Raw genomic sequence first — 227,125 nt, 5'->3', positions numbered from 1 at the left:
CCCGTGCAGAGAAGAGAGGGCACTAAATGAAATGCCTGTGGAGGACAGCAATGAATTAGGTCATCTGTTAAATTTTTGATCTCTTGAGTCTGCTCAAGCCCAGAAGCATCCAAAGCAGTATAAATCTGAGAATTCATGGTCTTAAAATGAGAAAACAATGGGTGAAGAGGCCATTATGAGATAGATGTACAAGGAGCTGTACTATTTTCCCCCCCCTTTTTTTTTCTTTTTAAATGCAGCAGAAGGACTTTTACTGGCAAAGCTGATAGAGAATCCACCTCAGGTTTATCAACCTCCTTTCATATCAAGCTGAACATGAATCATTTGCCGAAAGGGAACTATTTCATAGCAGCGTGGATAATACGACATGGATGAAGGGTATTTGACAAAGTCTGGCGCAACTCAGAGGAGCAAAATTATTTTATTTAATAAAGGATAAATCTGTACAAATCGGATCAGAAGAAAAGTCTTACTCTCCTTCTCTCCCCTCCCACCACTGAGGTGGTACAATCAAAATTTAAACTACAGCACAAGAGCTCAGCTCCCTTGCTAGCGCTGGAGGTATGTTGATTCATACCAGCAGAAAATACAAACCTTGTGCTTTGTAGTAGGTTTGCTAGTTTTTGGTGATTTCCCCTTCTTTTCAGTTGTTCAAGTTTGTTTTTTCAGGATGCTATTGCACTATTTGATAGACTAATATATATGAATGAGAGGGTGATAATATTCTACTACCTGCCTTCTCTTCCCTGACTTTTCATCCTGTTGTTCCCTTGTTGAAACTTTTTATCAGCATTTGAACAGGGAAGAGAAGAAATTATTTTTCACACACTAAGCCTGTTAGCATCATGATGCAGAACAGGGAAAAAAAGGTTTTGCTTCTGCTTTGTGATGAAAGATAAGTGAGATGTGCGGTGATTTCCGTTACCTTTGTTTAACGGAGTGAAGTCCCTCTATTTCTAACTATCTGGCGCTGGGATGCTTGGTGCAGTTTGGGTTGATGCAGACTAGGTGGAGTAAAACTGAGCCTGAAGGGTGAACAGCAAGGCTGAGGAAACGTGCATGAAAACAGACTGCAGATGGGCGAGATAAACAGGATCCCCGGGCTGTGACTGAGTAGGCAGGCCTCTTTAATGGCTCTTAGCAACGCCCCTGCTTTGACCCTCCTCATATGTGAGGAAAATCAAATCAATACACTGTTCTTCAAACCACGATGCTGCAGCAGCAGCAGGGCATTGTGGCAGCCTCCGTCTCTTAAATTCATCAACGCTTTTCAGTTTGCTGATCTCTGGATATCCATCCCGGCATCTCTACTGAGGAAGACCCTGACTGCATCCTTTATCGGATTGCTTGAGCTCCCATGTACAACCTTCTTCTTATTAGCAAGTATTAGGTAGGCAATTTTAAAGTGCTTTTGAATTTGCAGGCAGCTCTAACGTTGATCTGAGAACTGTATTGTATTCTCTGTAAACCTGTTCTCTCTTTAAAACCTACTCTGTTTCAAGTCTTGCTTTTCTTCTTTTGTTTTTTTTGTGGTCGGGCAGGGGGGACTGGTGTTTTTTTCTTGGTTTTTAAGAAACAAATTTATCTGATTTGTGCTTTTGGAAAAGGATATTCCCTCGTTGATCCCTCCCCTGTTCTGCAGAACAGCTATAACCGGTGCCGAGCAGTTACTTTCAGTGTTGATGAACATCTGTTCGACTGTCTAACGTATAGGGCAGGCTGTTCACTCTTTTCTTTAATTTTCCGGTGCATACGTCAAAGCTGCAGATCAGGACCCTACCCACTAAGCAAGTTCTGCTTTGGTTCCAGAGATGGCTAACAGAGGACCAAGCTATGGCTTAAGCCGAGAAGTTCAGGAAAAGATTGAACAGAAATATGACCCGGAATTAGAGTCTAGGCTGGTGAACTGGATTATTGTACAGTGTGGAGAACAGATAGAGCACCCTCCTCCTGGAAGGCAGCATTTTCAGACCTGGCTGATGGATGGAACAGTAAGTGTTTTGTCCAGTTATATACTTGCATGTGTTTATAAGCACAGTGTCGTTATTTCCTGTTGTCTGCTACCTAAATTGGTCAGAGCTCATGGCCAGTGCAGAAATATGTATCTTAGTATCTGATTTATTTCCTTTTGACCAGGAGTCTTAATCTCAGAAGATAATTATTCTACTAGTGCACTAGGATTAGCACAGTACTTGTGATTCTTATGAGTCATGCATGTTATATATTAGTATGACTCACTCCTCCAGCACCTTTTCTCATACAGTTGAATTAGATCTGTGTTAAAATTATATGTATACTTCTCTCTTTAAGAAATATTCAGTGTTGGTAGGGAAAGATGGACAGATACAGAAAATCTGAAAGATTGGATTATGCCATAACTGTTTTCTTCTTGGGAATACTTCTGTAGTTAAAACGTTGTATTCCATTGGTTTATGGAACAACAGGCAGATGCTGCTGCTTGCAGTGGGCTGCAAGAATACGCTAATCATTGAACCCCTGCCAAAGTGACTTCAACAATATTTCAATTGACATTGCTTATTTTTTTGGCTCGGGCATGTGGTTTCTTCTCTGTCAGTTGTTATGTAACCTTTAGCAGTGATTGCTTTGTTGTTTCTAGCAGATTATGATTTATACGGTCAGGCTATTGCCATCAGTTAATGAAAGCTTTAATGCATTTCTAATATACTTTGATTATGTTCAATTCCCTTCTTTGTTTTTAATTGAAGAAATTATGTCCCTGACAGAAACTGGCCAGGTCAAAAGCATTTTGCAGCATCATTTCATGTGCAGAAATTGCCTTCTGGTTTGGTGACTGCTTTCTAATTTTGTTTCTGTATTTATCTCTCAGCTGTTATGCAAGTTAATAAACAGTTTACATCCAAAGGGAAATGAGCCTATTGCAAAGATCTCTGAATCAAAAATGGCTTTCAAGCAGATGGAACAAATTTCTCAGTTCTTAAAAGCTGCCGAAATCTACGGAGTAAGAACAACAGATATTTTCCAGACAGTGGATTTATGGGAAGGTAAAAATAATAAACTGGAAATCAGCTTGCAGTCTTCATTTTACTTTGCTTTGGTGTGTTGTAATGGTGCATTTTGTCTAAGCTATATTCTCTAATGTAATTATCTTTTGTTTCTGTTTGCCTTACCTTATTACCGTGTTCTTCCGGTGGTGCATTATCTACTCTGAGGGATTTATATTACCCTGAGGGCATAATGGAGCATTTCCAAGCTCATGTGTTATCCAAAAGCCCATCATTCTGATAGAAATCCGCAGACCTAATAAAACAAATGTTCTTTATGCTAATTATTTCCGAGTAAATAGCTTCTAATAGCAAATACGGAAAACCCTTATTTTCTGATGACAAGATTTTATTGCAGTTTTCAAATTATAAGCAAAGCTTAAATTAGAGCTATAAAATGCATTCCCAGGAGCATATATGCCTCTGTGGAGCTTATGAGGGCTCATTTATGACTAGCGAGAAGGAAAACTCACTGCCAACACCGTGTTAGCTGAGCATCTCTCTCTAAGGATACAGTTTTTTAAGAGAGGTCACTATGGCAACAGCAAGAAAAATTCAGAGTGCCCCTGTGGTGTTGCAGTAACCCAGGTGGAGGCTATCTCCATCCCATGCTTGAAACTCGGAAACTGTGTGTTCTAGTTCCTGAAGAGCTGAGTCATTTGCGCGGTCGTATGGCTGGTTTTGCCCACTTCTGTGGTGGGGCAATCCCTGCCTGGTGCTCTAACCAAATCCCCTGTGTATCCTGCAGCCCTCTGGACAAGGTGATGCAGGGTGCATCGTGTGGGGGCTCAGGAAGGACAGCTGCAGGGTAGTGAAAGGCAGGTGTGAAAGGGTCAAAAATCTGCTGTAAGAATGAAGGAGTGGAAAGAGGGATACAATCCACTGAGAAAGCTGGTCAGGATAGTTTGTGTGGGAATGCACATGGAGCAAAAACAGTGGGGTTTATTTTTACAGGCTGTTGCGATACATAGAAGAGATCACCCCTTTGAAGGGCAGCTCGAGGAATGAAAGGCGAGGGAGCTCTGACGGCTGGAGTTACTGGGGTCTGTAGTGTTATTAGCGTGCCAGATTTACTTGACAAATCCTACCTTTGGGCACAAGGGCAGGATTGTTTCTTCCAGTTCAGTCTTCAGTTTTTCGTCCAATCTACCTTTAAACGTCTTAAATGCAGGGATTTTCACCTTCCTGGAGTAACGCCCTCCCCCCGCCTCAGCCTCGCAGGCTGCTGAAAGAGAAGGTCCATCTATCTTGTAGGGGATGATAATAGCTCATTTCAGATGCTGTTCTTTGCGGTCTTTTGCATCTCATAAAGGCTTCACACCATGCAAATGAAAGTGTGGTACGTTGATCCTTATGAAGAAAAGGACTGGCTTTGAAGAGAAAAAGCTCCTAATGATAGTGGATCTCTCCTCATTTCTCTTCCTTTTCAGTCATCGCCTTTTCTCAACAGTAAGGAAAAAAGCGGGTAACTTCCAGAGGACGGGAAGTCAAAGCACAACTCGCAACCTAGCAGGGAGACATACAGGACTTTTCTCCACTGCTATTTTAGGACTTCCCAAAACTAATCTGTGTCTCCTCACTTTCCCACTCCCTTTTCATCTCTCCTGCTGCTCATTTCAGTGCCGAGATGAAACAGTATGTCTCTCCAGCAGTGAGTCACTGCAAGCTTTTTGTGTCTAACTGTGATTCTGACCTCTAGCATCTGTGCTGCTTCAGGGCTGTATCATCTGAACCTGGATGCATTAGCTGGAGAGAAAGGACAGGCTCTTTTTCACTGTTTCATAATTACAGTGCTTCTATACTTCAGGCCATAACCTCTTTAGAAAGAGAGGAGATGTCAATGTATTTTTATAGGGAAAGAAAAGTATGTGACTGAAAAACAGCTTTTCTCAGCCACTATTTTCTTTGCAAGAGCTTTTGCTTTGAATTTCTTAGTAATGATTAATGGAAATGTTTTAGGACGCAATCTGCTGTTGGTTGTTTCAAACTCATTCAGTCCATCTGGAGCATTTTTCTTCATCTCTGTGACTTTGTGGTCCAGGAGAAGTATCACCTCTCTTTCAATCCTTTCTTACTTAAATGTACTGTGCTGAGCATCTTCCAATAATCCATGCCCAAGATACTATGTTTACTGTTTTTTACAGATTCCTCCCTGCTATATTTCCAGGCAGGCAGGAGGCAGCTGTACCTCGGAGTACTTTTTCAGCCTTTACAAAAAAGCATTTCAGGAATACTATGCAGAGCAATTCCCTGTCTTTGGGTTTGAACCTTCCCCTTTCTGGACCTGGAGAAGGCGGCCTTCCAGACAGGTTTCCCCCAAAGAGAAAGGCTTAGCACAGAGAGGTAGTGGAGGCCCCATATCTGGAAACGTTCAAGGTCAGGCTGGACGGGGCTCTGAGCAACCTGGTCTAGTTGAAGATGTCCCTGCTCACTGCAGAGGTGTTGGGCTAGATGACCTTTAAAAGTCCCTTCCAGCCCAAAGCATTCCATGATTCTAAGAAGTGAGCAGAGGCCCCTTCCTCCTTGTACAGGCAGTGCCAAGGTCCTCTACGGGGCTGTGCTATTCCCAGCACGCTTTGGACGACGCTGAAGATGCAGAAGTGCCGTCGGCATGGGTCCCCGCAGCATGATTCAGGGAGGCTGGGGCCAGGCAGGCAGCCCACGTGGCTGTCAGAGAGCGGGTACCAGAGCTGAGGGAAGGCACTGACCGCAGTTCTCTGCAATGCCAGATACAAGCCGGGCTGCAGAGAATACATATGATCTCTCAGGTGGCTGCAGCGTTAGGTGACTTTCTCAGTGGAAATTTAAAATTTTTCACAGCCTTTTTCATGCTGACCATCGAGCCGCTTGTGTCCTTTGCTGGAGAGGGTACGTGTCGCAAGGGCGCGTAGATTTGGGCTCTTCCCTCACCCGGAGCACCCCCCGTGAGCAGCAAGAAGGCTCTGCCAAGCAGGGCTGTGGCCGTGGCTTTGCTTTGTCACGTGGCACTCGGCTCCCACTCGCCCCGTTTCTTCCCCTGCAGCGTCTCCCACTCCCCACGGACAAATAAAGCAACGCCGAGTGCAGCGTGGGGGTGGGCTGCCAGATGGCTCCGCGACGCTGACCATCATATTTTGCTACCCGTCTTTTGTTTCTTTTTCTTTTTTTTCTGTGCTTGCCGTCATTATTCAGCTCATTCACTTTTAAACCCTTCTTCGCGTCCCTCTTCATCCCAGCCAGTCACCGCACGCCCTGTTTTACCAGAGGCCTCCCAAGGACGTTGCGTGTGGCATCTGTTACAGCATATGGTGCATCTGCTGCTCCAGGGAGCTCGGAGGGCTTCTGCCTCGCGCTCTTCCCTGTGTGTGCGTGGGATGTCGGCTCTTCAGCTGCCCTCTGGAGCAAGGACTCCGTCTGATGCACTTTGCATTTAAAAATACAGTAAAACAAGGGTTCTGGATGGCTCACAATTTATTTTCTGAGCAAACGGTCCCCTGCAGATAGGATTGCTATAAACATTAATAGGCTGTATGACAGCCACAGTTGGAAGCTGCTAGAGGTTTTCAGCTTTAGGGTGTCTTGCTCACCAGCGTGTTACACATTTAGCTTTGTATCAGCCAAAGCCCTGAACTGCATCTGCCTGTGATGAGGGTGATGCACAGCATAAACACAGAATGTGCAACGCTCGCTTCCCTCTACACTCCAGCTGGTCTGCAGTAATTTTCACTAATATTGGTCCACTAGAGGTATTTCTGAAATCGGTTATCATATCATATGTCTAGTATCTCATGTTTTTATGAATTACTTATTTTCCCATGTGAAGAGCTCACAGTCTAAGTCAGATCTTTTCACTAAATAGATTATTTTAGGGAAGAAGTAGAACTGGAACAGAAAGAAAGGGAACATAGAAACACTTATGGAAGGATTTCAGGCAGAGAGGCAGATTTTCAACAACTTATCACTTCACACAACTGGAAGTATATGCTGCAACCCATTTTTGCTAGACAGTTTTCCGAAAGTTAGCATATCTGGATTGGGTAATGAGTTAAAGTCTGTCTGACTCTGATAGCTTTATGTTCCCTGCCCTTTTTACACCAAGTGACAAAGTGAAGAGGAAGAACTAAGAAAAAATAATTATTCTTTAAATTTCTGTCTTTTTTTTTTAATTCACTGGAGGAATTGACAAAAGATGTTGGCCAAAAAGGAAAATTTATTTATTTATTCGAATTTTGGAAGGAGAGACAGGAGGGGGGGGAATACCATTTTTGAAATGCAAACCTTTATTGAAAATGTGCCTTATATTTCAAAGGTATAAGGTACCCTCTTGGAAATCTGGTGATTTTTCAGCTAGGTGGAAGGTGTGCCTCTAAGCAAGTCATATGCAAGTTCACTCCTCTCAGTACAGGTGGGATAAATTATCCCTTGATAAGCTTTTGTCTCTCTGTTGTTTATGGAGGGAACCTAAAGGACTCATGATGACCAGATATGTAACTTTTACTTGGCTAAAGATGATACGAGCTCTGACTTTTTGAAATGAGGAATAAACTGAGATAACATAGGGAGGAAGAAAGTGAAAGAATAGTGGACTGGGTGGCAGGAGCTGAAAGTATGAAACTGCAGAGTGTGAATTTTTGGCAGCCTGAGAAAGGACTGTAGGAAGGATCTGGGAGGTGATCTGATGGGTGAATTAGGAAGGACTGATGCAAGTTGTCCACACAGAACCTCTCCAGGACTGCCATGAGCTCTGTTAGTACAGGGACTGCCTGGAAATACCAGGGGTTAAATGGTGGGATCAGTCCTACCAGTTTACAGGTGAAGAAGCTGAGACACAGCACAGTTATTTACCACATTGTTCTCCTTCAGCCATGTTTTATTGAGTGTATTATTGTTCTTTGTACACCAAAGTGATCTCTTCTTAGGAGAAAATTTTGGCAAAAGGATTATCTAGAAGGACTTAAAATAGCATGGGGGAAGGCATTAAAAGAGCCAGAGGCCTGGAAATCTGGAAATGTCTGAATTATTAAGTTTTGCTTTAACACTGTCCCTTTGACTTTGAATAAGATCTTGCATGTCAGTACCACCATTTCAGCAACTGTAAAATAGTATTTATAATCCTATTAATGTACTTTTTCAAGGGAGCTGAGGGAATTAGTTAATACATTGGATAAAAGTGTCTATCAGTGTGCCAAGCTCTTTGTTCTGCAAGGATTTTTTTTTTTTATATTAATTTCCCTGTCTGGCTTTCTAGGGAAGGACATGGCAGCAGTGCAGAGAACCTTAATGGCTCTGGGCAGTTTGGCAGTCACCAAGGATGACGGCTGCTACAAAGGCGATCCATCCTGGTTTCACAGGTAAAGTCGGAAGCACAGCTGCTCAGAGCTGTTGTCCCCGGGAAGCTGGTAATATTGTCTGCCTTTAGGCTTTAGGGAAATTTACTGGGAAAGGAAGGGAAGAATCTTTCCAAAGTTTCCTTTTAATGGAGAGATTTTCTCTCCGGAGTCTAGAGGAGGGAAGCAAATACCCAACGAGGCAGCGACATTTTCTACCCTTCACTGGTTCCCAGCTTCAGCAGCATCACGTCTTACCGTATCTTGTCAGCCTACAGTTACACAAGGGCTGCTGGGGAGGAGCCCTGTGTGAGCTGTGTAGCACGGCCATGCTGCTGCCTTTTCTTACGTAGCCCCCCTCACCCCACCTTACACGTGCCTCCTGCTCCGGAGCTGGGAGAGCGCTACTGGTACCGCGCCTGAGGAGCGCGTGGCCCGTGGCTCCAGCTCTGGCTTCCTCCTGGAGGCACCCCTTTGGAACAAGGCTGCCGCAGGCTGCGTCGGGGTGGAGGTATGCGTGCTTGCGTGGGGACCCTCGTGGCTGGCTGGCTGTGGGCAGCGCGCACAGGGAGGAGCGCGGCATCCCGCTCCAGGCCCCTTCACAGCATTCCCGTCTTGCTGCATGAGGGGCCCACAGCGATCTCAGAAGAGACGTAATGTTCTTGTCCATTGACATTACCCCTCACTCTTATTCCCTAGAAGGAGAGCAACAATACTTAGGAAATTCAGCCACCAGTTTTCATGACATTCATCTGTTTAGCAGCTTCAGCTAATCCTCTATATCCACTTATGAAGAAAAGGGAACAAAATAGCAGCAGCCATGCAGACACTAAGACTTCTAAGAGTAGCTGGCAGGAAAAGCGTGCCTTTGCCTCACATCAGATAACAGACCGAACGACCAGTGAAGACAAGGCTGTCATGGATGTCTGCAAACCCCCACTTAGTGATCCCTTTAACGAGCAAAGAGAAGGCATGAAGTCTCTTTCCATTTTTCATCAGACCAAAAGAGATTCCATTTCCTAGTCATCTTTTTTCTTGGGGAGTAGCATTTATCTGTGAAGAATCTTCTGTCTCGGCAAAGCTGTTTATTTGCTCTAAAACTCCATTTGTTTTGGCTAAGGAGCCTGAGATGCGGGCACAGGAAGAAAAGGAAATCCTCCCACCGTTAGCCCTCCTGCCCCACAGGCATGTTATTGAAATGAGAGTCCGCCATCCAAGAGTATTTCTTGTGCTGATGTGTCTGAGGAGTGTTACCAAAAAGAGTGCTGGCTGCTTGTCTTTGGTTTCCTGGAATTTTCTGATGCCTAGGTGAGGGTCAGCAAAAGCAAAGCAAACTTCGCTTGGTTTGTCTCAAACCTTGGGCTGGTTTGACTGAGGCTAAGGGAGACCTTAATTTTAGGTGAGTAAGTGCAACCCCCTATGCATTCTTTATGTGATATTAGTTAAAATTAACTTAATACAGTCCACAAAGAGATTTGTATTTATTGAATATAATTGGGTTTAAAATTCAAATCCAGTTACATGCTTTAATATAAACCAGACATGAAATCACTATGACCCAGACGGGCTTATTTGTTTTATGTAACTAAAACAAAGTCCTACGTGGAAAAATTAATTTTCATCTGGACTCTTAATTGTGGGTGGGAGCAGTTTTCATTGGCATAAATGAAGATGTGATCAGCTGCCTTCTCCCCTAGCTGTCTGTCCTGCTCGCACTGCTTGGCTAGCCTATCTGTATCTGTGTCAGCCCCTGAAATACCATTTTGTAGCCGCTGCCTTAAGGAAAATTGATGTTATTTCTATAAGGAAACAACGTATGGCAGATCAGGAGCTGTTTTCTGCGTAGCTTACCCATCCAGTCAGGCAGATCAAGCCCCCTCACTGCCACCCCATGTTAGTCATGAGTCAGGGCTTTCAGGCTGATTCTTAATCACCTTAAGTTAAATTGAAAGAAGTCAAGATTAAATGGAAGAAGAGTATCCGTGCAGGGATCTACAGCGATTAAGATACCCCTCGCACCTGAGCTGAGCCGTGTAACTTTCCATTGCTTGTGTCTCGCATACCCCGTCCCACTGGGCCTGACTGCCCCTGCCTTGCATGCCCTTAGCAAGGTTCGTGGACCCGTGGCTGGCTGCTGTCCTGAGGTTTGGCAGCCACGAGCACCGGTGCAAAGTTGGCACAAGAAGTTAACAGATCTGCGCGGTGGGCTCGGTTTGCAGTAAGGGCGATACCGGGTGATGGCAGGCAGGCCAAACAGAACTTGAATGAGAGCGAGACACTGAGGGGAAGAGGCTCGCCCTCACCTACTGCTCTGCAGCCTCAGTTAAGGCTATTTCCACCAACCTAAAAGCAAACCACAAATACACGTTGTTATCCACAAGACTAAATGCGCATACTAAATGCGTTGCTGATGATGGCAAAAATAACACTATGTGATCCAAACTGTGTATGTAATCAACTTCCATTAACATACCCAGACTCCCCTGTGGTCTCTCTATTTCTCCTTTGCAGTTCTCATTTTTTTTCATGTTCATAGTTATATTTCATCTTTCTGCCGAATTACTTCACAACACAGCTGAAAATTCAAGGAGGAAAAAGAAAAAAAAATAGAATGTGTTGCTGGGATTTTAATTAAAATGAAGGCAGATACAGTGAACCTGAGATTCAATTAGGTAATAGGAGTAGTTCTAAAAACATCCTCTGGTGGAGATCCTGGCAGTAGTTCAGTGCCCGTGTAAGGATTTTGAAAAAGAAATTAAGCAGCAGTTCTGGGTGCCTCTTTCCACAACAGCATGCTTTCCGGCGAGAGCTGTGGCATCGGAGAGCCTGCCATGGGCCTCTGCAAGCCCCCTGAACAGTCTCTGCAGCAGCACTGGAGACCCGTTCAGAAAAGTGGCGGGTCAGTACTGGTTTCCTGTGGATCTTTCTCACCTTTCTGCTGGGATGGCTTTTCATGTAGACATGGATTCTTCTCCTGCAATGTCCTGAATGCCCTGAGCCTTGCGAAGAGTTGAAGTGCTGCTTTGGACTCGAGCCAGGGTGCTCAGCATGGTGCAGGATCAGACCCTCACAGAGAAGATCGCGTTGATGGCTTTCAATCACAGCAGGCACCTAACCACACGTTCTCATCTGGCAGTGATGAGAGAAAAGGGAGTTGTAACGCGATGCCGTATTGCGGGGTAGCCTGATCCCGGGACAGACAGACAGACAGACACAGCAGAGGGAAAGGTTGTACGTGGGTGGGAGTCGAGTCTGGAGAGACTGCCTCCCGCAGTCTGGGGCTCTGCTGGTTCATACGGTTTGTTTGGCAGCAGCAGCAGGATGCTTCTCCCAGGTAAAGGGCTTGTTTTCCCCACCTTGTATAAATGAAAGATGAATCCGAGATGAACAGTTTCTCACAAGGCAGCAGAGCAGAAATTCTTGTGCCGCTTCTTAGCAGCCACGTCTGCCCTCAGCGCTGTTTTCAGGGAGAAAAGGCTTCTTTCAAACACCAACAAAGGTTCATTGATCGAAAGGGCTTTTGAGACCAGGGACACCAAACAAAAGTGGTCAGTATGTTTTGACAGAAGATAAAGGACTGCCATACAGTTAAGACACAGGTGCAAAGGGCAAAGTCTATTGCTTAGAGGAGAGAGATCTGGAAATGGCAACAGGGCAATTGTTCTGTCCTGTGGGCAAGCCTCATCCGCTCTGCGAAAATGAGCAAGTCACTTCTCTGTCCCATTGTTTCTCTGGGTACGTTCAGCTCTTATTTACTCCACTGAGTTAAATTACACCAATTTGTACTGTTGCTCTAGATGGGTATCAACTTGTATTCCAGCACAGGTGAATGTGTCATTGATCAGATCCCATGGACTAGAGCTTTTAAGGGCTATAGGGCTTAACACGAATTAATCCCATCATGAGTGTTACATACAGCACTACATAAATATTTTACCTGTCAGAGCTGCTGGGGAAGTGCCCTGGGGTTCTTGGATAAGTGCCGCGGTGAAAGTCTGAAGTGTTGTAGGTTTGACTAGAGCATTGCTTCTAACTGCAGGAAAGCAATTAGCCCAGCCAGCATTGTCCAGCCCAGGGGATGGTGCAAATGAAATATTGCATTACAGGGGGAACGTCTCTTCACGTGAGCCAATTTCAGATTTCTTTTCACGATCCTCCTGCTGGGCACATGTAGAATGACGGTATGTCTGGATATTGCTTTTTTTGTGTGTATCTGGACAGGAAAGCACAGCAGAATCGACGAGGATTTTCAGAAGAGCAGCTTCGCCAGGGACAGAACGTAATAGGCCTTCAGATGGGCAGCAACAAAGGAGCATCACAGTCGGGTATGACAGGCTATGGGATGCCAAGGCAGATTATCTAACAGCAGCTCTGTCTGTAGAGAAAGCACTCCTTCTGCAGCATGGTCTGTTAAAAAAGAAAAAAAGAAAAAGAAAAAAGAAGCTCATTAGTTCCCTTTCTGCCTGGTTTTTAATAGTTAGCGCTTTCTGAGGTTTGGGGTATTTTTTGTTTGGTTTGTTATATTTGCAGCTGCAAGAGTTCATCTAGGCACTTGGGTTTTTGTGCTGGTGTGTGTCAGTTCACAGCACGTGCGCGCTGCTGCCTCCTGTTTTTCACTTCTGAACTATGCAAAGACAATTATAATTCTGTATTAATTTATTTGCAAAGTGTTATCTTCCTAATTGTCTCACACCGCACTTGTATTTCAACCAGTAACCTCGTTCTACAATTCAGTGATGATATTGTTTGACCTAAGAATAAAAACAAATGAAAGACACCTCTCAGACTCGTTATTTAAAGGAGGTGAAAGCAATTAAAACCAACAAATATTCGGTACAGCGCTGGGGAGTTAAATGTTTTAAATGGTTGATCTGTCTTGTCTGAAACCCAGAGCCCTCTCTGAGTGGCTCCTTGCTGTAGTATTTATAGTCTGTGTTATATGTTCAGTTTAGTGTTTGTCTAAAGGCACGCCCAATGTGTTTTACTACAAAGAAGAAAGGGTGCATTATCTATCCGCTGACTCCGATTCCTGTAGTCCCACCCAATTTAGCGCAGATTTCCCTTGACCAAGTAGGCTGGGCTGACTCCAGCTGGCTGCTGGGCACCCAAGCAGCTGCCTGCTCACTCCCCAGTTGGGAAGACTTATGGGCAGAGATAATATCAGTTTAACAAGGAAATCAAATCTGTGTGTGAAAGCAAAGCAAAAGAAGGAATTTATTCACTGCTGCCCGCTGGCAGGCAAACATTCAGCCACATCCTGGAAAGCAGGGCCTCAGCGGGCGTGGTGGTTGCTCAGGAAGATAAAACGCTGTAACCACCGGCATCCCTCTTCCCCCTCCTTTTCCCCGAGCTTCTGCTGGCGATCAGGGCACCGTATGTACGGGATATCCCTCTGGTCAGCTGTCCCGGCCATGTCCTCTCCCAGCTTCTTCCCCATCCCTGGCCCTGGGGGCAGAATGAGAAAGGCAGAAGACCTCGACACTGCGCAGGCACCGTTTAGCAATGGCCTCCAAACTGGGGTGTTACCAACCGCTTTGGTCACAGATCCCCAGCACAGCAACCAGCAGCAGGTGGATCTCCAGACTTGGGGGATTCTTCACCACGAAAGGATGATCTGTCAGTCGGAGGTGAGTTGATACTATATAAAACTATATAGTATCATATAGTTTTATGATATATCAAACTATGATAGTTGACACTATATAAAGAAAAAAGGCAAGGCAAGGTGTGTTTTGAATGCAAATAGGAAACAGAAGAACTACCAGAATGCTTCTGACCTGAAAAACACCACCAGTTCAAATTCAATAACCTGTTACGCTCACTGTGTCGGGCTGTAAATGCGGCTGGTGGTTCGTTTTGGGGCGGTTTACTGGAGAGTCCGTAGAAACGTTGCTGACGTAGTCCTCGAGCCACAGCAGCTCACCAGAGCAGGCTGACCTGCTAGCCAGCGCAGGTCCCCTCTTGGCTGTGTGGCACGTATGCCCGGCGGGTGCACACCGTTTTCTCCTCAGGGTTGTCATGCTGTTGTGAACTGTCTCTGCCAGGTTTACTCACAAAATCTGTTTACTTCCCAACAGGAAAGTAGGGAGGGAAATGTGATAACTGAGCTCTGTGGGCTTTTTTATTTTAAATTCATGGCAGACTTCCTAAAAGGCCTGAAAACGTAGTATCTGGGCAGGTAGCACATGCAGGGTAAGCTATTCTGACTGCTGTCTGAGTGCCTGCAGACACAGGCAGGGGTGATTCCTGTCTGGGTTTGGACATGGAGCCAGCGACACATGAATGATGTGGCTTCAAAAGTTTCTACTGTTGAGTAAACTGAAGGGACGGTTCCCCCAGCTCGGATGAATCTCTGTCCTCCTTGTCATCAAGAGGATGGGAGTGACACCTCCCCACCTCAGCCAAGCTTTGCTGAAGCTCTGCAGAGCACAGAAGCGAGAAGTGATGTAAAGGTCACATTACGTGGTTGGGGCTGAGGGCATCTATAGCAGCTGCCACTGAAAAGGTCCTGCCCCCACTTTTACCTCCTCTTATACCTGCCAGGGCATCTTGGTTCCTCCACTGTGCTCTTGTCAAGCACTATTTTGTGTTTACTACCAGTTTAGGGCTATTTTTCTGTTAGTTGGGTGAATTAGCTCAGCAGAGGAACAGATGACCACCCTAGATGGAACATCTGGGGTAGGAGCTCACCTTTCAGCTGTGGCGGGTCCTTAGCTCAGTGCAAAGTATAAAACACGTAACTTCTCCCTGGATATTACCTTAGGTGTAACATGAAGAGAACAGCAGTTTTTCTTACTAAAAGTAAATAAGCTGATTAAGAGAATGTGGGCTGATGGTAACACAAGTGACTTTCACCAGAAATTTCACCTTTGTGAAAGGGAACAGCAGCCATCTTCCCCTAATAGAGACTGGACAGTCACAGCCACAGGAGACAAAATGACTGGACGAGGGGAGCTGGAAGAACAGCCTTGCAGTAGGAGGTCTGAGAGGTCATAGCCTGGCCCTTCTGCCCCACACCACCCACTCAGGGGGGACAGCCTGCAGGAGCCAGACCTTAGCTTGGTGACCTCAGTCTGCCCACTCCATTTGGCTGCGGAACTGCCATTCTGTGTGTCCTTCTCTCTGGAAACACCACTTTTCAGTGCTACCTGCCAACTGCATTCCCAGGCTATGTTACTGACTTTCTGTATCTCTGATGCCACGCTGTGGCATCACCTGCCCCCCTTCTCTGTCATATCTTCTCACTGAACCTGCAGCCAGCAGAGGGGACCTGGGCAATTTCAGGTCCTAGCCCTTAGCACGGCTGACTCAGAAGAGCCAGCAGACCTACTGGTCACAGCAGCGGTCCATCTAGCCCAGCACTCTACCTCTTGCAGCTGCAAAAGAAGAGGCTACTGAAGAGAAAGCACTTGACCCTGGCCACATTCTGCTGCGCGTGCCCTTCCTTCTCCATCAGCATCAGCGACTGTTGCAACAGGGTACGTCGCAGCAGAAAAAAACTCGTGCCTCAACTAAATGTTCTTTCGTCAAAGCTACCTTCCCTCAATAAATGTGCTTTCACTAGGGCTGGCATTCTAACAGCCTCACTGAAGTTACAGAAAACAATTTGTACTTGCACAGCAAAAACGTCGTAATTTTAACAAGCCATATTAGCACATATTAGCAACAACAGCTAAAAGTGCTCCAGGAAAGAAAATCTGTATCTTGTGGCTGTGGACACAGGACCTGGTTAGTGTGGGAACAACAACAGAAAAGACGGATTTCCCAGGACCTGGTCTTTGGTAACCCCTCTCCAACTTCACAACACATTCTTTCATTACCTTAAAGCATCAGTCTAGCTGTTAATATCTGTCAGAACATAGTGTAAAGTATACTTTATTCTGTGGGTTAACCTTATCCTTCCATATTCTCATATGATGGATATAGAAATATTAATGTTATTATAAATTAAATATTTACACACTCTGGCCTACTAATGTCTTCCTATTAAAATATTATTACTACCAAGATTACAAACATCTTAAGCTAGGAAGTAAATTAATATAGTACCAGGCTAGTTTAGTAATCAAGTTAGCAGGAAATCTTATCACTTTTCTCATATTAACAATAAACCATTGTAAGTTTGCTTCTACTGCATCAAAAACACTTACACAGGCCTCCCAGAAGCCTGATTAATTTCTATAATGACCTTCTGCATTGCTGCTAGTAAAAGCCTTAATACACATTAGAATAGAGATGTACAGGAGCTTTGAACATGTACCAAAGTGTATGGTGTAAATGTGTGCTTGGGAAGGCGTCTGTGTGTGTTTCCTCACTTAGCTATTGGGCTCTCTAACACTTAGGGGAGGGTTCCCTCCGCAGATGATGAACAACATCTCACTTAAGGCTGTGGCCTCGGTTTGACAGCAAGTACAAGCTAAAGTAAGACCCACTCACATGCTGCCTGTAACCCTGCTTGAAGCCTGGCTGCAACTTGCTCAGCTATCCTACCTGAAATCCAAAATAAAATATTTTTGGGAGAAAGTGCTTCAAATATCCTCTCCCCCAAAAGCTGTACCAAAGTCTCGTCATAACAGGCTGGACCAGAATCACCTTAAACATAGCAGCCCTTGTGCTTCAGTTTTCCTTATTCATAGAATTGTAAATGACATTTATCTGCCTTCATGAAGGTTTTGAGAGCATGACCTCATTATGGACAATTGCTTAGTAATTTCTTTTTAACAGTAAGGTGTCATCTAATAGCCTTCTGAAAGGATGCTCAATAGGTGTGTGAGTGAGGAAGAATCACATACATGAGCATGGGATCCAAATTTATCTCCATTTGCAAGAAGAGCAGGAAGAAAACTCAACGAACAGAAAGTCAATATTAAGTTCAGCCAGTGCACTTAAGCTGGAGCTTGAAGACTATTAGGCTAACATAACATGACGTGTTTTAAATAAAAACTAATGAGGGTGAATGGCATGAAGAGGCTTCGCTCTGCAGTAAATCTGCCCTCACTATCACTCTGCAACTTGCCTCTGCGGAGCAGCGTTCCCCGCACTGAGCTGGGGTGCGAGGGGAGGTGCCGCTGGCAGCCGACCCTTCCCTTCCACCTGCGAGCTGCCTGCCCGGGCTCGTCATGCTCCGGCCACAGCGCATGCTGAACAAGCTGACTTGGTTTTCTAACTGCTTAGGCCAAAACAGAGCCACCAGGGAGGAAGGGTGAGGTCTTGGGACGTGAGAGGTTCATTTCTATGTCCGTAATTGATTGCATTTGGCTCTGGCTGCATTGTTTGGCTTCGCTCCCTCTGCTCCTCTTTCATGAAAGCAGGGCTATTACTCTCTGAATAGTGATGGTTTGAACGGCTCAGGCATTAATGGGATGAGTGATATGATAAGGTCTCCTAACTAGAAATAAGATTTTAAAATGTTGAGAATGGGAGTGAGCACCTTCAAAGGAAAGAAACTCAGCCATTTACTCTAAGCCCATTCTGTGACTGCCGTAGTAGTTCCTGAGCTGGGTAGGGACAGGCCACCAAAGCTGCAGGTGAGCATGTGTACAGAGACCACCCTTCAGATATTTTGTCTTGTATAAACTTAAAAAGAAATGTAAAAGATGATTTTGTAATGCACACATACGCTACTCAGGCAAACAATCTGCAACGCCCTAAATTTAAGGCAATCCCCAAACAGACAGGGAGCGGAACAGACATTTTTGTTGGCACGTGTTTCACACACAGTACACTCTTGACTGGAAACACGTGTTTTCCCTCTCTGTGGGGCTTGCTGTCCTGTGGAAAAGGCCAGTGACATGGGCAGGAAGCCAGCAGAAGCGACTGCTAGGAAAACACGCACAGGCTGCCGCCTCTCCCCCCTCTAACAAACAGATTTACCTGCTTACACTTCACTAAGGTTGCTCTTCCCACCTGAATCTCCAAAATAAAAACACCACGGTTCTCTGACTAAGCTCAAGCAATAGAAAACCATGAGGTAAAATGGGAGGGGAGGATGAAAAAAAAGATATTAACTATTACTATAAGAGGAAAATCACAGCTTTGGATGGGAGGCAATTTTTCTGCTCTCGTCTTGCAGTGTTCATGTGACAGCACAGTGCGCAATTCTGTGACATTCAAGTAAAGTTATAACACCATTTCTCAGACGCAGAAATGCATTTGTCTTTAGTCCTGTTGGATTTATAAAGCAAATTAGAGAGGTGACCTTTCTCCCTAATGAAATTGCTGTTAAACGGCTCACTTTGGTAGAAATGTTGCTCCGTTACTGGGCAGCAGCAAATCCTGCACTCTCGCGAGTCAGTGCTCCGCAGACCACGTGGCTGGGCTGATGCTTACGCCTAGGTGCAGAAGCAGAGATGTCCAGAAACGCAGGAGCGGGCTCTGCTCGCTCCGGTCCAGGGGTCTGCAGGACCGGGCTGGCCTGGGCGGGGAGAGGCAGCTCCGGAGGGAAGGAACAGGCACCCCGAGGCGCGTGGCTCGCTGGGGCCCGGAGCAGCACTCGTCTGAGCAGGCCGGTCACTGCCGCGTATTTCCAAACGGGAGCTGAAGAAAGGATGTGCATCGTCATCGTGTCAGTAAAGACGCGAGGTGGATGAAAGCTTTTGCGTTTGCACAAAAATCAGCTCATTGCTCTGCTTCCCTCATTTCTTGTTAAGGCACGGGAAGAAAAAGGACAAAGATGAGCAGGGATTGTTTTTAGGAGCAGGTTTTACATTAGTGCCATTACGAGTCAACACTTCATGCTAAGTTTCTTTGTATTAGCTCCCACACACAGTGTAGGTAGGAGGGCAGCGCTGCTGCTTCCAGCTCCTTCCAACACACAGCCCAAGAGGTGTTGTTTTGAGCAGGTTCTTAAGGATGCTGGGGTGCCTCCCCCCATGGATGCGCCTCCACACTGAGGAGCCGCTGAGAACCAGACCAGGTCTTTGTGGGTTTGGCCCTTGGAAAGGGGGACAAAAACATGTCCCCATCTCACGGGAAAACAGTCACATAAAAGCAGGTCTGGCTTTAAAGTGCATGGATACCATGGCAACATTGGTTTTCCAAGTGAATAGAAAAGCTTCTGTCGCAAGGAGGGAAAATCTATATTTCAAGTAGCAATTTGGAAGGTGCAGGGTGGATATCAAGGGAATCTGTGCATGTGCCTGGAGTGATCATCATCTCCCGGCCTCCTCTGGAGAGACTGTTTTCCCCGATCTGTTTGGATGAATCAGACATTGTGCCAGAGTTCTGGTGGTGGTGTTAAATCAAAGCAGCATTTCTTGGATTCTCCCTTGGATCCTCCCTACCTCAGAAGCGTATTTGGGAAGATGGGCTGCATCTGGGTCCCCATGCAACAAGCAGCTGGAGAAGGTTTTGCTACTGACAAGCAAGAGTTTGAGCTGCAGCCAGGTGGATTTGGTTGCAGGTGGCACGCAGAAACTGCAGTGAAAGGTTCACGCTTTGCCTGAGGAAGGATAAGATGGAGTAAATAAAATTCAGGCTCATGTGCATAAGCTGAAGTGTCCTTTGCTTTTCTGTTGCGGGAGCTTTCCCTCCGAGGCAGTGTCCCTAAAGTGGCTCGGTACTGGCAGGAGCCATTGGGAATGTAGCAAAGCAGCCATGATTCCTTCTTGGCATGGCTGGGCTTTGGTGGAGCCGTTATCAACGGGGGCAGCGCGGCCACAGCTGGAGGGGAGCAGAGTGGGAGCGCGGCTGTGCGAAGGAATTCATCCCCTGTGCGGGGCAACTGGCCCCATGGGGAGGGGCTCGCAGCTGGGGCGGGCTGGCTGCCCGCCTGAAGGTCAGCGTGGGGAGTTTTAAGGAACTGAGCTGCAGTCCCTAAGTCCTGGGAATTATTTTTCAGACTCCCTTGCATTCAGATTCCTTCTCTACCGTTTGTATCGGAGGTCTACTCTTTAGGATTTCTCAGTGTAATTAAAGAGCATTTCGGCCTGGGTCTCAAAAAAAGACCCACTGAAATCATAATGTGTGTTTTGTAAGAGACTTACTTAGCCCTGGAGGTCTTGCTTAAACACAAAAACTTTTTTTTTCCCTGCTGTGAAATGTTTAATTATGTAATTCCTTCCCCCAGAAGCATTATCATCATATGAGCAGTTTTATGAGGAGCCAAATAGAGCGGCTGATACAGAGATATTTTTTTTGTTTTGGGATGTGTGTGTTAAGAAGTCAAGCTATTGCCATAACCTTTCAAGACAGAATACAAAGAGAAGTATTATGTGAAGGTGATTGTTTTGGTAGGTTTCTACGTTTTCTGGATGTGAAACACTTGTAACCAGTTGAGTCAAAGTAAGTAGAAAAAAAGAGAGTAGTGCATTTGTAGTAATTGGATATTTTTCTTTTTTTCCTGTTACTGCTCTGTCTTTTTCTATTTCTTTTTATATACTTGGTGTAGGATGAGGATCAAAAGCCAAATCATTGTTTACAGCCAGATTCAGCAGGCTCTGTATTCTGTAAAATGAATCCATGAATGATTAAACAGTTTTTGTGCTGTTTGCTTTTCAAGTGGGAGTCATGAAATAAAAGCAAGCTGTAGTGCTGCCATGTCACTGAAGCAGGCTGCACGAGTGAACCTCGCTTTGGCAGAGTATATTCTGTATTTAAAACGTCTGTCTCTGGGTAACGTGATGAGTCCCTTAAGAACTACCTTCTGCAGTTGCTCTGTGAATTGCACTCCCACTGGAGTCAAATACATCCAGGCAAATTGGATTATTAGCCGGAGATAAATGGGCCCAGGGAGCACTTAACTGAAGGAGCAATGATGCTCATGCCCTTCAACTAAGTATAAACGCTGTCTCTCTTTACCAAAGCCGGAGGTGTGGAGGAAGGAGGTTTCAGTTCTGAACATTGTCTGCTTTCTTTAAGAGGCTGTGTGCTAGCTATAATGGGATGAATCATAAACCTTAGGATGCATCTAGAATTAATCTTCAGTTTTGAAGACAATGAGTTTCAGAAAATGTTGCCTTCTTCATAATAATTTTGAAATAAAAGGAGCGATTTAGCTTTGTGTTTAGGATGATCTCCTTAAAATCGTATTGTTAGATTAGTCTGTACTGTAGGTATAACAAGCGTGATTAAGGCCAGCTGAGAACAGTCAGCATGCTTTAAACTTCAAAGCCTTTCCTTGCAGTGATATTTTTAGAGTCTCAGAATCAGAAAATGGAGGATGGAAACTGCTGGATTTCTGTGTTTGCTTGCAATGTCATGGCGGTGAGCCGTAAGCCCCCAGAAGAGCGCTGGGTGGTCAGCAAAGTCCTCAAGGAACTGAACTGCAGTGGTTGTGACTGGCGTAAGTGGGGGATGATACATGCAACACCCGGTAACGGGCAGAGGAAACAAAGGTGTCTTTTTGATGCCTGGACTCCTTGTTTCAATCTGAAAAGAGGGAGGGGGGGGAAAAAAAATCTGATAGAAAAGAAGAACTAAACCCAAACATTTCCTACCTGCTACTGACTTGCTTGTTTTATACATGTGATGGGTCTTTAGGAAAAAAGTGCAAGTCAGAAAGTAAATGAATTAGAAGAATAGATAGATTTAAAGTTATCTTTCCAATGAGCAGGCTTGAAATAACCAATGAAATATGGGGAAAGATGGACAGAATAAAAGATGTTCTGAGGAAAAAAAAGACTACAGTGGAGGGTATGCCTAGAAGAGGAATCAGCTGCTCTGTTAGAAAATGGAGGATTTCCCTCATTTGGGAGGAGGAGATGAATGACCTCTACAAATGGAAACTCCAAACAGTCAGAATGAAAGTCATTAACACCACTCCTTCTGTCATCACAGGTCACCAAGGGTCTCAAATTTTAGTTGTCCCTTTAGTCAACATTTGTATCTTCTCAGTTAATATTACTGTTTTATACCTATATATAGCAAGTGAAGGTGAAAGTCCTGTTGTCTTAGCTGGGAATGAGGGAAGGCGGATCTTTATTCGCATTAGTGGGAAGTTGTTCATAGTGGAGACCGGTAATGTACATTGCTTAAAGACAACAGGCATTTGCTTGTTTACTTGGCTGTCTAAAAATACGACTGAATGCACAGCAAAATGCACATGCTCTCTGCAGAACCCCACCTCTGCGCAGGCAAAGCTGCTGCACTGGGATAAGCTGTTCCTGTCTCCGTCAGGAGCCGCTGAAAGAACAAAGAAGCAAAGGACAGTGTTCCTCCTGAAGTGGTTTTGTTCTGAGATGGAGGAGTGTCTGTTCATCGAAAGGAAAACAGGACCTCCAAAAGAAATGTTGTTTTGTTTTTTTTAAACGGTTTTGCTCCTTGGAGTGAGGAAAATTAACTCCCAAAATAGCTCTTTATGGAACATTACTTACGAGCTGGGCAGTTGTAACTACACTTTGTCCTTTGAGATAAAGGCTGTGGCTATTGCAGTTTGCTTGGTGTTTTACAGAATGAATCATGTTTCCTCCCTTGGGATTTGTTACAAATGCAAAGCACTTCTGAGACTTACCGTGGTGTCTGGAGTCCTTTGAAAACCTCAGGAGGAGGGCTGCACTGAAAATACCACGTATTATGAAGACTTGTTGAAAAATACAATTTCTATGGCCAATTTAAATCACAGGAATCGCTTTGTACATGCAGGCTCCTCCTTCCCCCCTCCCGAGCAACACAGGGAAATTGGAGTCTAAATCTATTCATATTCTTAAAATTGTTACTAGAGAAAAGTTTGAGAAATTATCGGGCCGAGGCAAGCTCAGAAATTTGGTGTCTTGCGCAGGATCCCAGCAATGTGAAGGGTTTGGCATAGGTGTGTAAGGGTAGCAGGGCCCTGACGGCTGCCTCCTGGCAACGGTTCTGGAGGAGAAACATTGACAGCCCTGCATGTCACTTGCAAGACTGAGAGCCAAGACACCATGAGGCTGCTGCACAAGATCCTAAGCTATGTGAGGAGGGGTCCAGGCTGTCCACCTAAAAGTGTAGGAGTTTTTTGTCTTGTTTGTAGTGTTATGTGGCCAAGGCAGTAAAAGCCCTTAGGAGGGTGGCTCTGCCAGCATCTCAGATGATCCTAAATTAGCTCTCCCCTCCTTCTGACTTAGCGAAACACCAAGAGGAATCCACCTTGCATGTTAAAATAAATCCGCTACAAATTTGGACAGGCAGAAGGTAGGAAGATGACCAGCCAAGGTGGAAGTGGATACAGGGAGATCCCTATGTCTGAAGGTCGAGCCACACAGACGTTCAGCTCTGCTGTGTTACACAGAGCAAGTGCAGAATCTTGGCAGGTTCTGATATTACTGTACACAAAAGATACAGTGCGGGGATCGCAGCCTATGCTTTCCAGACAACAAAGGATGCTGAAATTTCACTGCAGTAGGCAAGTGCAGCTTATGTGACCAGCTATCTTTTCTAGGCACTGTACTCATACGTGTGTGATCAGCTTCTGTTTCCCATGATAACCTCCTGATCATCAAGTACTGATCCTTAAACAAATCTCAGGTGGCCTCCCCAGTTTGGCAAATCAGTGATCAGGCTGATTTTGCTAATAAGCTTGATCAGCTTCATTTTTTCTTTAGTGAGATGATTGGCTCTAATATTGAGAGGGTTGAACCTGCTGACATAGGATTGTTTATTTGAAAGAATATGGAATACAGCCTGCTTGTAGAAAACCACAGTATTTAAATCCTGGATAAAGCTTTTTGTCCACAGAGCTAGCTCAAGTGTTGTTGCTGTGAGATGTTGAGTGGTGGATGTGGATAATGCAAGAGTGCTGGAGGTAGGCTCACAAGCTCTTTGAGTTCAGTCTGTAGGGAGACCCAAGGGCTGGAAGGGGTGCTGCTCTCTGCTGAAATTCCACAGCGTACACAAAAGGTAACAAAACAAAAGCCCCTCAGCTGTAGTTCAAGCTGTGTGGATCACAGTAACAAGTTTTGTATTTAGACTTTCATTTTTGTTTCCATCAGTCAAGATCCTCTTAGCTTCTGTCTGTTATTTCACCGCACTCAGCCCACGGACATGAGGAGATATTCAAGCTGGTGATCAACCACTAATGAAGATTAGTGTCCCTGCAGCTGAGAGAGCAGTTTCCTGCAAGTGCTCATAGTTGTCAAGGTCAGAGCAGGCTGTGATGACCTAGCTAGAACATCAGGAGCATCTCTAAAAAAGAGTTTGAACAGGGGACTGTGCAACTTGATGAACAGGAGTCAGTGCAGTTCTTGGTCAGTTCTATTCATGGTTAACAGACCTCATTAGTGATCCATCTTAACTGGTTTGCCTGTGCTTGTGCGTGGTTTGTATTCTGAACACCAGATTTGCTTTGCAAGTTATCCAGTTGCACTGCCATGCCTCTGCTGGCACTTACAATTTTCTTGGTTTTGGTAAGGAGCCTGCCAATGACAAAGCTATGTAATTCAAGCACTAAAAATACTGTTATTTAAACTTTTCCTTGCTGAATTAACTGGACTAACTTTCTCATGTCCCTCCCTGTCAAGTATGTTTTTTCAGTCCTTGAATTAAGCTCTTTTGGGTACTCTACTTATCAAAACTTTTGCCGGATGAGGGATGGCAACAGCAGTGTCCATCACTTCTAGGGGGTGGAATGTCGAGCTGCCCGATAAGCCCTGAACAAAGAAACTGAAACACCAAATTCACCAGACTGAGTGAAACAGCTTGTTTAACACTTGAAAGTTCAAATAATGTAATTGATTAATAGTAGGTGAATTCAAATTACTACTTTAAAAAAAAAAATTTAAAAAGTCTGTTCTGCTCCTCAACAGTTTAAAGTTGTACGTGCTTGCTGTAGTCTGTCGCTGGCTGGATGGTAACATTACAGGACTCTGAGACCTGGCAGAGTAGGGATAAAAATGACACAGATGGCCTGAATGCCCTGCTGAAGTCTTTTAGGTGGAAATGATGAAGCCAGAAAAGGTTTTTTTTTCAAGCTGTTTTGTTCTGTCCTCCTACTTAGAAGATGAGCAGAGAAATAGAAATAAGATGAAAGATCAAGACGGGCTGGGTAGATGAGGGAAGAGCAGTGGATGTTGTGTACCTTGATTTCAGCAAGGCTTTCGACATGGTCTCCCATAACATCCTCCTAGGGAAGCTCAGAAAGTGTGGGCTGGATGAGTGGTCAGTGAGGTGGATTGAGAACTGGTTGAATGGCAGAACTCGGAGAGTTGTCATCAGCGGTGCTGAGTCTAGTTGGAGGCTGGTAACTAGTGGTGTCCCCCAGGGGTCGGTACTCAGCCCAGTCTTGTTTAACTTCTTCATCAACGACCTGGATGAAGAGTTAGAATGTACCCTCCGCAAGTTTCCTGGTGACACCAGACTGGGAGGAATGGTGGATACACCAGAAGCCTGTGCTGCCATTCAGCGAGACCTGGATAGGCTGGAGAGTTGGGCAGAGAGGAACCTGATGAAGTTCAACAAGGGCAAGTGCAGGGTCCTGCACCTGAGGAGGAACAACCCCATAGACCAGCACAGGCTTGGGGCGGACCTGCTGGAGAGCAGCTCTGCGGAGAGGGACCTGGGTGTCCTGGTGGATGACAGTTTAACCATGAGCCAGCAGTGTGCCCTGGCTGCCAAGAAGGCCAATGGGGTCCTGGGATGCACTAAGAGGAGTGTGGCCAGCAGGCCGAGGGAGGTTCTCCTTCCCCTCTGCACTGCCCTAGTGAGGCCCCATCTGGAGTACTGTGTCCAGTTCTGGGCTCCCCACTTCAAAAAAGATGAAGAACTACTGGAGAGAGTCCAGCGGAGGGCTACAAGGATGATGAGGGGACTGGAGCATCTGTGCGATGAGGAAAGGCTGAGGGAGCTGGGCTTGTTTAGCCTGAAGAAGAGAAGGCTGCGAGGGGACCTTATAAATGCTTATAAATATCTGAATGGTGGGTGTCAGGAGGATAGGGCCAAGCTCTTTTCAGTGGTGCCCAGCGACAGGACAAGGGGCAGCAGGCACAAACTGAAGCATAGGAAGTTCCGTCTGAAGATAAGGAAGAACTTCTTCCCTCTGAGGGTGACGGAGCACTGGAACAGGCTGCCCAGGGAGGTTGTGGAGTCTCCTTCTCTGGAGATATTAAAGACCTGCCTGGACAAGGTCCTGTGCAGCCTGCTGTAGGTGACCCTGCTTCGGCAGGAGGGTTGGACTAGATAACCCACAGAGGTCCCTTCCAACCCCTAACATTCTGTGATTCTGTGAAGGGGCATGGGTAGGGTTTTGAAAGGCAGAGGAGGGAAGACAAGTAGTTAAACTTCCAGAGCTGGTTTTCTTCCAGGGTGTCAAAGTTATTCTGTTTGATTGCAAGGAAAACAAAACTGTGGAAAGGCACGACAAGTAGATTACACTGGCATTTTATAGGGAGATTTATTTGTGGCAAAACTGGGGCTAGGCTGGCATGAGGCTTGTGGAGGCCTTGGGCATGTTGTTTCCTGGGGGGAGAGGTTTCAGTCCTGCATACATGAGTGAGATATTTTTGGCTCCCTTGTGCTGAACAGTAACCCCCAATTCAGCTGGGCATCGCTTATGGCAACTGACTGCTGTGCAAGTGTGAGAAGAGAGGCATTTTCCTGTTTGCCTTCCAGGTGCCACATAAGGTTTGATGATAGAGCAAGGGGTATCCATTAATCATAACAGCTTCTGGGGCACTTAGCCTCACAGACGAATGTTTTTGGAGAGCACTGCTTATAAGCTAAAGCCCTGAACTTAAAAATTCCATTTTTGGTCACTTTTGACAGGGCACTGACTAAGGGCCAGGTCACCAGATGAAGTGTGGTTTGCATGGAGGAGCACAGACACATTCACTGTTACCAGAAAGCAGCAAAATAGGTCCCTCTCTAAAACTTAAGTTTGGCATTTTAAAAAGCGAGCATTCTTTCTTGCAGTGCTGGACGCACAGGGGATAGCCCTGCCCAAATGTGCGTGCCCAAAAGACACAATTACTAGGTATTTATGCTATGTTAACATACATATTCCTTATGTTTCCCAGAAATGTTTATCATATTAATGTTTTTTTCTAAGAACTCATTAGCATATGTTAATGTCCTTCACGCATGTCTGTTGGCTCCTCTGGGTGGTCATTGGGGGTCTTCAGATGAGGGCTCATACTCTTCATCATGGTGTCCGCTGGTAGACCTTTGCTTCTGTGCAAACTCAGTTCAAAGGTCACATATACCATGTCCTTCAAGGTCGCTTTGTTCAGGTGTTATGGTCATCTTGCAACCTCCTTATCTCCATGGTTCCGCGCATCTGCTCTCCCAAGCCTGAGCTATCTAAGTGGGATTATTCAGGAGCCTCGTCTCTTACAATCTTCCCAATTATTAACAAAGGACTAAGACTTGCTTTGGTTTTAATTAATCTGTAGTGCAGTGATTCTGATGACTTAAAGTGATAACTTTTATCTATATCTGCTATATCTACTACATTTGCTACATTCACAGGTATCATCACCAGTAAAAGCACTTTGACTTGGCTTGTCAAACTCTGCTGAGGCCTGATCTATCAGAGCACACCTGACTGAGCACTCTGATAGATGGGAGTTTGCACATCAGCACATCTCATCACCTGAAAAGCTACAAACATTGCCTTTGCTTGGCTGAAGTGCTGCCATGACTTGACTTCTGCGGAGGGTGTTGTCACAGGCTTCAGCGCTAGCTCACTTGGGTCAACCTCACTATTGTAGAATACAATATCATTTTTTGTATATTATTCATTTTATTTTGAAATGCAGCGGGTTTGCTGGCACTGTGATTCTCCTAACAAGACATATTTAATCTAGTAGCATGATTCATGTAAGCTGTGTCAGTATTACTCGTCTTCCTCATTGCCACACATAGCTGTCCAGTTTCATATAAGCAGGAGAGAAATTGAGAGTAAAATTAGCTATTGGCCCCAGTAAGAGACGAGTGGTGCAAGACCATTAACTGATGGAATAGCAGGACTTGTCTGTCCTTAAAATGCCACAGCCTGATAAATGGATGCTGTGTCCAAAAGATGTGCTCACTTAGCCTTTTTATTTTAATTTAGATTGATGGCAATACAAATAACTAAGCTGTTCGCAGTCCTCATAGGCACGGCAAAATGGGAGTATTAGTGCCCAGGGAAGCTGCTGTGCAAGGCGGTCAGCTGCTTCATTGCAGATGATAAGCTCTGTCAATGGCGGTTACGTGTCCTGTCTGGATCTTTCAAGACAGCTCAATTGCCTGTCATTTCCAAGATGAAAAAGAGCTTGAAAGCAAACAGCATAGTATTCATTTCATGGAGGAGGAGAAAGAGGTTCAAAGTTGATACTGAAACATATGTTAGTAGAAAATTATTAATAATTTAGTGTTTAGTAATCAGTTACCACCCACTTCCATACTTTGGTAAAAGCCTCATTTCAACTTGCTCACCATTTCATCTTCCAGAAAGCTAAATGAACAGCTGTTGTGTACTGGTTCTATCTCCTGTGATGGAAGAGATGTACCCAAAATGTTAATGACTTTCCTGCGTGTATGCAGATCTTTGCAGACTGTTAATATCATGCCAATTATTATTAGTACATTCTTGTTGAAGGTATAGATATATGACCTTCTCTGGGTTCAAAATGAAGCTGAATTACAAATTCAGCTGGGTTATTGGGAAGGACAGCCAAAACCTTTTCTTCCTCTGTTGGCAGTAAGCTTGGCTGTAATTTGAAGAAATTATTGAAGGGACAAAATATGCAATCACACAGTGTTAGTCTGTGTCAGCTCTGATGAAAACTGATTGACTTAAGAAGCCTTATGAATGCTTTCTCAAATGTTATCATAAATCATCACTTAATCACTTGTTTCGTTTTCACAGACATGTTAAGAACTGTGCTTTACCTGAGTTTTGGTGAAAGAAAAACAGATACTATGCAAGAGAATTCTTACAAGGTACTAAAGCCAGGTTTCAGTTGAATTAACTTTGCATTGTGTATGGACTCTTTTTCCTCCTGTGCTTTTGTGCAGCTTGTTAGATGTTGCTGCTTAGCAAAGGGAAAGCCTGAAATACAAAAAATCGGTCACTTTTGATGTTCAATTTGGAAAAAATATTGTGCAGAGGCTAGTAGATCTCTAGAGTACCCTTAAGTGTCAGTGGGCTGATGCCGGCAAGCTGGTTCTAGGCTCCTGTCAGTTAAAGGAGCAAGAAAGTCTGCCTCTGAACTGATCACGAAGCCAGGCTTGGTCAGAAGGGAAAGATTTCTATTACACAGAGAGGATTTTGTAGACCATAGGTTTGACAAGATAATTGCCTCTTTTCTACCTGTACTCAGAGGTGAAAGTGTGGTTCATCTTCTCTGTTTCGAACACTTCTCTGACATCATTGTGAATAGACTGAGTCTAGAAAACAAACTTTGATTTGTATGCCTAACTTCTAGACGTCTGAGACAGGTGAGATGAACCTTGCATCTCTCCTAGTGTAGCACAAGGTTTGTGCAGCACAGGACAGGCTTTTTCTCCCAGAGAGCTGAATCGCTGTTATCCCGGCTTCCTCCATGAGATCTACATAATATAGGCTGATATCTCGGCTGTGGCTTGAGGCTGTCATGTAGATCTGGTGCAGTGTTTCCCTTAATCTGGGACTCAGTGGGCTGGGAGTGGTCACAGATTAGATTGACAAACTGTCTGCGGTTGCATGTGGGTCTCAGAGATGGGAAGCAGAAAGTCAGGCTGACAAACAGAAGTGTATGAGGCAACTACAGACCTAAGAGAGAATGATGAGAGTAAAATCAAGCATCACTGTCATTGTGTGAATAAACTGACAAAACAGTGCGTTTAGTAGCCTTAGCAAAGCATGAAGAAGTGGAACTGGTCTGGAAGCCATGACAAGGGCAAGAAAATAGGATGCTTCTGAAACTAATCAGTATAGATGTTATGTTGATTTGGGTCAGAAAGAGAGAAGAGTCAGCTTTTGATATGTATTACTTGCAGGAGGTGAAATCAAGATGCTTAATACCAGTTCATGCGTACTAAGTAATGGCTTAAAGCAAACAGCCCTTTCTGGTGGACCTATGTGAAATCACGTTTCTCCACAGAGCTCAGAAATGGAATAGTTGGCTCATGTCAGCTTTTCAAGCTGACCTGGAATCACTGGTATCTATCGGGGAACAAGAGAGAGTAAGCCTATGGTTTGTGTTCGCTTCAAATTTTTTTAATCTTCAAGTATTTTTTATACAGGGAACATGCAGCTACTGAAACAGAAGGAAACAGCAGCACTCACTTTCATAAGATGATTTTATTTCTATTGTGTTTCACGTTTTATTTCAGTTTGCCAGCCTCTTTATTCTTAGCATTACTTGGAAATAGAGTCCACTTATCTCAGAAAAAAACCTCAAACGTTAATTTTGCTTTTTGAAAGGAGGAGAGGGAGAAGTAAGTAGCAGGTACTGCAACATTGTTGTGGTTTAGCTGTCGCTATCAGCCAAACTCACACCCAGCTGCTCAGTCCCTACCTCTCCTCCTCAGCAGGATCGAGGGAGAAAATGGGAAGAATAGGAGGGAGAGAAAAATAATGGTTTGAGATGAAGACAGGGAGATTATTTGCCAATTACTGTCGCAGGCAAAGCAAATTCAACTTGGGGAAAATTGACTTAATTTATTTCCAATTAAAATAAAAATGTAACCACTAATTTGGGTAGTGGGAAACAAAAAGGCAAACATTGAAACAACACTGTTCTTCCCCCCTTTCCCAGGCTCAACTTCATTTCTTCACTCATGACTCCTCTACTCCTTGCACCCATTAAACCCCGAGTAGCACAGTGGAGATGTGGGATTATAGACAGTATACGATGGTTTATCTCTGCTACTCCTTCCTTCTCACTCTTTTCCTCCACTCCAGCATGGGACGCAGTTCTTCAGGAATATCCATTTGCTCCAATGTGTTCTCCTCCCCAGGCTGCAGCATGAGTCTCTGCTCCGGCACCTGGAGGACCTCCTCCTCCTTCTCCATCATTTTATTTTTTGCTTCATTTATGTCATGCAAGTGGCCCATATACACCTTAGGTATGTGAAAGGTGCATGATAATGTTATTTACCTTGCTGAAGGAATGGAAATAACATCCACCTCAGCCCTTCTGTGCAATCTAGAGAAAATGGCATATAATTTTCTTACCAGGTTTAAAGCACACAACTAATACTATGTCTTTTGATTGACTCTGGTTGCTACTTCAATAACAAACACCAGGGTTATTTTTATCTTCCTAGGAGAAAACATGTGAAGTTAAACTGAAGAAAAGTGAAATCTGAAGATAACTGTGCTTCTTCAGAGCATAAGGCACTTACTGAATAAACATGCAAAAGACTTTGACACTGACAAAGGGAAAGTATTTTTAGGTGCAATGCTCTTAATCTATGGACCAGCTTCTGAAATACCATTTGTATCAGAGTAACTCCCTGTGCACTAGATAGTGGAAGGCTTTCGGGAATTACGTGAACACTTTAGGAGACCACAGTAGTCCCCAAAAAATTAAGTGTACTTAAAAAAAAAAAAAAGTGGGAGCTGGAAGCAATTCTAAATAGTAATATAGAATAAATTAGTAGGTTTTCCTATGCTACTAAAGCATTAATAAGGTCCAGAGCTTAAAGTATCACTTCAGATGCTTAAAATACTTTGCAGTATTCGAACAAATAACAAACAACGGCTGAGAACACAAATATTCTATTTCAGGGTATAAGCCAAAGACTAACACACAGACAAGAAATATTTTAGTTTATAAGTACTTCAACTACAAGACAAAGAATCCTACAATTAGATAAAGCAATCTATTGCTGGTTACACAGACGGAGTGAGATTGCTCCTGGAACTCGCCTGTTATGAGATCTGACTACATCTTTTCTAGTCTATACTTCTACACTACTGTGTTGCGAAAGTTTTTATGATTGTTAATCTAGGTTTTATATCTTCAAAGACAAATTAATAGAAGGTGTGTTGGGTTTTTTTTTTATAAAAAGTTGGCATTTCTCCAGTGCCATTTCTGATGTTGACCCAATGAAGACATTGAGATTGTTAATCACTTAAAAGTAAAGACAGCTCTATAGTTAGCAACCGTTGAGGAAAGTACTGGTTTACATCCTCTATAAATATTTAATTACCAAAGAAAATAGGATGGATCTGTTATGCTACAAGTGACTTCCTGCATCTGATTACAAAAAGGATTCTCAGTTTGAAGCCTGATCTGTTTTACCTGGAGCAGTTTATTTCTTGGTTACACTAAAATAACCACATTTGAGTCTTGAAAAAGTACTTTACAAAATTCTAGAAAACAGTAAAAAATGCTTTTCTTGGTTTGCAGTTGTTATCTGCTATTTGCAGCGCTCTTACTCAAGGTGCTTAAATTTATTTTCCTTCTTTTAGTTGCATGATTTTTTTCTCATATTTATGTCTTACTTCCTACTTTTCTTGTTTCTGACACCCAATTTTGTGAAATTTTAGTGATATATAGATTTTAGAACTGTGATTTTGTTTTAACAAGTTGGAGTCTATTGCAGCTTGAAAAAACTATGAAAAGTCTGTTTATTCAGTCCAACTTTGATGTCTAAAGTTACTTGATAGCATCCTTCTAACAGGGCAGATGAGATTACAATTGGAAACTCATCAAAGGAATTTGATACCTCTCTTGGTCCTGGACATTACTGTTAGCTGTCCTCAGCTTCTGAAGTAGAATTGGTGCCTGAGTAAAGGTGCAAGCTCTTTTTCAGCTGGGAAAAGCAATAAAATTAATTCTGCTGGAATGGATGAAAAAACCGATCACCCAGCAGCTAAACCTGAAGAAGAAATAAGTGTAAGTAGGTGACTTCAGCGTTCTTGATTTCATACTCTTCTTGACACTACTAGATCTCTTCTGATCCAATTCTCAAGTATTAAACTTTACACCTCAGTTTGATTCGTTATAACTTTCTGTTTTATCACTCAGTCTGAAAATGCCATCATATGTTTGTATACATTCAGATTGCTAGCAACATCTATTTTCAGCCAACGGAAATAACAGCAATGTCAGTGTGATAATAGGAAAAGCTTGTATCTGTGTCATGGAAGCACGTTTTTCCAACAAGAAATCAATTTCTAGGCAAGAAAGGCAACATTGAAGTAGGTAAAGTGTTTTGCTTTGCCCTGGGAAGGTACAGAAGGGAATTATTGCATAAGCATTAACTCATGACAAAGAAGCAATTAAATAATTCAGCGTATGGTGATAGTCAAATTGCAGTTTTAGCTGGAAACCAATTCTAGAGTACAAGCACTAAGCTGCAGTAGAGAGGAAAGCTGAATTAGGAATTACAATCCTTATTGAAGGAAGGGAAGAGCTTAACTTTGCCTTTGTTTTTCTTACAATAACGCGTTTGTGGTAAGCTAATATGACCTAGGGAAGTAAATAAAATGTAGAGCATAGCATTCAATGTTCCTGTGAATCCCATGTAATAGAGAACTTTGCCATGCAAGTCTTGATACAGGAAGTGCATTTTTTAAAATAAGATTAGCATTGCGGTAGATGTAATGCAGGCACTAGTTGTTTCAGGTGTATACTTGTAGTCCAGTGATGTCAATCTTGAGCAGTCTTTAATGATCCTTGATAGGAACTTTGTATTTATTTTTTGAGAATAAATCTGTCTGGTTAGGTCTGCAGTTACAAAGATGAATGACATGGGAAAACATAAATATAAAATACTCTTTGGGGAACCTTGACGAAAGTGGCTCAAATTTCAGATGTCAGAACTGAGCATTCATTCAGCTGTCTCAAGCTGTCCTATTGAACACCTGAGCGTATAAGGGAACTTTACATGACAGGGTGGAGCTTTAAACAAACACATAGGCAATTTTGTTTTCATCCCTATACAGATTTATACCAAATAAGATTTTTTAAATTACAGAAGACAGGCAAATTGAATCCTTTTTGATACCATGCAAAACAAGTGCAGCTAATTACCTGGACAGAAGATATGAGTCTAAAATCTTCCAGTTCAGTGTTTTCACATTTTGTTTGATGAAGTTGTGAAGTGTACTACCAGATCTTATTACTCTACTTGTTATTACTTTGTACTCATTTTTCTTCTCAGCTTTGAATATTCTCCACTCTGAGGTCAAAGATTGCTAGCCATTGCATTTGACTACGGGACTGGCAGAATATTTGTGGTGATGTTGATTGCGCTCTCCGTGAGGATACACAAACACCTCTTATTGAAAGCATTACTAGGGTATCATAAAAAAAATTACTTTGGTGGAGACTTCTGAAGGTTTTTAAGTTTTTAAAAAGCTGGCCAACATCAGAATCAGAACAGATTTCCTGGGGCATTGTCCTGCTGACTTTTGAATATCTCCGGGGATGGAGGTTCCCTGACCTCTCAGGGCATGGCTCAGGTGCATGGCTGCCATGGTGAAATACGTCCTGCTCCCGCCAAGTCTAACTGGAATTTCCGCTGGTGCCCTGTGTGACTGTTGTGGCCGTCTCTTCACTGGGCATCAGTGAGAAAAGGGTGGCTCTGTTTTCTCCATAACCCACTTCAGGGAGGAAAATCTGTAATTAGATTTACTCATGCTGACTTTGCCTTCTTGTCTCCAGCTAAACAATCCCAGGGCTCTCAGCTTTTTGCTGTACATCACATCCTCCAGCCCCTCGCCTCTTGATGGCCATCCCCTGGAACCACTCCAGTTTATTGACATCTCTGTTATACTGATGGGCCCCAAACTGGGCACAGTACTTCAAATGTAGCTCTGCTAGTGTTGGGCAGAAGCAAACAATCACTTATTGTAGATTATTTCACAGTATTGCTTTTGCAAATGTCGTAGTTATGCTTGGCATTTCCTGGGTGTCAAGCTCCATCAGCATATGGTTTTTGTAGGTACTGAATTAAACTTAGCATCCCACATTGATAACTTGGAATGCAGTTCTTAGCTGGTACTCCCTGACTTTCACAGTCTTCTCTCTCCTCAAGTGAAATATAGTTAGTACGGATGAAAAATTAATCTTGTGCTGACGCCTTTTTGTCTACAACAGGCCACACTCTTGCAGTGTACCTTCTGAGAGGCTTCAAAGCATGAAATAATGGCAAATAGCCTGGCAGCTTGTTGCACCCCTTCTCCTCTCTGCCTACCGCTTGTAGGTGTATGGAGGCTAAGAAAGGTCTGTTGAGCATAGGGAACAGCCAGATCTGCCCAAGTCAGGGTCTGTGCTGTTGTATGTGCCTCTGTTCTAGCATGGTTGTGAATTCCTCAGTGTATTTTTGTGGGCATAGAAGCGGATAGGTGATGGGACAAGGGTTTGTCCCTCAGCAGAGTGAGGCTGTCTGCACCTTGAGCAAATCATAGACCAGTTATCATTGGTCTTTGTAAGGGATTCTTGATTTGCATTGCTGAGAGATGATGTAACTCTGAGTAGGTCCTAGCCCACAAGTAGCATAACATCAGCTGTGAGATGGGGAGACCCACTTTGAAGATGTGCTTAAAATGAATCAAACTATTCAAAAGACAAGGAAAAAGATGCCTTTTTGTTTTGGTCTTCATCTATAAAATGGTGAAGTTCAGTTTCATCTTTGTATATGTGAGCACCTAAGCCAGCTCTTGTCTCAAAGGCTGTTTTGTGCTTCAGAGAAGACTTCCCACTAAAAGCCTTGCTGCCGATTGCTAACAGGTGTTTTGTCAACACCTGCAGTCACGGAGAGCCCACAACTTCCTAAGGCAGCTGCTTGAGAGCTGCCCTCTCACTAGCATCAACATGTTTTTGGAATATTTTTCCTGAGTGTTCCTTACTGATGTGACAATACTGTGTAACTTATGTGATAGTTGTGCCATAAGGAGGAAATTAAAAATTTTTTATAGTAATACCCAGTGTGCTTGGTCATTAATGTCCTAAGTGGTCCAGGAGCTTGCCAGCTAACCTCAGCATAGATGAGACAACGAATTGACTTGAGAAAAGGTGATGGAACCTCTCGCTGACCTCACAACAAAGTGTTGGACTGTCACAAGTGCTCTCCAAGGAGGAATTTTATGAAGTCCCAGAGCTTTCCCCAGCCAGCTCTTACTATGCCTGCAGCAACTGACAGACATTATTTGTATGCTTAAAAGTGCTGATTATCTCCTGCAGAGGAAAATGCCTGGGGTAGTGTCTGGTACAAACAGATTTTCCACAGCACAGCAAACTGTAGATAGATAAGAGACTTACAGGAAGCAGAAGCTGCAAATGCAGAAATGGTCACATAGTAATCTTTTGCACCTAGATATGATGGTCAGGTGATATTTTGAACCTAGCTTTAGAAATTTTGGGACCGCAAGTCAAAATAAATTGTCAAAGGGCTGGATATCCAGGCGATGACCTTGTCCAGGTCACATCCCACCAAGACTTGTGCTGTATTTGCCTGTTCACTGGAGGGGACTTCTCAGAGGGAGCTGGATGTGCAGGAGGGGGATGTCTGTACCCGCTACTCCTCATTCTGGAAGGAAGCGGAGACTATTTTCTGAGGAATGAATGGGTTGAGCCTGCTTGTATTGGTATAGTTCTGGTCTGATAAGAAAGTGGCTTTTTTCTTTGAACAGCAGTGACAGTTTGACCATGGGCAGGGAGGAAACATGTGGAAGATAGTGTGCATATGCCTTTCTCTTGGTTCTTTAGCAGGGAAATGACAAGCCGCAATATAGGAAAAAGAATCAACTGAATATCATGCTAACCTCTCCCGCCCACTTCACACAAAGGGAACGAATGGCTGAATGTGTGTCTGCTTCTGCACCAAGCTTGCATAAACGTAGCAACAGTTTGGGTCATGAGACACCTTGCTAGCTGATAATTCGGGTTGTGCAAGGTAATTGAGCATTGTCTACCCTTTGGACAAAAGAGGGCTAATTTACAGTAACGAGGGATGCACAAGGATGTCGTATGGTGACATATTATCCTAGGGTACACTGTGTTTTTATGTCCTTATGCGATAGGGACTGAATGTTATATCAGCAAGTGTCTGGAAGAAAAAGGTCTTCCTTTCTGAGTGGAGTTTTAAACTGCTATTAGGTTAATCATAGTTGTGTATATGCAGTAACAGACAAATATGTGTGGGAATCTGTTCTAGTCTTTGGTCAGTCAATTAGATAAGTTCCACATTTTTTGTTGTCTTTCACCTTATTTTAGGTAGCCAACATCTCAGTCCAAATGGTAGCTGCAGAAGATAAGTTGGCAAAGAGGATTCTGGCGAGGAAAAAACATGGCAAATTGAAATTGAAGAAAAAAGATAAGTTGCTGTTGAATTTTCAAAACAAAATAATTCTCTTTACCCTCATTCTGTTCATTTTAGGAGTTGTAACCTGGACATTACTGTGGCTCTTCATTGGTGAGTTGCTGAAAGCTCATGCCAGTTTCATACCTCACTGTCCCCAATAGTACTTTCAGTTGGGTTTAAGATCTCACTCGTCCTGAAGGCTGTTTTTAAAATAAACATGAAACTTACTTAAATGGGATCTGAAAGGCTTTTGGGTGTCTTTTGTTAAGACTTCAAATGGTTGAATTAACAAGTCATTATAAGAGCAGGCATAGCTGCTGGCTTTAGGAAGTGCGACCTTTTATTTTAAGTGTTATGCAAAACATTTTTTCACATGTGCTAGCTAATTGCACAGAACCGACAGTTCCTATGAACTTGATTCCTCAAAATTTGACTTCCACTGTGTTTCTTGGCCTGTTGAAGGCCAGGCAAGTCCTTTGTCTCTCATGCAGAATAGATTTAAAGAATTAAATTGGAGTAAAACATAGAAGGCAAATATTTATTTTAAGACTTATAAAAACATTGGACAAGACAAGAAATTATCACTTCTGTGGAGTGTTTCCTTCTCGCTTTATGTCTAAGCGGGCAGTAAAAGCTATGTTCTCCTCTTGAAACCTCCAGTGCAAATATTGCCTAAGATTCCTTAGGGATGCTCCAGAAGTTAGATGTTGCTATTGCCTTTGTTATGCTGGTTCATTTGTAAGGTGGTATCTTATCTTGCATTCAGGGAACAGGTGCTCATGTAATCTTGCTATTGTGGTACTCATCTAGAACAGTTCGGCTGTGAAAGCATAGTGTTCTTTCGGTAGTCCTCTCCACTGTAAGTCTGAATAATTTGGTTTAGAGTTTAATCGGGGAAAAAAACTCTTTTCTTTTCTTTAAAAAAAATGTAAAAAATGGAGGCTAACTGTCGTCTTCGTTTCTTGCAGTTCAGGCAGAAAACAAAGATGCATTGTATTTTGTTGGACTGTTTCGTGTTGCCAACATAGAGTTTCTCCCGGAATATAGGCAGAAGGAGTCAAAAGAATTCCTCTCTGTGGCACAGAATGTGCAGCATGTGGTAAGATGAGTGGGCTGCTTGGCTAGCAATAAGATCAGAGCTGTGAACGAGAGGTGCAACTTTCAGGTGCCATAGAGTCTGCTGTGGTGTTCTGCCTTTTATTCTTTCCTTTTTTTTTTTTTTCCCCCTCTTCCCACCCTCTTCCCACTTCTATTGGAAGGCTGTGTACAAAGGGTGGCTATCTGGAGGCAGGAAAGAACTGAGTGCTTTCAGCTTGTTAATCACAAACTGAGTTTTGAAAAGGTCCGTTTGACTTTTACATTTACTAAAAAAGTTACGTATTTCCCCCCACAAATTGGAGTCTACGAGTAGAACTCTACACAAACTTAATTGCCACTTTTGAGACATGAAACTGATGAAGTCTTTTGCATTTAAATTGGTATCTGCTGCCAGTCTTCTGCCTTAGAGCATCTATAATTACCCTAGAGCTCTCAACCATATTTACATTTCCGTTTCCTCTGATGCCAGGTATTCTAAAGACCATTATTCTTCCCAAACACCTTGTATCAGTCATAACAGAAATTACAGAGTGTTGCAGGCAGTTAAGGCTGCTCTAGAGTGGGAAGAAAGGCATGGGAATCTTGTTTAAGAGCAAATTTGACTTTAAAGACATTTGGTGTGTGGAGGAAAAAGACATTAATGCCAGGAAATACAGCACTGTCCACATAAGGTTTCAAGCAATAGTAAGAAAGCTGATAAGCAAACAAGAAAATAATAATAGCGTCAGGTGGAACCAAGAGATTTTTCAATAATTGCTAAGTCTTAGTCGTCCTATAATTTGAACTCCTGTTCCTGTTTTCCAAGTCTATCTCCGCCACCCCCACCCCCCAAAAAAAAAGCTGGATCACAGAAGACTTGAAAGCAGATAGTGTAGTTTCCCTAGTCTTGCACCTCAACTTATAAAGTGCGTTCAGGCAGGGGTGACAGACAACAAGCACAAGTGTCCTTTCCTCATTCTTCATGGAGCAACTCTAACCTGCTGTGAGCCTCGTGTCTTGCTGCTTTCCTAGAGTACCCTGCTGTTGTTGCACATAGTGGAAAGAGGTGACAGCAGGTGTGAACTGCCAGCATCACCACCTCCTACTTGAACATAACTTGGAAAATATTTTTTGTCTATAAACTTTGCCTGAACTCACCAATGAATTTCACATTGCAGAAACTGCAATTCTTGGTGATACGACTCTTGACTAAAATTGCTGGCAGGGATGTGGGGAATTTGAGGTTTTGTCTATTGTTCTCCTTGAAACCATTTTGTTCACGGTTCCTGGCCCAGAGACCCCCAGATGGGTAGTGGAAGAACCTCTCAAGATAGGCTTCCTTGCCCTTCAAAAGTAACAGTAATACATAAAATCCCTTACAGCCTTTGCTTCAAAATAATCTATGTTACAGTCGCTTGGGGATTTATTTTAACCACTAAGCAGCACGATGAGGCCTGAACAGCTTGAGGTACATGCCACCTTGTGGCTTTAGAAGTGTGCCTCTTTGAACAAGAGGAATGAAGGTTAGCGTCACACAGGTATCGTCACACAAATACAAAGAACTGGTGGAACTGAAAGCTTGCTTTCCCCAAAGGCAGTCCTACAGCATGATATAAACAGAGTTGTTCCTTCTCCACATTCATTATACTGTGTATTGGAGAAAAATATGTTAATACTGAGCTGTTAGTGAAGAAAATAGATAAATATAACACATTAGAAACATAAACATAAGAAAAAATTGTTTAACTGTGAAGGTGGTCAAACACTGGAGGAGGTAGTCCAGAGAGGCTGTGGAGTCTCCATTCTTGGAGATGTTCAACTGGATGTGGCCCTGAGCAGCCGGGTGTAGTTGATCCTGTTTTGATTAGAGGGGTTCAACCTGATGCTCTCCAGAGGCCCCTTCCCATCTCAGTCATTCTGTGAAAAAAGCTCTGATATGTACAGTTAACTGCATCTTAGTAACAACACAGAAAATGTTATGAGTATGTGCTTATTTCCTGAAGATTGGCCCCAAGTTTCAGCATCAGGATAGGGAAGCCCTCCATGTTTGAGAATTGGTGGGCAAAGAATGCGCACTTTTTTCGAAACTCATTTGTTTGGAAAGAGCATTGCTGTACATGTTAGCTGGCCATGGGCAGAAGATTTGATGTTTCCTGTGGGAATACTGGACTTGTTATGGGGCCATTGCGGAACTGGTCTGTTCATATCTGCTGCTCTGCCTAGCTTGGCTGCTCTGTGACTGGAAATGTGGACAAATTGCATATTCTAGTGGAAAACAGGATGTTTCTAGGAAAGCCTAAGCATATAACATCTTTAGGTGTGGCTGCTTTTCAGAAACGCTAACATTGGCTTAACACTTTCTCTTTCAGATGAACTTGGTCTACACAACCTCCTCTTTCTCCAAATTTTACAAGCAGTCCACAGTTTCAGAAGTCAGGTAAAACTGTGGTTAATGCAGTTGTATTTCTGCTGGATAGTAAATATTATAATGACACCATGAGAGAAACCTACTTTTGAAGGTTATGATTTAGTCTTTTTCCTATGCACTTCTACTGATAACAAAATACATTTATAACCTGTATCAATTCATTTCACAAAAGTAAGGACAAACTGAAGTCATATAAGCAGTTCCTTGTCTGCCGGGTGTACAATCTGAGGTAAACAGAAATGATGTTCCTAAAGAAGTTTGGTGATGCTTTGACTAATAGGTCACACAGATGTTTAACCACTTAAACATGCTATTGGAGTGCAACTCTATGTTATTGACAGAGTTGCACGTACTTTATAAGTAATGTTATTGGTATAAAACTGTTTTCTGCTGACAGAACAAGGGGAAAATCCCTATACTGCAATAAAGTACATTTACTCTAATATTATGTATGCAGTTAATGCTAGAGGAATAGTTATTCCAATCCAATGATTTTAGGAGATAATCCAGCTCTAATTCAAGTAGCTATGATGATATCCATAGATCTCAAAAGTCAGGAGCCCTCAGGAAGTCAGCCTGGTGAAGATCCCCAACTGGGTGTGAGGAGTGTTTTTTGGTATTGGGAGCTTTTCTAAAAATTATTTATGTTTTAGGAAAGAAAATATATTCGGTGTGTCAAAGAAACAAGGCAAGATGGAAATAATCCATACTTTTATGAATTGGTACTTCAGAAGCTTGTGTTGAGAGTCTAGCCTTCAGAAAACTTTCAACATGATGGTAATCTGTAGGACCTTTTTATTTCAGTAACAACAACAATGGAGGCCTCCTTATTCATTTCTGGATCGTATTTGTGGTACCACAGGCGAAAGGCCAAGTGCTGTGTGAAGATTGTGTGGCTGCTGTCTTAAAGGATTCCATTCATACAAGTATCATTAACCGGACCTCGGTAGGAAGTCTTCAGGGCCTTGCAGTCGACATGGACTCCATTGTACTGAGTGGTTAGTATCAAGCACATACCCATACCCTTGAGGAAAGCCTTCATTAAGCAAACATTTTTATCTTCGAGTAGCAAGTTTTATGAATAAACCAAAATCTTTCTCCAGCATCTTTAGCTTCTAATGCTAAAGTTCTTATTTTTATTTTTAGAGAAAGGAAAAACAAAAAGAGATTTGAGGTCAAATCAAGGTATAAACTATCCTTGTGAACACTGATGGCAAAACTTTCCTTACTTGGAATGCTGATGTTCAATTTCAGGAGCTAAGCCTGACCCTTTGTAGACAGCTCAGATCTGGTTTATTCTGTGACTTTAAAAGTATAAGAAGACAACGGATTCAGGTTTTCACATAGATAAAACTTTAGCCCCTCCACTAGAAATGAGATTCTTGTCACTCTTTTATTAAAGATTCAGAAATGGATTATAAATCTGCCCATTTGTTATACTCCTGTGCCATTCCTGCCTGGGGAAAAAATTAGCAATGTAGGATTCAAGTATCTCTTTAATGTAATTGGCTACAAAATGTTGTATGATTTGCAGCTCTATGTAAAAAGTACAGAACAAGCTTAATTTAAACAACTCTGTTAACTGAAAGCTGAAAAAGACTGTAGCCAAGAGTGAGAGAATGACCTCTTGGGTGCCTCTGTCTCAGTCCTTCAATTAAATTTGACTGCTTAATTGACATGCAGTCTCTTCTTGCTTCAGGCGCTAAGATGTCTGGGGACATGATACCTCCAAAGCTGCTTGCAGAGTTTGCAGAAATGAAGGGGATTTTGGGAAGCCTCCCTTCCTGAGAGAACTGTTTTGCCCTGTGTGTTTAGTGTTATGATTAAAGAAGTGCAATTGAATTAAACCCTGAATTCTGGATTTTGGGCAAATGAGGAGACTCACACAACTCTTTTTTCTGTGCAGCAGGTCTTCGGTCAGATTACTGGTCAACAACAGGCACAGGTAATTCACCATTTTGGCATCTTCCTGGCAGAAGAGAGGTGGAGAACAAAGCATTTAGTTCAAGTCTTAAAGACACTGTTCAGTGTTAATTTAAAAGGATTAAATTCAGCCTTGGCATTTATGCCCTAAGCTGCTGTAAGAGTGACCCAAAGTCTTGCAGGTTACAAACACAGAAACTGCCTGCCTTTAGTCTGACTGGTAAATTTTTCAGCTGTACCTGGAGGCATGGTAGGAAATAATCTCTGTCAGTTAGTTGTTTGCTATTCACTCTGTGTTGAAGAGAAGATTAAGCTTTTCTACACTGGACAGTACTGAATTTAAATCTATTTATTGGCTTTGGAGATAAACAATAGCAATGATTTCATCCATCTTTTATCCTCCTTTACTCCCTTTTCTTCAAGGTTAATGATGAGTTTTTCTTTCGAATGAATTCGCTAACAGAAATTAGCTTAAGCACTTCACTTTTGCCAGGGTTATGGGAGACACTACTTATATACCTGATTGGTTTCGTGTTATAAACCTCCCAGTAGGGTTCTTCAGCAGTGTGCAGTGACTTTACAAGCAGTTTAAAAGTACAGTGCATCTATGTTCCCTAATATGTGGAGTAGGTACCTAGAAAAAATGCACGACTAGGCTAAGCAATAGTATGCTAATCACCTTTGATGCAGACACCTGATCATCACAGACCCACAGAATGGTAGGGGTTGGAAGGGACCTCTGTGGATTGTCTAGTCCAACCCTTCTGCCGAAGCAGCGTCACCTACAGCAGGTTGCACAGGACCTTGTCCAGGCAGGTCTTTAATATCTCCAGAGAAGGAGACTCCACAACCTCCCTGGGCAGCCTGTTCCAGTGCTCCGTCACCCTCAGAGGGAAGAAGTTCTTCCTCATGTTCAGATAGAACTTCCTGTGCTCCAGTTTGTGCCTGCTGCCCCTTGTCCCGTTGCTGGGCACCACTGAAAAGAGTCTGGCCCCATCCTCTTGACACCCACCCTTAAGATATTTGTAGGCATTTATAAGGTCCCCTCTCAGCCTTCTCTTCAGGCTAAACAAACTGAGTTCCCTCAGTCGTTCCTCGTAGGAGACATGTTCCAGTCCCCTCATTATCTTTGTAGCCCTCCGCTGGACTCTCTCCAGTAGCTCCTAATCTTTCTTGAACTGAGGAGCCCAGAACTGGACACAGTACTCTAGGCGGGGCCTCACTAGGGCTGAGTAGAGGGGGAGGAAAACCTCCCTTGGCCTGCTGGCCACACTCAGTGCACCCTAGGATACCATTGGCCTTCTTGGCAACAAGGGCACACTGCTGGCTCATGGTCAACCTGTCATCCACCAGGACACCCAGGTCTTTTTCGCAGAGCTGCTCTCCAGCAGGTCTGCCCCAAGCCTGTACTGATGCATGGGGTTGTTCCTCCCCTGGTGCAGGACCCTGCACTTGCCCTTGTTGAACTTCATCAAGTTCCTCTCTGCCCAACTCTCCAGCCTATCCAGGTCTTGCTGAATGGCAGCACAGCCTGCTAGTGTTATCCACCACTCCTCCCAGTTTTTTGTCATCAGCAAACTTGCTGAGGGTGCACTCTAACTCTTCATCCAGGTCATTGATGAAGAAGTTAAACAAGACTGGGCCCAATACTGACCCCTGGGGAACACCACTAGTTACCAGCCTCCAACTAGACTCAGTGCTGCTGATGTCAGCACTCTGAACTCTGCCATTCAGCCAGTTCTCAATCCACTTCACCGACCACTCATCCAGGCCACACTTCCTGAGCTTCCCTAGGAGGGTGTTATGGGAGACCGTGTCGAAAGCCTTGCTGAAGTCTAGGTAGACAACATCCACGGCTCTTTCCTCATCTATCCATCTGGTTATACCATTGTAGGAAGCTGTCAGATTGGTCAAGCATAATTTCCCCTTAGTGAATCCATGCTGACTACTCCTGATAACCTTCTTTTCTTCCACTTGCTTGATGATGGCCTCTAGAATGAGTTGCTCCATCATCTTTCCCGGCATGGAGGTGAGGCTGACTGGCCTGTAGTTTCCTGGATCCTCCTTCTTGCCCTTTTTGAAGATTGGAGTGACATTGGCCTTTCTCCAATCCTGGGCCACCTCTCCTGTCCTCCAGGACCTCTCAAAGATGATGGAGAGTGGCTCAGCAATGACATCCGCCAGCTCCCTCAGCACTCGTGGGTGCATTCCATCGGGGCCCATGGATTTGTGGGTGTCCAGATTACTTAAGTGATCTGTCACACAGTCCTCCTCGACCAAGGGAAAGTCATCCTCTCTGTAGGCTTCCTCTCTTGCCTCCAGGGTCTGGGATTCCTGAGGGCCAGTCTGAGCAGGGAAAACTGAAGCAAAGAAGGCATTCAGTAACTCTGCCTTCTCTACATCCTCCATCACCAGGGCACTCACCTCATTCAGCAGTGGCCCCACATTATCCCTAGTCTTCTGTTTGCTGCTGATGTACTTGAAGAAGCTTTTCTTGTTGTCCTTGACATCCCTTGCCAGATTCAATTCCAGATGGACCTTGAAGTCCACCTGGAAAAACTCTCTTGGGCCAGCAGTTGTCAATCAAGTAGGGATGTGTTGGTCTCCCTTGATCCGTAACACAGGCTTACTTTTCATCTTGTGAAGTTGCACTATTTTGGTTTTTTAAGGGCTTTGGTTTTTTCCAGGTCTGTATTTGTCTTTTCTGAGATGTGAACTTGTACTACTGCAACGATTACTTTTCTATCCGTGATTTCAGCTTCTGTTATCTTGCAAGGTTTAGTCTTGCATACTTTCTCAGAATTCAACAATTACTTTAGTCAGTGCAGCCAAGTCAAGGTCTCCTAGTACTGCTGTCCACAGGTGGACTTTGCATCACATACCCTGGGCCATGGTTTGCAATGCTTGGATTGGCATCAGCCCATAATTTCTCAAAATTCAAGTCAAGTTGCTACAGCATTCATTTGCTCAAAACCTTTCCTGACTTAAACTGCAAAACATAGCAATAATGGCCTTTGTCACATCTCATTAAATGTATTTTAATAATATAAAAGAATTTTGTGTATTAGTGCTTACTTGTGTAGCAATTTCATCTCCCAGTTCAATGTTCCAGAATTATTATAGTCAGATCTTGTGCTTCGATTTATTCCAGAGTGTAGTCCCTAAAAGAGAAGAAGATAGAGAAGAGTGCAGCAAAGAGAAGAAGATAGAGTGCAGCAACGATACTGATGCTAAGGCATTTTTAGGACTTACATGGTATCTTTCACACAAAGGGAGAAGGATGGCCTGCCATATTCTAGACATCTTTCAGAGATTTACAGTGCAGTCAGCCACAGGTGGCAGCTGGTATCTATGAGAAGCACAGTGCTGGTATGCAATGAAGTTGCAGAGGAATAACAACATGGATTGCCACAGGAGTTGAGACAGTCTCACACTGGTACAATTTCATTTGTTGTGGTACCTTGAGTGTGTCTGCTTAGGATGACAGAAGATGGTGCACAGCTGAAAGTGTGAATGCAGCAGCATACAAGGAAACTGCATCGCCTGGTTGTATTTTGAGAGTGATGGAGTTACTTTGGCATGAAGACGGACCCAATTATTAGTTCAGGCACAGCCCTGGAGTGCAGATTTCTTGAAGCATGTGTTGGAGAAGAGACTTGTAGAGATTCAGCTGACGCGAGTGACTTGCATTGCCCTGGCTATGCAGGGTCTGTTTGGATAAAGACTGTAACCAGCTTTGGTTTCAAGCTGGTATGTTAGCATTACTTCTAGTTCCAGAGAGAGCTTTGAATTCTCTGCACTGCGCTCCACACCAGCAGTGAGCTGGTCGTATTATTAACTACATAGTAGAAATAGTGGTAGTCACATAATTCTAAAGATTGTGATCAAAGTTGGCTTTGTTAAGCGTAAGTAAATAAACACAAATAACTGTTAGAAGAATTTTATTGGGAAGACATAAGAACAAGAAGGAAGAAGGAAGAACAATGCTTCAACCAAAGCTTTAAATAGTTATAACTGTAATTCAGTTGAACAGTGTGTGACCCTTACAGATCATTCAAGAACATTCAGAGCATTAGTTTCAAGACTGTAAATTAGAAGTGGAAGTCAGACAAAGCCTGCCACTTCCTGTCTAGATTAATTGCTGGTTAAAAGGCCGGCATTTAATTTGAGTCAACACTTCATAGTCACCTTTCACAGTGCTCCAATTGGTGTTCCACGATAGTAACTATTTCCGAGATTTGTCTTTTAATAGGTAGAAATTGATGCAAATATTTACTTTGGAACTTATTCTCCTTAATTTGCATTTTCCTCTTTGTCACCTTTCAAAGAGCTATGTTAAGAGTTTTAGATATGACCAAACAAAAAAAATCCCTAAGCTTTTTGCTGAATGGGAGCTGCAGTATTTAATTGAAATAAAGACCTCAATATGTTTGACTTGAAAGCAACAATTGTTTCAGCTTAACTGGAAAATTAGATGAAAGTGGAATAATTTTCTGGTGATTCTTATCTAAACTATGACACAGTCTTTTTTTGGCTTTTTTTTTTTTAATAAAAGTGTTTTGTAGACTAGGCTGTATCATTTACATTTCACGGTACTTCCATTTCTAACAGTGACTTCTAATGCTGCAAAAGTTTTTAAGTCTTGACAGGACAAACTGGTCTGAATTAATTTTGACCCTGCTTTCAGTACAGGGCATTGAACAAGAAAAGTCCTAGCATCCCTTCCAGCCTGAATGAACTGGTGAATCTGAATTTAGCGGTAGCACTTACAGCTCATTTCACAATAAAACATTGAGAAGCCTGATGTTGAAACAATAATATAAAAAAAATGGAGTAATAAAAAAACCTAACTTGATTTTTGCTGTGTTTTTATTTATTATAAATATCCTAATATCCATAGGGGCAAGCAGTTGATTTCTGCCTTGATAAACATTTGCCAGCCAACAAACTGTAAAAAACTGTTGTAAAAAATGGCGGTGCTTTTGCGCAAATACCCTGCAAGGACTTATTTACGGCACTGTTTGCAATGTTCTGTAGTTTTATGAGTAGACTTCTCCTTGACCATAGACTTGAAGACGCAAACATAGAGTGGCATAGACTACCTTGTTTTCACATTTAGCTATGCTTTCAAAATGCATAATGTTGCTTTAGTTTAAAATTATTTTTAGGATTGATTTTTTTTTCGTACTCCATGAGGATTCAACAGTTTTGTAGTGAGTGTCCAGTGTTGAAAATGTAATGTTTCCACAGGAACAAACTGTATGTACGATCTGTATGCTGATCGCCTACGTGAGCACATTCCTTTGGATATCCATGCTACCTCAGGGGGAACGATCTGCTATTTTAAACTGGTTGCATCCGTGGGCCATCTTATTCGTCTGTCAATAGCATCCCTTCAGATTGAAGCAGATAACTGCATCACTGACTCACTAACTGTTTATGACTCTCTGATGCCAATCAAACATAAGATACTGTACCGGTGAGTATGAATTTTCATTGAGAATTCATTGACAATCATTTGGGGCTTTTTTCTGTAGATTTGTTGACTGCATTTTTGGTGGATTTCGGTTTGTTTTGTTAAAAATACTCTGATCTTCATGCGTTATGCACACAGCACCTGGCAAAATACTTTCTTTTTTTTAGAAAAGTGGAAATGTTGATCTTACTAATAAAATAAATGATTAAATATTCTTTAAATTCTTCTTTATTCTTCAGCTAGAGTGCATCTTCACCTACCTGCAAAACTATGAGAAGTTCACACATTAGTGTGTGGATTTTTCTGTCTCTTACCGGAACGCAGATGCTGACTAAAAGAAAAAGTCAAAATTTCCTCCTCTAAGCAAAATTTTCTTCTATTTGAAGATTAGTTCTCTTCATATGAAGACTGAAGTTCTAAAACTAAGTCTCATGATTCTTTGGATACTTACTGCCACTCACCAGTTCAACGCTTTTTTTAGCTGCTCTGAGTAGTACAGAGGGTTACTAAAATCTGGAGTTGAAGATCTGAAGGGTTGAGTGTTGTGGACTAGGTCTTTTTATTATTATTATTTTGTATTATTTTTCTCTCTTTAATGACCCAGTAGGCTTTTTTGGGTATTTTTTTGTTTGAAATTCCTGGTAACTTGTTCCATATGGCTCTGTCATACTGAAACGTGAAGACAGCACCTCCATCAGGCAGATGAAGAGCTCAGTGGTTTGACCCCTGAAATCCTTATTTCTGGCTTGTCAGTGTGTGTATAAGCCTCAAAAAAGAGCACTGGCTTTTCAGTCCTCTTCAAGAGCTGTCCTCTAGTCAATCTGAATCACTCACTGACTTGTCTACAAAACAGCAGATGGTGTTCACTTACTTGTTAGTATCTGTAGAAGACTGAGGATATCTGCTAGGTAATGCACATGGAAAATAAAACTTTTTCTATGAGACTAGTTGATTGGCTCAGATTCTTCATTTCTGATTGGAAGAATAACTTGCTTCTTTCCCACTCTCCAACCCCAAGCTAAAACTGTTGGTCTAATAAAATAATTTTTCTCTTTCTACAAGCCTTTCTTTACTATTGACTTCATTTGTTTTTGTTTGGAGTGAAGGCTGAAAGTCAGTATTATCTCCTAGAGCTACATGTTCCATCTTCCTTTTCATATTTGTAGTTTTTTTCTTTTTTCCCTGAGTTTCTAACCGGCCTTGTAACAGGTACTTTTATGTTAAAGACCATGGAGTTTTTACTGGGCATTGAAGCTCGGCACCAGTGGGAAAGTTATGCACTGAATGAGAGCGTTGTGTTGGGTGTTTTGGTTTTTGTTTGTTTGTTTTTTACGATTGCTTATATATGTACTCTCCTTTCTTCCACCTCAGAGCTTGTGAAGCAGGCGATTCATTGATGTCACTCGTGTCCACAAATAATCTCATGCTGGTAATGTTTAAGGCAGCACAAATAAAGGAACAGAAGGAATTCCATGGCTATTTTGAGGTCATTACACAAGAAAGTAGGTTTGGACTGTGTTTGTAAATGTGTTTATTGTATTGTTGCTGCCTGAGATCCCAAAGTGGCTATCATATTCCTGACTATGGACGAGTGACTCCTCTATCTCAGTTTCTTTTTTTACACATGCCTGTGTCTCTCCTTCATCTCCCCTGCATTACTGGGCATCTGCCTTCCTCTTGTGTGATTTGATCTGTGCAGATTAGTTGTTCTTAAGCGACATAGGAAGGTAGATGGCTGAAACCAGCACTGACTGAATTCAGTTGGTCAGGACTGCAATGTGCCAGTAGATGGAGTTGTTATTCCAGGCGTAGCACTGCTCTGGACTCTTGGTTTGGGACTCAGGGGCGAAGTTAAAGGCGCAAGGAGTTCAGCACTGAGAAGTAGATTCAGAAAGTAAAACTTTGGTAGCTTTGTCTGCATTTTCCATCGGTCCCTGCCTCCTCCTTAACACAAAGCTGTCTGAGGAGCCGGCGGGTCCACCGGCTGGAGCCCTGGGTGCGCGGGGAGTGAGGGCTGCCGCAGAAACTCTCTGCCAGAGGGCGGAGAGGCCTGAAATAGGTGCTGGCTGCTAAAAACGTGCATCTTGTGGCCTTAGGTGGAGAAAGTAATAGCGTTCATTTGGGGGGGGGGGAGGTTGCCTTTTTTACCTTCACTTGCTATGGGACAGCAAGTGCTGTCTCTGCCCTAGTGAGGCCCCATCTGAGGAGCTACTGGAGAGAGTCCAGCGGATGGCTACGAGGATGATGAGGGGGCTGGAGCATCTCTCCTACGAGGAGAGGCTGAGGGAGCTGGGCTTGTTCGGCCTGAAGAAGAGAAGGCTGCGAGGGGACCTTATAAAAGCTTACAAATATCTTAAGGGTGGGTGTCAGGAGGACAGGGCCAGACTCTTCTCAGTGGTGCCCAGCAATGGGACAAGGGGCAGCAGGCACAAACTGGAGCATAGGAATTTCCAGCTGAACATGAGGAAGAACTTCTTCCCTCTGAGGGTGACGGAGCACTGGAACAGGCTGCCCAGGGAGGTTGTGGAGTCTCCTTCTCCGGAGATATTCAAGACCCCCCTGGACAAGGTCCTGTGCAGCTTGCTGTAGGTGACCCTGCTTCGGCAGGGGGGCTGGACTAGATGACCCACAGAGGTCCCTTCCAACCCCTACCATTCTGTGATTCTGTGATTCTGTGATTCTGTTTGTTTGTGCATCAAGTCCATCATCTGCTTTTTGTTCCTTTAAGCTTTAAGTAGTTGTTAGATCATAATCACAAATAGTAGAAGGAACCTCATGCTAACAGCACAAGGAGAAAAATCTAACACAATCAAATGCAAGGAAATTCAAGCTGCTCAGAAAGATGCTGCATACTTTCCACGTTGAGAATATTTAAGCACTAAAATGCCATCATAAATGCATGTGACGAATTCTCCATCATAAATAACTTTTAATTCAGGGCAGCTATTTTTGTTTGTTTGGTTGGTTTAAATTCAGGGCTGGGTTTTCTGTGTTGGCTTTTGCGTGTGTGTGTTTTGTTTTTAATGAATTCTCTAAATCCATTGAGTAGTCATAAATGGAAGTTTTAGCTTCCCAAAGGCTAATTAGATTAGCACATTTCTCTTCTCACTGGCCGCATTTTATGATTAGAGATCCACATCTGCCACTGCAGAGTGGATGTATTGATGTGCAACACAGTTCACTAAGACTCATTTGCAGAACTGCCTTTGGTGACATAACCGATATAAAATCTCACAATGTTTTTTCTTCTGGTCCCACAGAGCCCAGCAAACATTCCTAGACTTTTACATCCCTTGACTGTCTGCCTCATTGGGAAGGGTATCTTTTTACTACTTGAACCCAGACAAATGTAATTCCTGAGCTGCCCTGTTTTGCAGTGGAAGAGTGGAAGACTTCTGATAAATTTGGATACTTAGTCCACGGAATAGCTTTGCTGGGCTTTACCAACTTTTGCTGCTTTTTTTTTTTTTCCCTCTCCCCCCTCCCCCCCTGCCAGGGTGTGGAAAAGCAATAGTGACAAAAGAGAAAACTGGCTATGAAGGGAGAATAACAAGTCCCTACTACCCAAGCTATTATCCTCCAAAATGTCTTTGTGCATGGAACTTCCAGGTAACATGAATCTCTTTCTCTCTTAGGCACTGTTGTGTATTTTGGGCACACAGAACCTGTAAGTATAGCAGAAACAACTGTGTAGGGAGTAACCTGCATCCTTACAGATGGGGCACTTTATAGAAATGACACAGTGGAATAGCTGGCTGTGCTCTGTTTTTTTGCACTAGGTTTTTTGTTTTTTTTCTGTGCACATATCCTTAATGAAGAGAACATCATCCATGGTATTATAAAGGTGAAGAGCTGAGATGAGTTGAAGTTTAGCCTGCAGATTTACTTCATGGCAGATAACGTACAACTTCACTGGCTTTAATTCCTTTCTTCCCACCCCTAAAAATATGGGGAAAAAAGTATGTACAAAAGACTCCTCTAACCTGCATATTATTGTCGCTTCTCTGATATCTCTTTTCACTCTATTTGTTATAGTTAATAAATTGCATTTTTATATTCTAAGGTGATCTGTCCTATCACCACAATCACACAGACTGGTTTTTTTTTATATATTTTTTCTTCATCTTTTCAGGTATTTTTCTGGAGGCAAAAGACCAAAAGCTTACATCAGTTTAAATAGTTTTGTCGTGCCTTGTCTGACGACATTAGTGTTTCTCTGTTGATACTGCTAACGTATGATCTTTGATTTACAGTTTGCCCTTCAGTGTTTTCCCCTCTAAAGAATATGGCAGTGGATATGATGCAGTCCACTGTTTACCCGTCTTTCTGCTTATGCTACTCGTATCTGGTTAAGCTACTGGCTGCCCATGTTGCATCACACCAATCTGAATGGATTCCAGCTAGCTATGACCTACAGCCTCTTCCTCTTCTAGAAAGCTAAGGCAAATACTTTTTTGCTAAACTTCACATCTGCAATTCACCCTGAACTTCTGATGAAAAAGTTTCTGGCACTTAGCATGGGCAACCCCCAAGACTTGTTTCTCAAAAGAGTTTAATTTCCCAGTAGTAGTTCAGTGCTGAATCTTTCCTCATTTTCCAAATCATGTTTTCTGTAAAAGAGAAGGAAAATATCTACATTTCTGGATTCTTTTCCTGAATGAGCCCTTGTTTCTAAATGAGCGTTACCTTGTACTGCAAAAAGGTTCTGTTCCTTTTCATAAAGGAAATTGTAATCAATTATGAAACTTAGTGATACTGCCAGGCTTAAAAGTCTTTTGTAAAATGCTAAAGAATGCTTGGCGGAGCAGGTGCTAGCAGAAGACTACAATATTGTGGTAGAAATAACTCCTAGCATTACAAGGGTGACACAGATATTCAGTGTAGTATCTTAGCTAACAATCCTCTGGGGCTGTGTGTCCCTACACAAGTAAATTTGGATGTGTTTGAGTGCTTTGATCTTGATACAAAAGCTGCTTTCTATGGCTTTTTGAAGATGAAAGGACTGTTGGCTAGAGGGGGGAAAAGCCTGCAGCTGTGGTGGGGCTTTGCCAACCTTTGCTTTAACTCAAGACCAAATAGCTGGCAGGTGTCTCGAGTGCTGGCTGTTGAGCTGGTGAAGCCAGCATAGCTCCCAGAGCGCGGCATTGCCAAGCGCTGTAATCACTGAGATAAGTTGAAAGACTCTCATGGGCTATGCCCACAAAAGGAAAATGAACACTACTAGTACTGCCTTTCTCGTTCCCAACAGACTCCACAGAAGAGCCTTGGTATAGCTCTGAAGTTTCATAACTATACCATCAGTGAGAAGAATATTAAAGGCTGTGAGAGAGGATGGTGGAAAATTAATGAACACATGTAAGTACTTCTGCATGGGTTATTAAATTAACATTACCAAAAAAAACCTTCCCTGCAGCTCACTTGGAGAGTTTCCACAGAGACAGAGATAATTCACTGGTGTCTCTTACCATTTTTTTTGTTTGTTTTGGTTGATGATGTAATTGAATCTTTGTAAAATATATACACATATAAATAAATTTTTTTATTGAAAAGCACTGGAAAAGTGAAACCAAGAGCCTTTGGTATTTCTGGAGAGAAGGAAATGGAAAGAGTTGGGTGAAGGTGGATGTCCTGTGAACCCTAAAATAATTCTGGGTTTTCTGGGATCATTGAACAAGGCCTGTTAGAACCCTTTTAAGTGTAACTTGATTCTGTGATTGCTCATGAGGACACTGAACCCAATTAACTTCTCAGTGAAAGCTATTACAATGAGATTATTGGGAATAGGAGAGTAAATCCTTCCACATTCCAGTCACTGGCTCTTGAAAGAGAAACCGCACGGTTTGACTGCCAAGGTACTACTGTATTTCTTAAGTGTTTTTTATTAAAATACTACTGCTTTCCTATGCACGTTGTCCACCCATTTTTTCTTTGATTTTTGTTTAAGTCATCTTTCAATCATTGAATGATGAAGCAAGGCCAGATTTAGGACATTGGAAATTTTTTTTTTAAGCTTTGTTCAGATGGAAACCTCAGTAACACCAGACTTGAAACTGAATTTCTGAACTCACTACTGAAACTAAGCGAAGTCAGTCAGGCCTTTAAGAATGTAACTGAAAGAATAACAGAGAGGAGAAAAAACTTTCTCTATTCTTTCATACTATCTTGTACTTACACAGAGAAAATTCAGTTTGTCCAAGACTCCTGAAATTGTGCCTTGATGGGATTTGGTTGCTGGAGTAGATGGGCACATAAAAACACCAGTCAAAACAAACAACTTTGGGTGTGTTTGTGGGGTTTTTGGTGTTCTTCTTATGATGCAGTTGGAAAGATTTGAGATATTAGGGATGGCTGAGATATAAAACAAATAAAGACAAAATCTGGAGAAAAAGCTGAGGGTGGGTTCATATTGTAAGGGTTCTTTATATGAGAGAGCAACTTTTAAATAAGCCTACCAATTATACATTCAACAGAATAAAATGTCAGAGCATGACCACTAGAAGTGCACTCGGGGTTACTTTTGAAGTACTACACAAGAACCCGTCCTTCTGATTTCTGTTGCAAGTTGCTCATTATATAAGTAGACCAAGACAAGTTTCCCTCTGAAAGTGTCTTTTTCACTGAAGATAAGGCTTTTGAGCCTCTGTGATTTTCTGTTCTTTGTCTACTTTCCATGGCAAAAAAATATGATTTAAAGCATGAAACATTTTGATATTTGATTCCCCCCCCCCCTCCAAATTTTAATGGTTAATGAAACTGGGGAGAGGGAACTCCACCTTTTCAACTTCCTGCAATTGTGGCTTATAGCATGCATATTCTGCTATCTTTGCTAAAAAGGGTTAAGAAGCTGCAGGAGACTGATTTTGGTAAATAAAGACTGCTACCATGAAGATGGTACAGCTAAGGTTCTTTCAAACCTCTAGGGACAACTTTAACAAGAGGCACTGAATGCAACCATGAAGTTCTTCCTGTCTTTCTTCCAGTGGACAGGCAAATGTTCCTCTGTCTAGTCAGAGGGGTTACAGCTGATGAACTGCTTTTGCTGAAGTTCTCATGGGCAGAAATATCAGCGAGTCTCTATGAGCAAATCGTTAGAGGTTTATGTAATGTGAACAAAGAGGTTATCAGTGTTGGTGCAACATCCCGTTGTCTCTGCTACAGGATTTATGTACCTACTCATCCCTTGAAAAGGTATCCCACTCCCTGCTTCAACATATGGCACAGGATCCCCTTAATTAGTTTCTCTCTAGCAATGGCACAGAGTTACAGATGGTGCCTTGCAGGCTCCATTTGCCCTGGACCTGGAGAAATGGCTAGTAAAACACCAGTAGAAGGCTCTCAACGATCTGTAGCTCTGTCTTACCAATCCCTCAAGCATGTGACTTTTCTCACTGCATAGAAGAGATAGCTTCCTTGATATTGCTGTCTTAGCTCTTCTACAGATGGGCAGGAACTTTCTCTACTTCTGGTGAGATGAGGTTGATTTATGTGGCTGCGAAGCAGTCAATGCAGCCTGCAATTGTTTTTAATGGTGCCAAGGTTTGTTGGAGGGAAGTTGTCTAAGTGTTTGACAGAAGGAGAAATGTAGAAAACGTCTGTGGGCTAATGGAGGGGAATCAGATGGTTAGGTGTCCTTTTGCTATGCACTGTGGCAGGCAGTTTTAGGTTCGGAACATTGATGACAGAGACACTAATGTGAATGAGATTAAGATTTCTTGTAGCAAGAAGTCTTCACTCTTAGCTCTGATAGACTTTTTTTTTCCTGACAGTTAACTTTACTATACCAGAAAGCTGTTAAATTAACTCTCTACTTTGCATCTGTTTCCAGGATGTGTAAGAGGAGTCTATTTTTTGAACTGTTTTGTTCATGTATTTTTTGCATTGCTGGAACAGAACCTCCTAGATCTATTAAAAGGATGTTTCATATTCGTAGGGTGGAACAAAGTACACATGGAAACATATGAATGAACGTGGCCATTCCCTGTGGCATTCTTCAGTGTGGTGCACAGGACACCAGGCAACATCTATCCACATGGAAATCACTGACCAATTTCCCTGCATTCATTGACATGCAGAGTAGTCCTGGTCCAACACCCGGAGCTGCCAAAATAAAGAAGGGGAATATTTACCTCTGGATAATAGTCCATTTAACAATACAATTATCCATTTTCATGTTCTTTGAGTTCATACTAACAGCATTATGTGACCTTGCACTGCTGTCAAGCAAGCGTGCACGCCAAGTGTGCTAAGAACCAATACAGCTCCTTCTGCTCTTAGATCTATTTAGTCTGATAAGTACTTTTCTTGACAGGTGTCTTAAAGCCAGATGTTTTTCTTATAAGTGCTGCATTTTCAGGGTGTTTTAGTGGAACAGAGGAGAGGGTCCTTATTTCTACTTCCAGAACAACCTGTATGGTTGGTGTTCACTGGTTTACTACATTTAAAACTGTCTCCAATTTTTAAAGCATGATACAGCAACCTTTTCCTGTTAAAGAGTCTTTTTGGTTCTGATTTCAGCTAGAGTAGCGTCTGAACACCAGTTGCAGCATCCTTGGCATCTTTGATGAAAGAGGCGGTAGAAATGCATTGGCAATGGTCGGATTAAATGCTTACTAGCATCAGGGAGCATTTAGGTTTCTCTGAGTTAAGTGGCACCTAGGCAGAAGTCCATGGAAGCTCTCTGCCAAAATGGCAGCTTAAAGTAGATGCGCACCTAAAGGATTTTTTTCATCTAGATTAGTTACTTGAAGATATGATTTTCAAAGGTAAACTTCCAGAATGTTAATGATGGATGAAGGCTGGGTGACTACTTAGAAATATTTTCAGTTTCCCTGAATATACTTCTCTCTGCCTCCAAAGTAGTTGGACCAATTTTATCCCAATGCCTTTGTGCACTCTTCTTCAGGTGCAATCTTCTTTAGGTGCTTTGCACTGTGCTGACGTTTCTCCTCCCACCCAATTTACTTAAGTCTTCACAAAAATCTGAATCTTTTGAAAACAGGTATCAGGAGTGCTGACAAAAGTATCCATGTTTGTCGTGACAAATTTCTTTGTTACATCTCTGTTGCTCTAGACTTTTTGGCAAGACATTCTGCATGCATGTGTGTGGACGTGAAAGTTTATGACTAGCATTTTGGGGAATAAGGGTACTGTTTCAGATTTTTGTTCTTAATTAAAGTACAGCAGCTGACTGTAGTGCTGAATTTCAGTGAAGTTGACATTTAAAATGCATGTAACGCAATTTTGATGTGAAGGCTGCTCTAGAACTACATTGAACACTTTTAGGTACTGCGGTTACTATGTTGATCACCAAACAGTCTTCCACATTGCAAGTTCTGCTGTCAACATTGAGCTTCAGTGCAGTTCGGAGGTCTCAGAGAAGCCACTTCTGGTGGAGTATGGCAGCTATAACATCAGCCAGCGTAAGATGGATTTTATCTTTTTCACCCCATCTTTGCAGTTCAGACCTGTGAAGCAGCACTGTACAGGTCCAGTAGGATATAATTAAGTTTGTGCAGGAAATTCTCTGTTGGCTTTTTGTTTATTTTCATTTCTAATCTTACTGAGTCAGGTAACTATCAAACAAACAGCCTTTTCCAACTCAGCGAGGCTGTGCAGCTAAGGTTGGTGGGCCTGTGCAGCATGCTTTGATTTCCCGTACGCACACAGTCTGTTCTTCTGCACAGGCCTTAAAGCTTCCTGCATGGCTATGATCACAGTGCAGTCAGCTGAAGTCTGCTATTCGTGATGGTTTTCACCCCCAAGGTTTTGTTTGCAATGTCTCTATTACTGCAAAGACTTCCAGGCAATGAACAGAGAGTACCAAATAACCAAGTGCCTATTCCAGTGTTTCCATCAATTAAAATACTTTGTGTGCAAGTAGAAATCTGAGCTGAAAAACATCTCAGAAAGTTGAAAAAACAGTCCAGGACTGTGAGCTTGTTCAAGTTCTGAGGCAGACAACTGTTTATTGGTACTTTTTCCCCTGTGTTAACCTTATGTATTCATGTTGTTAAAGGAGGAGAAAAGCAATGGTTTCTACACATATTTACTAGTCACATTGGAGAAATTTTATGCATTGCATATATTTGGAGTATTTAAAAAGATGGCAACTTCATGATTCTGTTTCAAAAGGCATACATTTGTGTAATTCATAAGTCACCTCAATACAGGTAACTGACCAAAGTTGCAAAGTACTTCAAATTTTGGTTACTGGAAGTGAGACTCTCCTTTAGAAGATGATGACATTCTAAGATGTCTTGTGTTGCTCCATAAAGCACATTTGGTCCAGTCCTAGTGCAGAGCCTGCAGTATATATTGCAGTAACAGCTGGATTGGAACTTTAATGGTGCTTTTTCTTCTTTTTTTATATCCCAGTTTTCAACATCTGAACTCAATTTGAGTGCTGGCAATGCACACAGACTATGAAGTTTAGATCAACTTTATCATTCTTTAGAACAGCTTAGTGACTGTGAATTGAAATGAGCAGGCAAAATTTGGGAAGAAGAAACTTTGAAGTTGTTGGTCTTTTTTTGAATTTTTTTTCCTCCAGCTTGTCCACCTGGACATTTCAAGTGTTCTACTGGCTTGTGCATCCAGCAGATGCAGCGCTGTGATGGGATTAACAATTGCTTTGATGAAAGTGATGAACTCTTTTGTGGTTTGTATTCACTTACTAAAGACCTTAAAACCCAATGAATGTATTCTCTGGTCTTAGAAGGCAGCTGAAACAAAGTGAATTTTGGGGGGGGGGGAGGGGAGGGAGAAGATGTTTCCAACTTCCTTTGTATGTCCAGGTACAGACTATCAGTCAGTCTCATGAGTGCTTAATTCCTAGTTAATTAGCAAGAGACAAAACTAAGAATGAAGAAAGCATGGCACTGGAAAGCACAAGGAATAAAGTTAGATGTGTAAAAATAGCTGTAATAGGTTATATTCTGGTTTTAACTCATGTGAGAAATGCTGGTAATGATAAAGTTCTGGTCTGTTTTGAGATGAGTTGTTTTTGTGGGAGAATGACAAATTAGGCTGCATAGAGTAGGTGAGGGGGCTAATAATTGTCCATGGTGAAAGAGGGTTAGAACTTGGGCCACTCCACCTGGGGCAATGTGTGAGCTGGGATATGTCACCGAACTCCTTTGTGCTTTATTTTCTCCCTTCATAATGCGGCACTCATGCTCATCCTTGTGTACTGTGTGGTGAAAGTATGAAAGTGGTACCCAGGTGTAGTCAGAAGGGTAGTGTAAGTGTTACAAGCATGTTTCTGTAGTTGATTTGGCCTCTGTTTTTAAAGTTGTCCCTGAGTGGAACTGTAACTCCAGCTTCGCAATGCAGGATAATCTGCTTGCCTGCAATGGAGTAAGCGATTGTGAGAATGGAAAAGATGAGCAGAACTGCACCCACAGTAAGCATACTCTCTTGATTATTTTTTTCCTCTCTTCTATCATCTATACAATCCTGACTTGAATACTTGATGCAGTATTCAAAGAGTTAAGAGGCACTATCAAATCTAACTCAGGCTATATAATCCTGTTCTGTTTTCTGATATGCTTATAAATAAGCTGTTCTTAATTTTAAACTGTTTCTTTTCAGTCAGCTCATGAACATCTGTTTCAGCAAAACACTGGTGGAAGAATTAAGTACTCTGGGCGCAGGATGGGGATCTAGGGATTTAAACCTTGAATCCCAGATTTTATCTCTTTAAACCATAATTTGTGCAAATTATTTCCTGGATCTGTTATACCATCTGTGAAATAACTATAAAAATTATAGTTTCTCTGGAGCAATTTTCAGGGTTACAAGGTTAATGTGTTCAAAATGCTATGGAAGCTATAAATTTAGCATTGGACACAGGAAATTTTTGAGTCAGCCATTTCTTCAACTTCTTAGAATAAATGGACACCATGACATATGAAAGGGAGCACAACTGGAAAGTGCTGCAAGTAACATTTTAAAAGAAAAGTAATGATTTTTCACCTGTTTGACTAGATGTGTAAAAGGATTCAGGATACTTCTGTATGTCGAGAAGAAAAATAGTTTGGGTTTGAGCGGTCTCATTGATTGCAAGCCACAGGGAAACAGGAAAATGCCAAGGCTGGGGTTGCAGTTTAACTGAATGCAATTAATAGGACTGATTTCACTGCTATGTTTCATTTTATATTTAATACTGAAATATAAAGGAAGGCTTCTTTCCGGACTGCTGGATTTTTTTTCTTTCTAGCTTAATACTTGCTCAACAGTTAAATTTTTTCTACTGTATCTGTGTTCATTAGTGCTATGGGAAAGGACAGGAGGAAGTCCTTATTCAAAGATTTAGCCAGCTTGGTGCAATCCTTAATACAGATGCAGTTCTACTTGAATAGTTTATGCTACTCGTAGATTGCTTTAAGCCACCCCAGCCAAAACAATCTTTTGCTATGTTCCTTCCTATCTATTGATGTATGGATGAATCTTTTATCTGTGCAGACATGTCTTCAAGTGTTAAGATGATCCAACAGTGTTTCTTTTTTTTCTTTTTCCCCACAACGATTTCAGGTATTCCTTGCACCAACCACACGTTTAAGTGCAGAAATAACATTTGCATTAGGAAACAAAATGCAAAGTGTGATGGGACTGTGGACTGTATTGATGGAAGTGACGAAAGCAGCTGCAGTAAGTCCCTCTCAGATGTTCATCTTTTTGAACTTTGAACTTTTTACACAATAAAGCCCTTTATTTCTTCCTGTTTTGGAGAGGGTACAACTCGTGCAGTGGATATTGAGATTTTATTGCATACTCTCAGTGATAAAGGGGTAATGATCAGCTATCAGTTTACTTCAGGTCTGGTTGCAGAACTTCCTAAGTTCTTGTGGGAGAGCAGCTTACTGTTATGGGGAGTCTTAGCTGTAATGCTTATTGTAGCTATGTTAAGGAGTGGGGAAGCAGGATTAATTGCAGAGTGAACTTGGCTAGCTGGTAAGGCAGCATTTTTGTTGCCTGCAGCTGTGTCAGGTAGTTCTGTTGGAGTCAGACTGTATTCGGACTTCAGAAGTGACACAGCTGCAATGAGATAAAAAACCCACAAACTTTCCTTTTATCTGTCTCTTCCGGATGGTGATGACTCCAATATTTCATAGTGTCAAGTTAGGTTCTAGTGTCAAGTCTTCTTAAAGTAACCTCTATACAAGCTTTTCAGTTCGTTTTGCTGTAAAGTGAACAGGTGATTTAACAATAAAAGTGGGGTTAGGATTAGTTGCTTAAACTGAATATTCTCAGGTATTTTCTCTGGCCCCCAGCTGCTTCTAGCATGCTACCTGTATGTCAAATCTGCCAGCACCTGCCTTGGATCCAACAGGACACATTAAAAGACTAGCTATACACCTACTGGTGTTTGGAAACACTAAGGCTGCTTTTGGCTCTTTGGCTGAGTGCTGCAAAGTGTTGACACCTGTGTGTGGGCATGTGGGACTAAAACTCCTGAGCAGAGGCTTTATGTGCATGCACTAGGGATGGACACGAGGCCCTACAGAGAGGTCTTTCTCCCTTGCTCTTCAAATTACAGTGTGCAGCTTTTCGTGCTGAATAATGACTTCTTCATCTGTGAGTTAGTAATATACATTTTCAGACTTTTAGTTATTTCTGTGCAAATTAATGATTCAACCACCTAATTTCTAAAATAATAAATGATCAAACTCCACGTATGTGGCTGCCACTGAGAACATTTTTCTTGTGTTATTCCCAATGTTTTGGCAAGAAATAAGTTTCCTGATAATGCTGAACTTCCTTCCTTCCCGACAGACCCCTTTCAGTTCAGGGTTGACAGTATTAAAAAGAGAGGAGGGATTGTCTATTTTTATATGTTCATTTTGATGCTTAATAAATCAATGGATCCTTTGGCAGTTCTGACACAACAAATATTTAAAGGCCAATTTCTGCAGCAGAGCTAGAAAAGAAACTTACTAAATTTCCCAGGACAGTGTTTTTTTTTTTTTTTTTATGGAGTCACCTCTTATTTCAGGAATAGAGTAGCCAAATAGACAAGTTTTCCAATTAGAGCAGGACAAGGAAATAGATTTCAAAATGTTTCAAAGTGCAGGATTCTTTCATGCTCTATGTGGGAAGTACTTGTCTTAAAGAAAGCACTGGGGATGGAGATTTTGACCTGAAATGTCCCTTGCAGGTTGTGGCAGCAGCAAGAGCAGCAGTCTTATCTCTCGGATTGTAGGTGGTACGAACACTGAGGAAGGTGAATGGCCCTGGCAGGTCAGCCTCCATTTTGTGGGAGCTGCTTACTGCGGGGCATCGGTGATATCGAAAGAGTGGCTTGTGTCTGCAGCTCACTGCTTTCAAGGCAGCAAGTAAGTGATCTTCCCTCTAACCCTGTCCCAAACATCGCCAGCGTCCCCAAACACCTTTAGCTTCCAGAGTTTGAACCACAGTGGGGCAGGAAGTGCCCATGTCTTTTGCCCCCCTGGCTGTCGGGGGCTCTTTTGGGATACTTTTTGCAGAGATGGCTTGCTTGTTTGCTCCTGACCAGGCTGGCTGACCCCAGAGCGTGGCGTGCTCACCTGGGGATGCGAACACAAGGCCATGCGAAGTTTGTGTCTGCAGTGAGGCGGATCATCACCCACGAATACTACAACAGCAGGAACTACGACTACGACATCGCGCTGCTGCAGCTGAGCAAGCCGTGGCCGGACACAATGAGCCATGCCATCCAGCCCATCTGCGTGCCCCCCTTTTCCCACAAAGTCCGCAGTGGTGACAGGTGCTGGGTAACAGGTTGGGGCCAAAAGCAGGAGGCAGGTGAGTTTCAGAGCTTCAACCGAGCTAATTTTGTGCTCCGGTGAACAGAAGCCATCATAGCTGTGGATGTGCTCTGCAGGACACCCGCTTTTGCTACGCGGCTGAGTTGTGCAGAAAATCATGATGTTTTGAATTTACTGTCCTGTGGAAGTAGTTTCCTGCATACGCGTACTTTCACTTGGTCAGGAGAATTGGCTGCTGGTCCTGCGAGTCTGGAAGTCCTGCAAGCTCGTGTTATTGGCTAAGACTCACAGGGAGTTATGCCTGCTCCAAAAGAACATGGTATTTTTTTTCCCCTTTGTTACTCTTGGAGGCGTGTTAGCGTGTCTAAATGGATCTTTGCTGCTTGTTGTGGGAGGAGGGATCTTCTAAGTCTTGCTCCTCCAGCCTCTGTAGGCTGAACAGCCCCATGGTGCCAACCCCAGCTGCGAGGTGCCAGCTCTGTCCTCGGAGTGCGGCTTGACAGAACGGTCATCCCCCTGACATAGTAGCCGCCCGTGTAACGGCGGGCTGCCCCACGGCAGGGGTAAGCCTGGCACTCCTGCCGCCTTGACCTGAGCTGCCTTTTCCCTGGTGCAAATGGTGATACCTTCTGCCCTTCTTCTGGCCAATTCCTAAAGCCTTCCAGTGTACTTGTAGGTGTGATGGCTTCCCTCAGTGTAAATCATGTAACGGCCACCACGCCAAGCCTTGGGTCTGCCAGCACCGGCGGGGCTGACCTGCCGCGGCCTTGCCAGCCCTCTCGGGGCTGCCGGCACCATGCTGGCCCCACTGCCCCGCCGCTCTTGGCAGAAAGTGGGAGAGGCAAATGCACGGTGTGAGGCAGCAGCAGGTAGTCAGGCTCCAGCATTTTGGATTGATGTTTGCAGCCAGAATTACCACCTGCCAACTTACATTTAGCATCTCTACAACTAGCTATAGTGAAAGAATATATGGTAGCGAACCAAGTGCCAGTCCCCTTACCAGGAAAGGACGGCGATACGGATGTGTGCTGTGGTGCAGTGTCTCTCTCTGGCCTACTGGTTAGACACCCGTGTGATTTAAAAGCTGTTTATTTGAAAGATAAATGTCATGCCTCAAAAAGAAGAGAGGGATTTCTTTTCCCTGTTCTCCTCTTTTCCCTTCATTGGTTTATACAACTTGATTGCCAAATCAGTCTTTTAAGTATACTTTATTACATACCAGCTTTATCCAACTCTGAAACAAAGTTTTGTGATGTAAACCAGCATTTACATATTTGAATATGTTGGTGAAGTTTCTTTGGCTATATCCAGATTTTGAGAGGATTACCTGGTGATCTTATTAGATCAGTTGTACTGAAAGGAGGGGACGATTCAGTTTACTTCTGTTTTTCCAGAAGTGTATATTTTACAGAAAAGATGTTTTTCAGCAAAGTTTTCAGATGGAAAGGGCCAAATTTGAGATATGTTCAAGCTCTTTATGCTGCCAAAAGAGCAACTTGCATTCCATAACTCTGTCTCATGCTTCTGATTTTGGATCCAGCCCCTTCAGATTCACTACTCTAATTGCAAAACTGTCTTGTGATGAACCAAATTCTTTTGAGAAATCCTGTTTCGTTTTAAAAATAAAAAGAGAACAAATGAAGAAATCCTGAGACATTTTGCAAAAGGCTTTAGAAAAACCGTTTTTTGGCCAACACAAGTGATTATGCCATTGTATCTGTTGTGGCCAAAGGACCAAGATCATAGTACATAAATGCCTGACACTTAAGAGATATTCTGTGCTATTGCAGTTCATTGTTTGGAATCTGGAATAACGTGGAGGTCAAAAGTACCTGTGGATATTTTCTGAAGACTTCTTATTTTGCCTTTCAATAGATGAATAAAATGCTAACCTCTGCTGATTCATCCTTCTTTTGATTTATTTTCCAGATGATGAAGGTTCAGCAATTCTTCAGAAAGCAGAGGTAGAAATTATTGACCAAACGTTATGTCATTCCACATATGGGATTATCACAGCTAGAATGTTTTGTGCTGGACTAATGTCCGGGAAAAGAGATGGGTGCAAAGTATGTATCTTAGCACACCTTGCATAGAGTTTATCTTGTCTTTCATTTGTTACGTGATGAGGTGTAAGAACTGACTGGCACACCTCTTTGTGGTCCATACACTTCAGTTCTGAAAACCAGCAATGTAAGGATTTTGTCAGCAAATCCGTCATCTGGGTGTTTTCAGCATTTTGCTGCTTTATGCATATAAATGGCATCACAAAGTTTCAGTTGCAGGCCAAGGGCCAGTCAGTTTGTAAGTCCTGATAACAAGTTGAAGTCAGGCAAATATTGGTACAAGCTGAAGGAAAAACTGACAAACTTGAAACTTGTCTCTTTTCAGGATTCCACCCTCCCAACTTGGAACTACAGGGCTAATGATGAGATGCAGACAACTAGCCATAAATTTTCCAATGTATAATGAATCTGATCAGGAAATGCTGAAAGATAATAAATGCAAAATTCTGAATAATTCTAGAGAATAGTAATAAAACTATATACAAACACAAGATATATATATTTATATATCTTATTTTATATTATGTAAGTTGTAGAATATATAATATTATAATATAATGAACTTATATAAGCCATATATACTTCTTACTAAAGTAGTAGTAAACTTATTGCTAAAATAGTAGCAAGACTGCTGTTTATTTCTTATGATGGAGATCTGGAGTCTTAAGGGTGTCCCAGCTTTCACTGATCTACATAAAAGTGAGAGAGACCACAATGACTCTCAGAGCAAGCAATGTCTGAGGGCTTTCTGAGGGAGTAAAATGCACCGGTTGGTTTTTAGAGATTAGTGAGACCATTGACGTTAAGTCTCATTTTCACTAACTGGAGAATTTCTTTCTCCAGTTATCTGTCTGGCCACTCAAGATATAGACAAGGAAAGGCACAGCTTACAGGTCTTTTGGATGCATTTCTGTAAGGGTAAATGATGTGTGACACAGACTGGCGGTTATTAAAGCTGATCAAAATGTGGGATTTCTGTTTTGTGAAAAATGCTGATGTTCCACTTTTCTTTTGTCCCAGCAATTAAAAAAAAAAAAAAAGTTGAAAATTTGACTCTCTAAATGCAAAATCTTAATTGCCAAGGATGGAAAACGTTATCTTCTAAGTTAAATCTTTACCAATTTTGTGAGGCAATTTAAAATAATCCGGCTTTGAACAGCAGGTGGCTTTGCTTAGATAAAGTTAAAGCAAATATTTTGCTAGCTCTAACAAAATATATGCCAAGAAGGAAGACACTTCTCTTGCAAAACATTTAAATTTAATCAACTCACCTTTGGCTTTTGGAAACCCTTTATTGCATCCAGTGCTTTGGTGAAGTTTAATTTGCTACTGGCTGTCTGTTTCAGAGAGGTTGTGTCTACAGCAAAGTCTTACAAGAAAGTATAAGCTTGGTCCAAGAGATTGTCCCAATAAGGTGGCGCTTTTTTTTTTCCTGAATGTCTGCTATTATATTTCTACAAGAATACCATATAAAGGAAGACTACTATTTGCGTTGTCCTGTAGTATGGAATTATACCACGCTGTATAAAACTTTGAAGTCTATAACAGAGTTCATTTATAGCTACCCTAATTAAAAAGACATTGAGTGCCCCTAAACGTTACCTGCTGACTTGTGCCTTCTAGAGGACAACAATTAGGATTTTTCCTTCTTCATATAAAAAAAAAACAACCAAATCAATTGAGGGAACCAATCTGTTTCCATTTACTTTTAATTCAAAAGAAGTTATCATTATTAAATACTATAACTGTATTTTAACTTATAAGTTTTTGAAAAAGCTTACTATTTTTTGCAGTCCTCTAGGTGTGTAACCTAAAATGGACATGCATATTAAGTAGCAGATTTTGGAGTTAGCTGTGAGTTGGAGGCTAGGAAGTTAATAGTGAATTTTAAACCTAGTCCATGAAATTTAATGTCATTATTATCATCATCTTTAAAGAGCGAGAGCTAGCCCTATCTCTTGTGAAAGAGCAAATTTTGGTACAGCTGTGCAATCCCAGCTGCTTCAAGAAAAAAACCCTGTTGACTATCTGATGGTTTGAACTGTGTGAATGGGAAAATCTAATCACTCTTGGAATTACTCTGGCAAAATATCTTCTGTGGAATTTTGTCCCAGTTTTAGTAATCTGCATTGTAAACACATACAACTCAATATATTCTTTTTAGGGTGATTCCGGTGGACCATTGTCTTGTCAAAGCAACGGAGATGGGAAGTGGTTTCTGACTGGCATTGTTAGCTGGGGTTATGGATGTGGAAGACCAAATTTCCCTGGTGTCTACACAAAAGTGGCAAATTTTGCACCATGGATTCACAAATATGTGCCTTCAGTCTTGTAACTTGAGAACTGTTTTGCTGGAAAAAAACCTGTCCTGGATATCTTCATTAAAAATCGTATTTGGTAAAACAGTTCAGTGGTGGAATTTCTTTGCTTGTCTCACTGCTGATTCAGTATTTGATTCTGGTGTACACCTATGGAAGCGAAGAATGTCCTTTTGTCAAACCTTGGTGAAAGAGGAAGAGACTGATCTTGTGGTGGTTGTTCTATCCAGAGGTCTGGAGGCACAGAAGGAGGTGCAGTAATAAAATTCTGGCACTTTGCGTTCATTTTCCAGGCACCAGCTATGTGCGTGGTGCAATCATCTAATGGGAAGCTGAAGAAACAATTGACCAGCTCCAGACGCAGCTTTAGTCTTACTCAGTCGTTTCCTTTGAGATGTGTATGGCCAGACACAGTAGCGACTGTGAAGTCGCAATGAACTGTTTCTACCCTTGCAAATACTGCTTTCCCTACCTCCTCCAGCAAGAACAGCTGAGAGAGAGGAAGAGGAGGGACTGCAGAAAGTGAGCTCAATCTCTCAAATCCATAGAGCCCTCAGCTCTGGAGATCAGAAGTTGTATGATTAAGCGTGGAAGAAAGCATTAGTCTTATTCCTTCTCCAACTTCCTTTTAATTAACTGCATGGCTTGGAGCTACTAACTCTTTTAATTCCTGCCTTAATTTCCTCATATTCAAGATTATTCCCAGTTCATCCACTTCAGCATTTGATTTCTTCATCTGCAGAAAACCTTAATAAGTAGAGCAAATATGGTGATGTGTTTTATTGCAAAGATCTTGTCCTTCCCAAATAAAACCAATGCTTCTACCACCTGAGAGGTATTTTAAACTGCTGTGGAATTAGGTTCTCTGACCGTATAGATTTTTTTAAAAAATCCTGTTATTATTTTTAGAGATTGTGTAAAAGAGGTTTTATCTCCTCTAGGCTTTTTCTGTGTGTTTCTTTTCCATGAAGGAGGGGGGCGAGGTATCCGTCAATCAGCAGGTTGTGTGTGTAGCAGAGATAGGCTGTTGAAAAAAAGAGGACTTGAACAAAGCAGTCGGTCTACACTTGTAGTTTTCGTTCCTGAGCTGTGAGGAATGCCTTCCAATTAATCCCTTTTGTAGTCTCCGTGTGATTGTGATCGGTGTTGGGGTTTGTTTGTTCCCTTTTTGTTTTCTGGAGCTGAGGTTTCTTGGGTCTGTTTTGTTTTTCTAGGTTTAGCTCTTTATGCATGTTACGCTCTGTTTCTACCTCTCCCTCCCTATGTATGAAATGTTATTTCCCCACACGTATCCTTGATTTTCTTATTTTACACACAGCATACCCTGAGCTTGTTGGCTTGTTGACTTAAAACTGTTTTTAATTCTAAATGGGAAACCTGAACATGAATTACTTTACAATTAGATTTATTCTGTGGTATCGGCTTGAGGGTGGAAAATTCGGGTGGTCTGTGGAATTGCGCATTTCTTCTCTCTCATAAATATTTGTGTGGATTCTAGCAGGTCTTCATTAGAAGTTGCCTCAGTCACCCTGCTCTGGGACGTTTTAACCTGTAAATTGCTTGCATGTACTTTTCTTTGTGTCATAAATTATTTCCTTTTCTTGTATTCCTGAAAGAAGTGGGGAGCTGATCTGTTTTCGAATGAAGGGATCCATATCCTACTTAGCCAGCTAGGGAAACAAAGAGTTACAGTGATGTTAAATTTTCCTCCCCACCTTTGATTGCAGATCAGCTGGCTCCAGCTTCAGGCAGTATGGCAAAGGTGAAATGAGAGAAGCCTGGAGTGCGTGGCAGGGAGAGCAGTACGCTATCCTGGGTTATGTTTAAGAAGTGAGGTTCATTTAGGACTTCTAGTCATTAGGTTTGTCAGAAGGCATTTGTCAAGGCGTCATGATACGGGCTTTCCCCTCCAGCCGGGTTTCTGTGTACACCATACCAGCTCCACACGGCTCTGAGCAGACTGCGGGGCAGGTAAGAGACACCAGCCAAGCTTTACAGCATGAACACAGTAAATGATCTCTCTGTCCACTCTGGTGCATATAGATCTCTGCTCTTTGTATGCTAATAGCGCCTAACCAAAGTGATAGCAATTTTTCCCCATACTTAGATAGCTTGAAATGCATGCCGCAAACAAGCAGCCGACAAATATGTGGGTTTTCATATGTGTGATATAGCTGACAACATGAAAGATATTATCTCTATTTAAATCTCTTTTAAAATGAAAAGGGACAAATATACTAGAATATGGTACAATAGCTCTTCTTTTTTTGTCTTGCTAATTGATGCCTTTCAACGACGTCTTTCTGTAGGAAAGTCCGCATATTCCCTACTGCCCGTGCTACCGAGAAGGCTTGTGTCAGAAGTACTGTTGCTTCAAAGGGGTGAGGTCGCGTTTCTGGAGAAGACAGCTTCTAGGAATACTACCTATAGTTTCTTTAACAGTTACCGGAATTGTGCTACTCCTGCACTATACGTTCTGTAAGTGTTACTCCCCAGCATGGTCTGGATGGAATTGGTATTTTGCGCTTTGTGAATGATTGGTACAAAAAGGTCTGCACTAAGCAGCTAAGTGCGTAACCCTTGTGTGAAGGAGACTTTCCCTTCTCCTTAATGTCTTTGCTAAGGCAACAAAATGCAGAATAATTGGTGGCTGATAGTTGCACAAGAATAATAAAAGTGTGTACTTCACTTCTGATTTTGATGTCTCTGCTTGTGGATACCGTCATTATTATAACTGTCCTCTTTCCCAAGAACTTATAGGAATTAACTCTCTATCTCCTATTAGCTTTTTCAAAATGGAACAGACATCTAACACTCCTTCCTAGATCACAACTTAACAGCCATTAAAGTCATACCTCTCTAGGAGGATAGTGCTGCAAAAAATGGAATTTTAACAAGTAAATCTTGCTAGCACAAATGCCTGTCTGAACCTGTACTTCATCCCCCTCCTTCCCTTCCAGGCACTATTCTATCAGTGGGACAGACTCAGCGCTCTGGATTTTATTGTGTGTTTCTCTTAACAACTAACGCCTACCGATGCCAAGGACAAATAAATGCTTCCGCAAGCCTCTTGTTCCAGAAGCTTTTCCATCATGTTGTTAAATGTCTTAATTTTTTAATCCTTTATCTTCTCAGCTCCAGCTTTCTCCTTTATTTATATTGGTGGAAGTGTAGAAATTCCTAATTTGACTTATACAAATGACCTCAACGATCCAAAGTCACAGAAATTCCTCCTGCAAGCAGAAGCAATCCAAAATTATGTAAGTTCCCACAGAAGTACAGCAATAATATAAAAATACTTATTACAGAATCAGGTTGGGAATGAGGAGAATACTCCAGTTAGTCACAATATCTTCTTTTCTTCAAAATAGCAAGTTTAAAGCTAGCAAGTGCCATGGTGGTGTACAGCTTTAGGAAAGTAATAGGCAGCTGGGGCTGTGTGTCTCATGGTAAGGCCAACATTTCCTAGGTAATAAAACCTGGGAATTTCAAGGTTATGAACAAATTATTCTTCCTAAAGAAATTAGGAGTGTGGTTTTTTGTTTTGTGTTACTTTACTCAAACACTCTTCCTTCCTGCATTTTTCTCTTAGATCTTTTTTTTTTTTTAAATTATAGCTCAAATTCAATGCTTAACTTTTTGTTTTGTTTTGTTTTCCCTTATCCCCCACAACAATGCTTGCTTTCTTGCACTTCTTATGTGGGTTCCTATTTGTGAGATCAATACTTTTTCCTGGGTACATGTGAACAGCAGTCTTAAACACAAAGCAGTTCTCTGTTAGACTGTATTTCCCAAAAGAGCTATCTAGTGTCTGAAAGCTCCTTTGTGCACAGCCAATACAAGTTGCCTATGTCCAGAATATATGCCGGAAATTTAAAGTCTGAAACAAAAATATAAATGTATTCATAAAGGTTTTTTTTTCATTGCTAATTATGAAGAGTTATGTCGGTGGTCTTGAAAAGGGATGTGACTTCAAAGTAATCTTTTTTAGTGGAAATGAATGCACATTTATGATCCTTATCTGATCTATTTTGTGATGGGTATTGCTTGTAATATGGGAAGGGGGAAGGAAGTAATAAGACAAATACTTTATAGCATAACAGATTATAGTTACACTAACATGTAACTGTTTTTATGTTTTCTTTTGCCATTACTTAACTATCAGTTTGCAGAATCATATGAGTCTTGCTCCTTGGGAAAGTACTACTTGAAGTCTGTAGTGGCTGCTTTCAGGTAAGTTCTGTTCCAGCACGTGGTATGAATTTGAGATATTCAGTTGTGTTTGTCTTATTTTTTTCATGCATTTTAAATTAGTTAGCTGGAAGAACATGCAGATATCTATAACACGGAATCAAAAATGCAGAAATGCACTTAAGTATGTGAGCTAAGAGCTAAGCTCATGGTGTGATTTCTGTCTTGCCCCATAGAAACGGTGAGAGAAATGAAGTCTAATTAATCATGCCTTGGTTTATGGATTGCTTTGTAGTCTGTTCATCTACTTTTGATTTTTTAAATCACAGTTCAGCAGGGTTTTTTCTCTGCCACTCTCAGAATCTTATTTTGGTTGTGTCTATTTAAATGAAGTTCCTTTCTAACTTCTCAAAATAAATCTTATAGGTATAATTTTAGGTAGGGCACTCTACTTGAGCCCCTAGTGAGAAACATAAATAAATTGAGCAGATGGCTACTGCTATCCTGACAGACTTTGAAAACTTCTGAATGGTCAGTTCACAGGATATGTTGAAAGGAAGAGTGTGATGGACTGCATCTCTGAATCACTTAAGTAATACTTTTATATAGGCATGTATATAGGTTATTTATTTTAATAAGAATTGTGTGAAATATATCAACATATGGCCATAAAATTATATTGTCATATGGTGTGAGACTCAATTAAAAATGTTAAGGAAAATGTGTCTAGAACTGTAATATGGTCTTAGAAGTGTATAATTATGCAGCAGGGATGGAAACATCCAATTCCAGAAAAATATTGCAAGGATTTTGTATAAGGTGTAGTTTTCAGCTTCAGTGTGTTACTGTTTAAGCAGCATATTTTTGAGGTGTTTCTACTGTACAGAAAAAGCAATTGTTCATCAAGAGAGTTTTTACCTCTGTGTTCAGCTGCAACATTTTGCACAGCAGTTCAGCTGGCTATGAAACTGTGAGAACCAAAAATACAGACCAGTGGAAAGCATGTCCAAATTACTAATTAGAGTGTATTTATGATGGTTTTTGTCCCTCTACAGTGAAGGAGAGTCTGGACTTCGAGCTTACTACTGGAATACATTCTGGGCACCACAAGATATGGTTGCTTCTCTTAAAAAACTAACCCCAGTGGAACAAAAGGAAATCAGTAGTAAACAAGCAGCTCACATGTTCAGTTCTTCTGGGGAGGAAGATTTTGATCTCGTTACAATGGAGCTTTTTGGTAACAATGTACCTGTCATTTAATACCTATTCTGTCTATTTTCCTTTCTCTAGTTTGTGTCTTTGGCTTTTGTAGCTGATAGTTGTCAAATTTCAGTTTCAGATTCCACAGAATATGATGTGATGCTAAAATCAGGTAATAATTGTTCAATCCCAACTGATATCACTTCGGGGAAAAAAAACTCTGTACATAAAAATGTCAGTTTCCCAGTTATTCTTGTACCTGTAGGGCCTGCTAACTAAATCAGACCAGGGATCTCCCTGGCCTGCGCTTCCAATAAAGGGTGATATGAAAATGCCTTGCAGCTTTTATTCTGATGTTCTGACTAGAATGGTTGAAATTTAATAGTTCCCACTGAATTGCAATGAGCTGTGTCTGCTTTTCTTGGCATCTTTTAAAAAGCTACCATATAAAATTTTGCATAATTTATTAGCCTTGTGACTAGATAATTTTGGTTATTCATAGTCAGTGATCAGTTAAATACTGTAGAGCTTTAATTCCCTTTGCCTGATTTCTCCATATTAAGTGCACCTCAAGATTTGCTTCATGTTTTTACTGTTCTTATTGCACGGACAGGTGAAGATAAAATGGCAAAAGGAAAAGCAGTAGGTCAAGCAGAGATGGTGGCAGTTGCAGCGAAGTCCCCTGCTGTTTGCTGAGTGTATGATGAGCCAGTGGTGGCGAGGTGTTGTGGTTCCTTGGCCAGAGTAGGGGGAGAAGGTGAAGCAGCCTGATAGGGAAAAGGGAATAGACTTGTAAAAGTAAGGCAAGAGGAGATTAGAGTAGCCAAGAAGTGTGGGTAGGTGATTGTTGCTGCCTCTTCTGAAATTTTGTCCGATAACTTAATTTATCTTTCAACATAACAGTTTTTCAGCCACTGATCTAGCTTCTTTTGTATAGCAGTATCCTTTGACCTGTATGCCAAGCCAGGTAACAACAGGACTCTAACTCTGATGAATCCCAAAAAGTCTTTTTATCAATGGAGACTGCGAGTTCCTTCTAACTATGTGGTGAGACTGGTAGTTATCACTTTGCATGGTGTTACTCCAGAGAGCTGTGCATCACACCACTTATCAGCATATGATTTCCTTCTTCCTCTGCAGAACAAGATCATTACAAGGTATGATAGTACAGAACAAAGATGTTTTACTGAGCTGTACAGAAACTCTCTGAAACAGTTGCGATATCAAAATTACATCTAACAGGCTTTCAAAATGTAAGACTCTAATAGAACTTAATTAAAAATCTTGCATGAGGCTGTAATAAAATGGTCTTCCATATTATTTCCCCTCCCCCCAATGAATTATAATTTCCTGTGGGTTTTATTCTACATTATGACTAATTTTTACTGGTTTCAATTGCATGCAGTTACTGTCACAACTCAGAAAGACACAGACTTTATCTTTTTTAGACTATTGTATTCCATTACTTTTAGAAAACATATGTCCAGTTACAGGCAAATCCTTGTTCATAACAAGGGTGTTGTCTAGGAAAGGCTGCATCCCCCGAGTCACTGTGTAGTCCATTTACATAAGTGAGATCAGATCTTGTAACCTTCAGTGGCCACACTGCTCCCACTTTCCAGAGTCAGATTTCATGTGTGGACACGTTATCCACCATGAACTTGTCTTCATTAACAAAATAAATAAATAAGTTTTTAGACTCTAAGGATGGATGGTTTCAAGAGGGGAATTTTTTTTTTAAGAGCTTATAGGAAAAGATTAGATGAGCATGCAGATTCAGTTAGAAGTGTCTGAAATGCACTTATTTAGTAGTGCTTTACCTTGTTTCAAATGAGTAGGTAGTCCTCTTCAGCTCTATTAACAGACTTTTGTCTTTTTCCTTATGCAGCAAGGTACAAGAGCTTGCCATTGTTGGTAGACTATGAGAAAGCCAGGCACAGAATGAGCACAGGGTGTTAGTAAGGAGTTAGTCTCAGATGGCAGCGTAGCATGGAGAATGCCGTTCCTGATGCTGGGCTGCATCTGCTCTGCTGCTAAGTATGGGTTATTGATGGGACTGTTACTCTGTTGTGTGTTGTTAGCAATGGTTCAGCTTTTTAGGAACCAGAAGTGCAGCTGCTCACATGCAAGGAAGCACCTGGAAGCTGGCAAAACCAACAGAGGTGTACGATGTAACATTCAGAGAACATTACTGCAGTAAACTGTAAGACCGAAAGTTCAAGAAAGTGCATTGATGTCTGTCTGTCAAAGAACTGGAACAGAATTTGGTGACTAAAACGATGTTAAAAGCTCTATGGTACCTCCAACAAGTCAACTTTTTAGGTTACTTTTATTGCCAGCCTAGCAAAGATGTGTTTTTGCGTATGCGTATTAGTTTTCTACCTAAGCTAAAAGCAGCTAGTAACATACTTGAGACAGATGCAGTAAAACTAAGAATAATATCTCCAATGTCCATAAAGGCCAGGAATTATTGTATTATAGGCATCATTCCTTGACATCCAGTTCTAGAAGCACCCACTGTGACTAAAAAGATTCTCATCAGTTTCTGTAAACTGCAGTAATACAGCTCTTCAGTGACAAGTACTAAAGAGTGAGCGAGCAGAGATTGTGAGAGGTGCTGTGAAAGTAGGTGTCTCACGTGGACAACTCTTCTCATATGTTCTTGCCTTACTTTTCTGATGCTACTGTGACAAAATGTACAGCTAGAAGACAAGCCAGGCTGTCAACTCGGTAGAAGAAGAAGTGCTAAAAAATTTCCATGTGGCAGTGGGGAGGGAACTCAAATTGTTCATTTTGTAAAGGAATTGACAGGTATTATGATAAAAAGGATTTAATAAGGTCTGCAAAAGAGAAGCAAATCAAAGATCCATTGTCTAGTGTCTCACATGAAATGGGAGCAGGGAATAGACTGCTACAAGCAGAAGAGGGCTACTTTCATTTTAAGGTTCAAAAATTTGTTTTAATACTGCCACCCTCGATCTCAGTGACATGTTAAAGAACTTGATGCAGGGGTGTGATGGAAATACGTTCTTACTGAGAGGTCTGATCTTAATTGTTTTAATTTGCTGTGCATGGAAAAATAGAAAGCTGTTAGAAAATTTTCACATGCGGATTTGTAAATTAATGAAAAGAAATCCAAAATATCATGTGGATTTCAATATGGAAGAAATATAAAAGCAAAAATGTAAGAACTAAATGTAAAAAGATGCAAGAAACAGCATCTCAAATTACAAGTGATGGTATTTAAGCTTCAGGATATACATTAACTCCTCATTACTTAAACAAAATGAGAAAAATAAGAAGAAATAGTTGCCCTGCATGGGGCTCCACGTCTTTTGTGACAGCTCTTGTGACATGAAACCAAGCTGAATGTTAATAGATTGGAAATGCTTTGGGTTTGTGATCTGTGCATAGGTGCTGCACTGGCACTTGCTGTCTTTTCAGTGCTACCCACTACTACCCAGTACGACTGTCACTACTGTAGTAGCATAAACTGGCACTGCCTTTTTGATACTTCTACAGGTCTGAAAACTCCAGGGCACCTATTAGGCAAGAATGTCTGTGACGTTGACCCTGAATGACTCAGCCTCGATGCTGGGAAACTCTAGCATCCCATGTAGTATCAAATGAGTGGAGACTAAAAGGGAAGTGGCAGCCAAGGGAATACCTCTGAAACACTGATGACCGGATCAGTGTTACTTCTGTCCAGTTTCTCAGCAAAGATTACTGGAGTGTGGGAATTTTTATTTAATGCAGTTTTTGTAATGTTTCAGATGGTGTGGACCTGGGGCCTGGACTACTCCTGTTGTACGTTTAACTTCATCAAGTAATGTAATGCTGCTTACCTTCTCACTGGACCGAAGAGAAGAAAGCCACGTATTAAAAGCTCACTTTCAAGCCATTCCTAAACTCAGTAAGTAACTAATAAAAACAAGCATCTGATGTAAGCACACTTATTCCTGTTGTTGCCTCTAAAAAAGCTGATATTGCCAGAGTGCACCGGGGGGAGGGGTGGGGGTCGAACATTGGCATGTAAGTCAGAGAATTGTCATTTTGATCCACTTCACAGAATCACAGAATCACAGAATAGTAGGGGTTGGAAGGGACCGCTGTGGGTCATCTAGTCCAACCCTCAACGTCTCAAAGTCTGAGAACCGAACACAGAATAGAGACTGTCCTTTGATCTGGGAGATTTTTTTGTCTTCCTGATTACTGCCCAAGCCATACTTCCCAGACATTAGTCTTACTACATGAGTAGCAGTGGTAGCAGCGCAGCCAGCCAGATAGCACTACGGGCACTAGATATCTAGGCAAAGCTAGACAGCCCCAGCCCCCAAACAGCACTTGTATTAGTTTTGTGATTCTATTCCCAGCTTGGGGAATGTGTGTCTAATGAAAATGGAAAACAAGGGCAAACACTTCTAATATGTCTTTGACATTTTTCTGAAAGCGTTGTACAGTGTAGTCAACTGTATGAGAAAAGTGTATTCAAGACCCGAGAAGTATATTCCAAACCTATGGACTATGATGAATTTTGCCAGGAGTTCTCTGTAATTAGTGAAAGATTTTGAATAATGATAAACTGTAGTATTTTACAGGAGATACAGGGGCTTCACAAGTGAAAGTTTAGCCACAGTTGTTTGGTAAGGTCTAAGTGAAAGAATTTTGACAATTAACTGAGTGACAATTTTTTCACTTGTGGAACAAATCATAAGGGATAAACTTCTCCAAAAATTACACATTTCGGCTTATGTCTCTGTGGATGCTGCTTAGGCAAATACTCATCCCACACACATTAAAAATTAGAATTGCTTCATTGTTCTGCAGACGGACACTCCAAGTGACGTATAGCCAAGGTATTGCCATAAAATTTTGCTGTTTTCAAAAGTGTCTTAATTTCTGTTATAGTCATATTTGCATTTGCTATGTTACCTAAAGGGAACAGAAAGCACTAAGGACTGGATGTCTAGGAGAGTTCTTGGTGGAAAATAACACCTCAAAAATATTGTTCAAATGTGGCATGAATTTTTAGACTGAGAACTGACACACAAACTTCCTGGTTTACGTGAAATTCATCAGAGGTTTCACTTCACTGGGCTGGTTACTTTCTAATTTTTGAAAATGTGTGCAGAAAGGTCAGAAGTAAATTAGAAGGGGGAGGTCTGTTGTGTCCACATGTAATTGCTTCTTCCACTTACTATGAAAGAATGTTTTTTTTAAAAAAACTTCAGTCAGAAGTGTTTAGTACTTATCCTTAAATGTAATTTGATTCAAAAATAAGAGAAATTCAGCATGATGGGGAAGTGGAAGTTACTCGATTTTTCTGTTAATGCAGGCTAAACCTGAGTTTAATGCTGTCACAACCCATTCTTCTAACTCTGTATACAGAGAAGGGTCCTAGCAAGTGAAGCAGGCTTTGCACTAAAGCCCCGTGAGATAATTGTGTTCCTTGCTGACTTCTTTCTCTCCCAGTGTGTGGTGGTCATTATATTTCCTGGAACGGGACACTGAGTTCCCCTTATTACCCAAGTTACTACCCACCAAACATTGACTGCAGCTGGATCATCAGAGTAAGTACTGGGAACTCATCTGAGTAGTGATGACTTTGCTTTATGTGACATAGACATAAAATTGGGAGAAATGTTTTTCGATGTGGGTGAAATGGCAGGAAAACATACTAAGACCACTGCACCTGAATTCTTCTCAGGCACTCATTTCTTTCCTGTCCTGTGTACAAGTACCAGCTATGGGAGGGAAACATTGCCAGCTTCTGAAAGTTTGAGTATTATTCAAGACAGAAAAAATGTAATGGGTAAGATGACAAGTCCTAGAAGCTAGAGAAAATTTTTAGTAGTCAGGTCTTTGCTGCTATGCCAGAAAGAAAAAATGGTCACGTAAATCACGCCTTGTATGATGGATACCATACTGTATTTCCCTGAACTCTGCAGAAATAGGACCTTATCTGCCTCAGAAATTCAGCTCCAGATTTCCAGCAAGCCCTTTGGCAAGACTTAAAGTCTCCTCATGATTTCCACCAGCTTCCTGATGTGTTTATCTGTTGCTCCATTAAGCATTTAACTACTGTTTTGGCTTTCCTTGGATGATGATTCTCTTCATGTCTATGAGTTGGTAGCAATCTCTACCTTTTATCTGTTCAGTGGAAATTATTAGCAGATTGTAGCACAAAACTCTCATCTATATGCAGGAAAGGGAAGAAAAATGCTTTTTAAAACAGAGAGGTCATAACTAATGGAGTTGAGTGACCAGCTGCCATAGACATCTTAAATCTCTTATTTGACCTACTGGAACACTTGGCAGTGCACCCACAGCATGAACCTGAGATATAGTGCTTTGTGCTGGCTGCAGGAAGGCTTACATTCCTTTATCTGGCACAGTCTGGCCAAAGTCAGGTCTAAAATTATTTCTATATGTGTTTAAAATAGCAGCTTTTTTTGTTCTTCAAAGGTGCTGATCTACATAATTAAAAATACAGTATTTTCAATCTGATAACAAAGGTTTACCATCTTAGAAGCACAGGCTTTTCATTATGTGGATGTGTGTGTCAGGATATTTATCCTTTGATTTTTAGGCACCTTTACCTGGCTACAAGCTCTCATTAAAAATCCTCGTGATACAAATTCAAGAGAAGTCTCCAGGGTCCAGTAAATGTGATAAAGATTGGTTAGAAATTGATGGAGTTAGGTGAGTGAATACACTATTTTCTGACATGTAAATCTGCACTTTGATGCTCTGCGCAACATACTGTACTTCAGAGAAAATGTCTCACTGCTTCCATTACGGAAAGATACATTTCAACAAAAATTGGCATGCTTCCATTGAATTTCAGCAGAATAATGTTCTTAATCCTGACCTAGTACTGAACATTTGTCATTATGTTAATTTAAGCGTCCTGCTTTTTCCATGGTGTTAGGCAGTTACTTACTTTGTTGTTCCCCTTACGAGCAATGGCATAGACAACTACAGCATTTTATTCAGCTGCAGTTGGATGGTAAATTCCTGGCAATAGTCTTGACATGGGTACAGAGCTTGCAACATCTGAAGTTTCATTTTCTATACCACTTACTCTTCAGTGATTGTAATTGTTTTCTGTAAGACAAATTGCAATGTCTGTGCTTAAAGCAGACAAACATCACCACCACCACCCACGTCCCCCCTTCCCACCCCCCAGAAAAACCCCCAACCAAACCCAAAAATACAATGTGTCTCGAGAGTGTATTGAAACTCAGAACAACTGTTGGGTTTGGCCGTATGATTCCATTACTGGGTTTGTAGCCTTTGGGTTTGCAAACCTAAAGGGAAATCTAAAATCAAGCATGCCTAGAAGACATTTGTATTTGTAAGGTAGATTCTGACATTGTTCATGTTGCTGTAGTTTTTTTTTTCAAAGTCTGCTACTGCCAGAGAAGTTGTGGAGTGGAAGGCATTTGTAAATCGGCTTGCTATTACTTCTGTTGGCTTCTTTTAACACTGAAGAATAGCTGATCTTTATTATATTGTTTTAAAGCTTTTTGGCATTGGTACCCTTCAGTGAAGGGAAAGGTAGCTGGATGGTAGTGGTCAGTTTGGTCAGAAATTAATTCTTCTTACTTTTGCCTGGCTAGATACTGTAAAGCTCTTTCAGAAAGCAACAGAAACAGAGAATATGGTTATTCTGTCGCAATCAACTTTCATTCTGATGAACTGGTCACCCACAGAGGGTTTTACATGGAATACAAAGCCTTCAGTCACACGGACCGTAAGTGAATAAGCACATACTTTAATTCCTAAAGAGAAACCTTTGAGAAACCGTGCTTGACAAACAAACCACACACAAATCAACCTGCCTTTTTTCCTTAACCTAATTGCGAGACAAATATTTAAAATGTTATTATGTATTTACTTGAACAAATAGATGTACAAAATTAGATAAAAGATGCATTTAGAAGCTAGTACTTGTTTTCTAACTCTTAAAAACACTTCTGTAAAGTGGGAAGTAAAAGTAAAATTTCCCAGTTTCTGTAGATCTAATTATTTGGCATTTTGCTAACATCTTAAAATAGCAACATGATAACAGTATGGCAGAAAGCCTCCAGGCATGACTCTTCTGCCACAGGAGGTAACCATGAATAGTTAGTCTTCTCTAAAACCACAACCCAACACGCTCTGGATCAGGTTCCAGGTTTAGACAAACTATTTAAGTTTTCACTGGGAGTCAGTGAGGACCCCTTGCTAGCAGGTGTTGCAGATACAAGACTGGCTTTCTTCTAGACCTTTCCTGACTCCCCAGCCGATGCAGTTCTGGACCAGTGTTAGATTTTGGTGGGGCTTCCAAGGGGTGGCACAGGGCTTTTCAAGAGATAGATACACATATTTACTTTTGACAGTTCTTAGAAAAAATAAATCTGCAAGTTATTTATTGTAAATGCATTCTTTCCTTTACCTGATTAATGTCTAGGTAGCTAAAGTTCCCTGTGATTCTGAGAGCTCAGTTCAGTTTGTGAAACCTCTTCAGATCCTCAGCTTGCTCAAATGAGTGCAGTTCTGTTTGTTGCTCACTTAGAAGTATCTGTGTGTTAAGGTCTCTGATATGGATACTTTCATTAGAAAGAAGTGGCAGATTTTGTAGTCAGTCATTCTATAGGCTCATCTTCAGGGATTTATTTTTCCACCAATATGTGTCTCCTACTGGAAAGAATTACAAACTATATCATGTCCTGTGGTTACCCTGGTTACTGCCTCAAAAACAGTTCAAAGTCTAAGAATACCTTTTTCCGCAGAGAAAATCCCCAGCCCTTATTGTGTGTACAAGCCTTTACTTTCTGTGCTCTGCTCTGTTTCTAGCACTGAGCCAACAAGCAGATGGCTCAAAGTCATGTAATCAATCCTTAGTCACAATCTTAATCTTGAAACTCACCAGGAGGGGTAGATTAGCTGTGATGTATCAGTATCAATTTGATGCAGTAAAGGCATTTGTGGAGGGCTATCTGAGAGAGCAGAATGTATTGAGACCACTGGTCTTCCACAACAGCCTGGCCTACAGCAATAGTAAGAGGGAGGGGGGATAAATATATTCATTTTCTCCCACATCTTTAGTAGCTGCAGTCACCCAACTCAGATTAGCTGCTTCTCACTGCTGGGAGCCACCAAAGCAATGTTATTAAAAATCAGAGGTGCTGCTCTGAATTGACCTGGGAAGCAAATGCCAACCATCAGCTGAATAACTTCAGGCAAAGGTGAGGAGAACATAGAGAGACTCCTGCTTGGAGCTAGTGCTGGCTGGGTCGTGTGTGTTTTCCTTCCTGGCGTCACAGGCAAGGCAGTGAAGAGGACTAAATGGCTCCAGATTGGAACTGATTAAATTGATGTGGGACAAATGTGTTTGGTCCTTCAATCTAATTTAGCTGTTAATTTGCTGTGGTGCTAGAGGGGGAAAAAGTTTAAGCTGACTTGATTTGGACAGGAAGAGGAGATCTTTTGACTACTTGTTCTTAAACAGATTATGTTGGGCTTTTCTTGTTTTATTTTATTTTTGGTGGCACATCTGAAAAAGTGGAAAAGAACAAACATTTTTTATATATTGCAAAGAAACACCTTGACATTGATACCAGTTGTCAGTTTAAGTGAAAGTGAAAGAAATTGTTGGTGAAAGGTTGTTTCATAATGAAATTGCTAGATTTGATAAGTATTTGATAAAGTACTTCATGTCAAACATGAAGTTGGAGTACAGTAGCACAGAGATGAATTTCTACAACATTTTAATGTCAGCAAATTTGTATTTCTAATATTAAGGAGAATGCCTAGTTTTGACTACTTTTTATTTCTTCTCCTCTCCTTAGATGTTCCTGTGTAAAATACATTACCTTAACAAATTGATGAGGTGTTCAGTCATTGGTAGCACTTATCTATCTGTGCTGAATCCCTTTGAACCCTTAGAGTGAGACAGTGAGTGTGAATTTAATTTTCTAAGTCCATTTAGGTGAATATTGACTTGTTTAATTCAGACTGCTTGATAAAAATCTTTGGCAGATAATGCCAAGTAAGATAGCATTTCCTTTTTAAACATTCAATTTAGTTTATAAATTACACTAGCTTTGGTGTTCAATAGCCATTTTAATATTTCTTCATGGTACAGTCCTGCGTTAATGCATCTAGACTGCAACAGCATTTCTAGTGCCAATAACTTCCTATTTTTCTGGCTTGTCCTTAGATGTGCAGGTAGAACATGTGTTATTCACGCAATCAGTCTGAAGGCTGGAAAGGCTGCTTAGATGGTAATGATGAATTAGATTTCGGTAGGGCAATAATCTCTTGTGTTCTCCTGTAAACAGTTTTTTCTAGGAAGTTTAGATACTGGCTGAAATTATCTCTTAAATACTAGTGACTCTCTTAAAGGTCATAATGAAGAATGTAGGTGAAGATCTAAAAGTCTATAGAAGAGGTTCTGTAATGCAGCTCTATAAAGTGGGATAATGGAAAAATACAGAAGGGAATTTTACAACAATCTACAAGTAAAACTTAGCCCCCCCCCCAAATTAAATAAGTAGTCAAAGTAAACTACTTGTAAACAGTGAAAAAGGTATTAAAAGCCAGCATGGAGTTTTTTATTTTGTTTTAGTTCTCTGCTATGAAAGGTTAAATAGAGAAGTTGTGCTTTGACATTGGCTTATGTGGCAAACTTCTCAGTAAGTAAAGGAAACACGGTGAGAAAAAATACAGAAAAATGTTTCCAGAGAATGACTGCCAATGACTCACTATCAAACGGAAGTATATTTTTGTTGTCCTTCTGCCAGTATCTGTCTCATAATTTTTGTTAATGATCCAAGTGGTGGATTAGAGAAAATGCTTATGAAATAGCAAATGAGTCACACGATAGAAAGAGGGACTTATTTATAAATGAGCCTGACAAGCTGGAGAATATATATGGAGAAAATGATATTCTATTCGATAAAGAAAAGACCTGAACTTAGGTAATCAAATAAATGTATGGATTGCCTAAGTTGCTTTTCTGATGAAAAATGGCTGGGGGATTATAGTGGCTCAAAAGCTGACTTGAGAGTCACAAAGTCAAACAATTTTCTCTGTGTGTTTTGTGTTTTTTTGGTGTTTTGTTATTTTATTTTTTTTTAAAGTGTCGTTCTAGGTTGTAAGACAGGAGTTTGAAAAGATCTTCCCAGTCACCAGTGGGAAGGCTGCAGCTAGAATACTGTATCCAGTTGGGCACTGCAGATCGAAGTAGATAGGGAACAATGAAGAGATACCAGAAAGAGGTCAGGGAGCACAGCACAAGTTAGATAATGCAACAAGTCTCTCTGTCACTGGAGGCTATCAAAAAGAAGGTAGACTGATGTCTGGCAGAGATGACGCAGGAACATCAAGATGACCTCTGGCAGAGAATGTAGCACATACCTGCTAGCCATCTATTTGGATTATAAAGCATTCACAGACCTTTCTTCTTCAGGTTGTAATCCAGAACAGTTGAAATGTGGTGATGGGAAGTGTAAGCATCAGTATAATACTTGCAAAGATGATGACAGCTGTGCGGAGGATAGTGATGAAAACATCTGCTGTAAGTATGTATCTTCAGCTATTTTCCAAAAGAGGGTGGAAGGCAGAAGCAGGAATATTCTTATTTAAATGGATAAATGTAGTGTTTCTATGTATTTTTTCATAGCACAAAGTACGAGTTCTGGAAGAGTGAAAACAAAACATGCAGAGTATAACTAGTTATTGGTAGCCTTAGGGCAAGAAATTAATGAAGCAAAATTCAAGATAACAGTAATTTTACTTAGATGACCTAACCACAACTTGCTGGTGATCCTGTTAGAAAAGCACTTTTTCCCCAGTTGCTGTCAGATCAGTACCAAATAATGTAAGGGACAGAGACATCGTAATAGCTTTGGGACTTTTGCCCTTTACCACATGCACGATCACTTTCTGTAGATCCACCATGGTTACGAGTATTACTGGTAGCAGTAATGTCTCCCTAGTGACTTGCTGCATTTTGCCTTTAGATTTTTTGCCTTGATTTGAATTTTTGGTCCTTGAGGTAGCCAGGAACATATTCTTATTTGTTTAAAAAAAAATACCGTCCACTGCTTACATGTCACTGTAAACAACTGATGATAAGAATGATAGTAATGGAAGTCTATTGGTGAGATCTGTCAGAATTCCCACGTAGTAAACTGTGATAGTCCTTAGCTAAAAATTGATTGATGGGAGGTGTCAAGCTCTTCCACAGTTTTCTCAGCTTTCACTTAAAAACAAAAAGTGGACTTCCAGATGGTATCTGCTGTCAAGATTTAGAATTTGTGATGCGAGTAGCGCTGGTGAAGGTAAAACAACAAATCTGACAAACCTAACTTGCTCAGTTTAGAGTTAAGTAAAATGGGAGTGAGGATAATTGGAGTCTTTTCTGTCTTTTCATGGACAGTGGAGACTGAAATTAGTGTGATCATTAATCAGAGTGGAACACTCCCCCCTTCCATCTCCACAGAAGGACCAGTTTACACCAGTACAGATAATGACTCCAACCAGACTGGAACTTGTAGCTTTGAACAATTTTCATAACTGAGTAGGTTGAGTGTGCAAGTTTTTTTTAAAACTTTGAAACCAGGGCTCCAAACATGTGACACTATCTTGTCTTTCTTATTTCAGCCTACAAAAGTTGCTCCCCTTATGCATACAAATGCCTCAATGGAAAATGTTTGCTGAAATCAAATCCTGAGTGTGATGGGAAAAGAGACTGTGCAGATGGATCTGATGAAATGAACTGTGGTGTGGTAACATTTATTTAAAAATTAGATAATGACTTGGGAAGCTGAGTCAGGAATTTATGCTGTGGTCAAGTACTATTGGATTAAGAATTGATTGAAACAGATGTGATTTAAAAAAAAATGAATCTGCTGGAAACATCTGTATGAAAATGTCTACCTTGAATTTTGCACCGTTGCATTTTAAATCCACTGATCCGTTCTGTCTATGATGACTTATTTTGGGCAATGCACACTTCTAGGATAAGCTGGTAGGTGTTAGTGCTTGTTTGAGCTGAATGAAACACAGTCAAGGAGCGGAGTATATAAGGAGGGAAAAGATATGAGATTTTATTCAAGCGAACTTTTGGAAACAACCCAACCTAGTATTGTGCTTAAAAGTCTTTTTAAGTTACTGACCTCTTTACAAAGCTGTAAGCGAGAATGGGAAATGACTGGTTTATTCCTGACCTGCCAGTTGAGTGAAAATGAACAAGTACCCTTATCTTTTTACCAATTGCACAGTAAGAAAATACTTTTTTTTCCAATAGCTTTGAGGCGTATGGCTAAAAATTTCTATTTTAAGCACAGAAAAGTGAAATGACTTTGTGGTTTTTGTTACTATTTTATTCAATTATTTCTATTAGCTTGTGGAAGACACCTGCTTAAGAAAAACAGAATTGTTGGAGGTGAAGATGCACGATCTGGAAAGTGGCCTTGGCAAGCGAGTTTACAGATGGGATCACGTGGCCATGTATGTGGGGCATCTGTTATTTCTAATAGGTGGCTCTTATCTGCTGCCCATTGCTTCCTGGATTCTGATTCTGTAAGGTATGAAGAAGTTATACTGTCATAGAGTATTTGAAGTTTCACAACCTAACAGTGTTGTTTTCAAAAGTCTGCAGGAGCTATTCCTTGTCTAGATAAGTTGATTCAGGATATAACTCTGTGACATGGTATCACTGCATGAACGCTCAATATTGTATTCTGCTGGCTTCAAAAGTTGTAAGTATCTGAAGCAATTATTTTGCCTCCATAGCCAGTGAATTCTGCATGATAAACCACACTATTTTGTTAGATTTAGGGTAAACATATTTTTTTCTAGAAGGCAGGGATTTTCTGAGTGGAAGCTACGGCCTTTTCTCACAAGAAAAGGAGTATTTATTGATAAGTGGAGTGTAAGACTCACCAATGTTCAGTTTAGGTAGTGTAAATTGAAAAGACAGACATACCTCCTACGTGTGGCAAGGAAGAAATAGAGTTTATTAATACAATTTTCTGACTTCAAAAGCATGGTACGTTGCAAGGAACTAGTCTTATAGCTCCAGGAAGTTAGAGTTTTCAAAATGGTATGTAAAACCTTTACTTAATGTTTTAGTAGACAGAGACTATAGTCCATCTATCTTCCTAGGTGGTATTCTACTCCATTCACATTGGTTTTGATGAATCTCTTCAAATGCTGAAAAGCAGATAAAATGGAGTGAACTGACACTGCATGACTTTCCAGTGGGACATTCTGAAAACATTCTCTTTACAGATACTCCGTTCCTTCAGGATGGAGAGCGTATATGGGCTTACATACTATTAAGGAGAAGAGCAATCGTGTAGCTATGAGGTCGATCAAAAGGATTATTGTCCACCCACAGTATGACCAATCTATCTCAGACTATGACATTGCCCTGTTGGAAATGGAGACACCTGTATTCTTCAGTGAGCTGGTACAGCCCATTTGTTTACCCAGCACCTCTAGAGTATTTGTTTATGGAACTGTCTGCTATGTAACTGGCTGGGGAGCCATAAAAGAAAAGAGTATGTTCATTTCCTGCATACACTTCTTGCAAGTTTAGCTTCATTTTAAACTCTAACAATAAAATATTTGTAATCATAAGAGAAAATACACGTGGTTTACTTAGTAGGCCTAGAAAAAGCTAGAAAACATCCCCTTAGGTACAGTCTGTGAATTCTGAATGTTTGTTTGAATGGCAGGTGATGATTACCAATACGCATACTTAGGTGTCACAGACCACTGAAAAGCAAATGATCATAGATTTAGAAAAATGTGCCTTTTTCATGCTCATGGCTCCTTTTATCTGGCAAATAGGTCATAAACAATCTCACAGGTAAAGAAAACAGCAATTTGCAACTCTTGCAGAGAAAGAATGTGTCTTGACAATATGGGTCCACGAACAGCAATAATTGCAAAAATATTGTGGAGGTTCTTTTATTTTGTCTGTCTTAACCAAAGACAATCTAATGTATGCCCGATGAAGAGCTCTGCCTGTGCGGCTTGGAGTAGTGTGCTGAAGTGGGGAGGCAGGAAAACAGCAAACAAAGTGGAAAGGGGCGGTGGGGAAGCCCACGAGATCTTGGCCCTGTCTCTGCTTTAGACAGGAGCCAGCTTTTAAACTCAAGCTTAGCTCCTCAGCGTTGCAGTGGTCCCCACAATTGCACTGAAACCTAGTTCCTCATGTTTTACCAGAAGTCATATGCTATAGTAATTCTGGCTTTCTTCATATGCCTTTTTAACAAAATAGCTAAATTTAGATAATAACATAATATGAAGTACATAAATGAAGTGCAAATGGCTTTACAATCTACGCCTTCTTACAATGTCTTGCTTTTTAACAAAACGATGTAGGTGGTATTTAAAAGCCAATATAATAGCATGCAAAAATCCTATTTTTTTCTACCTTACCTGTTTCATTCCCAACCCACCCTCAGAGCCGAATGAGCAAACAAACCAAAACCCAGTACCATTTCTGATCATCCAGGTATTGAAATGGTTGTCTTCACTGTTGGGCCAAATCACGACTAAGGATGTTTCATTCACAATGACACCTTATGCCAATACAATTGGAAAGGTGGTGCATAGGGACCTCTGTGTCTAGAGGGTGGTATAGAAAACAGCTTTCAAAAGCTGAGGGCAGGCAGAAACTGAAGGGAAGGGAATTACTCTAGTACCATCAGCTGAGTAGATTTTGAGTTTGGAGCAATTCTCTTTTGCTTTGACAAGCGGTATCTCTGTTAGAAATATGTATGACCAAAACCTTTGCAATACTATTTGTATTTTTTCTAGGTCATCTTGCTGAAACACTGAAGGAAGCTCGAGTAAGAATAATTAACCAAAGTGTTTGCAACAAGCTCTATGATGATCTTATCACATCACGTATGCTGTGTGCTGGGAATCTTAATGGTGGTGTTGATGCATGCCAGGTAATCTGGAACTTGTAGAGAAACTACAAATGAGTATTTATTTTCATTGGAAAGCTGTTCAGAGTTGTGGGTTTGTGTTTTGCTTTTTTTCCTTAGTAATAAAGTGATATGTCTTGAGCGTATGGTTAATTTAATACAGCAGTTAAGGCTCTCCATAAGGAAGGAAATTTGGCACAGATAACCTCTGAGTCTCTTAGAAATGTTGCTTTGTAAAGATAAGGGGTAAAATGTGTTGAAAAGGATTCTTTTTCCTCTTTAACAGTAGAGATTCCTATGAACGAACAGAGATGTAAGGGTAAACGGAGTAAAGTTCAAGCCATGTGTAATTTTTGCTGTTCATACTGATTTTTTTCATTTTTTGATGTCTGGGTGTGGGATTAATAGAATACTGTAACAATATGGTGAGTAATGTGTTGTCACTGTTACGAAGAAATGCAAAAGGCAAAGATAAGCTGGATTTGGTAAATGCAGATGCAGTACTGCCTTTTAGTTTCATATATTCATTCCTGTATAATTATAAATTTCGATTACATCATGGTATTACAAGTTCTATGACCTAGTTTATTTGTACATACAATCAGCAACTGCTCTTTGGAAGTGCTTTAACTGTCTTGACTTTGCCTTCTTTTTCCTTCTCAGTCGTCAGACTAGTTGTTTACTTTATCAGTACTTAAACTTATTATAATGAATATCGACTTTCCAAATTATAAACAAGGTCATTATACTAGTTACATTGTAAAAGGAGAGAAATATGTTACTGATTTTAGAGCAGAATGTAATGTATAGATTTTACTATTTTAATATAATATGATCTTGCAAAAATTATCTTATCTCTTAATGGGTCAAACTCCTTTATACACAATAGACTATTTGCAAGATCTTCCTGCAGTCTCTAACTTTCAATTCAAAGAATTATTGTTAACTTTATGTGCAGTTTGTGTATAACCTTAGACCTTGGAATTGTTTTGCAAAACATGTTGTTTTAGAGGCGTCATGTTCCTCCAAGAAATGTGTTGCTTAAGAAATGCCCTTCAATTTTTAGATGGAGATTTAAAACAATTTGGCTATATACCTTATCCAGTTTCTAATATAATATGCTATGTTGGAGTCCTATTATGCTGGCCCTCTGGGCCGTGAAGTTCTTAGTCTGAGTAGCATCTTTGCTACTGCTTTCTTTTCAGTCACTAGTAAATTTCCTCTGCAGTGCTAGAGAGGAACGATGTTGGCAGTTCAGGAAATCCCCACAGCACCTTGAAACCCTTTTAGTACAGTTCCAGACTTGTGGGCATCCTGATTTATGCCATTTCTTCATGGGCACGTAGGCTGTGCATGTACTGCACAGGTTATGTGGAGCTTCCAAACGCTTTTCATCTTTAGAGTAAGTGATACTTGCAGTGAGAAATATAACAGTTATTCTTTCAGGTTCTGTTTTCTTATCGCTCTAGGATGTCCTTTGATCTTGGCTCCTCTTTTTAGGATCCTTCCTGCCCAGCAGCACACTGCCCCTTCGGTCTTTCAGAACAGGCTGTACCATTGGCCAGAGTATATAGTCTGCTTTCTCAAGTCATTTTGAGATCTTGGATTATCAAAATTGCCAATGTGACAGCAGCCTGAAAGAGAGGAAGAACTGTTCTGGCTTCTTTCCTTATCTCTAGATAATTTTGTTGTTTGGGTGATGAAGACTTTATATGGTTACACTCTTCTCAATATGTGGCTTTCTTCTGACCTGTTCAATGTTTTAGCTTCAACGGGGGGCAGCAAACAAACCTCAGGGTCGACTTGGAGGCTGCCAACTGCCTTGAATGCATGAGGAACAGCTCATGAGATGAGTTGCATTCATAACTGATTGGAATTCTGTGAACAGACCAGTTCACAGAAAGCATACAAGGTTAAAACAATGAAAGGCACAAAGCATTTGTGAGCCCAAATGCATTTTGATCCTGTGAACTGAACTAAATGGGAATTTTTACTTTTCTACATTGCTGTACAGAGCTACATGTTCCCTTTGAGAAGCCAGTTCTTATCTGTACGTTCCTTAGTCTTCGTTCTTCCTCTCCTCTTATGAATGTAAACACAGTCTTGATTATGAAACTGCTGATAATACTCCATTGTGCCTGGCTTGTTTGTTCATTGGTTTTGGTGGGTTTTTTGTTTGGTTGATAGATTTTTTTGTTGTTGTTGGGCATGTGTGCTACTTTTCTCTTCCTATTTAATACAGATTATAAAAGTTCTGCCTCAATCTGTGAACAATTTACGGTCAAATGGTTGCAGAATTCCCACTTCCCATCCCTGTCTTCTTCTCTCCCCACTCAGCCTGTGACCAGTTGCTTTATGAATCCTGTAATGGATCATTATCAACGAGTAATTTTTTAAGCAACTTCTTGCCATTGCTTTATATTGATTAGTATGTTACTTCCATAAGTTAAAATAAATTGAATAAATGTGACATCTAGCTGGTTAAATTCTATCCAGAAATAAGATTCTAACAGTAAATTGTAATTTGAAAGAGAGACGGGCAGGTATTTACTGTCTTTAAATAACCTAACGCTTGTTACAGTGCTCTGTGTGTGTAATCTTGCGCGCACTAATGGCCAAACTCCCTTCATTTTAGGGAGATTCTGGAGGTCCCTTGGCCTGCACAGGAAAAGGAAATAGATGGTACCTTGCTGGCATTGTGAGCTGGGGTGAAGGATGTGCTCGGCGCAATCGTCCTGGTGTATACACTAAGGTGACAGCACTCTATGACTGGATTCGTCAGAATATAAATTGATGTGCCAAGGACAAAATGCAGATCATCTCCCTTATGAAAGCTGCTTCCTACAGTAGTCTATCATGTCTGTCTCTGATGTTATAAAGTGAAAATGCTGTGGACTTTTTCTTTGTGAAGTAGTGCACTTTCTTAATGAAGAAACTATCATTTCTTGTTCACCTAGCAGTAACAGTTCAGATTCAGAGCAACTTCAGATTCCTTATCCCCAGCAGCACAAATGGCACTGCCTTAAAAACAGCATAAAATGGATTAGAACCTGTAACAAAAATCCAGCCAAAACTTTCTTCTGCAAATCTACTCCCCTCCTTCCATCTCTCTTGCTATGTATATTTCTATATATGTTTCCACATACACATATCTGGATATTTATGGCCACACCCCGCATATACTCAGCTCATATATATAACCTTAGTGATGTTACAGGATTCTACACATGAATAATTATTTCATGTTTCTCAAAAATGCAAGAACTACGATCAGTATAGTGTACAAAGCTGAGATTAATTCACCAGTTCTCTACTTATGCTGCCATTGCACAACTGTTCCTTTCTGGGCTGTAACTTTTGGGCTGTCTCCTGTGTTTCCCCAAAAACATCAGATATAAAACTCACAAATATCAGGATGCAAGACATTTTCATTAAAGGACTGGAAGAACAGCACTGAGGTTCTTTGGGGTGATGTTTCAATAAGAGGAAAGAAATACTCAGTTTTAATTATTCAGACAAAAGGAAACTTTGGTGCTTTCTTATATTCTTTTTATAAATTGAACGTAGTTGTAAGGTCTGATGTTTGCCACATGTTACAAGTATATTTCCTCAGCTTTGGCTCTGGCATGCTTTGTGAAATTTAGCATGCATCTGATTGGTTTGTACTGCTTTTCCTGATGTCCTTGGTCTGCAGCAAGCAGAGTTTCAGGGTCAGGATTTTTGATTTGTACCTCTTCCAGGGCTGTGCCCATGGGACATTGAAAGGGATAAAATGAAAATGGATTTATGTAGCTGGATACATCCTTGCAGTCAAAGAAATTAGAAGAGGAAATGACAGCTGCATTACTTTAACCTTTGCAGTAAATCTAGCTTTGATATTTATAATCGCCTGATGAGCTGATCAGCCCAAATGTAGCTGATTTAAGGTTTCCAAAGATGTTATGGGCCTTAAGAATGCTGGTATTCAGTTTAATAAAACATCTATCTAGACAGTCTTCAGACGATCTAGATGGTCTTTCTAGAGGCTCTTAAAATTGTGCTCACTATTTGAAAGTGTTTAGCTTTCCCCTTTAATGTATAAGAAAAAAAAAGTGAAGCTAGCAATTTGAATGCCAGTCATTGTGATTCACACAGCATGCTTTTATTCTGCAGTACATAAATACATGATCCTTGTTTAGCTTTAGACCCACCTTGGCAGCCTGTGAGTAAAACAGGAATGAGCTAGCACTGTAACCCGCATGCAGTGAGATTCCTGCATCTAACATTGATACGGCTTTCCTTCCCTTTCTCACGTCAGTGTTGGGCATTTCCAGCCCCCCATGATGCTTGTGTCAAACTTATCACATAAGCCTGTATTCAAAGCCTATATTTTAGGGGGTTTAGTATCTTTAAAGTCTAGTCAGTTATTCACGCCCTCCTTTTTAATAAACTCATGCTAAAAATGCTGTTGACTATGTTATATTCATTTGATTGTGCCTCTGAAACTCTAATCCCCAGGTGGAAGCAGAACTACATTTGTACCTCGGAGTTTCCTCTTTGTAAAGCTGAGCCTAACTTGCCCATTTTACTAAAGCATGTATTTGAGGGCACAAGTTTCTTTTCCTTATACTGAAACCAGAGATGTCTTCACTACAGAAGAAAACAGTTTTCCTGCTGTTCTGTATTAAATAAAAGCCTAGGCCAATAAATTAAAATCAGTTCTTAACTTCCCATTTTCTTTAAGAGTTTCTCAGTTCCATATGTCAGAAGGGTCAGTTAGTTCACATGCAAGAAAGGAACCAAGTGTGGAGGTTGGATTACTCAGATGAAAGAAATGCAAGACTTTGTAAGAAACTCCTTCCCAGATGTAAATAAAAGGACTTTGGCTTTTGCACGGTGAGATGCATAATGATTAACTTGTTTGACTTAGAAAAACTGTTTTGCTTTCAGGCAATGCAGTAGGAAGGTAAGGTCTTTTACTGTGAGTGGAAACGAAATAAACGAAGGTCATCTCCAGCAGGAGTACTGAGAACCAGCAGGTAGAGGCCTTTTCTGGTGAAAATGTCCCAGGTACAATCTTGTGGAACAAGACACATGTTTTGATCTTGATGACTGCTCAATTTCATCCTCCGTCCTCTGGAGTTTTGACTCTCCAGAACAAAAAGGTGGGCTATGCCATTTGTACTTTTTTCTTACTTGCTGAAAGAAACCAAGCCGTGTGCTCAGCTTGATGAAGTGCCTTTGCCTGGATGGCTGTGACATGACGTCAGGAATCTGAGCCCCTGGGAATGCTCCAGGCATCAGTAGCCAGATGAGTTGCACAATGAGAAAATCTGCGGAGAGGAAAAGCATGCTCAGCATTTGGCAGGAAAAAGAAGGAGCAGCACTGTGAGTGGATGCTCAGCCAGTGAGCAAGGGAGTTGGAGAAAGAGGCTTTGTTTTCCTGTTAACCCACTGTCCTCTCTCTGCTGGGACAAAAGATTGAGCAAGAGTGCAGTTGCCGGCTGTCTGCCCCCAACCCTTTTTGATCCAGAAGGGAGACACATGCTCTGTGGGGAAGAAGCAGAAACATGAGGATGGAGTCAGAACAGAAGTGAGAGGAGGTAGGATGAAGGATACTGGAGGGGTGTGGGTAGGAATCAGCCCCTGGCTGCAATAAGTTTTTACGAGTGACTCTAAGTAGCATGGGAGAGTTCATGTGGGAAGCTGGTATCAACCAGATCTCAACTCACATCGGGAGTTGCTTCATAAAAGCATGCTCTGTAGAGCACGGGTTGAAGTTGAAGGCGATCTTCCTCTTCAGATTTGTCCTTTTGTTTTTTACATGGAAGTGGGTTCTCAAGTTTAGGTTGGATAGTATGTGAATAGACATAAATGGTTCTTTAACACCAGACATGATTTTAGGCTGCATAACAACTAGAGAGCGGACAATTCATGGCACAAAAGTTAGTAGTGTTCTTTATAGGTTATACAGGAGACTGAAGTTAGAAGAGTTGATGGACATTACCAGTTCCCTTCACAGCCTAACCACACCACAAGCTATGCGATCCCTCACTCCATTTGAGCTGTTCAGAACCACATCTGTTTGCTTAGCTGCGCAGCGCGGTTACTGCAATGGTATTTTACTGTTTCGGCTGACAGCAGCAGGGACTGCAGCTCGGTTCCTTTCAAAATTGCCTCAGCAAATGACAACGTTGCTGAAGGTTTAGTCACCTGCTTGTCAAGGGCAGGTACAGGAAGGTAGACAAACTGGAAAGCCTGGTATTGCATAGCTGAGAGTGGCAATTCTGACGACAAGGCAAATCGACACTTCCTCCGCCTCCCGTTTCCCTGTAGCTAGTGCAGACGAGAGGTTATTTGTTCTCCCATGGAATTCCCCTTATTTATCAGCGTTTTGAGATCACTCCTGTGAAAACTGTCCCAACTCTGCATGTTACCATCTCCAGCCTCATACCAGGACTGCTACTGACCATAACCACAGCTGAAACCAGCAGGAAATGAGTTGCCTCCACGCTTGCTTCAGAGACAGAGATCCTCGTGCAGAGACAGAAGCTATGAAAAGGCAAAGCTCTGGTCAGGAGCATGAGATTATTGAATTACAAGAAGACAATGTGGAGGAAACTGAAGCTGATCATGCCAAGCCTCTAAATGCTCAGACAAGAAAGGTAGGAATTTCACTTGCTCATTTGATGCTTGGTGTTGGGTATAATACCACACAGCAAGAGAAATGACACTTGGCAGGAACATCTTGGGGGGGGGGGGTTAATTTGTTGTTTGAGGGAGAAGGAGAGGTCATTCACTTGAAAGTAAAGGCTGAAAATCTATTAAACATGTTTCTTTTCTTCTCCTCAATTAAGTATTCTAGTATTGGAGTGGGATTTTAAGTTTTTTTATTTTTTGTGTTTGGCTGTTTGTGAACTTCAACTTAGGAAACAAAGTTGTAATTGGTACTCTGAGTTTTGCTTTCCCTTTTCATGTGCTCTCAGTGACATTGGGTTCAAAATCAGAAAGGAGAGATGTTGAAACCCAGATTAAAAACAGGCTTTGTTTCAGAATAAATTAATCAGAAAACAGTGCTGCCAAAACAAGAATAGGACGTCCTGCAACAGACTGTGCTATAGTCTCTTTCTTTTTGTCTTTGAGTAATTTGTGGTTGCTAACAACTACGAATTTGTATGAACAGAGTGCCCCAAAGCTTCAGTTAAGACCAGCGTGTGAGTCCCGAGGGAGGCAGATCCCAGCATTTAGCTTAAAGCTATGGAACAGTCTAACGCTGGCAGAGGAGTAGTATGTGCTCACAGGTGACTGTTGTACAATGATTTTCATTACTTACTCAGGAGCAGAGGGAGTACCTGTGGCAAAGCTAAGAAGTTTCCCACCTTTCCATAGCAACGGCCAAGCCCTTTCGAGAGCTCAGCTGTTAGTCGCCCCACTCCTCCCTTCCCCCTCCTGGCTGAGCGCCAGTGACTGACTGCTTCCCTGCATAAGCCCCACTAATCATCATTCCACCAGCAGATTCATTCCACCAAATGGGCAAAAAACCCATTTACTCTGCTGTGTCGGGGGTCAGTTACTTCTCCTCTGGTCTGGTAAGCTGGAACAGCTTGCTGCAGAGTCAGACAAATTCTAGGGAGGTGCAAAGAGGAACAGGGGAGGGTGGAGTAGAGGCGGGGGTGAGCTAGACCCGCTCGGCTATCTGGAGAAACTTTACCCTTAAGTTTCTGTTTAGCTTTCCGCTTCCCAGAGCTGAGTTTTGATCTGGGCTCTGTTTCTGCTGGTTTTGGCAGTTGGTTTCCTATCTTATAGGGACTGCTGGAAAAATATCATGCTCTTCTTCCTGCTTGTGTGGCAGGTTAATCAGAAAACTGCCCTGCCCACTGGGGAGAGATTGTGTCCACTGCTGCGCTCTCCCAGCAGTCTCGTGATGTATATGGGCAATGCCCAGAGGGCGTTGGTCCAGCTGGCGGGGGGTAGTCGGGGAGCTGAATGTTTGCTTGAGGTCAAGCCAGTTCACTATCCATGATGAAGAATTACACTTTTGTGATGGTCTGAGTATGTGGCTCAATCGAAACTTGGGTTTGGAAATGTCTGCCTCAACTGATAGAGAATCATAGAATAGTTTGGGTTGGAAGGGACCTTTGAAGATTATTTCGTCCAGCCCCCCCCCCCTCCAGTGAACAGGGACATCTTTGACTAGATCAGGTTGTTCAGAGCCCCGCCCAACCTGACCTCAAAGATTTCCAGAGATGGGGCATCTACCACCTCTCCAGGCAACCCATTCCAGTGTTTCACCACCCTCATTGGAAAAAATGTCTTCCTTATATCTAGTCTACCCTCTTTTAGTTTAAAATCATTACCCCTTGTCCTATTTCAACAGGCCTTGCTAAAAAGTCTGTCCCTATCTTTCCTATACATCCCCTTTAAGTTCCCAAAGGCCACAAAAAGGTCTCCCTAGAGCCTTCTCTTCTCCAGGCTGAACAACCCCAACTCTCAGCCTTTCCTCAGAGGAGAGGTGTTTCAGCCCTCAGGTCATTTTTGTAGCCTTCCTCTGGACCTGCTCCAACAGCTCCATGTCTTTCTTGTGCTGGGGGCTCCAGAGCTGGATGCGGGACTCCAGGTGGGGTCTCACCAGAGCAGAGCAGAGGGGCAGAATCACTTCCCTCGACCTGCTGGCCACGTTTCTTCTGATGCAGCCCAGGATGTGGTTAGCGTTCCGAGATGTGAGTGCACGTTGGTGGCTCATGTCCAGCTTCTTGTCCACCGGTACCCCCAAGTCCTTCTCGGCAGGGCTGCTCTCAATCCATTCATCCCCCAGCCTGTATTGATAGTGGGGGTTGTCCCCACCCATGTGTAGGACCTTGCACTTGGCCGTGTTGAACCTCATGAGGTTCACAAGGGCCCACTTCTCCAGCTTTTCTAGGTCGCTCTGGATGCCATCCTGTCCCTCAGGTGTGTTGACTGCACCACTCAGCTTGGTGTCATTTGCAATCTTAATGAGGGTGCACTTGATGTCACTGTCGGTGTCATTGATGAAAATATTAAACAGCACTGGTCCCAATACAGACCCCCTGAGGGACACCACTTGTCACTGATCTCCATCTGGACATCGAGCCGTTGACCACTACCCTTTGGCTGCAACCTTCCAACCAATTCCTCATCCACCAAACAGTCCACCTATCAGATCCATATCTCCCCAGTTTAAAGAGAAGGACTATGTATGGGACCGTGTCAAATGCCTAATTATTACATAGATAGGTATTACTAAGTCTGATATGTCTAAATATATATTGCTATGTCTGATTTCATAGTTGTAGTCTAGGAAGCAGTTACTGGCCTTTTTTTTCTCAGATACAAAACAATATGATAGTGTCAAGTATTAAACTGAAGCTTCGTTCTTCTAATAAGTTTTAAAAAGAAAACAAAAAATACATATGTAAACATGATTGCACCGGAAAGCGTGCTGCAGGCAAAACCATATTCAGCCTTTGCCCTTCGCTCTCCACCAAAGCAAAGTTCTGCATGCAGGGTTGTCTGCAGAGAGCTCTTTTGTTTTCTCTGCTGCACTCCTGGAGAAATGACTCTTGTAAGATCTTTCTGTAGGTATCTGTTTTCTCTCCCTGTTCATCTGCCACTCCCAGAGAAGCTTTAAGCCAGCTGGTGAATGTCAGTCAAATGCAGTGAAAGGCTTTCTATTACGCTGCACTGTTAGAAAGTTCAAAATGTAAAGGAAGGTAACCCTGGTTAATGCCTCCAGCCACCAGGTAGCTCGTGCCAACCTGCATGTGTGTAGCCCAGACAACCTGCAGCATGTGCTTTTTCTCACCTGGTACTGATGTCAAAAAGGACATGGAGGGTACAGCTGGGCTTGTGGTGGATGGGGAGAAGAAGGAGGAGGAATTAAAAAGACAGCATGGTCTATTTTCTTGTGAATTCATACCCTTCCTTCAGTCTTCTGGCTGTGGAACAAAATATTTTTTATTTGTTTTACTAGATCAGCTACGCTTTATTTTTGTTTTAATATTAGTACTGCTGGGGTAACTAATAAAGCACTAACTTCTGCCATAGTCTTAAATCTTGCTAAAAATTAAATGAAAGGCATGTACTGTCCTTTCTCTCCTATATAAACATGTACATATTCACAATTTCTTTGAAGAGTTTTCTTGTGATCTCATAGGTGAGATTTGTAAAAAAGTTTCTGTTAAATATACTCAATAACTTGAAGTTTCCAATCTTCTGAAGAAAAAGGGAATCAGCTGTAAAAGTCTTAATTATTTTACAGTGTTCTTTAATGCACTAGTACCTAATGAATAGCAGTCTAATTATTTGGGTGCTGGCACCCAGGAGCTATGCAGACTGATACCATCAACATCTCACAGGTGAATAATTTTGGAAACTGCTCCACAGATACCTTTTTTGTTGGAAGAGATGGCAAACATTAAAAGGACAGCTTGTAGAATACGTGAATCAAATCTATGCAGTTTAAAAAAAAATTTGGAAGCCATGAAAGCACCTTTGTAGCACCTTAGCTTTATGGACATTTCAGGAAGCGTTGGAAATTCTGCACAAATGGGGAATGATATGTCTCTTTCAAGTGATAGACTGCGTGTGAAGCTGGTGTAGGTGTGTTGCTTACCAGTGAGACTCTCCCATCTATGTGGGGTTTTCTGCTTCTGAATGTTACAGTAGAGACATGCTTAAATATTTTTTCCCACCTCATTTCATTGATCAATGTGCCCCTTCCTTTTGTAACTAGGAGACTGATCATTGGAAATCATGCAGGAATACAGTTTGCTGGAAGTGTAAACTATGGATGGTTATAACTACAATTTTTCTAGTATTCTTCCTGGTCATTCTCATCAGCCTAGTTCTTTATTCTAGTAAGTATCTCATTCTCGGTTCATCCTCTAATAAAAATGTACAACATGTACAATCTAATATAACACTAATTGAAAAGTAGCATCCTTTAAACTCCTTCTGCAAACTGGTGGAGGAACTGGGATGCTGACTGCAGAGGGTGGTGTGGTGAGTAGTCGACGTGCATGCTTTTATTTTAGCAGGCAGCAAGTGACTCGTATCCTGATCAGATGGCAATTCCCGTTTGTAGCTGAGTGAGAAAATGTTATGAGCACCGCGTTGGGAATGAGGATGGAAATGATGCTTGTAACATTGCAACAAGTGCAATGGGTCATTTACATCCCCTTGTGTGGTGTCAGTGCCTGTCTGGCTCCCAAAGCTGCTGACCTTTGCTAATGAGGGTGGGTGATTGACTTCCATGTGCTGTCACTTTTCCGCAGATGACTTGCACGTTCTTTCTGTCACTCCCTGTCATTACCTGGGAAATTTTTGAGAAAGCCACACTGAAGAAAGCCAAGAGGGTTCTTTTCAATACTTCTCCTAACTGAAACTTTTTCCTTCCTTTTCTGTCTCCTTTTCACTAATAGATGTTTACACAGATGAGGATGACTATTGGGATCCTGATGCACTACTAAACAGTGGAAAATATCGCAATTTTTCAGGAACGTTGGAGTTAATGTGTGGTCTCCCACACCTTTTCTCTGAAGACATCACTAAGAGGGTATATGTTGATGTGGTTCTTGGCAAAGCTGATTATGCTTGTAACACAGATTCAGTGTTTTCCTATTTTAAGAAACTTCTGTTTCTCTGTGTAACAACTCAGTCATCTGTAAGTCCACAAAAAATTTCTAGTTGTACTTTTTCTAGTACAATTTTAAGTCCTGATCTGGAAAAAAGTATTGTCTGCTGCTAAGCACACAAGGAGTTTGCATTGACATATTAAAAAAAAAAAAAAAAAGTCAGAATCTTTTCCCAAATTTGAGTAATGGTTGGGACAGAATCTTCACCTTTTTCGTAGAATCATTGAATAAATTAAGTTATGAGGGGCCTGTGAAGATCATCTGAACCCATTACTGGCAAAAAATCCTCTGTTGTGGTTTCTTGTAAGCACACAATGACAGCCTGGGTTTATAGCTGCCATTTCCATTGAGCCATCACAGCTCTAACTTACAGCTGAAATAAGGTCAGCAAGCGTGGCGGTGAGGACTTAGACTTGCTGTGGAAAGAGGCTTTCAGTTGAGAGACCCTTCTGTCTACGAAGATAGTAGAAAAGCTTTTTGGTACTAATAAAAAACCAAGCCAAACAGCATAAATTGCACATGGCAACAAAAGCACGTGCTTTTAGTTCACCCTGAATGCTTCTATTGTGTTAAGGTAATATAGTAATCACTCAAACACACAGATTAACTTGTCTGTCAAGCTTAAAGGGATTGTGTACCTTTTCCAGGGCAGACATTTGCTGATATTTGGCCTTCGGCCTCTCTGTTTATCGCTGTTAAACCACCTTGTAAGAATGGTTCGCTGTACTTGCTTTTATGGGGAAAAGAGAGAATGAATGGAAGAAATACATTTTTTTTTCTTTTTCTTTTCTTTTTCTTCTCCAAGTTAACAGATGTCTACAGTTCATCTCCAGCTCTAGGACGCTATTTTAGGTCGGCTCAGGTGGTTTATTTCAGGTAAGCTATTTCTGTCACCGAAACTATCTGAAAATTCCAGGCTTTTGATGAAACATGCATGTGCCTACACTTATGCACAACACTTAAATCTGAAAAATAGGTTGTCTGAAGAAAGTTACATATATAGGTAGTGAAAACTGGTCGAAACATCCTCTGAAGTTAATGGCAAGTGCTGCTAATACTATATAATAACAGTAACACTTTGCTGCTGTTAAGCATCCTCTCTATTGTCTTTGGTTCCAAGTGCAGCCCTTAATAAGCATATTCCAGGATATTTATTAGGAGGCAAATTGGCTGCTGGGATGACTTCAGACTGACATGGCTTCAGTAGCCTTAAATACATGAAATGGCTTTCATGGGGAGAGGAGAACTGTTTTATTCCCAAAAGAGCTAAAGACAACAGGGACACATAAATTGTGAGATCCAAACCAGTAATATTGCATTGCTCATTTGTTTAGACCACTTTTCCCTCTCACTTTATTTTGGACAACAGGAGCAAATCTCAAAGCAACAGCATGTTGGGGAGACTGATGGAACAGGAGTTCCATCGTGCTCCCTTGGGCATGCTGGCTCTGTTCAATGAGTAAGCCATAGCTCCTTAGCCTTTCTGGTAACAATTATGTTTTAGACCATCAAGTACAAAACTATAGCCCTGCATGCATATTGACTAGTTGATGTTTCACTCTCTCTCTGCCTCTTTGTGTGTGTGTGTGTGTCTCTCTCTGCCTTTTTGTCTCTCTCTCTGTGTCTCCTTTTCTCCCATCCACCTATTATTCTGATGTTTTAAATTCTATGAGTACAAAAATGTAACTGTTGAATTGTAGTCAGTGGGTTGGATAGACAACAAGCAACGAAATCTCAAGAGATGGACTTCTATTCTGTGATGTGCATAATCCACTCCAGAGATGAGTTAGGAGCACAGCTGGGTGGCCCCAGGTACTGTTAGCAGGAGAGCAAATCTTTCTGCAGGTTCTTAGCTAACCTGTGCATGAGATGTCACAGCACCTCTTATCGTTAAGCACCTGTAAAGCATGAGTGCTGAAAACCTCACCCCATTAGGACACATGTCCAATTGCCCTTTGTGCATTTGAAAACATATTTCAGGTTGGCGTCAGATATGTGCCCAGTCTCTCTCAATGTCAAGAGCTGCTCTGAGAAGTAGAGCTTGTTTAAATAGTAAACTCATTCAAAATAAATTTAAGAAAAATCCACACCAACATTGATATGTAAAGTCAGTCATCTTAAAAAATAAAAGATCCAGGGGGTATTTGAAGGTATTCATATTTGACTTTGTTTTTCAGTAATGAAAACTCCACTGTATTTTATCAGCTAGAATTTTCTGTACCTCCATCAACAGAAGGGTTTATGGAAAATACAATGAACCCAGATTTTATAAGGAATGTTCTACGTCAAAATATTTATGATGAAGATGATACTTCTGATCCTGGGACATCTGAATGCAACAGGTTAAAGCTTGACCCGACTTCTCTCACATTAACATGTAAGTGCTGTACATTAGAGACACAGTTTCTTTACAAAGAGCAGAAGTATTTACTTGAGAGGAGGGAAATCTTTCTGGAAAGAGATTGAGATTTGTTGGTAAATATATTTTGCACAACAGTATTAAGAAAATTGTAAAATATTCAATTTTCAAGAAAAACTTGCTATGCTAAGCTTATAACCTAGGACTCACTGTTTGGTCCTCTGATAAGAAAGGGAGCAGTGATGAGACAGGTTGGCTACAGACTCCAACAAATCTTTTCAGATCTCTTCTTGTATTTTATGTGTACAAAGAAAATCTCCTCATAATTGGGAGCCAAATAACTACAAAGTGTTTCTCCTTATTGTATACTCATATTTGCTTACAAAATAAATTTTAAATCAAGTAAAACAGGAGAAGTAATTTGGGAGGTAACTTCGGATTTTTTCACAGTCAAAGATAAACAAGCATCCACATTTTTGTCTTTTCAGAGTGTTTTTTGAAAATTTATTATGCACAGAGACACCTTTTAAAAGAGCCAAATGTTCATTCTCCCAGGTTTTCTGGGTAGTGGTTCCAATGATTACCAATGACTAGACAGCGATTCCAATGCATTTAGATATGCCTTGACTGAAATGTCAGTATAAAAATCCTATGAGCTTTACAATTTTACTGCAAACAATGCATAGAGCTGCTTCCCCCCAACTCTCAAATTACTGAACGACACCTACATGCTTTCAGAATAATTCTAGGCTAACACATTACCATACATTGTATATAAGTAAGATTTGCGGTTAACTCGTATTGATTTTCCTTGGTACTCTTATCAAGGGACAAGAAAGCAAGAAGTCACGAGTTCCAATTCTCAGTATCATTTTGTTCCTTATGTACTGACAGGATTCATAGAAAATGCAGTGTAAAAGGAACAGGAAAGAATATGCAGGAATATCTAACAAAAGTTTCACTTTAATGTTAATAATGTACTGTTTTAACTTTCAGAGAAAAGATGGAAAGAATCCTCGTCTTCCACACCTCCTAGAAGAGAAGGGCTTCTCCTGTCTATTAGCAACCCCAGGGCAGGGAGCAATTCACTAGGTAGAAACACTTCTAAAGGTGTTGTCAGGTATATACTGTCTGTGATGCAATATTGAAAATGGAAAATACGGTATATTTATAACAGTGTTGTACTCCTATAACACCACTACCTCCTTCTTTATTGTTGTCCTGATATCTCAATAATCCATTTCACTCTTGTGAAAGGCATGTATCTTGTCTGATGCGTGCTTTGTTGACTTTGAAACCTCCACTTTGTCTTGCCGTACAATTAAATCTGGATTCCTTGCATGAGCTTTAAAAGATGTCTTGCACATGGCTCCTTTCTTCTTCTCTTGGCTTATCCAAATTTATCTGTACAGCTTCATCCTTAATGCTCACTTCCACCCATGCTCAATTCTGTTACTCTTTTCCCTGCTAACTCCATATGTCATGTTTCTCTGCTGTTCTTTCTCTGTAAAACAATCTGAGAACCTAAATATCCTCTCTATTTTCTTTACATGCAAGACCTTTGCACTAGCTTCTTAAGTGAGCTTCAACTCTCGTCATTCCCTTGTTCATTCTACCGTCTTCCTGCATAAGGTGGTACCTGCTCTATTTTTCTCTTCTGCAAAGTGAAATAGAAATGAAGGAAGAAACATGTCTTGTTCACTAATGCATCTGAATGCCACAGGAATCTTTCAAGGGTGAAATTAGCTGTGTGCTTTAATAGTTCGTTACTGGCACCAGTGAATGGACAGCTATTTGACCTGCGTTTGTGATGAAGAGATCAGATGAGGTGGACCAGTGCCAAGAGGAAGGTGCTGAAGCAGACCCTGTAGGCCAGTGTGGCATGACAGTTATAGCCAGTAACTGGTTATAACACAAAAATTAAAAATTAAGCATTAACTTTACGTGGAATGGAATGGATGTACTACCACGTTAGTGAAGTATAGCTTCTTGTCACTTGTTTATAGCCAGTACAAATGTTACTACTTTTGGATAGACAAATTTATTTTAAGAAACCTTTTGTATTGTGAGAAATATCTTATAGGACATTGTGTTTCCATTTTTTATTTAAAGAATAATCTGACAATTTGATTGTGCATTAAATTATTTATTTTTCTCTTAAAATGGTTGTTTTCATTCTTTAGCAGCTCCAGTCTTCCAGCTGTTTGAGCTGGAAAATAACAATCTGAATTCTAAATGCCTAGAGCTGTATGAAATATCTGTCTGACAGAGCCATGCACTTAAACCCACACTTGTTATTGCTTGGGTTTTAACTGAGCTTTGGAAACCGCCTGGACCAAATCAGTAGTTCATGTGGTTCTCACATTTGTGGCTAATTCTGACCCCATCTTGATTTGTAAGATGTAACGTTGGCTATAAGAACAATAATTTCTCTTGATGCAATATTCTCTGCAGCGTACAACTAGAAGAGATACTCCCGATTCTTACAGCAGGGAAGAGTAAAATTCATGGTTTGTATGGTTTGTTCCAAAAGCAGCAGGCTATGAAAATGCCAGCAGCAAAGAAATTATTTGCCTTTGAGATGCTGCTTAATCTTACCACTCTGAAACAACTGAACCTGCCCTTGAACACGTCTTTATCTTGATTCTGTTTCTAAAGACTGAAAAATTATATAATGATTATGATTCTTTATGGAGATACCATTACATGCATTAAGAGTGGACAGAAAAAAGGAGCAGCCAAGCTTTCATTTTTTTTCCAGCCATCCTCCTCTACATCAGTACCTTTACCCCAACAATTCACAGGAAAGAAGGAGATGTAGTAAGATGTTGTGATATTGAACAGAACTTTACAGTTTACCTCGAGTCAAGCTCTGAACTTGAAGGAAATGTCAAAAAATGACAAAATGTAGTTTCTGGTTTTATATCTTTGAGGCAAATTGATCATGTAAAAGGAAATAACCAAGTGTATAAATTATGACCTCATCCTTTAGGGACAGAGCAGTGTGAAAACACATGATTTCATCAAATTAGATATTCTGTGTGAATGCTTAGTGTTATTTTTTTTATAGAAGGAGTGTGAGTAATACTTTAATGACCGAGGCAACTGAATCACTCTTAAAATGGAAGAGGTAAGATAGTTCTGCTAATCCAGCTTGTGGAGTGTGCAACCAGCCCTTTAACATCCCATGGCAGGCAGTTGTCTGTGTAGCCACAGGAGCCAGTACAAACTTTGGGCAGATTCAGGTGCGTGTGCAGCGGTACCGGCAGGGCGCTGCCTCCTGCACTGTGCTAGCAGCATGTCCGTCCACTGCTGCGTGCGACTGTTCACCCGTGGGACTGCCGCCGGCACCGAAAATGCAGGTGGGAATCATAAAGGAGCTACACCATAAAGCCAGGGCTGCAGCCAGCAATCACATACGAAGGAACTTTTAAAATCAGCTAAACCATTAAATGTTTTCTTCCAAAATGTTTTATTACAAAAATGGAGGGAGCAAAAAACCATGCTTAAGCAAGAACACAGGCACATAATCACTTTATGAGGTCTGGTGAACAGCTGAATAACTGGTTTCAGTCCTAGGTGCGTGTCCAGAAACGCTGCTGGCAGAGGGGCGATGGGCTGTGCGGTGGTTACGTTCCGGTGTTGCAGAGACCCAGACCTGAGGCTCCAGCTGGAGCGAGCTGGAAGTGTTGTGTCATGGGGGCAACACCCGGGAATCTTCTACTGAGAGGTGCGCTGCCTGCACAGCACCAGGTTTCATAGTCTTCTAAGTGGCTAGATTGTTTGTTTTGCTTGCAGTTTGTTGCTTTTTTATTTAATTCCAACTTCACTGAAACTTCACGCTAAGAAAAGTGATATTACATTAAAAGGGAGGAGCAATTTAAGTTCTTTATCAAAATTGTACATTGTAGAACGGTATATATCAAGCAGGCCAGAGAAACTTATGAAAAGAGCACGTGCACCTAATACAGGGTCTATACCTTCATTTAAAAATCAAAACACACACCCCCCCCAACCAAACAAAATCCCAACAGCAAGGGGTGTTACTATAGCATTTTTGAGATTTCTATCGATAGTTCTGTAAGAGCCCTTTTTAAAAAAATTGTACTGTGAAAGTCCAGCAAATATGCAGCCTTAGTTGCTTCTAGTAATGAAGCACCTAATTATCTGTAGAGAAACATTATCTTAGAATGGCTGTTGCTGCTGATTCCTCTGGGACTAATTGTCAAGCCCTGTACCCTGTCCATGTCTCTTTCTGTAATCACCTTTTCATGGACAGGTTTGTCTCATGGGAAATGACTGGCAGATGTGTCCTAATGAGTAAGCTCGGTAACACGAGAGACACGTTTCTTTGATGACCTGACAGCAGAGGTAGGCTGGTTAGCAAGGCTGCATACTGCGGGCTTAAACATTCAAATAAAAGAGTACCTTGGGAGCAGAAAGTGTCCCTTTCTAAGCTATCAGGACGTAATCATATTCACTGTGCTCTTCAGTGCTGGCAATATTTTTCTCGCTCTTGGGCATGTTGACAAGTGCGTATTCTGTCTGATTATTGGTGTTCATCACAGAGGCTTCATGTTTTACATCGTGGCTGACAGTAGAGTACCACAGTTCGCTGGAATTCATAGAATCTTTTTTGTCAAAGTGTTCCTGGGAGGGGGGAGAGAAAGAGAGAGAGAAGCTTCAGCATGGTGATTATACCCTGACGAAGTCTGCAACGTGAACAGATCTGGTATAGCCTGCGTGCTTATGCAGTGGTGTTGACCAATGTACGTAGCACTGGAAATGGTTTGTAAATCCAGAGTCATTTCCCTATTGTGCCAGCTGTGGCTGGGCACCAGGAGCACCCAACACCACGTGCGTGCCTGGTGGGATGGAGGGTGAAGGCCTGACTCTTGTTCTGAGGTCGATAACACTTAGGGGTACGCTACGTAACGAAAAGCTCATCACCACACACATGAGGGAGCACGGCGGCAAAATGGCAATTGGGGAAATCCGGATAACCCCCTGCCCCACACCCCCCCAGGGCTGTCCCAGGAGACCCATCATCCTGCTGGTACCAGGGTGACTTTGACCCACTGAGTGAGAGGGAGCAGCTCTCCAGATCACCTTACAGATGGGGGTGGAAGGGTGTTACTAAAGGTATGGGACAGATCATCGATGCATGTGAGGAGAGAGCATTTGAGGTTTAGACAAGACTTATTACGGGATGTTTATGGGAGGAAATAAAGGAAGGGATCAAGGCGGTTTGCAGAGCAAAAAGCATGGGAAAGTAGGTGGATAAAGGGAGGGCCAGGGGAGTCACAACTAGCTGCCAGAGAAACCGTAGGATCTGGGAGTCCACTGAGACCCCAAGTGTGCGTGTGTCTGTGCAGGAGACACACTGTCCTGCAAAAGGCCCTGGCCTCATGGGAGATGTAGTGATGGCTGACCCCTTCCCTGGCAGTCCTTGTCTAACGCGCTTCTTGAAAACTGAGGGAGAAGAAAGAAGAGCCATTAATGATGGAGCAGGTAAGACAGTGTGGGTAAATGCCTTCCCAACTCTGTTCAGACTTGTCCCTCCTTTTGCCTCTCGAAGGTGTTTGCTAATGGATTGTGGGTGACGGTGTATCTAAATAGCTAGTAGGATGACTCATTACATCTAAAGGGAGATGTGAACTGATTAAGTACTCCGAGCCAGAAGTTAAAAGTCTGTTTGCCCTGATGCTTTTGGTTTGAACTGGAAATTATGATTATCTGGATAAGAAAGCCAGTAAGTGTGGGCTTTACTGTCTCATTCTCTATTGTCTGCAGTAGTAGCAGTATTTTAAGTGGGTGCTGCTGAGTTCTTGCTGACATTTGTAGCTGTCTTTTGTACTCTGTGAGCGGAACAGAGGTCTCTGCTCCACGGATTAATAAATCCAAAGGGTTATTTTTCCAACCTAGAAGTGAGAAATAGTTGTTAGAACCGAATTCCTCCAGAATCTGTCTCGGATTTTCCCAACTTATAGAAATCATTTTGTCTGTTTAGATTCTGCTTTGTGTGAGAGATCTCCTGACTTTGAGGACCCTTCCCTCAAAATAATTCCTGAGTTTTGATTTGAGGCTTTATAAAATTCTGAGATTTAGAAATTCCAGAATTTTAAAGGAGCAGAGCAGTCAGAGTGGACTTGCTACCTGTCTGCATGGGCATAGCTCTCTCCTGCCCTAGTCATTATTGCAAAGAACTGGGAGGGCAGCAGTATTTCTCCTAGCGTGCCTGCAAAATAAGAACAGGTAGGCTCTTTATTTTTGTGAGTGACTGGCTCTAGTCCACTGAGTGAATTCTGGAGTGCCTCTTGTCTCTTCCAGCACGCAGGTCTACCCAAGACTTGCTCATAGCCACATTTTCCAGAATCCTTCCAGTCTACAAATTTTGAAAGGCTGTTATCGTTGGACTTCTGTTATCAGTGGAGAGCCTTTCATTATTCACAGGCCAAGTTTACTACTCAGAAGGGGTGTCTCCTGCTGCACGAACAACATTCTCAGGACTGTATTCAAACCACACTCTCCAAACTAGACAGCTACTTGGCAAGTTCCCCATTACAGTTCTGCCCCCTCCTCTTCTCTTCTCCCACAGTCCACCCCACACTTGCATGTACAAAAGATGAGCTCACTAAATCACACCCTTTTGTCACCTTTCCCACTTTCTTCAGAATTTTCTACTAAACACCCACTTATCTGCGGGGCACAAGTTTTGTTGTATTGATGTCTTCTTTATAAAAAACCCAAACAACCAGGTTGGGCTGCTAAACGGCAGCATTTTGTTCTGTGGTACATGGGGGTTCTGGTGATCGTTCATCTTGGGAGGCTCAAAAGTCTACTTCACTCACCCTCTGCTAAAATGAGCTATTTACAAAGTAGAGGTAGCAAATCACAGGTACTCAGCTGCTGCCTCTGGGAGCCCGGTGTGTTAAGACAAACAGATGACTACAGGAGACTGTGAAGTGCATCAGTTGAGAAGCGGCTGATCCCCCACCTCTGCCGCCCTTTGCCTCTAGGATGATGAGTTTGGGCAGAGGAGCAGGGCACACACCAAGTTATACAGTTACCTCTTAAATTACCTTGGGGTGCATTGCCAGGGCTCCTGAATTGAACCCCAAAGCAGGGAAGTAAAATGGACTGGACAGTGTGTTAATCATGCCAGTCTTTCCTGCGTGTCCTCTCCTGCTGTGCAAGCGTTTGATCCATTCTGGCTCATAAGAAACTGAATGTTCAATCTGATAGTGCGTATTTTGAGGCTTTTCTTCCTTCTTCTAGAGTCAGCGGGGCATTGGAAACAGAAACCTCACTCTGTTCCAACAGAGACCTAACCATTCGTTGAGACATTGGCTATTTTTTTATAATGGAAAGATTAACCAAAAGATTTTAAGCCTTCAAGTATTAAACCTCCCTTTGTCTTTCAGCTGAAGACTTCTTTTATTACTACAGCTAGTTGGCAATAGTCCACTTAAATGGCTTTTTATTAAAAGATTTCATGTTGAAACTGAAATTTTTTTGTGGAAACATGCCTGTTTTGATGAAGCTGTCGGCAAGAGAGGTTACGCTGGCTAACAGAAAGCTGAGGGGAGAAGGGGAGGAGGAGAGAGAAGTAGCCCCACAGACGTAAAGAGCCCAGTGGCTGGGGGACTCTCATCTAAGACACGATCACGAAGCAGATCCTCCTGAACTGCCTGATTCAGGCCAGGCAGCGCTACACTCAGCCTCTGAAATCATAGGCGAGCGCCGTGGTCTATTCGGCCACTGGCTGCCCCAGAGAGGGGCTGCATAGCGTTGTTAGAGTTGATGCACATACATTTAGTTGGTGCATAAGCTTAAACCGGTGTTTTTCCACATCCCAGGCATATACTCTGATCATGAGGTTTTTGTGTCTCCTGCGGGAACATGATGGGCACCTTGTCTTTCTGACACACGGAAGCTTTGGACTCAATTGCCCTGGACAGCAGCACAAACATTCACTTTTAGTCATTACCTTGATGGTACTTGTCGAATGACTGTAGGTCTGTGCTGGGGAAAGAGGAAGAAAACACATGTGATTGATTGTCATTCTTCGGTGCAGCAACAGGACTCAAGGACTTTCTGCAGCACATGGTTTACTCAGTTGCAGAGTGAGCACAATCTGGGACATTAGTCGGGGAAAGGGTTGAATCTCTGAGCGCTAAATAAATCTGATGGTTTTTCAAGATTTGTCTTTTCTGTAGTTTAACGTGCACTTACGTCATGCAGCACTGCTCACTGACCATAATAAAACCTAGATGTGCAACCTTGATGGGGTTTTTTGTAGGTTTTGGTTTTTTGTGGGTTTTTTTTAACTTCACTGAAAACAGTTAAACATGTCTGTCTTAGAAATGGCTGTTCTTGCTTGCTTGCTCTTTGACTGTATTTCAGCTTTATGGTCAATGTAGCCTTAATTCTGCCCGGGATCGCTGGCTGGGCGCGGAGGCACTATGTGATGTGCCACTGCGTGTTTGTGTGCACGGGTTTGACAGGCATGGGCTTTTCTGGAAATTTGTCTCTCTGTACCACACACATCTAAATGGCAAGGGGTGGTTGTTTACATCATTCATTCTCACAGCTTTATTTTTACGTGCGTAGCTGGTTCTTGTTATGAGGTTGAGTGATCTATTAGTTGCTCCTGTACAATTTCGGAGCTGAGCTTTCACTTTCGCCTAAGATAAAGGGGTTTTTAAGTGTACTTGTTTTGCAACCTGACTGAAGGAAAGACGTCAGTCTCTCAATATGGCTTTCAAGCTGCCATCTTACAGAACTTGTAGTGTTTTAAAACATTCCTGTGCTGCCTTGACACTGCCATGAAACTGCCGGTGTATACGACTGACAAGAAGCTGTTCCTCCCTAAGCAAATACCGCAGGTTGTGAATCCCTACATGAATGGCTTTACCTGCTGATGGAAAAGGTAGCAGTCTGAATCAAAACCAAGACATCATGATTCACATGAACACGTGTGATCCTGGCTACCATGTGAGTCTTCCCACTTTGCATACTAAATAGGCAGAGACTATTTTATTAGGAGAATACCTCATACTGACTCATGTTTAGAAAATATCCTGAACTGTGTTTGCATATGGGGAATGGAGGCTGGCATGTGACCAAACGCAGGCTGTGATGTGCTGGTAGCTCCCTTCCTCCTGCAGCCCTCCCTCTCTTTTTAGGGGTCAAAGCGGGGGCATAGCACAGGCACCCCATGGAGCGGGTGCTTCCTGCTGCATTTCGGGTGCTTGCGAGCCTGCGGGCCCGGCTGTGATGTACAGAGGCTGAGATGGCCATCGCAGGTGGCAGATTTGGGAGGCTGGAGAGGACAGCCAGCCCCTTGCACTGCCTGCTCCAGAAACCACAAAAACCAAAGAGGCCTCAAATAAAAGAGTGTATTGGGGTAGCAAGAGGACAGGCAGCCCCTGCTGGGGGCAAGTAAGTTTCTCCCAGCTGGGATGCAAAATGCCTTGCTACGGCTGCTCCCCACGGATGTGCCGTGCCGTGCTGGGCAGTGATGCCTCCCTGTGCCCCCAGCCGCACCATGCCATGCTACACCCACCGCCGGCACGCTAGAGGAGACGCTTTACTTACTTTCCTTGTGGGCGTATGTTTTTCTCCTGATGGGGATGTTCGTTTTCCACCTGGGATAAGGAAGTGAGGGTGGGCAGGTTAGGTCTGGCGCTGGTCAGTCCTCACTTCACTCCACCAAACCCCGGGCACCTGCGGACGCCATGGGACCCCCTCCACCAACTTCTCAGACAAGTCACTTCACGTAGCTCCTCCACCTCTGCCCTCTCAGCCTTCCCCCCGTCCTCCCGGGAGGCAGCCCCAGGCAGGCCATGGACTGAGGGATGGCAGGGGCAAGCTGGCAGCTGACAACAGGGCATTTAGCTGTTCCTGCAAAGTACAGCCTCCCTCCATCCGGGCAGCCCGGCAGTAGTTCAGCAAAGTTTGTGCTTTAGAGGAGCAATCAACCTCTCTGGGCTTCTCCATGTTAAATACCTCCAGATGGGTGAGTGAGCAGCAAATATTGGGAAGAGACGGAAGAGAACCAGCCCCATACCCGCCCAGAATATTCACCTTAATCTGCCCTCTGGCATGTCTCGGTGAAAATCGAAAGGAAGAGAATCATGGCAACTGTGTTACCAGAACTGCAAACCCACGGGGTGAGTGCAGGGCAGCGGGCGGGCCAGTTCCTGACACATCTGATCTCTCACAGTTGAAATAATCTTTGCTGTTTCAAGCAGAACACTATACTTCCAAGTTTAAGTACTAAAATTATTGGGCAAATTTAAGATCCTTTAAATTAGTCCAGGTTGCTGTTACCAAGCTTTTTGGTAATAAAAGCGAGGCTCACTGGAGCATGCGCTAGTGCTTATAGTTTACAATTATGTGCATGTAAACTGCTTGTAGAGTAGTTCACAAATATTTGGCAATGTGATATTGATGTTTATATGTTAGGCTTACATGTATAATAAAAATGTACTAAGGGTCTGTCAAGCTGCCAAGCGGTATGGAGTTGGGAAATGTGCCCAACTTGCTGGGGGAGGTACATTATGTGTCAGCCTCTAATTGCGTGTTTCCATATTGTCTTTCTTCCCCAGGACTGGAGGTAAATAGATAATGTCACTGTTCTTTGTTGCTGTCGATACTTTGCTTGCTAAATGTGTGCTATTAGATCTGAGTCATTTCATCTATTACCCAAGTTTGACAACTGGCATGAAATAATTTCGTTCTGCACACGCCCCTGGTAGTCTTATCAGACTAGTAGAAATTTTTCCAAATATCAGTGAACATCCCAACTTCCTGGTTTAGTGGGAGAATTTAGATTGATTTTATTACAGCTTGGAATAAAGATAAAACTAATCCTACCTTGTTCCAGGTGGCCTACCTCATTTTCTTTGAATTGTATACAGTGTTTTGCCTACACCGAGCATAAACTTTAGCTTAATTGGAGATGCCAGTGTGAACACTTCACAAAATTTGGTCCTAGAAATCCTATGAGATGCACTTTAAATAAAATATGTATGTATATGTTCTGTGTATTTTAATATACATCATTCACATGTCAGGTATCATGACATTGATTTAAGTATTTTTGTTTTATGATCATCCATTTCTTTCTTTTTTTCTTGTTCATATTCAGTTGGCTTCTGACTTTTTAGTCCCTCTCTCATAAGGAAAAGTGATTCAGGTTTATGGGCTTGGATAGCTGTTCCCCTGGACTGTCAAAAGATAAATACTATATGTTTCTGTAGTAAAATGTGGCACAACCCTTAAATAAATTCTTCTGATTTAGTCAATAATGTGGAATCCTGTGGGAAAATAAGTGCTGTGGTCTGAGAATTGAAAGCATTTCTCAGCATCTGCGTGCATGCTACAGACGTGTTGGCTCCTTGCAGGCAGGTGCCCGGCAGTTAGAGGAGGAGAGCCCGACTTGCGTGTAGTTGGAGGGATTTTGGGGTGTTGGCTCTTACTGGGTTTTTTGGAGGCAATTATAAGTATAGCTTTATCAGTGAAAATGCTGGGAAATAGTTCTGGCCAGAAGTCTCAAAGGAGGAGAAATGTGACTCAACTGTTCAAATAAAAACAAAGGAAGAATTCATTTTCTCTGTTTCTGTAGTTTCACTTTGCTGTTTGCAGAGCAGTTGTATGAGCAGTTGTGTGGGCTCCAGCGGCTGTTGTGCTCGGGAAGTGGTCAAGCTAAATATGGAAATGCCGCTAAAAAATAGGCTCTCCAAATAGAACAGATGAAGTGGCAGACTTAGTAACATATAGGAAGAAGAAAAGAGGGTGAAGAAATTAAATGCAGAGGAGGCAGTGGGGTCTGTGGGTAAATGGTGGGGTCTCAAATCTTTCAGCTGCAGGTTGTGACGTTTTCTCCCAGCAGCTGGGGTATCAAGCCACCTGCTATTAAGAGTTTGTATTGGTGTTAGCATTGCTTTGAGCACCTGAAACTTCAAACCCATCAGCAAAAGCATCAAAAGACGAGGCGGTGGATGCCCTTTCTGTCCCCGAAGGGGGACTTACTGGGTGGAGGTAGTGGGACCTGGCTAATGTGGTCACACACACATCCATCGAGCCATCTTTGAAAAAGAGTCATGCCAGCCTCACCTGCCCTCAGAAATACAGCACTCCTCTGATCCACAGTGGGACATGACAGCAGTAGCCTTCAGGAGGGAGGACTTCAGTGGACAGCTGCTGCAGCTGTTGTCTCCATCTAACCTGGTCTCCCTCAACCAGAGTATACTGGTCCAGAAATAGCCAGTTCATACCTGGCTCCTTAAACCCACCACCTCTGACACAAAACTGCCAAATCCTCAAAAAAAAACCCCATCAAACCAAGCAAAAAAAAAGTGCCATCCTTGCTAGGTAGCTGGCAGCTTGACAAAGAAAGCCCAACGCCCTGTGGCTTCAGGATGTTGTAACTCCTGATACTCCTGTAGTTGCCCCTGCGCCCTTCTCCCTGGGACCCTGCCAGCCACGGCTGGTCCTCACCTGTACCTGGGCTGATTCACCTCAAGGTGACGAATTTTTCCTGCCAGTCTCACTGGAGTGATAGTCTGGGGTTACTTCCTCCACCTGGCTGCTGATTTTCCCAAGCCTTGTAGATACTCCTCCACTCGCAGGTGCCCATTTACTCGGGTTTTTTCCAGGTCTGTTTAAAGCTGCTCAGCAGAGATGCTGGCAGCTGGCTGGTGTGACTGCAAGAGCCTCATTGCTTAGGAATTTGGGTTTACAACAATATAAGCTGTGAATGTAGAACAAAATGCTCTGGGAAGGATTTTTGGAGGTGGGTACTTGCCTGGTGTCTAGGACAAGAAACAGTGGCACTCCTTGGGGAACCTTAGCGCAACCGCTATGGATTTGATCCCACAGCGGTCTCAAGCACCTTTGGGAACACAGGATCAGGTTGATCTGGATGGACTGATTGCTACGAGATACGTTTAAACTTTTATTTTGTAACCTGAGCTTTTCCTTTAGCCTGACTGTGAGCCCACCCTGCGCTGCGGAGCAGAGGAGCCCTTCCTAGCTTAGTCCGGGTTTCTGCCTCTCCTGCTGGCTGGCGAGCTGTGTCGGCCAGGGCTGGACCGGAGCTTTGCCAGGATGCTGAGTCACTGCACAGGAATGACAGTTTTCTGAAAAAAAAAAAAAAAAAAAAAAAAAAAAAAAACTCCACCCTTGTCATTTCTCCATCTCTCTGGACTTCTGCAAAGTCTGTGATATTTCAGAAAGAGCCAGCTTTATCAGCAACCAGGCAGCTATGACTGAGGAGTGATGTGCTAGACAAAACTCAGGAGAAAGGGGTCTGCTAATAGACGGAGATGGAGCGAGATGGGTTGCAGTTGCTCTCTGTTCTGCAAGGGCAGCTAGCTAATGCTTTCCCTGTGTTACCTCTCCTGGCACTGGTTTGTTACAGAAGAGTTTCTGAAAGTGTGGAAAGCAGGTCATGGAGCTGCACAAGTGAAGGGTGTGGAGCTGCAGGAGCACAGGCTGTGGCACAGCACCGTGCTGGTGCCACCTGGTAAGGCGTTGGACTTTCCTCCCTTGCTCTCTGATGGGGGATATGGGTTTCACAGCTTTGCCAGCAGCTAGCAGGGAAAATCTGATTTACGAAAACCTTGCTCACAGTGTCCTGATTCCTTCTCCTGTAAAGCAGTTGGGAATGTTCTCAAAAGCAGCAGAAGTCACATCTGTAAGTGTGACACAGGCACTTAAAGCAATGGGGATTCCACAACTTTGGGAGATAGGATCCAACAGGCACGTGAGCTTGTTGCTGCTCTTTACTTCCACAGGTGAGGACCCACCTTTTTAACATGGGTTTTGCTGGCCTTGACTCAAACTGCTTCTGAGAGCAAGGCTCCATGCTTTGGGGACTTTTGTCCTCTTCCTCAAGGCCAGGTAAGGCTGTGAAGCCTTAGACCTCTGGCCACAGACCTGCAGGGAGGTGAGGGGTGCGCTCTCTTTGGAAACAAGCAGAACTTTTAATTTTGGCAGCTCAGTGCCTCATCTGATCTCCTTAAGACCAAGTAAGCAGTCAGGGTACAGTACTCAGAGGTTGCACAACTTTTTCTTTGATCTACCAAGAAGACAATGGGAAAGAGGAGGGATTTTCCTCTCTGTGGGTCTTCAAGGAAATCATCTGTCCACACAGTGGTTTTTTTTTTTGTGATTTCTACTAGAAGAGGTGTTACTGGAAAGCCCTGATGACCTTCCCTTGGAAGTACAAAGGCACAGACTGAGAGCTAGGACAGTATTTAGCAGAAGCAAGGCTGTTACACAAATAATCAGCAAACCAATGGCCAGAGGGGTTGGGTGCCCCAGGTGGGAGAGCCATTCAGCATCTGCTACTCCGAAGTGATGTTGCCTTTCCCAAGTGTGTTTTCCTATGCCTGTGGCTAGCCAGGCCAGGCAAACATGGCTGCGTACCACAACACGGCAAGGTTGGAGGGCAAGAGAGCCACACGCAGCTACGGCACCATGGTGGGATTCCCCAGCCCCAGTCGGGCTAGCCCTGGACACCCTGCGGGGCACAACCAGCTGCGGTGCTGGCTTTCACCAGTTTGTGTCCAGGGATCTGCCTCTCACCTTCCACCCTCTCATAATATTTAGGCACATGGGGTTGGGCCCTCTGCTTGAAAACCTCAGGTTGCTCTAAGATAGCGTATGAGCTGCTTCTTTCCCAGAGCAAACCTCCTGCCTTTTGCGTTAGTGTAAAGAGTCATTGCTTGAGACAGCACTTTTGGTAGGGAGAGTGGGGGTGTCATTACTATGATTTAAAGATTTCCAGCTATGTGACTTTATTTCTCTACTTTGTAACATGTTGCTTCAAGAGCCCAAGCTTTCCTGAATGTCCTGTTTGGACGGAATAAACTCAGAAATAGCCAAGAGCTTTACTACATCCAGGTTAAAGAGAAATGTCTAACATAATCTGCCCGCCTTTCTACGGGTGGCATTAAAGAGTGCCGTGCTGAACAGTGGTGAATCAGGCTGGAAATCCTCTCCCCAGGGTGGGCAGCACTGGCAGCCTGCTGGCTGTGGCAGAGGAGCAGCCTGGCCAGTGCCCAGCTGTGCCCGCGGTCCCTGCACCGAGCATCTAAGGCACAGACAGCACCGAAGACAACCTGCCTGTCCTAGGCGGCTCCTGCCAAGCAGCCTCCTCTATCTCCACAGCTCCTTAGCAGATCAGCTATTCCTACCCACTGTTCCACGTAACTATAGTATATTTTTGTATAGCGAGTAGACCATGTAAATATATTGTATAATTTAATCTATTTCTATCATTCTAATCTATTTCTATGCTATACTATCTTTCTATATAAAAGCTTGTCTTTATGAGACACAGTGCAACAGATAAGAGATGGCAAGGTAAACCTCGAAGTGTAGTTTTCCTGCTGGGAAACCCAGAACAGATGACAAGTACTCTCTACTCCTTGTGTTCCTCACCTGTAACTCCTTCCCCACTCCAGCAGGCTCTCAGTATTGAGAGCCTACGGATGAAGTAATCTCCCTAAAAAACATCCTGAGACAATGCTCTTTGACATATTAAGAATAATATTACTCATCTTAATTTGCTTGCTAAATTACCTTTGTTTAATCAAGAGGCTCCTCGTGGTTCATTACGTGGTCCCTTAAGGCTGATTCATTGCAGGTAACATGTGTTCCTATTTTTAATAAAATCACTCTCATAGACCTCTCGTTTAGTAACTAAATATAGAATGGTATTGAACCTACCTTATTTTTGGTAAGCAGTTTCCCATCCTTCCGCTGGATCTCTGCACCCTTGGGTAGCCAACTTTGGCGTGGTTTCCCTGCTGGTTGAGTTGATTTCTGTACTGGCTGTGTTACAGAGCAAAAACTCAGTGACCAAAGAGGCTCATTATCTCTCACACTGTAAGTGTATGCAGTATCCAGATAGTGTGCACACAAAAAAAAAAAAAAGCCCCGAAGCCTCCACTGCAGACAAGCACTAATGGTAGGGTGGGAGAGGAAGAGGGGAGGAATGGATGAGTGACGTGGCTTCCTGGGGCGCCGGGGCCGGCAAGGGCATGCTGGTGCTGGTGGCCTCCACGAAGCGACTAGCGGGTTGCAGCACGGACTCCCTCTAGGATCCCTCGACTGAAATAGCAACTTGGGGTGCTCTAAGCAAGAGGAAACCACATCCCTGGCCATCTTGCTCTTCTGAGAAATGTTGTGACAAACAGAATGGTAATAACCAAACCCTTCAAACCCAAAAAAAGCACAGCCTTTGCTACTGAAGCATTCCAATGCAATCTGGTTTTGCTTCCTCCTTTCCTTTTTGTCCTTTTCAATCCCTTTTTTTTCATCCTGAGCTACAAAGAACAAGAAAAATTGAAGAACCAGAAATACAATTTGCAGGGCTGATGGTTCAGGGAGTAAGCGTGTTTCAATTCACACATTGCAATTGCGGTAGCTTGCTGGAAAAAAAAAATCTCTGTAAGACTTCAGGTGTCTGCAGCAATTTCATCAAAACACAGAGGTGAGAAGTTGTGGGCGATTGACTGGATGGTTTTGCAACATGTGCTGTCCCCTGGTAACATGTAGTTTTGCAGATAGATGTACAACACCACAAGCTAGACCCCACCTAAGAACTTCCCGTAGTTTGTTTCTTTTTTGCACTTTGTTAGGCAGACCCACACCAGGTTTCAGCGCTGGCATCTGTAATTTGCAGTCCTTCACCACAGCCGACAGCAGTGGGGTAGCAGAGGAAGGCAGCCCACTTTGGGAAGACATCACAGATCAAACATCTTAGTAGGCATGGTGTTGTTGGGTGGATGGTTGGACCTGATGATCTTAGAAGTCTTTTCCAACCTATGATTTTATGATTCTATGATTCTCTATGCTCTCCAAGCCAAACGTAACCAACGACAAACAGCTGTTGCTGCGTACAAACTACCCTTGTGCTGTCTGAGCTAAAACTTGTGCGCAAATGTGACACTGTGTCTGCAACTCTCCTGAATGAGCGTCGCCTGGTCCTGCTGCATCCCTTGGCTGCTGACTGCAGGTCCTACCACAGCCCACCCTGACACAGTGACACAGCCTGAATCGCGCATCGGCAGATGCAGCCGCTGTCTTTACCCCAGCGTGCTGCAGCTCTCCGAAGCCAGCCGAGATATAGAGAGGGATTTGCCATGTGCAGGCATTATTTATGGGCATATTATAAAGTGTCCATTCAATTGCATTTGACAAGCTGTTTCCCAACAGTGGTACCTACAACTAATACTGAGGGACCAACCTCCAAAAGTCGCTACAATTCAGCAGTGGATGAAACCATTTCCCTCTTTTTTCTCACTTCACGGGCAACACCTGGAGAGGCAGCACAGGATCCTGCTGACAAGGTAGGCAGCTACCAGGTTATTAACAAGGGTTTGGATGGTGGGAAACCCGATGTTTTAGATTGATGGTTGACAAAGCACTGTTTTATACTACATTTGTGCCTGAGTGGCTACAACTGTTAATATTTTCCAGAAGTGCAGCTGCATGGTTTATTGATATCATTAGTCACTGAGGCTGTGTGGAAATGTTGTCATTTAGTGACTGTGCAATTAGTTCTTCTATGTCCTCTTTTGATTTACTGGGAACAAGAGAAACCATCCTAGTGTAGCGGAAAGGAAGGGAAGAATGTGATTCACTGGGTTTTTCAAGCAGTGGTTGCAGAACTATCTTCTGTCTGATTTATTCCCAAGCTTTCACTGTGCTTTGGAAAGTGCCTGAAGCTCAGGCATAATGTGCAGCTCTCAGAAACGAAGCTGCTATGTGACCGAAGCAGGAGAGCATGGGACCTGGCTGAGCAGCAAGGAGGAGTTCTGTAATCCACCAAAAGTCTATGCAAAGACAAACAGATTAGGAAATGTCTAAAGAAATGCACTTAAAGATAAGCTCACAAAACTGAAAAAAATGGTGAGGTTAATGAGTGGATCACACATTCCTGCCTGTCTTATGTTTAAAGTGATGAATCAACTGCTTATGTTGGCTGGTCCCTGGGGGAGGGAGGGGATCAGAAAGAGATGCTGCAGCTGTCAGATGCACGTGCAGGCACACAGGCACGTGGGCTGGATAGGGGGTCCCTGCATGCCTGAAGTCCCTGCGGCATCACGAGCTGCTAGGGGAGAGGCAGAGCCTGGAGGGAGCAGCCAGCCTATCCAGGTAGGGGATGCTGCAAACTCAACACATTTTTCCAACTGCAATAGCCATCTCCATCAGATGTTTGGGTGTTGTTAAGACTGAAGGTTTGCTTTTTGTTGAAAGGTGTTTGCTGCAGCAGCACCCAGGTTTTCAGGGTTGTTTGGAAGGACTTTTGGAAGATTAGAGTGTTTGTGGCAGAAAACAAAATAGTCAAAGCTGACAAGAACATTTCCTATGAGCAGAAAAATACATCAACTGGTCTTGCAGTTCTTTTTGAAATGAAGTGCAGTTCCTTTTGTGATCACTAAGTGGTGAAGGTCAGCTATGAGGACTTCATCAACAGTGTCTGCAAGCTTATGGAAAGTTCTTCTGTTAATCTTTCGTTTCAAAATTGTAGCAGAGCTAAAGTGAGGACACCAGCAAAGCCTGGAATGACTCTTTCCATAGGTCACCCACATCCTGCTAGGAGGCTTTGGTGCAAAAGGATATACTTTCAGCAAATCTTCAATGATTTTTTCAGTTTTGGAAGTTCTGAGAGGCTGACAATCAGAAATTAAATGTTTGCTTGTGAATCTCCATTACAAGGCTGGCCATTTTCCCTCTGTCTTGGTTCAGACCCTGTTGAAGCTATTTGCATTGCTTAATAGCTGTAAAATGGTCTGGCAAACCCCACAAGAACCCTTTTTTATTGATTTTACATTTTGGACAGACCAGCATGCCCTTCCAGAAATTTTGCAGGAAAATGCAACTATGAAAATAACTCAAGGAAAGGAAAACAAGACGTGATGCCTCAAAGGAGAAAGACAGTAGTAGAAAGCAATCACAGTTTGAAGAGTGAAGGGAATGAATTATTGAATTATAGAATTAATTATAGAATTATTGAACCTACTCAAAATCACACTCAAAATGTTTCTTTAGAGGAATACTGATACTTGAGCTATTTCACTTCAGAGGAGAGAAGGAATTGTGCATATGTAAGCATGTCTGAGAATTTTTTTAATTGCATTATAATTTGGGCCCATTGGCTTCCACCAACATCTTTGCATGATTCAGGGTTAATCTGTGCAGCAATTCACCTAAAAGAAAACATTTTTAGTGCAATCATAGTCATTTGGAGTAGTAAGAATTCGCAAATATGTAAGCGACCTAATCAGAAAGCAGAAAGATGAAACACAATTTACCAGCACAAGTTTGATTAGCAAATGAGGTCTTGCGGGCTGGTTGCCCCTCCACAGAGCGCGTGAATGACCTGCGGGCTGAGGGTTTTTTTGGTTTCAGCAATGTGATCACAGCTGGCAGGAAAAGAGAAACACAGTCATAAAAATGACAAAGCAAAAAGGCACAAAAACAATGACTCGTAATGGCTGTGTGAGCTATTCTTATGTCATCTCAGGTGAGCGTGGAGAGGACCAGGTGTGCTTGTGGGACGGCAACCCTGTCTTTCCAAGGGACAGGGCTGCTGAAGGAGCACAGGCCTCTGGAGATGGGGGCAACCTCAGTAGAGGAGAGGGGAGACCAAGGCTCTGCTTTTTGCCTGAGGTAACATGTGATCTAGCCACTGTATTAGACGCTCCGCTTGTTCTGTTCTCCTTACCTGGAAAAAGAGTTGCGTTACAGCATCAGCAGCAACTCCTGGGTCTCCATGGATTTAGACGTGGGGTGCAGACCCCTAACAGGGTCCTCCGAGTAACATGTTGGGGACATTCATACTACTTATTACAGCACAACCATTGACCTGAGCTCCTTTCCCTGAGCTCAGGTCAGGGCCAGGGCAGCAGTTCCTCCTCCCCCCCGCATACTGACAGGCATTGGCTGCTCAGCCAGCTTAGAAATCTGGACTTTTATTTGGGCACCTGCAAAAACCTAGCCTCATGGAAAAGGCACTTGTGAAAAACCCAGCCTTGTAACCCCGTTACCCCTGGAAGTCTAGCAGCCCAGCTGGGAAATCTTTGGTTTCTGGCTCTGACATTTGTAGTCATGTCCCCCAAAATTTTCCTTACGCATATGAGCGCCGGAGGGCAGCAAGTTTTTAAGAGGTGCCTCTTACCGTATGTGCAGGGAGGGGGAATGTCCCTAGAGTAAGAGCGAAGTCTATAAAAAAGGGGAAGCTGCGCTCAATGGATCAGTCTCTCGTTCGTCTCGCTGAGGGCACCGCTAAGATGATGGTCGCTTGCCTGCTCCTCTCCAGCATCTACACCGTTGTGTCAGGTAACTCCCTTGCCCGTAGGTATCATTAGTGTGACGGCGTTCGTTAGGGACCTCAGTGGCCCTGCTCTCCTGCCGCTGCACTGCGCTGCCCGGCACCGCAGTGTGCCCCGCGCTCCCTCCCGGCGAGCCCAGCGGTGACAGGATGTTTGTGGCACCGCTCGCGTGGGGCTGCGGACATGTCGCTGCTAGTTGCCTCGACAGCCTCCTTTCTTCAGTTTACCACCAGTGTGTTTGTAAGCTTTAGACAGGTGTAGGAATTTGTTGCAGTTTGCAAATCATAAAACAGGTAAATGTCCAGACAGTCCCAATGACTCGTATGACTGACGTTTGACTTTTTCTCTAATTGTGGTTGGGGTTTGGGTCAGAATATGGCGCTAATTTGCTTTAGCCAGGACAGAATTATTTGTAGTGAAGGACACTGTGCTTGTAGGCATCTGCTCAGGCTGCTAAAAGCATAAGTGTGTTACATTTGTTTTAGTAATTAGAAATCACATAGAAAAGCCTGAATTTGATTCAAACTAGCTTCCATGGTCATGGTTTTTATTCTGCCTATGCTGAGCTCTGAAAAGCAAAATGACTGGCACAGCTTCACAGCTGGCTCCTTGGTCTCCTGTGGAGATCTGCCTGGCCATGGCCACTGCCTTGGAGGGGCAGGACCAGAATGAGCTTTGTCAGGCAGGTTAGACAGGTGTACCTCCAGGCACTGTAGACAGTATCACCCCTTTTTAAAACCTACAAAGATATTTCCCTTTCTTGTAAGTTGAATTGTGTGTTCTCTGTACTGTAACTGTCCCTGCTGATATCTCACTTTCCATGCTGATATACACAAAGAAACTTTAAAAACTATTATCCTCAGAGGACTGTGGAACTGAACTGTCAAACCCGGGAGCATCTATTTTGCTTCCTATCCCATTAATAGTTTTTTCCACATGTGTTTGTGAACTGGAAGAGGAGATTGATATATTCTTTTTTTTGTTTCCACTGGAGGCCTTTAACACCATGGCATTTATGCTATGAAAGTTTTCTGCCCGCAGGCCTTTAGCATGGTCTGAGCTGCTTCCCAGCTGCATGGCCTCAAGCCTGAGATAGGAGGATGGATACAGTTCGCCTCAGGTCCTCCCCACCTTGCTTTTTCTGCTGGTTTTCCATTCTCTTGTCGGTCTCTGACAAATGTGGATGCACAATGTAGAGCGATACTTGTAAGAATTTTTAGCAGCGTTACTGATTTGCTTCTCTCTGAGCCACAGGAGGGTTCAGAGAGCAGTAATGCACTGGCAGCCACGCCTGGGCATTAGCACAGCTGAAAGTTTAGAGAACCTCTCCACGGATGCCCGTGGGGTAACAGTCTCAGCAGACAGAAATCAGCCACTCCTGGCACTGGAGATGCCTTTCTCGGTGGCAGTCTCTACAGCACAGGCCGGCGAGATGCTTTGTGTTGTGGGAGATGTTGGGTCCAGTGAAACTCTCAGGGCAATTCTTTCAAGCTGAGTTTTCATTTTTTCCCTGGATATAGGGGCAGAGGGCAGAGAAGCCCTCCGGAGCTGCTCTGCTCAGGAGTGAGGCCAAGGGCCTGGGGGAGATTTGCTGGGGGTGGGTTGCAGAAGGGTGGTGAGAAATGCTGAATGCAGTACCCTCTTCTCCCCTAGGCTCTGTGCAGGTGATGCACAGAAAGATCCAGTCGGTCCAGGCAGGAGGAAACATTACTTTTTCATGCCGGTCTGTCACAAAAGAAGATGTGCTACAGGTGACCTGGCAGAAGGAGACGGACGGAGCTGAAGACAATATAGCAACTTACAGTACGCTGAATGGCCAAAAGATAGCAAAGGGCTATGTCGGCCACGTGAGATTTTCCCACAGTGAATTACAAGCCTCGGCCATCTCCCTTCACGGAGTCACCCTCCAAGACGAAGGATGCTACAAGTGCATCTTCAACACATTTCCCTCGGGGGCTGTCACCGGCAGGATGTGTCTCAAGGTTTACGGTAAGGCATCATAATTGCACACAGGCTGTCATCTGAGGACCAAGTCGTTTTCCTGGGAAAAACCTTCCCGGACCACTGGTCATTGCTAAATTGCTACGGGAAAGGTATCTCAGCTTCCTCCCTGGCTCTCCCTCCCTCTCTGGTTTTACCTTTGATGGGAAACCAGCATTCAACAATTCGTTAATTTTCTTCCCCTTTAAGTCAACAACAGCGAGATCCAAAAGCTGACGTGTAACCCATGACTTCCTCCAAGTTTCCCCGGCCATGTGCTGTGCTGACAGCCAGCCTGCCGCAGCCGTGAACCCTGCGCTCCTCTGCTTCCTTGCACTGCTTCTCTCCTCCTAAGCCTGGAGATCAGGCCCTTTTTTCTTGCTCTGCCTTAAAAATTCAGAACTTTCAAGACAGAGTGGAAAATACATGACCTGAGTATCTGGAAGCTGATTTTCAAGCTGTAGTAAAAATTACAGTAGTTAGGCTGGGTTCAGGAAAGGGATTAAAAAAAAAAAAAAGGCTGAGATACAGCATAGCCACATGAATATCTTGTGCAGGTCAGCATCCATTAGCTTCAAGACGAGAGTTAAAAAAAATCCTGAGTCGAGGTGGCAATATTTGACACCTCCATATGAAATTGTTAGCTAGCAAGTACAGCTGAAAAATAGACAAATAGATGAACTTAAAAAGAACAAGAGTGAAAAGCTGTTTATCTTTCGAGGGAGATGCTTGGTCTTCTGCCAGTGAGAAATCTGAGACATTAAGCATGCCCCGAGGACACCCTGTTAACTCCTGACTTTCTCATCGTTGGCTCTGCTGTGGGGATGTTGGCCAAAGATCACGTCCCATGTGGAAAACATCAGCATCTGGGACCTGCCGCTGGTGGTATTCTGCTTGTCCTTAGTACCTTCTGCTGACAGACACAGACACATGCCCACACACCCCCCCACACGCCAGGAGTCCTTGTGTGGGAAGAAGATGCCCCTGGTTTACAGAGGAAAGATGACTTACGCAACAGGGGCAAAGGAGGGGGAAATACAAGGGAAAACCAAGCCTGGAACAAAAGTTCTTTTTCCTCTCACTTGGGCAAGCTCCTAGAACAGAAAAGAGAAATTGGGAGAAATTCACTCAATATTTCAGATAGTAAGAAGAGGGTGTTCCTAAAAACATCCAACCCTGAGTCATTCAGAGCATAAACACTGATTTATATATTACAGGAAAATATGGAAGTGCATTGTATAGGGAAACCTTTCTCATTTATCATGTAAATCTAAACATGGAGTTAGTTTTGTTTTATTTTGTTTTGTTAGTTTTTCCAGGTTTTTTATCCAAGGGGCAAAATTTTTCCCAAAATCACCAGCCTTGTGTCTATGATTCGTCTTTAGCAGAGCTCCACTTTGAAAAAAAAAAAAAAAGAAAGGTTTTTCTGCTGCTATTCATACTCCCATGAGCATCTCTTCCTGCTTCTGTGGTGAAACCCCACAAACTGAGAGGGTTTCATTTCTCGGGTGGGCAGGCACAAGCCCACCACTCCTGCTGTGCCAGCGCAGGCTCGCGGGGGTCATGGTGGCCTCCCTGAGAAGTGCTGTGTCAACCATGTCCTGGAAGGTCACCATGAATAAAGGAAGTGTTCGGCACTGTGACAGAAGATTTTGGTTCCCATTTGGCACATTTCATTGAAGCTCATTTGTGTGATGCTACTTAAAAGGCACTGCCTTTCTCTCATACTCGTCAACTCATAACGATGGCAACCACTTGTCTGAACGAGCCCAGAGGACTCCCTGGGCAGGAGTGTGAAGCAAGCAGGAATCTCCCGAGGCTCAGAGATCCAGTGCAAGGTGAGCAAGCCAGAGTCACCAGCTGAAAATGAAACGCTGCCATGTCTTTGGCCTCAAGAGGGGACTGCCAGGGAGTTTACAAACTGGTAATTGCCGATTACAACAGCCTTCGTGAGAGGGGCTGTTCCAGGACAGGCACCGTCGCTGCATGATGAGGGGAAGTGAAACCACGTAAGAACTGGATACGATGCTGTGGAAAAAGCTACAGGTATGACTGGAGGAATCACAGACCTGCCTGGCTGAAAACAACAAGCCCAAGAAGAAGCAGATATTCCTGACCCTGTAGCAAAACCAGCTTTGGAACAGAATATTTTCAAGCGTGCTTGGTGGGTCTCTTCTGAACAGCCTTCTCCCTTTCCCCCTCCGTTTTGCTTTGGAAATGTTTTGCTGACCTTCATTGCCAAAGAGGACGAGGATAAAACCCAGGAAAGAGACCAAGTGGGAGAGGAAGTGCCACACAAGAATGGCCAAGACTTGCTGGGTGACAAAATTCCCTGGGCGTTTGCTGAGCTGTCTTCGGAGACCTTCTGCCTTCATGGTAGATGGCCCCATCTGCCTGAAAGTATGGACCACAGCAGAGAAATGTCATTGCTATTTCTTAGACAGAGAAAAAGAGTCATAGTGTTGCTGGTGAACACTCATACATTTGCAAAAGGCTTTCTGTTATCATGAGGCACACCGTAATTCCTAAAAAATTTTGTCAGTGTGTCGGAGACCACTGTCAAGCCTTTAAAAAGAAAAGCACATCCTGACCTGCCAGTCCCCCTTTAGCTACACAAGGTCATTACAGACTATCAAAGCTGATGTACTTCACTAGAAAGACTCTTTTTCAAATACTTGCAAACATCGTCACAGTTTGAATTTGGGAACGCTTGCATTACTACTCTGCAAGAGTTACTAAAGCAAGTACTTGGGCACAGCATCTCTCGCAGGTACTTTTTCACTGGAAACAAATGATGAAAGGCAAAAGAAGCAGTTAATTTGGGTGTATGTATAAAACATCAACAGTGGGCACACGCTAACAAACTGTGTAGCAGGACTTCACTGCTAAAGCAAGCACTTACAGGTTTCGACTGTGCATTTATCACAGAGACTTGCTAAAGGGAAGCTCAATCCTACAGTATTTTTTCACATAACAATAATTTCTTTAGGTTCAATGTGGGACAACAGAGGACTATTTAGAAGCAGAGCAGATGTGGAATTCATGTGTTTCTGCCAAGATACTGGGCAATTTTTCTCATCCTCTCTGGAAACATCTGTGACAGCTTTCCTTTACTGCTTTTGGATGGTGCAATCTAATATTTGAAGTTAATGCTGTGGGTGGATATGTTATTTTTATGCATCCCGTGAGCGAAAGAAGAAGTTCAGAGATCATTTATTAATCAAAACATACACTGTTTGTGACACTTGTCTTTTCATACATGGGAGATTTTGAGAAGTTCCCGCTGAAATTCCCCTACACACTTTTTTTGTTGCTCTCAGAGCAACACTAGCGGGTTTCATCAGCTCTGTGGGATTTCAGTTTCCGTGTATGGGTGATGCAAAAAAAGAGAAATACACACTTTTTTTTTCCTAGGCAGGCACAATCATAGTAAATAAAAGAAGTCTAACCATAAAAAAGCCAACCAAACAAACAAACAAAAAAAAACCAAAGCAGATGGTATGCAATATCTTGCTTTCATCCTCTGGCAGTTATGGCTTGGAGGATTCAGACAACGTTGTGAGGTACATATGGAATGGTACCAGGAAGTTATAGGCATCATTATGCATCTGGCACAAACATTTTCACCCTTCCACAGGATCATTCAGTGTCTTCTACACCTCATCCATATAAAAATCTTCATTTACCTCCCAAAACAAAAAAGAAGCGTATTTTCCTAAGAAGAATAAATAGGTTTTTTTGTTTTGTTTAAAAGTAGAACCACTAAATGGTAGTGGTATATTTGAAAGTGTTGGAGAAAAAAATAATGTCAGCGTAAATATTGCGCTGACCGTTGTTACTTTTGCAATGTAAATAGCAATATGCTCATGGAGTACTACTAAATATAGTAATAGATACTTTTTAATCAGAGGGTATTCATAATAATTCAGACTTGATAAATTCTGAGTTAATATAACTACAATTGCCACTGCACTTTAATGGTTAAAAAAAGTAATATTCCCAGAAAAAGGCACCTAGAAGTACAGTGTGGCTTGGACACCAATGCCATCAGTACTTGCTGAAGTAGAAGGCAGGCTGCCGAGCTGCTACATGGAAAACTGTGGACTGCACTCCCAAATGGAGCTAAGTGCCTTTACAGATCTTGGCCTGAGCAAACTGATCTCATTAGACTGGCTTTGAGCAGGGACTTGGACTAGATGACCTCCAGAGGTCATTTCCGACCTAAATTATGGTATGATTTTATGGTCAAAGAATAAATAGGTGATTTTCCACATGGTATAGACAAGTTGTTATGTGTTCAGGTCTCCCGTGTCCTATGGAGTTCTACCCAGGCTGAAAATAGCTTCCTACACTCCTCCCCTTTCTTTATTCCTTGTAAATATAGTTCTTATAAATAGGAATTCATAAGCAGGCTTCACACAAGTGAGTAAGCATGAATGATGCCTGTAGCTCATCCTTCTTGCTGACTAAGGTTACATGTGACAGCATCCGCAGATCTTCTAGGGCGAGAAGGATTTCAGACGAAATGATCTTTAATGAAGGCTTTGAGGGATACCATAATGTGCCCAAAACGCAACACTAGAAGGAAGCAAGCTGTACAAGCAGAAAACCTCCCCAGGTGAAATCCTGTGGTGTAACCACATACAAATTCACTATTACTGTCTTGCATAAATAGATGGATTTTGTCCTTTGGTCCACAAGCCTGCACATCTCAGATGGTGATAAAGCTAGTAGTGCAGATACATTTAAGGGAAAAGAACAAGAATTTTGACTTGTTGAAACATTTTAGCCCTTTCAGAGGGAGGAGGACATGTGGTTTCGTGGTTTCACTGCCTATTGCTCTTTACTTGTCCATATTCACCACTTCTCATTTGGGATGCTGCTCTGCTGCTGTTAATAGCACAATTGAAGCACAGATGCTTCTACCCTTTTTTCCTTTCTTTTGGCCAAGCTCTTCACTTCCAGACTGCTGCCTGAGCACTTTCATGTGTGTTTGTCACTGCCGGGGCTTTGGTGAGGGGGAGGCAAGCTTAAATGGGCAAGACTGGTTGTCCTCCAAGATAATGGTATATACAGATGCTCTTTGCTCAAACATGAGCAGAAAGTAATGGATGTTGTCACTTTGTGTTTTACAGCCATCTCGGACCACAAAGCAGAAGCTAAGCTTATACCCAGTCCAGACAAGGCTGAGGACTCAGAGAAAGTGGTGGGGATGAGCTGCTCAGCAACAGGGAAGCCAGCTCCAAAAATCACCTGGCATCTTCCTAGTGTCCTTCAGCAGAAACCAAGGGAGTACCACATCAGACTCGGCAACCAGACCGTGACAGTCATCAGCAATTTCACCCACACCCTCTCCAAAACCCTCCAGGAGTACCCCATCGCCTGTGTGATCCATCACCCCTCTCTGAATGTGACCCTGGTCCTGCCGATGGACAGCCTGGTGAAGGGTCAGTATGCAGCTCTACTCTTTGCCTGAACCAGGGAGGAGACCACAAAGCACCTTCTGGGGTAGATCAGGAGACTCCTCTGAGAGTCAGGGGGCAGATGGGGAAGGCACACGGAAGAGCATTTGGGGCTGGTCTGAGGAGGGAAGGAGGAGGTGCTGGGGAGCATGTAAACACCCTGGGTGATGGCATATGGTGTCTTACTTCCCGCTGGATCCCCTGCACACCATGATGTGCCCCAGCCTACCTGCCTCGCCGAGGGCTCTCAGGGTTTCCCTGTCATGACCAACAGACCGTGTCAGCTCTGAGTAACTCAGAGGGGCTGGGTGGGTGCCACACACCCAGCCGCAGCATCAGAACGCAAGCACAGGGCTGCTGGCAGGGCTGTGGTCCCAGCAACCTGTCTGCCCTGTCTCACCCCAGGGACTGGCCAAGGGATGTCTGAAAGAGGTTTGGGGTTGTTTTATTTCCCTCATGCACAAACTGAGAACCCACTTGCTTTCCCTACAGGTCTGGACAGCAGGGTGGCACCAACTATTGCCATTGCAGTGGGGGTGCTGGTCCCCCTGACTTCCCTCCTTCTTCTCGCCTGCCTCCTCCGCCGCTACCTCAGGCACCTACGTGACCCGGAAAGAAACCCAGCCTGGCCATGCTGGGTAGGTCTGTCTTTCCCTGGGGTGCTGCAGGGCTCACTCGCACCGGTCACGGGGCTCAGCGCCAGGAGCCAGCTCTGCCCGGCCACCCCAGGGATGGCTGCACCCAGGGCAGAGGGGGATGAAGGAATTAGCCCCCAGCCAGACAGCTGGGAAGGAGAAACCTGAAGGTGCTTAGCCAGGCCCATAGGCGCCCGACAGTGATGACAGCTAGAAAACATTCGCTTTCTCAATGACAAGACATGCTGTGAGGGAAGCATCACTCTGTTACTATATTTGTGCACAACATAGTTGTGCAAGCAGTGGCCGTACCCTTAGACCATTCAGTCTTCTGCATCTCCTAAAATAACCTTCCTCCGGCACAGCCAGAGCAGCTTGTGGAGGAAGCAGCTTTGAGGACGTGTCTCAAGCAAGCTTGAGGCAGGGCTAAACTGTGCAAGGTGGCATCGTTTCAGAAAGTTACAGCCCGGTTTTATGCTGAAGACACCTCAGTCTCCTCATGGGATATGCCCAGAGCATGCACCCTTACTTTTGATAGGTGTTGTGGAGACAAAACACAGTGGGAGGCAATGAGATACATGTCTTCCATGGGCACTGCTTCTCTAGGTCCAAGCTGGAACCTGCTGTGGGGATTGTGAGGGGAAATCTTTAGTCTCCCCTCACACAGAGCGTTGCAAAGACCCATTTGGTAATGCATGCAGCCTGGATCTCTACCTCTGCACTTAAAATATCCATATATTTTGAAGAAGGAAAAAAACCCCAACAACTTCTCTTCCGCTAGGTCCTTCCTGCCTGTACCAAGGCCCAGAAGTGCAGGCAGTACGGAGCTGCGGGCCGGCAGGCTCCCACAGTGGCCCCCAGCCCTGGCGCGCTGCTGAACACCTGAACAGCTGCCTGCCCTACACGTGGGAGAGAGAAACTTCTTGTAATGGCACCTCGGCCTTCCAAGCACACCTGCTGTGGCTTCACTCCAAGGGAAATACAAAAAAGGACGATTTATAATAGATATTTATTTATTTTGTTACACTATAATATTGCATTTTGTAGAAAAGGTATTGTAAAGTATTTATTTGAGACTCAGACTGGCTATGTGGATCTGCATAATGAAGCTCATGTTTTGTATTTTCTGGGGTTTTCAAAGTTATGTTTGTTCCTTTCTGATATTTTAACATTACAAGCTCGCAACTAGGGAGGGGACTGTCTGAAACAGGGCAGCATTTTGTTGGGGTGCTGGCCTGAGAGGCATTGCTGATGGGCTGAAAGAGACCCCCAACAGGGGCCGGGATGCAGAAGGCCCATGGACCAGCCAAGTCTGCTGCTGTGAGCTTCAGGGCTTTCAACCCATTCCCCAAATGGCATGAGAGATGGGGCCAAGACTGAGGCCAGCCTGAACTTGTAGCCCAGGTGCCAGGAGCAGCAGGCTTCAAGCCAGGAGTCACCAGGCACCAGGAAGTTACCAACTCCGACTTCCACCAGCCCTTCCTAGAAAGTAAAGCCAAAGCCAAGGGCACATGGAGGTTTCCATCCCCCCCTCTTCCTCCTCTGCAGTTTTCACAGCCCCCTTCTTCATTTCCCTAATCCATCACAGCTGCCCCATGCTTCCAGGCATCCCATCTGCCTGCAGGAGGCAGGGGGGAAATAAAAGGGTGGGTGGAGGGGCAGTTGGCTGCCTGGTGGGTTTTGTGTGTGTGGTGGTGCAATGGCAGGTGAGTGCAGTGGGAAGCAGGAGGCGGGCAGGAGCCAGGGAGTGGATGCTGCAGGTGGGCAGACCTACACCCATCCTGGGTGACATGTATTACCTATTGCTGAAATTCCTTGCTTCTAACATGCAGGTCAGATCTCATCAGTTCTTTTGTAATTCCTTGAATCCTACCCTATGCTTGTGAAATCTTTACCTTCAGATCCAGAGAAGGAGAAATGAGCTCCCCAAGGTGGTGTGGCCTTGTAGGCAGCACAAAGATGGCCAGTGCTAGCTGTCTCCTCTCCTCTGACTTCCTGGAGCAAGTGCATGTTATCTGATTTTTCCACACCCATGTATTTCAAATGTGCATCCCAGAAGAATTGGGCTGAGTTGTAGTCAAAAAGCCGAGTAACCTACAATGAAAGCGGGTGGGCACGTTGAGAATAAATAAACCCAGTACTAGCCATAAAATGTTTTTTTTAGCCTCCCTAACACTCAGTAATAATGCAGCTGGGGAGTGTGGGGAAAGGGGAACCAGCAGCAAGTGTCAAAATCAGGATTTTTTTTCTCCTGAACCCCATAACTTTCAAAGGAGGAACTCTCATTTTGTCCAAGCTTTCCCACCATTGCAGTGTAATCTTCTCCTCCTCCTCCTCTGTGAGGGAAGAGGCCGGGGGAGAAGCAGGTTTTTCCCCTGGGCCAGTGGTTGGTGGGGAGCAGGGTGTGAGTGGGAGGGCAGAGCTCAGCCCTGGTCCCCTTGCATGGGCTGTGCAGCATCAGCCCTCGCCGCTCAGCAGGGTCTGTGCTTGCGCTCTGGGGGGTTTTGGAGACCTTTTCCCAAGTTTCAAAAGCAGGTTGCCACTAATGTTTAAACTAGTGGGTCTTTTTTAAAAAAGCAAAATGAGTCTCTCATAGAAACAAGGAGTCTGGACATGGGTGATGAAAAGGATTTTCAGAGGGAAGAGAGAAAGGCCCAAAGCTGGCAAGAAACCTTTATAGACCCAGGAAGATTACAGAGATTACGTATTATTATTTTCGACAAGCTAATCACCCGGAGTGGGGTTTAGCAGGGTTTGGAGTCATGAAAGTATCTGTTCACGTGCAGGATTGTAATTTCTTTCACTGTTTAGCTGAATGTTGAGTTGTGACACGCTTTTGTAGGTTTCTGCTTACGAGCATGATAGGATGAGAGACTGAGTGAAAACGGAGTATGTGGTAGCTTACAAGCAAAACGCTGTACAAGAAAGGAAGACGTTATCAATCTATTTGTCTTTGACAGTGTCCGAATTGAGAACAGCTAATGACACCCGAAGGCAGAACACTTAAAGCCAATGCATGTATTTGCCTTCACGCTATACAAAGACAGCTACTAAAATGCTATATGCTAGTGCTATGGAATTTGGCTTCACACAGCAATAGAATGAATGTAAGCAGACTATGTATAATTAACTGGCTGTTAGCTGAGAAAAAAAAGAGTACAAAATAGATACAAACCACCTTTCAGGGAATGAACAAGCAGGTGACTGAGGGAATCAGAAGTTTTTACAGTGGGTAAGATCCTAATCGCTGTTCTCAGGTTTCTTTGTGATTATCTCATGCATGTCCGCCCAGTTATCTCTGTTAACAATTTGGTAGTAATTTGTTGGAGGCTGTATTTCAGACAGGTATATAAGATTTATTTATTTAATAAATAATATTGAGCTATGAAATGTTGTAAATTTTGAAAACTTTGAATAGGTCTTGAGAATTAAAAATAAAATTGGTGTGAAATTCAAGTGGAATGAGCTGCTCTATTTTGCTGCTTCAATATGAATGCTATGAAGCAGGTTAACTTTCTCAGTAAATGGAAGCAGAGCGTACTTTGGAAGTTTACAGGAATGTTCTGAGCTACTATTGCCACCATCCGGGGGGTGGGGTGGGGGGAACACAAACCAAAGAACCCGCAGAAATCCTGCCTTTTTGCCTGTCTCATGGCTGGGCAGTTGTTGGTCTGACCCAACCCTGCCTTTGGCCACCTCCTGTCACTGCAACTTGTGTAGCCCAGGACAACAGTGGTGTCAATGCAGGGCATCATTTTTTCCTAACAGAAGCAGAGTGCAAGTGGGAATGCTACTCTCCTGCTTGCCTCTTGGGTAAAACTGGCGCTAGGTACAGTGTCTCTCTCCAAAGCAAATGGGATAATTTAGCCTGCACATCTCAGCTCTGGGATCCTTTGATCTTGACATCAATCAGCTTGGATTAAGGTTTTCATTTATGTAGGACCTTAAGACAGTGTCATTTTAAACTGTGTATTTTATATTTATATATAGTTATATAATAAAGGGTACTCAGGCTGCATAAAATGTCCAGGTTCCTGTTTCAGCACACCAGGCTGTTTTGGAGATGTGTTGGTATTTTTCTTTGCCTGGGTACTGGGTTCCAGGTTCTAAGAGAGCTGTAAGGTGTAAAGGCATCACCCCAGCAGCTCCGGCTGAGGATGTGACTTTGAAATGTAGCTGAAATGCTGCCCTTAGATGTTTTACAAGTCGCTGGCTGAAATAGGAAGAATATTCTTTTTTCTGAAACCACTGCTGGCAGAAGCACGGGACTAAATCCACACAGTGAAAAGGAACATTGTTTTGGTGATAGAAGATTGAAAGCATCTTTCATCATTTCTCTGTTGCATGACTATGGGAGAATGATTCGTCTGCTAAACACCACACCAGTAAATTTTCTTATGAGCTCAGACATGGAAGAAAATACAGCCTATTGTTTTTCGTTCGGTTTTCTGCTCTGAGCCACTGCAAAGCAGCTGAAATAAGAGAACTGCAGTAATTGAGTGAATTTTTGTCTTTCATAAATGAGGCTATCAAACCAGGCAGATAAAAATCAAGCATATTTTTGTTTCCATTCTTAGAACACCAGAAATTACTCATATTTTGGAAGCCACACAAAAGGCCTTCTCAGATCTCTGCTGCTTTCATCTTTGCTCTTATGAAGCTGTGTGTGAAAGGAGCACTGAGCTCTTGTCCAAGCTGTTTGTGGATGGACTGTGTTGTAGACTGTTCAGCTTTGAAAAAAGCCAGCTGAAATTTCTGGGAAGCTTGGGGGAATCCTCATTCTGAGACCCATACACAATATAAACAGAGTTTTGACTTCCCTAACTTCTCAGAAGGTGCAGTCCTTAACCAGCCTAAGGAGAAGCGAAGAAAAAGCAGCTTGTCTAGTAAGAGAGCACTTGAAACTGTACATGAAAGACCCGGGTGCAATGAAATGCTTGCAGAAAAAATACCCTACAGTTTTAGACTAAAAATTAGAGATTTCTTTCAATCAGAATATTTTATTTGATATTATCCTTCAAATGAATTACAGAAAGTCCAATATTAGACTTTAAGAAACCAATTTGCCTCAGAGCCCTTGAGCCTTCCATGTCTACAAGAATGTAGCTAATTTCATAAGTGAGATTGTGACGGTTTTTTAGCTGTCCATCAGTTGAGTAAAAAGAAGTATCTTTATTTGTCACAGGTTTTTCTCTAAATACCAGAACTTATACACAAAGAGGAGAAAAGGGGGAATGTCCTAGTATAGTTTTCTGAAGATCTTCGCATATCCACTTCGTATGAGTTTAATTTTAATCATATTAAATGTAGGCTGTCTTCTTTCTAAAAAGGATTTATTAACAGAAGCAAGGTGTCAATTCTCTACTCAATACTTCAGTATTTATCTATGTATGTAACTTCAACGTTTCTTTCTGAAAATCTTTATTGTAAAGATTTCTGACCACATCAAGAGAACCAGAAAAGATTCCTCCAAGTCTAGCTGAGGCTGCGCGAGGAAACCAAGACCTCGCTGCATCACCAAGAAAATGCTGAGCAACCTGCAGGCTTCTCTGGGGTGCAAACCTGACTCGGATGCAAAAGGAGGGGGCCGAATTCTGGGTCATGGGTAGTAACATCCCAGCACAAAGGGATGTTATTGTTGTTATCAGGCACCAGGCTCCCTGTGGACTCTGGCCCAGCAGAAGAAACATTGTGTTTATCACGCAGTTTTAACTCCTCTAGTCTCAGGTTTGTGACTCTCTATATCATTCTGCTGTAGAACTGGCAGACAGGGATTTGGAGGCCAACTTGGAAAAACTGAAGCCAGAAGCTGCCAGGAAACAGCAGTAGTCATCACTGTGGGACGGACATTTTTCCTGAAAAGTGAGCAAGAAGGCCTGAGGACCCTCTACTTGATTCTCTAAAGCTTCCTTCATTCCTTTAGCACATTTCCTCTTCCTTCGCTCTTTTTCTGGCCCATGGGATCCAGACTTGAAGCTATCACCAGTGCAATCCCTCTGCCGCAAACAACAGAAAGTTTGTCCTTTACTTTGCTGTTACTTGACCCAGCCACGTAGTTTGCCTCTCCCAGTCTGTTCAAGGGGTTTTTTTCTCCCCAATGCTTCTTCCATCTCATCACACCTCTGAAGGTGCTGTTCTCTTGCCTGGATCACCCCTCCCCTGCCTGGCACCCCTTGCCCTTCTCTATCCCAGGGTTGTCACGGGGCTGAACTAGGAAGAGGGAATTTGGGAGGAAGGAGGGAAGGAGAGGGGACCATAGCAACAGGGCACATGCGGAGCCTGAGGGCAGGGGAAGGGGGTCTAAGTGGAGCCAAACGAAGGGGGGGGGGGGGGGGGGGTGTGAATGATTTCCCCAGGAAATCTTCAGGTTGGCAGTTGTTAGAAAACAAGTCCTTAGTATTTGGCTGCTTCCAGGATAAATACTTCTCAGGAGATTAGCTTTGCAATGAGAGGGTTATCTGGGATCTCTACCGCCCTGTGGCCTCTCACTTATGCAGGGCATTAGTGGACTAATTGGCTTGAGAAGCTTGGCCTATTTGGCAACCAAGCCACAGAGAAGATATGCCAAGAGCCTGGGAATTTGGGGCATGCTTGGAAAGCGTACCACTTCAGTGCACGAACAAGTGTCCTGTTTTGCAAAGTCTGTGGAGCTAATTAGTGACTGAAGGTCTCTCTATGCCCCTCAGCTGGTGTATGACGTGAGGCTGGCTACGGGTAACGCAGCTGGGGAAGGAGATGGCTGGGCGCAGCTGGGAGCTGGAGCTGCACGAGGGAGGTGGCACTGGCTACTGCACTCCACGTTCCCCAGTCAATTTCTGATCAAAAGCGTGAAATCCCCGTAACTTCCTAACTGAAGTAAACACTACCAACAGGAAACGAGGCTGCTGAACAGTTTTGACGACGACCTGCTCTCAGAGTGTCTGCGTAGCGTTTGCTGGGCTGATGCCTGCCCCTCTCATCTCAGCAGCCGGTGCATCTGGGCTTGCAGCCAGGAGTCAGCTGACATTTCCTCTCCTCCTCACCCTTCTGTCTACAGGCTGTGGCCTGGAGCAGGGTGCCCCTTGGTCTCTGGCAGAACAGAGAACAAGAAACATGAACCAACAGAAAGGGGGAGGAAATACAGCACTAGAAAACTGTTGATGAACAGTCTTTCTCCTCACTAGTAATTCTCCTCTTAGACATTAGCAACAATAACAAAACTGAAGCTTGAAAAAGAGTGGCCTCCAGAAAGAGCTCTTCTCAATTTAATCCTAAAGCAGTTCTGCAGACACTCCCCCCCCCAAGTAAATCAGAATTAATTAATTAAAGTCAGACTCTCCAGTACTTACAGTCCAAACACACTGCTTTATCTGAAAAGTTGAAAGCATTGAGGTCTGGCTTGGACAAGCAGTCCTATAGGACAGTTCTTTTTAGACAAACAACTGGGTCTTCAAGGGCCTTTGATAAAAACCTGGAAAAAAAATCAGCCAGTTTCTTTCTGTGAGCAAAGTTTGGGAGCTACATAAAATAAAGTAAAACTTGGGGAGGAAGGATGTGGGAAACGGTGTAAGAAGTTGAACAGATTTTTATTTTGCATGTGAGAATTAGGGAATGTGTTTTGACACATACTGTGCAGTTGGCAGGTAGGATCCTTGCTCGGGTGAAAACCAGTGTAATTCAGAGGGCAAAGGCTGTTGCTGTAATACAAATACCTGAGCCCATTGTGCTGCCTGGATAATGAAGAGTTTCTAGAAGGGGAGAAGTGCGTACCACTTAAGATGACTGCACCAACCTGCCCTCTCACTTCAGAAAGAAACTGAAGATACACCTCCACAAAGCTCTGTACATGTGTGACCCTCTGCTGGTGCCTGTCTGTGGGTCTGCTTTCCCATCTCCGGTGTGGCTCCAGGGGCAAGCAAGAGGGGAGCAGATCTGCTCTGCTCTGTCTGTTGTACCTTGGATGCAAGAGCTACACTGCAGCGATGTTTGTGTTGGCTGTTTAGTGCTAGCCAGGGCTGGGTGCTTGCTTGGGGCAGCAAGCTCGCCTCCCCGTGCAGCTGCCCTTGTGCACTGAGCGTATCCACTTCCACTTGCTCTTGGGCCCTCCTCACCCAGGAAAGTCCACGTGACCTCCGCAGCACTAGCTGCATCCTCACTTATCCTTGCCCTCGCTTTCTTGCCTTGAGTTTCTTCTGCAGGAATCCCTGATGCTTGTTTTTGTTGAGGTTTGTTTGGTTTGTCAATAAAGCGCCTGGATTTGGTTGGCAATTCTGACCCTGGGAAAGGGGACCTGAGTGAGTTGCCACAGCTTTCTCCACTATGTGCTGTGGGGTTTACTGCAGAGCATCCCTTGGCAGGCCCCCGGGTGCTTGCTCCAAGTCATGGTGAGGTGGGTCCTGAATGCTCCCACTTGGCTGCTCCGCTGGGGTAAGGCAGCCCCTTACGCCTGAAGGAGAAGTCAGGAGACAGAGGGGAGCTGGTGTCAGAAGAGAGTGATGGTAGAGACGGGGGGGGAGAGAAGATGAAAATCCCTGAGGAACCCTGTGGAAAGGCTCTGATGTGGTGGTGCATGCTGGTTTCACTTCCCTGCTCTTTGTCTGCAGTGCAAACTGGTGCTGTGAGGCCCAGTGAGAGACTGGACGGAGCCCCTTCCCCTAACAGAGGTGTCAGGAGGGATGTTCTGGAGTTCATCTTGCCTTTCTATTAATCAGTCTACAAGGTTCAGGGCAGGATACGGACTGTAAACCCACGGGAACCTGTAAGAAATCTAAAATATTATGCTACCCCTTCAGACAGAGGGAAGAGTCATATTCAGAAATAGCAGAGATGAACACGGACAGAAAGTGTATGGTAATCACTTCGCGTATTTTCCTGTAAAATAGCCTTCTTCCTTTCTTGCAGAAAAACCCAGAAAAAATGTATAGAGTATGGTGGGTATCCTTCTGTAAATACAGCTAGAAACTTCACACGGTGCTTAATCTCACCACTGGATTACCATGTGGCCAGGATCTGTGTGGTGTGATTTTGCTGTGAAACTCTTGGGCAGGAGACCTCACCCCTGAGAACAGAGGCACTGTCGCACCCCTGGCTTACCCTTTCTGGAACGAGGTGAGATGCAAATGTACTCGGAGAGGAGGGCCCTCAGCCAAACCTGCCTTCTGCAGAGTCCCCTTTCATAATCCAACTTGTGGTGTTGGTGTGCTTGCGGTGAAGAGGTGGCATCTGCAGGTGTCTCCACACCACCCTATTGGTGGAGAAACATCTGCTGTTCTTGCTTGGGACTCCCCTGTGCCAGGTCTGGGGGAGGAAAGCCACGTCCCTGAGGAGCTTGGTATCGGCGCCCGGTGCAGTGCTCAGCAAGCCGCGGAGGCAGTGATCCACAGGCAGAGCCTCCCTGCCCACCCTCTCTTCCCGCCAAAGAGAAAGGCAGCAGGGGCTGCCGGGGACCATGGCCCCTCATTTCTTCCCCCTGCACCAGCCACCACCCGTGCTTACGGAGAAGATCCCGCTTTTACACCTTGTGAGGTGCACGGCCTCATGACGACACTCACAGAGGAGCCCAACAGCACAGGGCTCACGAGGGGGAATACCAAGCTTTGCTGCTGGCGAAGAAAAGGGTGTGCTGTTTATTTTGAGTCAGTTTGCCATGATTAATGATTGACTCCCAGGAGGGAACAAGGGCATGGTTCCCGCCTGGCTGGTCGTTCCCTGCCACCGCTGATTGGCCTCCGAGGAGGGCTCTGAAAAAGGCGCGAAATCTTCAGCCGTCCCCCTGGGCTTGCCAGCTGCCCTCTGAGGAACGTGGGGAAAGGGGGTGACCTTTCCCAGGCAGTTGCTGAGTCCCACGATGCTTTTCCCCCTGCTTTGCTGGGCCGAAATCTGCCTGCTGCTGCTGTGCGGAGGCTGCCAGCTGGAGGAGCCGGCGACGGCGACGGGTGAGTGGAGCGCCCTTCCCCTGCGCGAGGTTAACTCCGGAGCAGCGCCAGCCTTTCTTGGCAAGCAGAGACACCCAGATGCCACCCTGACTGAAAAATAGCAGCTGGTGACTGGAGCAGCGGCTGGTAATCTGGGGGTTTCCCAGCAGCAAAATGGGGAAATGCAGGTCAGAGAGGGCATGGGGCAGTGCGGCTTTGCATTCAAGCTGTATATTTAACCCGACTGTTCCCTTTCTCTGTAAATGTTTTGAAGTTTCTCAGCACAAGGGATGGGGCAGGTTTGAATTTCCAGCGCACATGTCTGGGCAGTGCAGGCTTCTATTGGGAGAGGCTGGGGCAGGGGCATACCCCTCTGCAGCCGGTCGCATTGCCTCCCAGCTGCGGGGTGCCCTGGGCTGCTCTGCCTCCCCCAGCCCCCTGCCGGGGCCGGAGAGAGGGGACCGGGGATGATCTCAGGAGTGATAGCCACTTTCGCTGGGTGGTTGCTGTGTGTCAGGTCTGTAGAGGACACCTCTGCGCTCTGGGGGACAAAGGTGGGCTAGGAGTAACGCGCTGGGAAGAAGCAGGCAGGTGAGCCTGGGGCTTGAGTTTGCTGTGCTCTCTAAGGAGCCTGCCTGCCCTCTGTTCCCATGCCACCTCCCTCCTCACCACAGGCAGTGTACAGCATCGGCTAACGAAGTGACGGCCCCCATGAGACCAAGGTGTCTGAGGTCTCCCAGTGTGCCACATGGCTTCATGGTGGAGTTCCTTGCTCCTTGCAAGATGGGAACACTGTGTTTGGATGCTTCAAGGCACTATAGCCTTCCTCGAGCGAATTTCTTCTGCTCTTGCTTTGATTCTGTGGTTTCCATTGTTCCTAGGTTTGAAGGAAGCTGTGGAATCTGATAGCATTATTGCAGCAGCCCTTGGTGGAGAGGCAAATTTCTATTGCAACTTCTTGCTTTCGATGGATGTTTTGCAAGTCACCTGGCAGAAGAGAGATGGGTCTTCCTTCCAGAACATAGCCACCTACAGCCCAAACCATGGGCTGAGGCTAATGGGATCATTCCAGAAGAAGGTACATTTTACCAGAGCAACCCTGCAGGCCTCAGCTATCACACTGCAAAATCTCACATTCGAGGATGAGTCTTATTACAGATGCATTTTCAACGTGTTCCCCCACGGCTCTTTCAGCAAAGATATATGCCTCAACATCCAAAGTAAGTTTTCAGCTAACACCTTCTCACTTTCTGGCACTCAGCATAGGTCTGATGTAGTCAGGAGTAAGGCATTATCCCCTCCACTGCATGGATACTTTCCAAGCAGCAGCATGTCCTTGCTGGGTAGTCTCCTGAACTGCCACACCTCTCCTCAAAGCAGATGAATGTAAATAAGCCAGGAAATGCTTTTGGATAAGAATCCCTGTGTAGAGAGCTGACCCACCCAGCTTTGACTGTCAGCTCACCACAGAGTGTAAAAAGTACCTTATCTTTTCACTCTCAGCCGTTTCTGAGCTAACAGTGGAGTATGATTCCCACCTGCTCACCGAGGGTCTCCTCACCGCAGCCTGCTCAGCAACAGGAAAGCCTGCCCCCAAAATCACCTGGCTGGATCACAAAGACCTGAATGAGTCCCCTGAAATACACCACTTCCAAAATGCAAACGGAACAGTAACGGTAGCAAACAGACTTACCTTCTCTGCCAACCACTTCCATGCCTTGACCTGCCTCCTTGACCACCCGCAGGGAAGGAAAATGAAGGTGCTTTACCTGGAAAAAGGAAGAGAAGGTAGGTTGCATTTGTATGGAGAGGTGCAGCAGGTAGTGGGGAGCACTTAGGAGAGAATGTGCAACTGTGAGAGTGCAGCTTGCACTTAAGTAGGTGTCACTAGACATTTTTCTGGGAGTTCAGACCTTGTGCTAGATGAAAATTTCATGGTTTGAAACCATCCAGAAGACTCTTTCCTGTGGCACCTTTGTGTTTGTGCGGTGGATGTGTGCAAATATATATATATATCTAACAATTAAGTAGATTTGTGAGTACATATGTTTATATGTCTCTGTATGTTTATATTTCTACATCACTGATTTAGAGCAGATGTGATCAGCTCTATAGTAGTGTCCACAGCTGGAGGGTACCAGCAGAGCAGGCCCCTGGCTGTCGAATGCTGGGGAGAAATAATTCCTATGGAAGATCTTGCAGAAGGGTATGGTTCAGGAAGGGTGCGAGCCTTTCCTCGTGATAAAACTGCTTCATACAGAAAGAGAAACACAAATAGATCAGCAGTAAAAAATGCTGGATTTTAGTTCCCCCAATACCAGGGAAATGTGAGATACTGTCAGTATTTATTTAAAAAAGAATTCCTCACCTACCACAATGATACGTTGTTATACTATTCCCTTCTCTTCTTCAAAGAATAAATGAGGACAAACTGATGAATGTTTCACTTCAGTCCCAACCTCTGCAAGAGGACATGAGAAAAACATTGACATCCCTCTATGTTCTGTGCGAATTTTTTGGTTTCTTTTTGTAGGCACTCAGAAGAGCGTAATCATCATGGCAGTCTTAATAGCTGTGGTGTTCTTAACAATCTTGATATACTGCACCATGAAACTAATCAACAGGAAAAAGAAAAAGTAAGAACAATTTCAGTTTTCTTGCAATTGACATGGCTTGCCTGTGTTCTCCTTACGATTTGCCTTTCTGTTTCCTGATGGTGTTTTTATACACCTGCCCTGGAAACTTCTCCAGGTGGCAACCTCATCTTTAAAATAGCAAGATTCACTCTAAATGCCAGGAGGTTTCTAAGCATTATGTGACTAGTTAATGGGGTTTTTTCAGGCTGATGAGATGTAGTGCATCCAGAACACGTGTAAAGGGGAAAGACTTACACCAAGACCTAAGTGAGAAAGCCATGAGCCTGCACACGCCAAAGGACCAGCACACTGTTTATGAAGACCAGGTAACGTAAAAGCCTAAGGTTTCCAGTAATTATTCACATCCTTCAAAAGCCTTGGCAACACTTACTAGGAATGTGACAAAATCCTTCCATCAAGAGCTGGGGTCTGTTCCTGCTGGCATGTCTTTGCTGCATGGGACATCCACAGTGGGTAGATGACACCATACCTGCCCCATTTCACCTCTAGCAATGCTGGGGAAAGCCTGGAGCATGACAGAGAAAAGTTAGTCGATGGTTAGGTGGAAAGGCATGGAAGAGGTACTGGAAATGCCCAGGAGGGCATATGGGATGCTGTAACCAGCAGCCTCACACAAATTTTCCCCAGGAAAGTCTGCCCTGCTGGTCACGCAGGCATGAAGGTCCTCTGGAGGGCTGGTGGCATCCACAGTCAAAACCAGTAAGTGACCACAGCTGGAAGTCACCTCCACTAGTCCCTTCCCTCTGACCTCCCACAGGTTCCCTCTTTTCCTTGCAAGCTTCGTGACTCCTGTGCTGTGAAGGTGAGCCCTCTTCTTCACTTGTCTCTGCCAAGTAATGTTGAGCTTTGTCATGGTTACCACACCACTATGCTGGGTCTTTTGCAGGAGGAGACACCCGGCTTCTCATTTCACAGAAGGCTACAACATCTGAAGAGAAACCTGAGAGAGAAAAACAATTGCAGGTCCTTGTTTGCAAAGGAAGCAGAGAACCTGAACAGCAACATCCACGGAGTGTTTGAGAGGGAAAGTGTTGAGTATGTCAAGGAGCTCGGCTGCACACCCTTCAAGGAGGACAGAGAAGCCATGGCAGGTGAGGGAGTTCCAATAACACCCCACCCCAGCTCCTCCCCGGTCCCAGCACAGGAGAGCCAACACCCCACTGAAGGCCCACCTCCACAAGCCCAGAGGAGAACAGGAGCCCAAGGGCAGGTGGAAACGCCAAACTAAAGACTCAGAGGAAGGGACACCCTGCCCAGGCCCCTCCCAGGGATGTCCCAGGAGATCCTCAGCCCCGCGGTCAGGGTGTGAAACCCATCCAGATGAGTCATCATTGGAGCACCTTCTGAACTGAGAGGGTCACTGCCTAAAGGGCTATGGACACTTGATGGGATGCAAAGGAAGAGCATTTTGGAATTGCACAGGACTTATTATGGGATGCTTAGGGGAGGAATCAAAGGTGAGAAAGGGAGAGATCAGGGGGATTTGGGGAGGAAAAAGCCTGGGAAAATGGAGGGACAAATGGGTCTGGTCACACAAATGCAGGCGGGGGTCAGCACGCTTCTCTGGCCATGCCCGACACCTGATCACCACAGTCTGTCCCACCTTCTCATTAAACTCCATTTCTCTTTTCCTGGGTGAGGGACTCCCCAGGTGGTTTACATGTATGTATGGGGGCCTGGTACCAGCAGTTGAGCCGGGACCATGGGCTGGTGTGTGCATGTTCCTGAGTGCCAGTGCCTGGGGAGACCCGAGGGAGAGAAATAAAGTGCCAGCGACCAGCATGACTGGGGTTAGAGCCCGTGTGTCCCCAGTGCAGCACCCAGAGAGAGCGCGGGCGACCATGTAAGCTCCAGCCAGGATCGTGCCAGACAAGCCGGTGAGTAGGTGATGTGTCCCAGGACACACTTTGGCATTTCACAGGTAATCAGCCAGGAAGATCTGTGCTGCAGATGCAGCAAGACATATGGAACTGTACCAAGATCGGTACTTCAAGGAAAGTTATGTTAGTGACGGCTCGAGATGGAAAGCTTCCCCTCCGGCTCTCTTCATCCTTACACGAGGTGTGTAAGAAATGTTCCTCCCATGTTGTATTTGCAAAGGCTCTTCTAACAGCTTGCGTCACGGTGCAGCCCCAGTGCAGACGCTTTCTTCTAGAATAGCAGAGTACCCTCTAGTGGGAGAGATCACGAAGGAAAGCGAAAACGCCTCCAGCGAGTCTGCTGTTCAAACAGTAGCTCACAATTGCCATTTTTTTCTCTCTGGACTTTCAAATAGTCTTTTGGTACGCAGCAACCCTGTCGCAGGTATCAAGAAATGACAGCTGCTGTATCCCAAGACATTCAGGAACAACATGACGAAATGACTTTATGCGTGTTGTCGTGCAGAAGACTCTAACTGTGATCACTGGGGGAGAAGGTGTTGAAAGGGACTGACAGAAGGAACTGGGTGTTTGGTTTCAGTCTTGCTTTGCTCTCCTGGAGAAAGAGCCCTTGCAAAGGACCAGGGAAGGAAATGTGGAAATGTTCCCAAGTCTGCTCTCCAGCCTGCCAGGCTGGCCTGTGATAGATAAAAGAATGTGTGCTAGAGAAAAAGTGGGAATGGCAGGCATTTGGAGAACCTAGGAAGACATCTAGGCTGCCAAAATCCTGCTGACAAGTTCTGCCCAGGTTTGCCTCCTGAAAGAGATGGGTTTTCTGCAGCTGGGTTTCTTGGTCATCGGACCTTTAGAGACCGATCTCAGGCTTCTTGGCCAAGGGACCTTTAGAAGTCAATATTGAGTGGTGTTTTAACCAAGCGTTGCTCAGCATTTAAAGGACAACTGTTCCCTGCATTCTGAAAACCATGTGCCAATTCAGCTTGCCTTGAAGTTTGTCATGCCCCATGCATGTAGGTTACAATGTGGGGCTTCACCCTGGCATTCCTTGAATGAGTTTTCTGAGATTAAATGCTCATTAATTTTTTTTTTCGGAGAAAACCTCTGCATTTTTTTCCACGTTAGTCACGGGCAAGTGTGTGGTCTTCATTTGTGTCTATGACTGGAAGCCACCAATATATGCGGACAAACACAACAACAAAAGAAGAGGCAAATGGGTTTAACTGCCGCTTTTCAAAGATAACTTTTTCCCAGGAAATGGGAATTGTAAAGAGAAGTAATGTGCAGGCTCAATGCTGTGAGACAGTGATCGGTGGTACTCCAGCTGGGTGGTTCAGAGCCCACTGAAGGATTGAGAGAGGAATGGCCTCACCTCTGTGCTTCTGGCAGCAAGTATGTGATTTATCCTTGGTGCAAAAACGTAGTTTTTCTAAGAGTAAATGGTTAGCTTTGGTGATTGAGAAGGAAAAATGAAAATATGATGAAATGCAGACCAAGGATTCAGAAAACATACAGGCAGAAAAAGTCTCAATTTATCCAGAACGTCTCACTCAAGGACTTTTTTAAAACAGTCCAGTACTGGATTCCTACAGGGCAGATGACCTGTTTTTCATTACTCTTCAGGGAGGAGTTTAGAAGTGTTCTTTGATTGTTCCTGAGGAAATGGAATTAGTTCTTTTTTCAGTCCTAGTAATTGTGTTATTTCCTTTCAGAAGAAAAAACATCACCAGTTTTAGCAGCAAAACAAAATGAAAAGCTGAGACTAAAGCTGTCCAAAAGCCAGCTTTACGAACAAGACTCAGTTAACATGCCCAAGCTTGCTTTTGGTGTGCCTATGCCAAGAGCTGAAGGAGGGTCTGTGGAAAGGCAGAAACTACTATAAAAAAAATGTAGTGACTCTCTCACCTTCCTTTTACAAAATATCCTTCTTTCCTGACTAGCAACTTGATTTTCTCCCAGTTATCCCTTGGAAACTAGGATTTGCAGTGTCTAGGGTGCAAGTATATTTGTTAGTCTGTGTAACATGCAGCATGCTTCTGAGAGAGTCTGTACAACCAGTGCAGAGAAGAGGCACTTAAATGAAGATCAGTGAGAGAGACATGGACAGCCTCCACCACAAAAAGACCAACAGGTTTCACTGGGCGATGAGAGAAGGGAAGAGAACATGAGCTTAGGCCTGGATATCTTAGATGTACCAAAGATACACAGCTGCGTGATGCCCAGCAACCGCCACCCCTGTTAACTCCGTCTAATAGCAAAACTCCTTTTACAGCAAAGTTTAAACCTAGGTGTCTTCCGTTTTACACAGCTATTCTACAGGTGAAAAGCAAAGCAAAATGTAGAACGTCTCCAGCCCTTTCTTGCCAGGTAAAGGGAAAACAGAAATTTTCTGTGATTTTATCCCCACCCACACAGTTAACTTTCTCTGCTGGGAATCACGGTGTAATTTGCACTGGAAAATTGGCCAGGATGTCAAACTGTAAACCATTTAGCATTTGCTTGTTTTATAGAAGTAATTTTGAGAGAGCGAAGAGACGTGGTTTGTCCACAGTCATGTGGTTGAATCACTAGCAAAATGACAGCTGGTGGCAGATCCTCTGGACCAGGCTGGACCTCCTAGTAGACCTGTTTGAGCATTCATGACTTGAGGAAGCACTGCTTGAATTTGATGATTAAGGAGGATATGCTAATGTATATGAGTAGAGCCGGAAGGGAGTTGAATCAGCAGAGCCTAGCAGTCCGGATGTAAGCCTCCAGCAGGCAACATGCCCTGTAAAGCTTTGTGGGTATGGTTTTACTGGAATCTGTCTTACTGACTCCACTCATCCTCTAACGCTTTATTTTCTTTCCCTGTTAAATAGTAGCAGCTTGCAACAGCTATGTCCTATTGTTCTGCTTAAACCTGTACAAGTTTCACTGGTTACTGGCTCAAACGGTTCTGCTTAAAGAGATGATTAATCCAGAAATCAAGGGAAAAACCAAGAAATACATTATCAGCAGAGTGCGTCCACCCAGAAGGCAAAGGAAAGAATAAAGAATAGACCTCATTCGTGACAGAAGGGATTTCAGATTGCCTCTGCCACCAGAACACAGGGCACACTGCAGGTGAAGAAATTAAAGGAGAGGAACAGCTCTCTGGATTTTAGGACAAGAGGTCTCTGCTTACTTTCTTTCTCTCACTAACTTCAAAGGCTTTGTCGTGCCAGAGAGTCGCCAGAGTGCTCATCCATGACCAGCTCTGAAGAAACTGGTGCGCAAAACACTTTAAAAAACTTGGTAGAAATTGCTGAGCTGTGTCAGGTGCTTGTAAAAAGAAATGGTTGACATGAGAGCACAGCATAGGGCAGAAAGGGATTTTTGTGTCTTGTTCTTCTGTGAATATAAAAAGATTCTTAATTTTGTGCCATTGCTGGTCTGTTTGGAGTACTTTCCATTTGCCTCTATCTGCCCTGAGGTTACTTCTGGTCTTCATTTGTGGCTTCAGAACTATCCTTTCCTTGCTCAGCTCTAGTTTCCTCCCTCTCTTCCAGAGAAGCCCTCTAACTTTTCAGGCCCTTTCACCATTTTCTTCTTTCTCCTCTAAGTTTCCTCAGCCTGTTGAAGAAGCAGTTAAAATTGGATAAATATAGAACTTTTCCACATCAGTAGACATGAGTTACAGGGTAAGCTAATATAAAATATTGCCCAAGTCCCCCATACATCCTCTTTGTTTTCACAAAATAAGGGCAGGAAGATGTCCCTGGGACTTGCCTGCTTTTGTCACTTTGACGGCACAGGGCACTTCTGGGCAAATTTATTTGAAGTTGTGTATAGTCTACAGTTCTCTGGAGTTCCCTCTAAAATCCCCTCAATTATAGTGAAGGCACGTGCACACAAGCTTGCTAACACATTTTTCTCATAAAAAGAAAAGTGTGTCTGAAGGGTTTAGTTATGTCGGTCTCAAACAACAGTTAGTATGTTAGTTGCTGGAGATCTGACCTACTTTAGAGGGAATCCGTTCTCTCCTCAAAACAAAAAGGGGAAGGCTGGCAGAGGGAAACCGAAGTGACTCGAGACCTACTCATTGGTCCTAAGAGATAGAAGAAAATGTTGAAAAAAGGTAATGGTGAAGCTTGGGCTTTGGTTTGTTAGCTGATAAAGGAAGGGCTCCACTAAATCAAGCATGGTGGTGGAGAAGGCGTCTCTGAGGACAGCTGTATCTGGCTGGAAGAGCCGCTGCCCTGACCCCCAGCCTCCAGCAACCGGTTAGATCTGATCTGGTTGGGGCAGCAGGGTCTTTCGTTTTTCCACTGGCCAAAACCCACTGCTTTGTGCGCTGAGGTGCTGAGGGTGGCACGTTTGACACATGGGTGAGCCTGGGAGGACTCGGAAAAGACGCAAACACCACCACGTTCCTTAGGATGGTTTGATAGCAGTGCTTCAAACACTCCTGTGCGTCTGCGTCTTAAATAAGAAAGGGTTTCGGGTTTTATGTGGGCTCTTGGCCGCTGTCTGGGCATCTTTGCCAAGTAATTTTGGCAGGGGCTTGAAACTCTGCTAAGCCTAGTATTTTTCCCATGAGCAATGATGTTTTCAAACAGGAGACCTCCCAGAGCCTTGCAAGTGAAATATTACGATTGGTCTGAATGACGTATGAACACGCGCGCTTGTGCGTGTATGTGTGAAAGCAGCTAAAGAAACAGCAAAGAGCAGACACCCAGCGTCCTGTGCTGATTGCAAAGGAGGCTGTTTGTAATTAACCAGTCTGAGAAATGGGTTTTTCTGTCAAGCCTGAGACAAGCCTGACAGAACGACAACAGAGATAATTTGTCAGTGGAAGATCCTGTAGTCGAATGACAGGAAGATGGCAGCGACATCGCTGCGCATCTCTCGCGCTGCCTCTTCTCCTCTCAGCCCAGCAGGAAGGTGGCAGTGAGAGCAAAAGACCACTCCCAGTGACACACAAGACATATCTCAAAATCAGCGTCTTGTCACTGGTGAACAGCAACCCAGAAGATCCTGGCCAGACGGTTTGAACGCCTACAGCTTGTGTCTATGAAACTGGGCATAACCAACTTACCTAGGCCTTTTGTATAATGAAATGACCGTCCCTTTCAATGAGATCTTCCACTGATATTTTTTATTGCAAATTTCCTACAGCCTAACATCAGAAAAAAAAAAAAAAAAGTGTTTATCGTTTATTGGGGCTGAGGATCCAGAAAAGAGGCAGAGCCTTGGTCTAGTACTCAAACTCCTGTTGGTGGCTATTGCCAGGCTAGTGACCTGCCACCCGAAGTCATTTATTACAGTCTGTGGTAATTAAGAAGCAGCGTTGAGGAAAACCTTGGCACACTTGTTGCGCAACTTCCTGCGCAGGCTTACGTTAAGTAAGTTCAAGAAATTGATTTGGTCTGAAAGAAACCAGTTCCTTCGTGAAAAACTAAACATTTGCTGTTCGGTGTGCGGAGAGTGAATGTCAGAGCTCTTGGCCATTTTATTTAATAATTATTGTTATTGCGTTATGTTTCTGCCACTGGATTCCGGTGGCACGGAAACCTGTAATTAAAACCGGTGGCTGGCGGGACTTCCGCTGCCCTGGCACTGAAGCGGGGCAGGACGCGCTGAGGGCGCGGGGGCCGCTGGCTGGGCCGCACCCCGGCACCCCGCGGAAGGCACCCGCGGCCGGCGCTGCCCGTCCCCACGGCCGCCCGGCCCGCAGCGCGGCTGCAACCGACGCCGCGCCGCGCCCCGCCGACACCTCCCCGCGCCTCCGGCTTCGCCGCCCGCTCGCTTTAAGCCAGCGGCGGCGTCCGGTCTTATTAATTTGTTCTTCCGAGGGCAATTTGTTAATTGGGTTGGTGTTAATAACCCTGGGGGGAAAGGGAAAGTGGGGGGTGTCCGCGCCGCGCTCCCGGCGCAAAGCAGGGGATGAGCGGGGGGCGGCCGCTCGCTCGCTGCTTTACCGGTACCGGCGGCCGCTTCCCGCCGGCCGGCAGAGCCACCGCCACCGACGGGACAAGGCGGCGCGGGGCGGGGCGCTTCCCGCAGGGGCGGTGGCGGCGGGGCGGGGCGGGTGGTTTCCGTGTCCCCGCGGCCGGCGGGCACGTTTGCTCCCTCCTTCCCCGCTTCCAGGTGATCGGCCGTGGGTAAGCACCGCTCTCGCCGCCCTGCCCGCTCCTCCCGGCCGCGGTTGCCGGCCCGGGGTGCGGCTGGCGGGGAGGTCAGAGGTGGGTGTCCGTGCGGGCTGGACGCCGGGCAGCCGCCATGGGCGCCGCGGGGACCCCGCCGGGGGGGCGGGAAGCTGGAGCGGCAGCCCGGAGCGGGGCTGGGGAGAGGGGCCGGTGCCCACCCCCCCCGCCAGGCCCGCAGGCTCATCCCCGGGAAAGTTCGGCCCCAGGATGGGGGGAGGCGGCCCCAGGCGCGGGATTTCGGGGCCGGCTCCGGGCGGCGGGGTCGCGTCGAGCGCGGAAGCGGCTCCCGGCTGTTTCGGGGTGCTGCGGGGGGCGCGGCCGACCCTTCCCCCCCAGCCCCCTTCTGAGCGGGAGCGTCCCCGGGGCCAGCAGCCGCCGGCTGAGGCTGCCGTGAGGGCAGGGGCCGGCGGGGCCGAGCAGCGCCCGGTGGCTGTGGGCGCCGGCGGCCAGGGGTGCGAAGGCTGTCGAAAGCCGGAGGAGTTCTGCGGACGGTGGCGGAGGAGCAGGGGGTGCGGCAGGGGGGTGCGGGCGGCGAGGCGGGAGCCCGCTGAGGTGCGGTTTGGGAGGGGGCGGCGCAGCGGAGGGGGAGCTCTTTGCGTGCCCTGGTCTCGGAAGATTCTTTTTTCTTCTTCTTCTTCTTCTTCTTTATTTTTCCCTTGTAGCCCTCTAGGTTGGGCTTGTGACCTAAAGGGACTTTTTTGGCGACCGGGGTAGTTGCAGGACAGCCTGGCTCCCCGCGGTGAGAAATCTCGTCGCCGCAGCGGGTGCGAGCAGCGGTGTGCTGCGGGCTGTGCGGGTGATACAGCAGCGAGATAGGGGGCCGGTACCGAACATTGCGCTTTCCTGCAGGTGCGGCACAGCTTTCGCTGGTTTTAAATACTTCCATAGCTCGAAATTTCTCTCTGGCTTGCTTGCAAGGGCTACAAAAATGATCCGAGGGCTGGAGCACCTCTCCTGTGAGGACGGGCTGAGAGAGTTGGGCTTGTTCAGCCTGGAGAAGAGAAGGCTGCGGGGAGACCCGATTGCAGCCTTCCAGTACCTGAAGGGGGCCTATAGGAAAGATGGGGACAATCTTTTTAGTAGAGATAACAGTGACAGGACGAGCAAGTCTGGGCTTGTTCAGCCTGATGAAGAGAAGGCTGCGAGGAGACCTAATATATACTTACAAATATCTGAAGGGTGGGTGTCAGGGGGATGGGGCCAAGCTCTTTTCAGTAGTGCCCAGTGACAGGACAAGGGGCAATGGGCACAAACTGAAGCACAGGAAGTTCCGTCTGAACATGAGGAAGAACTTCTTCCCTCTGAGGGTGACGGAGCACTGGAACAGGCTGCCCAGGGAGGCTGTGGAGTCTCCTTCTCTGGAGATATTCAAGACCCGCCTGGACAAGGTCCTGTGCAGCCTGCTGTAGGTGACCCTGCTTCGGCAGGAGGGTTGGACTAGATGACCCACAGAGGTCCCTTCCAACCCCTACCATTCTGTGATTCTGTGATTCTGAGGCGTAATGGTTTTAAACTAAAACAGGGTAGGTTTAGGCTGGATATAAGGAAGAAATTCTTTACAATGAGGATGGTGAAACACTGGAACGGGTTGTCCAGAGAGGCAGTGGAGGCCCCATCCCTGGAAACATTCAAGATCAGGTTGGACAGGGCTCTGAGCAACTTGATCTAGTTAGCGGTGTCCCTGCTCGCTGCGTGGGGGTTGGACTAGATGACCTCTAGGGGTCCCTTCCGACCCAAAACTTTCTATAATTCTATGATTCTATGCTGGCCCTTCATTTCTGCCTGCTTTTGGGAATATCTGTCTGGACTTCTTAGAGCCATCCTCAAGTATCTGACTACTCTGTATTATCTGGCTTCTGTAACTGTACTTACTAACTGTAACCATCTGGCCACGCTGTATTATCTGGCTACTGTAGCTGCAACTATCTGTAACTGTAAGTGTACTTACTAGCTGTAACTGTAACCATCTGGCTACTCTGTACTATCTGAATGTTCTCATTATTCACTCAGCTTGTTGCTGATGATTTCTTGTTTCATTATTTTACACATAAGAGCTTGGTCTGTGTTCATGCTTAGTAACTGCGGGGTTGCATCAGGAGTTGTTTTAGCACAGCACGCTTAGCCTTTAAAGGCAGGCTACTGGTTGTGTGTGTATGTGTTGTGTGCTTGTTTGGGAATTTGTTTTTTAAACAGACTTTTTTTTCTCCTTCTAATTAATTTATTGATTCATCAGTCCTCCTTTTCTAAGCCCTATGAGAGCATAGAAAATGCTTCGCAGTTGATTCCCTCTACTATTTTTTGCATGTTGTGAAAATCTTTAAAAAATTGGGCTTTGCTTGTGTTCTTGACAGAAGACACTTCCAAGCAGCATCAGCTGGTTTTGCAGACATTGGCAAAAAGCTCAGGTGTAGGTGATGTGTGTTACAGAGGTATTTTATGCGAAATAGTGTTTCCACTTAAATATGATGCCAGCTTCAGTTACAGGCAGGTCTACAATTCAGTCGTATTATGGCAATACTAACCGACTGAGGGAACAGGGAGCAGATCAATAGCTGTTCACTAGGGAAAGCAGCAACACAACCTTATTTTTACCCGTTTCCCCCTTGGAAGTGTATGTATGTAGCAGGTGCAATATGCCCCAAAAGTTCCCCAATTCATGCAATTTTGGACAGACGGGAAGTCCTGAAGTCCTCGAAGAAGTTGCTTTCAATTTACCCCTTGATCTCATGAGCTAACCCTACCTCTTTCCCTAGCTGCAGCTAGTCCTGGACAACCAGGATGTTGCGCTTCTGGTGGATTAATGCCAATTTCCATTGTGCATTTTTTTTCCCACCTTGATCAAAGCACTTTGTGTTGTGTAATGAGACCTGTCAAAACTCTCCATCTGCCCTCAGAAATATGTTTTTCTCACACGGTAAAGCTAGCATTAATGTTTGCTTCCCGGAGACATTGATATCACCAGAAGATTGTCTGTTATTGAGTCACGTGTCTCTCCTTATCTTTCTTCAGGTGAAGCAGATTTTCCTTTCCAAAATGACTTTCCAAGCTCTCGTTTTGTGTCTGGCTTGTGCTGGGGTTGGAAAGGCGAGTGGTAAGTTGAATTTCCTGAAATCTGCCTGGAAACGGTTGGGGAACTGGTTTCTGATTCCTGAGGCTTCAACTGAGTCAGAGTAAGAGGGGAAAAATAGGTGAAATGCAGATTGCTGATGCCGTTTCACAAACGTAAGTCAGCTAAGGCATAGCCATGGAACTGGCAGATGTGACACAAGACCTCCTGGAGCAGCATTTGGAGATGGGAGGAACGTGCAGCATCCCGTATCTACAATGACACTGGACGCTGTTGTTCACCTGAGTTCAGTTTCACATAGTGGATCTTCCCCATGGGAACAAATCTCTTTTTCTTTCCCTTCCTGTTATACTTTGGCCGTGGCCAGCAACAAAAGGGCCACGCGCTGCTCTGCCGCCCCTCCACCCGCTGGGGTGGGGAGGAGAATGGAAAGAAACAGGAAAAAACTGGTGGGTTGGGATAAGGGCAGTTTATTAGAACAGCGATCAAAGGGAACAGTAACAACGATACAGATAAGGAGAAAACACAACACAGACAGCAGAACGCACAGAGCCACTCTCACCGCCCGCTGCCGCATGCGCGCTCCTGAACCCGCAACTGCCTTCCCGCCACCCAGCTTCTCCCAACCAGAACCCAGCATGGCGGCACATGGTATGGAATACCCTGTTCTGCTTGGCCAGGTTGGGTCAGCCTGCCCGGCTGTGTCCCCTCCTGGCTCCTGGTGAAAATTAACCCTGTCCTGGCCGAACCCAGGACACTCCCTCTCCAATGCACTGTGGACTCTGAAGCTGTGTAGTCCAGAAATTCTCTTTAGCCCGTTTTGCTGCTCAGATCTCTGAGAATGGCTGGGGATGCACTTCCTTTGTGCATTCAGTCTTCCTCTAGCTTTTAGGAAACAAAAATTGTGTCTTTGCTGAGAATGGGAAGCCATGAGCTGATTTAATAAAACTGACGTGGGAAGTCAGCAGGGATGGGTACAGAAATAGAGTATGTCTTTTTCTTTGAAACAGTTTAGAAGAAAGCCAGAGCATCAGCCAATGTAAATCAACGTAACTTCATTGATTTCTAAGAAGATGCAGGAGAAGGACTTTTTAGTGGGGGAAGACCATAGAAACTATATGTAATTGATGGAATTGTTGTGTCTGTGGGTAATCCAGGCCTTAGAATCAGTATTAGGCTTATGAATATGTGTGATATCTGCTCATTTCACTAACTACTTCATGTTATTGTAGTGGTTCCACAGGCAGAACACCGAAACGTGAAGGTGGGCGACAACGTGACTCTCAGCTGTGCCCTGAAAGAACACAAGGATGTTCTTCAAGTGACATGGCAAAAGGACTCTGAAAACTCACGCCATAATATAGCAACGTACAGTACCATAAAAGGACTAAAGATTCACGAGCCCTATCAGGACCGAATGAATTTCACAAGTTTGGTACTCAATGAGACAAGCATCACTTTCTGGGACACTAGAATGGATGATTCAGGGTGTTACCTGTGTCTCTTCAATGCTTTCCCTTTCGGCTCCTCCTCGGGACGTACCTGCCTGAGCGTCTTCGGTATGGTTCTTTGCCGGGATATGTCTCTAGTGGGAAAGGAGGTGTTTTCTCACCCACAGCATTTCCTTGAGAGGACTCAGGAACTGCAGTGGTAGGAGCATCCTTCGGTGGAACATGGTGTAGAAACAGTGTTACTGCTGTGGGCAAGACTGTGGGGTCATATTCAAGTATGTTGTGGTGGTCTTGGCTCTGGGCTGTCCTTGTCTGTCATTCTGTGAGTAGCAGCTAAAAAGCAAGGAATGGGATCTTTCTTTGTAAGCTGCCGAACAGCCCCAGCTGGAATGTGGGCAAACCAGCACTGCCTGTTGCAGTTTGCTCTTGGTGCAACCCCAGTGCTGTGAGCTGCTGTGCCGAACTCTACTGTTGATAGGGGATTAGCAGATAGGAGAACAGCACAGACCAAGAACTGTTTTTACTTTAATGGATTATTTTAAAACCTGGGATTTCAGGTTGAGTGAAACCTTTGGGGTATATAACTTCAGTATAAGGAAAGGAGTATTGAATCATGGCGGGGACCTGACCCAAAGAACTCTTTTTTTCATTCCTGTGCTGTGGGGCCCAGTGCGAATCCAGTAAGCTTTGCTCTGATTGATCATAGTTAAACTGCTATTACTGCTTATGACCGTGTACTCATTGTGGTAATGGATTGTCTTATCTGTGTGTTGGTAGGTCTCAATGCATCTGTCCATTACAACATTTCTGAAGGTCATTTGATAGCCACCTGTAAAGCTGTTGGCCTCCCAGAGCCCACCATCACCTGGAACAACTTGTTCAATACTACTCCTACACAGGAGATAGTCAGGCACACCAATGGGATGGTGTCCATCACCAGTAAACTGGAGATCTACAACACTCAGAGCATCGGTGACTTGACCTGCAGAGTAAGCAACACGAATGAAAAAATGGAATTGCCTGTGAGAATGAAAGGAGGTAGGTGAACAATATGAGCTACTAGATAGCGTTCTCTTGGCCTCTGTGTTTTGCAATAGCATGTTTGGATAGGAATCTGCTGGGAAGGGGAGGGAGTGAAGTGTGTATGTGCCGAGTAAGAAGAAAGGAAATCCTACTTTGCGTTCATTGCTGTCTTTGAGATAACATATTGGGGTCCTCGCCAAGAGGGGAAAAAAGCCAAACTGGTCAGCTAGGGAGCTATGGGTTTTAGAGGCATCGTGCGTTTTGCAGCAAGTCAAACTTCAGTTTTCAGACAGGCCTTCATAGTTTCTTTAACGGTTTCAAGATAGGTATAAATATTTGTTGCCTAGTATCTATCTAGATGAAGTAAAAACTCTGTGGGTCGCTGAATGAACACTGAAGTGGATGTTTTGAAATTAATATCAAACTATCTCTGAACAATAATTAACAAATGTTTCAGATGAACTTACTACATTGTATTGGTACAGTTAACCTGTGTATCATGTTTTATTTTCTCTGAAATTTTTGCTAAGACCCACGTGCATCGCAGTAGTAGTCAGGGAGGAGCAGTATTTTCAGAAAGACAGGAAGGTGATCAACTGAAGATACTTACATTGATTTTATGGGGATATCTTAAATACATCAATGTAACATCTGAATACCTTGTAGTGCTAATTTATTTCTTCTTCCAACATTCTGTTCTGCTGGAATGACTTTCACACTGGTTCTATGGGTGAGAAATAGAAACATTAAAAGCTGAAGTACCGTTCTCAGTTCACACAGGAACGTTAATTTAGGTGATTTAAAATTCACGTCTCTCCAAATCCAGAGCCTTAAAAGGAAGACCACTTGGCAATTAGGAAGACAGGAAAAGGAGCTTGAGATTGTGGGTTAATTCCCAAATTACATGCTCAAGAAGTGACTGTTCTAGGAATAGTAGTAAAGAGTAAGGTCTGACTTTTTATGTCTTCGCTTCAAAAATTCAAAAGCAATCTAGTTCTTAATTCTGAGTGACAATAATTACAAAAGCATAATAAATCTTTCTGTTTTGTCTCAAATGCAATATTCTTTTCTTTTGGACTTTTAAGAAGAAAATGTGTGTCTCTGAAAGCAGGAAACTAAGACTGTTGTTATTCCTTGGTAGGAGAAGTAAAAATCAGCTAACAGCTTATTGTTTTAACAATCTCCTGTTTTAAAGAAAGAGAAAGTCAAATGAATAATTCAATCTAGATTTGTTAAAAGACATGGCAGTTTTGGCTTGACTCAAATAAATTTTAATTCAGAAAGTTTTCCAGCTAACTTCAGCAAGCATTGAAATAAGCCTTTGTGTTGTCACGTTGATGGATGGCGGTCAAATGAAGTGGCTAATGTCTAAGCAGGGAGGGATGTTTACACTCAGATGTTGGGTAGAACTACTTGCAGGCATCAAAACATAGCCCATCTTCTCTGAAAGTTAATTTAGCCTTTGTGACAGTGATAAGTGTTTTACAGTAAAAGGAATAACTTTTACTTTATAAACAAAAAACTCCAATTGTGGATGAACAAAAAAACTCTTCAGAAAGTGTCAACAATTGTATAAAGTTCTGCTTATGTACACATGCCAGCTACCATACTGGGTATGGGCATGACAGTTTTCTTTGCCGTGGATGAACATGAATGCATCTTTTCTTCACAAAGCATTTTCTGTTGACAAGCGGGTTTGTCTTTGCAGATACACACATTCACTCTTTTGAGCAATTGCTGTTTCTGTGTAGCTTAGCAATAACTTGCACAATCTTGATGAAGGACCATTGTCATGAATCAGACGTACTCTTGGCTCTTTTTGCTCTTTTTCCTATATAAACTAACTTGGTTTGGTGTATTTTTTGTTCTGTTTTCACAGAAGTGGTATCCTCATTGCTTTGGCTGGCGATTACTGTGGGCATTTTAATTGTCATCATCGTTCTGATTCTGATCGTGCTGTGCTGGAGGAGGAGGATATGCAGGAGGTGTTGAAGTGGTGAGTCACTGATGCATGGAAACCAACCATTTTAACAGAGCCCATAATAAGGTCTGGTCATCTGCAGAAAAGAATGATGCTTTGTTGGGGTACCATTAGGGAGTCTGAGACCGCCATAATGGACAAGTAAACTTTATCATAATGTGTGTGCAGTTATTAGAGGTTGCCTCAGTCGCATGTAATTTTAGGAGCTGTTTTCCCACTGTGACTACCAAGGAACAATACAAGACTACAAACTGTGAGGGGAGGATCCAAGCAGAGCAGGACATGCTGCTTGCAGTTTGCTTTCAGGCAGATGTCTCAGCAGAAGTAATTCACTAGTCTTTCTCATTTTCATGGAGGGCCACAAAAGTGTTGCGTGTAAGTGTGCTCGGAGTATTTTTGGCAGAAGAGGCATTTTGGAGAGAAACCCACTCAGGCAAAGTGACATGTCCTCAAGTGAAGCGCTTTCTTCTGGTCACAGCACACTCTTCGTATTTTTAAGACAAACAGTGTAAGATGATGGAGAAATGCACTCAAACTTGGCATGTAAGTCTGCTTCCTAATGATGAATTAAGGAGAAATTGCAGTCAGTGTAGTGTCCTTGTACGTGTGATGCCCTGATCATGGAACAACTGACATTCTGGTCTTAATTACTAAGAACAGAAAGGAAAAAAATTAGAAAAAGGGGCAGGCCTTAGGCTTTGGAAATCACAGAAATTCGAAGGTCATTGGTAGTTTCACTCTCACTCAACTAGATCAAAATGCGGTGTCTGGCTTTAAATTTTCTAATATGTTTAGAAATGCTGGCACACATTAACTCAGTTCCTGAGTATTTAGATACTTGCTTCATGATGATAATGAGATAGCAGGTAAAGAAATGTTTCCAGGAGTATCAGACCTATATATTGTGAATTTGGACCTACAACATCTGCTGTTAAGAGGAGTTGGTCTGGTAAATTTGATACTGCCAGAGACACAAAAGTCTTCACTGAGAAGACAGAGAAACAAACACTTCTTACACCCCAAATATTACTCCATTGTAACATGCATGTAAGCTTTCCATTGATCCTATAAACAATTCAGAAGTGAAATTTTCTGTCGAATTTTCAGGCCAACTTGGAAGTTAAAGAGTGAGGAGTTGGTTCTTAATTACATTTTTTTAAAGAATTGGAAGAAAAAGGTGCAATGCTGACAAGAAAGATGTATCTTTGTTCTAGAGCAACCATTCCAAACACAAATGAGCTTATACTAAGCAGACCTTGAGGCAGAGGTCTGGGATCACCCGCTGGAGCTGATCAGAGAGTGACCAGACAAAGAGAGCACTAAAAAGTGCAGGTTCTGCCTTGCAGAGTTTCAAAGCCCCTTCGCTGTGTGCCAGATGAGAACTACACTTGGGTGCTGTGACTGGACAGGTGCCTGAAGCAGGAGCAGGCTCAGTCAGTGAAACATGGCTTGGCAAGGCTAGGTTGTTCATGTTTAGTCTAGGCTGAGGATGTTAATATACCTGCTGGCATCATTCTGGCCCTTGGACAGTAGTGGTTCCCCAGGCAATGCCTGCATGTGGTTCCGGCAATAGCTTAGAAGAGGACAGTCCCCAGCAGGCATTACAGTTAGGTTCACAGCAGGTCTCCTACACCTTGCTCTACCTGCTAGGTATCAGGCTTTGAACCCTCAAGCCGTTTCACACATCCTTGTGCCATGTCATTTCGGCGAAGCTACTGAAGGTGAAGGGTTCTGGAGCAGAGGCTCGCGCCGAGGGACCCTTTCTCCGGTGGCAAAACCGCAGCGGCGAGGCGGCAAAAAGCGCCGAGAGAGAGAGGAGACCCCAGCCGCCCCCCTCAGCGGGAAAGCGGGAAGTGCCAACGAGCAGCAGCTCTGACTCAGCGGGGGCGGACTCGAGTGTGACAGCGGCCAAACCCCCTCACGGATAAGAGCAGCCCCCAGGGAGCGCGGGCGATCAGAGCCGGCAAACAGAGGCGGCGCAGCAGCCCGGGAGCGGCGCAGCAGTTTGCGCGGCAGTTCGCGCGGGCAGGCGACAGGCAGGGTGCATCCGCCCCTCCTGGCAACTCAAGTAGTGGGCATCGCTCTTCCAGGAGATATTCTAGCCATGGTTACCACCCGTGGTAAAGCTGTTGCTCGAAGGAGTGTGGGGACCCAGACGGAGGCCCCACGCAAGAACGCGGGTGTCCAGGTCTCTGGCTGCAGGGAGTGCCTGAGCCTGGCGCTCGTACCGGAGGACAGCAGAGATAACTGCTGTGTTCGGTGCGAGCAGGTGAATGACTTGCTCAGCCTGGTGGCAGAGCTGAAGGAGGAAGTGGAGAGGCTGAGGAGCATCCGGGAGTGTGAGAGGGAGACCGACTGGTGGAGCCGCACCCTGCCCGCCCTGAGGCAGCGGCAGCAGGAGGCGGCTCCACAGAAAGCAGAGAACCCCCAACCCTCTTGCCACCGAGCAGAAAGAGGGGGCCTGAGAGATGGGGGAAAATGGAAGCAGGTCCCTGCTCGGGGGGGCAGGCGAATCTCCCCCCCGGCCTCCCTCACCTGCCCAGTTGCCCTTAAGCAACAGGTATGGGGCTCTGGAATGTGAGGGACCGGCCACAGAGGATGTGGGTGAAGGTGAGGCTCCATCCAGGGGGTTGCCTAGAACGAGTCAGACAGCCCCAAGAATTACGACTGCCTCAACTAAGAAAAAAAGGAGGGTCATTGTCATAGGTGATTCCCTTCTGAGGGGAACAGAGGGCCCGATCTGCCGACCGGACCCATCCCACAGGGAAGTCTGCTGCCTCCCTGGGGCCCGGGTTAGGGATGTTGCGAAGAAACTCCCTGGTCTGGTGCGGCCTTCTGATTACTACCCCCTCTTGGTAATGCAGGTTGGCGGGGACGAGGTAGCAGAAAGAAGTCCCAAGGCCATCAAAAGGGACTTCAGGGCACTGGGGCGACTGGTTGAGGGATCAGGGGCGCAGGTGGTGTTTTCCTCCATCCCATCAGTGGCAGGGGACAATACTGAAAGGGGCAGGAAAACTCACCTGACCAGGAGGAGGAGGAGGTTGATGAGGCCTTCTACAGGCAGCTGCAAGCAGCCTCACAGTCACAGGCCCTGGTTCTCATGGGGGACTTCAACCACCCTGACATCAGCTGGGAAGACCATACAGCTAGGCAGGCGCAATCCAGGAGGTTCCTACAGAGCATCGATGATAACTTTCTGATGCAAGTGGTGGAGGAACCAACAAGGAAAGGTGCGCTGCTGGACCTCGTGTTAACAAACAAGGAGGGACTGGTGGAGGATGTGAAGGTTGGAGGTGGACTCGGCTGCAGTGACCATGAAATGGTCGAGTTCAGGATCCTGCGTGGAGGAAGCAGGGCGATAAGCAGGATCAAAACCCTGGACCTCAGGAGGGCTGACTTTGCCCTCTTCAAGGAGCTACTGGGAGGAATCCCGTGGGCCAGGGCTCTCGAAGGAAGGGGGGTCCATGAGTGCTGATCGCTCTTTAAACAACACTTCTTCCATGCACAGGAGCAATGCATCCCCCTGAGAAAGAAATCTAGCAAAGGAGGCAGGAGACCTGCATGGTTAAACAAGGAGCTTCTAGCGGAGATCAGGCAGAAGAGAAAGGTCCATGGAATGTGGAAAGAGGGACAGGCCACTTGGGAAGAGTACAGAAACGTGGTGAGAGCATGCAGGGATGCGACGAGGAAGGCCAAGGCTCACCTGGAATTGAAGCTGGCAAGGGATGTCGAAAACAACAAGAAGGGCTTCTTCAACTACATCAGCAGCAAAAGGAAGGCTAGAGACAACGTGGGGCCGCTGCTGAATGAGGTGGGTGTCCTGGTGACGGAGGATACGGAGAAGGCAGAGCTACTGAATGCCTTCTTTGCTTCAGTCTTCAGTGCTAAGACTGGCCCTCAGGAATCCCAAGCCCCGGAGGTAAGAGAAGAAGCCTACAAAGAGGATGATTTTCCCTCTGTCGAGGAGGACTGTGTGAGGGATCGCTTAAGCGATCTGGACGTCCACAAATCCATGGGCCCCGATGGAATGCACCCACGAGTGCTGAGGGAGCTGGCGGATGTCATTGCTGAGCCACTCTCCATCATCTTTGAGAGGTCCTGGAGGACAGGAGAGGTGCCTGAGGACTGGAGAAAGGCCAATGTCACTCCAATCTTCAAAAAGGGCAAGAAGGAGGACCCAGGGAACTACAGGCCGGTCAGCCTCACCTCCATCCCAGGAAAGGTGATGGAGCAGCTTATCCTGGAGGCCATCATGAAGCAAGTGGAAGAAAAGAAGGTTATCAGGAGTAGTCAGCATGGATTCACCAAAGGGAAATCATGCCTGACCAATCTGATAGCTTTCTACAATGACATGACTGGCTGGGTAGACGAAGGGAGAGCCGTGGATGTTGTCTACCTTGACTTCAGCAAGGCTTTTGACACAGTCTCCCATGATATCCTCCTAGGGAAGCTGAGGAAGTGTGGGCTGGATGAGTGGTCGGTGAAGTGGATAGAGAACTGGCTGAATGGCAGAACTCAGAGGGTTGTCATCAGCGGCGCTGAGTCTAGTTGGAGGCTGGTGACAAGTGGTGTCCCCCAGGGGTCAGTACTGGGCCCAGTCTTGTTTAACTTCTTCATCAACGACCTGGATGAAGAGTTAGAATGTACCCTCAGCAAGTTTGCTGATGACACCAAACTGGGAGGTGTGGTAGATACACCAGAAGGCTGTGCTGCCATTCAGCGTGACCTGGATAGGCTGGAAAGCTGGGCAGAGAGGAACCTGATGAAGTTCAACAAGGGCAAGTGCAGGGTCCTGCACCTGGGGAGGAACAACCTCATGCATCAGTACAGGCTTGGGGTGGACCTGCTGGAGAGCAGCTCTGCGGAGAGGGACCTGGGTGTCCTGGTGGACGACAGGTTAACCATGAGCCAGCAGTGTGCCCTGGCTGCCAAGAAAGCCAATGGGATCCTGGGGTGCATCAAGAAGAGTGTGGCCAGCAGGACGAGGGAGGTTCTCCTTCCCCTCTACACTGCCCTGGTGAGGCCTCATCTGGAGTACTGTGTCCAGTTCTGGGCTCCCCAGTTCAAGAAGGATGAAGAGCTACTTGAGAGAGTCCAGCGGAGGGCTACGAGGATGGTGAGGGGACTGGAGCATCTCCCCTACGAGGAGAGGTTGAGGGAACTGGGCTTGTTCAGCCTGAAGAAGAGAAGGCTGCGAGGGGACCTTATAAATGCCTACAAATATCTGAAGGGTGGGTGTCAGGAGGATGGGGCCAAGCTCTTTTCAGTGGTGCCCAGTGACAGGACAAGGGGCAATGGGCACAAACTGAGGCACAGGAAGTTCCGTCTGAACATGAGGAGGAACTTCTTCCCTCTGAGGGTGACGGAGCACTGGAACAGGCTGCCCAGGGAGGTTGTGGAGTCTCCTTCTCTGGAGATATTCAAGACCTGCCTGGACGGGGTCCTGTGCGGCCTGCTGTAGGTGACCCTGCTTCGGCAAGGGGGTTGGACTAGATGACCCACAGAGGTCCCTTCCAACCCCTACTATTCTGTGATTCTGTGATTCTATGTCGTGGGTCATGCAAGACATGATTTCTTGCTGCAGAGACACGACAGAGCCCACGCGTTATTTTGGAGACTTTGAACAGAGCCCCCCCTCCCCCTGCCTTGCAAGGAGAGCATAAGACACAGAAAAGCATCGTATGCTTAAGCTGAAAGCACTGTGCCCCTTCTTCCTCAGCTGATGGCTCAGAGCTCAAAGCCACACTGTGTCAGCAAGGGAAGTGGGGTCTCATGCCCCACTGCCCGGGAGGACGTCCGGATTGCCGGCCCCACGCGGGTGCATTAGACTTCATCTAAATACCTGTTCACCCAGGCAGAGTAAATTAGACGAGCAGTGTTTACGAGTGGGTGTAAGTTGGTTGTGTTAGAATTTATCAACAAAATGCAGGATTTGAGGGGCTTCAACTCCTTGTGTTCTTGCCCATTTATCATGAGTTTTGATTAACTGTGATGCTGGGATGTGAATTCTGCAGTGATCTTGTAAGTTGTTCAGTTTCTGTTCTTTGAATGTAGTCTAGTTTTTATCAGTCTTCATCTGTATCTTTTCAGTTGCTTTTTGGTCTTGAGTTTTGAAAATGTAATGAGCTGACCAGACTCCTTTTTGCATAAAGACAGCACTACTTTATCCAGAGTAATTTTGACCCGCTGAACCTGTTCCTTCATACAGTGACCAGCTTAGGGAAATGTGTAGTCCATCTTCATGATGTACATCTGTTTCCCTGGAGGCCTCATTAATTAGTTTGTTGTAAAACTCCAGTACTGGTGCAGTTTGATCACTCTGTCTCTGTCTGTTGTTTTGTTTGTGGTTTTTTTTTTCCTGGATGCTCTTTTCTTCTTATTGCTGAAAGTTATTTACAATTTGTCTTGTGTATGATTCCACTGTCACTTTCCCAGCCATATCCTTAGTATGCCGAGAATACCTGTGGAGCTACAGTAATTTTTAACACGCTGTTTAGAGTGCGTTACCACTCCACAAATACCACATTGTAATGAGGAACTCCCCTGCACCTCCTTAGCTCCCCTCTGAGCAGCACACTGTGGACGCTAGTCTGTTTTTGCAGTGACTTGTTTTTTTCCCCCGATCATCTATGAAATTTATTTATGGTCTTTAAAGCATTGGTTGCAGTTGATTCACCTGAAAGAGAAGAACGTCTTGCAGAAATCCCTTTTCTGGTTTTATCCTCTGTTATCCTCAGATTGTGTTGGAACAAGGAGCAGCGCCTACGTACATATTTCTGGACACGCTTTTTGTAACAGCAAAATAGAGAGCTAATAGCACTGGCAGGGGGATACCAATGTCTGTCTGGGGCTTCAATACTTCTTTTCATTCTGCACTACATAACAAGCAAAGCCTTTCCCGCCCTGTCAAAATGTCTGGTTTTTAAAGTAAAACAACAGCTTTTTATCTGGGTGGTGGGGGACCCTTCTCTATCAAAGTTTCTGTTATTGAGAGTATGGTTGGTTTTTGCTTTGCTTTTATTTTTGTTGTTCCCCTCCTTTCTGCGGTAGGCGCTTGGGAATCGGGTGGAGAGCTAGGGCTCAAAGTTGATGTCCCATCCCTCAGGCATCTCCCTTGTGTACCAGTTACAGAGCAGACATACGTTTTGGTTCTCCCTGAAAGCATCCCAAGTGAAGTGTCTTCACAATGTTTGGCAAAAAGTCACTTGTCTGGAAACAAACAGAGCAGCCTTTGTGTTGAGACCTAGTGGAAACAGCTTTGGAAAAGGCGCATCTTCATCCTCTGCCGAGCAGAGAAGCAAGCCTGGCTGTGCCTGTCACTGGATTTAAGTGCGATGAGCAGGCTGCAATGAATCACCAGACACAACTTCACTCTTGCTGGAGGTTTCTCAGTGCTACTCTTCTGGTAAAAAGTTACACCACTTCCTACCTGGCCTAACTAATAGAGCTTAACTGTAGACCACACCAACATAAAGCAGCCCAGTTAACAAGCCAAGTGCCTGACTGAAGCAAAATAAAGGCAATTAGCCAGATTAAATTCCTGAGACTTACCTACTGCATACAAGTCTCAACCTGAATGCTTTCCACAGCATCAGCTGTTCATTGAAAGGCTTGCAGGATACTCATATTTCAGCCTAGCCAGTTAGAAACCTTTATAGTCAGTTCTCAGGACTTAGCAGTCTGCAGGGCAATAAAAATCCACGTAACCAGTTTCCTGGGGGCTTGTGGTGGCCTGTGAGGAAGGGCTATTTCACAAATGGATATAAAGGCTAGCCTGTTTTTGGTTTTTGTTTTTTGTGTGTTTTTTTTTTTAAGCATTGGTGTGTTGGTCTTTCTTGGATATCTTATGCATGTTTTGTCACATGGAAAGTTTTAGAAATGGTCAAATAGTATATTTGTGTTTAAAAGCAACAGGACAAAAAAATCTTGGAGCTTGTTATTGAATAGATATGATGCGACCTAAGCAAGCTGAGCAGATTAGGTGAACCTGCAAGAAGAAAACTTGAAGAGTCACAGAAGAGGAGACTAGGTCAGATCAAAACAGCTGTTCTGCAGAAAGCGCCAGCATAGCAATGGGTTTTTCCTGTTTTTAAACTGAAACATTCAAGCTATTCTTGAAGTGGAAATTTTACAGAACTTAGATTAAGCAGCATTAAAGTCTCTGTTTCAAGATGCTTGTGTCCAAATGCAGCCAACTAAATGTATTTCAAAGAGGTGTTGAATATCAGTGTATCTTGAATGTTACACAAGTGTTATAAAACAGATTAAAAATACCTCTTTGGTACCAGACAGAGATCACCTAATACCCTGAACAGGGATTCAAGGCTCCCTGATTATTATTTTTTGAAGTTTGGGAGTCGCTACAAATAATATTGGTTCAGGCCTGTTAAGCTGCGAATAGCAGCTTGCCTGATCAGCTATAATATGTAGCTGTCAGAAACCTGAACTTTTGGTGGCCAAAGATATCCTGAAAGATTGGGAAATATGGAAGTCTTGTGCAGGATATTCCAGTTATTTGGGAAGCTTCCCAAGAACAAGTACTTGCGCACACTTTCCATTGCTTTGTTTACAGTAAAAATGGGAATTATTTATGGAACAGCCATTATAGCAATATCCTCTAGCATTTATTCAGTTTGAGGAAGGCTGTGTTTCTAAGCTTTGGCTCAAAAATTGTGGCATTTCTCATCTTATCTGTGTGACTTGGCTTGTTTCTTCAGTAGATTTGCTTTGACATACAGCTGGTTTTCTTAACAGTGAGAGACTGGGTAGTTGAGAAAAACGTAGTAGCAAGTCAGTTTTAGGAGACTTTTCGGAATAAATTGTCCTGAAGTGACAGCTAAATACCAGCCTTTCAGATGATAAACTTGGGACACAGCTCCCTCTTTTATGAGGCAGATGAATGTAACGCACCCTGCTTGCAGAGGAACGGGTCTCTGGCTGTCATGTCCCAGCTGGGAAGGCTCATTTTAGAATCGTATTGGGTGCCTCTCAAGTGTGGCTTTACTGTGAGCAGAGGATTGTATTTGTCCTATTCTGAATTCCCCAAAATAGCAAAAATATGCAGTGGTATAAGTGAAAGTTGTTTTGCTTGCAACAGCCTCATTCCTTTACCCATCCTAACACTACACCAAAAAAAACCCCAAAAAAATGCAACATAAAAACACTGTAGCCAAACAGACCTAAATAGAGTTAATGAGGGGAGAAAGAAAAGATGGAAAGAAAAAAAAAAAAAAGAGCCCATAGGGAAAAGATCAGCAGACGGGTAATTCTGCTACCGGGCCACCCCTCAGGGTTCCTGCAGACATAAATATTTTGCAACCCAAGTGAAAATGTTTTCTGAGTTTAATCACACGCTGCTTCCAGACAACTCCTGTTCCTTAGCAAGTCACTTAATTTTCTGCTCGCAGAAATGTGCCTGGCAGTACCCTCAAGTCTGCATCACGTACATGGAGAGAGCCGGGGCGCCCTTTCCGAACTTTCCATGATTTAGTGCTACCCATCTTCATTGCACAGGACAGGGGTGGCCAGTGCCTTGCTCTTTCTCCCATTGTGTTTTCCCCAGCTTGTTTTGCTGGGGAAACCATGTTCCTCATCCTGCTTTCCCTTTCGGAGAAGAGCTGGGAGAAGGAGTGGCAGAGGAGGAAGGAGGGGAAGGCATGTGGATGAACTGAGGTCTCCCAGGGCATGGCAGGGGTTTTTGTCTGGAAGGATGAAATAAATCCTGTGTGTCCCTGACAGGATGAAGGCAGCGGTGTAGGAAACACCTAAGAGCTTGTCTTGCCCATCCCAGGGAGTGGTGTTGCAGTATAGGCTACTGAAAACAGCATCCTTTCTTCACAAACAGGGGGGCCTTTACAGTGATTAATACATTTCTATCCTGTGCTTCATAACTGTGCTTGTATTTATTTATGAAATAACTTCCAGTCCTTCATTCTTCTTTTCATTCCAACAGCAGGGCTTTGTATGTAACCAGGAAATAAAATGGCTGGCAGCTGAAAGGGAGAAAAAGTAGCACTCCTGTAGTATATGAATAGTTGCCTTGCCGTTTCAATTTGCTGTTTACTTCCTTGGTAAGAACTATTTATGTGCTCAATTCTGAAATGTTGTTCCTTTACAAAATACTTTGGCTGTATGCAGAAGGAGGTGGAAACTTTTTTCTTACTCTTCTACATGAAAAGTAAGGATGCTATGTATTTTATTATTTTTTTCAAAGCCGCATAAATGTAGTGTCATAAATTTGGTCTCAAATGTCAGAATGACATTCTGAACTATCAAGCTATTTATTTAGTCAATAGATATCTTTATTTGTGTATTACCAAACCCAGGAAAGTTGGTTTGCTTTTCACAGTTTATAAATCCATTTACGGTTTTGTATATTCCCTATCTCGCTGTCATATTCTGAATACTGCAGCGTGTGGTTTCCACAATTAAAATATGTGGTTTAATAGTAGGTATGTAAGAAGTTTTAAAAAATTCCACATAATATTGTCTTCAGATCAACTTTTTTTGAAATCCGAAATACTGTTTGGACAGGTGTTGATGGTCATAGTTTAATGAAAACAAAGAACAGTGTAGTAACTCTTCGGATTCTTTAGATATGATATTAGCAGGAAATGGAGAATGTCTTTTTCTTTTTTTTTTCCTTTCCCCCCAGTCGATCATTCCTGTTGCATACAAATAGATTAACACTAATCCTGAAAATTTGCCCTGCCATACTCCATGTCTCTTGTTTGGGAATGCCTAGAGGGTATGGGTTGCGCTGGGTGGTGTAGCCCGGGGGGCCGCGGTTGGCACGAGTGCCGGCGGACGGTGCTGTGTACTGTGAGCCATGCCGCGTCGCTCCCGCTGCTCCAGCGGCACCCCAGGGGCAGGAACCACTTATCAGCTGGGCTTCCCAAATTTCCACCAGGCGTGTGATGTTATGGTAGGACACACAAATTTCATCCCGGTGAGTGCATAATGCTCCTCGAGGTTTCAGAGGAGGGCTGGCTGCTGTTTGGAGTGAGAGGACAGCGACAGGAAGAGTAACGGGTGAGCTGGGTGAGGGCAAGCTGCTGCTTCTCCCTGGGGACTGCTCCAAACACCAGCGGGGCTAAGCCTTCCGAGTCTTCTCTCAGCCACGTCTCTTCAGCCCGTGGTCTCTAGGCACTGCAATCAAAGCTGCAGAGTGAAGGGTGGGAAGACAATCTTTGGGAAGAGGGAGACAAAAAAAAAAAATCTAGCATTTGCCTTTTAGAGAGTACTGTAAGCTGGACTGATTTTTAAATCTTGGTGATTGAAATCACCAGGCAAGAAGCTTTGGGTTAAAACTTCCAAAGTAATTGTTTTCTGCTTCACTGTTTTCATCACTTTGCTTAAAAATTAATGTTTGTTGGTGTGGTTGTACTGTAAAAACTGCAGGCTTTCCTTCAGCAATCATAAACTGAAATTCACATGTCGATTGGTATCTTGTGTAATCTAAACTACTGGGGTTTTAAAATATTGTTTTCAATAGAGTACTTCCCTCTAGACTGGTAATGTCTTTTGGCAGCTACTGCCAATCAGGATCCCTTGGCTTCCTCCCGAGGTGAAATGGTCTGTAAGGCAGCGCCTGTCCTTCTGCTGGGTAATAAATGGCTTTGGATGGGTGTTGGCAAGCAGGGTAGTTTCTCACCGCCTGAGGAGAAAATGCTGTTGCGTAGTGGGACATTTTCATAGCTGTTGTTTTCAGGCTTTCTAATAAATATGCTCCCAAAGGAATTTCTGTTGCTTAAAGAGAAAAGGGGAGGGAAAAAAATATACTTTTTTTTTCCCCTACCAGTTTTAAGACTATTCCTCCTTGGAATAATAATGAGGGGGCTGAGCATCCCTCAGAGTAGCCGCTTTGAGAAGCCTACGGGGGATGTTGTCAGTGTGGGGCAACATGGATTGAGCGAGCGGTGTCCCCTGTGGCTCTGCAGGCATCTCCTGAGGTCCTCAGGGTGAGCGGTGCTGGGCTCAGGCACAGATCCTTCCATGTAACGATCCTTTGTGTGGCAGGCATGCATCTGCGCTGTTAAAGATAAGCTATCTTCTTAAATTTAAGGTCAGGTATCATCTGTAGTGAAGAAAGGAAGCAAGGGAGAACACAGGCTGAAGCCCGTTTCATTGTGTTTTGGGAAGATGTGCTACTGATTGTACAGCAGGGAAGGTCCTATGGTTGTTTGCCAAAGGGCAGTTTTGTGACTGTTCCTCCCTGCTTTCCCCACTGTGCATTTCTCCCTCTCCACGTCCATCCCCACCCCCCACCTCAATGGCAACCACACTGCTCAGCAAGACCTGAGGCAGCAACGCGATTGACAAGATTAATCCTTTTTCCTGTTTTTTCTTTGTTTTCTAGGATCCTAGAGGATTTCCATTCACTTACCAGATCATTACAGCCCAGCAGCCTGAAGTCAACGTTACAAGCAGTGACTTGACTGACTGGAAAGAAACAGCAATAAAAGGGAAATACATCACATACACTACCCTATCTCGATGCCGAGCTGATCACTGAAAATTCTAGTGCAATGTTTGTAATCTGGTCTAGACGCTTCATCATAAAAAGTAGGACCAGAGGGACCGCTTAGTCTGCTCCTCTGCTGCCAGGCAAAATCTACTTTGCTCGTGCCGCTCTTGGTGCTGCTGGTGTGCAGAATGTGTTTGCCTGCTTCCAGCAGAGTTCTGAAAACGTCCATGGATGGATGCTCTGCAAGGTCTCTGGGGATCCTCTTCCACTGCTTAACTACTCTTGCAGTAAAGAGGGGTTTGATTTTTACCAACATCTGCAATTTCACTGCAGCAACTCTGCATTCATCGCCCTCTTCCTGGCATCTGGTTTTCCTTCTCTTATCCAGCTAATCCGACAACTTCTCCTCAGTGAATGTGCCAACAACTGTATTGCTTAACTCTCTCTGGAGAGACCTCCTGGACTCAAAACCACGGGACTCAAACCACACGAAATCTGCCAATATTATTGGGGAAGAACAATAGGACGCCAAGCAGGTCACAGATTAGAGACAATAGCAGCCACAGTTGGGAAAGAAGAGTTATCAGTACTTCATTTTATCTGTCTCTGCTTTCTAATTCTGGGGTGGGTTTTTTTTAATATGGAAGTGAGGAGGAGATGGAAGCAAAGCCCAGTAGTGGACATATTGGCATCCCTCCTGTTCCTTTTCCCCCCCGTTCCTTTTTGCTTTCCGTTTTGCTGTCATTCTCTCTCTGTTTTTTCTGAAACAACTCTGTTAATACCCCCACCTAGTCCTTGCTTAGCGTCAAAAGGCATGGACTAGGTTTGTCAGCTGTTCCACAGTCATCATATGCATTGTTCAGAATAATCTTCCCTGTCTTCATCCTTTTTCATTGTGTCTTTCTAAACACAGACAAACAGCTCTGCTGGCCAAAAGTCATTATTCTGTACTCGGACCTTGTTGTGCAGGATGTTACGCCCTGAGCTAGCCGTCATCTGTCACTGTTGTGAATGTAGTGGTACCGGTGGGGAATTTTACAGCGTCAGAATTTACTGCTGTGTCATGGTTTTGGTAGCAGGGAAAGACACTCCACTACTTTTATGAGCTGGGACCCAGCTCTGCTCCTGCCCCTGGTGGGATCAGAGCCCCACTCACCCCCACCACCCCCGGCTGCTCCCCACTGCCTGCCCAAGCCTGCTGAAATGGCCGTTTCCAGGCTTGGTGCTCTGGCTGCCTGTGCCCCCACTTGCTGTGCGGCAGCAGGCTGCTGGGGAGAGCCCCGCACTCCTGGGCATTGCCTCGCAGCTCGCCGTGTTAGCGAGGGGTCGGAGCCTCGGCGTGCCCTCTGCCTCCCTGCGCCTCGCCGGGGCTCTGTGCCCGCTTCACGGGGTGCAGGTTGCTGAAAACAAGCCTACCTCTGGGCCTGACAGACTTCGTGGCCCATTTTACTGACAGAACAGAAGGACGGGGGGACTGCAGGGGTTCCTCTGCTGAGTTTTGTTCTGCTGATGAGTCCTAGTGTTTAAGGTGTTTCTCAGTCTTTCTTCTGTCTGAATATTTGTCATCGTATCGAGATCACTACCAGTATCCTCTTGTCTTTTGGGTTTGTTTAGCATTTGTTTGTGCAGTTGAAATACTCCATCTTACCAAGCGGCAAGTGTTGTGGATTGTGCTTTTTATGTCACATGTTTACCAAGAGTACAAACTGTTAATCTAAAAATATCTACAGAGAAAAGATCTGGCAGATGCAACACTTATGACTAAGCATTCAGAATGAGTATTTTGTTGGTTCCAGAGCGGCGGCCTCTCCAGAATCTGGCAAAAAGTGGGGGCTTGTATGTGTGCGTGTATGTCTTCATCTATTGCTGAGGACATGAAGGGTGATGTCTGCTGTTACGATTGTAGGTGCAATATGAATTATTTATTTATATATTTCAGTTTTTCTAACTGAAAAAAAAAAATCTGATCCAGCCAAAACACCAGCTGATTCTTTTTTTTTTTTCCTGCTTCTTTGGGATACCAGCAATACTTCATTGCAAGCTGGGCTTTTTTGTAGTTTTCATTTACACTTAGCTTCCTTTCTGTACAGAAAGTGGGACATCAGTTTGGTTTTTAAGGTGTTTTAGTTTGGTGTTTTGGTTTGTTTGTGGGTTTTTTTTTTTCAAAAAAAATTATGAGCAAAACAACTTTTGAGATAAATTTACAGAAGTATTTTTGACAGTAGCAGCTGCGGTTTACTTCAGACTTGAAAATAACTTCAGCCAATAAAAAAATTGTTTTGTGTTTTTAGAGGTATTGTGTGTATGTCGTGTTCATTGCTTAATTATTCTTTATCTGAAGTTACATGCACTACTGATGTATTGACTGTCTTGTTTTCTGTATTTGCCTTTGCTAAAAAGAAGCCAAATAAAGCTACTTTGAACATAAGGCTGCATGAATCCTTTAATTTTTAGCACAGTGCTTGTGAGCTTTTATAAATCGATGAGAGGAGCATCATGCATGAGCTCTCAGTGCATAAATAATTCCTTAGGAAAAGAAGTAGTGATCTAGTGTATTCTTTAAGGCATATGGCCTTTTGAAGTTAATCGTGAAACCACAATAACTTTTGTTTGTCATGGCATCAGCTTGCACTTTCACTATGACATCTTTTAATAAGGAGAAATTTCGATCCAGTTAAAAGGACATCGCAACGCTGCTGTCTCCATAAAGGAGCTGAGTGTTGTGGGATTATGTCCTAGCTCTTGCAATACCAGTGAAAGGCAGTGGTTTGTTGCTTGTCTAAGCTCTACCAGTTGATGGAACAGAATAGGCAGTGATTTTTAGAGATTTTGAGATTGTATCATAAACTCCCACTCTTGATTTTTCAGGAAAGCAAATGGTTGCTGTTGATGGTTTCTGAAGAACTTCCTACTAGGTGCTGGCCCTAAGCGCAAGTCTCGTTGCTGATGTACCTCACCCTGAGTGGTGGGAGTTAGTAGTTTCTTCTGGGAATTTGATGCTCTGAGACCAGCCAGGCCAACTCTCCATGCACAAAGGGAAGGGAGCGAGCCAGCAGCACTCCTGGCCCGAGCACAGTGCAGGGCACGCTGTGGTTTTCCCAGACAGAAGAGCAATTTTTACCATGCAGAAGAGCAGAAGGGCTGCTTCCTGTGGCCCAGGAGCTCCTGGCAGAACTGGGTCAAGTGTTCCTTGGCCCACCACTCATGAGGTGATTTGTGCTGGCAGAGCAGGGCAGGAAAAAATAGTGAGGGCTAGGGTGGTTCATGCTGGGGCTGAGGTGCAGTAGCAGCATTGAATGAGCTAAGAGAAAGTAGATTATCCACCCTTAGCTTCACAAGAAGTAAACAGACGCAGAATAGCAGGTTTCCTCAGGGAAACCTCAAGGTTGCTGTAAAACCTGTAAAAGGTTACATTTTTGGCTGACAGCCTGATCCTTGGAACCTGTCAAGTTGTTTGCTTTTGTATTCGAGTTACGGTGAATGGTTTAGTTCCTACAGCTGTGTCCCCCCTTTGTGTGCTTTTGTCCCCCGTGTGCTCAAGGATGCTGTTAGTCTTGAATTGTGCTGACATACGGGGCAGGAAGGTGAAGTGTCTGCTGGAGATAACAACTTCCATGCATGGCTGTGCTAGTGGAAAGAGAGGGTCTTCAAAAGCCCGGCAGGCAGGGCTGGGTTTCTAGGAAAGCGAGAGTTTGCAAAAAAAAAAAAAAAAATCATTTCCGATGGCACTATGAGGATGACTGTTTCTTTTTGCCTCGGGTGTTTTCTCGTTGCCTTGCCACACTGCCCACCCAGCCTGAGGTCAGGGCAGCTGCTCCAGCAACCTATGAAGAAGTGGCGAATACATGCGTTGTTTTTTTGCGGTATCCTTTCCTCGTCCTTCACCGATTCCTGAATTTTACTTCTGCAGAACAGATTTCCAGCTTCCAAGTCTGAGAAGTAGACTTTCTGGATGCTTCTGGGTGACTTTTTCCCTGTTGTGCCATCTCACGTGCCTGCCAGCTTCACTCCTGTGTCGCCCGGCTGCTGCCCTGCTAACTAAAATGCTGTTTGCTCTGAAAGCATGGCGGCAGCTGTTCTCCAAGTCTGCTGCATAACAAGATGTCAAGGAAGGAAGTGCAGGATAATTGTAGAAGCTGAGAGGATGTGTGGGGGGTTTGTCTGGATTTTTTTTTTCCTTAAGATGGGCTGAAGTTAGCAGCAGAATCAGCACTGAACAAGAATTTGCATGTTGATGACCAGTGTTTATCACCCAGAAAAGCTTAAAGAGCTTTCAGCTTAAAGTTGAAAGCACTAACACGTGTTGTTCTGAGACCACATGCAGTAGGCAATGTTCACTTTCTGTATATGGGTATCACCTGCTGCCTCCTCTCCGTGACCCGGTGCCATTTTTCATCCTGAATAGGCTGTTTCTATTTCCGTGGCCCTAATGTCATGACACCCAGCTGGAAACCTCCGCAGCCTTCTGCAGGTCCGTTTCTGCACAGTCAGCTGCTTAGTGGTGCGCCGGTCATTTTGTGTGCCAGAAGAAATTAGTTTCACGGCATTTCCAGCAGATCTGAAAGCTCGCCAGCGCTGGTGCTGGGGTGGCAAGCGTGCCTTCTGACATTCAGCAACTTCCACGTGTCATCTCCGAACAAAAAAATCTGCCTGGACAGAGTCTGAGGCAGGCTGTCTGTCCTGTCTTCGTAGCAAAACTTGTGGAGAGCAAGTTTCTTAGTTAGTGCCCCAGCTGCTGAGGCCCTCATGCTGAAGCAAGAGAGGCAATCTGCAGCTTTGGCGTGCCAAAAGGATCGCTGTCTCCTCTGGGGACCGAGGGGCCTTCTGCCACGAGGTACGCAGGGATGGCTCCAGGGAGATGGGAACGGCAGGAGCTCGGTGCTTCATGTCCCTCTGCCTGCAAGATGGAACAGACGGGCAGAGCTGGGCAGTAAAGAATATGCTTGCAACCCTGGCCTTGCTAATCTGTGTTTCCTCAAGGAAACAGAGAAGATGGATTTCCTTACTAGCTGCAGCCTAGTCAATCATTTCTAGAAAACAATGTAGCTGAGTGTAGTAGGCTGACAGCAGGAAGGGGAGTGTTTCCTACTGCATACTGGGAACGGGGTTTAAGCAGGTCTTTCCTTGGCAGAAGAAGCATGTATCTGACAGACAGCCTGTTCTGGCAGCGGTAGGTTAACAAGCTGTTAGTTAATGTATTTTGGTAAGGAAACATACTGTGAGAGAGTGACTGATTTATATTTGATTTCACCCGCTTATAAAGTGTTTCTGATTTCAGCTCCTTTCTTCTTGATTATGTCCTTCCGTGTCCAGGCTTGCCTGAACCCTTGTTCCTCTCTGTCCTGGTCATGACCCTTACTGGTCGCTCCTTGCAAAGGATTCTGCCTGAAGAGTGCTATTTTCTTGCTTATCTGGACACACTGTCCATCTGGCTGCTCCATTTCCCTTTCTGATACCTGAAAGTTCACAGCGGTCACTCCATCATGTGAAGGTGTTATTATCTCCCTGGATCATAGTAACCACATGGTGAAAGTAACTCTGGTGAAAGCTCATCTTTATTTCCAAACCAGAAGGCAGCCCCTCTAGGAAAGGCAAATAACTTGGAGACTGGTAAACAGACCTGGGAAAAATGGAGGTGACTCTCTGCCTGCAGAAGCTCTACAGAGCCCAGATCCTGGGCATGCACCGCCTGAAGCTCAAGTGGACCCCACTGACAAGTTGTCTTCTCCCTTGCTAAGCTGCATGATTGTCCCATCAAGATGCATGAAAAAAGAATGTGCAACTGTGGGCCTGACTGAGGAACGTGATCGGTGTTTCACTGTAGAGAAAAAGGGAAGTGTGCTCTCACCACTGTTGCACTAGCGTAAAGTTTGATTTATATTAAGCAGCTGGGGATTTCAACTAACTGATCTTTATGTAGGGGTGATAAATATTGGCATTGTTCTGCCTCCTTTGTCACAGCTGTCTGGGATAAGAAATCAAAAGGTAATTATGAAATCCACTTGGTAAGGCTTGTTTCCTTGCTGGACCAACCATTCTGGGAGCAAGCACTCTGTGGAGATGAGAGCGACACTAGGAAAACACACACGGCTTTGATGGAAATACTGGAGAATATTTCCTTGGACAGTACAGAAGGCATAGTGATGGGAATAAGAGATGGGAATTCTCCAGGTGATAGAAACCTGGCTTCTTTCCCTCCCAGCCCTGACTGTCCCAGCAGGAACATGCATGAGAGTGGTTGCATCAGGAGAGGTGAGAGAGAGCTCATGCATCCTGCTCTGCCTCCAAATCACATGTCTGGAGCCAAGTAGCTGCTTATGCATGCTCAGCTGTGCTTTCCTCTTGTCCTGGCTGCCATGGGTGCAAACCTGCACATGTTGGGCAGCAGCCCAAAGGACTGCCTGGTGGCCACTGTGCTGCTGCAGCAGGTGCTCTGCCCTTCCACCTCCAGACAAGCCCAGTGCCCTCCGCTTGTGTTCTTAATTCTTCCTTAAACCACCATGTTTCTCTACAGATAGGGAGATGTGAGAAGAGATAGACATTTCCCAGTCTGTACGGAAGAATGGGATTGGAATCCAGAGTTAAATAAAGGTAAGTTTATCCTGCTTGATCTGGAGTGAAGGTAGAACCTCAGATGAACTATTCAGGCATATTTTTGCATTGAGCTGTGAAGAGTCCACTGGTATCTGAGATCTGAGGCTAAATCTTATTGCAGCTTGCAGTAGCAACCACGAACTAGGATCCTTTTCCCGTCTGCTTCACTGGAAAAAGAAATTGTTCCTCTGCCCATGTTGACCAGCGGCATTTTGGTCTGGCTGCCTGGCAGCACTGCAATGTTTGAGAATGGGCAGACCAGCCACTTGAGAAACTGGAAAATTGGAATTGAAGACAACTGGAGAAATTGGGATTCTTGAGCAGGCTGGCTGCCTCCTAAGCAAAAGTTGTGTTTTCACTGGAAGAGCAGAAATCCCAGTGTCAGGGAGGAGTAACGGCACAACTTCATGGGGTTGCATGTAGGACATGGTTGGTGGTCTGCCAATAGTGAGGAACGCTGAGGGGGCGCCTGGTCCTGTCCTCTCCGAATCAGTAAGGGAGCGGAGGCAGTGCAAAGCCCTGTGACTGACCTACAGCATCAGGCTGCAGGAGTTACTCAGCACGGCCTTGTTTAACAGCTGAGGTTGAGGTTTTTGCCGCGGCCTCCCTGTTGTGTTTCCTATTAAGTGCATTTTGGGACTGTGAAGGGTTTATTTTTTGAGTGTTCCACTGGCCTTAGCTGTTCAGGTTCACGTGAGGTCTGGACTCTGAGTCTTCAGACACATTTCTGTTAGTGTTGTGCAGGCCAGATCTGGATGAGAAACTTTAATCTGATGTTGAATTTGGGAAAGATAAAACTCTCTGCTATGGGATAAACATGGTGCCTAACAGTCGATAATAAAGAGCTCTTTATGCCTTTATTTTTTGGCATGTTAGCAGTACTCCCATCTATGGAAAACCTCTCCATTCCCACAGGAGTAGGAGATGTGTCTCTGCTAGCCAAACCCAGATATTTCCCCTGCCCCTTCTGACACAGCTTTGCATGTTCATCTAGCTAATGTGAAGAACCTAGGGGCAAAATTAGCCCTAGAAAGCGGTATGGGCTCCCCAGCTTCTAGAAAAATTGTTACCCTAAAAGTGGGGAAGATGGGGTCGCTGCGAAAGATTGCCTGTGGAAACCTGAAACGGTGTAAGCAGCTGGCTGGACTGACTAGAACAGGTTTCTGGTTTCCTGGAAGCACTCCTCGTGACTTTTCTCCTTTATGTTTAAAGTGAGGTTTCTGCTGCGAGGTCTCCCTTCCTCAAGCTTTTCTGTATTAGCTGAAAGGTGGGTATTTTAATAGAAGAGGCGAGATATTCCCAGAAACTGCACAATTGTCTCTTCTGGTCTTTATGACCAGTTAAAAAGTCTGAAAATTTGAGGGGATAAATGGTATAGGCATGAACTTAATTTCTATCAGCCTGATTTATTATGTGGATAATATAACAAATTATTCAACACAAGCTGTAAATCCTCTGCTCAGTGGTTTTACACCACTCTTGGGATAGCACAAGCAGATTTAATTTAATATCCTTGCTCTGTTTACTTGCAGTGTGTAGACAATAGCTGTTTTGATGGTGTGTGTATAATTCATTCCATTACAGAGTGGATTTGGGCAGGTACAGCTTTCATATGATTGTGTTTCGCATGTGTAACTGATAGTATCGGTACGCGTTTGTCAGCCTTTCCTGCTGAAATATTTGAGAGAGAGGTTTGAGCTGTGTTTAGGATTTACAAGCATTTATATCCTTTTGAGAAACTGCTTAGCTTGGGACTGTTTCTCAAAGAAGAAATGGCCCTGAAATGGGAATTTAGGAGAAGTGGGGCTGTTGGTACAACCCTGTCCCAAAACACTCTCTGTCTTAGTTCAGACATTGTATGATTTAGATGTTTACACATCGTTCTTCTCTGCTGGCTTAAACATATATGGTGTATTCTATTTTAAAAACAAATAGTTTTTATTTATCTTGTCACAGTGTAAATAATGTCAAGTCAAAAGAGAAAATATTACTTCACCATCTTTACTTCCAGAAACCTTCCTTCCAAAAATAGGATAAATATAAACAATTCTTTTTTTCGCCTTTCCCAGTGAAATAGTGGAAGGTATCTTCAGTGGAATGAATATTTTGTGAGAGAAGTATTTCAAGGCTTAAGAAGTCTTTAACTTAAAATATTTTATTTACCTTTGTAAATTGTTATGAAAATGTTTTATATTGAGGAATAGATAGCTTGTGAATAACACTAAATAATGTAAAATTCTGCATATTCTGACTCTAATTTTCTGCTCTCTTTGAAGGTAAGAGACTACAGTAGAGGGGAAAAAAAGAGAGCAGTTATTAGGATGTACAACAAACCGAATAAGCTATGCTGAAACTTTAGGTAGAGGTTGAATATTTTTATGAATCTCCTTTCTCAGTGGCATTTCCAAACCAGTAACTATTTGGAAATGGAGCTGCCTCCATTTCTCTTACCTTGTGTGAAGAAGAATTGTCTTAGCAGAAGAGCTGAGAACAACTTCCACTCTGCTCTATATCCTCTTCTTCAGAGCACTGAGCGAGCGATGATGGTGGAAACCAAGCCCCTTGAGTAGAGGAGAGGTCCTGCACCTGCCCTGCATGACATGGGGTGCCAGCAATGCTGGGCTACAGGACAGAAGAGGAACTACGGTGAGTAGCAGACACGATTACAGGGAAGTGTTTAACTTTGTGAAGAGGAGCCTAAGGAGGTCACTTCTTTGTGTGATGGGGAGTGTTTGAGGGGAGTGCAAGTCAGATCCAGCTGCGCTTCGAGGTGCAGTGGGAGAGCCTCTCTCTGTGGAGAGACTATGAGAACTGCTAATATCTAGTGCTGGTAGTTTTGCTGATTGGCTTCTGTACTGAAAAAACCCAGAACAACATACTGATGCAAATTCTCACATTTAGAAGATGATCTCTCTTGATATGACTTTAGTTCTAGATATCACTTTAGTTCTAGATAATAGGGTCAAATAGAAATATGTGGAAATACAGATGTCAGTTTTCATTCTTGCAGAAAACCTTAAAGTGTACTTCAGGTTCCTTCTCTGGGTACACGTAGTCATGTTTTATCCTGTTTTAAGATGAATGTGTATATGAATGTACAAGTAGTACTTAACTTTCGGTGTGATTTGCTGACTTCTGTGACATGATCCTGAGATAAATCCAGCTTTGAGGTTACTCTGAGTAGCCGTTTTCCCTAAACAAGTTCTTCCACTGAAAAACAGAATGAATTTTAAATTATAAAATGTAGGTTTTGGTTAGTATCTAAATGGGGAGCTTTCACCTTCTAGAAAGAGAAAACTGAGGCGACAGACAGAAATAAAGGGCCTGTGTAGATCTTGTTCCCACCTCGTGGTGTCCTTGTAGGCAGGTCCTTGCTTCCAGGTTTGATTTCAGACAACTCTGTGTTTTTCTGCCTCGCACCAGATTTTGCACAGTACCTTCTAGCAGCTCCTTGTTGCTCGTAGCTCCTCGTGGTGCTTTCTTTAGTGGATGCAGGTCCTTCCTGCATCCTTTAGGGGATGCTCTTCACTGAGACTCTCCTTCTACGTCATAACTTCCGGGCTGGCATTTTTTTTTCTAGAACAGAGGTAGTTATTTCCGAGAAAAAGAGGGTCTCTCTCCTCCTTCCCAAGTTCTATCTTGAATGAATCACTCCCTTTCTAAAGACACATGCTGCCAAATTGAAAAAAAGGAATGCCCAAAGCCCCAAAAGATACATCAGGAACTTCACTCCTCTAACAATCCAAGTATTTAGACCCAATGGAAGACACACCTGCACAGCCTAGGACCATCTCAAAGGACCTTCAATAAGCAACTACTGGACTACAACTATCCCTGTGCTGCACAGCAGCTCTCTTTGTGTGCAGTGAGTCCAGGTTGTCCAGGATAACTTGTCTTCCAGGAGAAAAATGCCTGATTTTACTACATATCAGAGATGTTAATCTTTCCTTGCAGGCAGTAAGGAAATCCTCAGTCCTCCATTTCTTTTGGGAGGAAAAGGTTTGAATGTAGAAGATGTGATACCAAAAATATCATCAGTCTCCCTATAAAAGAGGGAGACGTGACATAACCCAGGTGTGTTAACCCAGTAGATTTAGGCTGGACAAAAAAATCTTTGGGCATTAACATGGAGATCTAGCTCTTCTTTCTCATATTATTCATGTTATATATGATTGAAACAGTGTAATGCAGAAAAGAAAAAGTACTAGGAATGACATTTCTCTTTCCTAACTAGGAAGAAAAATTGTTTTTTCCCATGAGGGTAAGAATTAAAATTTTTCACTGAATCCAGATTTTGAGTGTGTGTTTTCTTTCTGCTCCATAATCTCCAGAGAATGAGCTGCCTGCAACCCCTCGGCTTTCCCACATCCTGAGAAAGTTCAGAGTATTTTCTTCACAGCATGTCTTTTTCCCTTCCCAAGCAGTTGCTCAGGAAGAGGTGAGACCCACCAGTTTGCCTTCCTGCCTGTGAGCAATGCTGTTGATATAATGACCCAGTCCAGAGAGGGAGGGTGAGGGCTGAACTCTTCTGGTCTTGTAGCAAAACTTTCTAAATGGTGAACTCCTATCCTTTGTTTTTTCTAAAGGTTTCTGGTGGCTACCACTAATTTCCTGCAAGCAAAGCGCTGCAAGAGGGAGGATGAGAGTTGTACATGTGGGGGTGGGTTGGTAGCTGAGTTAGTTTCATGTTTTCATAGCCTTCACTTATTGAAGCCAGAGAATGCGTCTGAAAATTGCCAGGGAGGAACCGAATGTGCAGGTATGAGCTCTAGTGCGTAAGAAGTGATTAGGAGGGGAAAGGGAGTGAGAGCCCCAGCAAGGTGTTGGCATAGGTAGGATAGGAACATTCACTGTGACCTTAATGGTGTGGGTTCACAAGCAGCTTTTCTCTATCTTCCCCATCTTGTATCCCCTCTGTTCTTGTGTCTTAACTTTTCTCACTACCCACATGCTTTTTCTTCCTTTTTTTTTCCCCACCTCGTATTTTGTTTGCCCTTTTGGCTGTTCACTTGCCATTGCCTTTGTAAGCTGTCACGCTCGAAGGTTATGCATAGTGCAGTGGAAACAACTGAACGATGCATATTTTGGTTTCCAGTTGATTGCATAGATTTTGGCAGTACTGCTGGGATGCCCATAAATCTTTGATTGTGAACGGAAAGATTGTTTGGTTGTGAATGGAAAGATTTCCTTTGGGCTGAAGAAGGGTAGAGACACGGGTCAAAGGAAGACCTCGTGCCATGAATTTTCAGCCACAGACAAAAATGCTGTGAGGCTGTGGTTAGTCCATGTGCCATTGATTTTGTCCAGTTATCAGCTCATCCTCTAGATGAAGATTTATTAAAAAAAAAAAAAAGCAGGTCAAAAAATATTTTCACAATTAAAAGGCCCAAAAGTGTAAGAGAGACCCTTTTTTCCAGAAGCTGTTACTATAAACATGATGAAAAGATAATTATAAAGGAAACTACTGCAGATTGTACATGCTGGTATTTCGCAAGTGACTTTTATCTGAGTGACTCGCTCCCTATCAGAGAAAAAAACATGGCACCACTTATTCTTTCCACTATTAGTATCTTAAAGTATTCCACTTCCAGATCTCAGAAGCTCTAATTAAATGTCATAAACTGTACTTGTTATTTTTTTCCAATTTTTTTTTATTATATATATGTGTTTTGTCACTTTCTTTTTTAACTGAGAACAATTGAAATGCTGTGAAGATAAGAAGGAAACATTTTGTGTCAGTACTCACTGAGGTTCATTCTGGGAAATAATTATATAAAACTAGCTAATTTTCAGAAAGATAGTGGAAATATTTTCAGACATCTGGTATAATATCACATTCTACTTTTGTTTACATAAATGCAGCTATGCTGAAGTCCTGGAGCAGCAGTGATGCAGTGCGTACTCCACAACTTATGTCATTTTATGTACGTCCTGGGATGCCTCTGAATAGTGGTGACTGTATATTAGAAACCAATAGCAAACCCCTCTTTCCAGGTATTATGAATCTGATAAGCATTAGTCCCTTCCCTAGCCTCACATGAAGCTCTTGCACAGAGGCAGGTTGCGGTATTCTTAGACTTTTGCAAAGCCTTTTGAAGGGTACATTTGATGGCACTTTGTCAGGGCCCACAAGGAGGGAGAGATGCAGAAAGTGAGGGTTAGGTATATGATGACTATGCCATGGCAGCCCTCGGTTGCCAGTCAAGGCTAAATGCTCATCCGCCTCAGTCAGTGGTGCCCTCCTGGCACGTTTGTATGAGACCTAGCAATGGACTAAGCACACTGCTTGCCTTTACTTGCCAGTATAAAATATGGGGTATTTTATGCATGCGTATGAAACACTATTATTCAAGGTCACATTGTGAGGTTTGAATCCTGCCCTCACAGCCTATAGGAAGTTCTTTTTTTTACAGAAGTTGATTAAAACATCAGTCCTTAGGTTTTGTGCTCCTGTTCTCTGAAGAACTTCTTTTATTCATCTGAAATGCTTGCACACCGAAGCAGTCAATATTAGGAACAAACAGGGTGAACTGGCAGCGCTGGTCTGTTCCTAGAGAGTCATCGGTATTAGCGAGACGTGGTGGGATGAGTCCTGTGATTGGAGTGCTGGGACAGAGGGCTACAGGCTGTTCAGGAGGGACAGGCAAGTGGAGGAGTTGCACTGTGTGTAGGGGAGAGGTCTGACTGTACAGCCCTTACAGTTACGCATGATGTGTTTGAGAGCTGCTGGGTGAGGATTAGGGGGATGGAAAACAAAGCAGGTGTTGTAGTGGGTGTCTGCTATTGATAGCCCAGCCAGGATGGTAACTCTGATGAGTTATTCTACAGGCAACCAGGAAAAATCTGTGGATCAGTAGCCCTTGTCCTTAAGGGAGATTTCAACTTCCCAGACCTCAACTAGGAATACCATACTGCTGTGACAAGCAAGTCTGGGAAATTCCAGAAGTTTGTTAAAGACAACTTCTTGTCACAAGTGCTCAGTGAGTCAGCTTGGAAAGATGCCTTCCTAGACTTCTTATTTGTGAGTAGAGAAGGACTCATGGGAGATGTGATGGTAGGTGGCTGTCTCGACAACAGTGATAGTGAAATTGTTGCATTTAAAATTGTTGGTGTTATGAGAAAACAGGACAGCAGAGTTGCTGCTCTGGCCTTCACAAGAGCAAACTTTAAGCTGTTCAGGGAGCCATTTCGCAAAGTACCCTGGGAATCTGCTTTTGAGGGCATAGGGGTCCACGAGTACTAGTCAGTTTTTAAGAACCACCTTTTAGAAGCACAGGAGCAGGTAATTCCACTGTGTCATAAGTTAAGCAACTGGGGCAAGAGACCAGCTTGGCTGAATGGGAAATTTCTCATGGAACTCAGGAGCAAAAAGGAATTGTATGAGCTCTGGAAGCAAGTTCAGGATTTGCAGGAAGATTACACAGCTGTTCGCATATGCAGGGAGAAGACATGTAAGATCAAACCTAAACTAGGGTTGAAACTGGCCAGTGTTGTGTCAGAGAAGGGCTTTTTAAGGTACATTAATAGAGAGAGGAGTTCTAAGCAAAACATTGGACCGTACTTGTTCAAGAAGGTCACCCGACAAATAGGGATGAAGAAAAAGTGGCACTATTCAACGCTTTTTTGCCTCAGTCTTTAACAATACTGCTAGACCTTCATTTGCCCAGACCTCTGAGTTGGAGGACCATGACTGCCGTAACAGAGACTTTCTATTTATGGACACTGAAATTGTCCACACTGGAATTGAAAAGGGACCAGTTGCATCAATTGAATGTTCAGAAGCCCATGGCACCTGATGAGATTCATCCCACCTTACTGAAGGACCTAGCGGATGTTCTGGCAGGATCCCTCTCAATCATCAGCCAAAGGTCTTGGGAGTCTGGGGAGGTCCCTGATGACTGGAAGCTAGTCAATGTTATTCCAGTTTACAAGAAGGGCAGGAGGGAAGACCCGGGAAACTACAGACCTCTTAGTCCAACCTCAGTGCCTGGAAAAATTATGGAGGAGATTGTACTGGGTACTGCTGAAAGACATTTAAAGAACAATGCAATCATTGGGCACCATCAGCATTGGTTCACAAAGGGAAAGTCCTGTTTAACTAATTTAATATCCTGCTACCATGCGGTCATCTGTGTAGTGGATGAAGGGAAGGCAATGGATGTAGTTTTTCTGAATTTTAGTAGGGCTTTCGATACTATCCCTCACAGCATCCTTTTGGACAAGCTGTCCAACTCTGAGATGAGCAGGTACACTGCACTGGGTGGAGATCAGGTGGAACAGCAGGGTTCAAAGCAGTGAATGGGGATGCATGTGGCTGGCAACTGGTCACCAGCAATGTTCCTCAGAGCTCAATTCTAGGGCCAGTTCTGTTTAATATATTTATCAATGATCTAGACGCAGGAGTTGAATGCACAATTAGCAAGTTTGATGATGATACCAAACTGGGAGGTGTTGCTGACTCTCCTGAGGGGTGAGAGGCCTTGCAGAGGGATCCGGATAGATTGGAGCATTGGATAATGATTAATGGATTAAATGTAAGAAGTCCAAGTACCACATTCTGTGCCTGGGATGAGTAACACTAGGCACAAGGATAAATTGGGAGAGGAGTGGCTGGGGAGCCGCCCTGCAGAAAGGGGCCTGAGGGTGCTGGTTGGCAGCAGGCTCAGTATGCGTCAGCAGTGTGCCCTGGCAGCCAAGAAGGCAAACCTCTGCATTCTGGGGTGCATCAAACACAGCATAACCAGCCAGTCAAGAGAGGTGATTGCCCTGCTGTATTCAGCACTGGTTCGGCCTCCCCATGAGTACTGCGTGCAGCTCTGGGCCCCACCGTGTAAGAAGGGTATTCAAGTACTTCAATGTGTCTGGAGGAAGGCAACAAAGCTGGTGGAAGGGCTGAAAGGCACGTCCTATGAGGAGCGGCTAAGGACTTTGAGCTTGTCCAGTTTGAAGAAAAGGAGGCCGAGGGGTGACCTCGTTGCTCTCTGTAGCTTCCTTGAGGAGGGAAGTGGAGAGGGACGTGCTGAGAAGTTCTCCCCAGTATCCAGCAATAGGACAAGTTGGAATCGTTCAAAGCTGTGCAAGGAGAGATTCAGACTGGACATCAGGAACCATTTTTTTACTGAGAAGGTGGTCAAACCCTGGAACAGGCTTCCTAGAGAGGTAGTCAATGCCCCAAGCCTGTTAGTGATGCAGAGACATTTGGACAATGCCCTTAACAACATGCTTTAACTTTTGGTCAGCCCTGAAGTGGTCAGGCAGTTGGACTAGATAGTCCTTGTAGGTCCCTTGCAACTGTGCTGTTCTCTTCTATTCTGTCCAGGAAGTTATTCCACATCCGTACTCCCAAAGGAGGTCAGCATCTAATTTGCGCTGTTGTATTCAATGCTCCTCCAGCAAAAAATGACAGCCTACATAAATATCAGGCTACTATTATTAAACTGATATTCCAGGAAAGATTGTCAAATTGATGAATTACAGAAAACTCCAGAGAAAGTCTGCATTTAAGTAGGTCCTAAGGAGGAGATAGACCCATGAATCCCAGTGTTTTGCCAGAGTTAGTTGCTAGGCTGTACCTGTCTCTGAAATTGGTAACTGTTTTTCTTTTACTGTGTGTTGTGATCAAATATTTATTTAGACAAAATGTGAACTTATTACTTTTTACATAGCTGGCAAACCACCAGCCGTCGGTTTCCAGGAATAATAATTATTAAAAAGGGGGACTGGTCCGTGTTTGTACCCTCAATAGGGTCTGCCTGAGATCTAGTAAAGCAGAATATTGACTGCAGAGAGATCTGCCAATGAGAATGTAAACCCCAGCATCTTTGGCTTGCAGCAGGCTAGCAAGAGAATGCCAGGGTCCCCAGGTTGACTCCAGACTTGTTACTATTCCCTCCTAATCAGCTGCAGCATAGAGAAAGAAGCTGTTTCTTCTCTTGCTGCAAAATGTTATCTTACCCTGTAAGCCAAGCTACAGAGGCATCCGCAGCTGCTGTGGGAGTGGGAGCACGTACGCTACACATATCAAGAGTTAACGTCTTGGTGCAGGGAATAAAGGCTTGTGGTGGGGATTCATGCTTTAGGCTTCCTGATAGTCCGTTTTGTATAGAGCTTGTGGTTGCAGGGCATTAAACTACCTTTCACCTTTTTTTGTTCAGTGCGATATCTTGGGGCTTTTGATGTGGTGTAAATTTTTCTACAATGAAGTAAAGTCATTAATTACTGGCATGGAAAACAGCTGCATATATTCCATTTTGTGGTTTTACATCACCTGGAGCTATTGTTCATCTCATACAAAGATGGGTGGCAGGCACTGATTGATATGATACTGTAATACTGTTGAATAGGTGTGCATTGTGGTTTAGACTAGGCTTCAGAAGTACTGAGCTGATACTACATGGCTGTATTCATGAATTTGGCCAAGATAAGTAATTTTAGAAGACTTTTGCTGTTAGCTACTATCTTGGAGGAATGCCTGCTGGAGATTTAATCTCTCATAAACAAAGAAGTAAGATGCAACCTGAATCTGCTTGCAGAAGACATTGTATAGAAGGTCTTCCATTTAGAGGCTGAAGTTCAAACATACTGTGAAGGTCAAACAGGTTGAATGTCAGTTCTTCATTCTGTCATCTGTTCATTTGTCACTTGTGCAAAATTACTTGCATGGAGTTTATTTACTGTATTACCGACTTACTGCTGAAACTGAAAGTTGGGAAATTAATCTAATGCATGGGAGGGAAAAATGCAAAAAAGTTAACTCTGAGTTATGGGATTTATATATAGTCTTGGCTTCTGTTTTAAATGAGTCTAAATTCGAACATCCACTTAAGTTAGAGGGTCCAAGCAGCACAGAATATTTACAGCCATTAAGCAATCTTTTGGCAAACTGTGGAAATTTTTAGGGACCTTGCATGACAAAAAATGCATGTGTGCCTGCTAAGAGAGCAACAGCTCTTTCTGTACTTGAATGTGAAGATGTAAGTACCTATGTCTTTGTCCTTGCTGCCACTTGACTACACAGGAGAAGAATTTTCTTGACTATTAGCTAGAAATATGTTTACCTGAGACATTTATGATATTTAAATATTATTCATGTGATGCTCAGATGAGATTGGTGATATGTTCAGTCTTAAAGAGCCACAAAGAATGTCTTTGTTGTATGGAAATACACACTTGGACTGCCCCGTGCAAAGCCTGCTACATTGACATGGTAAGAGGCCATCTGATCCCATAGAGCTGACGTCCCAAGTAAAGATGGCCAACAGAGTGTGTGAGAACTGAGCTGCAGTGCTCTTCATGAAGACAGAATAGCCTCCCTAAACCTAAATTAAACTTTTGTAACAACACTTTCTGAATTGTCCTGCAAGCCTTTATGCCCTTTTCTTTGATGAATTATCAGACTCCGGGAAAAATTGTTCATGTCTGTTTACTTTCACGTATTCAGCAAAACCCCTCCTAGTTCTGCCTAGCTCTTAGTTTGCCAGCTGGTGTCATTTTAAGGCCAAAAATAATGTGTTATATGGATGGCTATTCCTGGCTTGCCTAGTCTGAAGTTGAGTGAAATCATCAAGGACATCCCCTCTTCTATACCCTTTTTAAAGCAGCGGGTGTTTTAAAGGCAAACCCCCCCCTGTATTCTTAAAAGTATATAAGTAGTTAGATTACCTGGAAAGGGGGGACTTTCTGAATGTTGTGCTCAAAATGTCCAAGCCCGGGTGCTAGGCAGCAAGTAACTGCATTTATGTTTGGATGCGACTTAGTTTCCTGGACTTGCTAGGACTGGGATTTGTGTGGTGGTGCTGCTCAATACTCGGTGAGGCCCAAAATGCAGTTTTGGGAGCTGAAGGGGAAGCCCGCTGTCCTCAGGGTGCTGTTGTGCAGTAGTTCGCAGAAGGCCACGGGAAGACAGTGTTTGTCCTAAACGGATGAACCATGATTTCAGTCACCTTATTGGCAAGACTAACGGGAACAGGCAACAAGGGTCCCACCAATGAACAGGTGGTAGGTAATGCATGGGAAAAGGGTATGTGAATTCCTCTTGTATGTTGAGTGTTTGAAGCTAATTGCATGAAGAACAGTAAAGACTAGGGCACAGCCAGAGGCAGCGCCATCTGCCCTTGAAATTAAAAAGCAGAAAGGAGGTCCTAAAAGAAGTAGCTTACCCAGACAACAGGATGAATAATAGGAAAAACAGCATTATACCCTTATGTAAAGGGAAGTTATGAAATGATAGAATGAAAACCTTGTGTAAGTAATCTTAATTTGGCCTCCTTGGGTGTGTGAATGAGCATAGCCTCAACCTACATTTTCTCATGGGACTCTCCCTCATTTGGTGACTAGAACAGACAGCGCTCATCTATTTTGGTTGTTCAAGATGTGGTTTTCAGTGATTTTTGGCTGCTCTGAGTGCTTCAGAGGCCCATAGCTTCCTGTCCCCTCCTCCTCCTCCCTCCCAAGGAAGAGGAGGGCATGGGCGTACAGAGCCCTGGGGAGCTGCAGGGGTGCCTGGGGGCGGTGGGCCTTGTGCCTTGGCCAAGGGAGGGCCCAGGGTCCACAGGTGGGGGCTCAGGAAATGAGTAACGCGCAATCAGATTGAAAGAGCTTCCTACCTTTGTCTTCCCTTTCTTTCAGGAAAGTGAGTCATCATGGAGTAAGATAACAATATTACTGTGATGCAGACTTAAAGATGGCAGAAGATTTATTTGTCCACCATAAAAGCCCTATTTGCCCTATCCTTTCAAGGGCTCATTCTTTTCTTACCCAAGGCAACTACTTCTAATACACCAGCCGCTACTGTAACAGGTTAGCCGATTATCTAGTAGACAGAAAAGAAAGCTGTGCATGAGTTAAAGTAGCATTTTCAAATGAAATAATAAAACACCTATTCAGATAAAGAGGAAATGAAATCTTACAGTTTCACAGAATTAATTTTTAATTCTTTGCTGTATAAAAATGGTCTATCTAAAAAAAATGTCTTCATCAGAAAATATTTTTTTCTGAATATTTCTGTCAACTTGTTAGGAGAACTTACGAGAGATAAACTCTGAAAAGCTTTCTTGTTGAAAAAAAACAAGGGATCATTTATAACGACTGCATTAAATGTTACAGGTACGTACCACTGACCTGACCACCAGTGTAAACACCCCCCTCCCCGGGGTATCCCAGAGGGCACAATTTTCTTAACAGACCTGCCGAATGCTTTTTGTGTATGTTTAAACAAAAGTGCTGTTTTCATACTCCTGAAACTTCTGGAGATTTTTCACGCAGGTTTTTTTTTCCGCCTCCCCAAAGTGGTTAAACCCAGTTTGGCACATTGTCATCCCAAACCTCAGTACTGAATTCCAGGGGGTGGCGCGTGGCTGTGCCCTGGCTGTGCCCATTTCGGCCCCTGCCTGCCTTGCTGGGGCTAGTTGCCTTTCTGCACCCCCGTCCTCTTTCTGTGACTGTTGACAGAGACCAAGCCTGCGGTTTAGACATAGTGAAGTAATTACAAGGTGACACAGACACCTACGTGTCTGTGAAAATGATAGGGTATCTCTCTCTGTGTGCCACACCCTGAACACAGTCATTCCTCCACTACCTGCTGGGAAGAAAATTACATTTGCAATAAATTCAGGGAAAACAAAGACGAGGTGGTAGCAGAAAAATATTTTTTTGAAAGGAAGCACATTAAAAATTCTATTTGGGGCCTGAAAAGCCGTGCTGTGCCTGCTCATTATTTTAAAAATCTTTGCAAGCTATGGACTGTCTCTGAAGAAACTAATTATGTTTATTCCTCCTTATCGTGGTCTTTCCGCTCTGGGAAGGGCCACAGTGCAGTCACTATTTACAAAAGGAAAACCAGACCTTCATCATTCGGAGCTGTTTTCCTTGGAAGACCTGCCAGGGGACCGTTGCTCCCATCGCCTACTGTCTGCTCTGACGCTGCCTGCTGTCCCAGCAACAGGACAAGGGGCAATGGGCACAAACTGAAGCACAGGAAGTTCCGTCTGAACATGAGGAAGAACTTCTTCCCTCTGAGGGTGACGGAGCACTGGAACAGGCTGCCCAGGGAGGTTGTGGAGTCTCCTTCTCTGGAGATATTCAAGACCCACCTGGACAAGGTCCTGTGCAGCCTGCTGTAGGTGACCTTGCTTCGCAGGGGGGTTGGACTAGATGACCCACAGAGGTCCCTTCCAACCCCTACCATTCTGTGATTCTGTGGTTCTGTGCGTTGTCAATGTAGGCAGCTTCACTTGTTTCTGTGGGTTTCGTGACCCCGGAGTGAGTTTGGAGGGAATGAAAACTTGCACCTTGGTGGGATCAGACAGCCTAATGAGAGGTCTTGGGTCTTCCTGAGCACTTCACCTGTCCTCAGCCCCAGAGGCACTGCCTGGGGCCACCACATAAAGCACTGCTCCGTTTGTCTTCTGAAAGCCAGTAGGCCTCAGACAGTGCAGCCCAAATCTTGCATGTGTGGATGGGAAACGAGTACTTTTAGCTTGGCTGATTGCTAAAGTCATCTCTATATGAAGTTTTCTGACTGGCTGAAGTCCTTTTTCTTCGGGGATGTGGACGTCTCAGTTGCCCTCACCAATGACTGAAGATCTATAAGAAAGAAAAGTACTCAAAGGTCACAGTCTCCTCTCTGTATGTGTAATTAGCTCCGTGGCATCAAAAGGTTGCGATAACGGGACAGTTGCTGTAGTAGTGGTGTTGAACCAACTATGCTAATACTGGTAGGAGTTTACATTCTGAGTACTTCAAAAGTAGGAGCAGTCTCAAAACACAGCCTGTGATAATACACAAGTTTTAAACCAAGACCATCTGTGTTCAGGTAACAGACTAATCTACTAGAGAGTGTACCTAGTGCTTCAGAATGTCAAAGCAAAGCAAGAACAATTAAAATTTCAAGACAATCTAATCCTGTGCAGCTAGTAATCGAAGATACGTGTGCTGGTAATACAGCCCTTAGTATGGAAAAACAGTGGCTGGCAAAAGGATATTTATTTATGGAAAAAGAACCGTGAGAACGCAAGGGAGATTAATTTTAGACCTCTTGTTAAAATTTTCAAGACTGAATGAATGGTCTTCCTCCCCCATATTTGGACAAATTACAGTTCTCTGGGGCCCTGTAATAGGTTATGTTTGTTTTCTGTTCTCTGGGAGATAAGTGATAGTTAAGTGCAATAACTGTATTTTCTGGCTGTGGAAAGCTGTACTTTGTATCCCTTGCTGAGACAGTCCTTCGGGTAAGGCACTTTGCAAGGATCAGAACAGTAAATACAGGGAGGAAATTTTCACACTGCAGTCATTCTCAGCTCTGCTGCTGGTCCCAAGTGCACACTGTCAGCCACAGGCTTGGCTGCTCTTCCTGTGCTTGCGCTGATCTGCGGGGTGGACCTTACGTAAATCCTTAAGTAAATGTAGTCTTTGTTTTTTCTCTGCTCTCTCCAGTGATGCTTGATGACCATTTCTAATCATTATCTTTCAATGGTTTAACAGAGCTGCTCTAACAGTAAATCACACCGAGGAATTCAACGTCCCTGCCGCCATGGATTGTGAAGGAGTTATCCTCTTCCGTGATGGAAGGAGGTTAACTGTAGCTGCAACAGCTTGCATGGTATGTGAACTCCCCTCAAATACTCTCTGCTTAGACAAATACGAAACTATAAAAATAATCTTTTCTTTTATTATTGATTTTCTTCCTTCTGGTTCATCTACCAAGAGCCCTCAGAGGTTTTTATCCCAGAATATGGTGGGGACAAGCTGTAACCAAATGTTTTTCTGTGCAGCAGCATAGAAAGCTGGGATTCAATCTCCTGCTGCCACTAACCTTTGCACTCGCTTTTTATGATCTGAAAACTGTAACATCAGACCCACCCTACTTTTCCTCGTTTACCTAGAAATCTATAATCTCGCTTCAGATGCTACTGGGTATTGGCTGGCCTGAGGTTTTTTCCTCATACAAATCTTTGACTTCCCTTTGCTGCCACTTTCGTGTTAGAGGGGGGGAAGGCAACAGCTCTCCTGCATTGCAGAGAGCTGCGGTCCAGCTCTCACACTGCGACCTTCTTCGTGTTGTCTTCATGTTGTCCACGCTGCTCACTGCTCTGAGCTCCTGGGAACAGCCTTGTAGCTTCAGTTGCTTCCACTCCTTTGTGTCCGAGGGGCTGAGACAGATATTTGCTGCCATGGTTCATGGTAGTTTTGCGTATGAGAGCAGCAGCAATTAAGGACATGATTTAAGGTGTAAGGGGTTTATTTTATTCTTAATCAGTGAAAACCTCTTTTGGCTGGTGGCTTGTCTTTCTGTCCTCCAAAGAACTGCAGAAAAGCACCTGCCCTTCCCCAAAAAACAACAGGCTCTGTTCACGCACCACCACCGTGCCACGGTTCAGTGGCAGCTCAAAGCAGGTGCCAAGTCTTTTTTCAGCGCTGTGAGCAGACAAAGCAAAACCAAAGAACCCCCAAAATATCACCCAATAAAAGAAGGGGAAAAAAAAAAAAAAGAAGTGAATTTGAGGTTTGCTGGGTGTGGAGGGGTTATGCTTGTTCCCTGATGTACCCATTGAAGTTAGTGAGGTGCCTTCCAGCCCAGCTCATTGAATTTAATAAGGTCCCTTCCAACCCAAACCGTTCTGTGGTTCTGTGATTCTGTGGTTTAGGAGAGCCGGTCTGCGGACTTGGCTGGCAGCTGGGGGCTCGGGGGAGATGGGGGGTCCCACTCGCAGGGGAGGGAGGCGCGGCTGCTGCTCAGTCCCTGCCGTTCCCTGCCATCTAGTGGTCTGCCAAACAGCGGTCTTCTGCAGCATCTCAGGGGGTTCAGAGCACGGTCGGAGGAGGGGCAGGCTGCCGTGTGCTCAGGGGAGGGCGAGGTGGGAGGCGGTGGGCGTTCTGCCCCACCGCTCCTGCATCCTCCCGTCAGCTCGCCTCCGCCCCGTCTTCTTTCTGCTCTTCGGGATATGGCCAGGTGGCCGAGGTTTTGCTCGCTAATTCTGACCTGCTCTCGGCTGCGAAGGGCTTCCAACTCTTACCTTTGGTGGTTGCTGAATAAATAAGCCGGGGTTTTGCCAGCGCTGAAGTGGAGGGTGGTGGTATCACAGCCCCCGTTATTTGGTCCCTTGTGCTACTGGGCTGGGTGGAGCAGCATCCTCCAGGCTTGAACACCCCGATGCCGTCAGCCTGGCCACGGGTGTGCTCCCAGCACTGCTACCAGCCATTCCCTGTTAGCAACCAACAGGTAAACACCAGCAAGCACTAGGAGAAATATTCCCTGGTGTAGGCAAAACCCCTGAGGCCTTCCTTGACGTTTGACGTGTATTCCCTCGGTAGCATCCACTCATTTTGTGAGACTTTGCCCTCACTGAACCGTTTGGGAATGCCTGTTAGATTAGGATGGTGAACTCAGATGCCGATGTCTATTACAAGCGGAAATGTGACTTGCGAACGGGGGTGAGTGGATTGTTCTGACAATTTGGTCACTCCTGTTCATCCACTTGTGGGAACTATAAAAGTTATTCTCTGTGCACACATTTGGTATGTTGAAGAGATTTCAAGCATATTATTTTTTCCCCTGGAAAGACTTTGAGCTGCACTCAGCTTTTTATATAGGCAGTGGCAGACTAGACACTTCATATACAGAAAGTAATCCTGACCAGATACAACCTTCAGGGTGTTGTTTTTGCAACTGAGTTCAGATTATTGGGGGTTTTAGTGAAAACAGCTCCCAGAGGAAGTAGGATGCTTTCACACATTTGTCCAAAATTTCCACGCATGTAGAAAATGAAAGACAGTAGTGTGCTTTACAAGTCTGGTACTTTCCACCTTACCCTTTGCGGTAATGAGACAAAGTAAAAACAGGAGATTGCTTTGTCTTTTTTCTTAGATCCTTTTCCACCCCCCACCCCAGAGAAATGGGAGTGTGTCTCGCAGCAGAGTGGGATGGCAGGCGATTTTTCTGTGTTGGGGTGCAGCGGGGCTGGGGGTTCCCTGGAGCAGCAGGGCAGAGCCTGGCAGCCAGGACCTGTTGCACCCCGCAGCCAGCAGCTGGGCAGCCAGGGCACACCAGCAGCAGCCCCAGCATCGTGCACCTCCCTGGGAACCGGGATAGAATATCAGCCCTCAAGTGGGACCTGCTACCTAATAGCTCAAGCCACAGGTCGTCTCCAGGACACAGAGAGGACGTGCATTACTGTGGCCAGAATGAGGGTTTTCTTGGCTGTGTTCCTAGCAGTGAGTAGTCTTGATGGGTTAGATGTTTTGCTCCATACCCTTTTTTTGCAGAGAGGTGCTTTTTCTGCTGACAGTGGTCGTTTTGGACCAGGGGGATAAGAGCCATCTTCCTCTCCCCTATCAAGCGCCCGTGGTGGCTGTGGCTGCTGCAGCGTCCAGCCGGGCAGTGCAGCCTCCCCAGCATGCGTGATCCTCTCCTAAACATACTCCTGCGTATCTAGGAGTGTGTTTGCCAGATAGATCACATTTACAGATTTTTAGCTAAGTTTTCAAAAGATCTAAGCTAACTCTTATTTCTGGTCTGTCTTCAGGCCCCATCCCATGTAAGCGAGACATCAAAACACAGGACTCAGCCACCTTTGGTTGGGATGGGTTTTGCAAGTAATTCTTGTGGTCCTCAACCACAGAGCAATGAGCTGAGCTATTTGCATGCAGACTCATCACTGAAAGAGCTCCGTTACATATTCAGCCTACTAAGTATGCATTTCTCTGGTTTCTAAGGTAAAAGGATATTATGTCATCTCTGCAGAGAAAGGAAAGAGTAAGTTATGTTTCTAGCTCCTCCTTCCACAGTCATTGCAGTAAGTGTTGGCAGGTGTGTCCAGGCTCAGGATTGTCACAACTTGTGGCAAAATAAGTGTATATAATTTTGAAATTTATTTTTAGCCTCTCTGTCTTCTGGAACAAGAATGGTGTTGCCAGATCTATGAAGTCCCAAACTTTTACCTGGCACATGGCACTGCTTCATTTTCTTCTCCCCTGTAAAGAAACTAAGGAATTATTTGAGAACTATATTTGCTGATTCAGATAAACAGGATCTTATAAGGTAGCAAGCCCAATTTTTTTAGGCATTGTGCTTCCAGAAAGATGTCAGCCAACATGAGAAGGCAGAGAGAACAGCAGCAAGACTACTAGTCTGAGGAAGGGCTGAAAGACTTGGGGTCATTTAGTCTGCTGTGAGATGTGATGTCTTCAAATACATAAATGCAAATCTGTAAAGAGCGTAAGTGTAAATGTTCTCTTTATCGCTTTCAAATAGAGTAAGAAGTAATGGTTTTAAGTTTGTGGAAGGATTTTCAGGCTATATGTTAGCAAAAGCCTCTGTTTGTAGTGATGACAAGATGCTGGAATAGAGGGTCACCCCAGACCATCACTGAAGGGCTTTAGTAACAAGTTAGAGAAAGGCTTGTCTGGGATGGCTTCAGTATTGCGATCATGTCATCCTTCCCAGCCTTCTTTCTTTTGCCTTTTATTCTGCAGTTGTAATTGTCATTTCATTCATTGTGCAGGTAGGAAATATGGAGTGTTGCAAAGCACCCAGCCCTCAGCAACCTAGTGTACCTTCAAAGCTGACCCTCATTAAAGTGCAGACTGAACAAAGGTGTGGCCAGAGTGCTCCATCCAAGTGAGATCTTCTGTGATCTTAAGCAAAGCCTGGTGGCTTTACCAAGAGCAGATGCATCATGTTCAGCCAACAACGTGTGCATGTGGCTTTCAGGAAGGCGGTTCCATTTCATTATTGGAATGAATAGCCAGACATTGTCTGATTTCCAAGCAGTTAGCAACTCACATTTCCTAGATGTGGAATGGGTGCATTTCTGCAAAATACGTTGAGAAATGTGTTACAAAGTCTACTTCAGGGATGACTTACATTTCTTCTCTTTCTTACTAAGGATAAAAGTTCCCAGGGCTTTCTGTGCAGGTAACAGATGCTGCAGTGCTCATTCTCATATCAGCTATCCTTTTGCCAACAGGCAGGTGCTGCAAACCTCCAGAAGACAAGAAAATGAAGCCTTGCACATCCAGCTGACCCAGTTAAAATCTCTCTCTGAGCGCTTGTCAGCTTGCACATCTCGGTGGAAATCTTCACTTCAGCAAGGGCTACGCCCCTGAAGGACTGTTGCAAAGAAATATGAGATTCTCCAGGGTCCTGGGGAGACTTTTGCTCTTGTTTTGTTCACTTATACTCTGAGCTTGCTTCCTGGCACCCACTCCCATAATTTGAGGTCAGCCAGAGAACTTTGACACTTCTGATTTTTCTCTGGTTTGTCTTTCATTTCTCTTTTGTAGGCTTAGAGCTCTGAAGCCCCTCCAAGAAAGAAAAGAAACCATGCTGGAAGATAAGAGCCTTGCATGGGTATTGAAAGCCGTTTCCACTCAACCTGTGTTTCATCATGACAAGACAGTGTCCGAAATCAAAGCACGCTTGTTACTTCCCATCACTTGCTTCTAATGCAAGACCACTATTTTAGTGAAGTCCGTTCCCAGACTGCAGAGAAGAGGAAGCTGGTAGATCACAGGGGTTTTCAGCCTCTGAGCGAAGTAATTGACCATCGTGTGCATCTGTGAGGTTCCCAGCTGGGGAGCTGGTGGTGATACTAAAACCACAAATTACAGAAGGTGAGTTTTTGTGTCTTGCTTTTCTACCATGACAGAGGTTGCGACTGTAGTTAACCTTTTAAACATGACTTTCTTGAGAAAATGGAATGTCTACAGAAGCTACCACTTCTTCCAGAAAAGCATGACTGTCAATGACTAAGGCACGGACAAAGGGAGGTGCAAGTTATTTCACTGAATTTTTTATCAAATTTTGTTGAAATAGCATTTCCCAAAGGTTCTGGGCCTCTGCAGAATTTGTGAAAATGCAGCAAAATAAGGCTAAACCCCTGATGTAATGCTTAGATAGTAGACTTCTGGGTATTAACAGGTTAAAAAATGAAGAAAGGACTTTAGCAGAAGCCACTCCTGTTTCATCATCCTTCCCATAATCCAGAAATGCTAGAAGTAGGCAAATTTCTTATTATTAACTTTAGTGTGCACTCCCACCTCTTTTACTGAGGCAGGCATTGTTTTGGAACAGGTTACACAGGAAAAAATAAATGTAGCCTCTGAGGCTGCATCCAGAAATCTGTGAATAGTGACTTTATGGATTACCCTGAGCGCTGTTTGAAGAACAGAAACACCTACAGACCAGTTGGTGTGAGGTGAAGCAGCTCCGTAGATTTTGATGATTCTGAATCCCTTTGTGTTAGGTGAGAAGCTGGCTCTTTGTGACCACAAAGAGAACAGCGCTGAGACCTAAAGAGACTTTGTCATAGTTCCAGGTCTCAGGCAGCAGACACGTGTTGGTACATCTGGCTACATGCAGAAATGCTGCGTATGCAGTAGGTGTGCCTTTTCCTAGATACTACCCCAACTGGGGTGTTTCGGTTTCGGCTGCCGCCGGCAACAAAAGCGCCACGCGGCCGCCCCTCCCCCCGCCGGCGTGCGGAGGAGAATGGAAAGAAACAGGCAGAAAACTGGTGGGTCGGGATAAGGGCAGTTTAACAGAACAGCAAACAGAGGGAAAACAGGAACAACAACGATACAGATAAGGAGAAAACACAACCACGAACCGTACACAGCCGCTCTCCCGAAACCGGACCGGCGCTGCGCCCGCCCAAGCCGCGAGTGCGTTCCCGCCGCGCCGCTCCCCCCCCACCGGAACCCAGCGTGACGTCCCATGGTATGGAATACCCGGCTCTGTTTGGCCAGGTGGGGTCAGCCCCCACCCCCCGGCTGTGCCCCTTCCTGGAGTCTGGTGAAAATTAACCCTGTCCTGGCCAAACCCAGGACATTATCCACCCCTTATTCCATACCATCTATGTCATGCCCAGGTCCCCCATTGTCCAGCTGATCACCACCACTTCTCCTGTCTCCAGATATCATTCCTTTAATCTATGGATCATCACTCTAAAGTGTCCGTTGAGTTCATTTAATCCATGACTTCAGGCTCCATCTGTCGTTATGGTCTTCCGTGGCAGGGGAGGTGATGTGTGGTGATGGGCGGTCACTTGCTGCATCCGGAGCTCAAGGCTGATGTATCTGGTGCGGCCCGTGCCCACAGCCTGCAGGAGATGTTGATCTTGATGAAGTTGCTGGATGCTAGTTGTTGAAAACCAGGTCCAGTTCCATCATCACCGTGCTCTGCTAGGTTTTCATCGAAAAAGTCCATCCTTCTTTAATCTGGACGATTCTTACTATGCTACTACTGGTACAAAATATAACAATTATAACAGTGATAACAGACAGTGACAGGGTTATTTAACAACTAACTTTATACAATTTATTTATGGACTATTCTCGCCCAAAATTAAATCCCCATGAGGTACACATCGGACTTCCCCATCCTTCCGCATTACCCACCAGGTACACCCAGGTCCTTGAGCAAAAGCAATCCCGCGGACGGGCTTGCCTTTGCCCGAGGCAGGACTGACCCAAACCGTCTTCCCTAACATGTTCCGCATGTGCACTACAGGGACTTTATCCCCTTCTACTGGGCGCTGAGGTTTTGACTGGGCAGGACCAGCCCGGTTGGTGGACCCTCTGGTGTTAACCAACCAGGTGGCCTTTGCTAAATGGGTATCCCAATTTTTGAAAGTCCCACCCCCCATTGCCCTCAAAGTGGTTTTTAGCAGCCCATTGTAACGTTCAATCTTTCCAGAGGCTGGTGCATGGTAGGGGATGTGATACACCCACTCAATACCGTGTTCTTTGGCCCAGGTGTCTATGAGGCTGTTGCGAAAATGAGTCCCGTTGTCTGACTCGATTCTTTCGGGAGTGCCATGTCGCCACAGGACTTGTTTTTCCAGGCCCAGGATGGTATTCCGGGCGGTGGCATGGGGCACAGGGTAGGTTTCCAGCCATCCGGTGGTGGCCTCCACCATTGTGAGCACATAGCGCTTGCCTTGGCGGGTTTGTGGCAGTGTGATGTAGTCAATCTGCCAAGCCTCCCCATATTTATATTTTAGCCATCGTCCTCCATACCACTGAGGCTTTACCCGCTTGGCTTGCTTGATTGCAGCGCATGTCTCACATTCATGGATAACCTGTGCAATAGTGTCCATGGTCAAGTCCACCCCTCGGTCACGAGCCCATCTGTATGTCGCGTCTCTTCCTTGGTGGCCCGAGGTGTCATGGGCCCACCGAGCTATAAAGAGTTCACCCTTATGTTGCCAGTCCAGATCCACCTGAGCCACTTCAATCTTAGCAGCCTGATCTACCTGGTGGTTGTTTTGATGTTCTTCAGTGGCCCGACTCTTAGGGACGTGGGCGTCCACGTGACGGACTTTTACAGCCAACTGCTCTAGCCGGGCAGCAATATCTTGCCACAATGGGGCAGCCCAGATGGGTTTGCCTCTGCGCTGCCAGTTGTTCTTCTTCCATTGCTGCAGCCACCCCCACAAGGCATTGGCCACCATCCAAGAGTCAGTGTAAAGATAGAGCACTGGCCACTTCTCTCGACTGGCAATGTCTAAAGCCAGCTGGATGGCTTTCACCTCTGCAAACTGGCTGGACTCACCTTCTCCCTCGGCAGTTTCCGCGACTTGTCGTGTAGGGCTCCATACAGCAGCCTTCCACCTCCGCTGCTTCCCCACAATGCGACAGGACCCATCCGTGAACAGGGCATACTGTTTCTTATCTTCTGGCAGCTGGTTATACAGTGGGGCCTCTTCAGCACGTGTCACCTCCTCCTCTGGCGATGCTCCAAAATCTTTGCCTTCTGGCCAGTCCATGATGACCTCCAGAATTCCTGGGCGACTGGGGTTTCCCATTCGGGCGCGCTGGGTGATCAGAGCGACCCACTTACTCCACGTAGCATCGGTGGCATGATGCGTAGAAGGGACCCTCTCTTTGAACATCCAGCCCAGGACCGGCAATCGTGGAGCTAGGAGGAGCTGTGCTTCAGTGCCGACCACTTCTGAAGCAGCTCGAACGCCTTCATATGCTGCCAGAATCTCTTTCTCAGTGGGAGTATAGCGGGCCTCAGATCCTTTGTATCCCCGGCTCCAGAACCCCAGGGGTCGACCTCGAGTCTCCCCTGGTGCTTTCTGCCAGAGACTCCAGGTTGGGCCATTCTCCCCGGCTGCGGTGTAGAGCACGTTTTTAACATCTTGCCCTGACCGGACTGGACCAAGGGCTACGGCATGAACTATCTCCCGTTTAATCTGTTCAAATGCCTGTCGTTGCTCAGGGCCCCATTCAAAATCATTCTTCTTCCGGGTCACGTGGTACAGAGGACTTACAATCTGGCTGTAATTTGGGATGTGCATCCTCCAAAAACCCACAACACCCAGGAAGGCCTGTGCTTCCTTTTTGCTGGTGGGTGGAGACATAGCTGCTATTTTGTTGATGACATCCATTGGGATTTGACGGCGCCCATCCTGCCATTTTATTCCCAAAAACTGGATCTCTTGCGCAGGTCCCTTGACTTTACTTCGCTTAATGGCGAAACCGGCTTTCAGAAGGATTTGAACTATTTTCTCCCCTTTCTCAAAAACTTCCTCCGCTGTGTCGCCCCATATAATGATGTCATCGATGTACTGCAGATGTTCTGGGGCTTCACCCTTTTCCAGTGCAGTCTGGATTAGTCCATGGCAAATGGTGGGACTGTGTTTCCACCCCTGGGGCAGTCGATTCCAGGTGTACTGGATGCCCCTCCAGGTGAAAGCAAACTGTGGCCTGCACTCTGCTGCCAAAGGGATGGAGAAGAATGCATTAGCGATGTCAATTGTAGCGTACCACTTGGCTGCCTTTGACTCCAGCTGATATTGAAGTTCTAGCATGTCTGGCACGGCAGCACTCAGTGGTGGTGTGACTTCATTCAGGCCACGGTAGTCTATTGTCAGTCTCCACTCTCCAGTAGATTTTCTCACTGGCCATATGGGACTATTAAAGGGTGAGCGAGTTTTGGTGATCACTCCTTGACTCTCCAGCTGGCGGATCAGCTGATGAATGGGGAGAAGGGAGTCTCGGTTGGTACGATACTGTCGCCGGTGCACCGTTGTGGTCGCGATGGGTACCTGTTGTTCTTCAACCCTCAGCAACCCCACAACGGAAGGATCCTCCGAGAGACCAGGCAAAATGGACAGCTGTTTAATTTCTTCCGTCTCCACAGCAGCTATGCCAAAAGCCCACCGATACCCCTTTGGGTCCTTGAAATAGCCTCTCCTAAGATAGTCTATCCCAAGGATGCACGGAGCCTCGGGGCCAGTTACAATGGGGTGCTTCTGCCAGTCCTGCCCAGTGAGGCTCACTTCAGCCTCCAGTAGACTCAGCTCTTGGGACCCCCCTGTCACTCCAGAAATGCAAATGGACTCTGACCCTTTGAACTCTGATGGCATTAAAGTACACTGTGCACCAGTGTCCACTAGAGCTTTATACTCTTGTGGATCTGACGTGCCAGGCCACCGAATCCACACCGTCCAATAGACACGGTTGTCCCTTTCCTCCACCTGGCTGGAGGCAGGGCCCCTCTAATCCTCGTCAGAGAAATTGCTGCTCACCTGCTGTAAAAATGACTTGGAGGTCCCCTCCAGAGGATCGGAATCAAGGTCAAACTGTCTACCTGGTCTGGAGAGCTGGCTTTTGGAAACTGGAGCGGCATTTTTCCTAACAGAGTCCCCTTTTGTGATTGTTTTACCTCGCAACTCACGTACTCGGGCCTCTAGACTTGAGGTGGGTTTTCCATCCCACTTCCTCATGTCCTCTCCATGGTCACGCAGGTAAAACCACAGGGTGCCCCGTGGTGTGTAGCCTCTGTATTCCCTCTCCTGAGCAGGGAAACGCTTGCCCCTAATAGCTGAGATGATGGCCCGTACAGGTGGGGAGTAGGACCTACTCTCTTTCATTTGTCGGACCTCCCGGGCCAGTTTCTCCACAGCTGAGACAAGGGAGGAAGAGAGACTTTCCTCATATTGGCGGAGTCTGACAGCCACCTCGTCCACTGTTGGTGCGTCTTTACCTTTCCAGTTTACAACTGCCAGTGAGTTGGCATGCGAGGAGGGTGCGCTCCGCACAAACTTCCTCCACATGGATTGTGAGCACTGGAGTTCATCTGGGTCTGTGGGTACCTGCTCATCGTCTGTGTCACAGTAAACCAGCTCCCGCACAGCTAATTCCCTCAAGTACTGAATACCCCTTTCCATATTGGTCCACTTGCCAGGATAGCATACAAAATCGTCACTGAAGGGGTATCTCTCCCTCACGCCTGACAGAAGTCTCCTCCAGAGGCTGAGGACTTGTTCCTTTTTCCCAATGGCCTTGTCAATGCCCCCATCCCTGGCCAGGGATCCCAGCTGCTTGGCTTCCTTGCCCTCTAATTCCAAGCTGCTAGCCCCATTATCCCAGCACCGCAGCAGCCAGGTGGCAATGTGCTCGCCTGGGTGGCGGCTGAAGTCTTTCCGCATGTCTCGCAGCTCGCCCAGGGACAGGGACCGGGTGATGATCTCTGTCTCTATCTCCCGTGATGACCCTGGCTCATCGTCATCCCTCCCGGAGCGATCTGCTCTCTTTGCATCTTTCTTTAGTTTTACGGGGGCGACTGCTACCTGCACAGGTTGGTCATTGGGCTCAGTCACTGTGCCTGTGGCTGGAGCTGGGGCTGGAGCAGCTGCTGTGTCCGCTGGGGAAACCGAGGCAGACCCTGCAGCTGTGGCTGCAGCAGCGGTGGTGCCTGTCGGGGGGGCTGGGACTGCCTGCTGGGCTGGAGGGGCTGCAGGGCCGGCTGGGGGGGCAGCGCCAGTTGCAGCGCCTGCCGCTTCGCTTCCCCCCCTTTCCCCTTTAAGGCACTGAACAGTGTTGAACAGGGCTCGGTAGGCATGGGCCAGACCCCAGCACATTGTGGTGATCTGTGTCTCTCTGGAATTCCCAGGGTGGCAGCACACTTTTTTCAGATATTTTACCAGATTGTCCGGATTCTGTATTTGTTCAGGGGTGAGTTTAAAACACACCGCAGGTGCCCACTGCTCTAGACATCTGCCCATGCTGTCCCACACACCCAGCCACTCACAGCTATCCAGCCCCGGGGCAGGTCTCTGCACGATGTTCTTAACGACTTGCTTAACCCTAAACAAAACCTGCAACCCATTCAGGAGGCATAACAAAAGGAGAGTGCTGCCCTGAGCATCCCACGGGTACTCGAAATTCTCAAAAGCAGTTAGGACCAGCCTGAGGGAGAGAGGGGGGGGGGCGAAAGAGTGGGGGAAGGTATCCCCTTCGGTTTTCCCCACAGACTGGGTTTGATCATTAACAAAATCTAAGACATAGGATCCGAGGTACGGAAATGACCGCAGTGCCGCATGCAAATAAAAGACTAATTTCATGCACAGTGATGTTATCATATCATAAGTCGATATCGTACAGTACAGCAAAATCATCATCCTGATCTTCTTTCCCGAGGTAACAAACAGCACGGCGGCAAACACATACAGCAAGTAAGGATTTACGTAGCAGAGATATTTGATCAAAGTCAGAAACATTTTTACCGGCGACTATTTTAACACAGAAAAATGCGTATAACAAAATTTAACAAAATGTAAGAAAGCAGTTTTAACACCCGCTGCTCAGCCCTGCCGTTATCCCCGCCCCACGTCTGGGCGCCAATTTAATGTTTCGGTTTCGGCTGCCGCCGGCAACAAAAGCGCCACGCGGCCGCCCCTCCCCCCGCCGGCGTGCGGAGGAGAATGGAAAGAAACAGGCAGAAAACTGGTGGGTCGGGATAAGGGCAGTTTAACAGAACAGCAAACAGAGGGAAAACAGGAACAACAACGATACAGATAAGGAGAAAACACAACCACGAACCGTACACAGCCGCTCTCCCGAAACCGGACCGGCGCTGCGCCCGCCCAAGCCGCGAGTGCGTTCCCGCCGCGCCGCTCCCCCCCCACCGGAACCCAGCGTGACGTCCCATGGTATGGAATACCCGGCTCTGTTTGGCCAGGTGGGGTCAGCCCCCACCCCCCGGCTGTGCCCCTTCCTGGAGTCTGGTGAAAATTAACCCTGTCCTGGCCAAACCCAGGACATGGGGGCAAGTCGTCCACAGAAAATATTATTAGCCACAAATTCAGATGGAAGGACATAAACAGATGGTTATTAATAAGTTTAAGAGATCCCTATTGGCCAAGGCAGCTTGATTTTAGGAAGTGTTGAGTCCCAGTGCATGTGTCTTGCTGGGATGGACTGGAGAGACTGTCTGTTAGCTACTGTTGGTTTCTAACCACAGTATCATACAGTTCCTCTTCATACACCGGTAGTGCACTTGTCGAATATGCCTGCCTCTGACTGCCTTTCTCCTTTCCAAAGCTGCAGTGTGAAAACTGAGTGTGTGTGATTCACTGCCTGATGACACGTTTGTGTCTCAGCAGCCACGGCGCCGAGCTGCAGCAAACACCACGACGCTGCTGCCGACTGGAGTCTTGGTATGCCATGTACAGACGTGTGATAACTAGAAAGTAATGCATGTGCACTAGCTCGTCTAGAAAATCTCATCTGAAAAGAGAATTCAAGTCTGTTAGCCTGAGAATAAATGCCACTTGGATTAAAACTCAGCTGCTGTATTGCTAGTTAAAGCCAGCAAACTTTTACTCTTCAATTGTGCAAAATGATCACTCCCATGTTCTTGGTTAAGTCTGGTTACACTTCATGCCAAGCATATTCTTTACTCCAAACTGCAGTTGACTAAGCATGTCTCCTGACTAAAATCAACTATACAAGATGCATAATTAATTATACGAGTCATGATAACGTGAACTCCTCTGTCTCACAGGTCAAGATTCATAACAGTGAGAAGCTCAGCCTCCTAACAGTGTTCCCAGTACTGATCATATCCTGTTGCTTTACATGACAGTAACTATGGCAGCAGTGTCCAAGCCATGGGTCCCCGGGGTTGTGTATGTATGTACGAGAAGGCAGAGAGGGGAACTGGAGTTTGAAATTTGAGTTCAGGCTAGGTAAAGTAATTGCTGTGTTTATGCACGGTGAACACCTGTGTGAAACTGAGAGTAGGAGTGCAGCTGATTCATGTGGCTGACATACGCCACTGACCTGTGTGGATGGAAATGTGGGCCTACATGGTTCTTAGGCACTTTCATTTTCATGAGATGAGCAAGAATAGTGCATGAGCAGGCCTGGCCCAGTGTAGGCTTTTTTAATGGAAAATAGTAGTTGCCACTTAGAACTCACAGAAAAATGAGATTTCTGCACTTAGTCTGTGTTGAGGGACATGAGACTGTTTTCATCTCAAGTTTTGTAGCTAACTCTGCTGTCCTCTAGGCTCTGCGGGTTTTCCTTGGGGATACTTTTCTGGATTCTCATTCAGGTCTCCCTCTCCTGCCCTCTGTCTCCCCCTGAAATCCGCTCCTCTCTCTTCCCTGGCCACCGTCCTTGTGTCTGTTCCTGTCTCTGGTTCCCATTTGCCTGGGCTGATGTTTGCCAGTATGAAACAGGGTAGGAAAGCAGAGCCATGGAGACAGCAGAATGAGGAACCCTGTGCAAGGAGCAGGACAGGGAACAGCCCACTCAGGGAAATGGATGTTTGCCTCTTCCCTCAACCTGTGTGCCTGGGCCAGTGCTGTGGTCTGGTCTCAGGGCTTGGCTCCGGGCTTGTGTCCTCCGTCCCCCAGTGAGAATGTGGGACATAGGGAGATCCAAGGAATGTTAGCATTTACTGGAGGCTGGAAAGATCCAAGCTGAGAGCATGGGGAATGGCTGGGCTGCAAGGAGCAAGGCTTTGGTGTGGAGCTTGACTTCTGAGTCCCAAACTGTCCTATGTTTCTCTCTGTCTGTGCTGCCCCTTTCTCTTCCTGAGTCCACTGCCGTAATGGTGTGGGTAACACAGGTGCAGCAGGACCTAGGTGGAGCAGATCAGGTGAACCAAGGAACGAACATTGTCTGTACACCCTGTTTCTTTGGTTTGGGGAGCACTCCTACAATTTACAGCCCTGGCCACTTCCTTAGAGGGGAAACAGCAGGAAACACAGCAGTGTAAGATGATGCCTTTTTCTTGAAGGTGCAAGCTCCACTTTTCAAGTACTTTTGGCTGTAGCACTGTCTTCTACACTCTCCTCACTGCCTGTGAGCCTTCTGAGGTAAAATGAGGCTCAGGCTGTTGTGGGGATGTAGGGGAAAGCACTGCAAAACAGGTAGGTGGAGAAGCAAGGCTCGGCAAGCTGTTGCTTGATCATCTTGCAATATGAAAAAGTTTGTGGTTTGACAAGGGCAGTCCCCTGTCTGCTAGACTTTTGGGGCCCAAGATTTGGCAAATTAATAAACTCACACTATTTATTCTGATTTTTTTGTGTCTTTATAAGGAATCACAGTATTTTGGGAGGGGAGAAAATGAAAAAAGTGAAACTAGGATGGTTGATGTGTCTAAGAGCCTACTCATGCCATCTAAGCCTGTAAGGGGCTCACGTGCTGTGCAGGTTGCTTAGGAGGGAGCAACCAGTTACATGTTCCTCCCTTGCATGAAGAGGTTGCAATGAAGAGCAATAACGTGCTTTGCTGGCACTGACAGACCTTCAGCTCCACAGACTTCTCTATTTTCCTTCCATGTGGGTTTGTGGGTGTAACAGAGCAGTACGGCTTTGTGTCTGTTCTTTGGGCTTCCTGTGTGACAATACCCGTACAACATCTTTGATGCAAAAATAGCACAAGAAAGAAAAGAAGTAGAAAACTATGTAACATAAATTGAAGGCCCTGGGACCACCTCTTTGGGAGACTGCAAAGGTGCTGCACATCTCCCACAGAATGGGTCCCAAGCCCTTTTGTTTCCTTCAGCGCACTCTCATGATTGTGTGATTTCACTGCAGGATTTAGCTCAGAACCAGCTCCTTTCAGTCAGGCGCTGAGCACGCAGGGTGAATCGTGAGACTGCTCTGCTCCCACTGGTGTCCTGCCACTTCAAGTAAGATGCTGCACTCTCAGTTTTAAAGGCCACCCACCGGGCCTTAACGCAACCGACATTGGGTGTGATGTCTCAAAGGTGGCATTATGTTTTTGAGAGGCGCGCTAGATGATTGAGGTGAATGTATAGCACCTTAAGTGAAATAGCACTTCCATCCGCTGGCCAGTTGTACTGTTTCCTTTTTTCTTTTCTTTCAGAAGGCTCTGAAAACTGAGTGATGCTGTACTTCATCTGAATGGATTATTTGGACCTTAAAAGGCAGATGCTTTCAGTCAGTGTCTTTTGTTTCGCTGCTTCAAAAGGCACAGTCTTTCAATTTGTTTGCTTAAAAAATGAACCTACTGCAGGCTCCTGTGCAGGCTCCTGTGCTCTGCTTTTCTACACGAGCATGTTTCATGGCAAGGTGGTGAGGTACTTCCTGTTTATCTACAAAAATCTCATCTTCCAAATCAATCTTGGCTCTCTGGGGACATCATTAAGCCAGGGTTCCGCCTTGCTGTACAGATGAAACAAGCCACATTAAAATATCACTGGCTTTTGCATCTCTTATGGCGCAACACTTCTCGCACGTGTGTTCAGTCTTGTTCTAGGTCCCAGTTGCTGATGCATCATTCTGGGGCTGCTCTGAACAGACCTGATGGTGCTTTCAGGTCACTGGGGTGATAGAGGGAAAGCTCTGCATGCCCTGATGAATGCATCTCAGAGCTGGTTGGTAACTCAAACAGGCAAAGCACCTTTCCCCAGCACCCGTCCTCGCTTTCCTGAGGGTCTTTGGACGCTTCCCTATACGTACTCTGGTATGGGCAGAGTACTGCAAAGCAGCTTTGAGAAACATATTGTTTCACGTGTACTTGTTCTCTGGAAGGATGGCCTTTCTACTCTTTTCCTTCTGACTGCAAGGCCTGTATCCAGGTCATGGAAAGCAACTAGAGAAGTTTGATGCCTTTCATTCAAGTTCATTTAGGCTCTCCATTGAACAGCTGTCCTTGTTTGGCAGTTTAAGACCACTGAGGTAGAATATCTTCTTATTCTGAAATCTGTTTGTAGTCCATGAAAATAATTTTACCTGTATCAGGTGAGCAATAAATGCAATTAAAGGTCTATTTCTGCGCCTATTCATATCAAACTTGCTCCAGGTTTCCCAGTCCCTCTCCTAAAGTAGTCTCTAGACACACAAGGACTGGCTTACTAAAACAGAAGAAACTGAATTTTTCTAGCAGACAGTTTTCTCTACTTTTTTTTTTTTATGAGGACTGTCAATGACTTACTAGATTGATAATTTATATTTTAAAAAAATAAGAAAAGCTCAAACTACCAACATATCTAGTGGCCTGAACTACCAACTTAGTGCAGAAATTTAGTGCAGAAAAAATTACCATGGATTTTTCTCTGCACCGATACTGTGATTGACTTCAAACTAGGGGGGGAGCACAAGTGTACCATAAGTATAATAAAGCACCTAACTTACCAAAATATCAAGGTGCATGTGCTTAACAGCTTTGATGTTAGCTGGAATGATACCAAGATCAAATATGAAGACAAAGGAGCCTGACTTTCTTCCATTAACTTGAGTGCAAATCATCCGGTGTGTTACGTACAGTCTGAGACCTAGTACATCCTTCCTCTTCAACTGTGGTGCAAATTTTTAACCAAGTTAAAGACTCCTTGCTTGCTGCTGTACACCTCTGGTGCAAATATTGCTAAGAGTCATTTTAAAGAGTATTATTTCACAAGAGCGGATGTATGGTATCCAAGCTAGAGATGAAAAAGTGGTGCAGAAGGGCGTGAGTGTTCTTTGCAAACTTCAAATGGCACCTTGGTCTTTACCTCCTTTTTATCTTCTTTCCTGCAAACCTGACCATGAAGCATAATCTCTTTTTTGTGCCAGTGTTGGGAGGAAGAAATAGAGTGACACAGTTATGCACAGTTACCTGTGAGCAAAAAGTTTTGATTTTCACTAGAGTGAGTCACTGCTCATCATTTGTTACTTCCATCGATTCATCACAGACGAAAATAATATGCAACAACTTTGCTAACCAATCATCCCACCAAGAGAAAAACAGTGTGTTATATTTCAATATTTTTTCACACATTGTTTATGAGAATTCTTTGGAAAAGGAAAAAAAACCCTTTCCGTATCCTCTTTCTCATAGATTCATTTAATGTGTTTATATCATAGGAAAACTTTACCCTTCTCCTCCCCTTTGTTTTTATTCAAACAGTAATCAAGTCAAAGTCAGACTAGAAACAGAATCCAAAAAAAAAGGCACAATAAGAAAACTGGCTGGTTTTATTCCTCCATTTAAGAGACAAACACACGGTGTAAATACCTACCCATCAACATGGGCTGCGTTTTGAATTCTGGCATGGACGGGGGAGCATCCATAAGTTCTTCTAAAAAACAGAGAAGTTTTCCCAAAAGAGAAAGGGAAATCCTGGAAGCTAGCTAGAATTGGGTCTGCATGCAAAAAGGTTGTCTGAAGTCGTCCTTGCCACATTTATTTTTTTACATTAATGGAGGCATATTCTGTAAATTCATTTTCTACAGTTAGTTCCCTTCTCTGGCATTTTTCTGCAGAAGCAGCATGATTTATTGCAGCATATGTGAGGACATCCGGGCTTTCAAGTAAAACTGGGATGGAAGGAATAGCAGGACCATCGTGTGGTGCATTAGGTGCTGTCCTCTGCACGTTCCAGGGAGGAACATCATTGTCGTAAACTGTGTTGCTGTGCAAGGCCTGCAGTGGGCTAGCCATGGAGCAATAGTAAAGTGAGGAGCTTTCTTCTGAAGCTTGAGTTGTCCCAGTAGCGTGGGATAGAGCAGCTGCTGGACTTCTCACCTGCAGAAAACAGAACAGGGTACAGTTCTGTGTATGTCTGGTTATTGCCTGCGCTCCTGCTAAAGAAGAGGCGTGTAAGATTTTGTTCAAGTTGCTCTATCCTCTTAAAACTGCTTCTGAGCACAGGTGAATTGGATTCACCTGGTCACTGGATGTTATATCGATCTTTGAAGTAAATTTAGAAATCATGTATCTCCTGCCTTTCTCCATTTCCCTTCCCAGTCCCTCACGTCTTTTCTTGCAAGATGTCTAACTTATGGCAAAACTGATTTATCATTTTGTGAGAGCTCTTCTATGCCACTCATTCAAGGCTTTTCCTTCTCAGTTTATGAAATCTTTTTTATTTTCACCTCCAAATCCCAGATTATCTTTTCCTCATGGCCCTCATTCTCCCATTTCCTGATCTCATTCTTCATCCTCTTTGTCTTAGTATTTTCCAAAGAAATCTTTCTTTCTCCAAAATTGAAAATTCTTCTAAAAATTCATCTCTTTCTAATGGAATCCTCTTGACATCCATTTTTCTAGCCACTTAGAATATACTGCTTTTAATTTTCTTTCCTCCAGCTTGCCTCTTGGGAGCTCTGCAACCTGTCTGGTGCCCTTGAATCCCTACCAACACTTCCCCTGTGATTGACAGCTGTCAGCTCCAGTTCCATCTTTTGCGTTCTGCCTTCTGCCCATCTAATTTCTCTGGAACTGACTGCAAGACCTGTGAATTCATGCTAGCCACGTATGAAAGTCTTGCTCTTCAATCATTTTCCTTGCTCTGTGGGTCATTTTTTGTCTTATGCAGTTTGAACCAGATCAACAGAGGTGCTTTAGGTACCTAAACTCTTACTGAAATGGCACTTACAAGTTAATACATTTTAATAGGAGTTCAGCTGCCCAAAGTACCTTTGTGGCTAAGACCCTTCGTTCCTTCCCTCAGCTCAGCCCTGGTAATATCTCACACCACGCAGGCCAAGCTGTCCAGGCACCAAGAGGGTCACTAAATCTGTCTCTGATCCTATTCCACGTTTTGTGCTACACAGAGACTTATTCTCAGTACACAGTTGTGCAGGATGTGGTCAGGTTTTGATGATGGAAGAATTTAAACATACCGGGCTCTCTTGTCTCTGTGTTGTTAATGGACTTCCCTTTTGCTTTGCTGTGAAAAAGAGAAAAAAAAAAAAGACGTTTCACAAATCAGCATTGAGAAGGTGCCTTTCTGCTTACGGAGGGGGTATTAGTCACTAAGGGAGTCCTTGCCTTATCGAGTGGACCTTGAAGTATAAAGCCCGTTTATCACACTGGATTTGAGAATAGCTATTGTGACAAAAGCTAACCAACATAGAATGATCTATCTGTAGAGTGAGTTTTTGTGTCTCAAAGCTGCTCTGCATAGGAGCAAAAAAATTCCTAGGTACTTGGGGCCAGTTTTCTCTACGTTCAGTGAACTGGGTGGGGAGAAAAAGGCACGAAAAAGCCTCAAGCCAAACTATAAGCAAACATGTTAAACTTCATGGGAAAATGAAATTATTTCATTTTCCTAAAATAATAAAAAATAAATCCATGGTATTATAATAAACAAATGAGAGTTCGCTTAAATAAAGATATGGGGGACTCCAAGTTCCATTCTTGATTTAGGACATGGTAGCTGTGTTAGAGTTCCTGTAAAGAGGGAGAGATTAATACCATAATTATTTGATAGTTTAGAAAAAAATCTAGGAATGTAAAATGTAACTGGATAAAGCTTGACTGTGTTTGCATGGGTAAAACCCCTATTTATTTCTAACTTTATTATTTGCAAAACAGGAGAAAAATTTTAAAATATTATAAAGTCTGAAATTTGGATTTGTTCTTGCTTTACTTCCATCCCTCTCTGTCTCTGGAGGGGAATAATACATAGGGCAAGTTGAATTCTTAAATTAAACTCTTAAATCCTAACTGGCACACTGGACGAGGACATCTCAGAAGTCAGTTGGGGTAATTGTTAGGGAATTTGCATAGAGCTTTGAATGAAACCTGTGAAGCTGCGAAAAGGAGTGGAATCAAATGCATACTAGGCAAAGATTAGATGGTAAAACTGCTTACCATGGTGCCTCCTCAGACACCAAAACATGCATATGATGATGAATGGACAACATAGACCCACAGACGCTGAAGCATAAATAATGTGCAATATCTTGCGGTTTCCAGATTCTTGGGACTCTTCTGTGATACTAGTGGTATCTAAAATTGCATTAACATGGATTAGTGTAGAGTGATACTTGTCTGGTGTGGTTTTTTGAGCATTAAGTCTTTCTAACGCAACTGGCTTCTCAGTATACTTAGACTTTCTGTAACTGGGTATAGCCCATCACGAGATAACCACCTCTGCAGGCATTCTATGAAGCGTGAAGATACTGGAAGGCAAAGTGGACAGTACAGTGTAATTGATGAATGATGCATGGCAGAAGCAAAGAAAGGGTCAGAATTAGACCAGTACAATATATTTGTGTAATTGTAACTGTGAGCAATAACCAACCATGAGTAAAGACCATACTTCAGGCTATGTTAAAGTGATGGCATTGCATGATTGCTGACGCTTTGTATGTGTGAGCCATATGTCACTGGGATACTAAAGAGCATGTCAGAAGTGTAGATTATGCCACCAGGAGGTAATATGATTGACTTGGTCCCTTTTATGCTGCATGCTGGACAGTCCCAGCCTTGAAAACTGTGAGCCTTGAGAGACTATCTTTTTCAAGTGGGGAGAAAGCAATTGTAGTTCAGCAACAAATTGCAATCTGTCTTGACTGTACAAAACTCTTTAAACAGAAATTCATAGCAATACAGATTAGTTCCTTTCTCTTAAAGAGAAAACAAGAATCAGAACTTACTTTCTGGCGAAACCGTGACAATGTTTGCAGGGCTTTCTGAAAGAGAAAGACAAGAGAGGGAAATGAAACAGCAACTTGACATTTCGCATGGCAGTTGTGTTCTCTGCTCTGCATACTGAAGTCTTCACAAGGCTCCCTCCCCTTCAGTCTGGTGATGGAAGAGGGAACACAATGCAGCAAGCAAAGGGCAGGGTGTTTTGAGGGGAAGGGGAATGGTGTGTTGGTCTCCCACTGCTGACAGAGTAATTCTATCTTTCAGACCTCTTTGCATTCAAGTGAATAGATCAGCAGAACATATACTTTACAGGAAACTTGCACAGCCATGGATTTTAATGTTGCTCCCTCTGTTGCAGCATTTTGTGTGTCAACAAACAAGGTTTTGAAGGTCACTAACTTACCAGGAGAGGAACTGGGAACAGAACAACCTTGCACCTCAGCTGTCTGGGGTCAGTAGATCACTTTCTAGCTGCAGAGCAACATGGAGTTCAGGCGTGGCTCTTCATAACCTAGACTTGGCATACCAGCTGCCCAAGTTAATGTGAAGGCCTCATTTGCCCTTAAGATCATTTAAAGCTATTGTAATCTTTTCTGCTCTTGAACTTCTTGGTGTACAGAATTATACTTTCTCTCTGTTTGTTGCAAGAGAGATCACTCTCAACAAGACGCTTGAAATGCTTGGTCCTCTTTATTGCTGTGTGGCCTCATCTACTGCTACTACATGACCATTTGCATCCTGTCTAGTCCATGTGATGTATAACCAGCCTGTCCTACCACAACCTTGTTTTGTCCCAATTGATATTTTTTTATTATCAAATAGTCCACTCATGGCTGTTTGGTGTTGGCAGCTTCGCTTTCCTCTTCCAGATACTCCTGTTATTTCTTTATTTTGTTCTTTCCTTTCCCCAGTACCAAGAGGCAGCATAGAAGCACGAAGAAGGTGGTAAGTACCAGCACAACTGTGCTACCAGGCAGACATGTTGGGAGAAGCCATCGTTCTGCATGCATGAGCTTTCCTGTCCGTGGCTTCCTTTTGTTTTTAAACAAATCAGACCTTTTAAGGGCTCTTTCATAATAGAGATGCCTACCTTCAACAATAACCTTTATTCCGTGGCTCTCGCTGGAAAAGTTGTCCTCTATTGCTCGACATCGATAAGTTCCGCTGTCATTCTGATGAATGGAGAAAAACTGCAGAGTAAACACATTGGACTTCCATCCTGTTTTGCCCTCCTTCAGCAGCACACATGTATCCACCTCTAACTTGCACCACTGCATGACTGGCGTTTTCTTGCAGTAATGAACTGGACAGTCTATAATCAAAGAGTTCCCGAGATTAATTTTGTACTGGGAGTATCTTTTAACTTGAATTTCAACTGGACAATAGGTGTCATCAGATCCTAGAAGGGAACAAAACCAACAAAAATCATGGTGGTGGGAGTCTGCAATATACTCCCCATAACTCTAACCACAGTTCCTTTTCTCTCTTATTAGTGAAGACTTCTTTTGTCTACTCGCAGGAGATCTGATCTCTATATGGGATTTGATCTCTATATGGGACACTGACGGCAGGTAACATCAAGACTATTGGTTCGTTCCTTTTCAGGAGGATTATTAAAATGCACTTTCTCCCTCTGATATAAAATTTTCCCTTTTTTCCATATCTCAGTCAAGTTTCAAATTGAATAGTTTAGGAAAAAAAATGCGTAAAGTATACATAGCAGATTTTCCTGTGTCATCCTTCTCACAGACTGTTTCTGTTACATTTAGATTTATTTCAGATTATTGTTTACCTCACAGTTCTTGGTAACTTGCAGAAGTAAAGGCTTTTCTTTGGTAAAGATTTCTTATAATTGTAATAATGAAAAGAAATATATGTAATGCAAATATATCTTATCTCTATTTCTTGATTTTTGTAAAGTTTTGTTAAACTCAGTGTTCAAGCTGTGGTACATCACCTTAACTCTGAGTCTTGCTATTACTTACTGTTATTAAAGCTTCGTGTTTCTTGTGGTGCTTTATTACTCTGGTTAAGTAAAAGTAACAAAACCTGTGTGATACCCATGTTCTGTCTATTGCCCTACCCTGTCTTAGAGCACAGTACTTGTGCACTGAAGAGAGTGATTGATAGCAAGTCAAGAGGAAAAATGTTAAGCATATCTGTATTTTCTGGTCGATAGAGGGAAGTAGAAAAAATGGTAAAATATGTTGAAGGGAAGTTTTGTCGCGAGAAAAAATATGTAAGGGAGGAAAGAGCAACGTGGAGAGCGGAGGGGTCTGTCTGTCCGCAGCCAGCACTGCTTCAAGGGACGGAGCCTCTGGGGCCCCGGGCAGCCAGCACACATAACTGCGACACCAAACACCTCACCTCCACAGTCAGCCAGGATTTCTTATGCACATCATATAGCAGTCCTTGTGAATAATACTTGGGTAGTATAATCTATATAGATCTGTAGAGCTTGGAATAGCAAGATTAACATTTTTCATTCAGATCACCTCTAGTTTGCAAGCCTTTTCCCTACAGACCTCCGACCACTCCACCCATAAATAAATTGTATAGCACTCACTAATATTGTGTTTTGAGCATAAGTGTGTTCATAGGCGTCGTTATAGCGGAGCTAACTCTTCGCTGCTGTTGATCTTTTGGTTTATTCACTTTAAGGTGACTTTGGGAATGGGCATCTAAAAATTAGGTGGCACTCATTTGCCTCTAAACTTACCTCTAAACCTAAATATTTAATATTGTTCTAATCTTGCCCTATCAAATGTGCCTGATCATGCTAGATAATGAGGAAGAGGGTATTCACTGTAAGGCTGATATCTGCAGCCACTGAAAGAACTTGTGGTCTCTGATATCTCTCTGCCACAGGCAATAGAGAAACTCTTTGACCCACAGGACTTGGCATCCTGGGAAGTGTCTTTGAGGGGCCCAAATCCGAAATCATCCTCGTATACCAACTTTTCCTTAGACAGGATGGCTTTAAATGAGGGTTAAACTGAGGCGAACAGAGAGTGGCAACATCCACAGGTAAATAACTTGGACTTTAAAATTTGTGTTGTGGAAAGGGCATGTGGAGGAAATTCAGATAATTTGGATGGACATCAGAAAATAAACAAGGAAGACAATAGCTCTGGGTACTAACAACGTCTTTTTACTAATTACAAGTTCTGGATAAAAGACAAGGGAAACCAGAAGCCTTAATTCATTCAATATCCCTAAGAAAAGAAGTAAGGAGAACAGCAGAATATAAATAGTTGGGCTTGTTAAAGAAAGCTTTAATAGGTTTGGAGACCTGGGAGATAAGACTCACGAGATGCAAATACAAAGGAAAAAGACATAAACAGAGCTGGTGGTCCATCCAATAAATGGTAAGAGTACAAGCACTAAGCACTACACTACAGTAGTGCAGTAAAAGACTAGCTTGGCTGAATCCTGAACAAGCTTTTCACTGAGACAAGAAGGAAGCCTCCAAAAGCATAAAGAAGGTCAGGTTATTAAGGAGGGGCACATAAGAATTGACCAACACTGGAGAAGTCATGGCAGAGAATGAGACACACTTAGGAAAACACATCGAGTGTAAGTATATTGATTGTAAAACTAAGAAAATCTTACTTTGCTAGTTAGTGGAGCAAGAAACCTATAAATAGATTACAAGCAGTAAATTAGATTTACCAGATAAATTAGAGAAATTATTTACAAAAAGGCAGGCTCGGTTCAAGACGATATACAGGGGACACATGATAACCTTTGTGTTCTGCTAAGGACTGGTAAGTGCACCTAGATCTTGTCCAGTCTTTTGCATCACTCTTCAAGAAAGAAGAGGGGAAATGCCTGGAGTCTCTCCAAGTTGGAAAGAAGCCACCAAATGCCAAGAACATAAGAAAACCATAATGAAAAGCTTGAAGTTCTTGAGGTTGTTTCACTGAAAGAACAGCAATGAGAGGGAAGGAATGTAATAAAATCAGGTAAAGACATAAAAGAAGAATAAAATAATCTGGTTTTTCGTGTTTCTGTTAGGTGTGGGGAGAAATAATGGACTAAAAGTGAAGTAAGAAAATTTGATTAGATAGTTTGAAAGACTTCCTAACTGTGAAAGCAGTAATACTGGAACGGGTTTCTGTGGAAGCTTGTAGAGTTTGAATCACTGGCGGCCCTGAGGACTAACCTACACTGACGTCTGTCAGAATAATATAGCTGAATTTACCTTCTAACCTGTCAGTGTATGTAGTCAGGTAGACAAGGTCATGGACATCAGGTCCATAAATGGATACTGAAAGGACCTGGGAAAGATGTACTACATGCTGATGTCCCAGGTGCAACTGTTCCGTTGCTGGGGGGACAGGAGGGGAATGAAGCACAGAAAGTGGCCGTGCTCATGTGCTCTCCCTGAACTGACTTGTCTCTCCTTTTTTGTGCTGCTGCCGCCAGAGACAGAGTGCTGGGCTAGATGGAGCGTTGGTGGTGTTAGGCAGTATGGCATTTCTTATATAGTCTCCACTGATTCACAAGATAGGCTAACCATCTGCTCTCTGCCACCGCATTGCCTCAATAGTAGCTCCTGGTCATAAATGAATATGTGGTGTACAGGAAGAGATATTCTCCCAGGGACCATCCATCCGGACGCAGTAGCAGTAGCAATATATTTAATATATTTAATATAATATTTGGCATATTGTATGACATTTAATGCAAATAAAATAATTAAATATACCATTTCAGTTATTAAATACACATAATATATATATTTTTAATGGCAATATATAGTGTGGCAAATAGCAACAGCTCTAACATGTAGAGCCTGGCCACGTTCACAAGGCAGCATTTAGGTGTTAGGTCAGCATGCCCTGCCCAGTCATCTAGTTCCTTTTCTGCTCCCCTGAATAGGATCATTCTAACAGACACATTTTAATTATGAAGCAGGATCACTTATATTTCACTTAGATTTTTCCATCTCTGATTAAAAGAAAGAAGCATGATTTCGTTTCTGGCAAGTAGGTCATACCAGCTTGGTCATATCGCAGTAGCAGCACATCATTATCAATAGTCTGAAAATGGAAACTAAAAGCTCAGATTAGAAAGTAGAGGTTTCAATTATTTGAGCAATGATTGCCACAGAAGATAATGCTTCAGGAAGCATCTATAAAGCTCAGATTGTGCCCTGATAGCAGTTGTATTTCTGATATAATCGTACGTAACAGGTATTTCTAGAAGGATGTGCAGGTCTCTGCAAAACAGATATTTTCTGATGTCCTTCATCTAATGATTTTATCATACAGTTGTATCTGTTTCAAAATTATCTTTTGAGAAAAAAAAACAACAAAACAAAATCCGAAACTTTACTGCACGGTCCTAAAAATCCAATTTCTCTCAAAGTTTTAAAACAGATTTCAGTGACACTCTCTCATTCAGCATCATTATTAAACAGGGAGAGGGGCAGGAATTTTTGTGCTTCTTTCATTCTTATCCTTTTCCAGTACAGGAATGTCATGTTTTTCTTGAATTTGAATCATCTGGTGCTTTTACAACACATTATACATCACTGCCCACTGTCACTTTTGGAAGAATCAGCTGCTCAGCATTGAGCAAATTCTGTGCATCCAAAAGCATTCACTTGGGACGGGGTTACTAATCCTCACAAATTCAGATGAACATTAGTTGTGTAGGTAGCTGGAAAGGAAAATGTCTTATCAGTGTTAAATAATGCTCTAAAGAAATGGCTGTCTTGCACTGGTCAGTGTAACCTAGAGTAACACTCAGTGGCAGGACCGCTCAGAGGGAGGGACCAGGGGTGATAACGGGTGCACAGGTTTTGAATTACCCTCCAGCCACATCCTGAGTGGGAATATAGAAGTTTCTTGAGCAGAAGCCTTATTGAGGTCTGGATATACTTCTAAAGTATTATTTGTGCAGCCCTTGCTCTGAAGGTGCAAGGTATAAACAGTTAAAGTTTAGTATGCTTGCACTGATACCACAATGAAAAACTTCCCTCCATAAAATTCCTGCCCCACTACTGATTAAGACATAAGGAGCTACTCCATTGCTAACAAAGGATTGACTTGGTTACCATTTGGATTTTTTTTAAAAAAAGTTCCATTGGCATTGATATTATTTGTATTACTTTTGCACACACGTGCTAGTACGTCTTGCAGTCAGGTGAGCTTGAAGAGTGTTTCCCTTTTTTTCCCCAAGCACCTATGCCAACATGTGCCATGGTTTTGGTTCTTCGTCTTCTGGTGATGATAATTCACTTTGGTGGTAATCATTAACCTCACTAGTATAACTCCAAGATAATCAGCTCTGGTTAAATTATGTTTCCAGAGCAAAATTCCCTACCATCAAGTGGGCTTAACTCCAACACCCTTGCTTTCTCCAGAAGGTGGGAGACGGAATGTGCCACTGAGCTTTGGGAACGGCACCCGGGAAGACTTGAGCCGCAGTTGCCACTCAGCCCTGCAGCATCACTGCCTGCGCAGAGCCTCTGAGCAGCAGAGTCCTCCTGTCCCCCGGGCCCTCAGAGGTGCTCCCAGACGGAGGTTTGCATGGCACTGCCGGCTCTGAGCCTGCCTTTCTGGCTGCTGATGCAGGTGGAAGTGTTTGGCAGCTTGCTGTCAATTAACCCTCACATACTAATCCTCTTCCTCTTTTCCCTTAAAATAAGTGGGGGTTGAGGCCACTGTGGTTCACCTGGTCTTCAATGCCCTCTAGTTTAGAGTGCATTCTTCCCCCCCACCCCCCTTTCTTCCAAGTGTAACTGTAGACTTGGCAGAAGAAATTTAGTTTGCTGAAAATTGATTGAAATTTCTTAGTTATCATTTGTAGATCCCTTGGAAGAAGCCTGTGGATGCTAGGTAAACACCACTATTTCATTCAGTAATTTTTTTCTTTTTCTTTCAGTCAAATTCAGCAATCTTTTGAACTTCCTAATCAGGAGCTACATGAGCTACTGCTTGCCTTTCAGCATGTATAAGAGTTCGTAGACTGTCTTCAGAGCTTCCAAAAGGGCCTTCCTTTCAGGGACTTAAAGCAATTGGACCTTAGACTGACTTTGATTATTTTTTCTTTTCAATTGTTACAAGACAATGCTTGGAGCATGAAAAATAACCACAAGTGTTTTTTTTATGTTTCTGTGACTTGTTAATAACTGATGGCTGAATGGCTTGGGCTTTAGGTTTTCAATTTTTTGCTAGGAAGTAACCTACTCCTTGGTTACTAGTAATCAATTTGGGGACTTTCTAGAACAACAACATCAGAAAAGATGAGTCAGTAAGAGTTAAACATTTTCCTCAGACTTTGGAAAATTCTCGGTTTGAATTATTTTGACCTTTGATAACTAAAAGTCTGGGATAGAGAAAGCCTTTTCCTATAATCCAGCCTTTTATTCTCTAGTAACTAAGTGTGGGAATTCATAACGAACATGCCCTGAAATCTCTGATTAACTTTTCCTCTCTCCCAAATCACACCTTACTTGGCAAGAAACTTTAAGTGGATAAAAAGAAGTGGAGAAAATCCTTTCAAAAACAGAAATATTTGGGACCTTTTTATATAGAATAAAATACTCAAGGCAAACTTTTAAAACATCTGTCACAGATTTCCTGTAAAGGCCATTTGGCAGGAATAGGTGTCAGTGAAGATCTGGCATTAAATAACAATATAAGCCATAATATCCTAGAGAATGAGGGATATTTTTTTTTTTAACAGGGGAAAAAAATCTACACACCTGATAATGCGAGAGCACCTTTTTTGTTTATTGGTTGGCACTAGAAAGGCAACTGAAATAAACTTCAGTTAATGAATGAGCACAAACATGACTTGATGTACTTTTCCTGTGACAGTGTATCTTCACTTTTTTCTGTCGCCTGCCTCCCGTGGCTCATGAGAAGTCAATGGTAGAGACAGTGTCTGCCAACTATATTCCATATGTGCAAGTACTTTCCGAGATAAGTTTAATTACCCTTTCTTTAACAGTGTTGTGAGATGAGACCTGAATCCAGTTACAAGGTCTTATACTGAGTCTTGAGTTTTCAATGAGATGTGTGTGGGTGGTCATGATGAATATCTGAAAGTGCATTTTTCAAGAGGGTGAAAGAGTTTGTAACATACAGAAGCTTTGTATGTCAGCTTCTAACTTACACTCCTTGGCAAGATTCAGATTGACTAAAAGCGCGTTTTCTTTTAGATCACTTGAGTATGTTCCTGAACAGGCTTTGGTGAGCCGGACTCTATTGCACCAAGAATTAATTTGCACAGGTAAGGAAAATCTTCTGTACAGTGCAGTGCCAGGACAAGGATTTCAGATGAAAGCATGTATTCCATAACTTGTACAATAGAGAAATACCCGTGACAATTCTTTCTTTTATAAAAAATGATTTTAATTTTACTTGTCATTCTTTTGTTCTAGAAAATCTAGTCATGATGTGACTTGCTAAGCAAACAAAAGAGGGTTAATGGAGATGGCTTTCATTTACCTAACTCAACCCATTGGTGGAAGAATAATAGCTAAAAATTGAGCCTTCTAATGTCTGAATTATAGATGGTGTCATTCACACCTGGTCATCTAAGAACTCGGAACAACTCCAGTGAGCTAAGACTTATTCATTGAAGTTTCTGAGGCGTTTGTTTTGAAAAGGATTTCTCTTTCATTTGTTTTTTCCTCTCCCCTCCCTTTGAAGAAAAAGGAACAAGGGATGGGATAGAACACAAGTCATATGTATTATTCCCTAAGGCAGATAATGGCTGAGGTACAAAATGTCAATTATTCATGAAAAATAAATGTCTACAGTTAGTTTTGAATCCTACATTTGGGTCTGTCTGTGAACACAGCGAAGCACTAGTAATGGTTTTAACTCAGGTCCGGCTTTCTGTGAAGTTTCCGGTTAGGACCACAGCACAAAAACTACACCAGAAAGTGCATTGATTTGTTGGGGTTTCACATTTAACACCAAGATCTTTATGATTTTGTAATTTTAAAAACAAAAAGGGAAATGGGCTGTGAGGAGAACTCATGGGAAAACATGCTTCCTTTGTGAATTTAAGTAAGGTGTATTTAGAAAGAGAAGTGCTTCAGAAGACAAATTAAGTGATACTAGGACAGGCACCTCTCAGACTTCTCCCAGCTACAGAGAAGGCTTTTCAAGGAATGATGTAAAATTCTATTTTATTAATTTTATATTACAATTTGGGTTTTTTGAGGAATGTCATTTTACTAATAGAAATTTAATGTTAGTCCTTTTCACTTATTTTTTCCCGTGTCATCTAAAAGATAGAGTAATGTACTTTTTCTCTTTACTTGGTGTATAACAAAGGATTTTCTGGCTTGCTGTTTTTCTGGGTGTTGTTCCTGGCAGTGGTGGTATATGTAAAGCTGACCTGCTTGCTGAGGTAGCTGATGGAGAGTTGCATCATTTTTTAACCATTCCTTGATGAAAGCTGTGTAAGTGCAGAAAACGTGCCTCTACGTTTTGCTGACTGAAACTCGAAGATGGAGCATTTCTGTTTGGCTGAATGTTGGCATGTGCAGGCTATCCCACCAGAAGGTCTAACAGCAAAGGTGTTGCTGGAGCCAAGAACAATCTGTTCTTTGGTGTTACAAAGGAGACAGAGTCTAACTGGACTAAAATTATCGGGGTGAAGGGGGAGAAGGTCCTTCTCTTTGTGACTAATCAGAAACAAGCTTACTTCTGCTTCCCTAATTTAGAAAAGGTTTGCTGGTTGTTGACTTTGTATATGAAATCTGCGTGGTCAACTTTGTTTCTGTTAGGAGCAAGAGAAACTCTGGATAGATTTGCAACATAAAAAGCTTAAAAAAAATCGCTTTAATTTTCAGCTTCTAACCCAAATAAAATCCAGTCAAGCTTAGAAAACTTATGGCCAAAATGTAAATACATTTAAAAATATTTACTACATGGTTCTGTAGAGATCGACTTAAAAACTTTTCTCTCTGCAATGCTCCTATCAACACGATTCTGATATTTGTAGTAATATAGGTGTATAGAAGGAAACACTATTGTTCTCGGGGGACTCCAGGTAGTTCTGATGTAGATCAAAGTATAAAATCTAGTAAAAAAAATTCTGTGTAAACAAGAGTCATGCAATAAACAGCATAACAGAAATTATATTCTGTTTTAAAAACAGTATCTGGGAACCCAGCAGATGAGTATGGAGGGTTCGTCCATGTATTAATGAACGATCCTGGACAATGCAGAGAGGTGATTGTGTGAGGGACTAATAACACAGGCAGACTCGATGAAGTGAACTGAAACAGTAGTTAGCTTTTCGAAGAAAAGACGGTGCTTCTGTTTAGGGTATGAAGGAGGTTATTAGCTCTAGATACATCCTCTTCAGCAGCATGTTAGTTTATTCATTTGCAAATCAAATGAAAAGCAGTTCAGTAGCCTCCTCGAGCTCAGATCAAACCCTGATTAAGAAACAGCTGCATGCACCTGACATGGTAATTCATGTCTCATTCCCTTCCCAGGCAGTTGCTCTGAATGCTTGTTTAACCTTTCCTATTAGTATTAATAATGTGTTTTACTCATAAAAACAAGGAATGTTGAAAGATGCTATAGATTTGCAGAGTTAGTAATATGCATGTCAACTAAGCTTCACATAGCCAACTCGTTTGTGTAATTTCAGCAGTGCCTTACAACAAATATTATTTTGAGCAATTTATCAGTTGATAATATCTAAAACATATCAACAGCAGCTGAGTGCATCCATTGCAGCAGCTGTAATCCTTTCTGCATGACTGCCTTCCTTTGAATTGTAACTCTTATGTCTCCTGTATGGTATTAGCAGGGAAGAACTTGAAAAAAATAATCTCATCAAGCAAGCAAAGTAAAAATAATATTAGGAGTATATTGGGCACAGTGTAGTCCTCACACTAGTCTAAATTAGGAGAGCATCTCTATTTAAAAACTACGGAGACTGAAAGTTGAAAGTGGAATGCAAATTAGACAGGGTTAAGCTAAATAGTTGAAAGTACACTTCTCTGGTAAGGATAATTTGACTGCAAACTGGATCTAGGTCAGAGCTAGTAGGATTCACAGATTTCAAGCAGAGGCTTGAACGCTGCCAAACCCCTTGAAGGCTGAGCCTTTTGCCACAAAGCAAGACGTATTTTGTCTCCAAGTACTAGAGTTCTAGCCTAGAAAGTTACTGAATATTTCTCAATTATTGTCACTATCATCCTCTTCAATCAAATTAGGAGCCTCTGATACGGTAATAAAATAAGACACAGATCATCTCTACGGTACACTAAGCACTGCTTTGGTCTCTGTTCTCCCCCCACTATGTTTAATAACTACAGACAGGTTAAAGTATAAGACCACATCTTACCGTAAACTTGGTCATTGCTCCGAGCCAGCATTACTGTAAGGATGCACAGTGATATCTCTTTCATCGACATGACTGGAGAAGCCTTCATTCTCTGGGCATGGTAGAGAGAAGAGGTTCCCGCGCCTCTAAACAGTGCAGTTCAGCGGGCTGCTTGCATCGTGTTGGGTTTACCTGTGGCGTATGTCTGAGCTGATTCCCTTTTCTAGTTCTTCTGCCGAGACAGTGCAGACAGGGGCGGGGAAGCAACATATCTGCAAAAATCTGATGGGCTACACAGCTGCCTTTTTTTGTGTGGTTGAAAAGTGAACTGCTTGATCATTTCACATCATCTCAGAACTGCTCTGCGATTCAAGGCAGAACATCTTCCACCCTTCTCTGGCTCCCCTTGCAGTGCAACAAACATAGGTGCAGATTTTTTTTTTTTAGAGATGCTCCTGCAATTGAGGTTTTAATTTTACAAGCAGCAATGTAGCAGAGAGAAGGGATGCACAACAGTAATTTTAACTTGTTCAGTCCTTGTGTGTTACTACAATTCAACATTAACAAATTAAGCAGCTGAACAAATTCACTATTCACAAGCTGGCAGATGTCAAAAACACATGTCTGAATTGTCTTAATTTGCAGTAAATCTAATTGACAATATTCTGCACTGTAAGAGATGATTGCTTCTATTATTTAGTCTTAGCATCCTCATAACGTAAGGCCAAGCAGTCTGGATTTATATTCTGTGGGGTCTTTTCAGTAT

At 43.9% G+C, this 227,125-nt stretch overlaps 8 protein-coding genes and 1 long non-coding RNA gene across 13 annotated transcripts; 8 read left to right on the top strand and 1 right to left on the bottom strand.

Annotated features, from left to right (window-relative positions):
- Positions 1-864: 864 nt before the first annotated feature.
- On the top strand, positions 865-13,100 carry TAGLN3 (transgelin 3). 2 transcript variants are annotated; one of them, XM_009941230.2, is made up of 5 exons: positions 865-1,390; positions 1,810-1,991; positions 2,849-3,023; positions 8,251-8,353; positions 12,551-13,100. In XM_009941230.2, exons 2-5 carry the CDS (start codon positions 1,812-1,814, stop codon positions 12,690-12,692), a joined length of 600 nt encoding a protein of 199 aa, XP_009939532.1. In that variant the 5' UTR covers positions 865-1,390; positions 1,810-1,811; the 3' UTR covers positions 12,693-13,100. The 2 variants fall into 2 exon arrangements, with proteins under 2 accessions (XP_009939532.1, XP_009939533.1); XM_009941231.2 differs by lacking the exon at positions 865-1,390 and having other exon boundaries at positions 1,581-1,991.
- Positions 13,101-32,955: 19,855 nt separating this feature from the next.
- TMPRSS7 (transmembrane serine protease 7) lies at positions 32,956-67,502 on the top strand. The gene is made up of 18 exons (XM_009941242.2): positions 32,956-33,042; positions 37,369-37,567; positions 38,425-38,555; positions 40,903-40,970; positions 41,766-41,959; positions 42,868-42,906; positions 48,135-48,363; positions 49,732-49,862; positions 51,857-51,969; positions 53,609-53,715; positions 57,643-57,779; positions 58,910-59,017; positions 59,651-59,761; positions 60,892-61,008; positions 62,516-62,693; positions 62,873-63,141; positions 65,034-65,170; positions 67,332-67,502. Exons 1-18 carry the CDS (start codon positions 32,992-32,994, stop codon positions 67,500-67,502), a joined length of 2,490 nt encoding a protein of 829 aa, XP_009939544.2. The 5' UTR covers positions 32,956-32,991.
- A 1,873-nt stretch (positions 67,503-69,375) lies between these two features.
- On the top strand, positions 69,376-91,608 carry LOC142359610 (suppressor of tumorigenicity 14 protein-like). Its single transcript, XM_075412107.1, has 17 exons — positions 69,376-69,456; positions 69,795-69,963; positions 70,621-70,745; positions 71,651-71,718; positions 72,732-72,913; positions 73,010-73,048; positions 73,814-74,033; positions 76,650-76,789; positions 78,349-78,446; positions 79,466-79,578; positions 80,499-80,632; positions 84,335-84,442; positions 85,531-85,650; positions 86,273-86,456; positions 87,163-87,434; positions 88,702-88,838; positions 91,450-91,608. Exons 1-17 carry the CDS (start codon positions 69,376-69,378, stop codon positions 91,606-91,608), a joined length of 2,349 nt encoding a protein of 782 aa, XP_075268222.1.
- Positions 91,609-95,290: 3,682 nt separating this feature from the next.
- Positions 95,291-103,954, top strand: C1H3orf52 (chromosome 1 C3orf52 homolog). The gene is made up of 6 exons (XM_009941244.2): positions 95,291-95,458; positions 99,547-99,670; positions 100,235-100,368; positions 101,253-101,323; positions 102,625-102,824; positions 103,803-103,954. Coding segments are annotated over exons 1-6 (699 nt in total). The 3' UTR covers positions 103,805-103,954.
- Positions 103,955-122,312: 18,358 nt separating this feature from the next.
- On the top strand, positions 122,313-132,224 carry LOC104335509 (OX-2 membrane glycoprotein-like). Its single transcript, XM_075413756.1, has 6 exons — positions 122,313-122,355; positions 123,021-123,170; positions 124,817-125,152; positions 130,279-130,590; positions 131,098-131,243; positions 132,022-132,224. Exons 1-6 carry the CDS (start codon positions 122,313-122,315, stop codon positions 132,124-132,126), a joined length of 1,092 nt encoding a protein of 363 aa, XP_075269871.1. The 3' UTR covers positions 132,127-132,224.
- Positions 132,225-132,939: 715 nt separating this feature from the next.
- On the top strand, positions 132,940-145,137 carry LOC104335510 (uncharacterized). Its single transcript, XM_075413641.1, is given in 7 exon segments — positions 132,940-132,946; positions 142,015-142,353; positions 142,637-142,921; positions 143,667-143,769; positions 143,975-144,095; positions 144,677-144,825; positions 144,930-145,137. Coding segments are annotated over 7 exon segments (1,212 nt in total).
- A 6,584-nt stretch (positions 145,138-151,721) lies between these two features.
- Positions 151,722-174,219, top strand: LOC104335511 (OX-2 membrane glycoprotein). Of its 3 annotated transcripts, none has more exons than XM_075435076.1 (6): positions 151,722-151,789; positions 154,844-154,925; positions 156,134-156,460; positions 157,130-157,390; positions 159,255-159,371; positions 171,715-174,219. In XM_075435076.1, the coding sequence occupies exons 2-5, from the start codon at positions 154,868-154,870 to the stop codon at positions 159,365-159,367; spliced, it is 759 nt and encodes a 252-aa protein (XP_075291191.1). In that variant the 5' UTR covers positions 151,722-151,789; positions 154,844-154,867; the 3' UTR covers positions 159,368-159,371; positions 171,715-174,219. The 3 variants fall into 3 exon arrangements, with proteins under 3 accessions (XP_075291191.1, XP_075291200.1, XP_075291211.1); XM_075435085.1 differs by lacking the exon at positions 151,722-151,789 and adding an exon at positions 151,804-151,870; XM_075435096.1 differs by lacking the exon at positions 151,722-151,789 and adding an exon at positions 152,661-152,683.
- Positions 174,220-179,605: 5,386 nt separating this feature from the next.
- On the top strand, positions 179,606-216,202 carry LOC142363066 (uncharacterized). Of its 2 annotated transcripts, XR_012765459.1 has the most exons (6): positions 179,606-179,683; positions 180,942-181,062; positions 193,897-194,014; positions 198,697-199,026; positions 206,749-206,864; positions 215,958-216,202. It is a non-coding gene; the product is annotated as an uncharacterized LOC142363066 (long non-coding RNA). The 2 variants fall into 2 exon arrangements; XR_012765458.1 differs by lacking the exon at positions 206,749-206,864.
- Positions 211,624-226,564, bottom strand: BTLA (B and T lymphocyte associated). The gene is made up of 6 exons (XM_009941249.2): positions 226,381-226,564; positions 216,137-216,445; positions 215,052-215,087; positions 214,264-214,401; positions 213,291-213,337; positions 211,624-212,190 (listed from the first exon to the last, which is right to left on the bottom strand). Exons 1-6 carry the CDS (start codon positions 226,466-226,468, stop codon positions 211,849-211,851), a joined length of 960 nt encoding a protein of 319 aa, XP_009939551.2. The 5' UTR covers positions 226,469-226,564; the 3' UTR covers positions 211,624-211,848.
- Positions 226,565-227,125: the final 561 nt, after the last annotated feature.

This window comes from Opisthocomus hoazin, chromosome 1 (genome assembly GCF_030867145.1).
Source record: "Opisthocomus hoazin isolate bOpiHoa1 chromosome 1, bOpiHoa1.hap1, whole genome shotgun sequence".
NCBI classification, from domain to species: domain Eukaryota; kingdom Metazoa; phylum Chordata; class Aves; order Opisthocomiformes; family Opisthocomidae; genus Opisthocomus; species Opisthocomus hoazin.
The sequence above is the reverse complement of the archived record's forward strand: the minus strand, read 5'-3'. Positions and strand labels throughout refer to the sequence as shown.

Coding starts and splice junctions, on each gene's coding strand:
- TMPRSS7 (XM_009941242.2), top strand. CDS start 32,992: ATGGATGAAAAAACCGATCACCCAGCAGCTAAACCTGAAGAAGAAATA. Junction 41,960..42,867: donor GGACTCCATTGTACTGAGTG/GTTAGTATCAAG, acceptor TTTTCTGTGCAG/CAGGTCTTCGGTCAGATTAC. Junction 53,716..57,642: donor TGGAAAATTAATGAACACAT/GTAAGTACTTCT, acceptor GAACACTTTTAG/GTACTGCGGTTACTATGTTG.
- LOC104335511 (XM_075435076.1), top strand. CDS start 154,868: ATGACTTTCCAAGCTCTCGTTTTGTGTCTGGCTTGTGCTGGGGTTGGA. Junction 154,926..156,133: donor TGGGGTTGGAAAGGCGAGTG/GTAAGTTGAATT, acceptor ATGTTATTGTAG/TGGTTCCACAGGCAGAACAC. Junction 156,461..157,129: donor TACCTGCCTGAGCGTCTTCG/GTATGGTTCTTT, acceptor GTGTGTTGGTAG/GTCTCAATGCATCTGTCCAT.
- C1H3orf52 (XM_009941244.2), top strand. CDS start 95,291: ATGAGTTGCCTCCACGCTTGCTTCAGAGACAGAGATCCTCGTGCAGAG. Junction 95,459..99,546: donor TAAATGCTCAGACAAGAAAG/GTAGGAATTTCA, acceptor TTTTGTAACTAG/GAGACTGATCATTGGAAATC. Junction 101,324..102,624: donor GCTCAGGTGGTTTATTTCAG/GTAAGCTATTTC, acceptor TTTGTTTTTCAG/TAATGAAAACTCCACTGTAT.
- BTLA (XM_009941249.2), bottom strand. CDS start 226,468: ATGAAGGCTTCTCCAGTCATGTCGATGAAAGAGATATCACTGTGCATC. Junction 214,402..215,051: donor TGTCACGGTTTCGCCAGAAA/GTAAGTTCTGAT, acceptor ATGCAATTTTAG/ATACCACTAGTATCACAGAA. Junction 212,191..213,290: donor CACAGAGACAAGAGAGCCCG/GTATGTTTAAAT, acceptor TGTTTTCTGCAG/GTGAGAAGTCCAGCAGCTGC.
- LOC142359610 (XM_075412107.1), top strand. CDS start 69,376: ATGATACGGGCTTTCCCCTCCAGCCGGGTTTCTGTGTACACCATACCA. Junction 69,964..70,620: donor ACTCCTGCACTATACGTTCT/GTAAGTGTTACT, acceptor TTATCTTCTCAG/CTCCAGCTTTCTCCTTTATT. Junction 71,719..72,731: donor TCTGTAGTGGCTGCTTTCAG/GTAAGTTCTGTT, acceptor GTCCCTCTACAG/TGAAGGAGAGTCTGGACTTC.
- TAGLN3 (XM_009941230.2), top strand. CDS start 1,812: ATGGCTAACAGAGGACCAAGCTATGGCTTAAGCCGAGAAGTTCAGGAA. Junction 1,992..2,848: donor CCTGGCTGATGGATGGAACA/GTAAGTGTTTTG, acceptor TTTATCTCTCAG/CTGTTATGCAAGTTAATAAA. Junction 8,354..12,550: donor GATCCATCCTGGTTTCACAG/GTAAAGTCGGAA, acceptor GTATCTGGACAG/GAAAGCACAGCAGAATCGAC.
- LOC104335509 (XM_075413756.1), top strand. CDS start 122,313: ATGACTCGTAATGGCTGTGTGAGCTATTCTTATGTCATCTCAG. Junction 122,356..123,020: donor CTATTCTTATGTCATCTCAG/GTGAGCGTGGAG, acceptor CCGTATGTGCAG/GGAGGGGGAATGTCCCTAGA. Junction 125,153..130,278: donor GATGTGTCTCAAGGTTTACG/GTAAGGCATCAT, acceptor TGTGTTTTACAG/CCATCTCGGACCACAAAGCA.